The following is a 236,205-nucleotide window of genomic DNA, read 5'->3' as shown; positions in this document are numbered from 1 at the left end:
TTCTACCATGTGCACAAGAAAGAAAGGTGCCTCCATTTAAAAAAAGGTAAGAAACAGCAATCTGACACGTCTCAATTTTAGCTGTCAACACTTTTCTGCATCTCAGCTGGGCTTTAAAAGTGAGATAGAACCAAAAGAAGACTTCTTCTTTCCAAGCACAGCCAGATGTGTCCATGCCCTTCTGAATCCAAATAAAATGTAAGAGTATCTTCCTTTTTTCAGGAAATCTTTCCATACAGTATATGCATTGTTTTATCAGGGTTTGGAAAGAAAGAAAACTACATGCATACTCAGTTCTAGCTCCTGAAAATGGCTGAATTATTTTCCTTGGTTTCCAGCACAACAGCAGTTGTGGCAAACCTGAGAGTGTGTGTACGTGGGGGCAGGGAGGATGGGGATCCCCAGGGAATCATCATGGATCACCCATGCCCCACGGAGGATGGAGAGGACCCACAAGCCTTTCTGTGGCCCTCACCCCTGTAATTCTTGAGGCTGCTACGGGTAAGGGGAGAGCGCCCCGCTGGAGCCACGTCCACAGACGTGATAACCTTGGCGCATCTTGAGGGCTTCCTACAGAAACGGGCAGTGATGCTAGAGAGACACAAGATGCCAGCCAGCTTCCTTCCTGATTGGCTCTCGGGGATGAAAAACCGTTAAGTCATCAGGGTTGCTCTCACCAGGACTAGAGGAAAATGTCCAGGAAAGCAGACTAGTATGATCAAGATGATTGCTTATACTATTGCTGCAATGGTAAAAATACGTCTTTTCCACCAGTGTCCTAATAATGTACACCTTTCTCAATGGTCTTCACCTATTTATATAGGGCATTTAATTCAACATTCAACAAATATTTATTGAACAGCTACGCTGTGCTAGGTGCTGGGGGTATAGCTGTAAATAAGAGAAAGTCCTTGTTTTAATAGCGTCCTTAGGCAGGTGCGGGGGGGACAATTGAAAAAGAAATTGGGGACTTCCCGGCAGTCCAGTGGTTAAGACTCCGGCCTCTCAATGCAAGGGGCACAGGTTCGGTCCCTGGTCCGGGAACTAAGATCCCGCATGCTTCACGGCGCGGCCAAAAAAAAAAAAAGGAGACAATTACAGGGAGTGATAAGATGTGAAGAAGATGATATAATGGAGGTAGGCCTGTCAGATAAAATACAGGACACTTGGTTCAATGTGAATTTCAGATAAACAGTATAATTTTTTTAGTGTAACTACGTCCCATGCGATATTTATACTAAAGAATCATGCATTGCTTTTCTGAAATTCACGTTGCACCGGGTGTCCTGTATTTCATTTGCTAAATCTGGCAACCCTAAATGTCTCGTTATTGGGTGGTGAGGAGTGGGCAATTTTGTTTGGAAAAAAGTGGAAGGCCTCTTTGAGGAGGTGACATTTGAGCTGGAATCTGAAGGTGCAGAAAAGCCGGTCTTTCAAGGATCTAGAAGAGCCTTCCAGACAAAGAGGGAAGAGCACGTAGGAACGAGGTAGGAATAAGCTTGGAGCTTGGAAGAGCAGAAGGGAAGGTGGGGTGGCTGAGCTGAGTGAGGGTGGAGGGAAGCAGAGAGGAAGGTGATGAGTCAGACGGGTTGGCAGGAGCCAGATCTTGTAGGGTTTGTGAACTATGATGAGAGAGGTTGAGTAATTTTACCAAAAACTTATAACTACAACCCTTCTACTCAAACAGAGCAACTTCTTACATTTTATACATAGGAGTTGCTTTTACATGTCTGTAGCCAGGGTGCAGTCAAAGATAGATAAACAAACACAGCCGGACATTGTTAAAGTGGTGAAAACAGATTTTATTCTGTAATTACTGGTAATTACTGATGGGGAAAGAGCTGAGCTCATTCGGGACTTGTGCGGAGGTGATTGGATGTTTTAAAAGGAGAATGAGGGAGTAAGGAAAGAACAGGGGCTCAAGTGAAAAGTTAGAGAGTTGGTCAGTGTAAATGTGATGAGACCAGCAGTGTCTGCTAGCTGGGAATTACCAAAGTTAGGCTTCTAGCCTCCCATAGAGACTGGGAGACAGAGACCCTACCTTCCTGATGATTACATTTCAAAGGAAGGGCTTTCAGGTCCTTAAGAAAGACATTCCTGAAGTGTAGGAGATACATATACCTCTCAAAGGGACAGAGGAAGGAGTTCACAATTGTAAGCCCTTTTCAGTAAATGCTTTAAGAAAGGGAGGTTGGAGCTCATCCTCAGATCTTGGTTAGAAAAAAACAGTAAATTCTCTTAGTGGCACTGAGTTTTCTCAGGCAGTCGTGAGGGGGTGGGGACACTGGGGTCATCCTAGGGACACAGCCTTGTGTTGCTAGAAGCCATGTTTGAGATTGGTCAGCGCTTAGTGTAGAGGTTTGGACGGAGTCACCACGGGCTGAGAGCTCTGCTATCCTCAGTGCCTATATCCTTTTGTTCCTATATTTGTTTCCTCGAATGATGACCAAATAGCATGACTTTCAGTCCCAGGAGTAGCAAGCTAGCAATTCCAAGGGATGGGCTCTGAGGGGAGACAGCTGAGCCTGTTGAGGGAGGCGGAGGAGGTGGCCAAAACTGAGGGTTGGGATTTCCATAAGTCACCATTGGTTCCTCTTTCCCGCACTCAGTGTGTCATAAGATCCTATGGGCTCTACCTCTAAAATATATCCTGAAGCTGTCCACTTCTCTCCACACGCACTGCTACCCACCCTAGTCCAGGCCTAACGTCTCTTTCCTGGATGCCTCCAGCAGCTTCCTCACTGGTCTCCCTGCTTCAAGGTCTTCCCCTCATACAGTTCAAGCAGCAACTGGTGGACCTTTTAAAATATAAATTCGGTGGTCATCCTGTAATGGGTGCACTTAAGACATAACACTGGCTTAAGAGGCCTACATCATCTGGCCCCTGCTGACCTAACTTCATCTCCTGCCATGCTCCACTTTATTTTTTAAGCCCCAGCCTAGCACAGTCCTGCCTCAGAGCCTTTGCTATCAGCATCCCCTCCTCCTGGAACGGTCTGCAGGCTGATCCACAGCTGTCTCCTTGTTGAAATTCAAGTCAATTGTCACTTGTTTAGAGGTGTCCTCTGGCCATCCCATTGACATTCTACGTCACTGCTGCCACATCATTCTGTTTTTAAATCCTATGAGAAGACTCATAGCACTTATCAAATTTGAAATTATCTTGTTTATTTCGTTCCTCCCTCTAAAACATAAGCTTCATGAGGGGCAGACAGTTCTCTTCGATTGGAGACGCTTTGGACATGACTTTGGGCAGTTCGTTCAACAGTTATATAAGACCTACTAGGTGCCTGACATCAAAATAGGCCACAATGCAGCGGCCACGCGCCCAACCTGTGCTCGTCTCAGAATGGGCATTGCGATGCCCGGCGGAGCGTTCAAAGCCAAAGGGCATTGTCGCTTGTGACGTCAGCACACAGAGCGGGGCCGCGATTGGCGAGTCCAGCCTGGGTGGAGCCGAGCGCCCTCGGCCCCGCCCCTTGCCTCGTCCCCGCTCACGCATGCGCCTCGACCACAGCCTCGCCGCCGCGCCATTTTGCCGGGGTTTGAATGTGCGGTGGAGCGGCAGCAGGGGCGGGTATTGCCGGCTACGGTCCGCGGCTGAGATTCCCTTCTCCGTACCCGTACCCCACGAGGTAAGGCGCGGGCGTGCACGGCCTGGCACAGTGGCCTCTTGGGACCCGGCTGCGGGAGGGATGAGGCGCTCCCGGCACTTCTGAACGCTGGGAAGCAAGGACCGCACTTCTGGGCGAGAGCGGAATATGGGCCCGTGTCCCGGGCAGCGCCCTCGGGCAGGGTCTTCGCCAACGGGTCTCGCCTCCCCTCTTGGCGTCCCAGGTCTGAGGCCCAGGCCCGGCGGCCCCCGAGCCTGCGAGGGGGGAGGGCAGCCCAGGCGCGGCCTAACCAGAGCGGCCCCAGCGCCCGCCCCTTCCCCTCCAGCGCCGCGCTGATTGGCCGCGCCGCTCGGGAAGGCCGCCTCTCATTGGTGGCGCCCGCGCGTCCGTTCTCGGCGCTCTGGGCCACCCGCAACGCGAGCGTAGTGCGGCAGCCAGGCCTGTCCGGCGGCGGAGCGGGCTTGCGGGCAGCCGCCCCGACCACCTCTTCCCCTGGCCTCACTTTCTCATTAAGGAGGCGGTGGAGCGGCACCTCCCAGTGCTTCAGTCTCCGCGACTGTAACACGGGCTTCGTGATCTCACTTTGGTGAGTTGCTCGTGAAGATTAGCTTGTAGTCCGTGCACCGGCGGGTCCACGCACCTGCGCGGTAACACGGGGTCCGCCGCTTGGGGGAGACGCTATGGCGTGGTATACCGTTCGGAGCATGGAATTCAGCTTTGGAATGAGAAGGCCTGGGTCCGTTCCAGATTTAGCCTCTCCCTAGGGGTGTAACATAGGGCTGCTCTCTTCATCTCTCCGGCCTCCACTTCCTTATTTGCAAAGTGGGGTTGAAAACATCTACTTCGTAAAGTGGCTGAGGATCCACTGAGTTACTACCGTGGTTTACAAAGTCCCGTCGGTGGTGACCATTGTCCGCCTCTCCCATCTGTCTCTTCTCCTCCTTAGCCACTGTAGCCATACTGCTGACCTTTCTTTTTCTTAAATGTTCCGAGCTCATGTCCTCCATAAAGCGTTTGGACGCGCCTTTCCTCTGCTTGGAAATTACCAACATCAGGTCTTTGCTGGTTCCCTGTCCTTCGAGTTTCACTCCCCGTACGCCTTTTTTGACAAACCTCTCAAAGGATCTCTTTCCTTCAACTCTTCATCACATCACCCGAGTTTTAGTTACTTCACAGCTTTTTATCATATGCTAGAATCACGTGTAGTTTACTTGTTTATTGTCTTCCTCAACTGCTAGGATGTAAAAAAGCAAGGACCTCCCCTGTCTCATTACTGCTGTACGCAGATAGCTGTTGCTTGCCACGTAGTAGATGCGCAAGTATTATTCCTTGGAATAATAATGCACAGAAAAGGGCTTTTTACTCTTGGCTCCTAACAGTGCTCTTTTTCTCCTCCACTTGGGCCCCCATAGTCAAATTTTTGGCCCTTTCTGGTGTGTCTCCATTTTTTGCATAATTCTTGGGACTTGATCTACCCAGCCTCTTCCCTCTTAAGAGCCTTAATCTTTCATTTCTTTACATCAGTGCAAGAGACTTCTCTCTCCCCTTCTGTTTACTTTGATTTCTGCTGGTTGGGGACTGGGATAGAGGGAAACCATTTCCTGTATCGTATTAGATGGGTTTCGGGGGCAGTGCTCTACCTTTGGTATTGTTCCTTTATTCATTTAATAACTTGATTGAGCATCCACTTAATCTCTGTGAATACAGTGAAGAAACAAAAATGGACGAAGTCCCTTCCCTTGGGAAGCTTATATTTTAGTGAGAGAAAGAAACAAGAATACAAATAAATGACCTAGATAATTTCAGATAGTGACAGACGAAGGCGACTTCTCTGAGGAGGTGGCATTTGAGCTGAGACCAGCTATGGAAAGATGAGGGAACAGAACATTCCAGGCAAAGAGAATAGAAAGTACAAAGGGCTCGGGACAGGAACAAGCCTGGAATATTTGAGGAAAATCCAGCTTGCACAGAGTAGTATATGAAGGGAGAGGTATCCAGGGGCCAGATCACATAGGGCTTTGCAGACAATGTAAAAAGTATGGATTTCCATCTCATTGGTATGTTCTTGTGATTAGAAAGCAGAGGGTGGGGCTTCCCTGGTGGCGCAGTGGTTAAGAATCCGCCTGCCAATGCAGGGGATGCGGGTTCGAGTCCTGGTCCGGGAAGATCCCACATGCCCACTAAGCCCCTGCACCACAACTACTGAGCCCACGTGCCACAGCTGCCGAAGCCCGCGTGCCTAGAGCCCATGCTCTGCAACAGGAGAAGCCACTGCAGTGAGAAGCCCGCACACCGTAACGAAGAGTAGCCTCTGCTGTCTGCAACTAGAGAAAGCCCGTGCGCAGCAACAAAGACCCAACGCGGCCAAAAATAAATAAATTTATTAAAAAAAAAAAAAAAAAAAGCAGAGGGTGGATTGAGGTGTTGGGATATGTTCTTGATGTGTGTGTGTGCGCCAGATAGTTTTCATTTATTGGATCTCTCTCCCTTTCCCCAAATGTAAGGCCTCAGGAATGGTTCTCTAATGTGGAGGAAATATCTAAGGAAAAGGCACACGTGTTGGATCAACTTATGTCACAGATGTCTGTGAGATGGCCTTGGAAAGCAAAGCTTTTATTCCAAAAATTTTCATCTGTAATTGAGGGCCTGTGAGAAGAGGCTAGACTTAGGCCCAGCCATTCTTTCAACAAGAAGAACTTGGGATTTAGATAAGTCTGTCATAATTGATTTATTGTGGTACATATTTTTTATTTTTTGTGTATTGGTAGGGATTTCCAAAAACAGCTCAGTGGAGAAGTAAAGTGTCACCCCTTATTTAAAGGCAAAAGAGTGAATTTTTTCATTTCTAGTTTGAGTCTTTAAAGTCAATAACACTTTTTACATTTATATATTGCTAACATTTCCAAGTGTCAAAGTACCTTCACCTGTGGCAAATAAGATAATTTAATTAGACCTTGATCTTGCTGATATATTGTGAAAATCTGTGGAGTATTCTCTAAAATTACCTGATTTGTCATACTTTCCCAAATCAAGGCTAAGCTTATAAATTGGGTGTATAGACATTGTCACTGAGGAGATAGAAAAAGGATTTGTCGACATTTAGTCCCTTAACTAACATTAAAAATATAGGACTTATATAGTATTTTAACTTTCAGGGTTGTAGCATGCATATTTATATCCTCCTCCCCCCACGCCTCACACAGTTTTTCCCCCTACACACTTTTTTTTTTTTTTAATTTAAAAATAGTTCCACCCTAGCACTTCAACTTTGTTGTTTTATGGGGTCACTCTGTCATGTGCTCTTAGAATCAGTTGTCTCCAGCTCTTCCTGGTTGTCACAGTCAATTGACCAAAATAAATGTGAAGAATGATAGTGCTTTTTGATGGGGGAAAAAAATCAATAAAGGGTACGTAGCCTTTGAAAATCGTACAACAAATATGTAGTAGGTACCCTTCACTGTTTTAAGGGTCTAGGGAGATTGCAGTGAACAAAACACAAAGTCCCTGCTCACATGGAGCTTACAGTCTAATGGAGGGAAAAGCATGGTAAAGAAGAAAGCAATTCATATGCCTGATAAAATTGACTTGGAAAAACAGAGTAAGAGAATGGAGAGTGGCTGAGGTGGGTGCTCTTTTAGATGCGATGGTCCAGGACAGCGTCTCTAAAAAGAGATGACATTTTGCAAAGAGACCTGAATGAAGTGGGCAGTGAGCCACAAAGCTCTCCAGGGGCAGAGATATCCAGGCAGACGGGACAGTAAGTACAAGCCTCCGAAACAAAAGTGCTAGCACTGTCAGATATGAACAATAATACAGGACAGATTTCAAATTCACATCTTTCTTCAAGCATTTTTGAATGAACAGAAACTAATTATGGCAGTAAGTTGGTCACTGTTTATCTGGCAGGTGTAACTGAGTTCCTACGTTATGTCGGGCCTGCTAGTAACTGACCCTCAGAGAATAGTCTCCAATCCAAACTGGATCCATGTTTTAGCTGGTTCTCTGACATATTGCCTTATCCATTAGTTCATGCAGCAAATGCTTAACGAATGTCTACTGTGTGCCAGGCAGTGTTGAAGGTCCTGGGTATACAGAGAGGAACAAGACCTACAAAGTCCCTGCCCTAAGGAGCTTACAAATAAGAGATAACAAGTCAAAGATATCAGATGAGGATAGATGCTATTAACAGTACAATAGGGATGAGGTAGATGATAGTCATGGAAGGCTCTTTTGAGGATTTGACAGTGGGCTGACAGCTGAATGATACCTGGTATCAAATTAGAAGGAAGGGCATTATTACAGGCAGAGAGAACTGTCTTCGTCTGGTTTGAGGAACATAAAGAAGGCTTTGGGGGCTGGAACATAGGGGCAAGAAGAAGGTAGGAGACGAGGTTGACAGGTGCCAGATTGCATGGGACTCTGTCATGAAGAAAGTTAGTAAAATGCAGATTTATTGAGGAGTGTCTTTAAAAACTCAACAGAATAGATTCAGTTAACATCTATAATCCCCTCAGCACGCACACACAGTTTCTAACGTGTTGCCTTGCATAAATCCCAAAAGGCAGAATAATTTGCATGTGGCAAAGTACGTTTTTTTTTTTAGCTCAGATATACTGATGTAAATGGTTTTGCTTGGCAACAGCAAACTTTCATGATTTCATAACAGATTCAGCATTGCAACACAGAAAAAAGAATGGGAAATGAATTAAATCACTGCTTTCCAACTTGTGGTCCATAATAAAGTGGTTCGGTGGCCAAGTGATGGGAGGAACTCGATTAAAGAACGTTAAATGGATAACTTACTCTTTGAGTTCCTGAAGCCTTTAAAGTGAATCTCCAAAAGAGGGGGAATGTGATGCGTAGCATTTTCCGAACTTTTGGTATAAAAACCAGAAAGAGTAGCCTCTTGATAAATTCTGTGTGTGGTTAAGCAGGACTTGATATTCATGCCCATAGAGTGGTTTGCCCTGGGTCAAAGGAGGTGAATATATAGGTGGGGGAATCTACTAAATCATTCAGCATATTGGGTTCCCTTATGATAAAAACGACTGTACTGAGGAGAATACAGATAGTTTCAAACATATCGGTCTCCTTAGCAGGTTGTGGTTTCTGGCTGTGGAGGAGTACTCCGCACAAGCACAGCATTAGCCATAGCCCTTTATAAAATCTTTCTAGCTTAGTGATGAGATGAAGCGTTATGGCTTTTTTTGTTTGGATCAGTCTTGTTCAAAATCTCAGTCATCTTTGACTTCTGCCTCCCCCTACTTCTAATCTGGCTGTCTCTTTTCACATCGTTCTTTCTATTGCTGTCGCTGGTGCTTCCGCTCTAGTTCAGCCCTCGGTCATTATTTCCACTTGAGAGACAGCCTTGGGTAGTAGGAATAGGGTAGACCTATAGGGTCAGACTGATTTGAATCTAATCTTTATTAATTGTGTGCTTGGGGAAAGTTAGTTAATCTCTCAGAGTTGCCTTCCTTGATTGTAAAATGGTTATTGTGTGAAATGATGTGAAGCGTATCATCTAGCACTGTGCCTGGTTCGTGTTTGTGACCCTTCCCCCATTTTACAAAAGTGTCCTAATAGATCTTCTGTTCTCTTCCTCGACTCCAATCTGCAAACCATTACCAGCCCAAAGTACATATATTCCACTTTCATTAAGTTTTTACCCATTTCAAAAAACCTTTAGTGCCTTCCTCTTTTGTACATTAAATCATGAAATTCTTCAGCTAAGTATTGGGGAACCTATATGATCTGAGCTCAGCCTCCAAGTCCACTGTTCCCCAAAGGAGCTATGGATTCTTCCCATCTCTGTACTTTGCTCACACTACTGCCTGTATGAGATGGGTCCTCATTCCACTTGGCCTATCCAAATCTATATATCCTTCAAGTTCACAGCCTCTGGGAAGTCTTGGACCACAAATACTCCAGTGACTCTCTTCTTAACCTAGCAGTTAAGTTGCTGTCTGTGTGATTCATTTGGCACTTACACTCAAAAGTGTTTCAGAATTCAGATTTTTTTTTTTTTTTTGAAATGCACTTGCTGTAGATTATGCAGCATCCCCAGTGGGGCATGGGGTATCGCCCCGCAATCGAATACATTATTTAGTGAAACAAATTCACATACTAAGTGAGATATTTATATTTACAGCCTCAGACAGTTCAGGCCAGGTTTTGTTGCCAAGTGAGTTTGCCACAAACTTGTTAAAAAAAAACTCAGTTTACAGATGTTTGGATCTCAAAACTGCAGGAAAGGGATTATAGGTCTGTAGTTGGTATTTCAGTTTTATCTTGTCTTCCAACTAGGCTTTTTTTTTTTTTTTTGGCTGTGTCAGGTCTTAGTCGCGGCACTCAGGATCTTTTGTTGTGGCGCACAGGCTTCTCTCTAGTTGTGGCGCATGGGCTTAGTTGCTCCATTGCATGTGGGATCTTCCTGGACCAGGGTTCGAACCCATGTCCCCTGCATTGGCAGGTGGGTTCTTAACCACTGCGCCACCAGGGAAGTCCTCCTTGTCTTTTTGATGATCGCCATTCTAACAGGTGTGAGGTGTTAATCTCATTGTACTTTTGATTTGCATTCCCTCATGTTTAATGATGTTGAGCTCCTTTTCATGTACCTGTTGGCCAACTGTATGTTTTCTTTGGAAAAATGTCTGTTCAGCTCTTCTGCCCATTTTTCAATTGGATTTTTTTTTCTAAGTTGTATGAGTTTTTTTTTATATATGTTTTGGAAATTAACCTTTTTATCAGATATGATTTGCAAATATTTTCTCCCATTTGGTATGTTGTCTTTTCGTTTTGTTGATGTTTCCTTTTGCTGTGCAGACACTTTTTAGTTTGATGTAGTCTGACTTGTTTATTTTTGCTTTTGTTGACTTTGCTTTTGGTGTGGAAAATTGCTTTTTAATTATAATCACAGCTGTCATCTTATGAACCCCAAAATTATCTTCCCAGGTGCAAATTCTCAGTATGTAGTTTGTTGTCAATAGCTATGGTTGCATGTTGTACACAAAGGAATTTATTCTGGTTTTTTATCTCAGAACTCTTTGGGATCCTTAGAGTTAAGGATGCTTAAAATTTTAATTTTTTATTGTGGGGCTTTAAAAAAATAAACCTAGTGATTTGTGTTTTTAACCCTAGTTTATGGTGTGTTTTTTCTTCTTTGTCTCAAAATTATCCCACTACTGTTTCAAAAAAGCCCACCTTATCTTCTGGAACCTTGTCTCAGCTAAGGGTAAGCAAGGCTTATAGCCCACACATAAAATGTAACAAGTAGATGACTTTCAGAGAGGGGGACACCCGTAATATAAAATGATTCTTTTATGTACATCACTGTGTTCCCATGTGACCAATTACCCAAACCTCATTTTTTGTTTTAGATTCTGTGGCAATGGAGCTCAGCGATGCAAATTTGCAAACGCTAACAGAATATTTAAAGAAGACTCTTGATCCTGATCCTGCCATCAGACGTCCAGGTAAAGAAAATAAATACTGTTTTGTGATTGATTTATTCTTAAAGGACAGGTGAGGGAAACATTTGTGCAATATGCCTGTTTGTAAATAAAATTAAAAAAAAAAAAGATTTACACTTGAATTCTTAGGCATAGTTTATTTTTCATTCTCTAGCCATAAAGTCTTTAGTTGGCTGCTTATAGCTGCTATAACATATGGTGGTGTGGGTTTTTTTTGTTTTTGGTTTACTTTTTGAGTAAAATAACTTTTATCCCTTCTGGGGTAAAAAGGACTAGTAAGTTTAGGATGCTTTGTCCCTTGACCTTTCTGAAAATCGCTATACACCTGCCTGTTTTAGAGACATAATAATTAGGGCAGAGAGGTAAGAGTTAATTGCCTAAAAAGTGATTAAGTGAATGAAACTAGGTAATCAGACACTGTCTCTTAAATCACCATGTTGGGTTTGATTTAATTAATATATTTTAAGATCTAGGGTTCCTCCTCCTCTCTCCCCCCTCCCAAATTTGACCAGTTTTCATTAGAGATTTAGTATACACTTAGAATTATAAACTCCGATGCCCACAGGAGTCACACGTAAAGGTAAATGAAGGAGGCAGGCCAAGGGGGTTAAGTGCCTTGGTTGAGGGGCAAGTATTATTTGGAACCAGCTAACTCTGGGGGATTCACACCAGTCTTGCAAGATGAGATTTCCAGCTTGGCTTGAAAAATAAGGATATTTATATGAAGTGTTCTCATCTTTTTTTTTTTTTTTTTTTTTAATTTTTTTTATTTATTTATTTTTGGCTGAGTTGCGTCTTTGTTGCTGCACGCAGGCTTTCTCTAGTTGCGATGAGCAGGGGCTACTCTTGGTTGCGGTGCACGGGCTTCTCATTGCGGTGGCTTCTCTTGTTGCAGAGCACGGGCTCTAGGCACGCGGGCTTCAGTAGCTGTGGCACGCGGGCTAAGTAGTTGTGAGTCGTGAGCTCTAGAGCGCAGGCTCAGTAGTTGTGGCGCAGGGGCTTAGTTGCTCCATGGCATGTGGGATCTTCCCGGACCAGGGATCGAACCCGTGTCCCCTGCATTGGCAGGCGGATTCTTAACCACTGTGCCACCAGGGAAGTCCCTCTCATTTTTTAAAAAATTAATTAATTTATTTATTTATTCATTTTTGGCTGCATTGGGTCTTCCTTGCTGTGTGGGCTGTCTCTAGTCGTGGCGAGCAGGCTTCTTATTATGGTGGCTTCTCTTGTTGTGGAACATGGGCTCTAGGCTTGCGGGCTTCAGTAGTTGTAGCATGCTGGCTCAGTAGTTGTGGCTCGCAGGCTCTAGCGCACAGGCTCAGTAGTTGTGGCGCATGGGCTTAGCTGCTCCGCGGCAGGTGGGATCTTCCCAGACCAGGGCTCGAACCCATGTCCCCTGCCTTGGCAGGCGGATTCTCAACCACTGAGCCACCAGGGAAGCCCGTCCCTCTCATTTTTAAATGATAGCAATTAACTTCAAAAATTTTTGAAACACCATGCAAACCAAACAGATTTCCGGGGGCCACATGTGTCTTGTGGGTAGTAAGTTGATGATCCTTCTTGTAAGCCGTATTAACCAGAAATGCTCTTAATCTGCTGCTTCGGAATTTACTGATGTGCATTCTCATAAAGAGGATTTTGGAAGCACCCCATGAAGACCCAGATGAATGCATGCACATATATGTTATATTTATATGTTATATATAGTACATAGAATTGTACACATGTTAATGCATGCATCCTAGTCTAGAAAGGCCTTTTGATTTCTGTGAGGGAAAATTGTGATTTTCCTGTTAGTGCTTAAAGAAGTAATTTGTTCTTGGATAAAAGGAAATTAATGGCTCTAGTCTTAGACTTTCCCAGAAAGCCTCTGCCAGCACTGTCTAATAAAAATTATTTTTAATAATTGTGTCTTTGTAAGGTTGAGGTGCTGTTGTCTTATGAATCAGGGATAAAATGTGGGAATAAATTGATGTTTCTGAGAAGAGTTAAGAACAGAGCATTTCCCAGGGGTTGCTGGGTATGAAATACTGACCAACCAAATATTGACGCAACCAAAGCCTTCTGTAAAACCACACAAACCATACAGAACCATAGTGTGTCCCGTCCTGAAAAATATTTTTCAGTTCAGCATTCTTCATCTTCCAAGGAACACATGGTAGACACAAAGCAGGGGGGCTTTGAGGGTGGAAGTTAAACTCTTGGGACTCAATTCGGAAAGAAGAAAGGTGTTAAATCATATTAAATCGTAGAAGATAATACATGCTAACAGCAGACCTTTTCAATAAATATCGGAACCTTGGAATGGATGTTGCCTTATGAAGCTTAAGACAGGAAAAGTTAGAAGTGCTATAAACCTTCATGGTGTGATCTGTAAACCTAGGAGATTTATTATCCCTAAATGTAGTATGAGTTTAAAACGTATGGGTAAAATTTTTGTATAAATTTATTGCTGATATTGGAAATGTTTAATTCAAGAAGAAAACTGACGGCTAGTATGGTAGAATAAGGACTGGACTAAAACGTTTTCAGTGATGAAATCTTCTAGCTGTGTGATCTTACTTAACCTCAGTGGCCTCGTCTTTATTTTCTTTTTAACATCTTTATTGGAGTATAATTGCTTTACAGTGTTGTGTTAGTTTCTGCTGTATAACAAAGTGAATCAGCTATACATATACATATATCCCCATATACCCTCCCTCTTGTGCCTCCCTCCCACCCTCCTTATCCCACCCCTCTAGGTGGTCGCAAAGCACTGAGCTGATCTCCCTGTGCTATGCAGCTGCTTCCCACTAGCTATCTATTTTACATTTGGTAGTGTATATATGTCATTGCTGCTCTCTCACTTCGTCCCAGCTTACCCTTCCCCCTCCCCATGTCCTCAAGTCCATTCTCTACGTTTGTGTCTTTATTCCTGTCCTGCCCCTAGGTTCATTAGAACCGTTTTTTTTTTTTTTAGATTCCATATATATGTGTTATCATACAGTATTTGTTTTTCTCTTTCTGACTTACTTCACTCTGTATGACAGACTCTAGGTCCATCTCCCTCACTACGGATAACTCAATTTCGTTTCTTTTTATGGCTGAGTAATATTCCATTGTACATATGTGAGTGGCCTTGTCTTTAAAATGAGGATAATACTACCTACCTCTCTGGGTAGTAGTGACAACTTAACATATGTGAGTAAAGCACCAGACGCATACGGTTAATAATAATATGTATTAGCATAAATTAACTCATTTAATCTTAATCACAGTACTATAAAGGAAATATTACTACCATTACTAATAGTACTAATAATAATCCTTCTGGAACAAGACAAGGTGTATGAATTTTGCCCTGAGGTCACTTAATCTCTCTGAGAAGCAGATTGTCCTTCACATGGGGTGATCATCTGATCAGGCCACCTTATAGGTTTGTGAGAATCGGGTGAGTTAACGGATAGTAAAGTGATCTGAAAACCGAGGTATTATATAAATTTAATGTAACATCATATATAGTTCATTTAATAGATAAGAGAAGTGAGGCACTAAAAGTGATAGGTTCCCTAAGGGAAAAAAATATCCTAATCTTTCCATGATGCTTCAATCAGAGATATACATAGTTCACACATTCATGAAGTCTTAAGATTTGTTTGTAATAACAAATCTTCTAACATGGAAATTGTTTTACAGCTGAGAAGTTTCTTGAATCTGTAGAAGGAAATCAGAATTACCCACTGTTGCTGTTAACATTACTGGAGAAGTCTCAGGATAATGTTATCAAAGTGTGTGCCTCAGTAACATTCAAGAACTATATTAAAAGAAACTGGAGAATTGTAAGTATTTTGTGAGTACATAGTTTAAGACCCTGCATGTTTATAAGATTGATATATGCAGTGTTCCTGAACGATTCAGGCACAGATTAAAGATAAAAGCAGGACCCTCCTCAACAAAATATTAAAAAGTCAAATCCAAAAATGTATCAAAAGTATAAAAATACCATGACCAAGTGGGATTTATCCCAGATATGCAAGGCTGGTTCAACATTCAAAAACCTATCGACTAAGAAAAGATAAATCACATTACTATATCATTAGGTGCAGAAAAAGCATTTGTCAAAGTCCAACACCCATTCATGGTAAAAACTCAGTAAATTTGGAATAGAGAGGAATTTTCTCGGCAATGTAAAGACTGTGAAAAACCTATAGCTAACATCATACTTAATGGTGAGAAACTTGAAGCTTTCCCACCAAGATCAGTTACAAAGCAAGGGTGTCCCCTCTTACCACTCCTTTTCAACATTGTGTTGGAAGTCTTTTTTATTTTTTATTTTATATATATTCTTTTGCCATGGCATGTGGGACCTTAGTTCCTAGACCAGGGATCGAACCTGTGCCCCCTGCATTGGAAGCACGGAGTCTTAACCACTGGACCGCCAGGGATGTCCTTGATAATGCAGTAGGAAAAGGAAATATACCATTTGGAAAGACATAAAACTGTCTATGTTCTCAGATGATATGATTGTCCATGTAGAGAATGCAAAAGAATTGACAAAAGTTAAACAGGACGTTTTTCCAAGTTGCTGTTTTATTTAAATTCATATCGATTAAGTCAGCTTTATAACCCAGGTTGCTAGAGAGTGTGAGACTTTGTTTTAACATCCAGTTTGGTTGAAATTTAACTTTAGCTTACTGTCTACTGAAGAGACATTACATGGGAAGATACAGTCTAAATGAGTAACTGAAGCAATTTCTATTGTGAACAAGGAAAAATTATATAAAGCTGGAAAAAAACATAATTTATATAAATATATATATGCATTCTACACATATATATGTGTAGAATGCAAAATAATTTAGATTTGAAGTTTTTGATAAGGTATTCGTCCTGTGTCTTGTGGGATATGGAAATATTTTCTAATCATAAGGTGAATCTTAGTATGCTGCAAGTTTAATGATCAGTATAGTTACGTATTGAGAAACGGTTATTTTCCCTACCTTAGCTTATGACAGTGGTTCTAAATTGGGGGTAGTTTTGCCAACCTGGGGATATTTAGAGACATTCTGGTTGTCCACGCTGGGGGTGGGGTGGGGAGGGTGTCTGGCATCTAGTGGGTAGAAGCTGAGGGTGCTGGGAACCATCCTACAGTGCGCAAGAAAGATCCCCACGACAAAGATTTATCTGACCCAAAATGTCAGTAATGCCGGGGTTGAGGTAACTCTGGGTTAGGATAAAGAAAAAAGTGAGAAATGTTTTTAGTAATAGCAGTAATGATACTTAGAAAGTATTAAAGTTGACAGAAATGGTCAGTTTTTCTAAAAAATCAGCTTTAAATATGGTTAAATATTTATTTAGAACCTTTTTTCCATAGAAGAATTCAAAAATAGTAAATATTGTTTTTAAGCTTGTATAGTCAAGCGTTCTCACATGTGGTGAAGAAATGACTTGGTGAATTTTAGAATGTTTAAAAATCCATTCATCTGCTTGTAGACATGCAAGCCCTATCCCTCTGTCTTGATTTGTAAAACTAGTGAGACTTCCAGAATCTCTTTGGGCAATGTAGTCCAGGATACATTCAAACTGGTAATGGTCAAGAAGTTTTCATTGAAAAGACCTTTCTTTGACTTAAGGTAACGGTCAAATTGAAGCTTTTGAAGATGAATATCGGCTGAGTAGCATATATGTATAAAGATTTTTTTTTTTTAATAGTTTTTTTTTTTAAATTTATTTATTATTTATTTGTCTGTGTTGGTCTTCGTTTCTGTGCGAGGGCTTTCACTAGTTGCGGCAAGTGGGGGCCACTCTTCATCGCAGTGCGCGGGCTTCTCATTATCGCAGCCTCTCTTGTTGCGGAGCACAGGCTCCAGATGCGCAGGCTCAGCAATTGTGGCTCACGGGCCCAGTTGCTCTGCGGTATGTGGGATCTTCCCAGACCAGGGCTCCAACCCGTGTCCCCTGCATTGGCAGGCAGATTCTCAACCACTGCGCCACCAGGGAAGCCCTGTATAAAGATTTTTAACCACATGTTCTGATTAGTTTACTTACAGAACTGAGATTCTTAATTGGCATCAGGGAGTCAGAGAAGCTCCTTAATTTGTATGTAAAATATTTGCATTTGGGAAGGAAGGTACATTTTTCTGCAGAAAAATGTTTTCATCAGATTATTAAAGGAATCTGTGACCCATTTATGTAGAAGGAAGGCCCTACCTTCCGCTGTTTTTCTTAGGAAACCAGGAAATGAGAAATGGTTCTATTTTATCTACAAACCCATACAATCATGGATATGGATTAATGTTACTTGCTCATTAATGTTTTGCTTTTAGGTTGAAGATGAACCAAATAAAATTTGCGAAGCCGACCGAGTAGCCATTAAAGCTAACATAGTGCACTTGATGCTTAGCAGCCCAGAGCAAATTCAGAAGCAGGTATGTGAGGCCCTGCTTGTTAGGTGGGCTTGTTTATAGAGCTTTCATCTAATTAGTCTCTTTCCTCCCCACAGTTAAGTGATGCCATTAGCATTATTGGCAGAGAAGATTTCCCTCAGAAATGGCCTGACTTGTTGACAGAAATGGTGAATCGCTTTCAGAGTGGAGATTTCCATGTTATTAATGGAGTCCTTCGTACAGCACATTCTTTATTTAAAAGGTACTGACTGATATATAAATTCATATTTTTAAAATACTTTTCTCAAATATTTTTGCTTGTGTATATTTTTTTGATTATGTCATTCTTTTATGATAATTCTAGAATAAGAGCATAAGCCTCTCATTATGGTGTTTGTTTCTTCTTAAGTGTAGGATATTTATTTCATATTGCCCTATTACTGGTGAAATACCTGGTCTTGATAAACTGTGCTTGAATTCCCTTTTTATTTCAGAAAGCTATCTAGCCATAGATTTTTCTCTAATCTAGCCTTGAAGACCTAAAGTCAGTTAACAAAAATTTGTAAATTTACCTCTTTTACCTTAATTTTCTAGATATCGCCATGAATTTAAGTCAAATGAGTTATGGACTGAAATTAAACTTGTTCTGGATGCCTTTGCTTTGCCTTTGACTAATCTGTTTAAGGTATGTGATAACACCTTGCTGGTATTTTTTAATTACTTAATATTTTAAAGTGCTTGAATATTAGTATAAATTTTGTTTAAGAGATTCCTTTGAAAGCATATTTGATAGGTAATGGTTTAGAGCAGCATTTCTTTTGAAAAATTTCAAATCTACACCAAAATAGAGAAGCTGGTAGAATGAAATCCCATGTATTGACTACACAAGTTTAACGGTTACTGGAATTTTATTTCTTTTTAATTTGTTCTCTCCCTTTGATTTCGTACGAATAGTTAAAAGCAAATCCCAGGCGTCATATTATTTCACTCAAGTATTTGAGTATGTGTTTCTAAAGGAATAGATCTGTATTTTGATTTGACTGTTTATGGAGTTTAATTTATATAATTAAATGATGACGTAATTCTGTACATCATCTTATATTACATAAGCAACTTTCCTAAATATCTTTCTGAAACTCGTTTAAGATTGAAAGAGAAGCATTGTTAACCTTTTTTTCCAGATAAGGAAAGTGGAGGGTTTGGTATCACACAGCTAATAAAAAGAGAGCCAGGCCTCAAACCTAGTTTTGCTAACTTGAGAAAAGCTGCTCATTTCCTGTTTTCAGAAAGGAAAGTTGTGTGATAATCACAACTTTCTAAATTACAGAGTATGCACAGGATTTTTCATGGCTAGGATATCTTACTGATAGTACATTTTTATTTTTAAAAATAAAATTGGACAAAATGTCAATATTTTTCACCTCTTGGACTAGCAAAGATTTTTATTTCTTTTTAATGACATTAAAAGTTTTAGCCAGGAGCAGGGAGGGGCGGGTGGCAGAAAAATGTTTTAGCCACAGTCCAGTGAAATGAACACTAGTGTCCTGTCCATTGGATTATAAATGGTACTAGCTTTCTGGAGTTTGACATTTCATTGAGAAAACCATAATATTCATATTTTCTAACTCCAGGATATAGTTAGCAACATATGTTGAGTGTCTTTTACATTGTAGGTGTGCACAAATTACGAGGACCTTTTATGTATATTTTCTCATTTTATTCTCATATTTTATGAGGTAGGCATCATTTTTTTTTTAAAGTGTTTTTTTTGTTTGTTTTTAATTAATTTATTTATTTATGGCTGTGTTGGGTCTTCGTTTCTGTGCGAGGGCTTTCTCTAGTTGCAGCAAGTGAGGGCCACTCTTCATCGTGGTGCGCGGGCCTCTCACTATCGCGGCCTCTCTTGTTGCGGAGCACAGGCTCCAGACGCGCAGGCTCAGTAATTGTGGCTCACGGGCCTAGTTGCTCCGCAGCATGTGGGATCTTCCCAGACCAGGGCTCGAACCCGTGTCCCCTGCATTGGCAGGCAGATTCTCAACCACTGCGCCACCAGGGAAACCCCGGCATCATTCTTAATTACAGGCAGATAAGGAGATGGGGGCTCAGTAAAATAACTTACTCAGAGTCATGCTTATTATGAGTAACAGTGTCTGGGTTGTATCCAGATCTATCTGGCTTCCAAAACTCTTACTCATAGCATACTGTTCTGCACTGGTAATACAATTCTAGAATCTCAAACTCAGAAAACTAGAAGTGTGCCCAAAGTTTTATACATAAGCTTGTTTATTGCAGTTAGAATAACAAACAATTGCAAACAACCTACAGGCCAGGTGGCAGGTAATTATTTAATGAGTGCATATAAAGACAGTTTTGTGTAATGTATTATATACATGCACAGAGGAGAGTAGAAGGATCTAGTCCAAAATATTAATATTGGACTTTACAGTAGTGCTGTGATGGACAACTTAAAAATATATACTTTAACGTGTTTTTTCAAAAATCCTAAATGACTATATACTACTATTTAAAAGCCAAATTGTGGAGAAGATGTATGAATAGTTTCAGCCTAGTACAAGGCTTTTTCACTAAGGTTTACAATACACTAAAACCGTCTTCCTAAATTTCTTTCCAAGGCCACTATTGAACTCTGCAGCACCCACGCAAATGACGCCTCTGCCCTGAGGATTCTTTTTTCTTCCCTGATCCTAATCTCAAAACTGTTCTACAGTTTAAACTTTCAGGTAAGTTTCGTTTTATTTCTTGCTTTTGATTCTTACGCTTTGATGTCAAATATAAAGTTTTTCACTTGATGAAGACTTCTTTGCTAGCATTGATTTTTTTTTTATCCCCCCCATGAAAAAATAGACATTAGTTGCTTGTTTTCTGATTCCCCCCATTCTTTTTGTTCTGTTTTGTTTTTGACAAGAGATAAATAAACTGACACCAAGCATTGTAAATGGATGACCACAACAAAAGCAACAGTGATTGCAATTACCAAACATGAAACACACTCATACTATGTCATAATGTTGACATTCAGTCCAGTAATCCTCCACTGTAACAGCTCCTTTACTTTGCACTGAAAATTGATTTGTATATTTTTTTGCCTCTGAGTCCTTGTGGGATTTTTTTTTTTTTTCAAACAGAAAGTCACAAAAATTATAATCATCCTCACCAGTTCACTCAGTCCCATGTAATTAATTTTTTTTTTATCTTGATCTTTTGTTAGCACTTTTATGAGTTCATCAGTTTTTCATTAGAGTTCTGAAAATGCTTATTCATTCAGTTCAGCAGTACAGTCAGTTACCAGAAACCTGTACTTGTCAGAGTCTTTTCCATGAATTCCTTGAAGATGAAACCCTTTTATAGGAACATTTTTGCAAAAGCATCAGAGTACACCCAGAACTGTCTGTAAATGATAAAAGACTTAAAAATGACCATGGTTAAAGATTTGATGGAAGTTCATAATAATGCAGTTGATAAGGAAATTTAGTTATTTCTGAGATGCACATTTTAAAGTAATAACTAGAATTACGACTTACAACATTATACCAGAACATAAGATTATTAGAAATTTCATGTAATATCTGAAACATTTATATTAACATATTTCCATACAAGTAACCCAAAGAAAGTTTAGTATTAGTTGTTTTTTTGTTTATTTTTTTATACTGCAGGTTCCTATTAGTCATCAGTTTTATACACATCAGTGTATACATGTCAGTCCCAATCGCCCAATTCAGCACACCACCATCCCCACCCCACCGCGGTTTTCCCCACTTGGTGTGCATACATTTGTTCTCTACATCTGTGTCTCAACTTCTGCCCTGCAAACCGGTTCATCTGTACCATTTTTCTAGGTTCCACATACATGCGTTAATATACGATATTTGTTTTTCTCTTTCTGACTTACTTCACTCTGTATGACAGTCTCTAGATCCATCCACGTCTCAACAAATGACTCAATTTCATTCCTTTTTATGGCTGAGTAATATTCCATTGTATATATGTACCACAACTTCTTTATCCATTCGTCTGTCGATGGGAAATCAGACTCCCTGACTTCAGACTATACTACAAAGCTACAGTAATCAAGACAGTATGGTACTGGCACAAAAACAGAAAGATAGATCAGTGGAACAAGATAGAAAGCCCAGAGATAAACCCACGCACCTGTGGTCAACTAATCTATGACAAAGGTGGCAAAGATATACAATGGAGAAAAGACAGTCTCTTCAGTAAGTGGTGCTGGGAAAACTGGACAGCTACATGTAAAAGAATGAAATTAGAACACTCCCTAACACCATACACAAAAATAAACTCAAAATGGATTCAAGACCTAAATGTAAGACTGGACACTATGAAACTCTTAGAGGAAAACACAGGAAGAACACTTTTTGACATAAATCACAGCAAGGTCTTTTTTGACCCACCTCCTAGAGTAATGGAAATAAAAACAAAAATAAACAAATGGGACCTAATGAAACTTCAAAGCTTTTGCACAGCAAAGGAAACCATAAACAAGACCAAAAGACAACCCTCAGAATGGGAGAAAAATATTCGCAAACGAATCATCGGACAAAGGATTAATCTCCAAAATATATAAACAACTCATGCAGCTCAATATTAAAGAAACAAACAACCCAGTCCAAAAATGGGCAGAAGACCTAAATAGACATTTCTCCAAAGAAGACATACAGATGGCCAAGAAGCACATGAAAAGCTGCTCAACATCTCTAATTATTAGAGAAATGCACATCAAAACTACAATGAGGTATCACCTCACACCAGTTAGAATGGGCATCATCAGAAAATCTACAAACAACAAGTGCTGGGGCTTCCCTGGTGGCGCAGTGGTTGAGAATCTTCCTGCTAATGCAGGGGACATGGGTTCGAGCCCTGGTCTGGGAAGATCCCACATGCTGCGGAGCAACTAGGCCCGTGAGCCACGACTACTGAGCCTGCGTGTCTGGAGCCTGTGCTCTGCAACAAGAGAGGCCACGATAGTGAGAGGCCCGCGCACTTCGATGAAGAGTGGCCCCTGCTTGCCGCAACTAGAGAAAGCCCTTGCACAGAAACGAAGACCCAACACAGCCAAAAATAAAAAATAAATTAAAAATAAATTTAAAAAAAAACAAATGCTGGAGAGGGTGTGGAGAAAAGGGAACCCTCTTGCACTGTTGGTGGGAATGTAAATTGATACAGCCACTATGGAGAACAGTATGGAGGTTCCTTAAAAAACGAAAAATAGAATTACCATATGATCCAGCAATCCCACTACTGGGCATATACCCAGAGAAGACCATAATTCAAAGACACATGCACCCCAGTGTTCACTGCAGCACTATTTACAATAGCCAGGTCATGGAAGCAAAGCTTATAGCTTTCAATGGAAGCATATCTGGGAGACAAAAGGCTGAAGAAACAGACTTGGGAAGGTGTAAGAACCAGTGGCATTTGAGAGGAAACACAGCCACAATCTTATAGCAGAAAATGCCTGGTCACCCAGTTGCTACTGAGGTGGTGGCCTCCAGTCATTCTTTCTGTTCTTGAGTCATTACTTTAAGATTCAGGGGTCCAGGAATGAGAAGGGAGTCTTACTGGTACAGACTCCTATACTGAGATGCAAGAGAAAGGATGTAGCCTTTTCGTTGCCTCTAGCCAGAGCCAAGTACTTGGACTTAATCCTCCCAACGTGACTGTACTCACAGTGGTAGGGAGAGCATTCCTCTAAAGGAATAGGTAGAATGAATAGGAGATGAACAGCCCAAAATGGCATACCTTCAGTGTTCAGTTAGACAGCAATTTGAGAAATTCTTAAAGGATACCACTGGGTTTTTGTATACCTTCTTTTGAATTCTACTTCCTAGAAGTCAGGTAGAATGGGGTGATTAATAACTTGTTAGTCACAGAAGCCTGACTAGGAAGGAGGCATAATCTTTACCCTTGGGGGATTATCCCTCATTAAGAGGGCAGTATTGTGCCACAGGAAATCAGTAACTGTGTAAGACAGTAAGCCTGACTTGGTGGTCATCTTACAGTAAATGCAGTAGTTCAGAAAGGAAAATGAATGTATTGGTAAGCACTGAGTTTTATAAGGAAAGTTTTCAGTCTTAGCTGGACCTTAAAGGAATAAGTAGATTTATATTGGGACAGGAGCAGGTGGCATCATTTGTGGTTGAAAACTTACCGAGACAGAGTCAGAATGGTTTACTCATCTGCCAGACCTAGCTGGAGTAGAGAATTCTTGTCAAAATAGGTATCTGTTGACTCAGCTGAGAAACGTGGGCTTGAGTCTATAGGCATGTGGAAAACATTTGGTGTGGTGGGGAAAACTTATTAAAATATAATAATTACTTCAACCAAAAGTCTCAAGTCACCATTTATTCTTTAGGATCTCCCTGAATTTTTTGAAGATAATATGGAAACTTGGATGAACAATTTTCATACCCTCTTGACATTAGATAATAAGCTTCTACAAACTGATGTAAGTATTATTTAAAATATTTCCCAAGTAGGCTTTTTTTTAAAATTAAGAATTATTTGAAATATATTGTTAAATGTCAATTATATCTCAATTTTTTTTGATGTTAAAAAAATTATTTGAGTGCCCTCTGAGAACATTGGAGGGAGGATAATTGTAATGTGCAGAATTACCCTTCTTGGAGTCCTGACTTAAGTCACAATTCATAGATAAGGCTATTTTATTACATTATTGAAAGTAAGGCCTCAACAGTATTCACATTGTGAACATTTTATGAAATAGAAAATCATTTTTCATTGAAGATACTAAGAAAACTTAAACCTCTGTAATAATAGCCTCTTTTGAAAAAGTCCTCTACAGTGTGGGAAAGAGGGGACATGGAAGTTTGTAATGTGTAAAAGTCTCTGATCTGAGTTTTGTAATATGTACTTTCAACATGTAGCACTTACTCTGTGTTATTCATTTGCTTGTTTATTAATATATTTATGATTTACCTCTTTCTCAAAAAACAAAAAACGTAAAAAGTAAAATACTAAGAATACTTCAACACCAGATAAAAATTACAGTTGGTGATGCCGATCTGTTTGGGTGGCATGCAGAGGGAGAATCATTACTGTGGGTGTACAGCAAATTTTGTCTCTGAGATTTATACGCAACAAGAGCAACCAAAAAAAAATAGAGTTCCAACAAAGTAATTCCTTCAGTCCACTAGGAAGAAACCGCTCCCTCAGAAAACAAAGCTTGTCTTTACACTTAAGTCTAAAGGAAGTTTTTCACATAGAATTCTTAAGCGAATTGTTTGCCCATTTAAATGTGTCGTCTCACTGTGTGGCATCCCTTATATTCACGCCTTGAGGAGCTGCTCTTTTATCTCTTCTCAGTTTGAGTTCTTTGGCACATAATGTAGCTCAAAAGTGTTTGTGGGTCGCGGTTATATGTAGTAAGCATCGTTATGCCGGTCACTGTCATGGTCTCAGGTGGGGTTGGCAAACTTTTCCTATAAAGTTCTGGGTAGTAAATATTTTTGGCTTTGTGGGCTATATACTCAACTCTGCAGTTGTAGTTGAAAGCAGCCATAGGCAATACGATAAATTGTATAAATGAAAACAAAGAATGTGTGTGGCTGGGTTTTAATAAAACTTTACTTCAGAAATTAGGCAGCAGGTTAACCCCTGCTTTAGGTTGTTCAACATTTTATAACCACAATATTATTTGTGAGAATGTTATAGCTTTAGCTTATTGGGAAGAGAACACATTTTAATATATTTGAAACGAGAACCTTTTGGGAGATAGCAAGACTATGTTACAGAGGAAAATGTGATATGATTTTTATTACTCAGGTTTTTGTAGGAATATATTATTTTCAATTCAGTATGTAAATACTTTATAATTCAGCAACCAGAAGAAAAAGCTTTATTTATTTAAAATATTTATGCATGCATGCACGCATGCAGTGCCAGGTCTTAGTTGAGGCACATGGACTTCTTGGTTGCGGCATGCACGCGGGATCTAGTTCCCCAACCGGGGATCAAACCCAGGCCCCCTGCATTGGGAGCGCGGAGTCTTACCCACTGGACCACCAGGGAAGTCCTGAAAAGGGTTTATTTAACTTGAAAACTTTTGAGAACTGCTCTCATTGATTAATAAGAAGCATTTCATCTTGTATTTATTTGATAGATCAGGTGAATAAATTTACAGTGGCATAGATGTAGTTCACAGCGCTTGGCTTTGATGTAAAATTTTTAAAGAGTTCAGGAATTACAGCTACTCTCCGTGTTTATGATAGCGTTGAAGTTGTATGTTTGAGTTTTCTGTTTTCTCTTATGTGAGGATGAAGAGGAAGCAGGCTTATTGGAGCTCTTAAAATCCCAGATTTGTGATAATGCTGCACTCTATGCACAAAAATATGATGAAGAGTTTCAGCGGTACCTGCCTCGTTTTGTCACAGCCATCTGGAATTTACTAGTTACAACAGGTCAAGAGGTTAAATATGACTTGGTAAGGTGATGGTGGAGACAAATAATTAAGACATTCCCCTCCCCCCCCATGAAATAAATGGTTCAGTTTGCTCTTAAAAATCTGCTTATTTTTGTGTTTTATTCCAGTTGGTAAGTAATGCAATTCAGTTTCTGGCTTCAGTTTGTGAGAGACCTCACTATAAGAATCTATTTGAGGACCAGAACACGCTGACAAGTATCTGTGAAAAGGTTATTGTGCCTAACATGGAATTTAGAGGTAATTGTGGCAAAGTGTAAAAGCTTTTTCAGGAGATTAATTAAAAGCTTGTTTTTTAAAAGAGTTAAAAGAGTATGTTAGTATAAATTTAAGAATTTAAGAAGTCTTCTCTGTGTTGCTTTTTGTAACATATTCGGTCCAAGTTTTGTTGGATTTAGTATTTCACCAAGGCAGAAGTTATTTTTGAACAGTTGACTTGAGACAAGAAGTGATTGATAACTTTTAAATACAGAGTTGAAGCCCACCTAGTTTGTGCTTAAGGTTAAAATAGTCCTAAGAGTCTGTATTTGTACAAAATGTCTTTCTGACAGTTGGGAAGAGCAGTCATTAGATCATTCAGTCAGGAACAAAATGAGGAAATAAAAGACAGTGTAATGTGGGGTTTTATTTCCTTTTCTTTTTTCATAAAACTATATGTAAAGGACAGATCTTTAATCTGATACTGTCTGTCCTACTTGTTTTGGTGGTGAAATGACTGTTTATGAAATAATGGTGATGGCAGTTGTTAGGTTGTTTGTTTAATGTCCTTATCTGGCAGAATAACGAGTTGGCATCCCTAGATTGGTCTCCAACACTTTTGAAGGTTGGTGATGAAGTCCAGTTCTGTGGATGTTCACATTAGAACAAGTGAGCCTATCTCACAGCTGTATGAATTACCTATTACCTAATCTTTCAGGGTAACGTTTGCTGCTCTAAGTAATGATTAAGAGTATATGAAGTACTCATTTGTTGGGAAAGAACGCTTTGCTGTAAAACATGGCAATTCCACATACTCTTCTGCATACTCAACTGTAAAGGTAGAATGACTTGCCACGTCTTTCAAGAGGTCATCTGAAATGTTATCTTGCTTTGTAGCTGCTGATGAAGAAGCCTTTGAAGATAATTCTGAGGAGTATATAAGAAGAGATTTGGAAGGATCTGGTGTGTATTTTGGTTTTTAGCTGTTGGTCTCTTAGCAAGCCAGTTTTAAAGTTGCTCTCTTTCTAATAAATATGGGGAGGTGAGGGAGTCCTGTTAAGTATGTCATTTCAGCTGGCTTTCACTGGAGAACTGTTTTCCTTCTTTAACTTGTACATGGTAAAAAGCAGCTCTTTATATGAGCTATATCAAAGTTTCAGATGTTGCATTACTTGTCTTCTCTTTTTTATATACTTATTAGTGTTTATCATACTACTATGATCTTTCAGTTTCATTCTCATTTTACATTTGTGGGGGGAGTTTTTTTTTTCATTGTTTTTGTTACTGTTAGCTCGCAGATGGCAATTTGTTTTCTTATAAACTTGGTCAGTTGGTTGTTGGTGGTTTCTTTCTCCCATAATGTATTTCCCTTTGATTTTGTAGATATTGATACTAGACGCAGGGCTGCTTGTGATCTAGTACGAGGATTATGCAAGTTTTTTGAGGGACCCGTGACAGGAATCTTCTCTGGTTATGTTAATTCCATGCTGCAGGAATATGCAAAAAATCCATCTGTCAACTGGAAACACAAAGATGCAGCCATTTACCTGGTGACGTCTTTGGCATCGAAAGCCCAAACCCAGAAGGTGAATCCTTTCAGTATATTTTTATTTCTAAAACATAGTTGTTGGTACCACAGAAGTCAAAAAGAAGTGATATATTTCTGGTTATATAGCCTACTCTGCTAGATAATGTGTTAGTTCTGATTAGAATTCATATGGTCTCCAAAGATGGCTTTATACTGATGTATTAAGCACTTAAGTTTCTTATGGACCAAAAAATCAACAGATGCCGCACTTGCTTCCTTAGCTGAGACTCAGTATATAAAACGTGCTAAATTTAAATTTAGCTGTTCTTTAATTTAGGGAAGTTTCTTTATTATCTATTAAAATAGTCTTATTTTATATGTAAGTAGTTTGTGTTTTGAAGTATTCATTTCCATCTTTAACCTGGTTTTCTAAAGCTGCCTAAATTTCCAGTGTGATAAATAATTACAGATTTTTCATGTTATTTCACTGTTACGAATTTGTTTTTTAGCATGGAATTACACAAGCGAATGAACTTGTAAACCTGACTGAGTTCTTTGTGAATCACATTCTCCCTGATTTAAAAGCAGCTAATGGTGAGTTTTGTGAAATGTTTTTAGTATAGCTTACACTATACCTGCAATTTTTTAAAAATACATTTATTTATTTATTTGTCTGCACCGGGTCTTAGTTGCAGCACACGGGATCTTTTAGTTGTGGCATGTGGGATCTAGTTCCCTGACCAGGGATGGAACCTGGATCCCCTGCATTGGGAGCGCGGAGTCTTAGCCACTGGACCACCAGGGAAGTCCCTATACCTGCAATTTTTATTTGTATTTTTATTTTAAACTACAAAATGAGTACCGTTACGGCTCTATATCACCATGATACTGAAAACTGTGGCTCCTATCCTTATTGCAGTTACTTTATTGGATAAAATCTCAAATGGTTGCCCCAGATCGTGCCCAGGTGAAATTAATTTTCCATAAAGAAAATGTCTCTTATGTAGAAGGAAAACAGGAACAAGTGAGACTAAATTGTCACTGTATATTTCTAGTGTACATATAATAATGCACTAGAAGTTATACTTTGGTTTTTGTTTTCCTTCTCATTTAAAAAATGAACTCTTGGGGGACTTCCCTGGTGGTTCAGTGGTTAAGAATCTGCCTGCCAATGCAGGGGACACGGGTTCGAGCCCTCACCCGGGAAGGTCCCATATGCCCCGGAGCAACTAAGCCCATGCGCCACAACTACTAAGCCTGTGCTCTAGAGCCTACGAGCCACAACTACTGAAGCCCGCATGCCTAGAGCCCATGCTCCGCAACAAGAGAAGCCACCACAGTGAGAAACCCATGCACCTCAACGAAGAGTAGCCCCCGCTTGCCGCAACTAGAGGAAGCCCGGGCGCAGCAACAAAGACCCAATGCAGCCAAAATTAATTAATTAATTAATTATTTTTTTAAAAAAATGAACTCTTGGGAATTCCCTGGCAGTCCTGTGGTTGGGACTCCGTGCTTCACTGCCGGGGTTCAATCCCTGGTCAGGGAACTAAGATCCCACAAGCTGCATGGCGAAAAATAAAATAAAAATAAAATATTGGGTTGGCCAAAAAGTTCGTTTGGGTTTGTCCAGAAGATGTTAAGGGACGAACGAACTTTTTGGCTAACCCAATACTAAAAAAAAAATGAACTCTTAAAAATTGAAGTAAATTTAAAGTACTTGAAACTAATAAATACTAAGGATACTTTCATATGTTTACAAAAATATGTTGATCAAGAGATATTCTTCTAAAACTTTGTGGAAAATTTAAATACACTAATAGGTAGGGATAATATTATAAAGAACTTCCATGTTACTGTCATTCAGCTTCAGGAGCTTTTAACAATTGGCTGATATTTTAGCCCTTTAACTTACTTCCCACTACTAGTACAAGCTCATCTAGAGAGACTTGCTCTTGATTCAGAATAGCTTCAATTTTGGAAGAAGATACTGTTGTTATTTCATGGTCCAAATCATTTTTGTTCAATTACATAAGTAACACACGTTCATTTGTAATCAAACTTAAAGGTAAGGGGGAAAAATAAAATTATTTATAAACTTACCAGTATTAATAGCTGTGTAGTAGATCATTATATAATTAACTAAGCTTTAATTACTTGACATTTTGTTTACCAGAACCATGTTTTTAAAATCTGATAATGTTGTCAACTGATTAGGGAGTTAACAGTCCTTAGCACTAAAATAACTGTGACTTTTTAATTTTTTTTTATAGTGAATGAATTTCCTGTTCTTAAAGCTGATGGTATCAAATACGTTATGATTTTTAGGAATCAAGTAAGTAGCTTTTCATTTATATGTTATATGCCACTTAATCTCTTAAGAGTTTTATTGTATACTGGCTTCTCTTTCCTTCTACTGTGCAATCATATTCGATATCCACATCTAACAAAATTAACAATAACTCCTTGAACTTAGGATGCCAGTAGAGACTGTCACATAGAGTGAAGTAAGTCAGAAAGAGAAAAACAAATATTGTATATTAACGCATAAATGTGGAATCTAGAAAAATGGTACAGATGAACCGGTTTGCAGGGCAGAAATAGAGACACAGATGTAGAGAACAAATGTATGGACACCAAGGGGGGAAAGCAGGGGTGGGGTGGGTGGGATGAACTGGGAGATTGAGATTGACATATATACACTAATATGTATAAAATAGATAACTAATAAGAACCTGCTGTATAAAAAAATAAAATTCAAAAAAATAAAAAATTAGGATGCCAGACCATGATTAATTTTCCTCAGTTTCTCAAAAATACTGTTTTACAGTGATTTCATTAAAATTTGGGATCCAAACAAGGTCTACATGTTGCTTACGGTTGATTCTGTCTCATGTGATCATTGACACATTTTTTAATTGAGATATAGGTAACCTAATATAATAGTCACCATTTTTAAGTGTATACTTGTGTGGTTTTTAGTATGTTTATTATTTTGTACAACCAACACCACTGCCTCATAGATTATTTAATTACCAACTTGAATGGGAAAAACAGGATAGATGTTTGTGTGTTTTTCCCCTGTGTCAGTTCAGAGTAATGAGTTTAAGTGCCTTACCAGCCTCCAGAGGACAAATGAGGGATTTTTTGACTCTCTAGTTGTTGCTTCTTTGGCCAGTAGGAGCCCCATTATGTAGGTTCCTGTGTCCTCTTGACATACACTTAGTAGCCTTTAACAGCTTCCCTTCTTTCATATATGACAGAATATTCCATGTTCATCTTGTACATTTCCTGCCCCAGAGCTGAACTAGCCACACTTGAAGGTGGGAAATTTTATTTAGAGACCATAATCTAGGTGGTAGGGAAATTGGTTTTAGGCTTTTTCATAGGAGGGAGCCAGAAAATAAATAATACCAATATTATTATTAAAGTAATAGTGCTGAATGCTGTTTGATTTCTTTGTGTTTTTTATATCCTTCGTATATTATCCTATTAGGCATGTATAGTCAAGAAATACTATGTTTAAAGCAACTTGAAATTATTCTTTGTGCATTTTTGCCATTAACTTGGTAAATAATTAGATTCATCTGTTTGTGGGGTTTTGTTTTATTCGGGGGGGACATGAGAAAGGTTACTTCACATACCTCCAAAGTCAGGCATGGTACATTCAGAAAGGTCTAGCTTTCCTCCCTGTTCCTTCTCTCTTCCTAAAAGTAACCATTTTTTACCAAGTTTTGGTTTATGTTTCCATTGGTTAATTTTGAAAATATAACCTAATATTGTCCTAGATATATTTATGTATTTCCCCTCCTCCTACACAGAAGAGAGTATGCTAAACATGCTATTTTTCACTTTGGTTTTTTTTTCGTTTTTGGCCGTACCATGTGGTTTACAGGATCTTAGTTCCCTGACTAGGGATTGAACCCAGGCCCATGGCAGTGAAAACTTGGAGTCCTAACCACTGGACCACCAGGGAATTCTGACACCTTGCTTTTTTTCACTTAGTAAATCCTGGATGTCATTCCATGGTAGTATTTACACAGTTCCCTCTTTTTTTAAAATTTAAATAGCATAGTACTCTGGGTGGCTCTCCTGTGGTTTACTCAACCAGTCCCCCAAGAGGTAGATGTTCTGGGTGTTTTCTAACTTTCACTATTTTAAATAATGCTAATTATTTGAAACAATAGCTTTGTATGTGTCACATAGTGTTTTGCCATTATAACTTCGAGATAGATTCCTAGAAGTGACGTTACTAGATTAGAGGGTAAACTTATATGTAATTTTGCCAGATCTTGCCAAATCTCCACAGGGGTTGTATCATGTTGCATTTTTTAAAAAAAGATAGCACCTATTTCCCCAAAGATGTTGGAATTTTGCCATTTTGCCAAACTCAAAGATGTGAAATGGTATCTTATTGTAGTTTTACGTTGTATTTTTCTTAGAGTTTGAAAGCTTATCTTGCCGTTTATTTATGTATTCTTAGTTTTTATTGGAGTATAGTTGATTTACAATGTTGTGTTAAGTTTCAGGTGTACAGCAGAGTGAATCAGTTATACATATATCCATCCTTTAGGTTCTTTTCCCATATAAGCCATTACAGAGTATTGAGTAGAGTTCCCTGTGCTATACAGGAGTTCCTTATTAGTTATCTATGTTATATATAGTAGTGTGTATATGTCAGTGCCAGTCTTCCAATTTATCTCCCCCCCATCTTTCCATTTAAAGGGCCATTTTCATTTCTGCGAACTATCTATTCATATTTTTTGTCCATATTTCCATCTGATTGTTGGTCTTAATTTTTAGAAAACATGTAATTTCCTTCTGATTATTATTATTTTTTAATGGTAGAAGACATTATTTCATCTAGCTATATAAGTTCTCAAGCACGATCAATTTTATTGATTCCACTGGACCAATAAAAGCTAAAAGTCAGTCCAACAAGTACACAGAGACCTGGATCCACCCCCTCAAGTCACTGATGGAGTCTGTTGGTCACAACCCTTTCCTTGTTAAAGCTCTTCACAACAGCTCCCCAGACATGTTCAGAATCAAAATACCCTTCACATTTTTCATTTCTTGATTCATATATTTTCCAAATAGTTTGAACCCTGAATAAGAATTTGTGGATCCTGAAGTATTTAGTTTTACAACATAAATCTCCTTTATAAAACTTTATCTTCATATCATTCCCCATTTTGATCAATCACATTCAGGCTCCAGCCAATTGTAGCACCCTCGACCAGAGAAAGGAAAACAGACCCACACCTCTGGCTTCCCCTTGTGCCAGGAGTACTCCGTTTCCTATGTTGGAAATACAGTGGGCATCTTTAAACCACCGATTATTCCACCATTAAGTTATCTGTTATTGTCTGTTTGAAGATCACAACATAGAAATTTATTAACAGCCACCCCCCAGGGAAGACAGATGAATTCTATTAGTTCTATCTGCTTCAGGGCTGAATACCATTTTGACAGTTAGCTGTGATGGAGAAAGAGTGTAGCTTACATTTACTAAGTTTTTACTGTTTGTCAAGTACAGTGCTAATGCTTATGATGGAATCCCACCTCATTTGACTTATACACATTCAGTTATTGGGCCTCAGCAAAGAGAATGAAAGAGAAAAATTCCACCACCTAGTGCCTGTCAATGAGCAGACACCCCCCCGAGTGGGGAGACTCCAGTCTACTCTTCCCTCAGTGAGCTCGTCTTTCTTTTTTTTTTAATTGAGAAATAATTGACATTAATTTCAGGTATACAACATAATGATTCATATTTGTATGTATTGTGAAATGATAACAGTAAATCTAGTTAGCATGTCACTATACACATTGACAGAATTTTTTTTCTGTTGATGAGAACTTCTGAGATCTGTTCTCTGTATGCAGTATAGTATTAGCTGTAGTCACTGTATATTGCATCCTCATGACTTGTTTTGTAACTGGAAGTTTTTACCTTTTGACTCCTGTCACCCATTTCACCCACTCCCCGCCTCTGGCAACCACCAATCTCTTCTCCGTAGGAGTTCGTTTTTCTGGTGTTTTGTTTTTCTTTTTCCTGTTTTGTTTTTTAAGGTTCCACATGTGAGATATACGGTGTTTGTCTTTTCTGTATTTCACTTAGTATAATGCCCTCAGGGTCCACACATGTTGTCGCAAATGGCAAGATTTTCTTTTTTTATGGCTGAATAACATTCCATCTGTGTGTGTGTGTGTGTGTGTGTGTGCACGTGCGCACTCCACACTTTATCCATTCATCCACTGATGGACACTTAAGTTGCTTCCAAATCTTAGCCATTGTTAATGCTGCCTATGAACTTGGGGGTGTGGATATCTTTTTGAGTTAGTGTTTTTGTTTCCTTTGGATAAATACCCAGGAAGTGGAATTGCTGGACCATATGGTAACTCTATTTTTAATTTTTTGAGGGACCTCCGTACTTCTTTCCATACTGGCTGCATCAATATATGTTCCCACCAGCAGAGCACCGGGGTTTTCTTGTCTTTCTGAGACTAGCCATTGTAACAGGTGTGAAGTGATACCACATTTTGGTTTTTATTTGTATTTCCCTGATGATTAGTGATGTTGAGCACCTTTTCATGTGCCTGTAGCCATCTCTGTGTCTTCTTTGGGAAAATATTCAGGGGAATTCCCTGGTGATCCAGTGGTTAGGATTCAGCGCTTTCACTGCTGGGGCCTGGGTTCAGTCCCTGGTCAGGGAACTAAGATCCTGCAAGCCATGCGGTGTGGCCAAAAAAAATAAAGGAAAATATTATTCAGCTCCTCTGCTGAGTTTTTAATTGGATTGTTTTTTGCTGTTTAGTTATATAATCCTCCTGATTCTTAACACTGTAAGTCACTTTAATTTTAGTGAGACAGAAAACAAAACAGCACAGTTCGTCTTATTCCCTCCAATACCTCCACCAAATTACCCTGCAGCCGTCTTGTAAATTATTTCAAACACACAAGCAGGAATAGAGAATAATTTAATGATACATAACCACCACAAATGTTAACTCCAGGCCATAATTACTTAAACCTACACACACAGTGGAGGCACCCAGGGTACGCCCTCCCCATTCCCATTCTATTCTCTTTCTCCCCAGAGATAATGAATGAATTTAGTGTAAGTGATTATTTATGGCTTTACATGTTTGTTTCCACAAAAATTCTATAGTATTACATAGGTTTAAGTTTTTTATTTATTTAAATACCATACTACAGGCATTGGTCTACATATCTAGTTTTCTTTTGTGCTTAACGTTGTTTTTAGTAGATGTGTTAGAGTTCATTTTTCAAAGCTGTGTAGTATTCTATCATAAGAATATGCCACAGTTTATTTCCTGTGGATGATTCTTCAGTTTCTTGATTTATACTTTTTATGTGTCTTTGACAGGTATCTACCAGGGTTACATGCAACCTTGTGAAGCTGTTCTGTTTTAAAGACTAAAGGATACGCTAAAGTTTTAGAGGTTTTTAGTGAAGATTAGTATGCTTATGTTTATGCCATCCCTCCCCTTTTTTAAGAAGAGAAAATGAGGCACAAAGAGCTTGAATGACTTTTCTAAGAAATACTTGCTAGTGAAAAGTATGGTTCTAAGAATAATGAAATCTCTGCTTCTCCGTGATATTATTATTTTACCCTAACCATAGTCTTATGCTCAGAGAAAGAGAATTGGAAAAGTGAGTGTGAGTTGAACCATTATGTGAAGGTAGAAGTTTTGATTTTTTCACCTGTATCATCTCCATTGTAACAGTGGCTGAAAAAAAACCCACACTTTTTAGAATCAGCAAGTCACTCTCTTACAGCTGTCTTTTACTCAAGATAGCATCAGTGAGTTACAGCATGTATATTGTTGTTTTTTTCAGGTACCAAAAGAGCATCTTTTAGTCTCTATTCCTCTCTTAATTAATCATCTTCAAGCTGAAAGTATTGTTGTTCATACTTACGCAGCACATGCTCTTGAGAGACTGTTTACTATGAGAGGGCCTAACAATGCCACTCTGTAAGTATTTGATGCAATATATTTTTTCATCTCGGGGTGAAGACCATTCTGTACTGGTCAAAGATATCTCAGTATATTCAGTATATATCTCAGTATATATAATTTCATTAGTAGTTAGAAAAATAAATGTGTATATTTTACTCATTTATACTATGCCTCATTCCAAAAGGATTTGAGACTGCATGCCAGAGTAGACACATTATGACAATAAAGTTAAATGGAGGAAATTGGAGCAAAGGAAAATAACTGGGGTGTGAGGTTAATAAACAGAAGTGTGTCAGAGGATCCTGTACAGTAGTTAAAGAAACTTGTGGATTTTATGTGGAGTCCTCTAGCGGCCAAGGCAAAGAGAGAGACTTGGTGAGTTAAAATGTCCATAATGTCCATGAGATTAAAATTAAAAGTTATTCAGAAGGCACCTCAGAAGTGGGCCTTCGTTAAGGGAATACTGTGTAGTAGCCCTGTTCATAGCACCATCATGCAACAGAGTTATTTTCACCTGGCTGTTTTTGTGTGCTGAGACATGACACAGCTGAGTGAAAGTAATTCTCTAGGGTCCAAGGCAGTAGCTGTTGTGGCCTGATGCAAGGATAAAATGCAGAGGATTGGGTGGTCTGCATGTCTTTCAGGCCTTTTCTTCAACAGTGTTATTTCTTGAAACTGAGCTTTGGGTAAGAGATGGAAAACATTCTAGGTTCTTTTCTTCATCAAGAACTTGAAGTACAGATATGCTCAGTGGCCAATTAAGGGTTGAAAGGTTATCCTTTAGGCGAGTTAAGCCAGGACGTGTCTTCAGGCCCAGAATTTACGCAGAGAACGGTTCCGAACTTGCTCCACCTCCAGGAAAGCTAGCTGACTGAGAGTCCGGGCTCTGTTCTCGATGGTGACAGATGTGAACCAGGGGTGACCTCAACAGCCGTAGACAACGTTGGGTTTGCCTGGTTTGGGGTTTGTTTAATTGTGTTTGGCCCCGGATATGCCTTCTTAGGAACTTAACATGAGCACTTTTAAAGCAATATTTTCCTAAGCTGTCTGCCGACTGTCAGTGGTGGGAGATGGCTCACTTTTATGCCAAGAAGTGTGATTTAGTAGTTGCGAAGGGTGTTCCAAAGTGACAAGCTCAAGAGTTGGCAGTGACTGAAAGCTGTTTTTTCATCTATAGCTTTACAGCTGCAGAAATCGCACCGTTTGTTGAGATTCTGCTAACAAACCTTTTCAAAGCTCTCACACTTCCTGGCTCTTCAGAAAATGAATATATTATGAAAGGTAGGCCGTTTCCCTGGTGTATAGACTATAAGTATCTAATCTCAGACTACAGGGGTGGTAAACACTCTTGAGTTGTACTTCAGGTTATGTAGTCTAGGAACCAGATATTGTTTGTCAAGAATTAGGTAGGTTTCGATATTTTTAAGTGAAAAATAGTTTAGTTTGTTGGTAAGTGTTTCCAGAAAAAATGTTACCCTAACTTGATATAGAACTCCTCTTACTGAAGAAAAGGTAGCAGACTCCTTTTTTCTTTTCATAGGTTGAAATTCTTGAGGGCAAAGATGAGCTCAGACAACATTTATTGACGGCATGTTCTGCTAGGTCTTGGTGTGAAACCTGGGTGTATTTGATAGACCCCGCACAGATCCTGCCTTCATAGAATTACTGCCAAGGACACAGGCAGCTGTAACAATCTGCCAGGTGTGCTCCATTAGGAGAGTGTCTTGGGAACAGCTCTGGGACAATCTCAGTCTTACTCGCGGTTGCATTCCAAGAGTCTGGCATGGTGGATGACTCACAGGAAATGCTTTTTAAAGAAACTGTTCCCAATGCCTCTGGCTTGGTCAGGGCCCGTGTGTGTGTGTGCGTGCGTGTGTGTGTGTGTGTGTCTGTCTGTCTATCTAGGTGTGTGTGTATGTCTTCAGCACTGTATTTCTCCGGCAGTGATGTGTGAGTACTCTTGTTTAAGGTCCATTTCTGTGAGGTGGCTGACTGGTCCGTGGTCTTCATCGCTGTGCTCCTAGGGTTTGCGGGAGCGCCCAGTATGTAACAGCTTCCCAATAAATACTGTTGTGTGAATGAACGTGAGGATTCTGTGCCAGCCCAGAGGAGGGGTGCCGACCCATGCTGTGACCCTCCGCTTTCTCTAGCAAGTGATACCTAAGCTGAGGTGCAGGACAGGTAGCAGTTAGCTACTTGGAGGGTGAGTCTTCGGCATCACTGCAAAGTTTAGGAGGCAAGAAAGGGTAACTTTCTATCCTGTGTGCCTAGCATATAGTAGGTGCTCTACTTAGTTAACATCTATTCTGTTTGTGCAAAAATAGCCATCATATATTTTTAGCTTAATAATGTATTTCTCTCCTATGCCCACTGTTTTTAGGTGTCTGTTAATGAGCAGTTAATTCTGTAATATGGGCCTCCCATAGCTTTATGTGTATTTTTGGATTTTTCTCAGGCTCCTAGTCTCTCTTTTGGGGGGAGATGGGCAAGTGGCCTTTTCTTTCAGCTTCTGGTAGGCTGTGATCATACTTCCAATAGGCTAGCGGTAAAATTTCATGCCACTGATGTCTAAGTAAAGGAGACTCAAAACAGGCCCCCTTCCACCTGCTGCTCCCCCGTGTCCGTCCACTACTTCACCTGCCGCCTCCTTGTCTGCTTCTTTAGCCACTTCGTTATTTTTTATTGTCCCTTAAGCCTTCTGGAAATAACACTTCCCAGCTAAATTTTGTTGCCAATTGTTGGCCTAATTTTAAAAGGGAGGGAAATTTAGATTATTTTTAAATGTAGAGAGCTATCTGGGGGTTGTTTAAGAGTCTTAAGATTTTAGTTTATGAATCAGTGGACTTTTTTCTCCCCCTAATCACTGTTTTATTCTGAAGTTTAACTAAACTATTTGTTTTTGCTCTTTTTATATTTTACAGCTATCATGAGAAGTTTTTCCCTCCTACAAGAAGCCATAATCCCCTACATCCCTACTCTCATCACTCAGCTTACACAGAAGCTATTAGCTGTTAGTAAGGTAACAGAACCAGTTTTGAAAGTGCAGTTGCTTTTTAACCTAAATGCTTCAAACTGTTTGAGCCTCAGAACTCCCTGGCAGTCAGTCGGACAGGGAGAGCAGAGCTCTGTGACTTCTTCCCGACCAGCAGTTAATGTGTGATTCTGAAAGTGTGGGTGACAGAGATGGGGCCTTGGCAGCACTCTCTAAGTGTAAGCTCAGAGACTTTAAAACATTTTATTCTTGCTTTAAAAAGTAACGGGTTCATTGAAGAGAACTGAGAAAGTACAAGCAATCTGAAATGATCTTAGATGGAAGAAGTAGGCTTTGCACCAAATGGACACAAAAGAAGCTATTCAGACTAATACAGAATGATGACTGAAGTCCTTGTGTTTGTTCTTCCTGACTCATTTCCCCAAAAATAAAATTCACTCTTTCTTTGATCAAAGATTTTAGATATTTTGATCCTTATTTAAACATTAATACCAAGTTTTAGAAAATTAAAAAAATCAGTTTAAGGCCAATAAAATTCCTTTGTAGACACTTATTCTTAATTACTCTATGAAAAGGAGATGAAGTCATAGGAAGTAATAGAGAGACTTTGAGAATAGTGATCCTATTTCCACCGAATTCTGGGTAAGGGCCTTGGGCCTACTTGGGTTTTGGGGAATTGAGAGAAAAGAGAAGTAGGGCCTCTCCACTTTCACCTGCCCCTGTACATACACACTCAGCTTCTGAGTTCATCAGCTTCATATGGTCGCCTTCCAAGAAGGATTTTGTTTGAAAAAGAAAATTGAAAACCACTGATATGAAGGATTGTCATTGTGCAGATACAGACATACTGAGGCCCACAGAGGTTAAGGTTTGCCTGAGGTCCCACACACGGCTAGTGGCAGAGTCAGGCCTTTTATGTCCCTGCTCGTTTCTCCCACCGCTGTTTACAGTGACGGCTGTAGGAGAGCACACAGGTTTAAGAAAGCTCCTTGTGAGCACTGGGAGCTTGGGCTTGTGTAGTCACCTCCCCGTGATTCTGAAGTATTTTTTCATAAGTAGACTTTTGCTCATTAAAAAAAAAAAAAAAAAAAAAAAATCCGAACAGGAACAGGTATTAGTATTACTTCATTTTCTGAATTTTAAAGTCACTGTAAAATTTTAACATATATGCAGGCTTTTTAGTGTAATTTGTGGGGGTTTTTTTAATATTGATTTTTTTTTTTAAATGGCATCTCTTTTAATGTGTTTTTAGTAAGGTTAAATGTGTTTTAGGTTATTTTTAATATAGTCAATTGGATTATTAGAGTCATAAGCTTTTTTTTTTTTTAAATTTCAGAACCCAAGCAAACCTCACTTTAATCACTATATGTTTGAAGCAATATGTTTATCCATAAGAATAACTTGCAAGGCTAACCCTGCTGCTGTTGTAAATTTTGAGGAGGCTTTGTTTCTGGTGTTTACTGAAATTTTACAAAATGATGTACAAGGTAAGTAAAAGAAAGTTATTTTCTTTGTAGTTGAATAAAATTATTCAAGTGATTATAAAATGCAGTCTGCCTAAGAGATATGTGCCTTTTGTGTCAGAGCATTAATTCTGAAGCTGACAGCTCTGTTTTTACTTTTATCAACAGAATTTATTCCATATGTCTTTCAAGTGATGTCTTTGCTTCTGGAAACACACAAAACTGACATCCCGTCTTCCTATATGGCCTTATTTCCTCATCTCCTTCAGCCAGTGCTTTGGGAAAGAACAGGAAATATTCCTGCTCTAGTGAGGCTTCTCCAAGCATTCTTAGAACGAGGTTCAAATACAATAGCAAGTGCTGCAGCTGATAAAATTGTGAGTCAGATTTTGATGTAACTGTAATTTTCTAAGGTAACTGAGAGAAACTAGGGATGGCAGATTCTTTTTAATTTAAAAAATTTTTTAATTTCTTAAACTTAATAAAAAGGGAATTAGAAAATGTAACAATTAATTAGTAGAAAACATTAATGTATATTTTATTAGAACTAGGTATCCTTTAGTCATATTTATCTCTGGTAGAAACTAAAAGAAGAAGAGCCAAATAGGTTAATTTCAGGAACTTAACTTTAAAGGCTTATTGTGGTGGGGTTTTTTTCCCTCTACACTTCAGAAGTAAGAAAAAGAGAAAGTGTTAGATTATTACAGCATGCACTCTTTTCCAAAATATATCACCTGTTTAACTTTTGGAACAATTAATCCTTGCTTCTTTAACTAATTATTTAATCTAATTTGTTGTAGCCTGGCTTATTAGGTGTCTTCCAGAAGCTGATTGCATCCAAAGCCAATGACCACCAAGGTTTTTATCTTCTAAATAGTATAATAGAGCACATGCCTCCGTGAGTATGAATATAACCTCATTGTACATTTAGTTGAGGACTCTGTTAAGTACTCAGAAAAATGCTGAATTTATATTGTTGCTTTTTTATTCACTTCTTTAGTGAGTCAGTTGACCAATACAGGAAGCAGATCTTCATTCTACTATTCCAAAGACTTCAGAATTCCAAAACAACAAAGTTTATCAAGAGTAAGTAAAATCATTTGGGTGTTCCTACAGAAATAATGAAGGAAAGAGGCTAAAAACCCTTAGACTTTATATGTACATATAAACCTTTTAACAGTTATAAATTTTATATATAAAATATTTTAAGATGCTTGTATTCTTTTTTTTTTTTTTTTTTTTTAGAAATTCACGTTCTTTTTATTTATTTATTTATGACTGTGTTGAGCCTTCGTTTCTGTGCGAGGGCTTTCTCTAGTTGCGGCAAGTGGGGACCACTCTTCATCGCGGTGCGCGGGCCTCTCACCATCGCGGCCTCTCTTGTTGCGGAGCACAGGCTCCAGACGCGCAGGCTCAGTAATTGTGGCTCATGGGCCCAGTTGCTCCGTGGCATGTGGGATCTTCCCAGACCAGGGCTCGAACCCGTGTCCCCTGCATTGGCAGGCAGATTCTCAACCACTGCGCCACCAGGGAAGCCCAATGCTTGTATTCTTCAAGCACTAAATCAGTTTCAATATATTGTGTTCCAGAGGTTTGTAAGTTTAAATATCAAAACATTTTTTTTTTTTTTAATGTGGGATCTTCCCGGACCAGGGCTCAAACCCGTGTCCCCTGCATTAGCAGGTGGATTCCCAACCACTGCGCCACCAGGGAAGCCCCAAAACATTTTTAATAGAAGTATCATAAAGAAATATAAATCAGAGACTGTATGTAAAGCTTTTTTATGACTGTACTATATAAAGGCAGAGATTCTGTATGTTAAATTGTATTAAAAGGCCAGTATTGATGCCAAAGTTAGTCATTGGGTTTTAATGATTTGTGAATATTTCATTTGGCAGACTTTCACTAAATCACTTATTTAATGCAGTGAGTCCTCTGTATTGATACTCTGCACCTCCTTTCAACAGGTTTCTTAGTCTTTATTAATTTGTATTGCATAAAATACGGGGCGCTAGCACTACAAGAAATATTTGATGGTATACAACCAAAGTAAGTCTGTTTTCATTATTTATTATCCTGTTTTTAAAAGCAAAACATTTGACCTCTTAGTCTCTATTTTATAAATGACTTTATAGTTCTTGATGCACAGTGATAGTTATCTTTGTGGTTTCCAAAATATTCTTGGGGGGTTGGGTTGTAAAGAAGGAAATACCTGCAAACATTTTCCTAATTCCCGAAGGTCTCCCCCCGCCCCCTGCCCCATCCACCGGCATTCCCTACAGCCAGTGTTCTATGTTGTGTTAGACAGCTGGCATTGTCTCCGGGAGCCTGCCTCTGTTAGGGCTAACTGTGATTTTTCAAATGAAAATAGTTTGGATCAGTGAAGTTTTGCTTTTGGCTTAGTATATATGCTTAAGAATGTAGTTAGGCAGCATTTCCCATGTAGTAGGGAAAGGAAGGATGGAAAGGAATGATAGAGGACAACTCCTTGGAGAAAAACTTTCTGCATCTGTATTGTACCAAAAATAATTCCAGATTGACTGAAATGTAAAAAAATGAATTAACCTGAAAAGTACCAGAAAATATGCTTTTCGAGCTATAGGAAATCGTGAGGAAATCAGCAGTTTCATTCAGTGCTGGTGGCGCCTAAGTTGGTATGGTCTTTCTGTAGAGCAAAAAATCTGCACTTGTTATCTAGAGCATCAGAATGTCCATGCTCTTTGATATCTACTATATCCACTTGAAAGAATTTAATATAATAAATTCTTAATAAAATAATGAGAGTATAAATTGAGAATTTTACACCATTTAGAATTATAAAAAACTTTACTTCTAGGATGTTTGCAACAACAATCATAGGCCAAATCATTTTTTTAAAATACAGCCATTAACATTTACATACTTAAAGGTATGTAAGCATAGAAAGTTGGGAAGTTTGTAAGCATAGAAAGTTGGGAAGTTTATAATCCAAAAATGTTAAAACTAGTTAATGCTGGACGGTGGGGTGATGGTAATTCTTTTTTTCTTCTTATCTGTTTTCTAATTTCTAATTTTTCAAAGATTTCATGAGTAATTTGAAAAAACATGCAAGACCAAAAAAATGGCTATAAAGATTTTCCTTGAGCATAGGCTTAAGGTAGTATTCACAAAAGATGATGGCAGTTGGTCACAGAATAGAGGTTTGATGTTTTTTGTTTTGTCATTTTTAGGTCTTCCATTCAGTTGACCAAAATTAACAGCCTTATTTTGTATTTTATTATATTCATAAGGAGTCACTGAGCATAAATAATGTAAGCATCTCACTGTTAAATTAGACTACCACTATAATGAAATATTGAATGAATTTATTTTGCATTGATTCATAGAATGTTTGGAATGGTTTTGGAAAAAATCATTATTCCTGAAATGCAGAAAGTATCTGGAAATGTAGAGAAAAAGATTTGTGCGGTTGGCATAACCAAATTACTAACAGAATGTCCCCCAATGATGGATACAGAGTATACCAAGCTATGGTAAGTACTCCATTCTAAAGTTTTTTGGAAATTACAGTTTCTTTCCCCTATGACTACACAATTAACTAAGCTTATTCTCTTGGGAGCCAAGAGAATTTGGTTCTGACCTCAGCCTCCCCGCTAGCAACCATGAGATCCAAGACATGACTTGTGGGTTCTTCTGAGCCTACCTAGAAAGATCTTGTTTCCTGAATAACTTTTTTTTTTTTTTGGCTGTGCTGCACAGCATGTGAGATCTTGGTTTCCCCGACCAGGGATCAAACCCATGCCCCTGGCAGTGGAAGTGCAGAGTCTTAACCACTGGACCTCCAGGGAAGTCCCCTGATTAACTTTTTTTTGTGGGGGAATTCATGGACCCCTTTGAAAAGCCTGGTGAAAGTCCCTGGTTTAGGTGATCTCTAAGATTTTTATGACAGTCACTCAACTAAACCGGCCTAAGTCCTTAAGAGGAGAAACTGAATAGGCCAAGAGAAGATTTATGTGCTTGTGCTTGATGTCTAGCTCGATGTGCAGACCTGGCTTTTCTTGACCTTTTGCCTCTCCCTTACTATGGTTTCACTCAGGTAGCCTTCCCATCAAGTGATGTGACAACTTGAAGCTTATTTCTTCTGACTAACTTAGAAGCATCGGATCGCCTTGGTTTGGCTTGGCACCATATGGCCTTCTAATTAGCCAGGCCTGGGTCATACAGCCAGCTTTGGCAGTTCTGGGGAAAGAGACATTGGGGTGCTATGGCCAAAAGAATTGACGAATGGTTTCTGGTTAGGCATAAGCACTGTGTCATTCGTAATTTCAAAGGTCCCTTATTACTCTTGAGACTATGAGTCTACAGTTTTACGTCTCTGAGGAAAGTTGCTCCTTATTGTTTAAACTTCAGAGTAGTTACTTCAGTCTTTTGTCATCTTCCAATCCAGGACTCCTTTATTACAGTCTCTGATTGGCCTATTTGAGTTACCTGAAGATACTACTATTCCTGATGAAGAACATTTTGTTGACATAGAAGATACACCAGGATACCAGACTGCCTTCTCACAGTTGGCATTCGCTGGGAAAAAAGAGCATGATCCTGTAGGTCAAATGGTGAACAACCCCAGAATTCACCTGGCACAGTCGCTTCACAAATTGTCTACTGCCTGTCCAGGAAGGGTAAGTGTCTTTGTTGTCAAAGAACTCTGTCATTCATCTTCCCATTTTTGAAGGCATGAAAGCAGTTGAGTTACTTGGGGATCCCTTAAACAATTATTGGTGATGGACTGCCCTTCTCAGAGCTGTGGCAGCTCCCCCGTAGAAGGGCGGGAGGGGCGGGGGCGTTGTGTTTGTATGTTGGGATCTCTAACAGCTGTATGTGTGCTGCCCATCTTCTGTAGGTTCCCTCAATGGTGAGCACCAGCCTCAATGCAGAAGCGCTCCAGTATCTCCAAGGATACCTTCAGGCGGCTAGTGTGACGCTGCTCTGAACTGTATTTTTCGAATTGGCTTAGTCCAGGATGGTTTCTGAGGACATCGTGGAGACGTCTGAGCACAGCTGTGTTAAAGCAGGTGTTCCTTTTGAACTTGTCTATTAAATGTTGCTTTAAGCTGAACCTTGAGAAAATTAGGTGGTTTGTGTGATCACAAATATAAGTGGGTGACTTTTTCAGTTTGCAGCTACAAAGACAAGTTTTACTAGCTTAGTGTATGACATTGATTTGAGCATTTGCACAGTTTTGATAATTCTAAAATTTTGACAGACACTTAACTGTGGAGATTTTTTTTCTGTTACTAAATTCTTTTGAGGCTGTTCGTATTTCTCTTGTCCTTTGTGTTTTTATCTATTTCCTTAAGCTTTTATTGGAAATGTCAGTAAGCAAAGAAATCACTTGTGTAACTTGCCAAGAAATGCACATTTCATAGTTTTAAATCTGTAATCAGCAATAAAAAAAAAAAAAAAAGAGCCCTAAAATATGTATCTAAGAACATCTTAAGGACAGGCTTTTGGTGCTATTTTTATAATGAAGAATTTAATTTTTCCTCTCCCGGACTCCATAAAATCCTAATTTCTAAATAACTCAAACTCAGGTTACTTAGTCTTTTTCACAAGGGAAAGGGAACAATTACTGCAGGCTTGGGGCTCATCTGTTAGAACTTTCTAGCTAGACCAGTTCCTGGGCAGCAGCATGAACTTTAGGTAGATGGTTTCCTCTGTGAACTGGCAAAGAAATGCTCTGCCTGGCTTCAGGAGGCTGTTGGGACTGCTTTAGACAGTGCAGGTGTTTGCTCTTTTTTTTTTTTTTTTTTACAATGTCTGTCTTCTCTGAAGATCACAGGTTACAAGGAACTTTTCAAGCGGTGGCATCTTGGAACCTGCGGCCTAGGAGGAGCCTACAGGTGTCAGTCCATCTTGGCAAAGGCTGCCAGTCTGGCTGCTCCCTGCACTGGGCCCAGGGGTCCCATGGCCTTTATCTTTAGCAGATAAAGAATCAGACTGTCGACATTTGGAGAGGCACAGTTTCTATGTATGCTGGAACTGTCCACTTAGTGCAGTTAGACTGGAATCTCATTCTGCGCAGATTATGTGGATTTTTTTTTTTTTTTCCAAATCTCAGGCACCTGACTTGAATGCTTTATTTTCTTCACATGTTGGTTGTGTTGTGTTGCTTGAGAGATTTCCAGCTTAATCTAGTGTACCTGCACCAACCTAATAATTATTTTTGTTTTGACATAGTAATGGAAGTATTAAATCATATAATTACTACATGGCTTAAAAGCGGTCATTGGCAGGCAGATATTGAGATAGCATTGAGATCCATTTTTCAACTGTGAACATAATTTAATACAGGTGAAAAGTCTGAAATGGCAAAGAGAATTGGTGATGGTTTATGTTTGGCGCTCAGATAAGCTCTTGAACTATCTACGTATTTGGCTCTGTGCTTGCTAAAGCTGTTGGTTAACAGTTAAGTAAATGCAGGGATAGTTACTGTTCTGGAGGACCCTTGTTTCAGCATCTTGATCAGTCTTGTAAGTTCTGCATTTTTTCCTTCCTCAGTTAAAACAGTTGAACGGAAGATGGTTTCTCTTTGTAAGTGCACCTTTTTAAATAGCTTCTGAACAGGAAGGCTGGCACTTCTATACTTTTACTCTAGCATAATTCATGAATATTTTGTTAATGGTTTTTTAAAATGTTCTAAAGTGAGATTTCTTATTCCACCTGAGACAGTTTTTATATCTAGCTTGTAAAGATCTTAAGAGATGGCAGGCTGAAGCTGCTGTGGTGTGTTTTGCGAAGTCTCAGTGACTGTTCCTCAATGGTGGTGCCAATTCTTCGTGTGCAAGAGGAGCTGGGCTCATACCTTGGGACCAGGCCAACCTGGGTTTGAATTCCACCTCTGCCACTGACTGAGGCCTTGAACAAATGCCTTGACCGCCACGCTTTTATTTACTCTTATGAAAAATGAGGGTACTACTACTTAACTTCATGATAGTTTTAAGAATAAAACAACATAAAGTACTTAGTTTAATTAAGTTGGGGGGGGGGGTGGGGACCTGGTGGGGAGGAAGTGTTTGTTACGGAGCACTATAGAAACACTGCCCTGTGTTACCAGCCTATGTAGCAGCCCTGGTAGGTGGGAAGACTCTGGAGGAGTCCTGGCCTAGGCAAGGCCCTCACTCTCAGGACACTTTTAGACATGGGGCAAATGTCATTGCGAAGTTCCGCATGAGAGTCTTGTGTCGGATCCACTGACTCTCCCTGCTGTTTGATCGTATCTCCTCTTTCATGTGTATTTTCCTTGTGGAAAATACAGGAAAAGATTTGAAAATAAAAAATCATCCATACTCCTACCTTGTTTAAGCATTCTGATTTTCTTCTTTCCTGCCTAAGCAAAGTTTAGATTATTCGAATAATGTATTCTTTTTTAAAAAATTTTTCTTTATGTTTTTTGACTGCGTCGGGTCTTAGTTGCGGCATGCAGGATCTTCGTTGTGGTGTGCGGGTTTTCTCTTTTCTAGTTGTAGTGCGTGGCTCTGTAGTTTGCGGCAGGCTGGCTCTCTAGTTGTGGCGTGCAGGCTTAGTTGCCCCGGGGCATGTCGGATCTTAGTTCCCCCACCAGGGATCAAACCCGAGTCCCCAGCATTGGAAGGCGGATTCTTTACCACTGGACCACCAGGGAAGTCCCTGTAAATACAATTTTATATGCTTTTTTAAAAACCTTTTAACATTTAAAACACTTACTGGGCAAATGTATTTTTCAGTGGTTATACATCGTTTATCATTTGGATAGATCACTGCCAAACTATACAATCATTGTTGGACATGTAGAGATTTTTTATTTTATAATTAATTCTTGAGGTGGACATCCTATATATGCCAATCTTTGTCTACGTCTGTTTCCTGAAGGTGGAATTATTGGGCCAATTACCCTGTCGGAAAGGTTGTGCCGATTTCTGTAGCACATCCCTACCCACGCTGGGCCTTACTTCGTTGTTTCATTTATTTGTGGGGCATAATGAATGTGGCATTCAGTCAGACTATTAGCTGCGTATGGTAAAAGTCTAATTAATTAGTAAATAGGGCTTGTATCTGAGCAACAAGTCTCTGCCCTCCCAGAGGCAACGCCTTTCAACTAGTACTGCCTATAATCTTTTAATTCTTTACCACTTAATTCTTCATCTTCTTGATACATCAACTGTAAGACCTCATAACTAACTCCCCGCTGTGACAAATCAGAACTTGGCTCACACTGCTACTTCCAGCCTACCTTTTACAGTTCTCTTCATCTTTAATAATAACCCTAACTATAGTCCCATCAACTGTGGCCCTCGTGTCAGGTCCTCTGTACCGACAACAGGACGTCTCCCACCCTCTACCTCTGCCTTCATTTTCACACTGTCACAGCAGATGGCTTTTCATCCTGTGCAGTAGTCCTTTTCTGTGCTTCATCCGTAGGTATCTTTTAAAAGGTGAAAACGGATAAACAGTATGTGAACTGTTACAACGGTGTGAATAGTATTCAGAGCTGGAGCTGGCAGTGTGTAGAGATTATATTTCTTCCTCTCAAGGTTTGACTTTTGCATCCATCAGAAGAGAATGTTCTTAGAGTCGAGGTCAAATGGATTGGTTTTTCCCCTCATATTCTGTCAGTTGCTCAGAGCAAACCATGCCCCATTTTATCTTGTGATACATTTGGATCCTGACTGGTCTTTTTTAGCTTTCTTCATTCTGAGTGTTACATGGGATCCCTTCCACTCTTCTCTGAGATGTTCTTTGTACAGCTCACTGGCTCTCGTGGGCCATGCAGCTTCTTTAGGTTGATTGCTAGGACTCCCAGCTGAGCCTCCCTCTTCCAGTGTTTCATGGAAACTTGAGAACCAGATGTGAGTCTTTGGTCTGAGAATGTGACAGGTCCAAATCCTTCTTCCTGAGAGGTGGAGGAAATTACCAGCTCGCACAGCTGGGTGGAACTGGGATTCAAACCCAGGCAGCATGGCGTCCGAAGCACAGGACTTGGCCAGTATGCCATGGCTTTGCAAAAGTTAGGAACAGGTAATCAGTTAATAAGGGCATGACTGTGAGGTAATAAACACTATGAAGAACCGCCATCATCCACCAACCTTTCTCTGGGGCTCCTGCATGACAGATAATAAAGACTTTTTTAAAAGCTCACATGTGGTTGGAGAAGTCCGCTTTCTCCCTTATAAAGTGGATGATGTGAGAGAAGAACTTGACAACATGGAAGAAAGAGCCACCGCAGACAGGTCAGGGGAAAGTTTCTCAGACCTGATGCAAAAGGAGGATGACCGGAGGAGTGGAAAGCAAAATGAGAGGTTTGTTTACATTGTGTCAGAAAGATGGTCCATCTCCTTGGCAAGCAGTTAAGAGTCAATCCTCCTGAGTCTAGAGAGGGAAATGCTACTCTCAGGAAACTGGATTTCTCAGCAGACGTCGGCTGAGAAGACATCCTAAAGTGTCTCCTCGTGGGTCCGTAGGGCAGTGGGGAGGAACCTAGCACCCACCAGGTCCTGCCACTCTCAGATAGAGCAGGGCTTAGTGTCCTAGGCAGGCCGTACAGTCCCACTCCTGAGAGCCAAAGTTGAGCTGGAGCCAGCCCCACACAGAGGGCTGCCTCTGTCGTGACTGTAGATCTCAGGCTGGAAGAAGTCTCTGCGATGGTGCCTGCAGAGAAACCTTCCCAAGGAGAAGCAGGGTGGCGGCAACGAACTAAGCCAACGGCTGCAGGTTGAGCATTCCAAACCCCCATCCTAACAGGCTGTTGAGGACACTGCCTTTAGTCCCCGGACAGACTGACTCTGGGCTGGGACAGCACAGTGCAGAGCCTAAAACAGGGAGGCCAAAGCTGCCCTCTGTTTAGCCCAAGGCAGCATTTCTCAACATGATTCGAAGGATTTGGGGGTGCCATCCAAAGGAACATGTATGTTTTGTATTAGAAAAAAAATCACTAGCAACTTCATGGGTGTTACTGCTTGAGGACAGTTGTTCTCAAAGTACATCTACATCACCTGGGACTTTATTAGAAATGCACGTTCTTGACCCCAGACCTACGGCATCAGCACATCTGGGAAAGGGACCCAGCAGCCTTATAAAAGCCCTCCCACGAGCTGACGCTCATGCTCAAGCTGGCGAACAAGCCAAGGAAAACCGCATCAGTCAGAAAGACACGCAGGCACGGCAGAAGCTGTGAACACTGTTCACGGCCTCAGAAGTCAGAAGCGATCGTACTGTAGAGATAGGAAATTAACAAAGGGTGGCAGGCGGAAGACGGCTGTGGCAGCTTAGGGCCCAGAGGAGCCACAGCCTTCGTGGGCCTCTTCCACAACTCAACCACGCCCTCCAGCTGTAGCTGCTGAGACGAGACATGAACTCCTGTTCTCGTGGCATCTGTCTCCACACTTTGTCTGGGGAGAGACTTGGAAGTGGACTAGGGTCCGCAGCCCAGGGAGGAGAGCCCTGACGGCTGGGCAGGAGGCAGGATGCCTGGGGGAGAGGAGGGCTCCGGACGCCTCCAGCAGGGAAGCGGGCCGATGCCTCTCCATCAGCCACCCCGCGCCGTGGGGCTCTAGAAGCCAGCTGGGCGCAAGCGGCTTCGGAGTCTGTCTCTGGGCTCCAAGGACAACAGAAGGTACTGACTTCTGCAGTGACCGCACTGCAGTCTCTGAGCAGCTACTTACATGTCGGTATTCACCCGCCTACGTTACAGCGTCCTGGCCCTTCGTGAGGTGATCTATTATTTACAGGCGCTCTTCACAGCACAGAAGCCTTATCCACACCCAATCCACCGTCTACCAGGCTGCTCCTCGTTCGGGGCCTTGGGAAAATGTTACCTGGCCAAGGGGAACAATGACAAAGGTGGTCAAACCACCTTAGAAAGAGTTGGGCCAGGTCTGGGGCCGCTCAGACTTTGGGGATTCAGAGGACACACTGGTTGCCAACAAACACTCTAGGCCGTAACTCCCCACACACAGCCATACGACATGTCCAAAAATCATGGTCCCTGGGCTTGGGAAGGTCTGAGCATCTCCAGTTTTCTTAGCTGGATTCAACCTGGTTTACACTGTTCTTGTCCATGAACCCAAGGAGCCAATCAGAGAGGAAAGTAAGCTATTAGGGTCCAGAGGAGCATTTTCAGATACGCGTTCTGAATCTACCAGGTGAGCATATGCTCAGCATACAGGATGGAGACACCAGGCAGACAGACCTGTGGGGAGGCGGCGATATTTGCACCGTAAAACAGAGGCCCAAAAGGGAATCTCAGGCCATTTCCTGGGGAAGGCTTTTGGCAGCTGGAGCCAATACACGATTAAAAAGGCAGGCAAGAACAGTCTGAGGGAGTGACACAGGATTCTGTTAGATCTCATTCCAAAGTGGCACCAACTGCCCACTACTGAATCCAGGCTCAGCAATGTCAGAGGTCAGAGAGAGACACCCCTATCACTGCTTCTACTGCAGCCTAAAGAAGTGAGGACAGCCACAGTGAGCTGAAGGCTGGATCCAGCTGGCTCTGTAGGAGGGCAGCAGGGGACGGGCATACCTGATCCTCTCTGGGCCCACCGAGCTCCAGATTGTCCAGCTTTACAATGGGTGGCACCACTGCATGTGCACTGCAGACACAATCATGAAAGAAGTGCGTGTGAAAGGGGGTGGAAATAAATGATAGGATCTGTGTTTGGATAGAGGGCTTTTAGGGATAACTTAAAAATTTTTCAGTTTACTTTTAAAAGTCCTTTTTAAAATTACCACTACACAAAGACTGCTTTACAGTCTGTCATTGCAGGCCTACTTCCAACAAAGTAGGTTTTGATGAAAATATTTGTAAAAGAATGTACAAAGGAAATTACTTATAAAATATTCAACAAGTTATTAAGCACATGTTAAGCAAAGCAGTACCAATTCCCCAAATTATGTATACTTTTTCCTAATAATTGGTATGCCAAGAAGTCTGATTAGAATATGGAGTTGTGAAAATTAATTTCCTATGTATATTCTATATATACATTGTATATATACATTAAACACACCACTGCAAGCACACAGTGCCAAATACCAAGAAAACAGCTCTGCTGCTTTGATGACTAGAAACCACCCCCCCCTCCAGTCTATGAGTTAGCCTTGCATCTTAACACACATCTCTTTAAAAGCCCATTTCAGAAAATTGGCTAACTCCTCCCTGCCAATCCAGCAATGCTTAAGTGCTCAACAATCCATTATTTATGGATTTAGAAATTTTAACTAAGTTTTTCTTGTCTGTTTTTAAGGGCACACAGATGTTTAAGCACTGAAACCAGAGACGGTAACGTCAGAAGTTTCTGAAGTTACGTTTCATACGAACAGACAGCTACACATCTCCATCCTCAGGTTTTATTTCCTGGTGGTCGTATTCTACTGAGCTCCTATTAGCTCCTAGAGAGCAAGCAGCAGCATACTGCTGCTTGGGAATGGCCGGGTATCTTTTCCCATGGGTCACAAGAACCCCAGACTCTAACAGACCTTGGGACCCAGGCCAAGGTCTCCGTCACTGGGCATTCACCCTGCAAAGCCGTGCACATTAGCTCAGTGAACTGTGGAACAAAACCTAGATTCAGAAATGACACATTTTTAAGAGCTGCAGTTCACATTCCTCAGCTCAAGAAGGCCTTTAAAAACCATACAAACCAGAACAAAACCCTGCTATGGGGATATCATCCTTACTCATTAATATCTCCCTGTGATAAGAGGAACTTAAGGAAATTGACTTAATGTCAGTGCACCTGTCGTGGGGTGACCGAATCCCAAGTCTGTCTTCCCCAAGGACAACAGGAGCTGCTCCACCTTTGCGGATCGATGCTCCTCAAATCCTAAGACCCGCTAGTCTTACCGTGGCTGACTCGCAGCTCTCATTTTTTCAGACCTGCCTCTCAGGTGCCGTGCTGTCTGCTTTTCTGCCTGTAGTCTGGAAACCAGGACTGCATATGGTCCCAAGGGCTAGTTTTGAGTCAAAGTTCTTGCAACTCTTAGAGATCATGTTGGGATAAAACTTAGTGCAAACCCGATTCCCAGGCAGCTCTCTCAAAGCCTGTTGAGACAGAGATGCTGCAGGTGAGTGAGTCCTCAGCAGGCAATGACAGCTACAGGGCCTTCACAGAGGCAAGGCTAGTTTGAGAGTTTACAGTGTAAGAATAGTCAAGGACATCCCATCTGTACAGCTTTCCAAAGCAACCAGAAATACATCACCTTCAAAAAAACCTCCTGTCAAAGAAACCTGTAGATCCTTCCTAACAATACCCCAGATATTAAGAGGAAATTTCCCCTTCTTGGAGTGCTGTCAATGAGGGCCAACTGGACTGCCAATTAGAAGTCATGAATTACTTCTAAGACTGTACTGTCGAGCCCTTTCATCTTCCCTTCACAGTGTGGAGGGTCACCGATTGGACACACTGTGAGGCAAGGAGGCGAGAGCTGGGCAGAGGCAGCAAGATCACAGGGCAGGAGAGGAGGGAGTGGCTGGCAAGGCTGGGAGATTGGCTACAATCTCGATGCTGGAAAAGGTGCTAAAAACACAGCAGGGAAGGCTGTGAAGAACCCTGAGGTGCCAGAGGTATCAGGACCAACACATGGCTTTTAAATAGATATACAAATGGGCAGATGTGTGTGTATACAGATACACTTCCTAGCTGTCCACTCAGAGGGCCCAGACACAACACACCCCTAGCAGCGAGGTCTCAGAGCACCCAGATCTTGGTTTCTAAACGTCATCGTATCACTAAAGAGGATCCAGGCTTCTTGCAGAAATGCTGAATCCAGGATTGGAAAGGGGAAAATGCCTTTCCTTTCACTGCTTTTATCCCTGCCATGCCGAGTCCCCTTCTACCCTGTAGCATTTTTCCATAACCTGCTCACTTTCGGTGCTGCTTGCAGTCCAATCCACAGGCTGGTTTTATAGTGAACCACCTTTATAAGCATATTCTAAAATTAAAAAATAGAAAACCACCAGCCCACTCCTCAGCCAGACTAGAATGCAACACCTCACCTTTACTCCTCCGAGCGCGAGCCCGCCTGAGGGAAGTGACCAGGAAGCCTCTCTCCTCCTCTCGGTCATTTCTTTGGGTGACAATGTCAGGTTCAGATGAGAGGCGCCTCCCTTCACCCGGGCGCCCACTGGCCCCTCACTGGCAGCAGTGCCCCCCACGCCATGCTTCCATGCCCTCACATCTTCCCTTACTGCTTCAGTTACTGCTCAACAGGACCAAAAATTCATTAGTAGCTGTTTATTGATCAATGGTTTGATATAAAGTTATTTCAGAGCTTCAGAATTTTGCCCAAATGGAATCACAAGCATTACAAAGTTTTTTTCTTAAAAATAAAAAAAGGATAGGGGGCAGGTTGGGAGGGACCAACCTAGCAGTAGTGGCATTTAAGAATAAATTAACAAAAAAAATTTAGTATTACTATTTATTGGTGACAAACACTAAGTTTTACTTACATTCCATGGGGAGAAAAAATTCCAGCGTAAACAATGAATCGAAGCAGTACTTAACTCGCAAGGCTACCGTGCTTTTCATCTGGACCATATGCAGGACCTCGCTGCACACATTTCTGTGCACAGCAACACGACATCAAAAGCAACACAGTTATAGAGATAAACATGGGTCATTCTTTTCAGCCCTACATGGAGATGTAATCAACAGTATAAAGCACTCAAGGAAAATCAATCTGCAGTTGTAGATGTGCTACATGGAGATCATATCCTGTAGTGTAGTGAAAGCTATGTGTCTTCAAGAGTCATATATATATATATATATGTATGTGTGTATATATATATATATATATACACACACACAATTTAATAATCTTTAAAACAAAGATCAAAGTTCATTTGTTTTAAGTCCTGTTGCATTAACAAAAATAAAATAGAAAAGGAACCAAATGATCGTTTAAAGTTTAAAATTCCTAAATTGTCCAATTTATACAACTATGGGAGACTTCATCAAGGTTTCTGAGAAGTGCAGGACTGTTTCAGCTAAACCAGAGGGCACACAATTTGCATCACTGAAATGGTCCTGGGTTAGTCCAATGAAATAAAAATGTATAACCACATACACACGGATATGATCTTTGCCGGTTAGATTACTGATAAAGTCAGTCTCAGACAAGTTTCTAAACTGTGCTATGTAACTAAATACAACTGAGAAACTCTCAAATGAAAATTTTATATAGTGTCATTTCAATCAAAAGAAAATAATGAAACTAAGAATACGTATCTCTTTTGGAAGAGAGCAGTGGTGACGGTGTGGGTACCGCGGTAGGTGTGGGCCAGAGCACGCCAAGAAGGTCAGCTCAGGCTGAGTAGGAAGCATTTGATTTTCTCTGGTGCTTTCAGCTCTGGGGCCAGACTAAGGCCTCTCTCCAGCGTGGTGTCCAGGGTTTGTCCCAAAGTGTTTGAGTGAGCCAGTTTGAGAAGGGGTCGTGCTTTCTGTTTCTTCTTTCACACAGCAAGAAGAAAAAACAACAACAACAAAAAAACCACCCCCAAAAAACAAAACCAAAAAAAAACCCCCCACCCTAACCAAGCGCTAGGGTGCCTGGGGCGTGGACCCGCTGGTTTCCCAGTGGCGCTGGGGTGCCTGGCAGGCCCGCCCGGCCCCCAGCAGCTGCTGCCGCGTGAGGAGAAGCCATAGCACAGGCCAGCGGCCATGCCGCTGCCTCCTCGGGGCCCCGCCTTCTTCACCACTGCTGTCTCCAGTCCTTTACCCATCGTGTCTCTCGGCCCACTGGAGGTATCAGAAGTTCCAAATTTTCAAAGCAGTTTCAGTATTTTCAGTATATATGTTGGGATTTTTCAATGGTTCATGGCCAGATAAGGTTCAGCACCTCCCACACCTTTAAGGAAGAAAAAAACCAAAAATGACCCGTTTTGAAATTTAAGACAATTAAGCCATGTTAAAAATGAAACTAGCAGACATCGAGAAGTCCAACAGTTCAGGCCCCAGTTTATGATAACTGGATTAAGGTCTTCCCAGAATACACCATCAAGTGAAAACAGCAAAGAGGAGAATGGGTATGTAGTATGTTATCTCTAGGAGGAAAAGGAAGAAAATAAGGAAAGAAATGTATCTGCATAAAGAAACATACAGGAAAGGTACACAAGAAACTAATACAAATGTGATCTCTGGGTGGGGTGAAGAGAATGGTATGGGTGAGGACTGCATGAGGGCAAGGTGTATCACTGTGGACACCTTTTAAAATAATTTTGACTTTTGCACCATGTGAATGTATTACCTATTGAAAGCTTAAAAAAAAAAAAAAAAAAAGTAGAGCTCTCTGCCCAAACCTTGGAAACCTTTCAGGGCAAAGGGACAGAAAGTGACTAAGACAGTATTTCACTACTAAGTTGAGCAGACAATTTGAATTTAACGCAAATGAGGAACAGAACTGCCTTTCCATGTAGATCAGCTCACTCACACAGACATTGGTCCGTTTCCTGTTCTTGGCATCTCTGTATTTTGTTGGTCCAACTCAGACAGCAACTTTAAAATGTTCAGTGCAGCCTAGCAGGAATGAAAAGGGAAGTCAAACCACGGCCACCGCTCAGGACCACAGTATACGACACTGAATAGCGAGTCGAGGGCTTCTCCTACTGCCCAACAAAACAAGTGGTCCCACTAAATAACCCTTTCATGTTTGAAGTTTTAATTAAAAATATAAATTAGAAAATGTTATCCATGGTTACCTCACTGAATCACAACCTCCGTTAATTTTATTATATATTGCCTTCTAATATTTTTAACCTGTGGTCACCAGACTGTACAAATTTTATATCCCGCTTTAAAATAAAACCTTATCATGTTTCCATGTTATAATTAGAATACATTACCCTCGGTGACATTAATATGATGGGGACATTATATTACATCAGGTGAATATACCACAGTTTATGTCAATTAATTTAATCAATTCATTTTCTTCGTTTTAGTATTTCTTACAATAATAATTTCATCTGAACAGAACACCAAAACAAGGGGCTTTCTAAGTTGCCAGAACTTGGGCCTGCAATTCCTTGTTCTGGTCAGAGATGAACTGAATACAGATCTGGAGGCGTTCCAGGATCCAAGTCCGCCTCTCAGGTCAGCAAGGGAAGAGAGGAGAGGGGTTGGCCAAAGCCCATGAGTTCTGATCAACAGAATGAGAAATCAAGCCAGTAATCTAAGAAAAGTCTTCAGAAATATGAAACCTATAAAACAATCAACTGTTCTCGAAGTCTACAGGAGAATCCTTTTCCTGTCTTTCTGAGGCCAGCAACAAGCTGGAGCCAGGCCCACCGTGTGGGGTAACATACCATATCATGGCAGGACTCCACATCCTTTCCGATACCATGGCTGATCAGGGGCGGCTGAGAGGAGCAATTGATAAGAGATACAAATTCGTTCTTGTTGTTCTTGGGGAAGTCTTTGTATTCAACCTAAAGGGGAAAAGAAAACTGAGGCAAGGATAGGAAGGCGGGGAGTACGAGCGGGGCACAGGGCGGCGGCTCTGGGCCCCGTGAACAGAGATGACACCTCTCCCTGGTCCCAGCCTGACTTGTCTACACCAACTCCTACTCAACACGCACAAGAGACTCACAGTGGGGTCTGCTGCTAAGGGGCACTGAGGGCTGCAGGCAGGATGCCAGGGCCCCAGCTTCCAGAATCTTCCAGGAACCTAAATGTCTACTCAGAAACCCTGGTCTGGAAGAAGCCATGTCCTTTCCTAGCAGGTAGAAAAAGGGCCAGCACAATGAATCTGTTCTCACTGAAGTCTAAATTTGTAACTATCACTGGATTCGAGGCTTTGTTATTACAGTTGGCCTGGATTTTTTAAAATTACCAAAGGTTGAGGATATTCTCTTACCATCCAGGGTTCTAATACTTCCCGTGTCTCCTCCCTTCCTCAGGACCACTCTTTACCATGCTTCCCCCAACCATCCCCCTAGACAAAGAACTTGATTTTAAAAAACAAGGTACTTAGTACTGAGAGAAACCAGAGATGACCGCACTGAGGTACAGACCACACAGCTCAGACCCAACAGTTACCTGGAATCCCTGGACTCTGGAAAGATAGTCCAACTGCTCAGAGGGTCTCGTGAGAGGTCCATGGGGTACGTGGCCTGAAGAGATGTTATTCTTTAAAATGGTCTCGGCTGTAGGCGAGGTGCCCCCATACAACAATTCACGGGCTATCATGGCAGTTACCGTGGCCTTGGCAGGGTTCGGAGCTACCCTGGTGAACTCTCTGGTGTGATGCCCTTGACTGACTCCTACGGCCTGGGCAACCTCGGGCACCATGGGAAGAATTCCAGCAGGCAGCTGCTGATGACTAAGATAAGGCATCCTGAACTCATCCTCTTTATTGCCTGGGGAGGGACATGCAGACAAATCAACTCAAGTCCACACATGCCGCGTGGAGAGATGTTGTAAAACCCTACACTGGCCCTCCCCCAGCACACACAACAGCACAGGGGTAATGCAGAACCAAGCACTGAACACTAACTCATTACCTAGGTACCTGCTATTACCAGGAACCATGCAAAGCCCAGAATCACAGTCAGATCAAGACAATATTAACATCACACTTACTAGTCCCATTTTCATCCCCAGAGCCAGGTTCAAAAAACGTTACTTTTCTTCCATCCCCTGGTTTCTTTATGGGTGTCTTTAAAAAAAAAAAAAAAGGCCATGAGCATCAATCAAACTGTTGAAAAATTAGTTCCTTCTGTCCAAAACTAAACAAACTCTAACCAGCACTAATCTTGGTTTATAAACTTTTAAACTATGAGGGCACTAGCAGAAAGGCCCTCTCCCAAGGCCCCCCCCCACTGGTCTGCTTGTGCCGCCAATGTGCCCACAGCAGAGCCCCCCTGCTTTCTCCCAAAGCACACTCTCAGCCACGTCAGCCTGTCCGCGAACAGCATCTAAGGGATGGGGCCTCTGCTCTGTGCTCACAAGAAGAGCGGGGAACGTTTAACCAGAAGGAGCCTGAAGATGTTAGATTGACAGAGCTGACCAAGAAGGAAACTTTTAGGTTGATGCTAAATAATTAAATAAACAAAGAATATTTCCTGGAGCACATGTCCGACTAAAAGATAAGGTGACATATCCAAAGATAACAAATGTAGGGGGAAAATGTTACTAGATAAAAATTTTGCCAAACACAAAGGTCTCCCTTCTGAGAAGGCAAAGGTGCCTATGATGCTCTGTAAGATTTTGGAATGAAAACCCCCAAAGCCAAGTCCAGGATCTCTACAGATTCTCTGATGAGTGTCTGGGATCCCAGTTATTAACTATGTGGTCACAGCTGCTGCCATTTCTCTCTGCTGACAGGACTGACAGACACGACTGAATCAGTCCTGGTGTTTTCAAGTTTATCCTGAAAGGACCATCCAGTGACTGGAAACAAGGTCGGCCAAGGCTTTCATTGAGGGTACTGCTTACCAACCTCGGCAGAAGTGCAATTTTCAATATGGGATCATTTTTGTCTAATGTTCAATTCATAAAGAGATAGAAATCCCAAATCGAAACTATGGATTTGGCCCTGACTCTAATATCACACTGTCTCAGTGTCCCAAGCATGTTCCACAACTAACAACAGCCTAAGGCTGATGAGTCTTTTATGCAGGACTCACTCTAAGAGCACAAATGATAGAATCACACACTCATTAATTTCAAGTCCAATTAATTACCCGTCATCCCACAAAAGGAGAGGAGCGAGCTGCCCTCCACAAGCATCCCAGACCACAAAGATACTGAAACAGTAACGACTTAACCCAGCACCACGCTTGGAGCCATGGACATGCAACTCCCCTTCTGACCACATTATAATGAAGCAAATGCTAGGACCCTGCTCAGCAGGGCTGCTTTACTGCCAGGAGGATGAAGCCTTGTCCGGAAGCTTAGCCCTGGAGGAGTCAGAGTCCTGAGGTGAGAAGGTCATCTTGCAATTAGAGAGCAAGGACACAGAGCCCTGAGCAGTCACCTTCTCCTCTGATTTGAGGGCTGGTTTGGTGGGCTGAGCCTGTGGGACTTTGAAACCAAGGATTTCCAGCATGTTCTCGGCTGCATTGCGTTTGGCCACCTTCTTATTGGTGCCTGATCCTTCTGCAGTGTGGTTTCCCACCTTCACCTGCGTAAAGAAGGCAGAACTCAGATCAGGGCTTAACCCTTTAGAATAAAGACTGGTCAGGAACTGAAAAGAACTCAGAATGGTCAGAAGATGGATGGCTTAACAGTGGTGCCCTGGAGCTGGCTTGGACCAGCCTGTGAGAGCCCATTATGAAATCCTGAGGAATTTGGAGAGGTGGTGTTAAAGGTAGCTATTATTATACACTAAAGTATATAAGCTTATAATTAAACAAATTATTTTAACAAACAGAGGTAATGAATACTTCAAATTCATCACTTCCTAACTGGACTCCATTTTACAATTGTCTATGCTTTTGAGGTTCTTTACACTTGTGTGTGTGTGGTGTCAATATGCAGCTACACATCTCTTTCCAACTCAGACGGAAAATGGCCACAGTGAGAGTACTTACATTACACCACAGAAATCTGCAACTACTACTTACCAAGGATTAAGTTATACTGTTGATTGTCTATTCTTAAGCTTCAGTGATGGAGAAAAGGTTAATAACGCAGATTAAGCTTTAAATTGTTGTCAAGTCTGCAGCCATGACATAACTAATACAAAAAACTGAAACTTCCAGTCTTGGAAAATTATTATCTGATTCAGCAAACAAGCCATTCATATTGTTTAAATGAGTGAAGTTCTGACATGTCTTTGCTGTTAATGTAAATAAAAATATCAACCAGTACTCATGCTAGTACCACAGTTATTCAACAATGACAGGAGCAAACCTCCTTGCTGAACCTGAGAGGAATAAAGAATTCACATGAGTCTCATTCTGTAACGCTGCTATTGGTGACTGTCACACTGAAGTTACAGATGTATGAAATTTACAAGAGTATTACATATTTTTTGTAAATTGTATGCTACGCTTCCTATCAGTAAAATTTATAATATACACATATGTACATATAATACGTGTGCATACGCGTGTATAGTCTCTGCACACACTGCCTTCCCCTAAGAGTTGGCTGCTAAACATACTCCAGCACACATCACTGCTTACCATCCCCTTCCAAGCTGGTCTTGACCGCAGACCAAAACCAAAAGCCCTGTGTCACAGAAGAGTCAAGGAAACCCTCCCTGGCCTGTGAAGAGGGGCCTGAGGTTGAATCCCAACTGGGCATCTACCAGCCGTTTGATCCTAGGCAAATTACTGAGCCTCTCAACAAGCTGCGATTTTCTCTTGTACATGGAAGGATCACTACTATTCCTGCCCTCTGACTGCAGAGGTGAAACACACCAGGCTAACTGATGGTGCTTTATAAAGCTGTAAACTGCTATGCAGAGTGAAGTATTCTGTTTTTCACCAGAAAACACTGTTAAATTCAAATTACAAATTCAGCTGCCCGTGTGAATAACTGTTTAATAAGCTAAGTGCATGGAGAAACACTCTGTACAAATCTAAAGTGTAAACCCAACCCCAGACTCCAGATTCTACAGAAGGATGAGGAGGAGCAGAAATAGATCCTTTATATAATTTATAAAACTTCTGAAAAGAACAATGTTAACCTTCAAGAAGTAACAAAGAAAAAAAGTTACCCACGATTCCCCCACTCCTCTAAACAGGCGCAGTGAGTCCAGGCTCCTACCTGTCGATACAGCAGCATGTGTGCTGTGCAGACAAGCACGTTTTAAGGCATCAGATTAGTGCAGGCAACATGGTCTAATAACAGTAACATTTGGTGGCAGGGAGTGCCCACTGGACCTGGCCTCCTGGGGAAAGGTGTCCGGCCCCTGGACTACCTCAGGCTCTGAGACAGGAGGCGGTCAGAGAAGGGCCGCCCACAAGCCGGCTGACCCACCTGCATCACAAACTCCCTGCGGCGCGGGAGGCCTCGCTCAGTGAGGAGGAGGTACTCTGGCTCCTTCTCCTTTTTTGCCTGCTGGATCTGGGCCAGTCTGCTAATCGGGTTCATCCCCTGGCCGTATTCCGGGCTGCTTTGTAGCTGAGGAACAATGAATGTAGAAACCATGTGCCATGTTAGTCATAGAAAGGACCTTGCCAATTCAGAGACCAGGACATGACAGTTGATTACTTCTATGTTGTTCTAACGGCTCAGAATTAATCAGATCTTTTTTAAACCTTTTTTTAATTGAAAGATGCCTAATGATTTTCTATGATCGCTCTGAGGTGATTTTAAGGTCTTCTTAGCAAACCAACATCACCATTCACTACGAGTAGGCAAGCATCATTGTAATGTCTGCTTTTGAACAATAAATGTCAACATATGATAGTAAATGAAGAGGTAGAAAAAATATAACAAACTCTTTCTAAAACTTCCCAAAAGTCTACATTATAAGGATGGGTTCCCAGCTTTCTTAACAATGACTCAAAATCCAGAAACCATTAAAAAAAATATATTCAAGCTATTGCCATGTGGAAAGAACCTAAAAATCCCACAGTTACTTCCTGGTTGCCACCTTCCGTGCCAGTGAATCCTTACCCACTTACCGATTTCGAGGATACTTTAAGTGGAAAAAGGGAACTGCCAGAGTATGCTAACTTTCACACATACAGAATGCTAACTTGTGTGTGAGAAAAACTTGGATTTTGATACAACATGAAACTATACTGACAATCAGAACGGATCCTGGCGTTCATAAATGTCCCCGAATGGACCCCTGTCCCTTCTTTGGGAGGGTGAGGGATAGTATAATTTTTGATAGGTCCTTTAGCGTGACTCAAAAATAAGAAGAAGGTGTATACGTCTGACTCCTACGCCTGCCCCAGACATCTCCCCACCCAGGAATCTCCTGCGCGTTCAGAACCGCGCACTGGGCAATGAGACGGAGGCAGCGCAATTTAACTATTCTCCCCGCAGATGGGCAGCGTGGCGGCCAACACACAGCTCCTCCCTGTGATGGCACCCAGATGGGCGTGGCCGCCTGCAGAGGCCTCCACTGAAGCCGGCACAGTGTCCCTGTCGTTGCCTAACCCGGGACTCCTGTGAGGGCAGCACAAGGTGGCCCCCGTAAAGGCTCTCCGAGGCCCGGCCTGTGCCTGCCAGCTCCCGCCCTCTTTCACCAGCCTTCTAACCCCCCAGCTGCCTCTGGGCCATGAAAACGCCCTCTTCATTCAGGAAAGTCCTTACCCTGACTATGGATTTTGTTTTCTTTTTGATTCTGGGCTTCACTCGCTCAACTGTAGGCAGGGGCGGTAACTTCTTCAGCTCCTCAAGAACAGCTATAGCAGCATTTTTCTTTGAAATCTTCTTGCTCTTCCCTTCACCTTCCCCCACAAACTCCCCAACCGACACCCTGGTCACAAAGCTCTTCATGTGGGGTGGGCCACTCTCCCGGGCAACCTGTTTTAGAGGGAAAGACTGAGTGAAAGCGTGACAGACACTCATTACCAGCTGCACGGCACACTGGTTAGCACACTACTTCACACGAAACACAGGAAAAGGGGAATTGAGGACAAGACTCATTAAATGAAGGGAGTGTAAACATTGATAATCCTGAACGCTTTCTCTTCCCACTTCTTTTTTTTCCCCCAAACTTGTTAATGTTCTCAGGTCTGATGAGTCCAAAACAGACATGGAATAGGGAAACATGTTCTACTCCCGCCCACCCAGGGTCACAGACTGTCCTGAGTTTAGTGAGCTCCCCTGTAAATGGCAGAAAGGAAACTGGCCCAGCAAAGCCCAGAAATAAATGCAGCACACAGAGTTCAAGTTTAATATTTGCGCTGAGCTGCCAGCCAAGATTGAGCTTATTAAATACTGGCTGCTCTACAGCTGTAAAAAGGAATAAGAAAATCTCCAAGCACATAAAGTGATTTCCAGTACATACTAACTGAAAAAAGCAAACTGCAAAAGAGTGTACAAAGGGTGGGGGGATGTTAAATCTATGTATACATATACACACACATATAAATAGACACACAAGTGTGTGTGTTTATATGCTTATTTTTGCAAAAAGAAACTCAGGAAGGATAAAGCAGAAACCAATGGAATCAGTTTCCTACAGCAGGCGGGAGGGATTGGGGTAGAAAGGGGACGAGATGACACTTCTGAATATATCTTTTTGTGTAGCTTTGACTCTTGGAACCATTTAGTATTACACATATTAAATATATAAGAATAAGTCAACAGAGATGGGGGAAAATACTAAAATGGAATGTGAACAGAAACCTAACTGTAATTAAAGTGATTACATAATCACGCAGAAGGAAAATAATAATCAAATCCAACCTACATGAGCCAAGATACCCTTGAAAAGAACAACTGAGTTAGCAGACTTACACTGCCAGATTTCAAGACTTTCTGTAAAGTTACAGCACCTACAACATTGTGGTATTGTTTAAGGATAAACCAAAAGATCAATAAAACAGAACAGAATGTAGAAATAGAGCTGCACATAGACAGTCTTTTGATTTTTGGCAAACACACCAAAGCAAATCCAAAGTCTTTTTTTTTAATGACATTGGAGCAACTGGATATCCACGTGGGGAAAAAACTGAACCAAGATCCTAAACTCAACCAAAAACAAAAATTAACTGAAGCTAGAACACAGACCCAAACACGAAAGCTAAAACTATAAAGCTTTCAGAAGAAAACACAGGAGAAAACTTCATGACCATGAGGTTGGCAAAGAATTCTTGAACACAAAAAACACAAATTAGAAGTCCTCAAAATTAAAAACTGCTCATCAAAAGACAACATTTAAAAATTAAAAAGGGAACTCATAGAATGGGAGAGAATATTTGCAATATATGTACCAAAGGAATTATATCCAGAACATTTAAAGAATACCTACAAGTCAATAATAAAAAGACAAATATTCAATTAAAAAAATACTTCAACAGGTACTTTTGGCAAGGATGTGGAGCAAGTGGTGGGAGTATAAATTGGTACAATCACTTTGGGAAATAGTTTTGAGAATTTTTATAAACACCTACCCTTTGACTTAGCAATTCTGAGTGCACATGCACTCAAGAAGACTTATCAACCTTATTTATAATGGTTCCCAACTATCCAATATCTATCAATAGGACAATGGATAAATTAGAGTTTTATATTCATACACTGGAATACCACTCAGCATTAAACTACTGATACACATGGATAAGACTTAAAAAGCATTCTGTTAAGGATAAGAAACTCAACACCCAACAATCCATATTATATCTTTTTTTTTTTAACATCTTTATTGGAGTATAATTGCTTTACAACCTTGTATTAGTTTCTGCTGTATAACAAAGTGAATCGGCTATACGTATACATATATCCCCTCCCTCTTGCATCTCCCTCCCACCCTCCCTATCCCACCCCTCTAGGTGGTCACAAAGCACCGAGCTGATCTCCCTGTGCTATGCAGCTGCTTCCCACTAGCTATCTATTTTATGTTTGGTAGTGTATATATGTCAATGCTACTCTTTCACTTCATCCCAGCTTACACTTCCCCCTCCCCATGTCCTCAAGTCCATTCTCTACGTCTGCATCTTTATTCCTGTCCTGCCCCTAGGTTCATCAGAACCAGTTTTGTTTTGTGTTTTTTTAAGATTCCATACATATGTGTTAACATACTGTATTTGTTTTCTCTTTCTGACTTCCATATGACCCAGCAATCCCACTACTGGGCATATACCCTGAGAAAACCATAATTCAAAAAGAGACATGTACCACAATGTTCACTGCTGCTCTATTTACAATAGCCAGGACATGGAAGCAACCTAAGTGTCCATCAACAGATGAATGGATAACGAAGATGTGGCACATATATACAATGGAATATTACTCAGCCATAAAAAGAAATGAAATTGAACTATCTGTAGTGAGGTGGATGGACCTAGAGTCTGTTATACAGAGTGAAGTAAGTCACATTATATCTTTTTATTTATACGAAGTCTAAGAACACAGAAAACAAAATCTGTAGTGATTACAGAAAGCAGCTTCTTCTGGCTGGAAAGGAGCACAGGGACTTATGGAGGTTATGATAATGTTCTGTATCTTGATCTGGGTAGTGAATCTTGGGTTTTTACACATGTTAAAATTTAATGGGCTGTGCACTTAAGATACATACATTACTGTATAATAGACTGTTAGCATAGGGAAAAAATAATCCAAGCAAGTTAGGAAAACAATGCTCTGAATATACACATTCAGTGTAAAGATAAAAAGAACTGCAAAGATAACTTAAACTTGGACTTCCTTGGTGGTGTAATAGTTAAGAATCCGCCTGCCAATGCAGGGGACACGGGTTCGAGCCCTGGTCCGGGAAGATCCCACATGCCGCAGAGCAACTAAGCCCGTGCGCCACAACTACTGAGCCTATACGCTGCAACTACTTAAGTCCACGCGCCTAGAGCCCATGCTCCGCAACAAGAGAAGCCACTGCAATGAGAAGCCCTCACACCGCAACGAAGAGTAGCCTGCTGCAAGTAGAGAAAGCCCGCGCAGCAATGAAGACCCAACGCAGCCAAAAATTAAAAAAAAAATTTTTTTTAATTAAAAAAAAAAAGAAAATGTTCTTCAACTGGTAAATGCATGAATAAGTTGTGGTACATCCATACAATGGAACATTATTCAGAAATAAAAAGAAATGAACTACTGATAGGTATAACATAATGCAGATTTTGAGTCCATATGTTAAGTTAAAAAGCCACACAAAAGGCAATATACTCTTGCCAGTAGATCTGTAATCTTGTAATCTGGAAAGATCACAAATTTCCAAATGGACAACACTGAACGCACTGTATCTGGTTGGCCATTTGTTAAAAGGTGAGAGGCCTGAGGGAAGGAACAGTACAAGGAACTTTGGCCTTTGTTATCATGATTTACAATTATGGAAAGGTCACGTCTGGGTTGTGTTTTCTAAGATGGCTTTATATTTTTATGTGCTCCCTCCAGGCTTCTCAAAATGTTATTACTCATCCCGTTAAATAAATAGATAAAGGGAAAGCCCAAAAGGGGAAAAAAAAAAAAAAAGACAATAAATTCTATAATTCCATGTATGTAATATTTTGAAAAAGAGCAAAACTGTAGGGACAGACATGAGATCATGGTTGCCCAAGGCTGAGGATGGAGGGACGGGATTGACTGCAAGGGGACACAGGGGAAACTTTATGGGGTGAAAGATGTTCTTTATCTTAATTGTGGTGATAGTTACACAACCATACCATCAAAACACATCAAATTACATACTTAAATAGGATGAATTTTACTTTACGTAAATTATACCTCAAGAAATCGGACCGCTCATCCCCCCCCGCCAAAGAAAAGCTGATAGAGGCATATCAAAGGATACAGGAGCTAGCCTGAATGGCAATTTGAACATCAAAATGATTAGCAACAATAATGGAGTAACACTTTGAATGCATCTATACTAATATAAATTAATATAAGGCAGGAGGAGATTTTCTTTGGACATGCAGAAAATCAATGTTTGACATCCACCACAGTAATAATTGGTGCTGGGAAGAATCATCAATGACTGCTAGAAACACTGGGGAACTCTGTAAGGGCATAGCCTTCAAGCATCTCCCCATAGGTTATGGATTAACTATAAATGGAAAGGAAGTCTCCACAGAGTGGCACACATCTGGTGTAGGCAATGAAACTAGTATCACTAACACTCGGATAAAATGACATCATGTGCTGCTGAGAAGAACCAACATTACTTCTGTAGTGTTCCCTGCCAAAAAATGCATAACCTGAAACTAATCATGAGGAAACAATCCGACAAACCCAAATTGAGGGCCATTCTACAAAATAACTGACTTTTAAAAATACCAATATCATATATACAGATTGCCAACAAACACATGAGAGAATGCTCAACATCATTAATCATTAGAGAAATGCATATCAAAACTACAATGAGATATCATCTCACACCGGTGAGAATGGCCATCATCAAAAAATCTAGAAACAATAAATGCTGGAGAGGGTGTGGAGAAAAGGGAACCCTCTTGCACTGTTGGTGGGAATGTAAATTGATACAGTCACTATGGAGAACAGTATGGAGGTTCCTTAAAAAACTAAAAATATAACTACCATACGACCCAGCAATCCCACTACTGGGCATATACCCTGAGGAAACCATAATTCAAAAAGAGTCATGTACCAAAATGTTCATTGCAGCTCTATTTACAATAGCCAGGACATGGAAGCAACCTAAGTGTCCATCAACAGATGAATGGATAAAGAAGATGTGGCACATATATACAATGGAATATTACTCAGCCATAAAAAGAAACGAAACTGAGTTATTTGTAGTGAGGTGGATGGACCTAGAGTCTGTCATACAGAGTGAAGTAAGTCAGAAAGAGAAAAACAAATACCGTATGCTAACACATATATATGTAATCTAAGAAAAAATAAAAAAAGGTCATGAAGAATCTAGGGGCAAGACGGGAATAAAGACACAGACCTACTAGAGAATGGACTTGAGGATATGGGGAGGGGGAAGGGTAAGCTGGCACAAAGTGAGAGAGTGGCATGGACATATATACACTACCAAACGTAAAATAGATAGCTAGTGGGAAGCAGCCGCACAGCACAGGGAGATCAGCTCGGTGACCACCTAGAGGGGTGGGATAGGGAGGGTGGGAGGGAGGGAGATGCAAGAGGGAAGAGATATGGGAACATACGTATATGTATAACTGATTCACTTTGTTATAAAGCAGAAACTAACACACCACTGTAAAGCAATTATACTCCAATAAAGATGTTGAAAAAAAATACCAATATCATAAAAGACAAAAAAAAAAAACAAAAAAAAACGCTGAGGAACTGTTACAGATTAAAGGAGACTAAAGAGGTGCATCAGCTAAACGCAACGTGTGATCCTGTACCAGACTCAAGACCAGGAAAATACTTTCTCTAAAGGACATCAGGGGAACAACTGGCAATACGTGAATCTAGGATGTATATTAGGTGACGGTATTACAGCCATGCTAAATTTCCTGTACTGACAATCAGATTATAGTTATTTTAAGATAATGCCCTTGTTCTTAAGAGACACATACTGAAATATCAGGAGTCAAAGGGCATGATGTCTGCCACTTGCTCTCAAATGATTCAGCAGAATAAAAAATAGAAAAATATGTACATTTACAGAGAAAAAAAAAGCAAATGTGCTAAAATGTTAACCACTGGTGAATCGATGTGAAGGATACATTCACTGCCCTATGCTTGCAACTTTTCCATTGGTTTGAAATGTTTCAAAATAAAAAGTTGAAAAGATGGCTAGGAAAACTGTGTGAGCCCAAGAACTGGCTGTGCTGTGCTCAAAGGTGAGAAAGGGAGGCATCTCAGAGAGCAGCCTCACTGCCCTACAAAGGAAGAGGTTTGTTGGGAAGAGCCCCGCTCGCACAGGCGCCTGCAGACGGATCGTAGAGAGCCCCCCGATGCCCTCCCACACCGACAGCCTATACTCCAAATGCTCCCTCCTTGAACAGTGCTCTCCGCGTCCTCAGATGAGACTCGAAAAGTAAGAGTAGCCACCCTGATGGCTCACTTCAGATTCACAGTCCATCCTGGTCCCTCAGCAACCATTTTCATTGTCTGCTCACATCATAATCCCACCAATCTACATCTGCAATGTAACCTAGAATGTATTTAGTGGGATCAAGTCACAACTGCCTCCCAGTGACTATATCAATCAGCACCGTAACATTTTCTAACTAAAACTATGTATTTTATCAAAAATCTAGCTGTATACATTTTTCTGAAAAGCTATGAATGGCTCCTGTCTCCTCTATTGCACACTTAACTCAGCTTCCAACATGACATATCTTACTATCTGTCAAAAAAAAAACAAAAACAAAAAAAACTATTCTATTCATTTATTCAATAAGTATTTCCCGAGCATCCAATATAGGCCAGGGAATCTTCCAGGTGCCAGAGATAGAACTGTGGGGAAAAAATGAAAGCTTTGCTCAACCTAATAATGGAAGCTAATATGAACTTTTAATATAAGCACTCATATTAACAAACTCAATGACACTACCTACACACAAACTGTCATGTTTCAAATTATTACTTTAAGAGATATTCACCACCACAGGGCACTCCCACAATTTCTTTTGTGACTACCTGACAATACCCTGCTAAGTGTTACATATTCCTGAACAGAAGTATGAAAGCCAAATCTAAAACCTAAACAAAAGCATAGGTGGGACAGAGGCAATCTGGTCCCCAAATCCCAAAGAGCAAAAATATAAAATGGCAATCCCTCATTAGGGTCCAGAAAGCTCTGTGACTCTCAGGCAAAGCAGCAATTGGTTTGGGCAGGTGACAAGCTTCACAGGATCTAGGGCCCTGGCCCCAGCAGTCACCTCTGTAACCCTTAGGTGACCCGAGAAGCCAGGCATCTCCCATTCCCACAATCTTTGTACCCCTCCCTCCAATCTTTAAACATCCATTCTTGTGCCACACTAATCCCTCAGCAGGAGGGAACGAAGCATTTCCTCCCCTTCCCGCAACAGGTTCCCAGGGAGACCTTGTGGCTTCTCTGGGTGAAGCTCCCACCTAGTTCCCACTCAACAACTAGCCCTGTTATTCTGTGTGTCCCCTGTCTCATCGCCTCCCTGGCCACCACCTCCCACCCAGAACAGAGGCAGAAAGGCTGGAAGGGATGCAGGGCCAGGTAAGATGGCAGCCCGAGAGCCATCTGGTGCGCTGCACTCTGGAAAGGGGACAATATAAACTGGTCCTGCCTGCCAGGAAGGGGCAGGGATGGGTGTGTGTGGGGGGTGTGGGATGGCCCTCTGAGCCAAGTGCCGCTCCCTACCCCCACCTGTGCCTCATGGCAACAGATGAGTTTGGAGGTCAGAAATCACCATCAGTCAGCTGATGGCATAAGGATTGAACTCAGGAGCCAGTTTAGGGCACTAGCACATAATAGAAGAAGGTATGTATTTCATGAGAGTCAGACATTAAATTTGGGGATCACCTAACTACAAAATTAAAGTATTTTACAGGACAATAAACTTCAGGTAGACTTTTTAAAAAAGAAATAGGCCAAAAGAAGTTTATGAACCACTTAAAATTGTTTTAAGCAGATGTCCCACCTCAAATTACATTTGCCTGAAGTAACAAATATGTTGAGTTTTAAAGCTCTTTGGAAGACTAAACCTATACTCTTTATAACTTTGAAAGACCAAATAGTTGATAAAGAAATCTATTAAAACACAACCTTGCATAACCAAGCACAGAAATCAAAAGAAAGAATTTGCAAAGAATTTTTGAAAATTAGGGAAACTTTAAAAAAAATTCCCCCTTACCTGCATAATCTATTTGGACTCACTGTGTCTTTGAAGGAAACACATACTAAATGTACTTTATTTTCCATTTTGAACTAACAATCATTAATTGTTGTTTTTAGACCACAGTCTCCAACAACAAATGAGGTTATTAAATGGGTGAACTGGGAGGCACACACTGGACAATGACAAAACTTATGTCTTTTTAACAATTACTCTGACATTTTTAGGGACCACTTAAGGAGATTCTTAATATTTGGACGGTAGCAGATGCTTCTGAGACTCTTATGAAGGCAACGGACCCTCCTGCCAGAAGAAAACACATGTGAACATCAACAGGATCCCCTTCAGACCATTTTAGGAGGTTCATGGACCTACAGAGGCCATCTATGGACCGTCTAGAGATCCATGGCTGCCCTAGGAAAAAATACTGCTTTGCTAAATAAATATAAAGTTTGAATCTTCGATGGAGAAATCAAAAGCTTTACAGACAAGCAAAAGCTACGAGAATTCAGCACCACCAAACCAGCTCTACAACAAATGCTAAAGGAACTTCTCTAAGTGGGAAACACAAGAGAAGAAAAGGACCTACAAAAACAAACCCAAAACAATTACGAAAATGGTCATAGAATATACATATCGATAATTACCTTAAACGTGAATGGATTAAATGCTCCAACCAAAAGACACAGGTTTGCTGAATGGATACAAAAACAAGACCCATATATATGCTGTCTACAAGAGACCCACTTCAGACCTAGGGACACATACAGACTGAAAGTTGAGGGGATGGAAAAAGATATTCCATGCAAATGGAAATCAAAAGAAAGCTGGAGTAGCAATACTCATATCAGATAAAATAGACTTTAAAATAAAGAATGTTACAAGAGACAAGGAAGGACACTACATAATGATCAAGGGATCAATCCAAATAGAAGATATAACAATTATAAATATATATGCACCCAATGTAGGAGGACCTCAATACATAAGGCAACTGCTAACAGCTACAAAAGAGGAAATCGACAGTAACACAATAATAGTGGGGGACTTTTAACACCTCACTTACAGCAATGGACAGATCATCCAAAATGAAAATAAATAAGGAAGCAGAAGCTTTAAATGACACAATAGACCAGATAGATTTAATTGATATTTATAGGACATTCCATCCAAAAACAGATTACACTTTTTTCTCAAGTGCGCATGGAACATTCTCCAGGATACATCACATCTTGGGTCACAAATCAAGCCACAGTAAATTTAAGAAAATTGAAATCATATCAAGCATCTTTTCTGACCACAACGCTATGAGATTAGAAATGAATTACAGGGAAAAATACGTAAAAAACACAAACACATGGAGGCTAAACAATACATTACTAAATAACCAAGAGATCACTGAAGAAATCAAAGAAGAAATCAAAAAATACCTAGAGACAAATGACAATGAAAACACGATGATCCAAAACCTATGGGATGCAGCAAAAGCAGTTCTAAGAGGGAAGTTTATAGCTATACAAGCCTACCTCAAGAAACAAGAAAAATCTCAAATAAACAATCTAACCTTACACCTAAAGGAATTAGAGAAAGAAGAACAAACAAAACCCAAAGTTAGCAAAAGGAAACAAATCATAAAGATCAGAGCAGAAATAAATGAAATAGAAACAAAGAAAACAATAGCAAAGATCAATAAAACTAAAAGCTGGTTCTTTGAGAAGATAAACAAAATTGATAAACCATTAGCCAGACTCATCAAGAAAAAGAGGGAGAGGACTCAAATCAATGAAATTAGAAATGAAAAAGGAGAAGTTACAACAGACACCGCAGAAATACAAAGCATCCTAAGAGACTACTACAAGCAACTCTATGCCAATAAAATGGACAACCTGGAAGAAATGGACAAATTCTTACAAAGGTATAACCTTCCAAGACTGAACCAGGAAGAAATAGAAAATATGAACAGACCAATCACAAGTAATGAAATTGAAACTGTGATTAAAAATCTTCCAACAAACAAAAGTCCAGGACCAGATGGCTTCACAGGTGAATTCTATCAAACATTTAGAGAAGAGCTAACACCCATCCTTGTCAAACTCTTCCAAAAAATTGCAGAGGAAGGAACACTCCCAAACTCATTCTAGGAGGCCACCATCACCCTGATACCAAAACCAGACAAAGATACCACAAAAAAAGAAAATTACAGACCAATATCACTGATGAATATAGATGAAAAAGTCCTCAACAAAATACTAGCAAACAGAATCCAACAACACATTAAAAGGATCATACACCAGTGGGATTTATCCCAGGGATGCAAGGATTCTTCAATATATGCAAATCAATCAATGTGATACACCATATTAACAAATTGAAGAAGAAAAACCATATGATCATCTCAATAGATGCAGAAAAAGCTTTGGACAAAATTCAACACCCATTTATGATAAAAACTCTCCAGAAAGTGGGCATAGAGGGAACCTACCTCAACATAATAAAGGCCATATATGACAAACCCACAGCAAACATCATTCTCAATGGTGAAAAACTGAAAGCATTTCCTCTAAGATCAGGGACAAGACAAGGATGTCCACTCTCACCACTATTCTTCAACATAGTTTTGGAAGTCCTAGCCCCAGCAATCAGAGAAGAAAAAGAAATAAAAGGAATACAAATTGGAAAAGAAGTAAAACTGTCACTGTTTGCAGATGACATGATACTATACATAGAGAATCTTAAAGATGCCACCAGAAAACTACTAGAGCTAATCAATGAATTTGATAAAGTTGCAGGATACAAAATTAATGCACAGAAATCTCTTGCATTCCTATACACTAATGATGAAAAATCTGAAAGAGAATTTAAGGAAACACTCCCATTTACCACTGCAACAAAAAGAATAAAATACCTAGGAATAAACCTACCTAAGGAGACAAAAGACCTGTATTCATAAAACTATAAGACACTGATGAAAGAAATTAAAGATTACACAAACAGATGTAGAGATATACCATGTTCTTGGATTGGAAGAATCAGTATTGTGAAAATGACTCTACTACCCAAAGCAATCTACAGATTCAATGCAATCCCTATCAAATTACCAATGGCATTTTTTATGGAACTAGAACAAAAATATCTTAAAATTTGTATGGAGACACAAAAGACCCCGAATAGCCAAAGTAGTCTTGAGGGAAAAGAATGGAGCTGGAGGAATCAGACTCCCTGACTTCAGACTATACTACAAAGCTACAGTAATCAAGATGATATGGTACTGGCACAAAAACAGAAACACAGATCAATGGAACAAGATAGAAAGCCCAGAGATAAACCCACACACCTATGGTCAACTAATCTATGACACAGGAAGCAAGGATATACAATGGAGGAAAGACAGTCTCTTCAATACATGGTGCTGGGAAAACCGGACAGCTACATGTAAAAGAATGAAATTAGAACACTCCCTAACACCATACACAAGAATAAACTCAAAGTGGATTAGAGACCTAAATGTAAGACCGGACACTATACAACTCTTAGAGGAAAACATAGGAAGAACACTCTTTGACATAAATCACAGCAAGATCTTTTTTGATCCACCTCCTAGAGTAATGGAAATAAAAACAAAAATAAACAAATGGGACCTAATGAAACTTCAAAGCTTTTGCACAGCAAAGGAAACCATAAACAAGACGAAAAGACAACCCTCAGAATGGGAGAAAATATTTGCAAACGAATCAACGGACAAAGGATTAATCTCCAAAATATATAAACAGCTCATGCAACTCAATATTAAAAAAACAAACCCAGTCCAAAAATGGGCAGAAGACCTAAATAGACATTTCTCCAAAGAAGACATACGGATGGCCAAGAAGCACATGAAAAGCTGCTCAACATCACTAATTATTAGAGAAATGCAAATCAAAACTACAATGAGGTATCACCTCACACCAGTTAGAATGGGCATGATCAGAAAATCTACAAACAACAAATGCTGGAGAGGGTGTGGAGAAAAGGGAACCCTCTTGCACTGTTGGTGGGAATATAAATTGATACACTATGGAGAACAGTATGGAGGTTCCTTAAAAAACTAAAAATAGAATTACCATATGACTCAGCAATCCCACTACTGGGCATATACCCAGAGAAAACCATAATTCAAAAAGACACATGCACCCCAATGCTCACTGCAGCACTATTTACAATAGCCAGGTCATGGAAGCAACGTAAATGCCCATCGACAGACGAATAGATAAAGAAGATGTGGTACATATATACAACGGAATATTACTCAGCCATAAAAAGGAAGGAAATTGGGTCATTTGTAGAGACGTGGATGGATCTAGAGACTGTCATACAGAGTGAAGTAAATCAGAAAGAGAAGAACAAATATCGTATATTAATGCATATATGTGAAACCTAAAAAAATGGTACAGATGAACCGGTTTGCAGGGCAGAAATTGAGACACAGATGTAGAGAACAAACGTATGGACACCAAGGGGGGAAAGCGGCAGGGGGGATGAATTGGGAGATTGGGATTGACATGTATACACTGATGTGTATAAAATGGATAATAAGAACCTGCTGTATAAAAAAATAAAATTCAAAAAAAAAATGTATAGGGCTTCCCTGGTGGCGCAGTGGTTGGGAGTCTGCCTGCCAGTGCAGGGGACACGGGTTCGGGCCCTGGTCTGGGAGGATCCCACAGGCCGCGGAGCGACTGGGCCCGTGAGCCACAACTACTGAGCCTGAGCGTCTGGAGCCTCTGCTCCGCAACAAGAGAGGCCGCGATAGTGAGAGGCCCGCGCACCGCGATGAAGAATGGCCCCCACTCGCCGCAACTGGAGAAAGCCCTCACACAGACACGAAGACCCAACACAGCCAAAAATAAACATAATAAATTAAAAAAAAAAAAAAGTATATATTCTTCTGTTAATAAAACATGATTACTTAAAAATAAATAAATAAAGTTTGAATCTTAAATTTGAAGATTCACATATATATGATTATCATTCCAATGTTATTTAAGAAAAATACTACTCTGATGATGAACACCAACAGTATAATAGATGTGTAAAATAAGCTTACCTCAAAATTCACAGGCAAGTTCCGTTTAAGTGCAATCTCAAATACTTGACTTATTTCAGATTTATTGAGATTTTCTTCTTCTGATTCTCTTCCATTCACCTAAAGGAAGAATAATTGGTTAGTAGTGAACTCTTGTTAAAGCGGTCAAGATCCCAGCTGTGATGATAAACCTTAAAAGCACTGAAACTAGGCTTTATGGATGCAGCAGTAACCCCGTGAACAGAGCCACATGTGTTCCATGTGTCACTGAAATTAAAAGGTTAAAAAAAAGTGTCCTATCAAACTTTGGCTAGTTTCTACCTCATAAATCCAACATAAACAGTCCACACATAACAGGCCTTTGGATATGGATCAGCCTAATCGCGTTGTAGTGAGCCACGGCCGCTCAGGAAGAGGGAGTCCCGAAGCCCCCTCAAGGACTGGCAAGCCACATTCTGGAAAAAGTCCAAGTACAGTCTATGTGGGGCATGGCAAGGACAAATGTAAGTCTCTCCACCTAGGTATGTGGGTTTCTTATTTGGACAAAAAAATCCCTGGAAACCACTTTTTAAAAAAAGATGCAGTGGAACAATTACAAAACCGCCACGTGTCTTATACTTAACTGCTGCTGGCAAAAATGCAAGGTGCAAACTAATAAAGAACCTTGAACAAAAGCTGACTCCAGCTTTGTAACAAAGTTCATTTACAGTCCTCCACAGGCTGGGACTACAGAAGGGCAGAGATCTTCTCTGTGCACACGGACCACATGGAGTCTATACTGTGTGGCAGTGATAATACAAGAAATGAGATAAGCTCAGTAATAGCAAAGTGACCCCAAAACATGGCAAGACAGCTGTGTTTTTCTTATTATTGGGATTCTTTTGTCAAAGAATTTGTAAAATCCTATTTCAGAACTATGATCCAGATCAGAACTATATGACAGGAACCCAAGGCTGAAATCACTGACTAGGCAAGATGCAGCACCATCCAGGATTTCATTTGTTGTGCATTTCCTTAGGTTTATCAGGTAGATCCTAACCCTAACACAGGATCCATATTTCAAGCTATAATTAAAAGAAAGAAAACTCTAAATTAAAAAAATTAATATAATTAAGAATATAATCCTGTACAAGTAAATTTAACCAGACACTGTAATTCTTTCTCTCCTTCCATGATGATAATGTTTTCTTTCCAATCTGGTTTCACTTCACTCACTACCTGGTCAAAACTGTTTGCATAGCAACTTCTGGTGATAAATTAAGCCAAACACACTTTTATGCTTGTTGTTTAAATCATAAGGAGAAAGAGGGTCTGCCTTTTTATGAGTGAGTCCTTAAAGTCAGAAATCTTCAAGCAAGGTGTCTTAGAAGGCTAGAGTTCCAAAGAGGTTTGGTTTGAAATTTATTTTTTAAATAGGTTTAAACAAGAACAACAAAAAAAATACAGTATTTTAAAAAGTAAGCATGTTCAACAAAAGTGCTGGGAAAACCAGATACCACACACACAAAAAAATGAAGTTGGACTCTTACCTCATACCACATACACAAATTAACTCAAAATGGATCAAAGACCTAAGCATAAGGGCTAAGAGTATAAAGCTGTTAGAAGAAAATACAGGGGAAAAGCTTCATGACACTGGATTTAGGAATGATTTCTTGGATATGACACCAAAAGCACAGGCAACAAAAGAAAACCAATAGGACTTCCCTGGTGGCACAGTGGTTACGAATCTGCCTGCCAATGCAGGGGACACGGGTTCGAGCCCTGGTCCGGGAAGATCCCACATGCCGCGGAGCAACTAAGCCCGTGCGCCACAACTACTGAGCCTGCGCTCTAGAGCCCATGTGCCTAGAGCCCATGCTCTGCAACAAGAGAAGCCACCGCAACGAGAAGGCCGTGCACCGCAATGAAGAGCAGCCCCCACTCGCCGCAACTAGAGAAAGCTCGCACGTAGCAACAAAGACCAAACACAGCCAACAAATAAATAAATAAATAAATTTTAAGAAAAGAAAACCAACAGATAAATTGGACTCAAAATTTAGAACTTTAGTACAAAAAGAAACCAAAAAAAACTTCAGTACATTGAAGGACACAATTAAGAGAGCAAAGACAACCCACAGAATGGAAGAAAATATTTGCAAATCATGTATCTGATAAAGAATTAATGTCCAGAATATATAAAGAACTACAACAACAAACAATGCAATTCAAAAATGGAGAAAGATTCTGAATAGACATTTCTCCAAAGAAGATATACAAATGCTCAACATCTCTAATCAGAGAAATGCAAATCAAAACTACAATGGGATACCACTTCACACCCATAAGGACAGCCACAGACAATAGCAAGTGTTGTCAAGAATGTGCAGAAATTGGAATCTTTGTACACTGCTAGTGAGAATGTAAAATGGTATAACCTCTGTAGAGAACGGTATGGTGGTTCCTCAAAAAGTTAAACATAGAATTACAATATGATCCAGCAACTTCACTGCTAAATATATACTACTGTCAGTAGGGACAGATAATTGTACATCAGTGTTCATAACAGCATTATTCACAATAGCCAAAAGATGATAACCACCCAAACATCCATCAACAGATGAAAGGATAAACAAAATGTGGAATACTGATACAGTGGAATATTACTCAGTCTTAAAAAGGAATGGAATTGTGAAACAAGCTACAACATGGATGAACCTCGAAAACATTAGGATAAATGAAATAAGCCAGACACAAAAGACAAATATTCACTTATACACGGTATCCAGAACAGGCAAGTGCAGAGACAGAAGCAGGACAGAGGTTTACAGGGGATGAGGATGGGGGGAAGGTGGAGTTTTGTTTAATGTGTACAAGAGTTTCTGTGTGAGATGATGAAAACGTTTTGAAAATGGACAGTGGTGATAGTTACATAACATTGAGAATATATTTGATGTCATAAGACTATACACTTAAAAAATGGTTAAAATGGCATCCTTTATATTATCTATATATTTTATCTTAATTTTTTGAAAAGCAACAAAGAAAAGTATGTGTTTCATACCAAACAGTAACACACTAGAGACCATCAACACATTAACTTGTGCTAACAGGTTAACTCATTTTTGTACACAAACAAGTTTTCTGACAGCTGTTTATTTGAAGAGTATCCACAGATTTTTTAAATAAATGAGTTATTTTAAAAAATGGTCCACTCTCATGATAAATAACTGTGTCAATGAGAATGTTTTCCTTAGGTGCAACAAGAACCAAATTTGGAAATAAACCAGGTGCTGAGGATGATAATACTTCAATTGCCATGCATGTACCCCAATTTTCATTTTTTTGTTCACTATTATCAGCTCAACTCCTTTTAACTTTTATTTTTAGTTATGACCTATTTCAAACATACAGAAAAGTACAGATAATAATGTAACAGGCAATTGTGCTGGATTTAACAAATGCCAACACTAGACACTACTGACATCAATTTTTTTTTGCTTTTATAAGGAAAACAATGAGTGAAGCCCTTCTCACTCTTCTTCCCTTAGAAGAGTTAACTGCTATTCTAAAATGGGACTGGATCTTTCCCAGCCTTGTGGCTTTTTTTTTTTTCAAATGGACCAAAACAATATATAGTACAATTTTGTGTTGTGAAAATTCACATAAATCATTCTCATTGATTGCCTTTTATAAATATTCTAAAGTTCAAACTTGTAAGTTTTACTAATGAAATGTTATTTTTCTATTTTGCATATTGAGGTTCCATATAAGTCTGATAAAAAACAATGGTCTACTACTAAATTTTAAACTCTCAGCCAGTAGTTCTCAACCACAGCAGCATTAGAATCACTTGGGAGCTTTACAAATACAGATGCCAGAGCCCTGCTCCAGATAAGTGAACCCAAATTTTTGCAGATAGGGCCTGGATATTTTTTTTTTTTTTTGGCTGCGTTGGGTCTTCGTTGCTGCGCACGGGCTTTCTCTAGTTGTGGCGAGCGGGGGCTACTCTTTGTTGCGGTGCGTGGGCTTCTCATTGCGGTGGCTTCTCTTGTTGCAGAGCACGGGCTCTAGGTACGCAGGCTTCAGTAGTTGTGGCTCGCAGGCTCTAGAACGCAGGCTCAATAGTTGTGGCACACGGGCTTATTTGCTCTACAACATGTGGGATCTTCCTGGACCAGGGTTCGAACCCGTGTCCCCTGCATTGGATTCTTAACCACTGCGCCACCAGGGAAGTCCCAGGATATCTGTTTTATATATAGTATTTGATTTTTTTTTAAGTCCCCAGGTGATTTTACTAGCAAACAGAGTTGAGATTCACTGCTCGAAGGTATTCTTCTAAAGGAATTGCAAAAGGGACAAAGCAGCCAGTAAAATAAAAATGCAAAACAGGAAACAAAGATATACATTTATCTGGACGTGAGATTATGTTGCTCTTTTACATAAATAATTTTATTATTATCTGGACTGGACAAAATGTTGCAATGGGGGAAGCAGCAAATGACTCAAAACAAATCCACAAATACCATTCCCAGTGAGATGAGGAAAGTGTAGCGGGCCCTCAGTCTTACCTTCATGAAGTGGGAATTACTGTTAACATCAATCCCATAGTGTATGGTTCAGCAATAAAATCTAGGCAACATTAAGAAAAGAAAAAAACACTCTGAACCATGCTTAACCCTCAATATGCCAGGGAAAAACAGTCATCACCATTTACCATCTGGCTCCAACAGGCCGTCTTTATTTTTCTATATTTAAAGACATTTTACAAATAACATACAGAATAAAAGGACAACAAAAATCATTTCATTAGAGACTTTAATAAAAAATTAAAATAACAAACCTAAGTTTTTATTCCAGGTTTGTAGTCAGGAAGGAAGGAACGTATATCCAAAATGGGCAAGGTCATTAAATGCAACTAACTGCTCACCAGCTGTCACGCCTGAACTTTGAGCACAGCCCACAGTAATGATGCCAGATTTCAAATCCACCTCCAGTGGGTTCTAGCTTATCATGATTTTGATTCTTCTTGTACTGGTATTGTCAAAACACATTACTTTTGAAACTGACTCATAACTTTGTTGAAGGGAGAAAAGCCATCTTCTTTGCTCCATAACTACTGGGTTGGCCAAACAGTTTGTTCGGTTTTAAGTAAAAATAAAGACACATTTTTCATTTTCACGAAGAACATTATTGAACGGATTCACTAACCGAACGAACTTTTTGGCCAACCCAATACAACATGCTTTCATTTCTAGATTTATAAACACCAAAAGAAGGATCTAATGATTTTTTTTCATTGTTGTATCATCAATTTCCTTCTAATACATACACCTCTTTCTACATGTATCCAGTTATTTTGTGGACATTAAGTGGTGAGAAAACTCTGGTGGCCAAACATCATATGAGAGAATGTTGCCACACAAATTTTTTAGAAAAACAAAACAGGTTGGTCCAGTTCCTGTTGCAAAATATTGTGCAGCGAAGTCCTTCCTGTTGAATGACTGACCAGAAGAGAATGCACATTTCTTTTTCATACACCACAGAAATACATAGTTCACTTGCCGACTCTTCGAGTCTGGGAAAACTTATGTAAGGTATCATCTGAAGACTCCCAGTCTGAGTCACGTCAACACTCAAATCTCACCATCACCATTAGAGTCTAGAATGCTGCTGTTTGTCTCTCTGCATTCATCTTCTGATTTGTCTAATAATGAAAATGTCTTCCTCCATCAATTTTCTTCTCTTTGCCAGTACGGATGGAAAAAGAAAAATTCTTAATTCTCTCCTGGGTTCAACAAAAGCTAAAAGTAGAGTAAAAAGATGGTGTCTCCAGTCTTCTTTTGTATCTTCTTGAAAGATAATGTGATACGTTAGGCAATGCAATAAGAGCACTAAAGGATGATGCAATAATGACAATTATTTCACTACTGTATCATCCACCCAGGGATTTCATCACTCTTCCACTTTCTTATTATTTTAGTCTTGTTTATTGCATATTTGGGAAAATATGATGAAGAGTGCTGAAATGATATGTAGGAGGACAGCAGCAAAATGTTTCAAAGCATAGGAAAATTAAGATTCCATAATGTAAAGATTTATAAAAGGATCCAAAGGACCCACATGATCATTTTAAGACAGAAATCATTATTCTACTTTCAAAAATAAGTATGTTTTCTCTTTGTTCTTTTTAAAACCTCTAGAAAAAGAATAGAAGTCATGTAGTATCGATTCTTACAGAGCTGGAGAACGCTCAAAAATGAAAATTGGGTCCCATGGACCCTGATAGTATAATGAAGATTAAGGTCTCCAATTTTAGTTTTAGTCCTACTTAAACATGTCCCTGGCTCAGGTGAAGATAAGAACTCAAGACCAGGAAGAACTGCATTTATTTATTTTTTCAGAAGTAGTATTTAAAAAAAGAAAACTTCAAACAATACAATTTAAAAAAAGTCTGTCCTCTACCACTACCACCAAGAGAAAACTACTTTTAAAGTTTGCTATAACCTTCAAGATAGAAACTATGCACGTGCACATATATACAGATACATACACACACAGTTGGTGCTTTTGATTACTTAACACAATCACACTATACACGTAGTAACAGCTCTGGATCACGATTCCCCCCCCATTCAATACATTATGGGCCTCCTTTCACATCCACGTAAACAGATCTACCACACTCTGATACTCCTGGGATAAATGTATTCATTTATTTAACCATTTCCCTACTAATGGACATATTAGGCTAGCTCCTGTTTTTCTCTATTACAGATACTGTAGTTATGACCATCTTACTGCTAACACCTCAACACTGAATAAGTCATCCTTTATTAGCACAAGCCATGGACAGGACAGGAACAGAACAGAACAGAACAGAATAGAGGTGCTTTCCCAACTCAGGACCTCTGCTCAAGCTGCTCCCTCTGCTGGGAATGTACTTCCCCTGCTCTTCTGCTCATCTTCAGTCTGAGCTTAAATGACTCTTCCTCAATGCACCATCAGTACTCCTACCTAAACAAGACATTTTATGCTCTCATGATACTTGCTACTTCCATCCTAGCACTGCACTTTTTGATGATATTCCACTCAACCAAGCTCCACATGGGGAGGGGCAGTGCTGCTTTAGGGCCAGCCGAGCACAGTGCCTGTCATCAACGGACCAGACCACACCTGTCTTAGACAGAAACCGCCAGCTTTATTGGCTATGTTTTAGAGGAGGTGAATTGATCCACCACACGATCACATGAGCTAAAAATTTTCAATAGCAAAATGGACACTTTGTTTAAAATGGTAATTTCCAGTGCTGGCAGGCTGTGGGCAAACAGGCTGCTCAGACCCTGTTGGCAGAGGCCTAAAATGGTACCATCTTCCTGGTGGGGAACTTGGCCATATACGTTACCATGAAATTCCACTTCTAGGACTGTGGCTCATAAAAATAACCACGGACATACACAAAGATTTAACTACAACAATGTTCTTCACTACCTATTTTTATAACAGGAAAAACTGCAAACAACCTAAAAACCAAGCCTCTGTTGTTGAAAAAATAAACTGGTATGCTCACACAATGGAACACTGTGCAGCCATTAACAAGTGCTTAAGGGATATCCCCTGGCGGTCCAGTGGTTGAGATTCTGCACTTCCAGTGCAAGGGGTGGGGGTTCGAACCCTGGTCGGGGAACTAAGATCCCATATGCTATGCAGTGTGGCCAAAAAAAAAAAAAAAAAGTGCTTAGAACCATGCTGAATTTGAGTCCTCCATGGAATTGTAAGTAAAGGGCATGACAACATATTCATAATGAGCACTTCAGTGAAAAAAAGGTGGTTACTGTACAATATCATCCCATTTTTGTGAAACAGGTGCATGTACTTATTTATACGTACATCCACAAAAATGTTTACAGTGACGATCTACAAGTGGTAAATTTATACAGCATTTGTTTTTCTTTTTTCTTTTTTTTTTTTGAGTTTAAAAATTTTCATAGTTCACAGGCATCACTTATAAGAAAAAAAATTACAGCTGTCTTTTAAAAATGTCTTTCTCCCCTGCTGCCCACCCTCCAGGGGGCCTGGTAGACCAGGGGCAGCTCATTTACGTGGGAAGCCAAGTGTTTCACTTATTAACTCAAAGAAAAGGTCATATCCTAGTTAATGATCCTCATTTCTGAAGTCTCTACTTCAAACCATATAGAAAGAATTAGAAAAGGGGCAAAGAGGAGGAAACAAGGGGCACAAGTGATGATCATGACTCCCAGCCAAGCTGCTTACAGAACGTCAGATGAGCCGAGGAGAGGGTGTCCACTACAGCCCCTGACCTCAAGACCCGAGCCAACCAACCACTCCGTGAGTCACTCTGAGACACTGACGGGCACTTTCCCTTTGCAGCAATATGGTGAGTACATACTTCCAAGGAGGATTCCAAGGGGGAAAACTGCGTGGGAAGCACTGAAAATACTTAGGACCTGGGATTCCCAAACCCTGACTGTGCTTTAGAGGTACTCTAAGAGCATGTTAAAAAAGAAAAAAAAGCGGGACTTCCCTAGTGGTCCAGTGGTTAAGACTCCACACTCCCACTGAAGGCAGCGTGGGTTCGATCCCTGGTCAGGGCGCTAAGATCCCACATGCCACGCAGCACAGCCAGAAAAAAAAAAAAAGGAAAAAAAGAAAAAGCCAGACTCCTGGCTAGACCCACTGCATTAGAATCTAGATTCATGTGGGTTAGGCCAAGGAATTTTTTTTTTTTTTTTTTAAACTTCTCAAGTGATTCTGAAGCAGACAACCCACATACCACTGTTCAGCGATCGTTTAACAACTGCTGGCTAGAAGGAACCAAGAAATACCTACTCCATCTGACTCCAATTATGTTAGCACCAAAGTCAACTCAAAAACTGAAGCCTCCAAAAATAATTCAGATTTCACTACCTTCGGTGTTTTTAACAAATCTCACCACTGAGGACGTCATCCTTTCACCTCACTAAATTCTCCTCTGCTAAGTTATAGTCCATTCTCCTTTATTTGGTCCTCAGTGGACCCAGGAAACAGATCATCTCTGTTAAAATGCGTGATGACACTCAAGATGGAAATGCACTGCAACAAAAGAAAAACAAAACCTTCCTGCACAGCAGCCGTGAAGCCACAGAGCACCACCCTGAGCTGGGTCACCCTGGGGGACAGCTGGACACAATGGACCTCAGCAAGCACCCTGCCAAGGGTCCCTTCAACTTCATACCTATCATCACCCATTTAGCCCAATGTTCTGTGCAAGATCTTCTTATTCTTTGAGGACTTGTTTCTTGAGGAAGAAGAGTCAAATGCTTCCCAGGGATGTATTCAGGAGACATTTCATACTATGATTAAACAGAATCATGAAATCTCAATGTTTTCTAACTCAGTGGGTTTCTCCTGGAACTCTGGACCCTCAATGGCATGGAATCACTGATTTTCTACGACCCATATTCCTATTTAGTCACAAAGAGTTCAAATCCTTTACCTATTGTGATAATTTTAAAACACAGCCCCCAAGGGAATTCCCTGGCAGCCCAGTGATTAGGGCTCCACACTCTCACTGCCGAGGGCCTGGGTTCAATCCCTGGTTGGGGAACTAAAATCTCACACGCCGCGTGGTGTGGCCAAAAAATAAAAAATAAAACAGCCCCCAAATTCTTTGATACTCCTCTCATCCAGAAGTGGGGTTCTCAGCATTGTGAACGCACTAAAAGTCACTGAATTATACACTTAAAATGGTTAAAATTGTGAAATTGTTATGTGAATTTTACCTCAGTACAAAAAAAAAGTGAGATTCTGTATCTCCTCTTTTTGAATCTGGGCTCTGTGCCTGCTTGACCTACAGAATATGGCAGAAGTGACGCTGTGCTGACTTCTGGGCCTAGGTCCTAAGAAACTGGCAACTGCTTCCATTTCCTGTCTTCTAGAATGCTCACCTTTGGAACCTAGCCACCACACTGTGAGGATGTGTAAACAATCTCTGCATAGGTTAACTAGGAGAGGAACTGAGGTCCCCGGACCAAAGCCCCCTCTCAGTTCCCAGGCGACAGCCAGCAACAACTCAGCAGCCACGTGAAGGAGCCATCCTGACAGAGATCCTCCAGCCCCTGCAGAGCTGCCTCAGCCCAAGCTACGTGTAGCAGAGACAAGCTCCCCGTGCCAAGCCCTGCCTGAACTGCAGGCTTGTGAGCAAAATAAAGGCCTGTAGGTGTTTAAGCCACTAATTTTTGTGATAGTGTGTTAAGCAGCAATGGGTAACTGGCACTTCAAGATAATAAAGAAAGAAAGACTGGTCAAAATGGCTTTAGAAAATCCTCTAACCTGGCACCATAAAACACAGATTCTGACAAGCATAATCTTCAGCACCAAAGAATTCAGCCATGCATGTTCTTCACAACTCAAGTGAGTCCACAATCTTTCTAACATGTTCACTCAAAACTATGCCATTGAGCACAAAAGAAGACACCTGACTTTCTTGCTAAGACATTTTTTTTAAGGGGGAAGAAAGGCAAGAGAGCTACAGGGTATAAAAACTTGTAAGCTATCAAATAACAGACATTATGGACAACTCTCTATACATCCTCTTAGAGAAAGCAACTTGAGATGGTGTCTTCCCTACCACCTTCCTGCTACACCCAAAGCGTCAAGGAGCCCCAGCTCTGCTCTCTCCTCACCTCCAGCCTGTCGGGTGGGGGCTCGTTCTGCAGGGTCCTCAAAGCTTTTGCAGCAGCATCGTGTTTCGCAGCCTGTCTCGTCTTTCCTTTCCCGTTAAATTGCTGTCCTCCCACAGAAAGTTCAACTTGATAAAGTAAAGGTGGCACTGGAAATGGGTAGAAGTACCTAGAAATAGAGGGGGGTAAGGAAAATTAGTCTCAGGTAAGTCACCATACGTTCTCTGACAAATTCCAGGTGTTTCCTTCATCACAGGTCCTGATCACATCAGCGTTTGCGCGCCAATAATGACTCCTCATCAGTACATCCAGAGATTTCCCATGTTTATGCTGCATTAGCATTGCCACACGGTATCAACAAATACTGTTTATGTTCCACAAAATACACTGCCTTACAAATTATATGAGTTCAATTTATAAAGCTAACCCATATTTACAAAATCTAAAATAGATTAGCCTTCGGCTGAGACAGAAAACTTAACTTGCTCTACTTTCTCGTACCTGAGATTCACGCTTCCGTGTCTCCAGAAAAGGATGGAAATTTTTTAACAGACGTCTTTTAGAAAGGACCCTCATTTCTGGAAATCCCAATATCCTATAGAGCCTGGCAGAGGCTGGTTTCTATTTTTAAAATGGCTTTGGCCTCCACCTCCCTCCTACCCCAAAGTAGGGCAGGGAAATGAAGACCTCCAGTTTGATCATCAATCTATCCACTAGTGTCTTATGACCACAAGCAGAAGGTTTTCAACGCATGGCATTTTCAGGTTTCAATTAATATTTTACTGCATCTATATACCAAGGCTATTTACAAACACATATGTAAGTTCAACAAAAAGTACCCAATAAACAATAATCAGGAAATCTGTGAATGCTGAGAATTGTGGTGTTGCAGGAATCATGTTCAAATATGACTCAGTTTGGGACCTTCCTGGTAGCACAGTGGTTACGAATCCGCCTGCCAATGCAGGGGACACGGGTTCGAGCCCTGGTCCGGGAAGATCCCACATGCCACGGAGCGACTAAGTCTGTGCGCCACAACTATTGAGCGTGCCCTCTAGAGCCCACGCGCCACAACTACTGAAGCCCACATGCCCTAGAGCCCGTGCTCCGTGACAAGAGAAGCCACTGCAATGAGAAGCCCGCGCACCGCAACGAAGAGTAGCCCCCGCTCGCCGCAACTAGAGAAAGCCCGCGCATAGCAACGAAGACCCAACACAGCCAAAAAAAAATTAATAAATCTTTTAAAAAATAAAATAAAATCATTAGGCCATCTTTGTTTAAAAAATAAAAATATGACTCAGTTGCACAAAGCAGTTAGAATGGTGACAGCTTTAAGCAGATAGCTTGGGGCACGAGCCGTACTGCTCATGAGGAATGTGCTCAGGCCCTTTCCAATGACAGGAGTTAAAAGAGCATCAAGATACAGTTCCAATGACACCATGACAATTAAGACTGACTTTAGCATTTGGCAGGCCAAAGAGGACCAAACCATTATGCGCTCTACAATCTGAAGATCTTATTATTCTATGTAAAAGATCAAATATATCTTCACCTGTATTGAAAACAAAACAAACACATACCTTGGGGGATAAGCACCTCCTCTCATGTTGTAGTTATAGGTGGACTGCATCCGAGAGTAAGGGTCGACAGGCTTATACATTGGTTTTTTTCCAAGTTTCATGCACAGTGCATTTAGCTCTACAGTAGGGGTTATGCTTTCTGCAACACAGAATCAACACAAAGAATTGTTTTTTTCTGATATGAGAATGACACTCACTAAAATCAAAAAGAATAGCATGCTTTCTACTAACTGGATTCATGATGTATTTCAGGAAAAGATCTAAGTACTTCACTGCTAGGCATCAGGTCAGGAAATCCAAGAATCTGCTGTGATTTCTAGGTATTAATATACAGTCAGCAGCACAAAATATACTGCAACGGCTGTTAGGGGAGCATCAGTGTAACATAAGATGTTAGCAGTGAAAGCCAGTTGTCAGAAATAACTTCCAATACACATCAAATTCCATGATTAAAAAATCCCATAGGACCATCCAAATCATTTCATTGTTTGGGAATACTCAACCAACATAACTTTGGTTGTACTGACTGACTGGCTTACACTTAGAAGGATGTCTGTACACACTATTTCATAGAACAATGCATTTATTCAGTACTAACTGGAGGCAAAGTACTGTGAGAAGCTTGAACACAATTCTTGCCCCAGAGGAGTTCAAAGAACACAAAACACACTCAAAGAACTACAATACAACATTATGTGTGCTCTAAGGAAAGGTGCAGTATCACTGAGGAGGAGACAAGTAAATTCTATCTGGAGAAGTCAGATGAGACCCACAAAATATTTAGATGTTTCCATTCTTAATTTTTTTTTGGGGGGTGCCGCACCTCACAGCACGTGGAACTTCCCCGATCAGGGATTGAACCTGCGCCCTCAGCAGTGGAAGCATGGAGTCTTAACCACTGGACAAGCAGGGAAGCACTGGATGTTTCATTCTTGATACTTATAATGGGATCTGACTTGTGGTAATACTTGTTAGAAAAATGAGTTCTGTTGCCGTATACAACAGGAGCAAGTATATCTTGGGTTATCTCAGAAATAGCAACTTTAGAAAATACTCATTATTCATCTTCCTTTTTTTCCCCTCTCATTTCATCCAATTCATAAACCTTTAAAAATCATTTAAAAAGAACACCAGCCTGGAAAGATTAGTGTAGGTGCACAATCACATTTGAAAACAACACTTTAATATCAAACACAGAACAACACTAGCAATGGCAAAGTTCGATTTAAATGCACACAAAAATCCACTTTAAAATGCCTCTTTAGGATGTATGTAGAGGAAAATAAAAATGACTCGATTCTGTACCATAACTGGTTTGACTAAATTTAGTGCATAAATCAAATTTATAAGAATATCTTTGAGTTTGCAAAGTCAGAGGGTCACAAGAATAACCAACCTCTCTCTAGCTAACATCAGAATTGTATTTTTTACACAATTCAAATAGTTGCATTTTAAGTAAGAGCAGTTCTGACCCATAAAATTTACCTGCAGTAGAGAATAAATTTAAAGAAAGAATACCACAAAGCAATCAAAAGCAACAAGAAAGGTGTCACCGAGATCTTTTGAGATCTTCCCAGATCATTCCCGAGTGCAAAGGGCCTGGGATGACTTCATGTACTGGAGGGGTAACTCTCCTAAAACAGTCACTTCTACCTACAGCCTCCAGGTCAGTGGTTCCCAAGCTCTTGCCAGACACTCCTCTTTATCAGTATTCTCCCCCGTTGGGCCCTTGCTTGAAGAGATATTACCTACTGATTTGTATTTAAGAAACAAATATTTAAAATATTTTCTCATTCTTGTTAATGATCAGGAAACATAAAACTGATAATCAGGGGTATGATCAACATGTTATAATCAATATGACCACACGGAGTTGAAGTGATTTTTAGCTAAAACCCACATTCTTGGCATGTATACAACCTTGTCAAAAGAAAACATGTATTTCATTAGGCTTTTCTAAAAATCTCGGAAATCATCTGGCGACATCCCTCACCTCCCACGACCACCGCTCCAGACCAGCAGTAGAGGGACTGGAGCCTGGGAACCACTGCTTTAGAGTAAGGCTAAGACCTGAAAAGGTAAGCATTTGCCACTGGTAGTGCAGACTCTGTGCTTTCAAAACCAACAAGTTAGTTAAGAAAGAATTCATATACATACTAAACGGATACCTCTAGACACACTTTTGAAAGGAACCTGTCTTGGCCCACGCATAATACCTGGATTCCTTCCTTCGCTACGAAAAGGGCGGACTATAGGTTTAGGAAATTTTGTTCCTTCCAAAGCTTTGGCAGCAGCTGTGTGTTGGGCTTTTTTAATACTAGTTCCTTCAGCTTCCCAGTGCTGATCTCCAAGGGTTAGCTGCACTGTAAACACCTACAAATGAAAATTGTGAGCTCTCAATTCATGAAACCTGATGTTGACTATAATATGTCACTTGGTCCTTGAACATAATTTATGGTCATGGTTTAAAAGGCCTGGTCATTATCTTGATAATTTATCCCTTCATCCCCTTTTTCGTTGTTTTTATAAACACAAAAAGATACACATATCACTGACTTGTACTGCATAGCACTCCATGAAAAAACTACGCTTTGAAAGATGGGGGTAAGTACAGAGATTAAAAAATGTTCTCTTATATATTAAAATATTAAATGCTGATGATTTGGAAGCCATCCAAATAGAAAATTGTCTTCCTATTATTTCTAATGGAAGAAACTTAGCAAACTTGATTTAGACACACAGTAGTACCTCATACAAATGAAGACAATATTTGTTTTGATGTTGTAATTTGTTTGTGGACGCTTGTCTGAAAACACAACCCCATTAGGACGAAAACTCGAATTAATTTGGGAATGTCAGCCAGGTTCGAAAATGTTGCCTTTTACTTTCCTAAGACTGCACTAGTCAGACACTGCCTCCACTTGCAGAAGCAAATCAGATTCATAGCAAGCAAAGATCTAAAAACGTTTCTGAACTCAATTCTAAGGAGGCATCCAAAACAGCTAATTTTGTCCTCAACAAATACTGACAATGGCAAGCCTCTTTTTTCCTTTTTAGGTATAAAGGTAACTCACGTGCACACTCCATTCGTAAAATTAGGTTACGTTAATCCGATCAGAACTGGACTAATACTCTATCAAAAAAAAAAACCATGACTCATCACAGCTCAGTGAGTCTTTAACTTTGGTGAGCATCTGCAGAATAACCTGGGAAGCAGATACACACGCCCAGGGATTTCGACTGAACAGCACGAGGGGAGACCCAAGCATGTGTATTTTTAACAAGCTCCCAAAGTGATTCTGATGCACTTCAACGTTTGAAACTCACTACTCTGGAGCTTTTATTCTTCTGATCTTCTTTATCACCGAATATCACTTTATTTCATTGACAAATAATTCACATGAGAAATGGTAATTTGAGTATGCCTAGGTCATTTAAATTTGGTGCCTAAAGGGATGGGGCCAACTTGCCTTACAGCTGATTTTTCTTATAGGTCTTAACTTCAGGATTCCCTCAGTGCACAGCTTCCACTAAAGGGGAAAAATTAAAGAATCCTTCATCCCCCTTGTAATATTAGGGGTCTCCTATATTTATGCTGCAGTTCATAAAGCTACTCATTTAAGCACCAATAGCATGAACTCAAAACCCTGGCTGGCATGAAAAGTCAAATGGCAGAAGAAGCCTGCAATCCTGTGCAATCCCTGAGTCATTTTTGTGATCCTTTCATGGAAAGATACTGAAGGGGAAAATGCTAAAAGATAGAAAAGAGTTAATTTCATGATCAGTCTTGCCTTTCTCCAGGACTGTCCCCGTCGGCGCTGCTGCCACTCTGCTGCCTTCTGTGTGGAGGGTTGGTAGTGAGGTTAGATCTTGGTTCAGAGAGAATTAAAAGTACACCAGACCTCTGACTTTTTAAATAGTCTAACAATCATCTAGGAGGGAATAACTTTTCCTCTTTGAACAACTTGCAGGTAAAAAAAAAAAAAAAAAAATGCAGTTACAGATTGAACACACAGCCAAATTACCTAAAGTGCTAAAGTTCAAGTGAGAAAGTACATATTTCCGAAAATATCAAAAACAGTTAATAAAGGGAATCCCAAAGTTAAGATCTGCAAAAAAAATCCTGTAGAAGAAACAGAACAGTTATAAAAAATGGCTAATTGCCTTCTAAAAGTAAAGAAACATTTCAAATATAATTATGCTTTAGAATAATATTAAAACTAGCTTCATGTGAGTGGGAAATTTCTGTTTTTCTTAAATGCATAATTGCCTAATAATAATAGGTACCATTTCTCAAGCATTTACTATGTGCCAGACATTGTGCTCCACACTTTAATATATCTCACAATAGACTTATTTGGTAGGTATTATTATCCCCATTTTACAGATGAGAAAACTGAGGTTCAAAAAAAGTAGCAACTTGCCCAAGGTCACACAGCTAGTAAGAAGCTAAGATTCAAACCCAGATCTGTCTGACTCCAAAGGCAACTCACCTAACTGTGCTATCCTATGGTGCCTACTTATGATTGTGGTTGATGTTACTTTTAGTCAAATGAAAAGAGAAACCTGGTATCATTCAAGGTTTGAGGTTTGCATGTCAAGAAAAATGAGGCATAAAGAGACAAATAACTCATCCTTATAAAAGTATATTATCTTACTGCAAGGCTAGGATCAGAAACAGGAGGCCCAATTCCTTATGTCTCATACTACAGCTGCAAAAGATAAAGCCAGATATGCAAACATTTAAGTTCCAAGATGTATTGATACATTAGCACAGATATCAAACAAGCTTAAAAGATTAAACTCCTGAATAACAAATAGGAAAAATTCAAATTACAGTCAGTCTTTCATCCTCTAAGATGAGGGGAATGAGAAGGGTACCTGAAATCAGAGATAATCCAAAATACTCACTGGGAGACTAATTTTACCTCTCATATTCAAACCTTGTTATCTGATTGCTAACAAGTGGCAAAACTGACTTCCCATTCACCTCCTCTCCCTGCCCAGTCTAAGGTACACATGCACTTTCAAACAAGCAGGAAAGGAGCCAGAGGTAGGCAGAAGCCAGGAGGCCCAGAGCCTGGAAAACTCACAGGAAATCATTCACAGGTGCTTGTGAATTGTCTCTATTCAGAATGCTAAACAACCACACACTAATTGGAGTTTTAAAAGCCAAATATCCCCCAAAGAAGCACATCTTTTCTTTGACCCATTCTGCAAGGATGAAAAAAGAAGCGACTCGCCAACAATCTGTACTTTTGCGTCTCTTTAAGACAACCTCAGCAGTTTGAAAATATGTATTTTGCATCACAGAACCACTTGCAACTGTATAAAAAGAAACAAAACATTCCTAGTGGGTTATAAATGCACAAGGAGTATGGACAATATTTACCTTACAGTGAGCTGGACCTTGCTCACGCAAAAGCTTATACTCAGGTTGAATCTTGTTGAAACGGGCTAACTCATTCACAAGACACATTGGGGTTTTCTCTTTGGGGTGTGCCATGTTAGAAGGAACTGAAAAATAACGTAAGAGCATTGAAGTCAACTAGCAGTATTTAAGACTGCAGCTCTCCCAGGGATATGAAAAAAGAGGGAAAACAAGCTGAAGGTCTAAGGATTTAAAGCAGCAGTGATGCAATACTGCAAACCACAATGGGGGCACATATCTGAAGACACAGCTGGGATCTTTTCTGAACCAGTTGAAGCCAGGTAACCTAGGAGGGGGTGTGTCTTCAAAAGAGAGAGAATAGAAGTCAGAGGAATAACTAAACCATGGCAAGCACACAAGATTTGAAATCAGATGAAGCACTGCTATTATAACCAAGGGAATAACAAGGAGGTCTTTTGAGCAGAGACACACACACTGGTTACCGCAACAGCTGTCAGCTGTACCCTGTTCGTTATTTCATAAAAACTCAATATGCCAATACCATTTCTCAAACAACGACTGTCCTTTACCACACAGCTAACTTCCCATTCCTAGGGCGTCCTCTAGTCTTATCTCCAGAGGCTGCCATCCTCAGACCATATCTATTTCTGATAATTATAAGTAAAATAAAATGGCCTTGGTGGGCGGGAGCTTTATAAAGTCAATAAAATGTGGATATAAGAACACATTAGAAGAAAAAGCAATAAATCCCAGAGGACTGAAATAGTCTGTGCCATTTCCTATTAAGATGGTATTCAAATGGCAAATATGGGGAACACTGAATCTCTAGGGGACCATGACAAGTCAAGAATGCTATTTGGTGAGCCGGTCCAAGGAAGTCTAGAGGTAGCAGCATGATAGAGGCCGTGCTGCTGAGAGTGGGATAACCTAACACTCTAAGAACAGATTTACAAAGTAAAGGAAACGAGACGATGAAGGAAGAGGAGGAAATGCAAGGGAAACTGTCAGGCTTAAGGTTGAAAAGAATTTGTTATAAGGTGACTCTAGTATGGAGACACCTATGCTGACACCCCCATTTAATTGGTTTTGCAACTTGGGGGAAGGGGAAGTTTGGGGAGCAGAATATTGTTTTTAGGGTTTTTTCCCCAGGGGTTTCAAGTCTTTCCTGATCAATGAGCACATTTATTTCATTTTTATTTTCCTAATATTTAAATTTGAATGCTTCTAAACATTTCTTTTTTAAAAATCTCTGCTTCTTTGTTCAATTTCTAATTGGTCCTCACTATGATTTCTTAGCCACTTCTGGAATCTCAATTTAAACTTACTTATTCAAAATAAAATTATCAAATGCCAACACACTCTTTTGCTTTCCAATAGATCTGCCTGCCCCCTTGCTTGGGAAAAATCTTACAGACATCCAAAAAGGAGGCTTACACCTACAAATCAATTCTGGGAAATAATTATAAAAGCAGAATTTTCCCATATAACAATGAATATCCAAAGTGGTATTTACTGTTCAATTCTTTCTGCCAGCTACCACTTTATAATAGACAAGGCTTTATAGTTTAGTTTCCAATTCTCTTTCTTACACTTTGAAATGGTCTGTCAAAGGCCTCCATCAACCCAATATACAACCAAGTGTGTTCTATATCTGGGATAAAGAAGCGTGGGTGGTATACTTTCTTCTGCTTCTTGAAGGTAAATATGTGTGAGAGCTCCCTACATCTGCAATCTACTTATCAGATCAGAAAACAGGCTAAGAAAACATTTGAAACAGAAGACACTTGGAGTCATACGCTTACCTGCAGCTGCACTGGTGGATGTAATAGATGCAGAGGGTAAAGCAGAGTTTTGAATAGGTCTACCTGCATTTTCAGAGGGCAGAGAGCTAGTAGTAGAAGGAATACTCATCAAAGGCTGTGAGAGAAGAGACTGGTTCTTGTTCAGTATTTGGCTCCCTGAGAGAGCGGCAGATGGGTTCTGAACTTGCACTTGAACTTGAGACATGGTCACTTTCAACAAAAGTGAACAACTGCAGGTAAACAGCTTTCAGTGCAGGTTAATTCAGTGCTATGAAGTCTAAAGTTCTACCTGAAAGTTGTAAGGGAAAGAAAATAAAAAGATAAATTATAGAGGAGATATGTAATTGCCAATATTCAGTCAAAATTGGTGTCACCTACACAAGTATGATAATAGCCCCGTTTAGTACGTAGCTATGTTGATGTATTAGAAATGTGTCTCTCCTTGGTATACAGTAAGGTTCACTAGCCTTGTGAATTTCTCAGTGTTTTTAAATGACTTCCAATACCCACATGCCCGGCGTGTTCATTTTACAAAGAGAATTGGCATGGTATGATAATATTTATTGTTGAATATTAAGAATTATAAACTATAGCTTATATTCAAAAATGCAAATTAAAAACTATGAAGAGGTTTTCCATTGTGTATGGGATATGGTAAAGGTTTCTGGTTTCAAAATGATAAGAAACTGAAAGCAAACTGCGTTTGTAAAACCATTAACAGGTGAATGTAAACACTGCTTCCATTTTAGGGCCATATGCTCAGATTGGCAACCTTAGAGGTTTTCCTTTACGTTGACTGAAGAAAGAGAAGAATTCCTCACTTTTCCTGTTTCTTTTTCCTTATGATGGTAAAAGATCTCTTTGTTTTCCTACAAGGTTTGTTTGAGATAGTCTCATTTACTTACAGATCCCAAACAAGAATTGCTGCACCCACATCAATGCTCATGATCCTGAGAAATTATTTGAATAGCCAAAGAACATTCTATAGTATTTCTACCATTAAAAGCAAAAGCGGAGAAGATGAAGAAGAGAGGAACAGATTTCAGGCTGACGATTTTACGAGCGGAGATTGTTTATCGCATCTTGTAAGTTCCAAAGGCATTAATCCTAAATACATTTAAATTTCTTCACAAGTCAAAAATAAGGACAGTTCTGCTCATTTTCATAGTCATAGTTCAAAACGCTGAAAATGTTTAAGCAAATCAAAAGTACTCAAAAGTAACCAGTAAGCAACAAGGAATAGAAAAAGCCAACCAAAGCAGAAACTAGCAAGCTAACAAATTAGAAGTTCTATTATAGAGTAATTTTTGTTACTTTATTTTTTTTTTAAGTCTCAAAATGATTTTTAATTAACGCTGGACCTCTAGAAAGAGATGAATGACCAGAGCAATTAAGTTACTGGAGGAGCCCTGGCACACCCTCTCTTGCTGAGAGCAAAAAGGACTACAAAGTTCAAAACAAGACAAACAGCAAAAACAAACCTCAGCTAAACTATGACTTTGGTTAATAGAGGCATAAACATTACCTTATACAACAAAATTCTCCAATATTGCAGTTGTTCCTTGCTTACTTTTGAAATCAGAACAAAATAACAGAGGAGATGTACTGAAGATCTAGGTAATGGTCTTAGCAGACAAGTTGCCAGTGTCAAGAAACAAGTCCAGAACCTTTCAGAAGTCAGCTATGATCTTGTTTCATTGTTCTTATTTCATTCAGCTGCCAAAATATAAACATTTCTCTCTTAATCTTCCCCCTCCTTCTCTTATTCACTCTCTCCCTCTCTTTCTAAACTCTGTCTTGAGGGCATTTTTCTAAAGAGTATACTCACAACTTCACAACACCAACCATAGGTCACAGGTCAAAACATAAGCCAAAAGCAAAGTGTTTGCTCCAGAGTCTACCTGCATCCAGAAGGAGCAACCCAACTCTGCCCTGGGTGGCTCTCAGAGTCTGAGACTGAATGAACTAAATTTAGAAAGGGTGGGGCCCAAAGGGATCTCTTTTGGCTAATGTTCTCTACAGCAGGCCCACTGCCAGCATTTCCAGCCACAGACATAAATTCATAGGTTTTCTAGAAGCTGAGAAAGGGAACAAACAAGTTCTTAATTAAAACTGCCCCAAAAATGTTAACCCCAGGTACACCTGGAGGAGTTATGTCTTTAAAACAACTGGTTGAAACCAGTAGCTCAGAAGTGCAAATAAACCCTCCTAAAAAGGCTCTGCATTTTACAAATTTTTTAACTTCCAACATGACCAATAAAAATTCAACAAACAGTACTCATTTTTAGTCATTTACTAATTTAACATTTCTATGTGTCGTTAAGCCTGAAAAGAGAATCTGAAGCAGTAGTTCTAAAGAGGGGGCAATTTTGCTCCCCAAAGACATTTGACAATACCTGGAGCCATTATTGGGTTGTCATATTTGGGGGATGGCAGAACCTATTAGTACCTGGTGGGTAGAAGGGCAACATGCTATTTCTAGTACATATATAATACGAATCCACAAAATAAAATCTTACTAATGTATTAAGCAGCTTATATTCTCATACAGGAAAAGAAAACCCCCTTTTCAGCTCAAAAGGCTCTAAAGCACTGATGCTAATATTTTACCCAAACAGATGCTCCTCCCCTAAGAGAAGCCGGGCAGCTATCATAGCTATGAATGGGGGGAAATATACGGTTCACTCACGTAATTCGAAGAACAAATAAAGTTTTTCATTACTGCTATCTATATAGTTCACGGAAGCATTCAGGGGAATCACGGAATTTCAGAGATATTACTTCTGTATAAATTTAGAACCTGTAGCTCAACAGTGCTCCATACTGAGATTAAATCCTTAAATGAAAACTTATCTTTTCCTTTACACCTGTCTCTAAGGATTGTTTTCCATCAGTAAATTAGGGACTTAAAAGAGATTAAAATGCTTTATGAGAATCTTCTTACAGAAGAACAATATTTCACACACAGTAAAATTAGGTTGAAAAGCTTGAAACACAGAGACTCCAGTTTTCCCCAGCGTTGGAAACACCTTGACTGTTAAGCCCGTGTTGTGCTATTTCCCTGCCCCCAGCACAGACGAGAACCTTTACTCTCCTGGGTTTTTTCCTATTTGAAGAGCTTGAGAAACCAACTCAAGAAAACATTTTCATCCTGTTCTCAAATCCTGAATTTGTGGAGTACATATAAGAACTACGACATTATAAGGGGTGAGATGACAATTATGGGTACCTCTATAAAAGCATTTTTTTTAATTGTACATGTTGTGCTAAAAAGTGATCAGGCACAAAATGCATATTCCTAACGCAGCAGTGAATCTACCAAGACTGGGCCATACTGAGTGCACGGTCTGAGAGATTTAATACACAAAAAGGCAGATCCTTCTAGAAACAGTTTACAGAAACACCTACAATACTACTTAGTCCTAATCACTTTCAACTAACAGATTGTTAAATTGTTGCAGTATGAAATACCTACTTCAGCAATTAGGGAAGATCATTTTTAATACCCAATTTTTATCAGGATTTACACATGACATAATGAAGTATCTATACTTTTGTGCAATCAACACATCATTCCCCTTTGTAATAAGTGATGTTTCCAAACAAGATGTGTTTTTTAAAAAACAGGAAGGAAGGAAAGGAGGGAGGGAGGGAAAAAGAAAGTCATCCCAATTCTGGACAAGCTTTTAAGATAGCCAAAACATTGCACGAAATATCTCCCTTTCTCTTCTTTATTATATCTTATATAGTATGGGTACGCAGATACAAAGGAATATTCCAGTTCCTCACCATGACAGAACATTAACAGTACCAACAGCAATTTTAGGATATATTTATTCACTATTCAACAAAAATTTATTAAGCATCTACTACATGTGAACCCTTTTATGGCAGATTGTACATTCTCAAGTGCTAGAAACTACTTGTTAAACTCTTCCTCAAAGACACAAGAAGAGCTCTTTAAGCAACCAACTGTACGTCTATTAATTTGTTCTCCATAGCTTCTGAGAGGCTTCACTCTCAGAGAAATTTTGTCAATTACAAAAAAAAAAAAAAAGTTAAGGAATAAACCACTTTTCCTATAAAAGCCTTGAAATATACCTAAAATACCCACATCATTCCCTTACATCCAACACTTACTTCCAAGATCCCTGTCCAATACATCTTTCTAGCTGCAATGTGCTTATGTTTTCTGCAAGTGAACTCACTCCCCCACCACCATACCACCCTACCTTCACCTCCCCCTACCAGCATCCACCATCCCCTGCCCCCAGGAAAGAGCAATTCACTGACTCCAAATGTTATCCAAACACCTGCAGGCAGGGCAACCACAAGTACAGAAACATGGCAATCACTATCATCCTACATAATCATTTCCAAAAAGACAATGTCAACGTCAAGCAAATAATGTCCAACAGCAGGCCCATATATCAAATCACGCAATAATAAAAGGTTCTTGAAAAGAAATATGACCAAATTACTTAAAAGAAAAAAAAAAAAGACCACAACGTACTTGGTGCTCAAGAGAAAGACACAGGACAAACAGCCATGATGAGGCACAATCACTCGCAAGACAATAAAATGAGCCAAAGATAATGCCTGGAAACAACCCAGACTGTTCAAGACCTTTGCATCCAATACGAGTGACTGACTGCAGCCCCCCTCACACTTGGCCCAATGCCAAGTGGGCAATGGAGGATTTTCTTTCCACACAGATGTAACCATTAGGTGGTCCATTTAAAGAAATATTTCCTAAAAGAGAATTCATTATTATTGTTCATCATAGAAAAACCATCACACCATACTGTGCACTAAAGGGAAAAAAAAAAAAAAAATTTTACCTCTGCAGCCTAACAAGCTGCAAACCTTATTTTCTTTTCTAGGTTTGAAACATCATTAAGTTCCCCTCCTCCTTTCCCTAGGAGAACTTCTTAAAAGTAACTCAACACAAACACTTACTATTTTTGTAAACATGGAAGTTTGGGGTTTTTTTTTTTTTGGCCATGCCGTGCAGCGTGTGGGATCTCAGGTACCCAAGCAGGGATTGAACCCAGACCCTCGGTAGTGAAAGCGCAGAGTTCTAACCACTGGACCGCCAGAGAATTCCCAAAATGGAAGTGTTTTTAAATCAAAATGAATACCTGTTTGTGATCTGCTGGTGACTGTTAAGAGTAATACTGTGTAACATATTCTTGAATAAGAAGGGGCTTGGTTCAATACACTTAACTGTCTTTTCTTTCAAAGAAAAAAAATTGTAGTCTGTAGCCATGTGCCATCTACGTAGAAACCAGCCTTGCTGCTAAGTAGCAACAAACAATGTTAAATCAGGTCAAACTTCTGAGTTGTGGCTTTCAGTTCTACTCCCAACTCAGATAGCAATTATACGCCCAACTCTTGCCAATCCACTGCTTGCTGCCTCAGTTTCCCCAAAGCACTCTGTAATAGGCTCTTTCACAAAGCCTCAGTTGTAGCAATCTGAGAGCTAAAACACTGAAGGAATCCTGAGGCACTGGTTAACAGCTACTCAGTTCTTTGAAAAGAAAAGCATTATACAAATTCAGTGTGATGAGTGCAAATCCATTCCCTGAGCTTTGTATAACTTTTCTAAATTCCTCATGCATCAATTTCCTTATTCCCAAAGAAAGCAAGGGTTAACTTGTCTATTAATTACCACCTCAGAGATAGGGTATGATCATGTGCTTTCAGCCCTTAGAGGGAAAGTGCTAAAGAACACAAAGCAGTGTCAATGCTTGCAGTGTCCTGACAAAGGACTGTAAAATCCTCAACACTCTTACAGTAAAACTTTTTTGGTCGAGATGATCACAAGCAGTCAGTGGTAAACAGAACTTGTTTTCATTCACAACAGAAAACAATGTGGAATTATTTCCACAAGTTTGAAAACCAAGTTTAACATAAGCAATCTGTGAAATCAAAGGCAAACTACAAAAGTTCCTATGACCAAGATGCTCTTGACCGAGTTATGTTTAACAACATTTCAGTGGTAAATTTTCAGGTCTCTACATTTAAAGTGTATGGCAGTGCTGGCTAGCAGGTTTTACATTCTTGCCAACAATTTTCCCTGTATTGACTTTCTTTTTTTTTTTTTTCCTGTATTGACTTTCTAATTAAATCCCAAGAGTAAAAAGAAATCAAACTGCATAAAATTTCTTGTTTCTCTAATACTATAGCCAGAAGTAAAAGTCATTTTCCACACAAATCATTGAAGAATTCAAAAACATTACAGATTATGAACAGGCCTGAAATTACAGAGCCAAATTATGCGTACCTTAAAAACAAGTACTCCAGCAACAATGTTGTTTTGGTTCAGAGAGGTTACCTGGTTGGGAAACTCCTGGAAAATAAGAAACAATAGTAGTTTACTAGAGTAGATCTTTTTCTGAAAATGAAGATACATATTGCTAAAGTTTTGGGGAAACCTAAAATTTACAAGTAGGGAAGGAAGTTTCTGAAAGCATGATGTCATGGCTTGAAGCAGCACACTGTAGAGTCTACGAAAGAAACAAGTGCCTGGGAACTAACTGGGTAAAAAGTGCTTTGTAGAGACACAAACATATGAGACAGTAAAAATTTCCTTTTTAAATTTTAATTACTTCCTGCTAAGAGAACTATGAATACCTCGGAATTAATTTTTTAGAAAGGAACTGGAGGGAACTCCCCGGCGTTCCAATGGTTAGGACTCTGTGCTTTCTCTGCTTCTGGTTCAATCCCTGGTCGGGGAACTAAGATCCTGCAAGCTGCACGGCATGCCCAAAAAAATAAATAAATAAATAAATAAAAAAGGAACTGGACATCATATACTGTCCAATCACACAAGCCTGATTTTTAAATTTGCAGCCTTTAACTCCCGATTAAATATTTTATTCATAAATGTCCTTACCATATGCTTGGTGATGCAAATGCAATTACATGGGAAAATTTACAAAAAGGAACTTGTACATAAATATTCTTATATTAAACTGCAAAATATGAAAAAGCACATTACCTCTAGTAAATCCAAATCATAATCATTCTTTAGAACTGGATTTCAGATGACATAAGAGTTTAACTCTCAAACTCTCAGGTCTCATTTATCTAGAGGAGCCCCTTCTGTAAACTGGCAGTAGTCAGTAACAAATAGAATTCCTTACCTTGAAATGCTTTTTGCGTTTTTACAACATAAAGTAATTTTGCTCATTTCAATTTCACACTGCTACTGTGACTTAGTAAACAATAAAAAGTAGCTGTTCACTGTCCAAATAATTTCAGAAATAAAATCATGAGCTTTAACTGGTTCTACAGTATTTTAACAACCCAACTTCTTTCTGTAAATAGTACACTATACTAACAATTCTCCAATCTAGAACCCTATTGTTCCACAATCTCACCCATTCAAAAGACTACCATGAATGGAAAATGAAAAGGCCTCTGCACAGCCCAAACGAGTGTCTAAGACCACCTAATAGAGCCCATGCTTTCTGCCAATGCGGGCTTCCCTCAATTCAAGCTCATCTAAATCTATGCTGAACGCTTGTGGTAGGTTTGGTTATCTAGTTTTCTAGCCCAAACCTGAAGTTAAAGAAATAAAATGTTAAAAAGGAGGTGCTAGAATCAGATAACAGTGAGAAACAACTGCTAACAACAGCAAAGAAAAAAAGGGGGGAGGGAGGAGAAAAATAGCAGTCTACAACCCCATGGATTTCAAACATCTCAACACAACACAGGTGACAGCTGAGATTCATATACACATTCACACTTCCATGAGCAAACTTTTTTTTTTAATCCCCAACCATTTCCAAAGCCATCCTGATTATTACCAGTGTATCTTTATACCACTTACTTACTCCAAGCAGCAGCAGAGAAGAAAGACTATGGGATAAGCCCAACTCCCTTTCTTTCCCACTCAAGAAGCACACTAGAACACAAGAGAGTGAATTAAATTCATTGCTTTATTCACTCAACAAATAATTACTGAACACCTACTAAACAGTAGGCACTATTCTGGGCACTAGGGAGAGAGGAGTACACAAATAAGATGTAGTCCCTGTCCTCATGAAATTCAAATTTGTATAGGAATAACCGTGACTCCAACACAAACTTAAGTAATTCACAGTGGCATTTTAATTAGTAGTAACATCATTTATAATACACATTACCTCATAACTAAAGAAGACACAAAAGAACATAAAAGGCCCCTTGGCTGCAAGACACTGATTTAGGATAAGGGCAAACAAGCTATGACATGGCTGTTTGGGTGAGGTAGAGAAAACTCTGGACTGGGGATCTGAGTTTGGGTGCCAACTCAGGTGCTCAGCTGAACTACCCTGAGCAAGTTACTCTGTAGACTTCAACCTTTTAATATATCAATAGGGTTACCACCACCAATTTCATATGATTAACAAACAATAATCATATTATTCTTGGGTGGATGAACTGGTAATGTAGGTGAAATGCTTATAAACTACGACAAAGTTAGCTAATAAACATCACTTTCTTAGGGTACACAGTAACCAATGTTATAAAATATTAATAAATTATGTTCAAAACACACTATTTAAGAAAGAAAAAAATGTAGCAAACTTAAAAAGAACCTCGTCCCCTCCAAAAAATTTTTTTTACTTTATTCTTTTTTATGTTTGATGCTTAATAAATTCTGAGTTAACAGGGAAAATAGTTCTTTGGCAGTCGTCCTCTAAATGTTCCAGACTGTAAAGGTTCACTCTACTACAAACCAAAAGGAAACTTATTTACCTGACTATATTTGACTGTCATCTAGGTAAAGGGTCATGGAGCCTCAATGAGCAGGTTAAACTGTGCAACAAAGAACGTAAGCCTCCAAGAATAATCAGACTTATCATTACATATAAATTATCTACTAACAGAGGAAAGGACTGCCTTGCATTTTGTACCAAATCACAATGGCACTGGCAGACAATGATCCTATTCGTATCAGGATGGAATCTGCAAGGGTAGAAAATTCATGTCTTAGTTAATTTTAATCTATAGAAAGCATGGACTTCAAAAGAGCAAAAATGTGCGAGAATCAGACAAGATCTAGGTAGATCATAAAGCTCATGCCTGAAAGGAGCTAATATAGTAACATCTTAAGAAGCATTATCTGCTCATTTCATTCCCAGAAAAGACACATTTCCAACACCTTTTCATGATTAATGAGACACACTTATGCCTTGGTTGAGGTTAAACACAGAATGGAAACTCATATACCAAATCCAAACTCATAACCCCAAATCCAAAGGCACATTTAATTTCAGTGATCTAGCCTTTTAAGACTAACCATAAGGGTTGCCCTGGTGGCGCAGTGGTTAAGAATCCGCCTGCCAATGCAAGGGACACAGGTTTGATCCCTGGTCGGGGAAGATCCCACGTGCCGCAGAGCAACTAAGCCCACACACCCCAGAGCCCACGTGCCGCAACTACTGAAGCCCGCGTGCCTAGAGCCACCACAATGAGACGCCCGTGCACCGCAATGAAGAGTAGCCCCCTCCTGACACAACTAGAGAAAGCTGGCGCACAGCAACAAAGACCCAACGCAGCCAAAAATAAATAAATAAAAATTTTAAAAAATGGCTGGGAAGCAAAGAGGGCAACAACCCTATAAAGTTAATTAGAGGCTTAGTTAACTCATTTCCAGTAAAGCAGAATAATATGATTCTAAAGAGACTAATTTTCAGACTTCCCTGGTGGCGCAATGGCTAAGAATCCACCTGCCAATGCAGAGGACATGGGTTCGAGCTCTGGTCCGGGAAGATCCCACATGTCGCGGAGCAACTAAGCCGGTGCGCCACAACTACTGAGCCTGCGCTCTAGAGCCCGTGAGCCACAACTACTGAGCCTGCACGCCTAGAGCCCGTGCTCCGCAAGAAGAGAAACCACCGCAATAAGCCCACGCACTGCAACGAAGAGTAGCCCCCACTCGCCGCAACTAGAGGAAGCTCACGCGCAGCAACAAAGACCCAACGCAGCCAAATAAATTAAATAAATAAATAAATTTATATATTAAAAAAAAACTGATTTTCTTGGCAACAACCTTGTCTACAGTTAATAAATCATTTTCAATAAACTTCATGAAGGATTATAGCAATAATTTAGGGGAGAGCATCCTTCAACACAAAGGCTAATGAAACATCATCATCCCCATTTACCTCTAAGCCCCACCCCCAACCTCTGAAACAGCTTAAAAGCTTTAGTTTAATTTGACTATAGTAATCTGTCACAACAAACAAAAGGAAACTGAAAATCTTCAAACTATTTCAAGGAAATGATGAACAGCATTCATTTAAAAGACTGAGTACTACTGAGTCAGACTTTTTTCCAAATTGGTCTGAAGTCCTAGTGAACAAAATTCATCCTAACTGTGGTGGGTGGGAGAACTGGGGAGAAAGCACTGGTGACACGCAGAATAAATTACTCTAAACAAAAAGCACCTGAGAATAATTAGAGACGCGTTGTGCTTCAGTGGAAAGAGCTCAGGACCCCACTCCAGTTACTTGGCCTCCCAGATGGGCCTCAGCACCTCAGCTTTTACAACCCTTCCTTTGCAAAGACGTTGGGGAGTAACAGAAACACAACCCAAAGCGTCCACTTCAACCTCTGGCACAAAGGAAGAGCTCAGTGAACAGCAGCTTTTACATTATTAGATAAATTCAATCTGACCTTTCAGATTCCTTTGCTCCATCAAATAACACTCACCCTGTAATCCTAACCTGGCACATGGTAAGAGTTTAATAAATAGTAGCAAATATTATTATCCAGCAGATTCACTGATCCTGTCCTCAGTCACATAAACATCTACAAATATGAACTTATAGTTACACACCACTTGTAAAAAAAACATTTTAAATGGGAATAGAGGACATGCTGACTAAAATCAACCCACACTCACTGGGCAATCAGTTCTAACGCTACTTCAAATATAGAGACAATCTGATGAGCAACCATTTTCATTTTGGGAAAAGACTCCAGGGCACTTAAATAGATTTTCTTAGACTTTGTAGTCCAGCAGACATTTCAAAAAGCCTCTAGGACAATTATGACCTCTCTACTATAATAATACAATTATCTGTTTTGCTTCCATTACTGTTATAAACTCACAAGATCATCACATTTTTCCAAATTAGACTCCAGATTAAACAGAAGCAGATGGGCTACAGATTTAATATTTAGAAGACTAATTTTTAATTGAAAGCAAATACATTCTTGGATAGATTTTTCTACTTTTGCTTTCAGTAAATTACTTTGAGGGAGCCCCCTGAATATACTCCTTTAACAAATAATTGAACATGTGTTACTCCAGAAAATTAAGTCTGAAGAGAATTTGTTTCTACCTCCATTTATCTGGTGACATAAATCACTTTACATCAACCTTATTCACTACTATAGGAATGTAAATATTTAAAAAAATAAATAAGCTATTTGCAGTAATTTCCTCATTTTACCATTTTATTAAAATAAATAATTCTCTTTGGTGAAGTTTTTTAGTTCAGAGCATTAAGCTGTCAGCAAAACATATCCAAGCCATCCATCTAGTGGCATTTGTTAAGATCAACATAGCTGCATATTTATAATCTTATTATCTCCTTATGTGAGAAGAAAGGATTTGATCAACATTATTCAAACTTCATAATACGTGATTCGTAGGTAAGCACAGCTTGGTGCAAAAAGTTCTTTAAACAATTTCCTTTAAAAGGCAAAGAGTTCTGGGACTTCCCTGGTGGTCCAGTGGTTAAGACTCGGTGCTTCCACTGCAGGGGCCACAGGTTTGATCCCTAGTCAGGGAAGTTCCACATGCCTCAGGATGCAGCATGAATGAATGAATGAATGAATGAATGAATGGATAGATAAATAAATGAATAAATAGGTAAATAAATAAACATAGATAAATAGATAAATAGATAAATAAAATTTAAAAAATAAAATCGCAAAGAGTTCTGTAATCAAAGTAAAATTGGAAACAAAAGTCAACAAAGCTCTTGGCTTTTAAAGATCTAGGAATACTTTGTAGAAATGTCTCAATTTAAAATTAACTGTGGTGCAGGCTTCCCTGGTGACACAGTGGTTAAGAATCCGCCTGCCAATGCAGGGGACACGGGTTCGAGCCCTGGTCCAGGAAGATCCCACATGCCGCACAGCAACTAAGCCCGTCTGCCATGGCTGCTGGGCCTGCGCTCTAGGGCCCACGAGCCACAACTACTGAAGCAGACGCACCTGGAGCCTGTGCTCCGCAACAAGAGAAGCCACTGCAATGAGAAGCCCGCGCGCAGCAACGAAGACCCAATGCAGCCCAAAATTAATTAATTAATTAATTATTTTAAAAAAGGATGTTAAAAAAGTTATAAAAAATAAACAAAATTAACTGTGGTAGATAGGCATGCTGTTTGCTAATGTTATAATTTTCTTGGAAATGTATCGAAAAATAAAATGGATTAATGAATTAAAAGAGATGGACAGATGGAATAGACATGTAATAAAGCAAATACAGTAAAATAATGGCAGAAAGTAGGTGGTAAACATAGAGGTGTGCACTGAAATTCTTTAAACTTTCTTATGTATGTGAAATTTTTCATAACAAAATGTTGTGGGAAAATAACCATAGCAAATAACATGTCTTCTCATGGTTCAACCTCTAACCTACAAATTATATTTTTGGAATGGCATAAATAAAACCTGGTCAAAATCAAGCATTTAAGGAAAAGCTCATGCAGAAAATTACACCAGAAGCATTTTAACCACAAAGGTCTCTGTCACAAGAAGTTAAAACAATCTGTTACAGGTCTAGTGTGAAACAAAAATCTGTCATAAAATTCTCTAAACATTTTTTTGAGGTTAATTTGTGCTTTTATTTGCCAGTATAACTTAACTACAGTAGCCTGCAAACTTTTTTGATCTAAAAAATACATTTTACATGACAATCCAACAAACACACACATATATAATATATATACATATATATAAGTGAAACAAAAGTTCTCTAAACATTTTTGAAGGCCACAAAATCCTATTCTGAGAGAAATAAAGCAACTCCAAAAGCTCTCATCTGAGGGGGAAGAATTTATATTTCCCCAAATTGAGCAAATCTTTGTCGTTAAGTATGACATCAAATATGATCCAGTTTGGAGGTTCATAAACAAGGCTCCTAGAATTTTGATTTATGACATTCTACAGAAAGATACGTTTTTCATGAAAGTTCCATCTTTATGCTGGTGAAATTTCACTCTTTCTTACTCCATCTAGTAAAAGGGCATCAGAGAAAACTGTCCCACAAGCTGAGACCCACTCTGTGCCACCTTACATTGTCACTGTCGTATTGGGGAGAAGCTGTGGATGAAGCAAGCACAGTGCAGCCCCATGCTTAATGATTACACCCAGAACGTTAATGGGTTAGACTTCAAGAACTGGGAGGGGGGTGGGGGGGGGAGTTCCATGCCTCATGCTCATTTCTAAACTTAAGATAATCTGTATGTAAATAGGCTTTCTGGCTGAACCTTAAAAGAGAGCACTTTAGTCTGAACAAACTATATTAACGGTAACAATTCCAAATACTTAATTTTGTTTTACTGAAAGCCTACTGGGAAGCACTGAGCATTTTTTAAAATAAAGTACATATTGTGTCCTTTCTTAGATGCCAAATTGGTTGGGGTTTTTTTTTCCCCCTAATGTTAAGAGGTATCCACATCCCTCCTCATCTCCCAAGTTGTAATAACTAAAACATAAGTTAACTGTAACTGATCAAGCTCAAAAGTAAACCTACACAAATGAAATAATGACATTACAGGTCTACAAGTTGAAAACTGTTCATGACAAGAAATTTCAAAAGTAACAATGACAAACATAATATTCCTGTCAACTTCCATTCTAGGAGAGATCTCTTTTTAGATGAGAAAGAAAAATATGAACATTTATGCTGTTAATTCATTCATATTTACAAAATTGGTTTGTAAATACAGCAGATTGGTGGGGCAGTCTTTAGAAAATAATTCTACAACAGTTTTGAAATCAAATATCTTTTGCTTAATTCTTAACCTAAGGTGACAGCAGTATACTTACACAACTACTGTAAAGAAACTTTGCAAGTTTCATTATGAATTATTAACTGTATTTTAACACAAAGTTATTCTCCATCAAAAGTGGTTTCATAGGTAGGCCTCCACCAAAACAGAATTAGGGATATCTGTATTTCTGATTGCTCCTCAATTATAGTCATTAATAGCTCAAAAATTGTTGCTCTTGTACACAAAGAAGCAAGGCAGCATCCTGGATATGACCTTGAGGGGGATAAGGATTTTTTTTTCTGCTGTAATTATGCATAAACAGAGATAAGAAGCCCAAGAAACCAAACAAAATGAGAACTATGATTCCACTAAAAGTAAATTTTGTGACAGATTAAGGGTCTGGGGCAATCTGGTAAAATTATATGATATTCAGGATTTATGTCAAAATAACCCAGTTTGGGGGAGGGAGTACTACATGAAACAAGATTGACCCTGGCAATGAGTTAATAATTATCAAATCTGAGTGACCAGTTCAGGGGGGTTCTCTATACTATTCGACTTTTGTATGTTTTCCATAATAGAAAGTTGTTCAAAATTAGATTATTGACTGAAATGTTAAAACATCATTTTCCTAACACTACTGTTTTTGATATGGCAGAAGACATGCTTTGTACTGCTTCTACAGCTGTTTGCTTAGGTGTTTTTAGAGTCATCCAAACAGACTTCAAACTATTTCTTGATGGTAAGACTGTGTCAGAAAATTCCAGAAAAATGTCAAAAACAGGGAGGCCACTTTGCATCCTGTGTGTTAACTGAGAGATGGGTGTAAATCAAAAGAGTTTAAGTTCAGTAAGGAAATTTACTACCTAAAACAATGCTATGACACAGGAGGATCAGTCAGTAGAGCAAACACACACTCCTTCCTCTTTTGTAAATTTGAACCTCCATAAATTGAATTTCCTTAATGAAGGGTAAACCTATACAACTAAGAACAGAATTAAAAGAAACTCAGTATCTTTAAATAAAGTTGCTGTTTTAAAAATCCCACCTGTCACCAGGATGACTGAAACTACCCCCTCTACAATCCCACTGTATTTTTAGTTTCTACTTCAAGCTGCAATGTAATCTGCTGAATACATTTGGTAAGCACACAGATTCCTGAAAGTCCAAAATCAACCAAAAATCTGGTCTAACTCTTTTTCCACCACCCGCTAAACAATTAAAGCTACAAGCAGAAGAGAAGAGTGACCTTAAAAACGTCCCCACAGCAAGAGAACAGAGGCAGAACAGACTGAAGCACACATCTTCGCCCGAACAGAAGAAAACTTCCACATAAGCAATACTGCGACACGGAGGTGGGGCAAGAGCTTAAAAGGAAAGTCGGCCAACGGGGACGAAGGGAATAAAAGCAAAGCTGCCGTGAGAAAAAGTCAAAAGTTAGAAATGCAGCGGTAAAAAAAGGACAACTTTTCCAGCTTCGTACACCCTCCCTCCAGAGCCTGACACACATCAAGTGCTCCAGAAAGTTTGCTAAACTCAAGGAAACTTTCCCAGAAATGGAAAGACAACAAGAAGCGGATGATGGCAGGAAAATGGACAGGTTGCTCATACGGAGGGAGCTGGTGAAAATCCTGCAGTTGACTCAGCGGAGAACGTGGAAATAGCAACACTATCTTTTACAGACTGCCTACTTACAGAGTATCCCAATTAAACGTACGCCCCTTTCAGATGTTAACAACCCAAAACAATGCCCCGGCGCTGGCGGTGGGCACAACGCTGAACGTTTCTGCCTCTAAAGAAACGCAAACGGCTAGGTAGGTCAACTTTGGTCCACTCTACTCATTAAGTTATACCTTAATATCATGCTAATAAATTATGCAGACGGTTTATTGGGACACGCTGTGCGTCTGGCACTCTGATAAGCGCTTTATGAGCCCCATTTCACTGAACCTTAACAGCCTTCAGAGGCAGGGACGGCATTAGCCCCTTTTTCTAACCAAAACACAAAGACTTCAAGTGACTTGCCGAAGGGGACAGCGCTGGGATTTGCACCCGAGCTGGACACCTGGGCCGTGCGCGTAACTATAACGCTACAGGCCCGGCTGGGGAGATTTAGGTGCTCCGGCCCGCAGGGACTTGAACCGGGGATCCCCCCGCCCCCGCTCCCGCCCCGGGAATAACTTCGGCATCGCCGCGCAATTAGAGGAATGAGGAAAGGCGGCGCGGCACCTGTTTCTGGGCCCAGCAAGGGGTGGAGGAGCTAGGGACGCCCAAGGTCCAGGCCGCGGGGCGCCCCGAGGCGGGAGGCGCGGGAGAACCCGCCTCCTCCGGTAAGGCCCCGAGGGCGGGAGAGAAGCCCGGGGAAAAAGGCCGAACGCGCGGGCCCGCCGAGGCCTAAACCCCACCCGCCGCCCACCTCCCAGCAGCCGCGGCGCCCGCGCGGGCCCCGCCAGGCCTGGCCCTACCGCCTCACCTGGCTGCTGCCCCGAACTCGTCTCCCGGCCGGCAGTCCTGGGCGGCGGCGGAGGCGACAGCGAGGAGGGAAAGGAGGAAGGAAGAGGAGGAAGGGACGGCGGGAGGGAAAAGGCGGAGTGGCCGCGGAGGAGGCGGGCGCCGCCGGGCCGGGGGTTGGAGGAAGAGGGAAGCCGAGCCAGACGCGGCCGCTACCGGCACAAACACTGAAGAGCCGCTCCGGCGCCCGCAGCCCGGCAGGAAGTGACGGGGGAGGGGCCTGCGCCCTCCCCCGGCCCCCGCCCGCCTCCATGCTCAGCCCCACCCGCGGCTCGGACTACAAGTCCCGGCGGGCCCTGCGGCGGCGCCTGCGCTCGCAAAGGCACGCCGGGAGCCTGGCTGACCCTCGCTGGTCCCACCTGAGCCTCCTAGGCCTGCCCTGGGCCCCGAGGCCTGCTGGGAGTTGTAGTTCTACTGGGAGTTGCAGGCTGCCCGTTAGACGCGGACGCTGGCGCTTCCTTCTTTTCTCCTTCCGCTTCGTTCTTCCCTTTTTCCCTTTCCCTATTCCTCTTCTCCGGCCTTTGTTACTCCTTTCTCTCCTTCCCTCAATTCCTCCTTTCGTAAGTGTTTATTAAACGCCCGCTACTTGCAAAGCACTGCTCGAAGAGCTGAGAATATAGTGGTGATCAGACAAAAATCCCTGCCCTCATGGAACTTAGGTTCTAGTGAGGGTGAAACACAATAAAATCAGTAACTTTTATAGTGAGTTAAAAGGCAAGAAGTGCCAGATTGCTATTTCTTTCACCCAGTTGTAGATAAACTAAGTAGTTTTTTGTAGCCCTCTTATATGAGAGATTGAGGTTTGGGCGTGGGGAGTGTTGACCCTCTAGAATCACACTCAGCAAAGAATCATACACGCGTTGTGGTAGGTTCAGGGAACAGTGAGTGAAGGGACTGCAGATGTCCAGGCAAGCTCTCTCTTGCTCATTCTAGGACTGCTTCCCCACTATTTAAAGATAGTTTCTCTCTCTCTCTCTCAATATCTCTCAATTTAACTCCTGCTCAATCTTCCTTGCCAAGGCTACATAGTTTAATTTGCATAAGTTCATGATATGAAATGTTGTGGCTGACGGGGCCACTCCAAACAGTGCTTTGGGACCTTGCCCCAGCCATGGAGGACTCCCTTCTCTGGACCAGGCAGGCCTCCTTACTTTGCTCCTTATAAAATACATTGAGACTGAATTTCAGGACACCAAAAACAGTCAAAGGAATTTCACTGTCCATTGAGTGCCCGTCTAAGACAGTACTAAGCAACATTCAGATATTGTCCAGCCCTCTGCTAAAGGTGAATTTTTTTCTTTCTAACTTCCAAGCAATCTGGATCCCATAGGTCACTTGGGTAAAGGAGCAGACACAGAGGGGTTTCCCTAAACCCAAAGCTGAGGTCCCTGCACAATCAGAAAATCTCTTCAAAGGTTTAAAGGTAGAAGGGGGTGTTCTGACCCATTTTACTATCACCCTTGGGCACCCAAGTGATGGGCCTATGACTTCTAGTCTCAACTTTCTTCCCTCCTCCCATATATTGAGGGGAGACCTCTCTTTTCCTTCTCTAACCCAGTCTTTGGATTTTATCCTGTGACTTGGGCCTCAACACAGCTGGGCCTTAGTTTTCCTCTTAGTTAAACAGGAACAACAATTTCCTGTTTTATCCAGGGGTCATGAGAATCAGTAGAGTTCGATGACACCCTGTCTCAACTTCCCCACCTAAAGAGTGATAGGACACTCCTTAGTGGACTCCTAAGTGTGCTGCTCTGAGCAACCAAGACTATTACATGCTCTTGGTTTTTTTGGTTTTTGTTTTTGGCTGCTCCTCGCAGCACACAGGATCATAGTTCACCGACCAGGGATTGAACCTGTGTCCCCTGCAGTGGAAGCGTGGAGTCCTAACCACTGCACCTCCAGGGAATTCCCTACCTGCTCTTGTTAGTGACTGATCACCCATCATCCTAGGGAATCACTTGTTCTCAGAGCACTGCCTTCCCCTCCCTCTCCCATTACCCGGTAACCGCTGATCTTTTAACTGTGTCCCGCAGTTTTGCCTTTCCCAGAATGTCATATAGTTGGAATCAGGCAGATTGGCTTGTTTCACTTAGTAATATGCATTGCATGTATGTGGCCTTCATGTCTTTTCTCTTCTTTTTTTTTTTTTTTTTTTTTTGGCCGCGACGCAGTTTGTGGGATCTCAGTTCATCGACCAGGGATTGAACCCAGGCCATGGCAGTGAGAGCGCCGAGTCCTAACCACTGGACCGCCAGGGAACTCCTGCCTCCATGCCTTCTCATGGCTTGATAACTCATTTCTTTTTCTGTTTTTTAACAGACACATTAACTAACAAGAAGCATAATCTTTAGATAAAAATCAACTTCTCACAGGGTTTTTATGAGCTTTGCATGTTCCATTCCTTATTACAAACACATATAATTTATATTCTGGCAAGGAACACACAGGATTTAGTGTAACTTAATGGTCACAATATCTTACTTCCATCTGCTTCCTAAAGAAAAATAAGTAATTCCTAAAAAATAATTATTATTATTTTATTATTAAGCAAGAGTCTAGAAGCATTCTGGCCCTTGGAATAGATTTTGACTGATGGTCTCTAGGTACAAATAGAGAAAAACAAATCCAAGTGACCCACTCCTGAACCCCAGCCAGCCCACGGCTAACCTATGCCTCAGTTAAATAGAATTTCTTGGTTACACAAAGTGAGAGTTCAGAGTTGTTCTCAGCAAACAAGGAGTATTAAATCTTCAGGTGGTTGTTGTTTTTCTTTTCTCTCCTTTTCTTTCTTCTGGGTTTTTAGTTTTAATTAGTTGCTATCACTTTAACACACACATAATAATCTGGGTTTGTGTCATCTCCTTAAAAATGAGGCAGGGACTTCCCTGGTAGTGCAGTGGTTAAGAATCTGCCTGCTAATGCAGGAGACACAGGTTCCAGCCCTGGTCCAGGAAGATCCCACATGCCGTGGAGCAACTAAGCCCGTGAGCCACAACTACTGAGCCCGCGTGCCACAACTACTGAAGCCCATGCGCCTAGAGCCCGTGCTCCGCAACAAGAGAAGCCACTGCAATGAGAAGCCCTTGAGCCACAACTAGAGAAAGCCCGCACATAGCAACGAAGACCCAACGCAGCCAAAAAAAATAAAATAAAATAAATTTTTAAAAAATGAGGCAGATTAGGCTGCACAGAGCCTGCTGAGTGGCAGCTGTGCCCTAGAGATGGGTACTTATATTTCACCACAGTCCCCACCCTGCCCGCATCTCTCATTTATGTTACTTTCCTGTACCTGTTGATATTTGAGTGTGCAACGCCTGGCTTACTCTGCAACTGCATGGACTGAATGCTGGTCTGTGGAGCTGAAGACCTGTCAGAAAGACAGTGAAGGAATCTCCAAATACAACTGTGATAAGTATAGGAAGTAAAGGTACCTGGTGTTATGAGGGCGTTATGAAACCCTGGTTTCAGGGTTTAAGGATGGAGCATCCAGAAGCACTGTAGCTTTAGCAAAGATCTGAAGAGACACGTTGGTGGTAACTAGGCAAAAGCTGTGCAAGTGTTCCAAGTAGGAGGGAAAGCATGTGCAAAACCCTGTGGTAGGACACGTGGCCCAGGTCCCAGTTACTATACTACAAAACAAGCTCTCCAAAATTTAGTAGTTTGGAAGAACAGCCATCATTGTATTATCTCTAGTAGATCTGTGGGTCTGGAATTTGGAAAGAGCTTGGCTAGGTTCTTCTAACTTGGGGGTCTCTACTGTGGAGTGGACCACTGGGGGACAGAGTGCGTGGGGGCTAGCTGGGCCTCTCTCTCTTCGGGAAGCCTTAGGGCCTATCCATGTGGTCTCTGAATGGGCTACTTTGAGCTTCCTCACAGCATGGCAGCCTCAGGGCTGTCAAATTGTTTACATGACAGCTGAAAGCTTCAAGCGTGTGTATCCCATAGAGCAAGGCGGAGCTACACTACCTTATGTGACCTAGCCTTGGACGTAACATAGAGCCGCATCATAACAGACATACAGAACAATGGAAAGAAATAAACCTACATATTTACAATCAATTGATCTTTGACAAAAGTGCCGGGCATATGCAAAGAGAAAAGGATCCTCTCTTCAGTAAATTAGTGGGACACTGAATATTCACAAGCATAAGGAAGAAATTAGACTCGTATCTCACACTACCACTGTAGTTAATTGGCTACAAACAAAACACAAGCCAGTCCAGATCAGGGTAGGAGAATTAGACTCTGCCTCCTGATGGGAAAGTGGAAATGGAGTTTAGAGGAAAGTCAGGACTGGAGACACAACGTATGAGTGAGTAGCATTTGGGAGGTAATTGAAGCCTTGTGTGTGGATGTTAATGGATGTTAACACCTGACAATTATCTCTGCTCCAATCTCATAGCCCCTTAGCAGAACTTTGCACCCTTATAATTATTCAATTATTTGCTGAGTTTGCTCTGTTTGGCTAGAACTATGTGATCAACTTTCATGAGGGCAGGGACTCAGGCTGTCTTGGTCACCATGGTGTCCCTGACCCTCAATGTGTGTCTGGTACACATAAATTTCCATCAGCTGCTGAAGAACCACAGGCTCTCTTTCTCTGTTGGAGTCTCTAAAAAACAAGGAACACCTGTAGGATTGATTGGCATATGTCAAGGTCACCTATAGTATGTGTTGCAAGGGGAAACAGGTTGAGAACTACTTGCTAGTCTAGGTAATTCTCAGGATTATTTAAGATAGTGTGATCTCCTAGGGCTATTTCAGAAATCTTAGGGATATAACAGAAGATATAATGGAAGACTCCATTTCCAAAGAAATCTTTTTAAATTCCCAGGAATAAACTTTACAATAAAGATTCACAATCCATGTGAAGAAAAAGTTCGATTCCGTAGAAGGACACAGAAGAAACTGGAACAAACAGAAATATAAGCTATGTTCTTGGCTAGCAAGACTCCATATCACTAAGATATCAGACAGTTGATGAGATTTAATCAAGACATTTAATGAGAGCCCAAGAAAAACACAAACAGTATTTTGTTTTGGAACTAGATGAGCCATGTCTAAAATTCTTCTGGAAAAATTAACAAGAAAACATTTCTGAAAACGCCTGACCACGTAGTGAACATATTATAAAGCCTTATTAGGGGGCTTCCCTGGTGGCGCAGTGGTTGAGAATCTGCCTGCCAATGCAGGGCACACGGGTTCGAGCCCTGGTCTGGGAGGATCCCACATGCCGCGGAGCAACTAGGCCCGTGAGCCACAATTACTGAGCCTGCGCGTCTGGAGCCTGTGCTCCACAACAGGAGAGGCCGCGATGGTGAGAGGCCCGCGCACCGCGATGAGGAGTGGCCCCCACTTGCCACAACTAGGGAAAGCCCTCGCACAGAAACGAAGACCCAGCACAGCCATAAATAAATAAATAAATAAATAAATAAAACTAGAAAAAAAAGGTTAATCAGGCTTCGCCATACGCACAGAGAATGCAGACACGTACTCTAGGTATTTAAGCAGAAAGTTCCATTTCCATCATTAAAAAAAAAAAAAAAAAGCCTTATTAATTACGACTATTAGGTACTAGTACCTAATTAGTTCCACAAATCAGTGGAAGAGAAGAAAAATTCCCAGATAGACTCAAATACATGTAGACATTTAATATTCAACAAAGGTGGTATTTCAAATTGGTTAAGATAAGATGGATTTCATTCAGTAAGAGGTTTGGTACAACTATGCAGCCTCTGCAAGTAAAAAACAGAGTTACATCCATACTTCATATCTTATACCTGGAAAAATGCCGAAAGGATCAAAGATCTAAATGGAAAGAAGGAAACCATAAAAGTACCAGGAAAATCCCTGGGAGAATTCTTTTATAACCCTGAAGTGGAGAATACCCTTTTACCTATAACACAAAATTCAGGAGCCTTAGGGGAAAAGATCAATGAAAATACAAAAAATAATCACGTGAAGTAAAAAGACAAATGACAAACTGGAAAAAGAATTGCATCTCAATTATGGAAAAGGCAAATTTCATAACACATTAAAAGGACCTAAGAAATGGGGGGAGGGGAATTAGATGAAGATGGTCAATATGTATAAACTTTCAGTTAATTTTAAGGAAGTACTAGGGATGTAATGTACAACATGATAAAGATGATTAATGCTGCTGCACTTTATAAATAAAAGTTGTTAAGGGCTTCCCTGGTGGCGCAGTGGTTAAGAACCTGCCTGCCAACTCAGGGGACATGGGTTCAAGCCCTGGTCCAGGAAGATCCCACATGCCTTGGAGCAACTATGCCCGTGTGCCACAACTACTGAGCCTGTGCTCTAGAGCCCACGTGCCACAACTACTGAAGCCCGCGCGCTTAGAGCCCGTGCTCCACAACAAGAGAAGCCACTGTAATGAGAAGCCCTCGCACCACAACTAGAGAAAGCCCACGCGCAGCAACAAAGATACAACACAGCCAAAAATAAATAAATAAATTTATTTTAAAAAAAAAAGATCAAATTAAACCCAAAGCAAGCAGAAGGAAAGAAATGATAAAGGTAAAAGCAGATATCAATAAAATTGATGAATCTTTAGCCATACTGATCAAGAAAAAACAGCCAGAAGTTTTGTGGCAGGTGCAGAACACATATATGTTTATTATTAATGAAGAGACCACCTCTGGATTCCAGAGGTCTGGAATGAGACATTAAAAAGTGATAACAGGGGACTTCCCTGGTGGTCCAGTGGTTAAGACTCCATGCTTCCAATGCAAGGGGGCATGGGTTCGATCCCTGGTTGGGGAGCTAAGATCCCACATGCCGTGCGGTGCGACGAAAAAAAAAAGTGATAACAGTATTTACCTCTGGAGAGAAGGACTGAGTAGCTAGGGATGAGGTGGAAAAAATACTGAAAATACCTTTTAATATTCTTTTGAATGTGCATATATAATCACCTATTAAAAGTAAATAAAATGCTTTTTTTTTTTTTTAAAGAAAACATCTTCATTTGGGGGCTGGTAATTCTAAAAAGCATATTCATTCATTCATTAAACATTTAGTATTTCTTATTTCCATGCATTTTTATACTTACACTGCAAATGAAGTCTTCCTAAAACAATATTGTTTTGTATATTTTAAAACTTTATATAAATGGCATACTAATATTTGAATTCTTCTATGACTTGCTTTTTTCCCTCAACGTTACATTTTTGGGCAGTTCATCTATATGTGTATGTGTAGCTCTAGCTTGTTCATTTTCACTGCTATAGAGTAGGCCATGAAATGAGTATACCATCTTGTACTTACCCAGGCTTCTATTGATGGACATTTAGGTTAGTGCCATTTCTTGTTATTATAAATAATATTACTGTCAACATTTTTGCATATCACCTCATGCACTTGGTAGATTTTACATTTCCAGTATTTGTAATTGGCTGTTTCACAAAACATCCAATGGGGTATCCTTATCTAAGGGCTATCTTACCTGTTGATTTTTACAGATCTATGAACTGTAAATATAACATAACTTTATTCCAATGCACATAGACTTTGAGAAAAGTGGGGAGTTAGGGTCACTCATTGATTTATTTATTCAAAAGATTCTTAGATACTTACTTAGCATTAACTACGTGCCAGACACTGAGAATAATAAAATGAACAAGACAGGGATTTCCCTGGCGGTTCAGTGGTTAAGACTCCGCGCTTCCACTGCAAGGGGCACCGGTTCGATCTCTGGTCGGGGAACTAAGATCCCGCATGCTGCGCGGCGCAGCCAAAAAGTTTTAAAAAATAATAAATAAATAAATAAATAAATAAATAAATAAATAAATAAATAAATAAATAAATAAATAAAACGAACAAGACAGGCCCCTGTCCTCGTGGAGGTTACATGAAGAACATATCTCTGTTTTTCTCTCCTGGTCTTTTTCTCTCACCCATTGTCCTAAAAAATCTTAGGGTTTCATCATCGGGATGTTAAGGGCTCCAGGATAAGTGAGGTGAGAAGTAGTGATCATGGGTTAGTTCTAGATCGACAAGGTAGCCCCTCTTGGCTTAGCTGACCTGGTTATTTCTCACATTTAATACCAAGTAACCCAGTCGGAAAAACAAATCCCTCACGATATAATTTTTAAATACTGATCTTGTAGGAGAATCCACTGCTTATCTCAAGGTTATCTGGAAATAGGAGGGTGTATTTTCATATTATACTGGAAGCAGAAAGCTAAAGGGAGTCATTTTCTCTGTAACATTAGAAAGATTTTGGTCACGCAAAATAACTTTTGGCTTCATGCAAATCATTTGTCGTTAAGAGCGTAAGTGCTAGGGAGATCAGCTCGGTGCTTTGTGTCCACCTAGAGAGGTGGGAGGGAGACACGAGAGGGAGGAGATATGGGGATATATGTATAGCTGATTCACTTTGTTATACAGCAGAAACTAACACACCATTGTAAAGCAATTATACTCCAATAAAGATGTTAAAAAAAAAAGAACACAAGTGCTCTTGTTATATTTAAATATTACCTAGTCTCTAGATAATTTCTATGTTTTATTACAGTTTTTTAAATTAAATTGCTTAATCAAAGTAATGTGTTCATAGTTTAAAGAGTCAAATAGCTTTAAGAAGCTTATCATGAAACAACATCCCCACCCACTCACTTTGAACACTTTCAGCGCTTCTGGTATCTCCCTTCATGTTTCTAAAGGACATGCCTGAACAGATAATCCTTGATTCTTCCATTTAGACTTCTTCTGTTGCTTGCTTACTCTGGTATATGAGTATTTTGTTCTCTTAGTCCTGTTCCCACTCACTCCAACACACAAATTTCCCCTTCTCCTATCCCTCCAATACGTTTGTACCACAATTCTTGATTCAATCAATATTTACATTATTAAGATTGTGCAAGTAGTATTCACCACTGAGTATGTAGAGTAGTATGGTTAAATTTCATTTCTTACATAAATTTCCTTGCCTGAAGTTATTAATTGCCTTGGTTTTTCATTTTCTTGTGTAACAGGATGTAACAGAGAACTATTTCCATCTCAGTTTCAAGTGATGCTTTCCCATTCCAAAGTAAGTCCACCCAGGTGGGACTTGTAAAAGTGGTGATTAAAAACTGGTTATAGAAGATTTATAATTGGCAAAGCATAGAAGCAATCAAGATGTCCTCCAGTAGGTGAATGGATAAATTGTGGTACATTCAGACAATGGAATATTATTCCACACTAATAAGAAATGAGCTATCAGTCCATGAAAAGACATGAAGGAAACTTAAATGCATATTACTAAGTGAAAAAAAGCCAATCTTAAAAGGCTACATACCGTGTGATTCCAACTCTATGACATTCTGGAAAAGGCAAAACTATGGAGATGGTTAGAAGAGGATCAATGGTTGCCAGGGGTTTGCGGGGGAGGGAGGGATGAACAGGCAGATCACAGAGGATTTTTAAGGCAGTGAAACTATTCTACATGACACTATAATGGTGGATACATGCCATTATATATTTTTCCAAACCTATAGAATATAAAACACCAAGAGTGAACCCTAGTAAACTATGGACTTTGGGTGTTAATAATGTGTCTGTGTAGGTTCATGATTGTAACAAATGTACCACTCTGGCGGGGGATGCTGACACTGGAGGAGGCTGTGCATCTGTGGGGTCAGAGGATGTACAGAAAATCTCTGTTACCTTCTAGTCAATTCTGCTGTGAACCTAAAACTGCTCTAAAAAAACGAAGTAAATTAAATCTACTAAAATAAAAACACAAAAACTGATTTTGTTATCTTTGGTCCCTTACCCATTCAAGAGCATAAAAGGGCTAAGTTTGAAATTTCCAGAGACTATAAAGAAAATGTTTGGAGAGAGAGAGCTGCTGATGAGATGTGACAGTAAGTTTGCCCAATTTATGGGAAGGGGAAGAGAATGATGCTTTTTCTTCGAGCCTAAAGAAAGACACTTCCATCAGACCTCTTGAAGAGCTTGAAGTGTCTCTGGAAGCTCAGGTGACACAGTAAGTGGTGTCTGACTCACACCTGAGAGGTATAAACGAAAGGCACTGTGGCTGGTTAGCTGCTTTGATAGTGGCAGAGGGAAGGGGTGGTGGTGTTCAAGGGTGCAGGACAGTGTCTTGAGGACCAGATTGGGCTGTGCTGGGGAAACACCAGCTTGCATCTTGTCTAAGAGGTTTCCCCCATGGTGTGCGGTGACCCCGTCAAAAGAGACTGGATGCCTGGGGACTAAAGGTGGAATTGTAAGCAGTCATCAAATCAAGGGATCTTCAGGTTGACAGAGGCCTGACCCATCGAGAGGAGTGCAGAGTGGGGGCTGAGAGGTGGAGGAGTAATTCTGAGCATCACAGATGCCAAAAGTACCCTGAGAGAGGTAGAGTCCATTGGAAACACCTGCCAAGGTCAGAGAGTGCCCACCCCGCCCCCACAGAGGCTGACTCCTGAGTGGAGGAGGGTGGTGGAAGGCCTGGGTGGGGAAACAGAGAAGCCCCCCAGGCCTCTTCTTCTCACCTCAGGTGACCAGTACAAAGTGGCAGAAGGGGAGATGGTTTTATTTTAAATAAATTTGGAAGTTTTGACTCATTAGAGTGAATCAGATGAAGTTGTTAATATTCAACCATCTATGCTCACAAAAATGGCAATTTCACGTGATTCAGCTTAATGCATAAGAGTGGACTTTTTAATTACTGAACTGAGACTGTTTGGGGGCTTTAAGTAATGGAGAGAGTTTTATTACCTGAGAGTGAGATTTGCCCTAGACTTCATCCAAGGGTATGAGGGACTAACTGGCTTCCCAGAGACAATTTGACATGCAAAGAATAAACTTTACATCCAAGAATAAACTTCTTTTCTGCCTACACCCCATAGGTCCCATCTGTTCAACAAATTGGCTACACTTCGTTTTCTATGTATTTATCACCAGTCGACCCACAAAGTCTCTGACAGGAATAGAAATCTCTCAATAAATTCAAACACATCAGAAATAGGTAACCTATTTCTTTCCTTCCTTCCTTCCATCCTTCCTTCCTTCCTTCTTTCCTTCCTTCTTTCCTCTTTCTCTCTCTCTTTCTTTCTTTCTTTTTTGTCTTGGAGACATTACCCCATACCTCTCTGGTCTCCTGCTCTGATTGGGACTGATTCCTCTCTAGACCTGCTGGAAGCTGCAGCACTAGCCCTTCCTTTTGCCTTTTTCCTGGGCTGAAACTCCTGTTTCATGGATTCCACAAGTTCCTTTTTCATGGCTTTCTCCCTCATGCTCCATTCTCTTTCTGAGAAACAGAAAATTTTGAGAGATTACATATTTGGAAATATCTTCATTCTGTCCTCTCATCTCATGGGTAATTTGGCTGGGTATAGAATTCTAGGTTAGAGATCATTGTCCTTCAGAACACAGAGGTTTTCTATCTCATACCGGCAGAGGGAATGGGGGGGTGGAAATCTGTTCCTTAGAACTTTACACTTAGATGGGAAACCAACTTTTCTCTTATTTCTTCCCTGTATTTCTCTCTCTGTCACTCTTTCTTTTCCTCCCCCTCCACTCCCCCTCCTTCTCTTTCTTCTTCTTGATGGTGGTGGGGAAAAATTCTACATCACTGGGTTTTCAAACTATAGAGCTGTCAAAAAGCACACAACTGTCTTCCTAGCATAGACTTGTATTTATTTATTTATTTATTTTTATTTATTTTTATTTATTTATTTGGCTGTGCTGGCTTTTAGTTGCAGCACGTGGGATCTTCATTGTGGCATGTGGGATCTTTGTTGCAGCATGCATGATCTTTAGTTGCGGCATGTGGGATCTAGTTCTCTGACCAGGGATCGAACCCAGGCCTCCTGCATTGGGAGTGCTGAGTCTTAGCCTCTGGACCACAAGGGAAGTCCATAGACTTGTATTTACATAGCAGAAAAGAAATTTGGTACTTACACTTTGCGCTGTGTTTGAATTACTGCTGTAGTGAGAAGATACATGCAATCATGTACTGCTTTTTTCAGTTAAAAAATTTGCTTGTACCTTGATAAGTGACTTTTCTATCATTCCTAATACTACAATTCTTCCCCTTAATTTCTTTTTTAATTGAGGTGAAATTCATATAACATACAATTAATCATTTTATAGTGAACAATTCAGTGGCATTTAGTACATTCAAAATGTTGAGCAACCATCATCTCTATCTAGTTCCAAAACATTTTCATCACTCCTAAAGGAAACCTTGTACCCATTAAGCAGTTACTCCCCATTCTCCCCTCTCCCAAATCTCTGGCAACCACCAATCTGCATTCTGTTTCTATGGATTTACCTATTCTGGATATTTCATATAAATGGAATCATAAAATTTGTGACCTTTAATGTCTGACATCTTCCACTTAGCATAAAGTTTTGAAGGTTCATCTACATTATAGCATGTATAGGTAGATCTTCATTCCTTTTTACAGCCAAATTTCCGTTGTATGGATATAACACAATTTGTTTGTTCATTCATCTGTTTGTGAATGTTTGGGTTGTTTTCACCTTTGGCTACTGTGAATAATTCTGTTATGAATATTTGTGTACAAGGATTTTTTCTGAGTACCTGTTTTCAGTTCTTTTGGGTATATACGTGGGAGTGGAATTGCTAAGTCACATGGTAATTCTATGTTTACTTTTCAAGGAACTGCCAAGCTGTTTTCCACAGCAGCTGAACCACCTTTACATTCCCACCTGCAATGTACAAGTGTTGTAATTTCTCTACATCTTTGCCAATGATTGTTATTTTCCTTTTTTTAAATTATAGCCATCCTAGTGGGTGTGAAGTGGCATCTCATTATGGTTTTGATTTGCATTTTCCTAATGTCTAATGATGTTGAGCATCTTTTCATGGGCTTCTTGGCCGTTTGTATATCGTCTTTGGAGAAATGTCTATTCAAGTTCTTTCCCCATTTTCTAAGTGGGTCATTTGTCTTTTTGTTTTGAAGAGTTCTTTATGTGTTCTAGATATTTCTCTTAATTTTTGAGGCTACCTGAATTTTCACTGTTGTAATATCTGTTAATATTTGAGTGTTACACAATGTGGAAGAGACCATTTGTTGCCTAATGATATCCATTTTCTCATTTTTTTGCAATAGAACCCTAACTTTATTTTTGAAAGAACTATGTGCCCAGGAAAAAAAAAAATACTGGCCCCTCTGCTTCGAGGCTTAGCCACACTGTTAAGTTGAATATATCTATTAGACATCCAAGTGGAGATATTGGATAGATAGCTGAAAATTCAAGAACGAGAACGGAGTTCAGGAAAGATGTAATTCAGCTATAGCCCGGTTGTCCCTTCCCCACTGCCTTCATCCATCACATTTTGGTACCTGGCTCACATAATTCCCCTCCACTCACCATCCTAGTGACCTCGACATTCACACACACATACGATCAAAGACCCTGGTCACTGAGTTATAGGACCTTCTCATTTCCAGCGATCTCCTCCCTCCCACCTCAGTCACTCATCCTATGGCCATACACTGGGTCTTGACATAAAAAATAAACATATCCAAAACATCATTCTACATTCTGGCCACAACCCTTCCAGCTTCCATATTCAGTGACCACTAAGACTGTTCTTCTAGCTCATCAGGACTCTAGTCTATTTACCTATCTAGCTTCTCCCCTTCCAACAGCTTTCTTCATTCTTCGTGCCTTTCCTTATTCAGCAAGATTTTATGGTCCATCATTTCAAGAACACTCTTTCCAACACCCTAAACTCCCGTGCCCATTTGTATTTTGCTGTACTTACCTGTCAAAACCCATCTATCTGCTTTGCCAATGTCTATACTGAAAAACTCATTCATCTTCCCCAAACAAAACAAAAACCTACCTACATTTGAACCAATCTTTTCCCAGTTGCCATAGGAGTGGTTGGTGTTTCTCCTATCCAAACCAATCCTTATCTCCTCCTCTCCTTCATATAAACCTCACACTTTCAATGATTCATTTTCTCTTCTGGTATCTAAGCATTAGCTCTCAACTAGATTCTTCCAATCTTTATTTAAGCATTCTCAAGTCTCTCTTATTTAAAGGACAAAAACATAACAACAAACAAACAAAAACTGCCTTAGTCCCATTTGCTCTCCAGCTCTATCCCATTTTCTTCTTTCCCTTCACAGCCAAACTTCTTGAAAGGTTTGCCAATACTTTATTAAAAGAGGTCACTAAGTCCAATGGACATTTTCAGATCTCTTGTTGCTCGGTCTTTCACTGGCATTTGACGTGGTCCATCACTTCCTTCTAGAAATAATCTTCTCCCTGGGCTTCTGGACCCTACTCTCTTCTAGTTTTCATCCTATTTCTCTGATCACTCCTATTCTTTTCTTTTTTTTAAAATATTTATCTATTTGGCTGTGTCGGGTCTTAGTTACGGCACGCAGGATCTTTGTTGCAGCATGCGGGATACTCGTTGCAGCGTGAGGGACCCTTTGTTGTGGCGTGCGGGCTTAGTTGCCCCGCGGCATGTGGGATCTTAGTTCCCCGACCAGGGATCGAACCTGCATCCCCTGCATTGGAAATGCAGAGTCTTAACCACTGGACTGCTAGGGAAGTCCCCTTTTCTGTCTTTTTAAGGTCTCAAAATGAGATAGATGAAAGTGTTTTGCAAACCTGAACACTGTAATTAGCAGAAATCGTTAATAGATTCTTGTTACTCATATAAAGAGAGGAATGCATATGGAGCAAAGTTGGAAGGTGGACTGGAAAATGAAAGTGATGGTTTTGTTGAAATGGTAGATTACAGGTGTTATCTTCTCTCTTTCTCTAAGTTCCTTTATACCTTAACAGTGTTTTGTACGATATATATTTTATTTGGGTATAATTAACACACATTAATAGTGTTTCAACAACATATATAAATCAAGCATATTTTTTAGAAAATAATCAATTCATAGTACGTTCTAAGAATGTAAATGTTAGCAATAGCATGGTAAAGTTGGTGGAAATGAGAACGAGGCTCTTCTTCAAGGAAAAAGTTTATTTACTCACAGGTCCCCCAGAGAAGGGATCACTCTATACCATGCAGGACCACAGGGGAAGCACCAGGGGTTGGTCAGGTGGCAGAAGACAGGAGAGAGGGGAAAGCCTGGGCCAGAGCCTTTATTGGAATAGGGGTAAACCGTTTAGGTTTGGTTAGTTTGAATAATCCCAGTGGGCTCTGGGCTATAGGGGTGGTCTCTAGTTGCCTGGTACCTAGCCTTGGGATGATGTAGGGCAAGGGAAATATTGGCTTGATGAGTGAGTTAGATAAGGAGATGATTAGAGCTATAGACTAGAGATTGGTTGGTTTGTATATGAAAGACGTGCTCTGAGCTGAGCCCTCTGCTATCTCTAAGGATTGAGTAGCCCTGGGAGGAGCAGCCTCTTTCCTACCAGCAAGCTTTTTAAGATGTCAAAACATCAGAAAATACAGAAAATTTAAAACATGATTAATACTACACCTTCCAGGGAACTGCATTACTCTTTCAGATGCTGACCTGATACTTTCCATCAGATATGAGAAGGAAGGATAATGCTTAGATAGATAGACAATGCATGAAGCAAGCGTGTTACTCACAGCTGCAGCTGTTGCAGGCCCAGGTCAAAGACCATGGACAGTATTACTTACATTAAATGTCCTCCATACTTAAAAGAATAACATTACCCAAGGCAAACAAAGTGTACCAGTGAAGCAAAAGCTTTTGGAGGGTGTGGGCAGGAACTGAGCTTCTGAAAGGGTGGAGCCGGCTTGACAAGTTTTTGTGTATAAGCCCTAGGAGCATGCAAGAGGAAGCAACTGCTCGTGGGGTGGGAGAAGGAACATCCTTCAGTTTTCATCAACGTTTAGCAGAAAAGAGGGAGAATCACGGCTCAGTTAATGTTGTGATAAGGGGTTGCTGGCAAGTTCAGGTTTTGGTTTCCGGTGGACTTGGGTTCAAATCCTGCACTGGCCACTCAATGGCTTCTTTGGACAAGTCAGTTAATGATCACAAATAACACTTATGGAGCACTGACTATGTGTCAGGCATTCTTTTAAGTGCTTTACATGTATTAATTAATTTAACCCCCACAACAATCTCATGAGGTAGGTACTATAATTTCCTCCATTTTACAGATGCAGAAACTGAGGCACAGAGTAAAGTCATTTGCCCAAGATCAACACACTTTCATTAAGTGGAGGAAATAGTTCCAACAGAGCCTGCCATATACCCCATATCCTTCCAGTAAATTCTTTTTCCTGCTTGAGTTAGCCAAGCAGAAAAAAGCATTCAGAAACCTGAACTCTAAGCAACACAATAAATTACAGGTTTTTCATGCATGTTGTCACACGTGTATAAAGAATTTCGTGCCACATAAATGGTAGATATTATTTATATTCAATGAGATATAAGAGATTGTAAGGTGCAGAAAAGATTAACGTTAAAGTAAGTCAACTGAGGGGACTTCCCTGGCGGTCCAGTGGTTAAGACTCCGCACTTCCAGTGCAGGGGGTGCGGGTTTGATCCCTGGTCCGGGAACTAAGATACCACATGCCGCAGGGTGCAGCCAAAAACAAAACAAAACAGAAAACAAACAAAAAACCAAAAACAATTAAATTAATTGAGAAAGTATGAAACCTCACTGGAAATTGGTGTATTGGTTTTTTTTTTTTAATTTATTTTTATTTTTGGCTGCGTTGGGTCTTCATTGCAGCGCACGGGCTTCTCATTGCAGTGGCTTCTCTTGTGGCAGAGCACGAGCTCTAGGTGCGCGGGCTTCAGTAGTTTTGGCATGAGGGCTCAGTAGTTGTGGCTCGCTGGCTCTAGAGCACAGGTTCAGTAGTTACAGCGCACGGGCTTAGTTGCTCCGTGGCATGTAGGATCTTCTGGGACCAGGGCTCGAAACTGTGTCCCCTGCATTGGCAGGTGGATTCATTTTTTTTTAAAATTTATTTATTTAATTTATTTTTTAATTTTTGGCTGCTTTGGGTCTTCGTTGCCGCGTGCGGGTTCTTATCTGGTTGCGGCAAGTAGGGGCTACTCTTCATTGATGTGCAGGCTTCTCATTGCGGTGGCTTCTCTTGTGGCAGAGCATGGGCTCTAGGCACGCGGGCTTCAGTAGTTGTGGCACACAGGCTCAGTAGTTGTGGCTCACGGGCTCTAGAGCGCAGGCTCAGTAGTTGTGGTGCACGGGCTTAGTTGCTCCGTGGCATGTGGGATCTTCCCGGACCAGTGCTCGAACCCGCATCCCCTTCATTGGCAGGCGGATTCTTAACCACTGCACCACCAGGGGAGTCCCGGTGTATTAGTTTTTAAAAACAGTCTAGGATTTACAAGCAAAAAAAGTTGTGAATATGGTTCGGATCTTTTTTTTTTTGTCCTGAACCATTTGAGAGTAAATGCTGACTTGATACCTCGTCATCCCCAAACACTTCAGTGTGTATTTCCTACAACAAGGACTTTCTTCTATGTGATACACACATCCAAATAAAATAATTATGGTACAGGACTATCATCTAACCCTCAGACCCCTTTCAGGTTTGCCAATTCACCCAACAATGTAACTTCCAGCAAAAAGATCTTTGCATTCAGATTGTTCTTTCAGTCTGGAACAGTTCTTCAGTCTTTCCTCAACTTTCTCGTCCTTGACACTTTTGAAGATTTCAGGGCAACTATTTGGGGCACGTTCCTCCATTTGGGTTTAACTGAGGTTTCCTCATGATTCGATTCAGGTTTTTGGCAGGAAAATCAAACACTGGTAATGGTGTTTTCTCATTGCATCTGACCAGGTGACATGTGACTGCGATTAGTCCCCTTGCTGATGGTGTTCGCTCCGATCACTTGATTATGGTGGCATCTGCTGGGCTTCACATCCGTATAGTTACTCTTTTTTCCTTCTTGTTAAGTATTTTGTGGAGAGGCACTTTGAAATTAGGTAAATATGTTATTCCTCATCAGACTTTCAATTTCTTTAAAAAAATTTTTTTTTCCATTGAGGTATAGTTGATGTACAATATTATAGGTTTCAGGTGTGAAACACAGTGATTCACAATTTTTAAAGATTATACTCCATTTATAGTTATTATAAAATATTTGCTATAGTCCCTGTGCTGTACAATATATCCTTATAACTTATTTATCTTATGAACAGTAGTTTGTACAGACTTCAATTTCTTTATTTTTCTCTTTTATTCAATGAGTTTAATCTGTTACATTTTTTTTTTTTTTTTTTTTTGGCCACGCCATGCGGTATGTGGGGTCTTAGCTCCCCAACCAGGGATCGAACTTGTGCCCCCAGCAATGGAAGTGCCGAGTCCTAACCACTGGACTGCCAGGGAAGTCCCTGTTACTTTTTTTAATTGAGATGTAATTCACATACCATAAAACTCACCTTTTTTAAAAAAGTTCACACTTCTAAAGTGTACAATTCAGGAGTTTTTAGTATACTCATACCTTTCTAATTCCAGACATTTTCATCACCCCAAAACAAACACTGTACTCATTAGCAGTCACTCTCTGTTCATCCCTCTTCCCAGCCACTGGCAAACACTAATCTACTTTCTGTCTCTATGCATTTGCCTATTCTGGACCTTTCATACAAACAGAATCATAAAATATTTGGTGGCTTCTTTCACTTAGCATAATGTTTTCCAGGTTCATCCATGTTGTAGCATGTATCAGTACTTCACTCCTTCTTGTTGATGACTAATATTCCATTGTATGGATATATTTACCACATTTTGCTTATTTATTCATCAGGTGATGGACATTTGGGTTGTGTCCACTTTGGGCTATTATGAATTAAGGCTTCAGTGAACATTCATATACAGGTTTTTGTGTGGATAGATGTTTTTAATTCTCTTGGGTATGTATCTAGAAGTGGAATTGTTGGACCATATGATAACTCTGTGTTTAACTTTGTGAGGAATTGCCAAACTGTTTTCCAAAGGGGCTGCACCATTTTACATTCCCACCAAATATGTATGAAGGTTTCAGTTTCTCCACACTCTTGCCAACAGTTCTTATTGTCAGTGTCTCTTTTTATTATAGGCATCTTAGTGGATGCGAAGTGACAGTGCCTGTGGCTTTTATTCACATTTGCCTAATGATTAGTGACGCTGAGCATCTCTCTGCCCTCATCATCTCCAACAGGCTCTTTCTGACCTTTCAAGTCTCAGAGTAAAGGTCCTCTTCTCACAGAGGCCTTCCCTACGTCTTTTATGTAACATTCACTGCAGCTGCCATTATTTTTTTTTTTTTAAGATTTTTTTTTTTTGATGTGGACCATTTTTAAAGTCTTTATTGAATTTGTTACAATATTGTTTCTGTTTTATGTTTTGGTATTTTGGCTGCAAGGCATGTGGGATCTTAGCTCCCCAAACAGGGATCAAACCTGCACCCTCTGCATTGGAAGGAGAAGTCTTAACCACTGGACCACCAGGGAAGTCCCGCAGCTGCCATTATTAACAACATTCTGTAAATGTCTCTAGTTCTCCTTGTCAGCGCTTTAGGTAAGACTGTACTTTCCTGTCCCCTTGATGTTGAGTGTGGCTCTATGTCTTGATTTGACCAGTAAAATGTGAACAGAAGTGATTTGTATTGTTTCTGGACAAAAATCTAAGAGGCAGTTCAATCGTTGTCATATACCCTTCTCACTGCTGCAGTAATCATCAAATCCCATGTTGAGATAAAGCCTTTGTGAGCCTGGGCCCACGGGTGATTACAGTAAGCAGAGTTCCCAACCTGATGATCCCAATGTTGTTTTGATGAGTTTGGCAGCTATTTAAGAATTTAAACATAGAGTTAACATATACCCAACAATTCCACTCCTAGTACCCAAGAGAACTGAACACGTATGTCCACATAAAAACTCGTACATGTATCTTCACAGCAGCATTATTCATGACAGCCAGCCAAAAAATAGAAACAACCCAAATGCCCATCAACTGATAAGTGAAATCTGGCATATCCATACAATGGAATATTATTCAGCCATGTATAAAAGAATGAAGTACTGATACATGCTACAACATGGATGAACCTGGAAAACATGCTAAGTGAAGGAAGCCAGTCAATATATTACACAATTACACGATTGTCCAGAAGAGGCAAATCCATAGGAACAAAAAGTAGATTAGTGATTGCCTAGGGCTGGGGGGTGTGTGGGAGGATTTCTGAGAAATCGTCATTTGGTGCCTCTTTCCCCACTTTCAGTTCTCAGCTTTGGAACAGTCCCTCTTATCAACCTGCCTTCTTTTCTTCATTTCACTTATTCCGTTTGTACTGATTCTACAACCTACCAAGGGTGTGACCTTGGGCAAGTTCCTTTATCTCTCTGTGCCTCAGTTTCTTCACCTGTAAAGTGAGGATATGATAGCACCATTAGGAAGGTTACACTTCGAACTCACGAGAATGGTTGGCTCTGGCGAGAGGAGAGAGAAGGAATGAGAAGGCAATATCCCCAGTGTGTAAAACAGAGGCTGAAACAAAGCAGGAGCTCAATAAATACTTGTGGAATTAATGAAAACGTTTGGTACCACTGTTCAGTAGTAGAATATTGCTCAACACTAATTATTGAGAATATCCACCTTGACTCTCTGAGAACGAAATCAGTTGGAAACTCTCTGCGTTGAATTGGAGGGGGAAAACTTGATTTTCCTAAATACAGCTCAAGTTCTGGGGCTGGGGACCTTCCCTGGTGGCGCAGTGGTTAAGAATCCACCTGCCAATGCAGGGGACACGGGTTCGATCCCTGGTCTGGGAAGATTCTACATGCTGTGGAGCAAGTAAGCCCGGGCACCACAACTACTGAAGCCCGCGTGCCTAGAGCCTGTGCTCTGTAACAAGAGAAGCCACTGCAATGAGAAGCACGTGCACCGCAACGAAGAGTAGCCCCCGCCCGCCGCAACTAGAGAAAAGCCCACGCGCAGCAACAAAGACCCAACACAGCCAAAAATAAATAAATAAAAATAAAGTTCTGGGGCTGTTGTTAGACCCCCAAGGAGAAAAATAAGCAATCTCTTTTCCTTTTTTCCAGTCTGTTCTTCTTAGACTTCAGTTTGGAGAGGAGAAAAGAAATTAAGTGCGAATGGTGAGGAGGAGGGGTGGAAGTGAGAGTCAAGATGGATTTTACAAGGAAGTGCAGCACACCTCCAAAGCTCCCAACATCTTTGACCTCCAAAGATTTCAGAGGACTTGCTCATTCTTGGGCAAGGTTGTTAAGATTTCCACATCTACCCAGATCTTATCAATCGCAAATCATTTCAGGGAATTAAGATGCGAAGGCAGCCTGGATTTGGCTAATAAATAGTTAACGAAGCTTAATCCGGTGGGGCACCACGTGCAGGGAAATGCATAGCACTCCTGGAACAGAGCCTGGTGGCCCGAGAATCAAGGCAAGTAGACACACGTCAATACAAAACATTCCTCGTGCCATGACAAGTCCTAACAGATCATCCTGGCATTCTGGGGAGGAAGAGGTCTTATCTGTAGGTGGAGAGAGCCAAGTAGGGCTGCTAAAAGAAGCAGCATTTCCAGGGAAGTTTTATTTCCTTGGGAACACTGCACAAGAGAGCAAACGTGTTTCTTTAAAAATTGCCTTAGCTCTTGGTATCATTTTGAAACCACGCAACTCAGGCTGGGACTTGAACCCATGTGCCGGCATTTGAACCCGGCCACAACCCTGATTGGGACTTGAACCCACGGTCTTTTAATTGAAGTCACACACCTGGTCTCAGGATTTAATGAAGCTCAGGGTCTTGATGTCTCGACGCAGAGAGAATTCAGTGAGAGACAAAGAGATAGGTAAGAAGTGCATTTATTTAGAGAGAAACATACTCCATAGACAGAGTGTGGGCCATCTCAGAAGGCGAGAGGCCCGGAAATATGGCATGTTTAGTTTTTATGGGCTGGGTAATTTCATAGGCTAATGAGTGGGAGGATTAGTCCAACTATTTTTGAGTGGCGGGGGAGTGGGGATTTCCAGGAATTCAGCCACCACCCAATTTTTGGCCTTTTATGGTTAGCTCTGAACTGTCATGGCACTGGTGGGTGTGTCATTTAGCGAATGTATTACAATGAGCATATAATGAGGCTCAAAGTCTACTGGAAGTCAAATCTTCCACCATCTTGGACCTAGTTAGTTCTAACCAGTTTTTGTCATGTCCTATGGCTATGTCATTCTTTTAAAGGTTGTGCCCTGGCCTCTTCCCTCCTGTTTCATTTTTACCATTTCTTTTACTTATATTGTATTTCCCCCTCAAACTGAAAAGAGTGACAATGCTTCCCCCTCCCCTCTGATTACAAATATATGGTCAGTTTTTAAAAAATCAAGTATTATGGAAAACTATAAAGAAGTAACTAAAAATCACCCATAATTTTACCACCTTTCCAGAGATAAATTTTGGTGTATGTACCTCTTGACTGTGACAGATTTCCTGTTGTCTCCAGTAGCTGTTATCCATTTCTTCCATTGAATTTTAGTTGGGCATATGGCTGCTCAGGATAAAACCTATATTTCCCAGCTTCTTTGCAGGTAGGTATGCCCACAGACTAAGTTCTGGTCAATGGGATGGAAGCAGAAGTCCTAGAAGTGTAATTAAGGGTAGAATATGTGTTTTTCTTTCCCTGCCCCTTCCTTCCTGCTTGCTGGAATGAGGCCTGATGGCTGGAGGTTCAGCAGCTATTTTGGACAGTGTGGTGGAAGCCACGTGATGATGATATGGAACAAAAGGATGGAAGGAGCCTGGGTTCCTGATGACTTTGTGAAACCACCTTACTTGCCCTTTTATTCAAAAGAGAACTCAGTGTTGAATTTATTTGATTCAGTCTCCATTCACCAAGTTTGTCAGTAAATCCAATGTCAGCTCTTTTGGGGGGCTCTTTCCCATCACTTGGAATCATGCAAAACCAACCAACCAACCAACCAACCCACCAGCCCAGGTTCCCATAATACAAGAAAAGTGGGGAAGGCCCAATTTAGTTTTCTGCTCATGATCACTGCTGATTTGCTCAGAGACCAAGTCCAGACCAAGTCCCAAAAAAGTTAGATGGCTCTGCTCTCAACATCCACTTCCTCTGTGCAAAGCGTGGCCATGCAGAGACCCCAATCAAGAAACTTGCTGCTTTGCAGGGCACTGGGAGCATGAGAGATGTAGGTCTTGAATACTCAGAAATTCACCACTCTCTGTCCTTCCAGCCTTCCTGTAGTGAATGTCTGTTATTCTTTATGGCTGCTCAACATCCTTGGATTCCTTCCCCTCCCAATGTTCGGGAGTATCCCACCTCATCAATTCATGCCTATCTACGATTGAGACTAGATCATCATTTTTTCAGGATCCCTGCATCTGGAGTATAGGCTTGTGACCTAAGCTCCGCCAATCAGAGGATCAGTGCCCGTCTTCCATGGGAAGCAGACAGCCAGTCAGAATCCACTGTAGCCAGCATGGCAGAAGAGACTCTCAACTTCAGAGGCAGCAGGGACCTCTGGTCCTTTAGTCAGAGGACAAATCATGATGTCCGGAACCAGCAGTGGCTTCAGTGGTATCTCAGTCAAAGGAGATTTACGAAGTAACCTGGCCATTGTTTCTGGATGTAGCCTTCAGGTCTGAAGATTTTTCTTTTCTTTTTCTTCCCTCCCTCCCTCCCTTCCTTCTTCTTTCTTTCTTTTCTTTCCTGCCTTCCTTCCTTCTTTTCCTTCCTTCTTTCCCTCCTTCCTTTCTTCCCTTCCTTCCTTTCTTTCTATCTATCAACCCACCCATCCACCTAGAGATACCTATATGGCTATAGAGATACAGAAAGAGACAGAGACAGAGGAAGAATGGGAGAGGGAGAGATAGAGATTGTAAGGAATTGGTTCATGCAATTATGTGTCTGGCAAGTCCAAAATCTGTAGAGCCACTGTCCCAGTTTGAGTCCGAAGGCTGCAAATTGTTTTGGAATCACGAGAATTCCAGTTCCAGTTTGACAAATGCCCTGAGGCAGGAAGAATTCTCTCTCACACAGGGGTCAGTCTTTTGTTCTATTCACACCTTCAATTGATTGGATTAGGCTCCTTATGGAGGATAATCTGCTTTACTCAATCTAGTGATTTACCTTAATCTCACCCCAAAACACTCTCACAGAAACACCTAGAATGTTTGACCAGATATCTGGACATCCTGTGGCCCAGTCAAGTTGACACATATAGTTAACCATCACAATGACCAATAAACAACTTTCTGGGATTGGATTAGTTGTCCGTCTTCAACTCAAAGCAGGAGCTTCCACCTCTTTTCCATTTTAGAAAACCTATAACCCAACATAAACTTTAGGCCACACTCTTCTCACAACCCCGAAGCCACACACCTCTACTGCTTTCTCCTCTGTTTCTCTTCAGTTTAGCCTTTCTTGGTGGGCCTAAAATCCCACTGCCCCCTCTTGGTGAGTCCACAGCAGCAAAAAGCACAAAATACCAACCGTTTTCTTAATAACTCCCCCATATTTCAGACATAAAAATGGAATCTTACCAAACATGTTGTTTTATAATCTGCTTTCTTACTGTATCTTAGATATTATTCTATGTTAGCATAAATGGAGCTACATATTTTTTAATGGCTACAGTATTCCCTCGTAAAAACGTACCACAATTGAATGAACTATTTCTTTATTGTTACACAGTAGGGTCATTTACAACTTTTTACCATTGTAAATAGTGTTTTGATGTACATATGATTGTGTACACTTGTCTGAATATATATATATATTTAATTAATTTATTTTTGGCTGCGTGGGGTCTTCGTTGCTGCGTGCAGGCTTTCTCTAGTTGCGGTGAGCGGGGACTACTCTTCGTTGTGGTGCACGGGCTTCTCATTGTGGTGGCTTCTCTTGTTGCGAAGCATGGGCTCTAGGCTCGTGGGCTTCAACAGTTGTGGCACGAGGGCTCAGTAGTTGTGGTGTGTGGGCTCTAGAGTGCAGGCTCAGTAGTTGTGGCACACGAGCTTAGCTGCTCCGCGGCATGTGCAATCTTCCTGGACCAGGGCTCAAACCTGTGTTCCCTGGATTGGCAGGCGGATTCTTAACCACTACACCACCAGGGAAGTCCTATACTAGTTATTTTAACAGAGAAAATTTAATGTAAAGAATTATTTAAGACCGCCCAAATAGCCAAAGCAATCTTGAGAAAGAAGAACAAAGTTGGAGGCATCATGCTTCCTGGTTTTAAACTATATTACAAAGCTATAGTAATCAAACCAGTATGGTATTCATATTTTAAAAAGACACATAGATCAATGGAACAGAATAGAGGGCCCAGAAATAAACCGACATATATATGGTCAATTAATTTATGACAATGGAGCCAAGAATATACAGTGGGGATGGGACAGTCTCTTCAATAAACAGTGTTGGGAAAACTGAACAGCAACATGCAGAAGAATGAAACTGGACCACTATCTCACACCATACACAAATATTAACTCAAAATGGATTAAAGGCTTGAATGTAAGACCTGAAACCATAAAACCTCTACAAGAAAACACAGGCAATAAGCTCCTTGACATCAGTCTTGGTGATGATTTTTTGATTTGACACTAAAAGCAAAGGCAATAAAAGCAAAAATAAACATGTGGGACTACATCAAACTAAAAAGCCTCTGCACAGCAAAGAAAAACATCAACAAAATGAAAAAGCAACCTACCAAATGTGAGAAAATATTTGCAAATCACATATCCGATAAGGGACTAATTAATATCCAAAATATATAGAGAACTCATACAATTCAATAGCAAAACCCCCAGAAAATCTGATTTAAAAAACGGGCAGAGGATCTGAATAGACATTTTTCCAAAGAAGACATACAGATGGCCAATGGTTACATGAAAAGGTGTTCAACATCAATAATCATCAGGGAAATGCAAATCAAAACCAAAAGGTGATATCACCTCACACCTGTTAGAATGGCTATCATCAAGAAGGCAAGAAATAAGTGTTGCTGAAGATGTGGAGAAAAAGGAACGCTTGTGCACTGTTGGTGGGAATGTAAATTGGTGCAGTCACTATGGAAAACAGTATGAAGATCCCTCAAAATATTAAAAATACAACTACCATATGATCCAGCAATTCCACTTCTGGGTATCTATCCAAAGGAAATGAAAACACTAACTCAAAACCGTATCTGAACCCCCCATATTCATAGCAGCATTATTAACAATAGCCAACACATGGAAGCAACCTAAGTGTCCATCAATGGATGAATGGATAAAGAAAATGTAGTATTTATACATAATGAAATATTATTCAGCCATAAAAAAGAAGGAAATCTTGCCATATGCAACAACATGGATGGACCTTGAGGGCATAATGCTAAGTGAAATAAGTAGGACAGAGAAAGATAAATACCGTATTATCTCACTTATATGTGGAATCTAAAAAGAAAAAAGCAACCCCCACTGAAACTCATAGATCAGAGAACAGTGGGTGGTTGCCAGAGGCAGGTGAAATGGGTGAAGGTGGTCAGAAGGTACAGACGTCCAGCTATAAAATAAGTAAGTCATGGAGATGTAACGTATAGCATGGTGACAACAGATAATTATACTGTATTGTATATTTGAAAGTTGCTAAGAGAATAAATCTTTTTATTTTTATTTATTTATTCAGCCGTGCTGTGAAAGCACCGAGTCCTAACCACTGGACCACCAGGGAATTCCCCATGTATTTTATATATAGTAGTGTGTATATGTTAATCCAAAACTCCTAATTATTCCCCCCACTGCCACGTGGCTATTTTAATTAAAATAAAAACAGAAAATTCAATTCCTCAACTTGCTACATTACAAGTGCTCAATAGCCACTTGTGGCTAGTGGCCATCATATTGGATACCACAGATATAAAACATTTTCATGCTGCAAAAAGTTCCAATGGACAGTATTAATCTAACAATTGGCATTTATCTGATGTTTTGTAGTAAACAAAGTCTGTTCACCTCCATCTTTGTCTTTAATCCCATGTGATGCTGTCTTGGTTTTCTAAGAGCTCAAGGCAGTGTGACTCAAAATATGGACAGTGTGACTTAAATTGTAAACTGTTCATTACCTGCTCAGGACACTATAAATATAGAAATTAAGAATAAGCTTTCAGAAAGTTTTCTAGCAAGCTGATCTTGCCACACATTTTTATTGTATTTTACAGAAGTACCAGTCTGCAATGGATTGGAAATTTAAAATGCTGGTCCTTCACTATAGATTGTGCACTTGCAGGTACAAATGCTCCAAGGTACAAGGATGACTTGGACATGGTTCCGGCCCTCCAGAGCTCAGGGAAGAAGAGTGGAGGGAGCCAGAGTTGACATAAGGCCTATTTGAATTGAGCAAACATTGACATATAGACTTGACAGACATCTGAAAATGATTCAAAAACACATAAGGACATTCATTCACTCATTTATTCATCTAGTAATTACTGAATGCCTACTATATACTAAGCACTAGGGATACAGAAGTGAACAGGATAGAAAGTGGAGTAATTGGAATATTCATATATTACTGATGTAAAAAAAGTACAGCCGCTGTGGAAAATATTTTGGTGGTTTCTCAAAAAGCTAAACACAGAATTACCATATGACAGCAATTTCACTCCTAGGTATACATCTGAAAGAATTGAAAATAGGGACTCAAACAGATCCTCGTATGCCAATGTTCATTGCAGCATTATTCACAATAGACAAAAGGTGGAAACAACCCAAGTGTCTATTGACAGATGAATGGATAAACAAAACGTGGTATATCCATACAACAGAACATTATTCAGCCATACTGAACTTGACACATGCTACAACATGGATGAACCTTGAAAACACTGTGCTAAGTATAATAAGCCAGGCACAAAAGGACAAATATTGTATAATTCAACTTACATGAAATATTTAGAACACGCAAATTCATAGAGAAATAAAGTAAGTTAGAGGTTTACCAGGACTCGGGAGAGAGAAGAATGGGGAGTTAGCTATTCCTTAATGGTTACAAGGCTTTGGCTTGAGCTCATGAAAAAGTTTTGGAAACACATAGCAGTGATGGTTGCACAACACTGTAAATATAATTAATGCCAATGAATTGTACACTTAAAAATAGTTAAGATAGCAAAAAAAAAAAAAAAAAGAAGACAACTGAACCTACTTTTATGACACAACTGCAACTCTGCTGCAAGTAGAAAGTGTTAACACGGAAGGAGCAAACAGCTATAAAGGAGGATGGGTAGTCCACGAAGACTTCATGTAGGAGGTGGTGTTTAGGAAGTTAAGATTCAGTAAGATTTCCACAAGCAGAGAAGAGATGAAAACTTCCTGGTAAGCTGTGAGATCTACTTTCCTTAAGGACCCTGGAGCCACTGCCTCGGTTACGATCTTGGCTCTGTAATTAACTGGCTCTGTGACCCTGGGAACCTCTCTGCGCCTTAGTTTCTTTATCTGTAAAATGGCGACAGTAATGGTACCTTCTGCTACGTTGCCGTAAGGATTAAATTAGTTAATACATGTAAAAGTGCTTAGATCAGTACCTGGCACAGAGTAAATGTTATATAAGTGTTAGCTATTCTTATTTTTTGGCCTCACAGCGGTGGCTTGCGGAATCTTAGTTCCCCGACCAGGGATCGAACCCGCGCCCTGGGCAGTGGAAGTGCGGAGTCCTAACCACTGGACCGCCAGGGAAGTCCCAGCTATTCCTATTTTTAATTTTTTCTTTTTTTATGAAAATAAATGTTTACTGTGGAAAAAAACCTAAGACGAAACTAAAAATCGCTTAAAATTCTACCACCCAGAGACAATCACTGCTAAGTGTTTATTGTATTTTCTTCCACAATTTTTTTGTACATAAATATACGGAGCTCATCCACGCACCTCTTTAGACTTTCTCCTCCGCAACTCGCACACGCCTCCAACCGTCCCACCGTTTTCTGAGCACCAAGAGAACGGAATTTGTTTAACACAAACGCCGTGCCTTGCCCTCGTCACACAAACCACGCCCCAGGTTGCCGCTCGCGCGCCGCGAGAGTTTGCGAGAGGGGGCGGGCCAGGGCGGCCTCCAAGCGGAAGTGACGTAAGCGCAAGCGCAGTGAAGACGCTGAGGTCGCGGAAACAGGAGAGCCGCCTAGCGCGCCGCGCTGGTTTCCGGAAGTGGCTGCTGCGGCGACATGCTTGCGGAGCTGGGTTTAATCGGGACCATAGGCGAAGATGATGAGGTGCCGGTGGAGCCAGAGACTGACTCTGAAGACCAGGAGGAGGAGGTATGAGCCGATCGGGGTGGGAGCGCGGCGGCTGGCAGCCGATGTCCTTGACTGCTTCCTTTCCCCGTGGTGCCTCAGGTCCCTGCCCCCAAGGGCTCAGCATCCTCTGCCAGGCCGGCAAGTGTCCCTGGGTCTCACCCGGACCCCCAGATCTTCCTCAGTTTGCTCGCCACTAGCTTTTCCTCACCTCCGCGCCTGTGCCCGTGCTATTCTGTGTCGCCTTGGTGAACTCAGTACCCATTCACTGAACTGATATTTAATCCAGGCGCTGTGTCATAGAGATCCAGAGACAGAGTCAGTCCTGGTTCCTAGTCAAGGAGCCATGGTTATCCATGCGTTCATTAAGTCAGTATTCATTCAATATTTATATGTGCTACACCTAGTGTTAAGCATTCAGGACACAGCGGTGAACAAGAAGGGCAAGGAACACCGCTCTCCTGAAGCTTATGTTGTGGTGGGGAGTTAGAGACATTAAGCAGCATGGCAGTTAAAAAGGGACCGGTGTCATGAAAAGGTGCTCACCCTTTAAAGCTCCAGCTCAAGTGTTTTCCCTTCTATGGCCTCATCTGCTTACTGACACCTATGGTTTGAGCATCCCTCGGCCTCTACAAATTCAGCTTTTCCAAAGCTGAACTCTGGTCTCCCTCACCCTCCCAACCTGCTTCATCTCAAGCCAGAAACCTTGGAGTTATCCAGCCTCTCTCCCCTCCAGTGTTCTGCAGGCTACCTCAGAAATCTCTCTTAAGCTTCTTCCCCCCTCAGTCCACACTGCTTCCACCCTAGTCCAGGACACACTGCCATCTTGTACCTGGATACCTACAATCCTAACATACCTGGTCTCTAACTGTTTATCTTGTCGCCACCTCCCTCCCCCCAAGTGTATTTTCCACTTAGCAGCCAGAATCTTTTTGTTTCTTGAATGGAAAACTATCATAGAAAAATTATCACTTACATGTGGAATCTAAAATATGACACAAATGAACATATCTATGGAACAAAAACAGACTCACAAATATAGGGAACAGACTTGTGGTTGCCAAGGGGGGGTGGGGGGAGGGAAAGACTGGGAGTGTGGGGTTAGCAGATGCAAACTATTATGTATAGGATGGGTAAACAACAAGGTCCTACTGTAGAGCACAGGGAACTATATTCAATACCCTGTGATAAACCATAATGGGAAAGAATATGAAGAAGAATATATATGTATAACTGAGTCACTTTGCTGTACAGCAGAAATTAAACACAACATTGTAAATCAACCATACTTCAATAAAATTTTTTTAAAAATTTGTCATAGAAAAGGACTGAAGGAAATATGGCAAATGATAATACTAAACTTCAAGTTTAGCTTGAAGTGCTATACAATTACCGATTTAAACTAGGTACTGGAGAAATGAGATATAATCATTACTAATAAAGTTTAGGGTCAGAGTTCTTATGAAATTGTTTAACTCAAGTAAGAAAAAAAAATCAGTATAGCACTTTTTAGTTCTCAGGGTTTTTTCTTCTGTTTATCCTCCTGAAGCCATAGTTCAGCCAGTTCTCCTTCCTTTCCCATTTCCAAATGTATGAGTTAAAAAAATTTTTGTTGTTGTTATTTATTTCTAACTTAATTGAATTGTGGTCAGAGAACAGAGTCTGTATAATATTGATTTTTTTGAACTTACTGAAGATTTGCTTAAAAGGAATACTATGTGATCAGTTTTTGCAACTATTCCACGTGTGCTTAGAAAGAATGTACATGCTCTAGTGCAGTGTTCTCTATATGTTCATTGGAATAAAGCTTATTAATTGTGCTGTTCAAATTTTCTACGGACTTACTCATTTTTTTTGTCTGCTTGATCTGTCAATTATTGAGATGTGTTAAAATCTCCCAGGACAATTGTAGATTATTCTACTTCTTGTCATCTGTCAGCTTTTGCCCTGTATATTTCTGTTCTCTTATTGGGTACCCTCATTTCCTTCTTCTTTTTCCAGTGTTCTTTCATCTCCGTCCCATAGTCATCCTGCTTCTCCCTCTTCCCAGGGGCCCATTGTGCTGGGCAGAAAGCAGAAAGCCTTGCAGAAGAACCGCAGTGCTGATTTCAACCCTGACTTTATTTTCACTGAGAAGGAGGGGATGTACGATGGCAGCTGGGCCATGGCTGACGTCATGAGCCAGCTCAAGAAGAAGGTGAGAATGACACAGATAGGCAGTTCCAGGCCGTGGGCTGTTAGGGTTGGACAGTGGGCTTCAGGGTCCAGTGGTTTAGGAATGCCAAATGTTACATATAAATTGCTTAAAAAATGGACATAGCTATGTTACAATCGTCTCTTTTCTAGGTGTTCGCTCCTTGTTTTGAATGTTAGAAAGAAACCTTTTTTATGTTGGTTTGTAACAAAGAACAATCTAGCAGCCATCCTCGGTAGTGGTGTTTTTGAAGGCTTGACTCTGCCCCACAGATACTATCACTCTCTGTCACTTGCCAGGTGATCTCATGTGGCCTTTCTGTTTAGGGTCCCTGGTTCCCACACATCACAGCCAAAACTGCCGTGAATGTCACTGTCCTCTGCTTGTTTGCCAAGACCCTGTGCTTTTCTTTGAATCTGGTTAACAAGCTAGAAGGTGCTTAAAAGTTGTTTTCCATTTCACGTGCTTCCGAGGGAAATACTGCCTGCTCAGGGCAGTTTAATCCAGACCCTGCTGGTCCTTGTTCTGTTTCAAATAAAACAGCATTGCCTTTTCAAAGTCATCTTGAGCGGGTTTTTTTTTCCTTTTCATGTGTACTTCATGTAGTTACCGACTTGGTCTTACAGCGCTTACATTCTAGCAGGGTAGAAAATGACTAGACAAACAATTAAGCCATTCCTTATGGCTGTGGTAAGCGCTGTAGCAGTTCAGGGTGCTTTGAGCGTGCATCAAGGGGGCCTGCCACTACCTCACCTTTCGAAAGTTTTAGCAAGATCCAGTGTTACCTGAATTTGCTCGCCTTTCAACAGTTTGATAGGCTAAATTATGTCCGATGGGCAAGGGGAAGAGTTTTTCCAAGTAGCATTCAGATACAATGTGACATCTCTTGGTAACTGTATCATTCTCAATAGTAAACACCTTCTACAATGTGGGTGTTCTTACTGGTTCCAGGTAATTTGAAGTTTTTTCACAAAAAGACCATTTATTTAATGGTTTTTTGTTTGCTTGTTTGTTTTGTTGTAAATAATCTATGGATTGATTAATCTGTCCAAGTACAGATGAGCTTTTTCTATATTTAACATCTGAGACCCTACCTTAAGAAGCCCTTTGCTTTATCTCTTTCCCATACGTATGTTTCTTTTTCATCTCTTTATTTTTATCTGTAGAGGGCAGCCACGACATTAGATGAGAAGATTGAGAAAGTTCGAAAGAAGAGGAAAACAGAGGTGAGTAAGCAAAGCAGTTACTTCTCTTTGTAGGTGAGCCCTGAGCTTTACTCTCAGTGTGACCACACCATTTCTCTTGGAGCCTAGGTTGCAGTACGGCTGGTGCAGGCAGGCTTTCTCTGTGTGTCTGTGGTTAATAGTCACGAAGAATCCGCATAGTTTTCTCCCAGGCCTGAGAGCATAATATTGCTCTTCATAGGTTCTGGATTTCCTGAAGTTTGTAGTCGCCTTGCATTATTACAGTTTCTTTTTCTAGGATAAAGAAGCCAAGTCTGGGAAGTCGGAGAAGGAGAAAGAAGCAAAGGAGGGCTCTGAACCGGAGGAGCAGAAAGACTTTGAAGGGAAAGATGAGGAAGCCACAGAAGATGAAGAATCAGAGACTGACTACTCGTCAGCTGATGAGAACGTCCTCACCAAAGCAGGTAGGCGATACTGTCAGAAATGGGGACTGGAAATTGGAGTGTTCGCTTTTACTTTGTAGGTTATCCTATGCTCTTCTACACAGTTAAATTTAAGATCTCCATGTCGACCTCCTTTCTTTTTTTAAATTTATTTACTTACTTATTGGCTGCATTGGGTCTTCGTTGCTGTGCGCGGGCTTTCTCTAGTTGCGGTGAGCGGGGGCTACTCTTCGTTGTGGTGCACGGGCTTCTCATTGCAGTGGCTTCTCTTGTTGCGGAGCACAGGCCCTAGAGCGCATGGGCTTCAGTAGTTGTGGCGCGCAGGCTCGGTAGTTGTGGCACACAGGCTTAGCTGTTCCGTGGCATGTGGGACCTTCCCAGACCAGGGCTCGAACCCATGTCCCCTGCATTGGCAGGCAGATTCTTAACCACTGTGCCACCAGGGAAGTCCTGACTTCTTTTCTTTTAGCTTCTCTTCTTCCTTGGGATTTTGTTAGGGTTGTTGTACTTTGCAGTCAAAGTTCACTCTTTTTCTTTTTCCTTTTTTTTTTTTGGTCATGCTGCGAGGCTCGCGGGATCTTAGTTCCCTGAGCAGGGATCAAACCCAGGCGCCAGCAGTGAAAGCGCCAAGTCCTAGCCACTGGACCGCCAGGGAATTCCCATGTTCACTCTTTTCCTCATCTCCAGCCCCACACAGCTGTTGGCACTTCTATGACTCAAACTTATTTGGGGTGATAGGTCCCCCACCTCAGATGAGTCCAGCCACGTAGTAGGTGCTCCATTAACATCTCTTGCAGAAATGAGTGCTAAAGCATCCTTATGTAGCACAGTGGTTGGGAGCCTTGTCTCTGGAACCTGCCGACTTTGCTTCTTGTCTGACCTCAGGTGAGTGACTTACCTGCACAGCTGCACAGCCTCCTCTTCTGTGAGGCGACGCTGGTGACAGGAGCTCCCTCAGGCTGTTGCATGGATTCAGTGAGGTGTGCGTCCACGTAGTGCGCTTAGGACAGTGTCTAGCAGACTGAGTGCTCAGGAAGTATGAGCCCTGGTCATCAGCTCTCTTTGTCTCCATAGATACACTCAAAGTAAAGGAGCAGAAGAAGAAGAAGAAAGGACAGGTGAGCGTGGGCTTGGACAACAGTGTGCAGCTTGGTTTTACAACCGGAAAGAACTTTAAGGTCATTTAGTTCCCTTTTGGCTGAATTCTCATTCTGTCTTTTGATTTTCTGATGTAGGACACAGGAGGATTTTTTGAAGATGCATCTCAGTATGATGAAAACCTCTCATTCCAGGACATGAACCTTTCCCGCCCGCTTCTGAAGGTAGTGGCTTCTTTTGTCAACCATGGGATTCTTGCAGTCGCCCCATAACTGGGCTGTCTGCCCTGAACCAGGCTCGTGGCCTCCCTGAACTCTGTTGTCCACACAGCTGCCAGAGAACCCTCTTACACAAAGATTTCCGTCTTGGCCTGTACGACCCTGCCCCTTCTGGGCCCCTCTGATGACGTCTCTCAGCAGCCATTCTGCTCTGGCCACACTGGCCTCACTGGCCCTCACACAGGCCAGGCATCTTCTTCCTCAGGGCCTTTGTGCTTGCTATTCCCACTGCCTGGAAGGTTGTCCCAGAAATCTGGTTGGGGTGCTCTTCGCCTCTTTCAGGATTCTACTCAGTATCCCCTGCTCAATGAGACCTTCCCTGACAACCCTTCTGTAAATTGCACTCATCATCCCCTCCCCCCGCCCTTGCCAGCCCCCTTGACTGCTGTAGCTTTCTCCATAGCATTTATCTTCATATGACACGTGTTTGTTTTCGGCCTGTTTTTTCTACTGGATTCTAAGGGCAGGGTTGTTCCTTTTGTTTATCACTATATCCTCAGGGCCTAGAAAAGTGACACACAGTAGGTGGATTGAATGACTGGGAGGGATTGAAACCTGTTTGGAGACCTGCCTAGTTTGTTTTGTGCTGAGACTCCTCCTCCTCTCCTCTCTGACCCTATCTTTTCTTCCTCTTCAGGCCATCACAGCCATGGGCTTCAAGGAGCCCACACCGATCCAGAAGGCATGCATACCTGTGGGTCTGCTGGGGAAGGACATCTGTGCCTGTGCAGCCACTGGGACAGGTAACAAGGATCGGGACTCGGGGGCGGGGGAGGGAGAGGAGGAGGAAGGAGGATGTGCAACATAGAATAGGCTCTGGGTTGACTTACCAAAAGCCCACTTTGCTAAATGTGCAAATATAAATTTTAATGCAATAACATTCTATATTCTGTGTAGTAACTTCCCTTTTAAAAAAATATTAATATATATTTTTCTATTTTTTTTTTTAAATAGAAACTCTTTACTTTTTTAAAATAGGGTAGTCACAAGTCACAGGTTTCAGGTGGTCTGGTGAAGGTCATTTTTATTTAATCCTATCAGGGTGTCTCTGTGACCATGACCTCCTATCACTCCCATGATAGGCCCCTGTCATAGGAGTAAAGATTTTATAAAAGGGATGTTTATCACAACATTGTGTATTAGTGCAGTTAATTATATAGTCATGTAATGGAATAGAATAGAAATAGTCATGTAATAAAATACGATGCAACCATTTAAAAAAAGTAGAGTACTTAAAGAAATAGGAAAATATGTTTTTTTTAAAGGGAAGTTACTAAACAATATATAGTCTTATTGCATTAAAATTAATATTTTTGTATTTTTGTCCATTAAAAAAAAGATTGGTGATATAGATACTGTTTTGGTAATGCTTACCTCTGGTTGGCTGAACTGTGGGTGATTTTTATTGTTTTGGTTTTTTTTGTTGTTTTTTTTGTATTTCCCAGATTTCTTACATTGACCATGTGATTGATTGATTGATTGATTTTTTAAATTTATTTTATTTATTTATTTTTGGCTGTGTTGGTTCTTCGTTGCTGTGTGCGGGCTTTCTCTAGTTGCAGCGAGCGGGGGCTACTCTTTGTTGCGGTGCACAGGCTTCTCACTGCGGTGGCTTCTCTTGTTGCAGAGCACGGGCTCTAGCCACGAGGGCTTCAGTAGTTGTGGCATGTGGGCTCAGTAGTTGTGGCTCGCGGGCTCTAGAGTGCAGGCTCAGTAGTTGTGGCGCACGGGCTTAGTTGCTCCACGGCATGTGGGATCTTCCCGGACCAGGGCTCAAACCTGTGTCCCCTGCATTGGCAGGTGGATTCTTAACCACTGCGCCACCAGGGAAGCCCTGACCATGTGATTTAAAACCAGAATAAAAGTTTTATGAAAAATAAGTTGCTTCATTTCCCTCTGAGTAGATATGTAGGTTTTCTGTGTGCAGGTGAAAACCTGGACCTGGGAAGGACAGAAGCTCTTCTCATTTTGCTTTTCCTGCTGCCCTTCCCTCCAGGTAAAACTGCAGCTTTTGCTCTGCCCGTCTTGGAGCGTCTGATCTACAAACCCTGCCAGGCTCCGGTGACCCGCGTGCTGGTGCTGGTTCCCACCCGGGAACTGGGCATCCAGGTGCACTCCGTCACCAGGCAGCTGGCCCAGTTCTGCAGTGTCACCACCTGCCTGGCTGTGGGTGAGTGTCTGGCTGAGGGCTGGCTGCCTCTGAGAGGGTGTGACGTGGTGGAGGGTGGATGTGCACCACTGTCTGAGGGGGACGGGTGCAGGAAAGCCTTCACGTGATTGAAACCACTTAAAAACCAGATAACATTTTCATAGTAGATAGTGAGGGGGGATGGGGAGGGGGTTTGACTGAGACTTAAGCAGCCTTGCAAAATGAAACTTCAAAATTATGAAACAGATTTTTTCTTGATACTGAACAAACTTAGGATATAATTTTGTCTTGCATGAATAATGAATCAAATATTTATTGGGGCAGAATTTTTCTGATGATGTTATATGATAGTGTTATCTAACCTTCATTTTACCCTCCTTATGCGGTAGGAAATTGTAGGTGATTTAGAAAGATTATCAGTTTCGCAGCTGCATCTCTCAGTTGGTGGATGGTTGAATTGTTGTATTCTGAAGTGCCTTTGTGTCATCATCTTTTTTGATTTTTGCACTTAGCACAATTGTGATTAAATAATCTGTCTCTCCCACCATATTGTAAAATCTGCGCAAGTGGGGCCTCTGTCAGTCTTGTGCTCTGCCGTTTGCTCTGCATCTGCCATGGGAGCTGGCAGGTAGCAGGGCTCAGCCCGTACTGGTGAATGACTCAGCTGGCTGCCTGATGGGCTTTTCTTTTTGCAGGCGGCCTAGACGTGAAGTCTCAGGAAGTAGCCCTTCGGGCAGCGCCTGACATCCTCATCGCCACCCCGGGCCGGCTCATTGATCACCTGCACAACTGCCCTTCCTTCCACCTGAGCAGCATCGAGGTGCTCATCCTGGATGAGGCTGACAGGTACACCTGAAATGGTGGGGTCCCCAGGGCCACACCCCGGGACGGGAACCTGCACTCTGCTTGGTCCTACATGGCTCTGACCAGTTCAGCTGTTCATGTTTGAGCCTTTGTCCATCTTAGCCCAGATTATCCTGCTCTTTTTCTGTAATGTGATGGTTAAGAGGGAAGGCAAGTTAAATTCTGGCTCTACCGCTTCCTGAGATTGGGAAACGTTACTTAGATTCTCAAAGCAAATCTTTTCTTGTTTGTAAGTGGGGGATAAGTACCCACCTCATGGTGTTGAGGATTCAAGGAGTAACTCCAGTAAAGTACCAGTGCATAGGGAGGATTCAACCAACAGCCTCGATTACTGTGATGCAGGCTCCCCCTCCTTCCCCCCTTCCTCCTCTTCCCTCCCTCCCTCTCTTCCTTCCTTTCTCTCATTCGTGTCCCATCTGCTCACCTCTTTCCTTCGTGACTCAACAGAATGAACTCTTAATGAACTGGACTGCTGTGGAGGTGGCAGGGTAACGAGGCTGTTCAAGTTTACTCTCAAACTGAAGCATCTCCAAACTAACCAGGTCCTTAACCAAGTTTCTCATCCTCTGTGCCCCTCCCCCGCTTCCCATCCCACTGAAGGGCAACTTCATCCTTCTAGTTGTTCAGGCCATATTCTCAGTGCCATTCTTGTCTCCTCATTTCCTCACCCCCCAGGATATCCATTGGTAAATCCCATCCACACACTCCCACTTTGGGGCTTCTCTTCTGCATCGTCGTTCCCTCAGCTGGGAATGACCTCCTTTACCGTCTCAGGTTTCTGCTCCAGCTGTCACTTTGCTGGCCACTCTATAACAGTTACTGGGACTTCCCTGGTGGTCCAGTGGTTAAGAATCCGCTTGCCAGTGCAGGGGACACGGGTTCGATCCCTGGTCCGGGAAGATCCCACATGCCGCGGAGCAACTAAGCCCGTGCGCCACAACTACTGAGCCTGCACGCCACAACTACTGAAGCCCGTGCGCCTAGGGCCTGTGCTCTGCAACAAGAGAAGCCACTGCAATGAGAAGCCCACGCACCACAATGAAGAGTAGCCACCGTTCACCGCAACTAGAGAGAAAAGCCTGTGCGCAGCAACGAAGACCCAATGCAGCCCCCCAAAATAAATAAATAAATAAATGAAATATTTTCCTAAAAAAACGAAAAAAACCAGTTCCTCCCTTCCCCCCACACCCCCGCCTCGTCCTTCCCTTCCTGCCTTATGTTCTCTGAGGTGCTACACCTCCTTGACTTCCTGCATTGTTACCTGAATGCTCGTGTGGTGGCTGTGTCCCTCTTCTCCCCAGAACTTCATGTTCAAGAAGGGCCGGCTTTGTGTTTGTGTTGCCTGCTGCCACATCCCAGTGCCAGGGCTGTGTCTAGAATCTAGCAGGTGCACAGTAGGTGTTGAATAACTGGTCGACTGCCTCCCCCGAGCATTCTTGAGGCCTGAAGGAGGTAAAGGAGATCGTTCTAAGCCAAGGGAACATGATCTGATTTAGGTTTTAAATATCAAAAATATCAGTGTCTCAAAAGACCAAGAAAGGCTGTGGAAGTTTCAGATTGAGACCAAAGAGACACGACAACTAAAGGTGATACCTGTTCCTCAACTGCAGCCTGAACTGGACGAGAAATACTGTAAAGGATTGGGTGGGTTGAAAAAATTGGAGTCACAGTAATCTCACAGATGACTATTATCTGCAAAGAGAAAGAGGTTCCTTTCCTAGTGGAGAGAGCTGGTAGACACCACTTCAACCAAGTGACCAAACTGCGATGCTGGAGCAAACTGACCGTCTGTCTCCGGATGGAGTGAGAGTGAGGTGCACGGCTGCCCCCCACCCCGCTCCCAGCAATGATTGTTGAATCCAGTCACTGGGGAATAATTAGACATATTCAGAGTGTGAAAAAGGATGAGAGGACTTTCTAGACTAAGGGAGACTAAAGAGATGTGACAACCAAGTACAACGTAGGAACTGTCATTCCTGGACTAAAAAAATTAAAAGACAGCTATAGAATGACGTTTTGGGGACAGTTAGGGAAAACTGAATATACATTGTACTTTACTTTAGGTATCATTCAGACACTTGAATTTCTCAGGTGTGATAACGACATTGTGTTTATGTAGGAGAAAGTCACCGTTCTTAGGGAATGTGTGCTGAAATATTTAGGGGTCCGGTGTCATGATATCTGCAACTTAATAGCAAATGATTCAGCAAAAGAAAAAAGAAAGACTAAGCAAATATGGCCAAATGATAATTCTTGGTGAATCTTGGAAAAAAGGGTAAAATAACACTAATAAAATAAGTAAATAAATGAGCCTGAAACATAACCAATGACAGTATCGAAACATCGCCTGTGCAGTGTTTTCTGTCCTTCATCGATACAGATGCAAGCTCAGTCCGTTTGTCTTGATTCCTCCCCTCCCCTGCTTGCCAGGATGCTGGACGAGTACTTTGAGGAGCAGATGAAGGAGATCATCCGGATGTGTTCCCACCACCGCCAGACCATGCTCTTCTCAGCCACGATGACGGATGAGGTGGGCTGTAGGGAACAGAGGGGCGGCGCAGAGGACCCCGGGCTGAGCTGGAGCACTGGCTTGCCTCCCTCCCTGCCTCCTGACAGGCTGGTCAGCATCCCTGCCTTTGTGCCTGGCAGGTGAAAGATCTGGCTTCTGTCTCCTTGAAGAATCCTGTCCGGATATTTGTGAACAGCAACACGGACGTGGCCCCCTTCTTGCGGCAGGAGTTCATCCGGATCCGGCCAAACCGGGAAGGGGACCGGGAAGCCATCGTGGCAGGTGAAAGCCCAGGGTGGGACTGAGCAGGGAGGGCTGCTCGACTCCCCTGAGCTTCACACCGAAGTGTTGGTTTTTCCCCGGCGACTCCTCCATCCGGTCTCCGCTACCCCAGTGTGTGGTACTGCTGTTCCTCTGCTCCGTACTTTCACCACGAGTTCTTCCTCCCTTTCCTTCATCGCTTCACCTCCCTTCCACCGTCCAGTCCTCTTTATGTCCTGCTGAACTCCTAGCCACTTCCCTCCAGCTGCCCCTCTGGCCCTTCGTCCAGGCCACTACTGTGTCACCTGGATTGTTGCAGCGGCCTCTGACCTGGCCGTCTGCTTCCACCCTGTCCTGTGGAAGTGCCTTCTCCACACTGCAGACCATTTAAAAGGATCATTTACAAACAAGCATTCGCTCCTGTTCCTTCGCTGTTTAAACCCTCTGGTGTCTTCCATTGCTCTTAGACTGAAATCCATGCTCCCTAGCGAGTCCTGTAAGACCCCTGGACCTGCCCCGGCCTGCCCGGAGCCCCCTGCCTGCCCGGAGCCCCCGGCCTTGGCGCCTTAGCTCATGGTGCTCCAGCCACACCTGCCTGCTTTCGCTTTCTCAAACCCCCCAAGCTTTTGCTCTTTCCTCTGCCTGGAATCTTCCCCCAAATCTTCTCATGGATGAGACTGTCTTGTCATTCAGCCTACTGTCACCTCCTCAGAGAGGCCAGCCCTGAAGCTGCCGCATCTTCTCTTCATTCTCTCCCGGCATTTACCGCCCTCAAGAACTGGGACTCGGCCTCTCCGGCTCTGCCCTGGAGTGGGAGGCTCCGCAAGGCAGGGGCCTCACCTGCCGCCCCCGAACCAGGCACAGCAGCCGCTTTGCAGGCGAGGAGGGAGGACGTGCTGGAGGCGGCCTCCTGCTCACTCTTCTCTCCCTGGCAGCTCTGTTGATGAGAACCTTCACTGACCACGTGATGCTGTTCACCCAGACCAAGAAGCAGGCCCACCGCATGCACATCCTCCTGGGGCTGATGGGGCTGCAGGTGGGCGAGCTCCACGGCAACCTGTCACAGACGCAGCGGTTGGAGGCCCTCCGGTAAAGTTTCTGGGGCTGAGGCTCCCACCCATCCTTCAGAGAGGGCTCTCTTCATTCCAAAGACGGAAAGTACCATCCAGAGGTCATGTTTGAGCGATACCAGGGGATACAGTACAGTTCCCCACTTCAAAAATTTTAGCCTAACCATTCTAAGGTCATGTCTTAGATATAGTCAGAACTTTGACTTTGTAGAAAATGATACTCTTGCCCCAGGATTTGAGCATGGGAGCTGCTGAGCAGGGTCACAGCAGGAAATTGACTTGGGATGACGCAGCACACATTCTGATCTCTGCAGCCTGTCCAGAGCAGGGGACGTACCCGGGTCTGCTAGAATGCGATCCTGAAGCAAATCCATTTGTATTTCTTGAGCACTTACTTTGCCAGGCCCTGTGCTTTTCCACATGATTTCTTGTTTAACTCTCGCAGAATCGAGTCAGCTTGGTAGGCAAGGAGGAACCTTTAGGACTCTCCACTGATCCTTATTCACACAGGCAGCCGAGAGTTGTTTCTTTTCTTTTTTTTTTTTTTTTTTTTAAATTTATTTATTTATTTTTAGCTGTGTTGGGTCTTCGTTTCTGTGCGAGGGCTTTCTCCAGTTGTGGCAAGTAGGGGCCATTCTTCATCGCGGTGCGCGGGCCTCACTATTCTGGCCTCTCTTGTTGTGGAGCGCAGGCTCCAGACGCGCAGGCTCAGTAATTGTGGCTCACGGGCCTAGTTGCTCCGCGGCATGTGGGATCTTCCCAGACCAGGGCTTGAACCCGTGTCCCCTGCATTGGCAGGCAGATTCTCAATCACTGCGCCACCAAGGAAGCCCCGAGAGTTGTTTCTTAAAGGCTGTTTTGAATGCTGAGGCATTTGCCTCTGCTCCGTGTTATAGTCTAGCTCTGTGGTTCCCAAGCTTCTCTATTTATAGGAATTGCTGTTTAAAGTGGTATACACAAAACTACATTTGCTCTATGTTGTGGGATGTTTGGGGGGCATGTAAGTGTCGTTAGGCTGACATTTAGGATCTGTCTCCACTGTGATGGTCTGTACTCTGCTGCTTGACTCCAGAAGGGTTTGTGTTCTCTTCGCTGGCTCAGGCTTCTGCAGAGTATTGATTAGGGTCAGGTATTCAGAGGAACATGTTTGTGGCTGTTTCCAGGCGCTTTAAGGATGAACAGATTGACATCCTCGTGGCCACAGATGTAGCAGCCCGTGGACTTGACATCGAGGGGGTCAAAACGGTGAGCGGGCCCCGTCTTCCTTGAGCTTTCGCTGGGAGTCCTTTTGCCTCCTCATGTCCCCCTCTCCCCGCCGACTCCCAGGTCTGACTGATGCTTAACTTTGGCCTTCCAGGTCATCAACTTCACGATGCCCAACACCATCAAGCATTATGTCCACCGGGTGGGGCGAACAGCTCGTGCCGGCCGGGCCGGGCGCTCAGTCTCTCTGGTGGGAGAGGAGGAGCGGAAGATGCTGAAGGAGATCGTGAAGGCCGCCAAGGCCCCCGTGAAGGCCCGGACGCCGCCCCAGGGTGAGCAGGCGTCAGTGCCGCGGCTCAGGGCGGTTCGGGTGGGCGGGGGAGCATCCTAGCTGAGACCCCGAAGGACGGGGCAGCGGGCAGAGGGTAATGGGTGAGAGCAGGCGCTTTGCAGTTAGGGGACAGATTTGAATCCCAGCTCTGCCACTCCCTGGCTGAGGGGCCCTGGGCAGGTCTCCGCTTGCCTCTCTGGGCTTTATCCTCTCTGTGTGTGAAAGGGACTGAGGAGAGACTTGTGCCCCAAGTGCTTAGTCATAGGTATTCGCCAGCCTTTGGGAAGAGAAGGCCTCTTCTTAAGGCACCACCCCCACTAACCCTTCCCCACTTCCTCTTGGTGGGGGCCGAGGATGGGGAGGAGGTCAGTACTTATTCTTTCTGTATATCTTTCATTCCTTTTTTACTCATCTGTAGGGGTCATATAAAGCACATCATTAAAAAATTTTTTTTTTAAGTTACAAAAGTAATATGTATTCAGTGTTGGAAAAAAGTTAATCAAATAAGAGTAAAAATGTAATTGTGTGTGAAAGAGCTCACCACTCATAACATTTAGATACACATCTTTTCAAGACCTTTTTTTCCATTCATAGGTCTTTTTATTTCCTTTCATTTAAAAAATTTTCATTTAATTCATTCAGTCTATTGCTATTTATTGTATTCTAAGTATTGGGGATACAGCAGGAAACAAAACAGCTGACACTGTTGGGAAAAAGACACAATAAATAAGCTAATAGTAGGTGTGATTGAGAACGACAGGAGAAGTGCCTACTTTAGAAAAGCTGCAGAGAAAAGGCCTCTGACAGATGGCATTTGAGCCGAGCCCCGGATGACAAGAATGAGATGGCTGTGGGTGGTATGGGGACAGAGTGTGCCAAGCAGGGAAAACCAGGACAAAGCCTCAGAGACAGGAACACACTTGATGTGGGAGTAGAAGACAGGGAGGGCCAGAGGCCTGAGGCCTTTGAGCAAGGGGTAGGCAGAGGTCAGAGAGGTAGGCGGGGGCCACGCTGAGGAGTTTGGAATTTATTCCACGAGCATCAGGAAGCCTTTGGGGAGGTGTTAAGCAGAGAAGCCACACATAAAAAAAAAACAGGGCTTCCCTGGTGGCACAGTGGTTGAGAATCTGCCTGCCAATGCAGGGGACACGGGTTCGAGCCCTGGTCTGGGAAGATCCCACATGCCGCGGAGCAACTAGGCCCGTGAGCCACAACTACTGAGCCTGTGCATCTGGAGCCTGTGCTCCGCAGCAAAAGAGGCTGCGATAGTGAGAGGCCCGCGCACCGCGATGAAGAGTGGCCCCCGCTTGCCACAACTAGAGAAAGCCCTTGCACAGAAACAAAGACCCAACACAGCCAAAAATAAATAAGTAAATAAATAAATAAACTCCAATCTCTTTAAAAAAAAAACCAGTTTTCTGTGTCACTAAATACCCATCTGAGGGCTTCCCTGGTGGCGCAGTGGTTAAGAATCCACCTGCCAATGCAGGGGACACGGGTTCGAGCCCTGGTCTGGGAAGATCCCACATGCCGCGGAGCAACGAGGCCCGTGAGCCACAACTACTGAGCCTGCGCTCTAGAGCCCGCGAGCCACAACTACTGAGGCCGCATGCCAGGACTACCGAAGCCTGTGCGCCTAGAGTCCGTGCTCTGCAGCAAGAGAAGCCACTGCAATGAGAAGCCCGCACACAGCAACGAAGCCCCAACACAGCCAAAAATAAATAAATTAATTAATTTAAAAAAAAATAACCATCTGCGTTGTTTGCATCAGCTACACCATAGTCATCCTTATTTTAAAATCTTTTTTGTTCTTTTCCCCTGAGACGTCATCCTCAAATTCCGGGACAAGATTGAGAAAATGGAGAAGGATGTGTATGCAGTTCTGCAGTTAGAGGCTGAAGAAAAAGAGATGCAAAAGTCAGAAGCCCAGGTGAGGCTGTGAGGAGGGCTCTGGTCCACAGTGCTGCTTAGTCAGCAGACTGCGTGGGCCCCGGCTGGTCTGCCTTCTGATACGCTGTGTCTGCCAAACGTATCATCAGAGCCCCAAGCGTTTACAGGCAGTGGCTTCCTGCAGCTGCCATGTTCTGTATTATCAGGTGTAGGTTTCATGGCAGGCATCCTTTTGCTGTCCCCACAGATCAACACAGCACAGCGGCTCCTGGAGAAAGGGAAGGGGGCACCAAACCCTGAGCCTGAAAGGAGCTGGTTCCAGACCAAAGAAGAGAGGAAGAAGGAAAAAAGTATGTTGGGGAGGTTCCTCAAAAAGCTAAACATAGAATTACCATCAGGCCCAGCAATTCCACTCCTAGGTCTATACCCCAAAGAATAGAAAACAGGGACTCAAACAGATACTTGTATGCCAGTGTTCATTGAAGCATTATTCACAATAGCCAAAGGGTGGAAACAACCATGTCCTTCAGCAGATGAATGGATACACAAAATGTGGTAGGTACATACAATGGGATATTAATTCAGCCATAATGAAGTTCTGGTACATGCCATAAGGATGAACCCTGGAAACATGCTAAGTGAAATAATCCAGACAAAGGGACAAATCTTTATGATTCCACTTATATGAGGTACTAGATAGGCAAATACATAGACACAGAAAGTAGAATAGAGATTACCAGGAGCTGTGGGGAAGGAGTTGTTACCTAATGGTAATAGAGCTTCTGTTTGGGATGATGAAAAAGTTTTAGAAACAGATAATGGTGATGATTGTACAATATTGTGAATGTCATTAATGCTACTGAATTGTACACTAAAGAATGGGTAAAATGGCAAACTTTATGTTGTATGTATTTTGCCACAATTTAAAAATAGTAAGTCAGAAAGATATTTAGATATATATATTCCCTTTTCTCTCCCTTTAAAAAACAAACAAACAAACTCACATTGTCTACACCTTGCTTTTTTCAATGAATTTTGTAGTTTGGAGATCATTTTATGTAGGCACATATATAGCTGCCTTTTTTTCAGTGGCTGTGTGGTCTTCCATCATATGGGTGGATTATAGTTTATTTTAATTAGTTCCCCATTGAGAGACATTGAGGTTGTTTCCAATCTTTTGCTATTATAAACAAGTGACGTAGTGGGTAGCTATACAGATGCCCTTTCACAATTAAGCAAGCATATTTGATTTACAAGGTAAGTTCCAAAAAGTGAAATTGTAGGTCAGAGGCTATGTGTATTTATTATTTTGTTAGGGATTGCAAAATTACCCTCCAAAGAGGTAGTACCAGCATTTAAGAAATACTGTCTATATTTGATGGGACAAAAAATTAAGGTATATGTATGTTAAGTTTCTGTGTTATAAATAGAGTTATAACTATATTGTGGGAAGGGGTGGGAAGTATATCTTTCATAATCTGAGGCAGATATATAATGAATGTCTCTAGTGGATTAATTAAGAAATAGTGGAACAAGCGTGTTATTTAGTGAGATGGAGGTAACCACCAGGAGAGGAAGTGATTGCTGCTTTTCATTTTAAGCCCTTAAATGTATCACTTTTAAATATGTACACTTCTTATTGTAAGTTTAAAAAAAGATTTTATAAAATGGTACCTGAACTCTCACGCTCTCTTCTCATCCCAGTTGCCAAGGCTCTGCAGGAGTTTGACTTAGCCATAAGGGGGAAGAAGAAAAGGAAGAAGTTTATGAAGGATGTCAAGAAAAAGGGGGAGATGACAGTGAGTAGCCTCCCCTTTGGAGTTGGGTCCCTGCCTGAGGATGTGGGTCAAGGCTGCCAGGTCTGTTCCACACTTACATGTCATCCTCTCCCCAGGCAGACGAAAGGTCCCAGTTTGAAATCCTCAAGGCCCAGATGTTTGCTGAGCGGCTGGCCAAGAGGAACCGCAGAGCCAAGCGGGCCCGAGCAATGCCCGAGGAGGAGCCAGCGAGGGGCCCTGGTAGGCAGATGGGGAGCCTGAAGGAGCTGGTAGGAAGGTTCTGCCTGAAACCTGTGCTTGTGGTCAGGGACAAAGGGGAGGGATGATGATAAGAGCCCACATTTTTTGAGTAATGAGTATGTAGGTGTGTACAGCTGTCCTTTATTGGCTCCAAGGGGTGAAGTGACCCCGTGGTTAGTAGGATTTGAACTCAAGCCTTTCTGATTCTGGAGCCTAAATCCTTACCAGCTGCTGCTTGGAGGAGTGGGTCAGGGTAGAATGAGGGGAAGATGTTTTCAGCCCATTTTATGTTTAGGTGGTCCATTCCACCTTTGGACTCTGCAGGCATCCTTTGGAGTGGTTCTTCACACCTGGTACTTATGATTCCTTATCTCTTTTCTGCTGGGATCTGATGTCTTGCTTCCATGTCAATAAAACATCAGGCCAGAGCATCCACTGAACTTGGAACCATTACCTTGAGCTTAAGGGGATTTAGGAGCTTGGGACAAAAAGGCCATATCTAACCCATTCTCTCTGTGCACAGCAAAGAAGCAAAAGCAGGTGAAGAAATCTGTATTTGATGAAGAACTCACCAACACAAGCAAGAAGGCCCTGAAACAGTATCGAGCTGGGTAGGGTTTTAAGTCATCATGGAGTTCTTGGTATTCTGATGAAAGCTATGAATCTTCTCCCTCCTTCCTTCCCCACTCCCAATTCTCATATACCTACAGCTTTATAATGCAGGCATGCCTCGTTTTATTGTACTTTGCTTTATTTCACTTCACAGATATTGCAGTTTTTACAAATTGAAGGTTTGTGGCAACCCTGCGTTGTCAGATGATGGTTAGCCTTTTTTTAGCAATAGAGTATTTTTATTTTTTTAATTTTTATTTATTTATTTTCTGGCTGTGCCACACACTTGCAGGATCTTAGTTCCCCAACCAGGGATCGAACCCGGGTCCCAGCAGTGAAAGTGCGGAGTCCTAACCACTGGACCGCCAGGGAATTCCCAGCAATAGAGTATTTTTAAATTAACATATGTGCATTGTTTTTTTTAGACATAATGCTATTGCACACTTTTTTAAGAGACTATAGTATAGTGTAAACGTAACTGTTACATGCATTGGGAAACCAAAAAATCCGTGTGACTTGCTTTATTGCGATACTCACTTTATTGCAGTGGTCTGGAGCCAAACCCTCAATATCTTTGAGGTCTGCCTGTATATAATTTCAAGGGCTCCTGTCTGCCCCCCCCCCCCGCCAGCCCATCTGTGGATTCCCAGGGTGAGAGTAAGAGAAGTGTTAAGGCCCTCCTGCCTTTGAGGTGAAATAGCACATTTTTGGTTCAGAAATAGAGCTTTCTCTCAGGGGAGTGATAGAACCCCAAAGAAAGGATTCTGGTGTGCTCTTGGGAATGTGCTGTTCCTCCCCACATCCTCTGGGCTGGGGTTGGTGGCTGGGTAAGCTAAGTTACCCAAGCAGTTTTATTATATACACAAGAAGGAAGGGCCTCTTCCAGTCTTGTTTTTGCTGGGCCCTGACTTCCATAAACCCATGTTATCAGGTGGAAGAACACAGACTTAGAACCTCAGGCCCTGAAAATGACGCATCTGTGGTGCTGCTGCTTTGTGTGGGAGCTGGTAGGATGGGGGGGTGAAACATTGCCTGCTTGTCCAACATTTTGCCTTCTTCTCTCATTCACAGCCCCTCCTTTGAAGAAAGAAAACAATTGGGCTTGCCCCACCAGAGACGAGGAGGAAACTTTAAATCTAAATCCAGGTAATGTTTGCAGTTCTGGAGGACCAGAGGCTATGAGTGGGGTGGGAGAGGAAAGCTTTCCTGGGAAAGGAGCTTCTCTTTCCTCTTTCTGGTCTTGGGGTTGGTCTTTACCCTGCTCATTTTCTTCATAGGTACAAGAGAAGGAAGTAGCCATGGTGGCCTGAAGAAGTTCATGGGGCGGCTCTTAGATCCCTTCTTTGTGGGAAGTCATCCTGGTTTGGTCTCTCTTTTCTCTGTTTGTAAAAAAAATTCTTTAAAACTTTAATACATCTTTGTCATTTGTACATTAAAGAAACGGAAAAGTTGGGGGTGGTGGTGGTATATAGCTGTTTCCTAAGCATCCTTGTCAGCCAAGGCTCCTTTCTTGATTAGCTTTCACGTAAAGAAAATACTAGGGACTTCCCTGGTGGCGCAGTGGCTAAGAATCTGCCTGCCAATGCAGGGGACACAGGTTCAGGCCCTGGTCCAGGAAGATCCCATATGCCGTGGAGCAACTAAGCCTGTGCGCCACAACTACTGAGCCTACGCTGTAGAACCCGCGAGCCACAACTACTGAGCCCGCACGTCTAGAGCCCGTGCTCCACAACAAGAGAAGCCACCACGATGAGCAGCCGCATGCGACAACAGAGTAGCCCTCACTCGCCACAACTAGAGAAAGCCTGCGCGCAGCAACGAAGACCCAACGCAGCCAAAAATAAATAATTAAAAAAAGAAAATACCAAATGGAAGAAGTATTTTTGGGAGGCTGAAGAGACCAGTCTAATTGTATATCTTATTCTTCTGTCTCTTCCCTCCATAGCACAGTCTACGTCATCTGCTAGCTTGGCACTGCCATATATACTTGGTATGCATCTCTATGCTTGTAGAGGAGCTGGATGTGGAGTAAGGATATTTGTGCTAGAAGTTCTGTCAATGTCCTAGAACAAAAAGCTGTCATTTATAGAGCACCAGCCGTGCGCCAGACATTTCTGTGTACTGAACACTGTTTCATTCAGTTCACTACAGCCCTATGAGGCAGGTACTGTTATCCCCATTTTGCAGATAAAGAAACAGAGGCTTAGAAAGATGGAGTAACTTTCCAAAATTGCACAGTTGGGAATTAAAGTTTTTGAAATCACAGTATACCTCAACCCATACCCTCTTTACTATGGTGTGGAAGTGCTACTGGAGAGATGGAAGCTCAAAGGGGACAGAAAGGGTACCACATAGGGGCTTACCTGGTGGTCCAGTGGCTAAGACTCTGTGCTTCCACTGCAGGGGGCACAGGTTTGATCCCCGGTAGGGGAACTAAGATCCCATACGCCATGCGGCACGGCCAAAAAAACAAAAAACAAAACAACCCAGAAAGGGTACCAGGTAAGTTAGCTCTTTGTTGCAGAAAAACAGGTTGTACCCTGTAGAATGGTGGTTCTCATCCTTTTCTGAATCACAAGTCCCTTTGACAATTAGATTGAAAGCCAGAGGACACTCCTTGGGAAACTTGTGATTGTAGTTTATGTCATATATCATTTCAAGCAGTACACAGACCTTTTACCTCCAGCTCAAAAATTATTATCCAGTAGCACATACCCTCCAGATTAAGAGTATGTTTAATGCTATTCATTTAGGCTTACCTAAAAGTTGCCAACAGAGGGTTCCAGTTCAGTAAATAATGGCACACACACAAGATGGAGACCAGGGATTGAACCCGTGCCCCATGGAGTGGAAGCACGGAGTCTTAACCACTGGACCGCCAGGGCAGTCCCAGACTCACCGTTTTTACGTGCTTACAGAAAGATCCCCAAGCTAGAGCATTAGGCCAAGTGCAGAACTACGTACTCTTTTAAGGGTTAGATATTGCATATGCACAGATTGATCGATTTTCTCTGGGAGGACTCATGAAGCTGTTAATAGGAGTGCCTCTGGGGAAGGAAACTTCAAGTATACCTTTTGGTACAGGTTGAAGAGTTTTCTTTTCACAAAGAGTAAAAATGACTTACCAGCCAAAAGAAAAACCCCATACCACAGACACAGAAGTATGGCCTCCTCGTAGGCACTGCCTCCATTCCCATCCTCACTGTCTCAAGCTGCTTGAGCTGCTTTTAACAGTTGAGGACAAACACAGACCACTGATTTTCTAAATCGGTTTTATTAATTGGCTTTATAGGCTAAAGTGCATAGTAAAGACAAAAAAGGAAATGTATACATAGCAAAGGGATGTTTTCTCGCCAACATTAGAAAGACCTGAGATGCCTAAGTGTCAGTTCTAGGGAACACTGGACTGAGGGAATATGTATGCAGGCAGCGGGCCTGGGGGCTGGCTTCTGGTATGGACCTGGGACCTACAGAAGCTGCTGGCATGCTAACCCTGCCCAGGCAAAAGCTGCAATAGAGGGTGTTGGGACAAAAGGGTCACACTTTGGATAGGCGCTGCTGGTACCAAATGAGAGTTTAGTCCTTTCAGGGCCCTGGGGAACCAGCACGGCTACTGAGCCTCTCCTACTGCAGGGAAAGAAACCTCAACCATCCCAAAGTGCAAATCACAAGGAAGGGTACAGGGATCACTCCTTGGTTGGCCTGGGTCTGCTGCATAAGCCCCCAGCTGTGGTCTATCACACTTTCCCCCACTCTCAGTGAATATGTAACGTCAGGATTAGTCAGTGAAGTCTTTGTCTTATCACGTGCCTCCGTCTCCTGGAATGAGGGTGCCCAAGGAGGAGGGTAGGAGGAATTCTTGTGCTCCTTGGAAGGATAAGCAGTTCATAAACAACTCCTCTGGGCCTCTGTTTATTAGAGTGGAAGTGAGTCTGCAAGTTAGGTCCTGGCAATTTAGAATGAGTCTGCTTCACCGAGCTCCTATCTGCCTCTGGAGCACTGCGGAAAAAAACATCTGACTGAGTCAGGACCCAGAGATACTACTAGGTAGCCCTAGGTGGAAGCCCCAAACGTGCTCCAGGCAGTCTGTCCACTAACTTGCAGAAGAGAGAAGAGGAGAGACCTGTTAACTTCGCTCTCAGTCCTGGAGGTAAAGTGCTTACTCTAGAGCAGGGGTAAATCTAGAAACGAATGTGGGCAAGCCCTAAAAGTGGATCCTTAAATAGGTGCTAAGACTAAAAGAACAGTAATAAAAAACAAACTTCGGTTCTTTCATGGGGGAGCTGGCCCCAGCCATGTGGTGACCGGGGCAAAAGGCAGCGGTATGTCATCTTCCTACATCATCCTCTGGATCTCCTCAAAGTTCATCAGGTTGTTGGCCGTGTCAGACCAGGCAGGGTGCTGGGCCCCATCCATCTCAGAAGCAAGCTGATTGCTTCTTTCCAGAGTATGGTTTATGCCTCCAATCACCTCCTTACAGTCAGGACACGTGCCCCTCTGCATGGCTCCCCCACAATCGCTAATCACATAGATGTGGCCATTGGGGCACTTGAACCAGTGGCCACGAGGGTAACCCATGGCTTTGACGATCTGCACTCGTTCTTCCTCTGAGATGCCCAGGCCAGAGCAGGGAAGGGTGGCTTTCAGAGCCTCCATCTTTCTCTGCACAAGCTGTTCATCCTCGCGGGTGAACTTACACGTCCCCTCGAGGATCTTCTGGACTCTGGAGACCTCTTCTGCTACGCTGCCTCTCACCTTCCCCTCTGCTATCTTGCAGCGGGTCAGCAGGTTCACCAGGTATGTGAGCCTCTGGATTTCACTTTGGAGGTCATCCAATTCCTGGCTGGTGAAGCTCAAACGCTTCCTGGCCAGCCACTCATGGACCTGGTCTAATCGAGTCCTCACTTTCTTTTGCTCTAAGACAGGCACTTTTTTCAGGGAATCATATAGGCCAGCCAGGTGGTCATAGAAGCTGATGTAATTCTCAACAAGGCCCAGGTCCTTCACTGACAGATTTTTCTGGGCCAGCTTCTCTTTCAACATCAGGAAGTCTTCAGGGAGCAGCTGGTAGAGGAGATTCTTCCTCTCCAGTAGGGCCTTAAGTTGTTCCTGGCTGACTGCAATTTCCCCTGCTGAGCCCAAGATCTTTTCCTTGACAACTTCAATCTCTTCCAGCCGCTGTTTGATGCTGGTTCCGTACCTCAGATTTTTGCGGATGGGCACCTGGCAGATAGGGCAGACCTTCAACTTGATGGCAACTTCGTCATCCTTCTGCTCATTCATGTAGCGGTCCAGGGCTTGCACCTCAAAGATGTGGCTGCAGTCTTCCAGCTGTACAAAGCGGGCATCTGGCTCATCCTCAAAGCCAAAGAAGATTTGGGTGACTTCTTCCTGGTGGCAAACACGGCACTTCTTGGGGCATGGTTCCCCACACAGACCAATGCAGGGGTGGCCGCAAGCCAGCAGCTTAGTACAAGGCACGTAGCATGGGGGTCGGTCACAGGGCTCAGAGCAGAGTTTGGTGCACTGGTAGTGCTGGCAGCGCCAGTCACAGGGTTCCACGCAGGGACTGCACAGTTCCCCACACTTCTTCTTGCACTGGCTGTGGACGCAGCGGTTCTGACAGGTCCGCTGGCAGGGTGGGCACTCGCCAATGCACGGCTCCTGACACTTGTGTGAACAGATGAGCAGGCGATTGCAGGGCTCTTGACAGCGCTCATGGAAGCGCCCTTTGAAGCAGCTGTGGCAGGAGCCGGGACATGGATGCCCGCAGTCCAAGATGGTGCCACACCTGGTGGCGCATTCGACTGGCAGGTCATACCTGAGGTCCTCCACATGGCCACACTTCACCTTCTGGCTGTGCCCACACTTGAGTTTCACGGTGACCTTTTCTGAACACAACCGCACACAGTCTTCACCACATGGGTGGCTGCACCTGTGCCCACATTTCAGAACCTTGGGGCAAGGCTCTTGGCAGCAGAAATCTGACTCAGGCGTGGAACAAGGGACCATTTGTTCATGGCCGCACCGGAGAACGACTTTGGGCACCTTCACCTGACAAGGCTGACACTCCTGGAAGCAAACAAGGGGGCACCGATGCCCATCTTGGCAGATCACCTTCTGGCATGGCTTCATGCACTGGAACTCCTCGTGCAAGGAGTCATAGGGGTGGCAGGCACGGGTGCAGACGTGCCCGCAGCCCAGCCGGAACTCACAGGGTAGGCTGCAGCCTCCTTCGGGCACTTCCTGGAAGTCAGAAGCTTTGGATACTAGAGTGTGGGTAACGGGGTGGTTCTGGCAGCACAGCTGGAGGGCGCAGCCTATTTGATTGTTCTCTCGAAGGATATGGATGATCTTGCTCCACAAGGGCACCTTGGCCAGCATCTGCATGTTTCCAATGCAATACATTCCCTTCTTGGCACGGGACAAGGCCACGCAGATGCGGTTGGGTATCTGCAGAAAACCCACCTTGCCTTCCTGGTTGCTGCGCACTAGTGAGAGGAGGACGATGTCATTCTCCTCCCCTTGGTATTTGTCCACCACATGGACCCTGACACCAGCAAACGTCTTGGCAGGCATGAGTTTGCGCAGGCAGAAGAGCTGCCCGGTATAGGTGGTGAGGATGGTGATCTGGGAGGGCAGGTATTCCTGGCACAGGAAGTACTTGCACAGCTCCACCACAAAGCGAGCCTCGTGCTGGTTCTGGTGGCTTTTGCCTTCTTGGATTTCCTGTTCAGGAAAGCTGTGTTCTACAAAGAAAAGGTTGGAAGAGACCCCCTGGAAAGAAAAAGGAGAGACACGTTAGAAGGTTCACTCATGGTAGTTTTTTCTATCTTCATGTGCGTTGGCCACTGACCCTGTTCCAGGGAGGGACCTTAGAAGGCTTCTGTATACTCTGTACCATAATCTTTAACTTACGAGCAGTCCACTGTGCTGAATGCTTTATATACCTTATCTCCTTCAATACAATAATATGATGAGGCAGCAACCATTATTCTCATGTACAAAAGAAGGCCCTGACCCTCAGAATTGGTATATAATTTGCTAGAGGTTACACAGCTACTAAATGGCAGAGCTGGGATTCAAAAACCCAGGTTTGTATTCTCAACTTCTATACTATTCCTCTTCTTAATAACTAGCTTTTTACTGTTTTTTGTTTTTGGCCACATCGCATGGCTTGGGGGATCTTAGTTCCCAACCAGGGATCGAATCCGGGCCCTGGCAGTGAAAGCACCAAGTCCTAACCACTGGACGACCAGAGAATTCCCAATAGGTAGCTTTTTAAAAAGCTGGCTGTATTCCCTTCTGAAGGCCCTTTTTTGTCCTGAGGAAAATATAACCTCCTAGGTTGCTGACAGCATCAGAGAAAGATCAGGTAGGGCAGATTCACCTTAATCTTCTCGTATTTGAGAACAGAGGGATGGTTCTCCAGATCCTGGTAAACGTGGGGTGTCAAAAGCCGGGCAATTTCAGGGCACATGCGGTGCTGAAACAAGACATGTATGTCATTAAAAACATGGGCAGAGAATAAAATGGACAGTTTTCTAAAGACTTAAGTTGCTAGTGGAAAATCTGGGGAGGTAACATTTGAAAAGAATAATAGGGAGAAAAGAGCAGAATATAAAACAGCTCCTTCATCTGACACAAATTCAACACAGGCTGAACTTGTGGTATTTTAAAACAAAAAAACAGAACAAATCTGACAGAGTCATTTCATTACTAAACTAGCATTATTTTAATGAAATAAAAATGCCAAGCTTTCTTGTTGGCATTTGGCAGGCTCCCAGGAGCCTTCTCCTGGACATTTGGTAGTAACAAAGGTCTAGCTTCTCACCTGGTAATTCAGACGGACAAAGGGAATGTTTACTTTCACCAGCCGTTCAAAGAGGGACACCTCAAGGTTGAAATTCTTGGCCAGATCATACACATTGGCACTGGGGCGCAGCTGAGAAGAGAAACACGTCTGAGGATTCTCCACTGAAAATGTATTTTAACCATCCATCCACCTACCCACCTATCAAATGTTTTTCAAGGGGCTTCTGTGTTCCAGGCACTGCTTTAGGTGTTAACAGGCTAAGGACAAAGAGTGACAAAGGCCATGAAGCCAAGAAATAAGGGTGATGTGACAGAATGCCCAGGGGTGGAGGTTTTTTACATAGGCCTCTCTGAACAGTGACATCTGAGTTGACACCAGCACGGAGGAAGTCACCAGTCATTCAAAGAGCAAGCCATAAGAGGGAGCAGAAAGAACAGAGGGTGGGAACACAGTGAGGAAATGAGATAGATGGTGGTATGACGTGAGGTCAGAGAAGCAGGCTGAACCCTGAGAATACTGGCCTTTGTAGGCCACTTTAAGAAACTTGATTTTTTTTTTTAAATTTATTTATTATTTATTTATTTTTGGCTGCGCTGGGTCTTCTTCGTTGCTGTGCACGGGCTTTCTCTAGTTACGGCGAGCGGGGCTACCCTTCGTTGCGGTGCGCGGGCTTCTCATTGTGGTGGCTTCTCTTGTTGCGGAGCATGGGCTCTAGGCACATGGGCTTCAGTAGTTGCAGGGCGCAGGCTCAGTAGTTGTGGCTCACGGGCTCTAGAGCACAGGCTCAGTAGTTGTGGCGCATGGGCTTAGTTGCTCCGCGGCATGTGAGATCTTCCCGGACCTAGGGCTCGAACCTGTGTCCCCCACATTGGCAGGCAGATTCTTAACCACTGCGCCACCAGGGAAGCCCCAGAAGCTTGATTTTTATTTTAAGTGCAATGGGAAACCACTGGAGGGTTTTAAGCTGGGGAGTAACATGACCTGATTTACTTTTTTGAAAAGATTCACTTTGGCTCCTTTATGAAGAATGGATTAGAGGGTGGCAAAAATGGAAGCAGTGTGATGGGGAACATGCTGTTCTAACAGTCCACTTAAAAGGCCACGGTAGATTAAAAAGTAGCAAAGGGAACAGATGAAATGGATAACGCTACCTCTAAAACATGCCCCAAATCTAAGAGCACCTGCTCTTAGATTGAACATGGGAGGTGAGGAAAAGAGGTATCACAGAAAGCCACTAATAAGCTTGAGGACTGGTAAAGCAGAGACCAGAGTCTTCCTGTCTGATTCCTGATTCCACTCCTGCAGAGAGCCAACACATCTTCCAGGGGCCCCTGGTCTACCTGCTGGTGGTCCCCAATCAGAATGAGGTGCTGGCAAGCTTTGCTCAGGGTGGCAATGGTGTGGGCCTCAAGGACTTCAGCAGCCTCTTCCACGATGACGATCCGAGGCTCCACCTTCTGCAGGATCTGGCGGTACTTGGCAGCACCTCGAGTCAAGAGAACAAAGAGACTTCTCTGAGCGGATGTACTGGACTCGCTGTGCCACTGGGCTTTTGGATTGGTGACCCCTGAGCCTGGGTCTGTTACAACCAAGTCCTCACATTGACCCAGGGCCACGGTGACCACTGGATGAGAATGAGTGCTGCTGGGTGGTCTCCAGAGCACCATCCCCATGTTGTCGCTGTTGAGGTTCTAAATGCAGTAGAAGCAAGTGGGTGAATTTCACCAAGAGAACCCTAAACACAGCTTGCTTTCAATAGCTTTTCATGGTATTTTCCTCTAACCTACTAAAGAAGTTTCTCTTTACCTGTCCTAGATAATCTGATAGGCATTTGGCATCAGTAGTGAACTCTATGCTTTCTTACCTGTTGTTGTCATTCCTACAACTTGGGCATCTTTCAGGATGTGCAGGTCTTCCTGGAGTCTCAGCTCAGCCATTCTCTCTGCTGACGTGCGGTACTGACGTTCATAGCTGAGGATCTTTTGGCGGGTGTCAGCCTGGTACATCTGTAGCCACAGCCTGGAGAATGTGAAGAACCAGGGAGAGGAAGCCATGTGCTTTTTGAGAAGGTGGAGGAACCCCCTTCAGTGTTCCCTGTGCATGAAGTGGAACCTACACCCTAGAGGAAGTTACAAGCCACAGAGAAAGGAGAGACCCAGATGTGCAGGGACCCAAGAGTCCAAAATGGCCAACAAAATGATGTGCAGGGAGATGTATGTAAGTGGTCAGGAGCTAAGGAAGGAGGGGGATAAAGAACAGAGGTTAATTCCTGGACAAGAGCAAGGGACTTTAAAAGCTTCAAGAAGAATTTCTCACAAACTGTCCCTACTCCATTCCTGCCCAAGTCCCCACTCCTCCCCTCACATTACTTGTAATTGTGGAGAATTACTTGTAACTCTCCACAAGTAAAACAGATCATGTCACCACTCTGCTGTAAAACCTTCCAGTGGTACTCTTCAGCCCTAAGAGGCCCTGCATAGTCTGGCCCCTGCCCACCTCTCTGACCTCACTTTCCATTTGTCTGAGCCACAGCCATGCTGGCTGCCTTCTTTCAATTTCTCAAACATGCTCCCTCCCACCTCGAGGCCTTTACCCATGTGGTCCCTGCAAGCTCATCTGCTCCCCCTTCCCAACTGGCCTTATTAATGCCTACTCATCTTCCCGATCTTGCCTCCCATGTCACTTTCCTGGATATCTCAGATCAGCTCAGCTCCCATGTTAATATTCTTAGCACTCCTTGCTCTTTTCTTCCTTGGTGTTGATGCCTATTTGTAACTTTTTATTTGTGGAACTAACTGATTTGTCTTTCTGGATAGCCTCTAAACCCCGTGAGGGTAGAACCAAGCATGTCTATTCTATCCCATGGCTGCATCTAGCACTCAGCTCAGTGGGGTGCTCAATCAATCGTCGGTTAACACTAATGTTGAAGATCTGAAGGGCTTATATTCTAGGAACAGGAAAGGAACCCCCTGGGGAAATTACATGGGCTGGCTGGGGCTGGGGGTAGGTGGGGGGTGGATGGGCACAGTACCTATAAAGCTGCCAGCGAGAATTCAGGTCCAGCTGCCAAACATCCTGGATTTCACTGGCCTCAGCCTCAGTCATGGTGTTCAGCTTGCGAAGCTCAACCTTCACTTTCCTCTTCATTTTCTTTTTCTGGCTGCGCTGGGTCTGCAGATATCAATACCAGTCAGAGTCACTGAGTAGAGGTGGGCCTGGTTCTAAGCCCGAGGTGGGGGCCAGAGCACATTTAAAAAAGGAGCTGTCATCTCTGATGAACTTCTCTAAGTGTCTCACACTCTCCCAACAGATATTTCATTGCTAAACGATGGCTCTGGAGCCAGTTTGTCTGGGTTCAAAGTCCCATCTACCTCTTATTTGTTGCGGGACCTAGAGTAAGTTACTGAACCTGAACCTCTATGTGCCTAAGCATCCCCTTCTATAAAATGGGAATAATAATACTACCTCTTCACAGAGTTGCTGGATTGACTGAAGGAGTAAATACATGTAAAGCACTTTAGCAGAGTGCTGGCACTAGTTATTACTGAACATCTTTGACCACAGTCTGCTTCTCATTCCTAAAACATTTGTCATGACAGTAGTGGAGGTGCGTCTCTCTTGTTAAATGCCATACAGGTCCTGCTAAGATGGTCTTAATGCCGTTATATCAAGATAGTACCTTTAACAAGTGGGTAGAAGGCACCATTTTGGAGAAAGTGCTCCCCCCTGGCTCTCCATGAGTCTTCAGAAGGACTGGCATGCCAGATAGATGTCACAATACTATGGACCCCCCTCCGCTTCAAAACCAAACAATTCAACTCCTCCGCAGGCCACATGGCAGAGATGCCCAATCCGTGCTTCCAAGTATTGGGCTCATGATTCTGTCCCTCACATAGTGATGTTGAACTGAACTAGGAGATCAGATTCAAAGCCAGCAGACTGGAGAAAGCTGCATTCAAAGCTGCCCTTGGAAGTCCCTTAAATCATCAGTGGGGTTCAGTGCTCTATTGTCAGAGTAAGACACGGTAAATTCTGAGGACCACTGGGTTCTACCAAAGGAAGGAGCAGACAGAAAGTCTGAGCATTTATACTATTCTGGCTCTAAGAGAAATATCAAATTTCAGAGTGATTGAAGGATGAATATTCCATCCAGTCTACATAGCTTACTTCATTCTGCTTTACTTGAATCCTCTAAAATCTTAATGCACAGACTTGTTTGTAGTTGAAAAGAGAATATTCATGAAAGCACCAAGCACTGAGACCATAAGTGTTTGATCTGACTCACATGTGCTGCGCTACTCTAAAAGTTCAAGAGCAGCACTTGGCTACCTGCTTCCTGTCTAAGTTAGCATTTCTTGCCAGGGCCCCTCTAAAAGGCCATAAGTTTTATACTCTTGGAAACTGGACCTATCTTATACTAGGATTAGGTTGTAAAAGGGTAAATTAAGCTAACTATGAGGATGAAGTGAATACAGTGCAACAGAAGTGAGTGAAAATCTGGGGCTGCGGTTCTGGTCAGAACAGATGCTCTCAGGCCTGTTTCAGGAGAGTTACCCACACCCACCTGGCAGTAATTACTGAACTCCCCTTTCCCACTCTGTCAGGACTTTCAGGGGCTACGAGGAAGTGAGTTTACCTCCCACTCTCCTGCAGCCTGCTCCTGCCCGGCTGCTGTCCCGGGGCCATAGTTGTCTAGCCTCATGGCCAGAAGCACTTTAGCCAACTCCTGTACTGCCCCATTCTCTTCCTTCTTCCGTCGCCGGGGCCTCACCACCTCTTCCTCCTCAATCATCCGGTCTGCTTGAATCAGTTCAGCCTCCTCTGCGATCTCAATCAGCGAACCCTCCTCTTCCCCTTCTTCCTCCTCCTCGTCCCCTTCTGCCTGGGCTAAAAGAGGAAAGCAGGCAGGATAGGGATGGAGACTCTTGAAGTCAAAGGACGAAAAAGGGTACCTATAAGAGCTTAGATGCATGAAGACATTCTTAAGGGGTTTAAGTGGTTACCTCTGAGTAGGGAAATGGGAGGAATGAGAGGGGAGAGAGACTTAGGTTTCCTTGCATACATTTTTGTTACATTTAAAAAATCACATGAATGTTTGCCTTTTTAAGGAAGGTTTTACTTATGTCAAATACATATACAAAGGAAAGTATACAACGTAAATGTGCAACATAAAGGATTATAAAAATATATAAAATGAACATCCAAGTACCTTCCACCCAACTTAAGAAGCAGAAAGTTACCAATTTCTTTGAAGACCCTTGTGGGCTCTACTAACCTGAATTCTATATTAGTCATTCCTCCCTTTTAACTGTACCACATACATAATGTATATATATCTTCAAACAACAACACATCATCTAGTTTTGACTTTTCTGACCTCTATATAAATGAAATCATACTGTACATATCAATATTTTCCTATAACTTGCTTTTTTCATTCAGCATGTTTTTGAGAGTCACACGTATTGCTGTATATGCTGTAATTCAATCCTTTTCACAGTTGTATCCATTATCTGAATAGATTGTAAATTATCCATCTGGTGTACAAATGTGGATGGATATTTGAGTTCCTTCTGCTTTCCTATTATCATAAAGTGGTTTTGCCAATTAATATCACCATTAGCCTCATATCAGAGTTCCCACTGCTCCACATTCTTTCAATGTGGGATTATATCAAACATTTTAATTTTTGCCAATCTAGTAGGTGTGTAATAGTATATCACTGTAGTTTTAATTCCTCTCGTTTCTAATGAGCACTTTTCATGTTTATTGACCATGAGGATTTATTTTGTGATGTGCTTATTAAAAGTCTTTTATCTGTTTTCCTATTAAGCTATTATTTGTCTTTTTCTGACTGATTATAATAGCTCTTTATAAACTCTGGGCATTACTTTTAAGTCCTGCTCTTCTAGTCTTTACCATATTCCACCTTAAGATGTGATTCTAGGTAGACATGCACCTCTTACCTGTATTTTCAGGTCCTGCTGGAGCAACACTTTGGGTGAAAGAACCAACACCCAGACCCAGCCACTCCAGCATCATGGAACGCTTCCAGCCCTGGAAGCAAACCCATTCGCTATCCTGAGGAAAGAATTATTAGTCATGAGAATTCTATGACAACTAGCATGAAGGAAAGGAAAGGTCTTCTCAAAGGATCAAGAGGTAATTCCCTTAAAATTCTCTTAAAAGTGCAACGTTTGGGCAACTGGATCATTTAATATGACTTGCATAGATTTAAAAACAAAAATTTCCTGCCTCTTTTGAAAAAATCAGGAGCTATGGGAGCAATGAGCCTGCATTCCTAAATGGCAACAAATGGCTCAAGTGGGCTGCTGCCACCCCTTTTCCAATTTGCCTCAGTCCTTGCTACTTCCCAACACCTCACATCTAGCCTGCTTCAGTCCTTTATAGGACTCTGACTGATCCTTTTAGGCTTTTGGGCTTGAAACCCTGGAAATCACCAACCCATTGATAGTAGAGCTACCATCTCACTGGATTCCTGGCCAACCACTTTACAGAGATCATGTCAGGGACTTCCCTGGTGGTCCAGTGGTTTAGACTCTGTGCTTCCACTTCAGGGGGCACGGGTTTGATCCCTGGTTGGGGAACTAAGATCCCCACATGCCGCACAGTACAGCCAACAAAGAAAAAAAAACAATACACAGATAGTATCAGATACTTCTTATAATATCCTTTGAAGGCAGGCATTATTATTATTCCTGCTTGACTGCTGAGGGACCTGAGGATCACACCGGCTCAAGTCACAAGTCTGTGTGACCAGTCTGTCAAGTCCCAGGCCCTCTATATGTGCTAGGTTGCCTCGTTATGATTTTGTTTAATTTAACAAGCACTTAGAGCACACTTATTAAATCGAGGTTTACAAATATTGACTTGTTTATTCAATAACAATCCTATAAGAATTAAGTTGATCTGTAAGAAACTGCCATTTTTGCAAGTTAAATTTAAAAATATTGGCAATTTCACGTGGTTCAACTTAATGTTATTATCCGCACTTTTTTTTTTTTTTGCCACGCCTCACGGCTTGCAGGATCTTAGTTCCCCGACCAGGGATCGAACCCGTGTCCCCTGCAGTGGAAGCTTGGAGTCTTAACCACTGGACCTCCAGGGAAGTCCCTATCCCCACTTTATAAAAGAGGAAACAGGAACAAGAAAATTAAGTAACTTGCCTAGAGCAAAATCAGTATTCACATCCAGCAGACTGGCTCCAGAGTCTTGTTTCTGACTAGTATATTCAGCTGCCTTTTTCTCACGAAAAGGAACTTTTCACATCACAGCAGCATCTTAGCAGATTATAGCTAATACTTTGGACTGCTACTTGTGCTGCCAAATATGGGGACAAGAGAGATGCTTGTGCCCCACAAGATGGCCCCTACCTGTATCGGTCCATTCATCAGGCTTTTCCAGTGCTGGAGGGAGATGTACTTCTCCAGATGCTGTTCCCGTAGTACGCCACGCATGGTGCACTCCAGAGTCTGGGCCCCTTCATGCAGCTCTTGCTCTGACTCTTTCATTTGTGTCATGATCTATCAAGAACAGAGGGAAAGAAATGATGAAGAAGTATCATCATGCCCCAAACTCAGTCTCTGCCTTGAGGGAAAACAAAGCTAACACAGGAACAGCCAGTCTTAAAACCAAAGGATTAATATCTAAAATGTCTAAAAACCTCCTACCAACTAGTAAGAAAAGGAAACAAATAATACAACAGAAAAACAGGCCAAATATACTGTGGTAGAGACTTCTCTCTTTTTTCCTTAGTAATAAGAACTCAAAGTTTTGGTTGGGCACAATGCTGTCCAGCTAGAAGATGATACTTACCTGGTCAACAGGCTGTAAGTAAAAGTGCTATGGGTGGTTTTGGGGAAGTAGCTTTAAGGCCCTGGCAGGGGCTGGGAGGGGTGGTGTGCCCTTTTCTGTCCTTTCCCCATCTTGGATTATGAGGGCAAAGATCACACCGTAGGATTACCCGAATGGAATGCTGGAAGGAACCAGGGTCCTTCACAGCTTTGTGGAGCCTCCCTATCTCCCCTGGACTGCCTACCCAGAAAGCCACTGCTATCTTGGTTAGTTCTCCCTTGAGCTACCTCAGATCTCCAAAGCTGGGACTTACACTCATGTAGGCCCTTCGGAGGTGCATGGGGAGGTTGCGGCGGAATTCCCGCTTGTTCCTCAGCTCCCTCAGGGTGAACTGCTTCAGGATTTCACTGTTGCTCCTTCCACCTACCCGCACAATGCTGGTCTTTTGACACTTGTAGATGCCTGTGGAGCAAAGCAGAGCATGGCACAGTTAAGAGGAGCTATGCTGGATTCTCTCAGGTGAGAGCTGTATATGTCTGGGATGTTGTTGCAGCTGGTCCCTTAGGGTACAAACTGGTACTTACAGGGAACCTACCCCACCAGTGAACAAGAAGGCCCCAGAGATGATGTGACCTGCAGAGCAGTAAAGTGTGGTGCTTAAGAGCACAGGCTTTAGAATCAGACACTTGGGGACACAAGTCTCATCTGTACCACTTACTGCTATGTAACCTGGGGCAGGTTACTTAAGTTGAGCCTCAGTTTCTTTGTCTGTGATTTGAAGACACTAATACCTTCCTTATAGGGCTATAGTCTGGATAAATGAGAGTATCCTTATAGCTCCTAGGGAGGGCCTGGCCCAAAGTAAGCATTAGTAAATGTTCTCTATTATTCACTCTACAGATATTTACTGATTGCTTATTATGTGCCAGGCATGTGTTAGTTTCTGAAGATACAGTGGTCAAAACACAGGCTCAGTTCCTCATTTGTTTTCATGTCTCACAGTCTACCAGAGAAGATACATATTAAACATTTTATCATAATAAAACTTAATACTATAAATACATGCTAAAAGTGTATAACAGGGTACCTTAACTAGTTTGGGTGGGGTAGAGATCTAATTTTTGAGGATCTAATTTAAACTGATACTCTAGGAATATGGAAGATTTAATCTAGGTGAAAGGAGGATATGAAAGAGTGGAAAATAATAGTCTAAGCATTATTTTCCAAAGGAAAAACAAATACTTATTCATTCATTTATGCAATTAGTATTGTTTGAGTGTCTAGTATGTGCCAGGATCTGTGAATACAGCAAGAAACAGGACCAATCCACTTAGTGTTTATAGTCTAGGGTAGAGACACATACAAATAAATTGGTACATATATGCTAATTAAGTATTTGAAGAAAAAAATACAAAAGGAGTCTTAACCTTGTCTGGGGCCAAGAGGGCAAGTCCACATGAAGTGAGACCTGAGGAATCACCTGGAGCCATCCAGGCTGGATGCATCAAGATGGAGACAGCAGGAGAAAGAAAAAGTACATGCTAGGCAGAGGGAACAGCATGGGCCAAGGGAGAAGCTGGAGGAAGTCAAGAAACTGTAGACAGTCAGGGTTGCTGGAGTTAGAGAGAACAAGGGAAGAGGCAGGAGATGAGGTTCAGAATTAGGCTGGAGCAAACCACACACAGCCTTTCAGGTTGTGGACTTTATCCAAAGAGCAATAGAAAGCTACTTAACGTGCTGACGGTTCAACTACAAATGTCTTAATAGAGAACTTTTTTTTTTTTGGCCACACCGCACAGCTTGCAGGATCGCAGTTCCCTGACCAGGGATTGAACCCGGGCCACAGCAGTGAAAGCCCAGAATCCTAACCACTAAGCCACCAGGGAACTCCCAACAGAGAACAATTTTGCCTACAGATATTACCTTCCAGAAACTGGTCCAAAGCATGATTAGTGTAACACACAACCAAGATGGGGAACTTCTGGAGGCTAATTTGCCAAACAGCCTCGTTGGTTAGAAGGGCCTGAACAATTTTTAGACCCACATAGGTTTTGCCTAAAAAACAAGGAAAAAGGAGAGTTAAAAAACTTAGAGACTTTCTAAAAGGAGTAATTACATACAGCAAATTATTATTATTATTTAAAAATTTAAGGTAATATATTGAGATGGTTTAAAATCCTAGAAGCGCAAATGGGTGTATTATGTCCTCCTCACTCTTCTGTCCCCAGCCACCTAGTTCCTCTTGGAAGCACCCAGTGTTACTAGTTTCTTGCGTAACTTTCCAGAGGTAGTCATTCTATGCACAAACAAAAACGAATATACAGTCTTTTTCTAGCCTTCCCCCTTCCTTTTTAAAATACAAACAGTAGCAGACTATTTTCACTGTTCTACATCTTGCTTTTTTCACTTAATATATCTTGGAGGTAGTTCTCTATCAGTACATAGAAAGAATCCTCTTTTTGTTTTTCAGGGCTGTAAGGCATTTTTTTTAGCCAGTTTTCTGTTGATGGACGTATACATTGTTTCCAATCTCATATGGCAAATTATTTAGAAATGCTTTTCTTTTTAAAATAAATTTATTTATTTTATATATTTATTTTTGGCTGTGTTGGGTCTTCGCTGCTGCATGCGGGCTTTCTCTAGTTGCGGTGAGCGGGGGTCGCTCTTTGTTGTGGTGCGTGGGCTTCTTATTGTAGGGCCTCTCTTGTTGCAGAGCACGGGCTCTAGGCACGCGGGCTTCAGTAGTTGTGTCACGTGGGCTCAGTAGTTGTGGCTGGCGGGCTCTAGAGCACAGGTTCAGTAGTTGTGGCGCACGGGCTTACCTGCTCCGCGGCATGCGGGATCTTCCCGGACCAGGGCTCGAACCTGTGTCCCCTGCATTGGCAGGTGGATTCTTAACCACTGTGCCACCAGGGAAGCCCTAGAAATGCTTTTACTATACCACAGTAGACTTGCCTTTGTGATAGGAGTGAAAAACTCACAGAAATCAACATTGGAGTTAGAGTTATGGGCTCATTAGTAAATGGCCAATAATTAATTGTTTACAAACAGCTAAATTCTTACGTTGCGTCAAGCTGAGAAGGTAGCCACTGTCCTAAAAAATACTCAGTGTTGAGTGAGCAATACAAGAAAATAAAAAATTTCAGTACAGCTGAATACTTTTCAGTATAGATAAATAACAATTTCTTACTTCCTTTTTTTTCTTCAAATAATATGTAATATGTATTGAGTGCCAAACAGGTGTTAGACACTGGGTTAGGTGCAAGAAATACAATGGTGAGCAAAACAGCCATGGTTCTTATCTTCCTGGACCTGACAGACTTGCAGAAGAGAAAGATAATTCATCACACAAACAAATGTAAAAATCACAAATGTGGGAAATGAGAAATACATGGTACCAAGAAAACAAATAATTGGGATTCTGGCCTACTCAATGAGATTAGAAGAGGCTTCCCTGGGAAAGTGATAACTGAGTAAGAGCGGGCAAGGGGGAATAGGGATGGACTGCTTGGGAGGTTCCTGACATCTTCCAGTGAGTGAGGACAAGGCCTGGCTCCAGCAGTTGAGATAAGTAGGCAGACTGTGGAGAAGTTTCAGAGGTAAACTTGATTGGAACTTGCTAATGGTTTGGCTGGGGTGGGGAACAGAAAAGGATAACTCCTAGGTTTCTAATTTGGAGGACTAGATGGCTAAGGAGTCCTCCAGAGGAAAGAAAATCTTTATAATTCAATATTTACCCCATTCTCTCCTACTGCTTCCTTCCCCGTAGAATGGATACTTTTCCGGATTTCCACCTCAAAAATGACCCCCTTTGTCACATCCCTCTCAAACTCACAGGTAGGCTGTTTCTTAGTAGCTCTGTGTGGGTGTGTGTGTGTGGGTTTTTTACCAGGCATGGTAAAAAAAGAGTGAGGTATATTTCTAAATGTGACTGTAGTGTAAAGAATGTAAAAATATCCCTAACATGTTGTTATATACATATATATAAATTGTAGGCCAATCTATAGAGCATAATCTTGTTTTTGTTATTTAAAACATAGGAAAAGTGTGCTATGTAAACATATAAATACACATAAAGACACAAAGATATATCAGTTTTAACTTTGGAAAACATCTCAAAAGACACATGTCAAACTGCTAATAGTAGCTATCATCTCAGAGGAGGATTAGAGAGTGGCACATGGGGAGGAGGATGTAGGGAGGTATATTTCCAAGAGAAGCAAGTTCAGTGTGGTAGATAGAGAAGCCAGGAGCCGGCTTCTAGACTGCCTGAGTTCTAGTCTTAGGTCTGTCACTTGTCATCTGTGTGAGCTTCAACATATTATTCAACCTCTCCTTGCCTTAGTTTTTTTCATCTGTAAAATGGAATGGTTTCTACCTCACAGAGTTGCAATGAGTTAACATATGCAAATCATATACAGCAGTATTTGGTGTCCAGTGCTATTATATACTTGATATTATTTAACTTAAATTTATATAAGATCAAGCAAATTAATATAGCCTGCGACGAAGCAGAAGTAATGCATCTCCCTAAGTCTGACTCCTCAGCAGTCTTACTACGCATACCAATGCTGGAAAATCACTGGAAAATCACTATGAGAAGCTGCTTTTTAAACAAGTTCAATGCCCATTTCAGGGGAATGTTTTAAACTGAGACATTCCATAAACCTAGAGTCAAGCCTCCCTTGCCTATCTCATAGGGCAGATGTCATGTGCTCTGAAAAATTTCCTCTTACCTGTTCCAGGAGGTCCTTGAATAATAGCCAGTTCTCTTGTGAGAGCAAACTGCAAGGCTTCCATCTGGGAGTCATCCAGCTTCAGGGTTTCTTTTGAGGGCCACTGGCTGGGGTCTAAGACATTAACTCTGTCATGTCTCAAGCCCTCAGTATTCCTCAGAGATTCTCCAGTGGCCGAGGGATTCTTTATTAAGGGAGTGAAATCATATCTGCCCCCCATTAGCAAGTACCTTGGCTCCTTCACATAAGAGTCACACTCCACGATGTTCCTCTGGAAGGGGACGTCTTCCTCTTGGACTTCCTGGAGTCCTTCTAGGACGTGCCTATAGGCCTCAAAGTATGCGGTTGTCTCCACCATGAGGAAAGAGTCAGAGGGCTGGACATCTGCTAGCAGCTGTTGGCTCTGCTCATTGAAACAGAGCTGGACAATTCCTCGGCAGAGATCTTCCTGCTCCCGATTAGACACAGTGGCAAAAAGAAATGTCTCAAAGTTGTCCTTGGACATGCACACCAAGGACCCATAGAGCAATCGCTTGGAGTTCTGCCAGCGAACAAACTTCAGTGGTTTTGTGTCAAATTGCACCTTGTAGACAATGCCTGTTGACGAACACACGGGGGTGATAATCCTGGTATCAAAGTAGATTCGGATGTCATCAAACTTTCTCTTCCTCAGGCCTTGGTCTTCAAAGCTTTGGAGAAGTTCCAAAATGCCCTCTCGCAGGGGTCTGACAAAATCTTCTCGCAGAAGTCGGAAGTGGGTATCCAGATAGACAGCAGTGCTGTCGTATTTTCCAGAAATGATGTTGGGGCGAAGGAATGGCCTCTCGTCCAAGTGCACTTCATTGTAAGTGGGGTAAATGGGCATGGTCCGGTAGCTCTCAACATGGTCTTCTGCCTCAGGCTGCACAAGAGTGTAGGTGTCCACTCTTAAAGTGCCCTCTCGTCTCTTTTCCTGCAGATGTTCGATGATGGTCTGGACCTTTTCCAGGTTCTTCTCTGTCTCTTCTTCTATGTCAACACCAGAGGCTCTCAAAGCATTAAGAGAAGCTGGCAGGAGAGAAATAAGCATGGAAGTTTCCTGCACAGAGCTGGCAGGGAAGACACTTACAAGGTCCTGAAGGAGGGAGATGATGTTGCTAATGTGTTCTGGATACTGGTTTCGAACATGGGGGGTGGATTCAGTGATCATCCCTACCACATAAGCTGGCAAGCAGACTTTGAGGAATTTGGAATTCTTCAATATGCCCAGAACATGGAGAACGCTGTGGCGGTCCATTTTGGAACTGCAAGCCTTCCGAAGAACTTGACAGATGAGCTCAAGGAAGCTGGACTTCATAAAAGAATGAGACAAGAGCTCCTTCAGTCCTAAACTTGTGGCAAGTGTGATGACCACCTCAGAGGGATCTTTCTGCAGAAGACTTTCTAGGAACTTGTAGCCCAGTTTCTTCACCTGCTGTGGCTGTTCTGCAGGCTTTTGGTGGGGGTTCCGCCACTGCTGAAAGTTTTCATCGGATCGTGGTGGTCTGCGGTTCCTTCCCTCCTGGTTGCCATTTCTCCGCCTGGTGTCATTTTCCTGACCATGTCTTTGGCCTCTAGGTTCATCATTGGCATGCCCCTCCTGGTTCCTCCTTCCCTGATGTGGGTTCCTGCCAATAGCCCCAAACCTCTCTTCTCTTTGCCGATGAGGAACAGGATGGTTGTTGGCCCTAGGATGCCTTCCGGGCTGGTTGGATCCTCCTCTGAGAGCACTGGCTGGTGGATTATTGGCCTGATTTCTAGCTCTTTGTGGTAATTCTCCATCCACAGGCCCTAAACACAATGGGAATTTTGGGTAAGCACAAAGATATGAACATACTTTCATTTTCCAAAACAACTAAGGAGCTTAGGTTTTATTTGGAGAGAAAAAAGGTTTCCGACCAAGTCGTGATAAATAAAATAGTTTACAATGGTTGTTGTATATAATATGAAAATATTGTTTTTTCAAAGGGTGCAAAGAAAAAATAAACATTTGTTGAGTGCCTAATACATGATAGAGGATAACTACTCATTTAATCCTCACAAGCTGGGATTATTTCAGAGGCTCAAAAAGGTCATCTCATTGCTTTCAGTCTCTTGCCAGTACCAAACAACAGTGAGAGCATGAGTTTCACAGCTAAACAGACCTGGTTCAAACCTTGGTCTAGGTACTTCCTTACTGTATAACCTTGGCTAAGTTGCATAATTTCTCTAAGCTTCACCATCTGGGTTGCTGATGGTAAAGAGTAAATGTTTATAAAATGCTTAGTATACTACCTGACACATAAAAAGCTCTCATTAATGTTAATTACTAGCAGAAATACTAATAATTTTTTATTGGGAATACCCTATTGATTTCTAGGGCCATTGGTTCTGCCTGTAAACAATTAGGTCATAGGCAACAGAGACGTCAAATGGGATAAAACCATAAAGGGAAATGCTTTTTGAACTTTCCTCAGCATCAGACGGCAAAGGGGAAGATAGGGCTTCCCTTACCAAGATGTTTTTGAGCCAAATAATAGATTGTGAAGGAAACTGAAACATAAAACTCAAGTTCTATTTCAGAAAACTGAGAAATGAAACTCAAACTTTGATTCAGGAAACTGAAAAATGAAAATTAACTTTTCCTCCTTTCTGCAGCACGAGTTCATCGACATAGTACTTATCTATTACCAACCCTCACACAAGGAGGTGTGGGGAGAGGGAGGAGACATACCCAGCACACACAGAAAAGCTAACATCATCCTGTGGCTGAAGCTGAATTTGCCTTCCTTGATCTGCCACACATTTCATAAGTGACCCTGGCCAACATACCCAAGCCCTTCTTCTTTCACTTTCCTTTTCTCTAAAACTGATTCTAGAGCTGACCCAACTTAGCAGAATGACTTGGAGATTTTAAAAACAAATAAACAAAAAGACTGTACGCCATGATTGGATGATAACAAATGTTATGAAAGTTTCAAATGCACATCATATTCAAGATGATTGTACCATTTCACGCCGTCAGATCCTAAATCCACTAATGTACATGTTTCCTTGTTTTGTACGTTGTAGAGAAAATTTTAATGTGACAAGATAAAGGAAAATTTGGTAAAATATAAATACTGTAATACTGAACTTTAAATTTTTATAATTGTTACTTTTATATTTACTTTTCAAACTCCCAAGATATCATAAGAAAGTGCTACTTTTAATAATCTGATCTGATTCGAAGACTCAGTGTTTTGGAAGAATGGAAAATTGTATCATTTCTCATCCTTTCAACATTCACATAGCTCATAAAATAAAGTTCTACAGTTCTTCCTCATTCGTTCCATGACTGAAACTCAGAAGACATGTTGCAAACTTAGGGAAAGGCAAGAATCCATTCAGTTTAGTTTCGTTTTAGAAAGTTCTGAGCAAACAGAATAATCACTACAGTAGAGTGATGCTTTCGGAACTAACTTTGCTTTGGTGCCTAGGACTCTAGACATGTACTATCAAATACACGGCGACTAGCTATGTGTAGTTATTAAGCATCTTAAATGTGACTAGTCTGAATTAAGACGTGTAAAATGACACATGGAATTTTAAAGGCTTAACAGCAAAAAATGTTAAATACCTCATTAAAATTTTTTATATTGGTAACATCTTAAAATGATAATATTTGAATATTTGGGGGGAGTCAATACAAATATTAAAATTATTAAAGTACTATGGGGCTTCCCTGGTGGTGCAGTGGTTAAGAATCCGCCTGCCAATGCAGGGGACACAGGTTCATGCCCTGGTCCGGGAAGATCCCACATGTAGCAGAGCAACTAAGCCCGTGCACCACAACCCCTGAGCCTGCGCTCTAGAGCCCGCGAGCCACAACTACTGAGCCCGTGTGCCACAACTACTGAAGCCCGCGCGCCTAGAGCCCGTGCTCCGCAACAAGAGAAGCCACCGCAATGAGAAACCCGCGTGTCACAACGAACAGTAGCCCCTACTCGCTGCAACTAGAGAAAGCCCGTGCACAGCAATGAAAACCCAATGCAGCCAAAAATAAATTAATTAAATAAATTTTAAAAAAAATTAAAAAAAAAAGTACTATGAACACTAATTAGAAAAGGTATGTGCACCCCTATGTTCATTGCGGCATTATTTACAATAGCCAAAATACAGAAGCAGCCTAAGTGCCCATCAACAGATGAATGAATAAAGATGATGTGGGGTGTACACACACACACACACACATGTATATACACATACGTATATACATATGTATAAAAAATGGAACACTACTCATCCATAAAAGAATGAAATCTTACCATCTGCAACAACATGGATGGACCTAGAGGGTATTATGCTAAATAAGACAGAGAAAGACAAATACTGTATGATTTTACTTATATGTGGAATCTAAAAAACCAAAGAAATGAACAAACACAAAAAAACAGAAACAGAGTTATAGATACAGAAATAAATAGGTGGTTACCAGAGGGGAGGGAGGTAGGGGGAGAAGATAAATAGGTGAGGCAAATTAAGAGGTACAAACTTACAGTTGCAAAATAAATGCGTCATGGGTATGAAATGTACAGTGTGGGGCATATAATCAATAATTATGTTATATCTTTGTATGGTAACAGATTGTGTAACTAGACTTATTGTGATTATTTTGAAATATATAGAAATACTGAATCATTATATTGTGTAACAGGAACTAACATAATGTTGTAGGTCAATTATACTTCAAAAACAAAGTCATAGAAAAAGAGATCAGATTCGTGGTTTCCAGAGGCAAGGAGTTGGGGGAGGGGGAAATGGATGAAGGAGTCAAAAGGTACAAACTTCCAGTTATAAGATAGATAAGTACTAGGGATATAAGGTACAACATGATAAATGTAATTAACACCATTATATATTATATAGGAAAGTTGTTAAGAGAGTAAATCCTAAGAATACTCATCAAGGAAAAAATTTTTTTCTATTTCTTTAATTTTGTATCTATATGAGATGACAGATGTTCACTAAACTTATTTCAGTAATCATTTCATGGTACATGTAAGTCAAATCATTTATGCTGTATACCTTAAACTTACACAGTGCTGTATGTCAATTATATTTCAATAAAACTGGAAAGAAAAAAAACTCCAAGAAAAGTACTATAATAGTAAAATATATTCAATTATAATAAAATGATATTATTTGGATATACTGGCTTAAATAAGACAAATACCAAATTTTATTAAATTAGTATTAAGTTTTTAAAATGCATGTCACCTGTTTTTGTTTTTTGTTTTTGTTTTTTTAAACATCTTTATTGAAGTATAATTGCCTTACAATGGTGTGTTAGCTTCTGCTTTATAACAAAGTGAATCAGTTATACATATACAATATGTTCCCATTTCTCTTCCCTCTTGCATCTCCCTCCCTCCCACCCTCCCCATCCCACCCCTCTAGGTGGTCACAAAGCACCGAGCTGATCTCCTTGTGCTATGCGGCTGCTTCCCACTAGTTATCTATTTTACATTTGGTAGTGTATATATGTCCATGACACTCTCTTACCCTGTCACATCTCACCCCACCCCCTCCCCATATCCTCAAGTCCATTCTCTAGTAGGTCTGTGTCTTTATTCCCGTCTTGCCTGTTTTTGTTTTTAATGATGCTACTAGAAAATTAAAAATTAAGTTTTTGGCTTGCATTATGTTTCTACTGGATAATGCTGCTCTAAACCAGTTACTTCCAAGGACTTCCCTGGTGGTCCAGTGGCTAAGACTCTGCGCTCCCAATGCAGGGGGCCCAGGTTCGATCCTGGTCAGGGAACGAGATCCCACATGCTGCAACTAAGACCTGGCGCAGCCAAATAAATAAATATTAAAAAAACCCAAAAAACAGTTATTTCCATTTCTGACACCTCAACACTACCTTTGCTAAAGTGAACTGCACCCATTTAGAAGCTCTCTTAAGGAAAGGGGACGGTTGTCTAATCTCAGAGTCATTCATGTTGTAGCTAGGGAATAAACCATTCTTTTTTTTTTTTTGGCCATGCTGTGTGGCATGCAGGACCTTAGTTCCCCAACCAGGGACTGAACCTGGGCCATGGCAGCGAAAGCATGGAGTCCTAACCACTGGGCCATCTGGGAATTCCCAGGAATAAACCATTCTTTACTTGAGAGATGCAGTCTATTTTGGTGGGCCTGCTCATTCATAAGGAACTCAATTTCCTTCCCATTACAGATTTTCTTTAACTTACAACTGGGTTACTTCCCGATAAAACCACTGTAGGTTGAAAACATTAAGTCGAAAAAGCATTTAATACACCTAATCTATCAAACATCATAGCTTAGCCAAGCCTACCTTAACATGTGCTCAGAACACTTACATTAGCCTACCGCTGCGCAAACTCATCTAACACAAAGCTTATTTTATAACAAAGTGTTGAATATCTCATGTAATTTACTGAATAATGTACTGAAAGCACAGGACAGTTGTCTGGGTACAGAATGGTTGTAAGTGTATTAGTTGTTTACCTTTGGGACAGAGTGGCTGACCGGGAGCTGTGGCTCACTGCCGCTGCCCAACATCACAAGAGAGTATCTTACCACACACATATCGCTAGCCCAGGAAAAGTTCAAAATTCAAAATCTGAAGTATGGTTTCTACTGAATGCATATTGCTTTTGGACCATCTTGTAAAGTCAAAAAATAGTAAGTGGAACCATCATCAGTCTGGGACCATCTGAAGGTAGAAACCCTCGCTCACCTCTGTGGTTAATATGAGGATTCCTGGGCCTGGCCTCCGGACAAGGTCTTCGGTCCTCCATTTCTGAGTCACCTGATTTCCTCCACGTTCACGTTGCTTTCAGTGTCTGGAAGTCTGCACAGGTTGACAGTTATCAGTGCCTTTTGAAATACAGCATCCAGCAGGAAAAAAACCCAAAAAGTATCAAGCTAATCCTTTCTACCTCTACATCTTAATGATTCGTTAATTAAGAGTCAAACATAGATTTTAATCATGTGCACAAGTGTTCAACTCTGTGAATGCCCAATTATGATACAAAACACTAAATTTACAATTTAGGATCAAATTTCAAAGGATCAAATTCCCCCTTCCCTTTATCCTTGTACTTTCTTGGGGTTAAGGGAGTGTCATCAATTCTCATTCAAAACTCCTGTTTGGTTTATGCCTTTAGCCAAGATACTTAATCAGTTGCTAGGTTTCATCTTCCTCTCCTATAAAGCAAACAAATATTGTTGCCAGGACAGAAAGAAGTACATTTTTATTAACCCCCAGACCATGTATTTACCATTCCATCCAGCATTTATACTATTTAATACTCTATAGCTTACAGTCCTCTATAGCACATAAATAATTAGAGAGCAGTTATCCCTACACTACTCTTTGGAACACAGCCAAACTGATTAAGCCCTCCGCTCTACTGAATCAAGAGAAAGAAATTACATGTTTCAGTAACCAGGAGGCTTAGCACCTACAGGATGCTGTTTCCTCAGGACCAGCTAGAAATCTGCAGTTCTTTCCTTCTCCTCTTTCTTCTATCTTGATGGTTTTCGACAGTAGTCCTGTAAGAGGAAGAGGAAGCCCCTTTTAAGGAAACTTCTCCATCCTACTCATACACATCATGTGGGCTGGGGCTAGGGAAAGAGTGGCTAACTGAGAGTCCTCAGCAAAGGGACTTTTTCGACTGTCCCTTTCACTGAGTTTTAAAACATTCACAGTTGGAAACTGTGACTAGATCTGGCATTACATGAGGAGTAGCTTTTACCCTCATCAGAGAAAGGAGTCCCTTTCCTTCCTGCTGGGAATATTTTTGGTGAATCTCATCCCTCATCTTATCAAACCCAGCTCTCATGGCACAGGTTCAATATGTAGAGGATTTTTTGTTTGTTTGTTTAATTAGAAAAAAATGCTCAGAGGAAAATTCCTTCTTCCTCTTGTTGAATAGAAACTCACAAATTTTCTGGGATAAAAGAAACAGAAGAAAAGAAAAAAGAAAGGCAAGGAAAGGGAGGAGCAGAGAGGAACAGGAAATGCTACCACAAAAGCAGAATAGAGTGGGTTTCTTTGGGAATCAAGGCCTAAAAGGGCAGGATGAAGAAAATCAGTGATGGTCAAGCTGGCGTAGTGGTTAAATTAGAGAGGAAAATTAATTACCAGGATGGGATGAAAGAGGTTAGAGCTGGGTTTCAGGGGGAAGTCTCCAGGGTCCTGAGAGAGTATGAGAAAGCATGGGGGAGTCCCTGGCACCCAGGCGCCCAGCAGGTCCTGATGGAGATACTACAGGGTCAAGGGAGAGCCAGGGCTGTGTGCGGCCGTGAAGGTGCCAGGGCAAAGCTGAAGCGGGGAGCCGCTGGGGAGGTGGGGGGGGGGCAGTGGAAGAGGTTTGGGGGCCTCAAGGAGAGGCTGGGGCGGAGCTCACTTGGAGGCTGTTTGCTAAAGTGATGAGGGCCTGGAAATGGGGAGTCTAGGTGCGGAGGGTGGTTGTAGAGGATGGGGATGAATGAGGTGATGATGGGAGGTGAGGACGCTGGAAGATGAAGGGGGAGCTGTGGCAGAAAATGAGGGCGGAGATGGGGGGACAGAGGAGAGCTGGGTGATGAGGCGGAGGTGGTGATGGAGGCGCTGGGGGGCTAAGAGGGGCGCTGAGGAGAGGGGCCAGGGACTCAGGTGGGTGATGGGGGCGCTGAGAAGGTGACGGGTACTGAGGCGGAGACGGGTGCTGAAGCGGGTGATGGGGGCGCGGGGGGCTGAGGAGGTGGCGGGGGCGCTGAGGCGGGCGTCGGGGCAGAAGTGGCAGTGGAGGGCGGCGCGGGCGCCGGGGGTCGCGGCGGGCGGGAGCAGATGCGTGACCGGGGCGCGGAGCGGGGGTCGCTCACCGGGCTCCGGCGCGTCCTCTCTCTGCCGCCGCCGCCGCCGCCTGGTGCTCGGACTCTGGCCCAGGCAGGTCAGCGGCCCCGCCCGGCGCAGCGTGCTTTCGGTTTCCTTTCCCCTCAGACACTGGGCGGGGCGAGGGGCCGGCCCGGAGGAGGAGGGAGGGGAGCAGGAGGGGGCCTGGGGCGGCGAGCGAGGGCGCCCGGCCCAGGCGCAGCCGGCGCCCCCGCCCTTAGGCCGCCGGCAGGGGCGGGCGGACTCGCGGGCGTCGCCTCAGCTCCCCGCGGCGGCGGCGGGCGGACTCGCGGGTGTCACCTCAGCTCCCTGCGGCGGCGGCGGCGGGGCAGGCGGGCTCGGGCCGGCGCCGCTGAGGGGAGGGGACTGCGGGGGGCGGCTTAACGGCACCCGAGGCCGTTGCAGGCCTCAGCCGTACCCAAAGGAGCGGGGACCCGGCGAACAGCTTGGTGCGTGTGAAGCGCGACATGGCGGCGAGGCCGACGAGCCCGGGTGGCCTCGTGTGTACCGGGAAGGGGCGGGGCTAGTGTGGCCTTGACAACCATTAGGCCTCCTCCGCCTGGGCGGTGCGGCGACTACATTTCCCAGAGGGCCTCGCGCGGCGCAGGTCGGGGAGGAGGGGGGCGGAAGGAAGCGCCTCGGGTCCAGTGCGCAGGCGTGAGTCCCCTCTGGTTATATAAGGGAGGCTTTGGGGCTGTTTGTTCTTTTGCGTTTTCGGCGCTGTCTCTTTTTCACTTGGGCTCCTCTGTTTCTCCTCCCGTGTCGTCCCATCCCGGCAACCAGGGTTTACTACTGTATGTGGTGAGTTGAAACCTCGCTTCGAGATCTCTATGCCTCTTTTTCGCTTATTTGTGCCGTCGCCCCTACCGGTGGCGCCCTGTCCTCGTGGCTCCCTCTGCTCTGACTCTAAATAGGCCTCAGCGCCTTTGGGGAGACCAGTTAGAGCTGGAAAAGCCCGCGCCTTGTGCTTGGGCCTGAGGAGTCCTCGGCTGGTGTAAATGATGACTTCATTTTTTTCCCCATCAGATCGACAATGCTGATGTCTTTGAATACTTGCCAGTTAGTTCTGAGACACCGGCCTCAAAAGGCGCGCTGCCATGTTCTCTTCCGACTGTGGGAAGATGGCGCTTGATGACCTTTCTTTGTTGGTTCGCAGGTTTGCGCGATCACAGCGTACAGAATGGATCTTGGAGGAAGGGGTCCCTGCTGGGCCTTCAAGGAAACCACGTGTAGACATGAACAACCTTCAGTCTCCTGACCTCTGGAGTAAGCATTTGTCTTTTGGCATATTGTAGGAAATGCCTACTCTGAGGAACCTCTTAGTTTGCTAGGCGAGCTTGGAGGAAAAGAAAAGATGATTAAGGGCAGCCAATTAGCATATTTTAGTTACTAGGTTTTCTTTGAGGTGTTCTGGGTGCTTGGTTTTATTATAATTCACAAAAACATACCCATTAGACTTATTACAAAGTGGAATAAGTGAATTATCTCTTGAAAGTGAATAGATGTTAATTTTTAAATGTCTTTATTATGCTCCTTAAGGCACATTTTCAGATGCCATTCCTTCACTTGTTTCTTAATAAACAGCTTTCTTTTATACTTAAGTTTCCAAGTGGATGGATAATGTGATGACATTTTAAAAAAATTTTTATTGGTGTAGAGTTGCTTTACAATGTTGTGTTAGTTTTCTGCTGTACAGCAAAGTGAATCAGTTACATGTATACATATATCCCCTCTTTTTTAGATTTCCTTCCCATTTAGGTGTGATGACATTTTTAAGGAAAGCCAAATGTGTTTCTGTTGGCCTATTTGCTTTAATTCCCAACTTCCTAACTTAACTGAGTCCAGAAATGCCGCTTAAAGGGTGGGACTTTAAGGGACGAAGTGTTCCTTAAACCTTGCTGTCCCAGAGTGTTAAGTTGCGTTTTAAGTGATGACATCTTGCATTAAAGTGTAACATCCTAACACATAGTCAAAACCCTGCAGTCACCTAAGTAAAAGCCAGCCATTTCCCCACAATTCTTGCCAGCCACGCTGGCCTCTATCAAATGTAAGCACAGAAGGCAGAGGTGTTTGTCTTAGCTACTATCTTATTGCCCAGAACAGGACACAGAAGTGCTGAAATACTGCATGAAGTCGCAGGTAGAGAAACAGATGAACCAAATCTTATTCCTAGTTCAGGGTTCTTTCTTTTTTTCTTTATTCCTTTCTTTCTTTCTTCCTTTCCTTCCTTCTTTTTTTCTTTTCTTTCTTTTTCTTGAGTGTGCGTTGCTGCACACGGGCTTTCTCTAGTTGGGGCAAGCGGGGGCTGCTCTTCGTTGTGGTGCTCAGGCTCTAGGCATGTGGGCTTCAGTGGTTGTGGCACAAGGGCTCAGTAGTTGTGGCGCACGGGCTTAGTTGCTCCACGACATGTGGGATCTTCCTGGACCAGGGCTCGAACCCATGTCCCCTGCATTGGCAGGCAGATTCTTAACTACTGCACCACCAGGGAAGTCCCCAGGGTTCTTTCTATAGAGGCGAAAAGCTTCCTGCTGGCATAAATGATGACTGAACTTTTTTCCCCGACAGATCGACCATGTTGATCTAACTTCTCTAAGCCAGTTTTTGTCTGATATGCCAGCTTGAGCATCTCCTCTGTCCCCCACTCCTTTGGGTATCTAGCTGACTGGTGGTCATGTTTCTGTTCTCATCTCAGGTTCACTGTTGGCAGAAAGCAGACTTTGAATGGACCATGATGGATCCAGGATTGGGAGAGAATTGGTAAGTCACGTCCATTAACTGCTTTTCTTTTAAAGAGGTTATCCCCATTGTTTTCTACTTTCTGTGACTCATATGGCCATTGCAGCTGATGACTTAACTTTTTTCCCCATCAGATCGACCCTGTTGATGTAACTGAACTATTAGCCAGTTTTGTCTGATGCATTGGCCACAAAGATAACTTGTTTATGTGTTTTCTGCTTAACCACCAACAGACTACTTTCTGTGGGGTTTTTTTTAGTGGGAATTGGGCTTGCCCTGTGGGTTTTTTCCCCCCTTCCATCATTCAAGTCATTTATCTTGGCTTCATCTGTTAACTTCCTACAGGACCAGAGCCCTTTGTGCGTCAGGGCGTAAGTAGGTTGATTGCAGCCTGATCTCAGCTTGGTTCAGTCTGTCCTGTAGCAGGTGAGGTTTCTGCAAATTGTTATCTAGGTGTTAACCCGTCCTTAGTAAAATGATTACTGAATGTGCTCAGGATAGAGAGGTGTTGGGTTTGCCCATTTGGGAGTAACCTGAGTACCCAGTTCCAAGTTGGGTAAAACAGGAGGGGAAAATCGTGTCCTTGGCAGGACTGTTGACCTATTGGTACTACCAGGTCTTTCCCTAAGAAAGGGGGAAAAATTAAATGGAAAGTTAATTCTGCCTTGGCAGATAATACGAGATGAGGAGCTCCAAGCCATCTTTTGAGTTGAGATTGAAATTGGTTGTAATATTTTTGAAAGGTTGAATTCTTCACACTGTTAGCTGGAGGCCAGCCTCAGTTCCTTACCCCATGGATAAGGAACACAGTGGCTTGCTGCATCACAGTGAGCAAGCCAAGGAGACAGGCAGTCTCTATCTCCTGCCTCCTTTCTTTTTAAACAAATAACACTTTGTATCCCTAATGTCTGCTTATCCACTTTATATTTCAGATGCCCCCATTTATCCCTAAAGTATCTTTTACATGAGCTTCATTTGTGTTAAGTCCCTCTAGAATCAACATAACTTTTGGTGTGGTCCTGGGTTTGTCTCCCTTATCTCTATTTACTGTACCTAGAAAGGCTATAGATTGATGATGTACATTTTGACGTTATCAGGAACAACACAGACTTCAGTGAGGTGCCAGACTCAAGAGGTTGGAAGTCTCCTTGGTCTGGTACTTGATTCTACATCCACCTAGTTCCTGAAGTCTAGATGCTCCCACATCCCAAACAAGTAGCTGTTTATATCAGTTTACATCAGAATGAAGTCCTGATGGTGATGTATCTTTTTTCTCTTAAGGAGTTTCTCAACTGTGGAGTTGGAATGCAAGGTCTCTTGGGAAAAGGTGACCCTGTTCTTCACTGAGAAAGCATGAAGGTTCCAGTTGAATCAGTCTCCTGAGGTTGCTGTGTAACCTGAGTGTCCAGAGCTGGAAAGCCTCTGGCTGTTTTGAAGAATCAAGTATTATATTAAACTTAGGGAAAATTTCTAACTTTGTAGCCTTCCTACCTGGAGAAAGAAAATAAAACCCTTTGAATCAAAATACGGTTGTATTTGGTTATTGGAGATAGAGACCTTGAACCAAATGATACTTGAGGTAGAAAGCTCTAGGGGCAGAGAGATCTTTTAATATTAAACTTAAATTTTTAATGTTTAAACATGGAAAGTTACAGACTAGTGACATAGGGCTAATCTGGTTTCACTTTAACTTCCCTACTCTGTCCCCAGATACTTGATCTGACTAATCTTAGGAAGATAGGATTCCATTGTGGGTTTTTTTGACTTTGTGCTTTCTAATCTGATTCCTGATGTTGACTCCAAGTCCCTTGAGTGTGTGGACCTAGTGCATCTGGTGAACAGAAAACTAGCTAGAGGGGTATTAATTTTTTTTTTGCTGCACACCACGGCCTGATGCCCCTGCAGTGGAAGCTCGGAGTCTTAACCACTGCTGTACCAGGGAGGTCCAAGAGGGGTATTACTTCTGATATTTGGTTATAAAAGACTTAACGACTTGTTGACATCCTCTTGCTAGTTCCCTTCCTGTCTTATTCCTTGGCTTGCTCACTTTAGTGAAACAAGCTAGTGAGGAATTGAGATTAGCTTCCAGCCAATAATGTGCAGGGAACTGAGTCCTGCCAACAACTGAGTTTGGGGGCAGATCCTTCCCTGGTATTTGGTGACTAGAAACCTTGCTGACACCATGATGCCTGTGAGGCCCTGAAATGGCACCCACCTAAACTGCCTGGGCTCATGAACTACAGAAAATGAGGTTAAGTGTGTTTCTAGTCACTAAGTTTTTTTTGTTTTGTTTTGTTTTTTTGGCCCTGCTGCATGGCTTGCGGGACCTTACTTCCCTGACCAGGAATTGAACCTGGGGCCCCGGGAGTGAGAGCGCCAAGTCCTAACCACTGGACCGCCAGGGAATTCCCTCAAGTCACTGAGTTTTGGTGGTAATTTACCCAGCAATAAATAATGCAGAACACCATAATCGAAAGCCCTCTAAATGACCTTGACACCTTGAGCATCACTAACAGCAATTTCTTGACAGGACCTTCAAAGTTCTATGTGTGGATGCAACATTTCCATTCTTTCCTTCCTTTCATGCATTCAACTTAACATGTCCAAACCCGAACTGACCCCCTCCCACCAAGGCTGCAGCTCCCACAACCATTTCTATTCCAGGTGTCGGCAACACTGTCAGTCTCGGTGCTCAGGCCAGAAATAGTTATTCGTGACGTTTTGCTCCATTCCCCACGTTGGTTTACCTTTTTATTTTTTGGCTGTGCCATGCAGCATGCAGGATCTTAGTTCTCCAACCAGGGATTGAACCCGGACCCCAGAAGCCACTGGACCCCCAGGGAATTCTCAGTTTACCTTTAAAATACATCTGACATTCACCCCTTTTCCCACCTCCATTGCTACCATCTTCCGGATCCAAGCCATCATCATCCAAGCTTTGATTACTGGTCTGTACTTCCACCTTTGCTCCCTGTGATCTAATTCTCTATATGCAGCCAGAGTGCCCTTGAAAACCAGAGACCACACCAGTGTCCTGCTCAACCCGCCTGTGTCTACCCAGCTCACACAGTAAAAGCTGGAGTCAATGGCCTGGACCATCTTCCTCTCCATTAACCTCTGACCTCATCTCCCTTCTCTTTCAGTCACACAGGTCTAACTGTCCTCCATCACTTTAGGTGCACTCCAACCTGGAATGAATGACCAGGCCTAGCCCTGCCAGATCTTTGCATGGTTCCCTTGGTTTACTTAAATGTCACCTTCTCTGGGAACCTATCTAACAATCTTCCCAATCACTTTCTATTCCCTTATATTTTTCTTCATATTATTTTTCACTGCCTAATAAATAGTGCCTATGTGTATACAGTATACATACATTATATGTGTATGTTTATGTAGCATATATATTTGTCATCTGTCTCCCTACATTAGACCATGACTCCATGGTGGATAGCACAAGAGATAGATAGTGTAGGTAGCAGCTGTCCCTCCTTTGTGGCCCCTCCATGGCACGTGGCACAGATCCTGGCACGTGGTAGGCCATTCAATAAATATTAAATGAAAGAATGAATCTGGGACTTCCCTGGTGGTCCAGGGGGTAAGACTCCATGCTCCCAATGCAGGGGGCCTGGGTTCGATCCCTGGTCAGGGAACTAGACCCCACATGCATGCCACAGCTAAGAGTCCTCACGCCGCAACGAAGAAGCCTGCATGCTGCGATCCCGCAACTAAAGATCCTGCATGCTGCAACAAAGATCCAGTGTGCCGCAACTAAGATCCGGCAAAATAAATAAATATATATTAAAAGAAAAAAAAGAAAGTGAATCAGACACTTGCCTTGTGGCAGGACTGCTAAGGTACTTGACTGGCACATCTTTTTTTAAAATTTATTTTATTTATTCTTTTTTTTCTTTTTGGCTACGTTGGGTTTTCGTTGCTGCGTGTGGGCTTTCTCTAGTTGCAGTGTGCGGGCTTCTCACTGAAGTGGCTTGTGGAGCACAGGCTCTAGGCACACGGGCTTCAGCAGTTGTGGCACGCGGGCTCAGTAGTTGTGGCTTGCGGGCTCTAGAGCGCAGTCTCAGTAGTTGTGGCGCATGGGCTTAGTTGCTCTGCAGCATGTGGGATCTTCCCAGACCAGGGCTCGAACCCGTGTCCCCTGCATTGGCAGGCGGATTCTTAACCACTGTGCCGCCAGGGAAACCCTTGACTGGCACACTTTGTTACTCATCACAACAGCCTTGAGAGGTGAGAACTAGCATGATTCTCACTCTTATTGCACAGATGAGGAAATTCAGTCTCTATATGAGACAGAATCAGGTCACAAACTCTGACTTATTGACTTTTCTCTCTCCAACTTAACTGCCTTTTACCAGAACAAGAAGTGTTTTCAGTTCTTTGTATACCCTGCAGTTTCTAAAGCTGTTCCTTGCACATAGTAGGTGCTCAAAGAGGCAAAACTGACTAAATGATTCCTTGAACCAGCACTCAACCTGGCAACTTGAAGACATATTGAGTCCACAAAGTGTTTCTTAAAGAAAATGCATTGACATGATTCATTCCATAAATATTTATCGAGTATCTACCCTGTGTCAGGCTCTGTTCTAGGTGCTGAGGATACAATAGTGAAAAAAAAAAAAATTCTTGCCTACATGGGACATGACATTGCTAGTGGAGAGAGAAACAATAAAAAATAATATACTGTAGTATGTTATTTAATAAGTGCAATGGAGAAAACTAAAGTGAGGAAAAGGAATAGAAACGGAAAAGAAATGGAAATGTAAAGGTGGACATTTGAGTACAGAGCTGAATGAGATCAGGGAGTGAGTGGTGTATCAGTGGGAAATGAACATTCCAGGCCAGTGCAAAGGCTTTGAGGTGAAAACCTGCTTGCTGGGTTTTGTGTTTGGAGCATAGAAAGGAGGTCACTGTGGCTTCTTATGGGAAATTGGAAGATCTGATTATAGTAGACCCATTTTCCTGCCTGATAATTAGCTGTGGCTGAATAACGTTTTATGCATATATGTATTAATATGTATGTATGTATGTGTTTTTAGGCAGGTCATGTGCTTTCTAGTTCCCCACAATGGTGTATATCCCTCTTTAATATACCAGCCCCTGTAGTAATAATACTAACAATGGATGACATTTATTGAGCCCTTACTGTGTGTTAATTACAGTTCTTCATATGTAATAAGGCATTATTCTTCCAACAACCATATGAGGCAGATTGTATTATTTAACCTCATTTGACAGTTGAAGGAATAGTCTCAGAGAGATAAAATGACTTGTCTAAAGTCACACAGTCAGTAAGTAGTAGAGCCAGGACTCGAACCCTGTCAGTCTGGCTCTTGAGTTTGTAACCCTTGGCTTAATTGCAGCCTCTTACTGAAATGCAGTCTGACTGATAAAGGAGGGAGCCAATTTCCGGTTCTGAAAAGTTCAAATGCTTTTATTTATTTATTTATTATTTTATTTATTTATGTTTTGGCTGCATTGGGTCTTCGTTGCTGCCTGTGGGCTTTCTCTAGTCGTGGCAAGAGGGGGCTACTCTTCGTTGTGGTGCACGGGCTTCTCACTGCGGTGGCTTCTCTTGTTGCAGAACACAGGCTCTAGGCGCGCAGGCTTCAGCAGTTGTGGCACATCGGTTTAGTTGCTTTGCGGCAGGTGGGATCTTCCCCGACCAGGGATCGAACCTGTGTCCCCTGCATTGGCAGGCGGATTCTCAACCACTGGGCCACCAGGGAAGTCCAGTTCAATGCTTTTGACTTCCTTGTTGGTGAGACACCTCTGAGGTCAGAAGTGGCCCCACATGCCTACCAGCCAGGAGTCAGAGAAGTTCCCTAGAGAGCTCCCACCCACCTTGAGTCTCTAGGCTTTGCTATCACTGCTTCCCTGAACCCCAAAGGCAATGATAGGCCTCAGATGCTCAAATTCTTTGCACCTTGTCTCCCCAGCTTCAGTCCCACAAAACATTTTGATGCTTCAGACTCATTCTACTTCTTTGTCCTCTTACTTGAGGGATCTTGGGCACATTCTTTACCTCTATAGCCTCAGTTTCCTCATCTGTGAAATGGGGTTCATAACAATGCCTGCTTCAGAGAGTTGAAGCCTTCAATAAAATCAGGTCTGTAAAGCACTTAGCCCAGGCCTGGCACATTATAGGGACACAATTCATATCTAGTGAATAAACAAATCTTCGTGCCACATTGAGATGGGAGAAAATCTGTGCTGGGGAGATGTAAGGAGTGTGCTCATTGAGTGCTTACCATGTGCCATATTGTGTTATTATTTCATTAATCCATACCCCACCCTTGTTCGTTACTATCCCATTTTATCCCTTCCAGAACTTGCAGCTCCAGCCTGTGTCTGCAGGGGGCGCTGTGGACACACGTTTCTCCAGCCTGCGCGAGATGCCTCCACTCTCCGGCTAGGAAGAAGGAAGATGGCCCGCAGGGGAGTTTTCATAGTTAGGCCAGATTTTCAGATCCTGCAGCCAGCACTTTGGGGGTTGGCTGTCGCAAGGGAGCCTGAGAAAGGGCGAGTTCCCTGGGCCTGAATCATGGGCTGCTGATCGTGTGACCACAACTCACAGTGTAAGAAACCAACCAAAAACAAATTTACCCACGATTCCTTCATCTAACATATCAGTAATCAGTTTTCACTTTTCCATGTTCCCTTCTGTTCTCGTTGTAGTGGGGCAGCTACCACCAACATGGTTGGAGCTTCCAATTTTTAAAGAAAGCCAGAAATCCTTAAAATGTTGGCAACTGATTCCAATTTTATAAACTGTGAAGACTGAACAATGCACACGTGTGAGCCTCATATAGCCCAGAGGCCACCAGGGTAAGACCTCTGGAGTTTGAGCTGTGACCCTTTCAGCACCGCCCTTGTCATTCCTGGTGCAGATAAAACACATGATGCCCAGTTATTATACACTTGAATTTCAGATAATTTTAACCATGTCCCAAATATTGCATGGAACATACTTACACTAAAAAATCGTTATTTATCTGAAATTCAAATGTAACTGGGTGTTCTGTATTTTTATTTGCTAGATCTGGCAACCCCATTCCAGGGAATGGATGCATCTGTTCTTTAAGATGAAGCCTTGATGGACCTTATTCCTTCTGAGTAACTTGTATCTCTGCCAACTTGAACTTTCCTCTCAGATTATTTTGCCGGGGGGAATTGGGGTTTATGAAATTTCCCGATAGTTTACAATTTGGCTTCAATGCCTGGATGGGTAGAATTGGCAGGTCCTGTGGTCCCTTGGGCTGGTCCCCTGATCAGTTTCTCCCAAGGTCCCAATGTTGATTAATTGCAGGTTTGTTTAGAAGGCAACTGTCTTTTCCTTTATCTGTTAGTCATGGCAGAAACAGACCATCTTGGGCTTATTTATATCTGTGGCTTTTTTAAAAAGGGAGAAAAGGAGAAATCTGGATCCTTTCACTTGGCAGGCTCATTTAAACAAATGGTCCTTTTGCTAAAACAGACTGGTACCACAGGGCCACAGTTTGCAGGTGGGAGGGCTTGGGATGGGGGTGGTCCTGGTGGGTGAGAGCATTTTTTTCTTTTTTTGCTCCAGTGTTAAAATGGTGGCATGTGCAGACTGGGACTTTGTCATCACTTTTGGCTCTGCCCAGGTTGACCTGGTGTTTTTACAGCTAGAGGAGCTACCTGCTGAGAGTGGTGATATTCATCATAGTAAATGCTAGGCTGCCTCAAATATTTCACTGTCCCACTGTATGGTCAAGTCCAAACATTCCTCTCTAAGCTCCATTTCTCCCTACTTGAATCATAATAGTAACAGCACAATGACTGCGATGCCATTTATTAAAATTTCTTACCAGCCTCTAATCTAGGGTACTTTACATTTTAAAATAATTTATTCCTCACCTCAACTCTGCAAGGGCAGTAATATTATCATCCTGACTTTACAGATGAGGAAACTGAGGTTTAGAAAGGGGAAGTGACTTACCTAAGTCACACAGTTAATAAATGGCTCTACCAATGTCTTTCCTTGTCCATCCAGGTCCCCTCCTCACCCCAGTCCACCTTGCTCACCGCTCCTAGAGCAGGGACACATCAGCGTCAGCTCTAAGCCCTGTGGTGGGAGCTTCAGCAGGAGATGGGAGGTGGGGTTGGGGAGTGAGGATGACCTATGCATCCCCCTGGCCGCACCCTGTGGGGACACCTCTCCAGATGTTCTTCTACCTGACTCTCCTTCTGGGCTCTGATGCTCCTTCCCTGGCCCCTTCAGATGTAGGGGTACCCCCTCTACTTCCAGCTCCAAGGTTTTGCACTAGCTCCTGTGGTTTCCTTATATTCTGTGAGCACCACTGTATTCTTCTTGAATTATACTCTGCTTAGAGTTATTCTATTTCCAGTGGGCCAGGACTGGTAGAGAGGCAGAGCTGGGATTCGAACCCAAGGACTCCAAAATAACCTCTTTGCTAATGGCATCCTAGAACTGCTTGCTGCTGCCAGCCACGGTGTTTTCATTCTGGCTTGGACCATGATCTACTCTCATTTCTATTCTTTTCTCCAACAGTTACAGGAAATGTTGCTAAGCGCATTTTCTGTGCCTGCTAGTATATGGACCCTATTAAAAACAAATCAAAAACAGTGCTAGCTTGACATGACTTGTTCTTAGGAACAATCTCCTAGTGAAGTCTTGCACACCCACCCTCACCCTACCCCCAAGTTCTTAATGAGAATCATTTTAAGAAGCATTTCCTGGGACTTCCCTGGTGGCGCAGTGGTTAAGAATCCGCCTGCCAATGCAGGGGACACGGATTCAAGCCCTGGTCTGGGAAGATCCCACATGCCGCAGAGCAACTAAGCCCATGAGCCACAACTACTGAGCCCGTGTGCCACAGCTACTGAAGCCTGCGTGCCTAGCGCCCATGCTCCGCAACAAGAGAAGCCACTGCAATGAGAAGCCCGTGCACCGCAACAAAGAGTAGCCCCCGCTCGCTGCAACTAGAGAAAGCCTGCATGCAGCAACAAAGACCCAACCAGCCAAAAATTAATTAATTATTTTTTTAAAGAAAGGGTAAAGAATTTGAATAGACATTTCTCCAAAGAAGATATATGAATGGCTAACAAGGACATGAAGTGATACTCAGCATCACTAATCATTTGGGCAATGCAAATCAAAACCACAATGAGATATCATGTCACACACACGAGGATGTCTACAAAAAAAGCAGAAAATAACAAGTGTTGGTGAGGATATGGAGAAATTGGAACCCTTGCAAACTGTTGGTAGGAAGGTTTAGCTGCTTTAGAAAATGGTATGGTGGTTCCTCAAAAAATTAAAAATATGACATACGATACAGCAATTCTACTTCTGGGTATATACTTCAAAGAATTGAAAGAAAGGTCTCAAAGAGATAGCTATACACACATGTTCACAGCAGCATTTTCACAATAGCCAAAATGTGGAAGCAATCTAAATGTCCATCGACAGATGAATGGATTTTTAAAATGTGGTATATACATACAACAGAATATTACTCAACTTTAACAAGGAAATTCTGGCAATGCTACAACATGGATGAACTTTGAAGACAGTATCCTTGAAATAAGCCAGTTATGAAAAGACAAAAAAATGTATGATTTCACTTATGTGAGGTACCTACAGTAGTCAAACACGTAGAAACAGAAAATAGAAGGGTGTTTACCAGGAGCTGGGGAGAGGGGACAATGGGGAGTTATTTATTGGGTACAGAGTGTTCATTTTGTAAGATGAGAAAGTTCTGGAGATTGGTTGCACAACTTAACACTACTGAATTGTACACTTAAAAATGGCTAAGATGGTACATTTTATGTTATGTGTATTTTACCACAAATAGAAAAAAATGTTCAAGGGCAACAATAAACTCTGGTAATATGGAAGGAGCAGTGTCTGCCATGGTGTTAACATAAAAGGTAACTTTCCATGACCCACATAGGTGTAAAATAGTTCCATGCAAATAACTCATCTTAGAGCTGGTCCCCTCTGGTTTTTACTGTTGTGGGTCTACTAGCTTATGATTCTTATGGAAAAAAGTATTTGCATCACAGCTTATAGTCATTGGCTGTCAGAGATGTAAGAGCTGTTGGAAAAGGGCCCTCCCCCAACCCTATCCCCATTATATAGATGAGGAAACTGAGTCCCAAAGAGAGAGCTTGCTCTGTTCAAGGACATAGTGAGTTTCTCCTGATATCTGGCCCAGGGCCTTTCTCAGTGAGGAATAATGAACTCTCCTCTGGCAATGCTGGTGATAGACATATCATTAGAATATGAACTTCTGCTGGCAATGGACTTATCATTAGAATATGTCATTTTCTGGAACTTCCCTGGCGGTCCAGTGGTTAAGACTTCACCTTCCAGTGCAGGGGGTGCAGGTTTGATCCCTGGTCAGAGAGCTAAGATCCCACATGCCTCTGGGCCAAAAAACCAAAACAAAAAACAAAAGCAATATTGTAACAAGTTCAATAAAGACTTTAAAAATGGTCCACATCAAAAAAAAAAAAAATTAGAATATATCATTTTTGAAGAAACCTTCCATTTAAAAGACAGTCTCGGGGACTTCCCTGGTGGTCCAGTGGTTAAGACTCTGTGCTTCCAATGCAGAGGGGGTGGTGCAGGTTTGATCCCTGGTGAGGGAACTAAGATCCCACATGCTGTGTGGCGTGGCTAAAAAGTTTAAAAAAATAAAAATAAAAGCCTCTTCAGCAAGTGGTGTTGGGAAAGTTGGACAGCTGCATGTAAATCAATGAAGTTAGAACACACCCTCATACCATACACAAAAAATAAACTCAAAATGGCTTAAAGACTTAAAGACATGATACCATAAACCTCCTAGAAGAGAACATAGGCCAAACATTCTCTGACGTAAATTGTACCAATGTCTTCTTAGGTCAGTCTCCCAAGGCAACAGAAATAAAAGCAAAAATAAACAAATGGGACCTAATCAAACTTACAAGCTTCTGTACAGCAAAGGAAACCATAAACAAAACGAAAAGACAACCTACAGACTGGGAGAAAATATTTGCAAATGATGTGACCGACAAGTGCTTAATTTCCAAAATATACAAACAGCTCATACAACTCAACAACAACAAAAAACAACCCAGTCAAAAAATAGGCAGAAGAGGGACTTCCCTGGTGGTCCAGTGGTAAAGAATCTGCCTTGCAATGCAGGAGACACGGGTTCGATCCCTGGTTGGGAACTAAAATCCCACATGCTGCGGGGCAACTAAGCCCACGTGCCGCAACTACTGAGCCCACACACCTCAAACTACAGAGCCCACGTGCTCTGGAGTCCGCGTGCCACAACTAGAGAGAGAAAACCCACACGCCACAACTAGATAGAAGCCCACGCGCTACAACGAACAACCCGCGTGCTGTGATGAAGATCCCATGTGCCGCCACTAAGACCCGACACAGCCAAAAATAAACAAACAAACAAAACCCCAAAATGCTTTAAAAAAGAATAGGCAGAAGACCTAAGTAGATATTTCTCCAAAGAAGACATACAGATGGCCAAAAGGCACATGAAAAGATGCTCAACATCGCTAATTACTAGAGAAATGCAAATCAAAACTACAATAAGGTACCACCTCACACTGGTCAGAATGGCCATCATTAAAAAGTCTACAAATAACAAATAGCTGGAGAGGGTGTGGAGAAAAGGGGACCCTCCTATACTGTTGGTGGGAATGTAAGTTGGTGCAGCCACTATGGAAAACAGTATGGACGTTCCTCAAAAAAGTAGTTGCCACAAAATCCAGCAATCCCACTCCTGGGCATATATCCAGACAAAACTATAATCCAAAAAGATACATGCACCCCTATGTTCATAGCAGTACTATTCACAATAGCCAAGACATGGACTTTTAGGTTGTTCCATCGACAGATGAATGGATAAAGAAGATGTGGTACCTATATACAATGATATACTATGCTGCCATAAAAAAGAATGAAATAATGCCATTTGCAGCCACATGGATAGACTTAGAGATTAACATGCTAAGTGAGGTAAGTCAGAAAGAGAAAGACAAATACCATATGATATCGCTTATATGTGGAATCTAAAATATGACACAAATGAACCTATCTATGAAACAGAAACAGACTCACAGACATAGAGAACAGACTTGTGGTTGCCAAGAGGGAGGGGCGTGGAGGAGGGATGGGTTAGGAGTTTGGGGTTAGAAGATGCAAACTATTATATACAGAATGGATAAATGAGGTCCTACTGTATAGGACAGGGAGCTATATTCAATATCCTGTGATAAACCATAATGATCCCACATGCCGCAGAGCAACTAAGCCTGTGAGCCACACTACTGAGCCTACGCTCTAGAGCCCGTGAGCCGCAACTACTGAGCCCGCGTGCCACAACTACTGAAGCCCGTGTGCCTAGAGCCCATGCTCCCCAACAAGAGAAGCCACCACAGTGAGGAGAAGCCCGCGCACCACAACGAAGAGTAGCCCCCACTTGCCGCAACTAGAGAAAACCTGCGTGGAGCAACGAAGACCCAATGCAGCCAAAAATAAACACTAAAAAATAAATAAATTTAGGGGCTTCCCTGGTGGCACAGTGGTTAAGAATCTGCCTGCCAATGCAGGGGACATGGGTAGGAGCCCTGGCCCGGGAAGAGAAAGCCCACGCGCAGCAATGAAGACCCAAGACAGCCAAAAATAAATAAGTAAATTTATTTTTTAAAATTTTATAGAAAACAAAATAAAACAAAAAAACCACTTATCAGATCTGGACTCATGTTAACGTGGAGTAAAAATGGAAAACTCCAGACATTATAAACACTTGTGTTTCATTTGCTTCGGAGGAATTTTCCTCATCTCTAACTAATGGGCCTCCAATTTCTCAGACTCCCTCTGCCAGAGAGGGAAATTGAGCTGGAAAGTTAGCCATCCAGAGAGGGTCATTCACCTGGCTCCACCCTAAACTTCATCATTTACCAGTGGAGCCAGCTAGACATTTGGCAGGAAATGGTGAAAATAACATTTTCCTGGTGTCTGAGGGTGCCATATGCATTTTGGCTTGGGTGGTATCCAAAAGCAGCTGGGAAAATTCCAGTTTTATCAGGCATCCATCTGTTCACTCTGGGTGTGGCTAGCCATACAGGAAGTCACATAGATACGTATTGCCCACTGAGTTAGTTCTGTCCTTAAAAAACATATTATTTAAGATATAAACACACGCAAAGGGCGAGAAGAAGACAGCTTGAGGAAGTGGCTAGATCACTATATTGGACATCAGGATTCAAGGCCCAGCTTAGGCACTGACTCAGCCACCTTCATTTATAAAAATTTACCAGTTTTCTACAAAGTGGCAAGTACTTTCTAGCTCTGTGACTTTAGGCAAGTGACTTCACACCTCTGAGCCTTGTCCAACCTCTGCAAAAGTCATTAATAATATTTATTTGTGGTAGATACTGCTGGTTCCTACTCAACAGCTGTTTCCTTGACTCGTGTCCTTGCTGTCACGAGTCTCCCACTCTAGAGGCAGATGAAGCCAGCCACTCACCTTCCAAGCCTCCTTTGCATTAAGGCACGCAGCTTAGTTCTGACCAATGAGATGCAAGGGAAACTTGTCCAGGGAGTTTCTAGATGCAGTGCCCATGGCATCTTTTCATATGATTATTAATAATCATGAAACTGAGTCTCCCTAAAACCAAGTTCCCTCACTGAGTTTATGATTAATCTCTCTCTCCAAAACTTTATTCTCTTTCTTGTCCCCTCTGACCTCAATGCTCTGCTAACCAAACACTCATCAACCAGAATCAGGTGACTACAATTGCTGTTGTCAATAATATTGTTAATGTACTAAAATCGCTGTTATAGATATGTCATCATTAACATACAAACTCAGGTTGTTTCTTCAGGGCAAGGTGAGTTAACAGACCCCCAAGCCATGAACCACCTGGACAGAGAATCATAAACCAGAGACATTCTGACTCTCGAAACTAGGATTAAGAAATGTCACAAGATAATGATTAATCCCAACCTCTTTGTTCTTCTCCTTTGAAAAGAAAAAACCTAATCAAACAGCAAGTTGGAGTCATCTGAGGCTTGTCTCCCACTCCCTTGCTTGGCGCCTTGCAATAAACCCTTACTTTGCTGCAAACATCAGCTGTCAAGAGTTTGGCTTTCTGCACCAAGGGCACAGGAGCCCTTGTGTGGTTGCAATAACATGATTTCATGCAGCTATTAGGTGGGGAAGGCAGCCCACCGAAAGGCCCAGAAAATCCAAAGCATACGTGCTGCTGTGTAGATTAGAGCAGTGCTTCTCAGGCCTTACTGTGGGGGTAATGTGCATTGTTCAAATGCAGATTCTGTGCTGGGGCCCGAGATTCTGCATTTCTAGTGATAAAGTGAATTCGTATATCAGGACCCACAAAGTGAAGGCTGCTTTAGTGGCCTGGCTCGTGTCACAGATCCAAACCTAAGTCTGCCTGCACTTGTGGGAAACACCTGTCAAGGAATCCTAACACAATCACAATCCTCCAACTTTACGAGCTGAACTTAACCCTAGAAAGCAGGACCTTCTAGCCCATCATGCCTTGTTTTGTATTTTTTTTAAATATTATTTATTTTTAGCTGTGTTGGGTCTTCGTTGCTGCGCACGTGCGGCGAGCGGGGGCTACTCTTCGTTGCGGTGTGCGGGCTTCTCATTGCGGTGGCTTCTCTTGTTGAGGAGCACGGGCTCTAGGCACACAGGCTTCAGTAGCTGTGGCACGTGGGCTCAGTAGTTGTGACACACAGGCTTAGTTGCTCTGTGGCATGTGAGATCTTCCTGGACCAGGGCTCAAACCCATGTCGCCTGCATTGGCAGGCGGATTCTTAACCACTGCGCCACCAGGGAAGTGCCCCTTGTTTTATATTGCCTCCTCTAATGCTCTATTAAACTTGCTCTTGCCCCAAACCCCTCAGGAACAATGTCCCACTGCTTGGGAGGCGCTGTACTCCCCCACTCCATGGATTGTTTGCCCTTCAATAAAGACATCGAACATCGTTAGTAAATTGTTTTAGTTTTGTCATTTGATACAAGCAAGATTTCAAGAGAGACCGATGCTGCTGGTTCTAGGACCACACTTTGAATAGCAGGGTGTTGCATACCTTTGGACACAAATAAGAGAGAAGCCAATTATATGTGACAAATAAAAAGGAAAGACGTTCCCAAGGAGGCAGTTCAGGGTTGGCTGATCCAGCAGTTCAACGAGTTCTTTAAGGACTCAGGCTCTCTCCCGTTTTCCTGTCCCCCATCCCAGGTGGTTGGCGTTTAGTCTTCAGGCTTGTTGCCTCAAGGTCATGGGACAGCTCCAGGGGACACCCACACACTACTGAACTTTCAAGGGAAGAGGAGAGCATCCCCTCCTGTGCATTTCCCACTATCAGTGGGAAAGTCTTTCCCAGAGCCCCCTGCCCCTCGAGGGGCTACTGATATGCACAGCCCAGGGGTACCACTTTAATAGACTTTACCGGAATGCTGCCTCAGCTCCCAGCGGTCTTCTCCTCACATCTCCGTGGCCAGAAGAGCATCCTGCAGTCAAGGCTAAACCGTCATTGGCAAGGAGATAGAATGACTGGGATTGGCTTAGACCGCTAGTCCTTAAAGGAAGGTACTCAGACCAGCAGGATCAGCATTACCTGGGAAACCTGTTAGATATGCAAATTCTTGGGTTCCACCCCAGGCCTACTGAATTAGAAAGGCTGGGGATGAGGCCCAGCAATGGTTTCCCAGGGTCTCCCAGTGATTCTGGTACACACTGGATTGAGCCCGGGCTACACACTGGAGTCATCAGGGCAACTCTTAAAATTACCACTGGATAGAAATCAGAATGGTGGTTACCTCTGGAAGTGGGCTGGGGTATAGACCTTCAAGAAGTGTGACCAACTTGCCCCACTTTGCCCTGGACATTCTTTGTTTTAGTACTGAAAGTCCTACATCCCAGGAAAACCCCTCAGTCTTGGACAAATCAGGACAGTGTGTCATCCTACCTTGAAGGGGCAAGAGGGAACTTTCTGGACATGTTCTATGTCATTATCTGGGTGGTGGCTACATGGGTGTACATGTGTGTAAAAATACCAACCTATCCATTTAAAGTTAGTGCACTTAACTCTACTAAATGTAAAAAATACTGATGTCCAAATTGTATTCCAGATCAACTGAATCAAAATCTCAACTGAGAATCTCAGGTACTGGTATTGGGAAAACTCTCTCCGGTGCTTCTGATGTTCAGCTAGGTTTGACAACTAATGTGTTCAAATCACCTGAGATCTTGCTAAAAAAAATGAAGATTCTGGGGACTTCCCTGGTGGTGCAGTGGATAAAACTCCACGCTCCCAATGCAGGGGGCCCGGGTTCAATCCCTGGTCAGGGAACTAGATCTCACATGCCTGCCGCAACTAAGAGTTCACATGCCACAACTAAGGATCCCATATGCTGCAACTAAGGAGCCTGTGAGCCGCAACTAAGGAGCCTGCCTGCTGCAACCAAGACCCCACATAGCCAAATAAATAAATAAATAAATATATTTTTTTAAAAAGTGGAGCTTATTTATTTATTTATTTTAATTTATTTATTTAATTTTGGCCGTGTTGGGTCTTCGTTTCTGTACGAGGGCTTTCTCTAGTTGTGGCAAGCGGGGGCCACTCTTCATCGCGGTGCGCGGGCCTCTCACTATCGCGGGCTCTCTTGTTGCAGAGCACAGGCTCCAGACGCGCAGGCTCAGTAGTTGTGGCTCACGGGCCTAGTAGCTCCGCGGCACGTGGGATCTTCCCAGACCAGGGCTCGAACCCGTGTCCCCTGCATTGGCAGGCAGATTCTCAACCACTGCGCCACCAGGGAAGCCCTAAATAAATATTTAAAAAAATGAAGATTCTGGGTCCGTAAGTCTGGGATGGGGCCTGAGATTCTGCATTTCTGACAAGCTCCCAGGTGATGCGGATGCTGGACTCTGTTCTGGGTAGTGAGGGCCAAGCCGAATCAAGATTTACCTTCTGGGTCTGAGGGCAGGGGGAGGCGGCCGTCTCCTGAAACATCTTGATGCTGTTATTGAGGAAGGGAGAAAGTTGGGGGAGAGGTAGACTAGCTGTGGGGTAGCCCACTCCTGTGGCGTTCAGTGGAACCAGTGTTTCGGGTGAGGTTAGGAAAAATAGAAGCACACACATGGGCAACGTCACAAATACAGAAGCTCAGACAGCTGTTCCCAAACCCCTGACATGCCCAGAGGTCCATGTTTGCCTGAGTCCTGGCCTTAGCCAAGTCAAGACCAAGGACCCCAGCCTTTCTTCAGTTCGCTTGTCCTAAAGTCATCCAGGAAGCTGCCCCTCTGGAGAAGTCAAGTGCGGCCTCCAGAGGTGCCCCGTCCCTCTGCCCCGCAGATGCCGTGGAGACTGATACCGGGCTGCCAGCTGGTTTAATTACTCAGATGGGAAGTTGGCTGGGAGAGCCCAGTCTTGGGCAGAGATTAATGACCCCATTATCTTCCTGGGCAATCATCCCATGTGGGCCTCAGTCCGGAATGTAGATATAAGGTGTAAATAAAGTCCCTGTTCTGAGGGAGAGCATTTTTCATTGTCTCCAGATGGGAATTTGGCCCAGAAACCCTTGGCTTAATTCCAGGAGGTGTCTTTGTTTATCAGAACAACCTGGTCCACTGGGGGCATGTGACACAGGCCTCCTGAGCGCTGGGCTGAGGTTTGGGGCAAAAAATGTATTGCTGTTTTTCTTAAGCTCATAAGTAGTACATGCGTGTTGGAAAAATTTTAAACTAGGAAGCTGGGTGCATGTAAGGTAACAAGTGATAGTTCTTGCCCCCCCTTCCCACTCCCTGAAGGTAACGATGATTAACTTTTGGTGTGTATTCATCCAAACACATGTCTTTTTTTCGGTCCTTTGTTCTTTTCCTTTGATTCAACTTTATTGAGGTATAATACACTATATTATACATTATATGGCACATATTTAAAGTGTGTTATCTGATTAGTTTTGCTATATGTCAAACCCATGATTACTTCACCACAATTAAGATAATGAACATATCTATCACCTCCCATATTTGTTATCCATCTTTGTGCCCTTTTGCAATCCTCCCTCCCTTCCTCCCCCCGCCCCCCAAACATTGACCTACTCCTGTCACTATAAATTAGTTTGCACTTTCTAGAATTTATGTAAATGAAATCACAGATATGTACTCATTTTTAGGTGATGGAGGTTGGCTTCTTTTATTCAGTATGATGATTTTGAGATGTCATAGGTATCAATAATTTTCCTTTTTTTTACTGCTGAGAAGTATCCCATGTATGGATGTTCCATGATTTGTTTATCCATTCATCCGTTGATGAACTTTCTAGATTGTTTCTAGTTTTTGGTGATTACAAATAAAGCTGCTCTGAACATTTAAGTACAAGTCTTTGTGTGGACAAATATTTTGTTTCTTTGGGTAAATGCATAGGAGTGGAATGGCTGGATGGTATCCCATGGTGGGTACGTGTTTAACATTTGAAGAAACTATTTTCTGAAATGGTTTAGCATATCTTGCATTCCCCCAGCAGCGTATGAGGGCTCCATATGCGCCCTGTCCTCACCAACACTTGTTATGATCAGTCTTTGTAATTTTCTGTGTTCTAATGGATGTGCAGTGGTATCTCATTGTGATTTTAATTTTCATTTCCCTAATGACTAATGCTATGGAACATCTTTTTATATGCAATTACTGGCTATTCACATATACTCTTTTGTGAAGTGTCTGGGAGCAGGGGGTTGAAGGTGTTTTTAGAGCTGCTAACATTGAGGTCCCCATGTGATTGCCAAGCACAGATGTCAATTAGGCAGTTGCATGGTTAGTTTTTTTCTTTTGGCTACGCCATGTGGGATCTTAGATCAAACCTGCTCCCCCTGCATTGGAAGCACAGGGTCTTAACCACTGGATCGCCAGGGAAGTCCCAGGCAGTTGGAGATTAGAGGCTAGACTTTAGAGGAAAGGTCCAGGTTGGTGATGTAAATTCAGGAGTTGTCAGCTTATCGGTGTTTTGAGTCACGAGACCAGATGAGATCAGTAAGGGAGAGCGCGTAGGCAGAGAAGAGGCCAGGTCTGGGTTTGGGGGCACTCGATTAATCTGATGCCAGAAGATGAGCAAAAACCACTCAAAGCAACTAAGAAGGAGTGGCTGGTGAGGTAAGAGGAGGAGGAAGAGAAGAAAGTGTTTCCTGACAGGCAACACTATAGTGGCTGGTCTCCAAAGATGGCCTGTAGAGAACCACACACTCTGCTCTCACACTCCGGTGTGGCCCCTCCCACTTTCATTCTGGGCTAGCCCTCCAAACCAACAGAATGTAGTAGAAGTGACGTGCCTGACTTCTGAGGTTGTAAGAAGACCTGTAGCTTCCACCTTGGCTTTTGGAACATTGCTCTGGAATAAATTAGTTGCCATCGAAGAAGTTTGACTCTGAGACTACCATGATGGGAGGAAGCCCAAGCTAGCCACGTGAAAAGACAATATGGAGAGAAAAAGATGGCCCACTAGTCCTTGGTTGTTCCAGCCATCTCAGTCGAGACAGCAGACAGGTGAGTGAAGAAGCTGTTTTGGATGTCTGGCCCAATCAAGCCTTGAGATGACTTCAGCAGTAGCTGCTTATTTATTTATTTATTTATTTATTTATTTATTTATTTTAGCAGCTCGTGGGATCTTAGTTCCCTGACCAGGGATTGAACTCGGGACCCCTGCGGTGGAAGTGTGGGGTCCTAATGGGACCACCAGGGAATTCCCAGCAGCAGCTGCTTTCTGACTGCAGTTGCATGAGAGACCCCAAGTGAACCACCGAACCAACCCACAGGACTATGAGTGATAATAATAAATTGTTGTTTTAAGCCTCTAAGTTCTGGAGCGGTTCGTTATGCAGCAGCAGATAACTGAGACAGACGTGAGCAGTGAAGGGAGATTGACAAGCCCCCCTGCCCCCACCCAGAGCCCAGTAGCCTTCAGCCCAGACCCATGGAGAGAGGGGTGTTCCACCTCAGCTGGACGGCTCTCTGCATTCTGATGGGTCCCCCCTCCCTACTAAGAGGAGAATAAGCTTCCCTTTGTGTCCACAGATGTGGCATCTGCCAAGAGCTCCACAGCCCCCAGGGCCCTTACAAAAGGACAACAAGGGAGATTTTCTGGGAACTGGGTCACCAGTTACTTGGATGCTTCAAACCTGGCAGGACAGAAAGAAACCAGATAAAGGAGGCTGGAAACTACAGGAAGCTCCTGGTCCTTGTCAAGGGGACATGCCATGGTCAGGAGTGGTTGCCTGCCCCCAACTGACCCTTACATCAATAGAGACCACCGTTCTCTGTTTCTGTATCTCTTTCTTCTTTTTTCCTTTCTTTCTTTTTTCTTGGTAGTTAAAACATTTGTAAATCAATATTTTATATATATGTAATATTGTTACATACATATAATATATATTTTATTATATATATGTAATTAAAAGCCACCATCCCATTCTACCCTTCCCACCCCCTATTCAGTTCTCTAGGGGCAATCACTTAACTTTTTTTTTTTTTCACATTTATTTGAATAGGTAATAAGGGCATGACATAAAAATTTCAAAAGGTACCACTCCTCCACTCAGCTCCTCTCTCCAAAGGCAATTACTCCTAACAATTTAGTACATCTTCTTCCAGAGATATGCTATGCATATGTCAGCATATAATATAAATATTCTTTAAAATAAAACAGAGATGATAACATGCTACAAACACTGTCACGCACCTTTCTTTCTCACCTAATAATGTATCTCCAAGATCTTCTGTATCAGTACATAAACAACTGCTTTGTTATTTTAGGAGACTGCACAATATCCCATTGTAGGGATGGATCGTAACAGATTTAACCAGCCCCTATGAGGGACGGTGAGGTTGATGGCAACTTTTTGATATTATAGTGAAGCAGCAAAGAACCTGGTACTCTCATTTTCCTGCACACATGCTTCTACCTGTAAGGATTCCTGAGTCCAAAGATACACACTTTTGTTAATTTTGATAGATATTGATGGACTGTCTTCCAAAGAGACTGTGCTGATGTACTTGTCCACCAACTTCATACTCAATACTCTTTCTCCATACCCTCCCCAATTCTATTCAAATAGAAATCAACATTTTTGATTTTCGCTAATTGTTAAGAAATGGTATCTGTGTACTTTTACATTTGAAATGTCTTATTAGGAAGTTTGACTATCTTCACATGCTTAGTTGGCATGGCAACTGTGTCTCGCCTTTGTAGCTATTTCTTCTAGTTGTTATTTCCATAGACTTAAATAATGTACTCATGTGGGCATTTGTTGATTTATCAGCTTTAGACATTATCTATTGATTTTTGCTCCAATAAATGAGGATTTAGCTCACTTACAGTATCCTCCGTCTTACATGTCCTCTGTCTTTCCAACCTTCCTTCCGTCTCATTCTATTTATGAAAAAAAATATTATTGGCTTTCTCTTAGGGTAGTGATATGTGTTCTTTTTAAATAGACTTTATTTTTAAGAGCAGTTTTAGACACAGTCAAATTGAGCAGAAAGTACAGAGTTCTCATAAACTCTCTGCTCCCCACCCCTGCTCAGCCCCTCCCCCATCAACATCCCCCACCAGAGTGATCCATTTGTTGCGATAAATTGAAGCTACATCCACACACTCTTATCACCCACAGCCCATGGTTTACGCTACGGTTCGCTCTTGGTGTTGTAAGTTCTATGGGTTTGGACAAATGTATAATAACATGTATCAATCAGTATAGTACCATACACAGTATTTTCACTCTACTAAAAATCCTCTGTGCTCCACCTATTCATCCCTCCTTCCCCCTTAATCCCTGGCAACACTGATCTTTTTACTGTCTCCATGGTTTTGCCTTTTCCAGAATGTCATATAGTTGGAATCATACAGTATGTAGTCTTTTCAGATTGACTTCTTTCACTTAGTAATATGCATTTAAGTTTCTTCCATGTGTTTTCATGGCTTGATAGTTCATTTCTTCTTAGCGGTGATTTATATTCCATTGTCTGGATGTACCACAGTTTATCCATTCACTCACTGAGGGACATCTTGGTTGCTTCCAAGTTTTGGCAATTATGGATAAAGCTGCTATAAACATCCATGTGCAGGTTTTTGTATGGACATAAGTTTTCAACTCATTTGGGTAAATACCAAGAAGCACGATTGCTGGCTTGTGTTGTAAGAGTGTATTTAGTCTTGTAAGAAACTGCCAAAACTGTCTTCCATAGTGGCTGTACCATTTTGCATTCCCGTCAGCAATGTATGAGAGTTCCTTTTGCTCCACATCTTCACCAGCATTTGGTGTTGTCCGTGTTCCAGATATTGGCCATTCTAATAGGTGTGTAGTGGTAGCTCATAGTTTTAATTTGCATTTCCCTAATGACGTGATGTGGAGCGTCTCTTCATATGCTTATTTGCCATCTGTATTTCTTCTTTGGTGCGTGTCTGTTTAGGTCTTTGGCTCATTTTTTAATCCAATTGTTTGTTTTCTTGTTGAGTTTTGAGAGTTCTTTGCATGTTTTGGCTAATAGTCCATTATCAGATGTGTCTTTTGCAAATATTTTCTCCCAGCCTGCGGCTTGTCTTCTCATCCTCTTTTTTTAAAAATTATTATTATAATTTTTTCTTTTATTTATTTATTTTATTTTCCTTTTTTGTTTTTGGCTGCGTGGGGTCTTAGTTGCAGCACACGAGATCTTTCCTTGTGGCGTGCGGGCTTCTTTCTAGTGGTGGCGTGCAGGTTTTCTCTTCTCTAGTTGTGGTGGCACAGGCTCCAGGGCGTGTGGGCTCTGTAGTTTGTGGCACGCAGGCTGCCTCAGTGAGGCACCTGAGCTCAGTAGTTGTGGCATGTGGGCTTAATTGCCCCAAGCATGTGGGATGTTAGTTCCCCCACCAGGGGTCGAACCCGAGTCCCCTGCATTGGAAGGCGGATTCTTAACCAGTGGACCACCAGGGAAGTCCCTCTTCTCATCCTCTTGAGTGATACAGGTTTGTAACAAATAAATCATTTAAAAATTTAAAAAATGGTTCAACTTAAGGATAAATATTCAGGAAATGATAGTCAAAGTGGTAGGAATATAGCAAAAAAGGAAGGTGTATCCAAGGGACTCAGTTTTGGGCAATACTGACGATACACAAAGGGCCTGGTACACAGCCTGGCTCTCAAGCTGCTTACCTGGCAACTATTCTGCCCGTTACTGCTATTTAAATAATATTGGCAGCTATTGTTGGTCTTATTGCTATTATATTTATGGCATAGCGGCTATTACTGTTACTATTGCTATAACAATACACTATTGTTATCTATTATAATGCATTGTTTTGATGAACCTCTGTATCGCTTCTAACTCCCTGGAACCTGGGGGCAATGGGGAACGCTGCAAAGTTGCTGCGGTTATTATTACTTTTATCTTGATATTTCACCGCCTCAAGCTGCGCAAAGTTTGGATAGGACGAATGGGAGTGGATAACAGTTCCATGACAGGTAGGAGGTGGGTCTGGGGAGGGGTCGGGCCAGGAGCCTCCGCCCCACAACGGGGCGGGCCGCTTAGGGTCGGTCCCGGTCGGCCTCCGGTCCCCAGCCTGAGCCCGGCTATGGCCCCGCGCGGCGCGGCGCCGATCCTGCCGCTGGCGCTCGCTCTGACCGCCGTGGCCGCGGTGTCCTGGGCACGGGGACCGTCGGGCACGCTCTGGTTCCGGCAGGGCTGCGCCGCGCTGGGCCGCTGCTGCCCGGGCCGTGACCTGACCTGCGCGGCCCGCGGGCCCCCTCGCTGCTTCTGCGATCAGGCGTGCAGAGAGGTCCGGGACTGCTGCCCCGACTACGCGCGGGCCTGCCCAGGTGCGACCCCGGGAGCACGTGGCCTGGGCGGAGCTCCCAGCGCGGAGGGGAGCAGGGTACCGGGGTGCGACGGTACAAGGAAGAGAGGAAGCCGCCCTCGGAGGGGGTTCTGGACCTGGAGGGGCGCAGGAGCAAGGGGGACGGGGACGCTCAGGACACCAGGCGCAGAGTGGGGCTGGAAAGGTGCGCGCGGAGAAAGATGCTCGGGCCATGGACGCCGCTGCGCGAGTCTGGGGGAGGGGGCGGAATGGAGACGGATGCGAGGAGAGTAGAGGGGCGTTTGGGAGGAGAGGGTGCGAGAGTCCTCCCCTCGCGCGGGACTTGGGAGGACCGCGCGAGGATGGAGGGCTCGTGGAAGAGGCGCGCGAGCCAGGCACTCGGGTGAGGGACGCAGGGCCCCCAACAGAAATAGTCTTGTGCGGGCACTGAGGGGTGCGAGAGAGGAGGGGGCGAGAGAGAGCAGGGGGCGCAAGCGGCTGGAAGGGGTAAGAGGGAGGAGGGGGTGTATGCGATCATCAGGGCTCGTGAGGCGTGGAGGGGTTGCGAAGGCGCAGGGGGCGCTTGGGTTGGGGTAGGGTGCCAGATTTAGCAAATAAAAATCCAAGATGCCCAGTTAAACTTAAATTTCAGATAAATAACAAATACTTGTAAAGTATACGTATGTCCTCAATATTGCACGGGCCATACTTATATTAAAACTTATTATTTTTCTGAAATTCACATCTAACTGGCCGTCCTGTGTTTCATCTGGCAACCTGAGCTGGCGGAAGGGCGTGGGGCATAGGGAGTTCGAGGCGGGAGCGGGACCACGCGCGACATCGCGGGCAGGGAGGTCACAAGGCAAATGGAGGGGGTGTTGAGAAGCCGAGAGAAAGGCTGAAGCCTGGAGAGGGTTTGGAGTGGAGGGACGCTGAGAGCAGAGAGAGGAAGCAGGCTGGGTGGTCCGGGAGGGGCGGAAGAACTGGGTGTGTGTGGGGAACAGGTTAAAACTTAGGTGAATGGGCGGGGGTGGGGGGGTGGGGTGGTGGTGGTGGTGGTGGTGAGGGGGTTGGGATGGGATGTACTGATCCCTGGGCAAGTAACCCCCCGGGCACTGGTCCCCGTGCCGGCCATGGCCACCAGACCAGGGTCCAGGTCATTCCCTATAGAGACCCCCGCCAGAGTGGTATCCACCAGGCTTTGAAATTAGGGTCCACTTTTGTTGAGCCGCCAGTGGGGAGGACTCCATCCTTTTTAAATTCCAGGAATAACCTTTTCACACCCACTGTACCCAAAAATCTAAATTCTGTCACCTTGTCAAGTGGATATGATCTAACTTTCCTTTGTCAGGGAGAAGAGTGATTGATTGGACCCCTCTACCTGGAGATATCAGTGGAGCTTCCTTCAGGAACTTATATTTAAATGAGGGCAGCTTTAAAAAATTCAAAATTGAAGGGATCCAACATTTATTGATCACCAACCTACTCTGTGGGCTGGGTGTCTCATCCAACCTGATTACTGTCTCACAGTGCTCTGGGGCTCTGGTCTATAATAATGTCCCTGCTCAGCAGATGGGAAGAGCGTGGCTCAGAGAGGAGCGGGCTTTGGCCAGCCAAGGTGATCCAGTAGGATTTGGACCTGGCGATCCCCTTTCTTCTAGCCCCTTGCTGCTTCTCACAACTTTGAGTGGCGAATGGTGGAAATTCAGGTAGCAGAGAGGAAAAAGTAATTTTGGATGTGCTGTCTTCCCAAATCATAGCAGATGAGACTCCCCCAGATTAAACTTGCAGAAGGACTATCTTGGGAATGCTTTTGTACTCATCTGCTTTCCGTGCAGAGAGTGCGTGCAGCCGCGGGGTCATTCAGAGTGTAGGGCTGAGGTTCTTGGTTCAGCTGCACCCACAGGGGCTTCCCTATCACAGGGCAGGAGTGGGGGCCCAGGAAGGGAACCAGGCAGAGGGATCAGTGATGCTTTCCCACGGTTTGATCCACGCTGACAGAATCACACGATGTTATCAGCTCCCCAGGGGTTCCTGTTACATAAAGAGCTTGGGCTGGTGGGCCCAGCAGCCTCAAAGCTTTGCCCACCTCTTTGTTTTGCTCCTTTGGGAAGGTGTCAAAAAGGCAGTAGGTCTAGGATCTGGCCCCTTGTCTAGGCTGGGCAGAGCTGAGGTCTTATGAATAGACCTGGGAAAAGTTCACTTTTCCACCTCCCAGGGGAGCAGAGCAGAAGGGGACATGGGGACCAGTTAGGAGGCAAGATATGTTTTTTCATGAGTGATTTAGGCGATAAAGTTGACTGACTTCAGGAATTGATTGTGGTAGAGGGAGGTGTTGAGGATGGCTTAAAAACAAACACACAAAAAAACAAACCACTAACATTTACTGAGTACTTATTACCTGCTGGAGAGGTACTGTTTTAGGTGCTTTAAATAAATTTTCTCCTTTAAGCCTCATAACAGCCCGATGGAATAGATGGTGTTATCATGCCCATTTTACAGATGAGGCATGGAGACATGGAGAGGTAGTGAGCTACTCTGACTTGCCCAGCTATTAGGCAGTAGATCTAGGATTTGAACCCCAGCAGGCTGGCTCCAGATCACAATACCATATCGTTGCTTGAGGGTGGGAGGACTTAAGCATGTCGCAGGAGGGAAGCTCGAGCCCTCAGGGGAAACAGGAGCCCTTGACCTTGCCCACCTTCAGTTCAATTACATTGCTGGCCACCTGCTATGTGCCCAGCTCAGCTGGGACCAGTGGGGGCCAGAAAGATGGGACTCTGGTCCCCCTCAAGCTTATATTCTATTTTTGGGAGACAGGGTGGCTTGCTCAGTAAGAGCAAGAGGAGGCTTGGAAATGATTGGTGAGGATGGGGTGGGGTCAGGAAGAGGGTGGGTCTGGAACGGCTAGTAAAACCTTAAAGGATGGACACCATTACTTCATGTTTTTCAAGTTCCTTACTGAATGTTTTCAAGTATTTTATGCTCCTTAATTCTTACTTCAACCCTGTAGGGATCAAAGTCCCTATTTATGCACTTATGTATTCATTGTGCTAGTCAGTACTCTGAGGGTTGTGACACAACTCGTATTACTTAAGCTAATAAGGGGATGTATTGGGACAGGTAACTGAAGAACAATCCATGGATTCTGACTTCAGGCATGGCTGGATCCAGGGACTCCAAGGATGTCATTGGGACTCTCTTTCCACCTCTCAGCTCTGCTTGTGTTAGTTTCAATCTCAGGCATGCTGTCACCGAGTGTTGATAAAGATAGTACCTAGTAGCTCCAAACTGGTGTCCCTAGGGGAATGAGAGATCCTTTTCCTAGTTATTCCAGCCATACTCCTAGGGATGGTTCTCATAGGCCCAGTTTGGGTTGCATGCTCATTCATGATCCAATAAATCACTGAGCCTAGGGAGAAGGAATATGTCAACTGGTCATGTCTGGGTCACATATGTACCCAATCCCAGGAATGAGAAGGTGAGGTCAGCCCTACCCAAACTATGTGGACTGAGAGTGGGGAGGGTTGGTTCCTCAAAAGAAAACCGAGGCGATGTTACCAGAAGATGGGGGTAAGGAGGCTGGGAGGGCAGAAATGACAGCTGCCCACTTCTGAGCTGTAGCGGTCCCTGCATTTCAGGGAACTCGAAGTAAAAGCGTGCTGAGACATCAAACAGAAGGAGGAGGAGGCAGGGGGTGACTGCGGATGCACTGGGGAAACACATTTTTAGCCACTAGTGTTTACAAAAGACCTTTTGTGAAACCACCTCAACAGGAGATGGAAACCAGTAAAGGATTTCAGGTGACAGGTCAGAACTGCATTCCAGAAAAATCCTTTTGCTAGACAGTGAGGAGGATGGACGGTCAGGGGGCTGGGCAGTGAGGTTCAGAGAAAAAGGTCCGGTTTGAATCGTCCAGAAAGGCAATTCCTGCTGAGCCTGGGCCTGTTGGCGGCAGGGCAGAGGGTTCCAAGGGGACTGTGGGAAATTCAGCCTGGCTCCAGCAGGCTCTGCTGACATGATGTTATCTGGGTCTCCAGGGCTGGAAGAGCAACTTTAAAAGCTCCTCCCATCTCCCTTTTTCAGCTGCACTGATAAGCTAGAATTTCTCCGTTACTCAGAAAAGGGTGGGATGGCCTTTGTTTTGAGAAACACTGCCATCTGGTGGTACCTTTCTGGAATGCCAACTTGCGGTCACATTGCCTTTGTGGTCGCTAAGGCACAATTTGCTCATTCAGAATTCACTGACTCGTTACTTACTGGGTCCCTATGTGTCAGGCACTGTGTTTGGTCCTGGAATTCAGCAGGGAACAAGGCCCCTGCCTCCACAGAGCTGACATTCTAGTTGAGGAGACTGACAAGATATGAATAATCACATGAAGGTACCGAGGTTGTGACCCTAGGTCTAGGTGAGGTGTGATGACAGTTCCCTGGGGGTGTCAGCTGTGCATGCTGCTTGGTGACATCACAGATGCCAGCGACATGGAAAGAATATGCGTAGGGTGGCATCTGCCTAATTTTCTGCAAAATCTCTCACCTGCCTGGCAGGGGATCATGGTGGGACTTTAGAAATTCCCTTGGTCCGGCTGCCCAGCCAGTGCCTGAATCTGGGCTGCCGTCTCCTTGTCAGTTGTCCAGCCACTCTGTGAACACTTCCAGTGACACTAAACTCACTTTTTCTAGTAGATTTTTTTCTTTTCTTTTTAAAAAATATTTATTTATTTATTAACTAAGAGCAGGTTGCACCTGGTCTTAGTTGCGGCTCGCTAGCTCCTTAGTTGCAACAGGTGGGCTGCTTAGTTACAGCATGCATGTGGGACCTAGTTCCTTGACCACGGATCGAACCCAGGCCTCCTGCATTGGGAGCACGGAGTCTTAACCACTCCGCCACCAGAGAAGTCCCCACTAGCAGATTTTTCTATTGTAGATTATACTCTCTCGCCTGGACAACTGCAGTAGTTGTTTTATTGGTTTCCCTGATTCTGCCCTGACCCCCACCCGGCAGCTAGAGACATCCTATTAAAACCTTAATAGTGATAATGCCACTCCTCTGCTCAGCACTTGGCAGTGGCTTTTCTTCATGTTTTGAATAAAGTCCAAGTTCCTTACAATAGTCATCAAGGCCCTGTATGCTATCACTGCCCGCCTCTCTCTGACATCACTTCCTGCCACTTTCCTTCCTGCTTTTTATGCTCTAGCCACACTGGCCTCCTCACTGTCCTTCCAGCATCTCACCTGGACTCTGCCTCAGGCCCTTTGCACTGCCTGTTCCCTCTGCCTGGAACACTTCCCCTCAGATACCTACACAGCTCCCTCCCTTACCTCCTCAGATGTCCTTTGTCATGGAGGCCCTCCTTGACCCCTCTATCTAAAACAGTTTCTTATCGCCCTGCACCTGCTACTCTTATCCTTCTTTGGATTTTCTCAGAGCATGGATCGCTAGTTGAAATTACCTCATATATTGTATTGTTTCTTGTCTGTTTCCCCTACTGAATGTCAGCTCCTCCAGGGCAGGGGCTTTTTCTGCTTTGCTCCTCTGTGTTCCCGGCACCCAGACCAGTGCTTGGCATGTAGTAGGCCCTAAATAGTTGTTGAATAAATGCAGAGAGTGCCCTGTTGTATTGAGTGTTTACTATCTTCCTAGTGCTTCGCATCTGTCATTGCACCAATTCTGTGAGACTATAGCTGGAATCCAAGCTTGTGCAATGCCAGCGTCTTGGCTTGACTCAGATATTCAGTCTCCTTAAGCTCCACTTGCCTCTTCTGTGAGATGGATTTGACAATAGCGCAAATACATATATATATATATGTAGGAGTTGGGGTTCTGGCGAGTGACAGGTGGTACGCCCAGAAGAGTTGAATGGAACATAATTTGACAAGGGTTCCATTCGCTATGGTGCGGGCAGGGGGAAGTGGTGTTATAGGAGCCTGGTGAGGGCAGGATCCATGGCTGCGGGTCCCTTCCATGCAGGACTGAGGGTGAGGTGGGTGGAGGGGCGATAAACACCTGGGCTGCACTCTCCTCCCCATGGGTGCCTCACTGGCTAAACTCAATCAGCGGCCAGGGGGTCTCTGTGATGCACAGGCTTCCCTGGGGGGGCACAGGGCACAAAGAAGGACCCTAAAGTTGTTGTGAGGATTACATGAAGTCTGGGACTTGACTTGCCTGGTCCAGCAGCAGTGACATAATTGACATCGTTATTAGGTGGGTGTTGAAAGCAATAGATGATTGTTAGGCTGTCGTACTTTATTTCCTCCTTCCCCTGAGCATTTCAACTCTGCTCAGAGTTGAGAGCCATGCAAGGAGTATGTGACTTCCTGAGGTGCCAGAAGCAACACTGTCTGTTTTTACAACACAATCACCTCCTTCCCTCAGTTCAGGAATGTACCCTTTTTTTTTTCTTCGCATTTTCAAGTTGCTGAACTAGGATATGTCTCATAGCTGGTGAATGTTTGTCATGAGGACAGACCTGGTCTTTCTTGTTCCCCACGGTGTCTCCAGCACCTAGGACAGTGCCCGACTCACAGGAGATGCTCTGTAAATGTTTGTGGGATGAGTGAACTAATTCTGACAGCAGTAGTGCCCTGGGTGTGCACAAATGTCTGTGTGTGTGTGTGTGTGTGTGTGTGTGTGTGAGAGAGAGAGAGAGAGAGAGAGAGAGAGAGAGAGAGAGGGAGAGTGACTGTCAAGGCCTGTCAAGAAAGGCTTGACAATTTGTTTTTTTTTTTTAATATTTATTTAGTTAGTTTGGCTGCACTGGGTCTTAGTTGCGGCACGCGAGATCTTCTAGTTGTGGCATGAGAGCTCTTAGTTGCAGCATGCGGACTTAGTTGTGGCATGCATGCGGGATCTAGTTCCCCGACCAGGGATCAAACCCGGGCCCCCTGCATTTGGAGCATGGAGTCTTACCCACTGGACCACCAGGGAAGTCAATGGCTTGTCAATTTCTTGTCAAGAAATTCTCTCCCTGGGGAAAGTCCGAAGATCCCACGTTTTGGCCAGATGGCCCTCCCTGTCTGGTTTGGCCCAGTCCTGGTCTGGGACTGTGGACTTGGGTGAAGAAGCTGAAGGTCTCAAAGGTCACATCATCAGAAAATACCTACTCACTGGGCCCCTGACTGTGGTAGGCACAGAGAACATCTCATGGACGTGGACGCCCAGCAACTTCCTTCTTTTTTTATGATGAAATATTTCAGACATAGCCCAATGTAGAGAGAACAATATAATAAACCCTCATGCAAAGCTAAGAAATAAGCCTAGATGAATACCACTGGAGCTTCTGCATTCCTTCCCTTTCTCCTCAGAGGTAACTGCTATGCTGAATTTGGTATTTATAATTCCTGTGGAGGGGTGTGTGTGTGTGTATATATATGTATATATATATATACACACACATACATATATTCAATGTATATAAAATATATACAGTCAGTTCTCACGATGGATGGTTGTTATAGTCTATAAAATCCCCATGAACACTGAATTGACAAGTACTGAACCATTGCTCCTAGGGGAAATATGTACACACCTATCTCACACAGATTATAATCTTAAATCCTAAAAACAACTCATTCTCGTAGCTTCTCTTTTAGAAAAGGGAAGAACAAGATTCAGAGGTGTTAAGTGACTGGCCCGAGACTGCCCCACTAACAGGTGCCAGAGCTGGAATTCAAACCCCGTCCTCCCGGTCCCGGAGCTGGAGCTCCTTGAACTGCACCACACCGCCGCTGGCTCCCTCCATCCAAGAAGGCAGATCGGGGCCTTGTTTGACCTCAGCTGCAAATGTGCATGTTGGGTGACTCAAAATTTTTGCTGTTCTGCATATGTCTGTGCATGACTACAAAAGCGCCTCAAATATTGGTTTGGGGGTTACAAATCGATTTTTAGCAAATAGGTAAATTCACAAATACCAAATCTGTGAATAGTGAAGATTGACATATATATACTTAGGTATGTATGTCAATACAATATCATATATATGTGATATATACATATATAGTATCATATATATGTAATGTATATGTATATTACCTATATGAATTCTTAAACACTATATAGCACTGTTTTGCAGTTTTTAAGACTGTATCTAAATAGTATCACACCAGAAATAGCTTCTGCAAGAGGCTTCTTTGCATCCACGTTGTTGCTAGTGTAGTCATGGTTCGTTTCACTGCTGCAGAGGAATAGCTAGTGTTTACCGAGCACTTGCTGTGTGCCGGGAGTGAACGCTTTATATGTCACATCTGGTTGAATCCTCAAGGCCACACTATCAGGTGAATACTATTCTTATACCCATTTGACAGTGGAAGAAACTGAGGCACAGGGAGGTGAAATCAGTTGCCATAAGTGCCTAGGAAATGTTAATTGGAGGAATGGGTGATGGAAACCACTGGAATGATCGCCAACAGGATGATGGGTAAATAAAATGTGGAATTCTAAGTTTAGGTAGACATATACAAATTTGTCATAGAGAAACTTTTAAGGCACACATGGATTCAGGTTTGTAGAAGTTCTGGTGCTCACTGTGGTGTTTTAGGGGGTTCGGCTTGTGGGGAAGGTGGACAAGACCTGGCCGCTGCCCACATTCCGTAGCAGTTGTCCTTGGAGACGCCACCTTCTCTTCCAGCGGTCTCCTGCGTCGTGGCAGAGTGGAGCGGCTGGAGTCGTTGTGTCAAGCCCTGCCAGGTCTCTTACCGTCTCCGCCAAAGGCATGTCCTGCAGGAGTCAAGGAACGGGGGTGCTCCCTGCCCCCCATTGGAAGAGCGGGCTGGCTGCGTGGAGTACTGGAGCCACCAGGGGGTGGAGTGCCAACAGTCCTTGCGTGAGTTGGGGTGGCCCTGGGGGTGGCTGTCAGAGGGAACAGCCTGGCTGGACTGCAGGGCCCTCCATAAGTTTCCGTGTGGGGTCTGAGTTTAGGGTGGGACTTTGTCTTCCTTTTCCCTCATCCCCCTCCTCACCCTCTGAATGAGGTAAGAAGCTCTGACTTCCTCTAGGCATCTCGATGTCTTCTTTCTACTCATCTCCCATTGTGAATCAGTCAGGGCTTTGTTTAAATGAAGATGGTAGGAAACCCATTTTAAACTGACCTGAGCAAAAATGTGTGGTTCATGTAACTAAGATCCCAGGGTCTGCATTCAGGCATGGCTGGATCCAGGAGCTCAAGCAATGTTGCCAGGAACCTCTCTCCATCTCTCAGCTCTGTTTTCTAATGAGTTGGCCTCATTCTCAGGTAAGCATTCCCCCTGTAACGGTCTTTGATAGCTCCAGGCTTCCCTGCAAGCAGCCTAGCAGCTGGAAGAAAAGGCTTCTTTCCCCTTAGTTTCAGCAAATGTCCTTAGTTTCACCAAACCTTACCGCAGTGTCACCCTCCTGTTTTAAATTCTCCAATAGGTACCCCGCAACCTCATGAAGCCCAAACTCCTCATCATGGTCTACAGGCTCAAGTGCTCTGGCTCTTACCTCCTGTGACCTCATCTTCCTTCTTCTGTCTACATTTTAAAGGATCATTCTGACCACTGTAGGGACAGCAGACTGAAAGGGGTCAGAGGGCAGCGGGGAGGCCAGGGAAGAGGTGACTGCAGTGGTACAGGCAAGAGAGGAATGTGTCTGGACCAGGATGGTGGCAGTGGGGTGATGAAAGAGGGAATGTCATTTCCTCTGCCTGAAATCCTCGTCCCTCTCCTTTGCCACCCACATCTAACTTGCCTGGTTCGTCGTTTCCTGTGTAGATGTCAGTTTTCTCCAGGAAGATCTTCTTGACTGCCCCTACTATCTGCCATGCACTTGGCCACATTACTGGACTCTGTGAGGCCAGTGTTACTATGCATTTTACAGAAGGGGAAACCAAGGCTCAGGGAGGCACAACACCTGCCCAAGATACATGGCTCATCGCGCATCATTTTATTCAATGCTGACAATAACTGTATGATATAGGTTCTAGTATTATACTCATTTTGCTGATGAGGAGACTGAGGCTCAGAAAGGACCAAGATCACTCAGCTGTAGAGGGAGAGCTGGAACCAGAATCTGGGCTTCTCTGGGGGCTCTCCCCACTGCTCTAGGCTACACCAAAAGCAGCACTGGATGTTGGAAGGGAAGAGAAAAGGGAAGTTGTGTATTAAGTGTGTTACCTTCTCTAGATCACAAGCATTAATTAGTTCAACACCATATCTTTGATTCAGCCCCATCACTCAGGGAATGGGCAGGGGTAGGGACTTCCTTTGGCTCTTTTTCCCCCTAAGGAATCACCAACCTCTCATGGACTGACCCTCAATTCTCCTCTGTGTTCTCCTCTGTCTGCTCCAGGAAGGAAGAGGCTTGGAAGTTGGCCCAACAAGATAATTTTATTAATTCCTTTATCTGTCTATACCCCTGTCCCCCTTTTCTTCCATCCTTACATTTTCCCACCTATTCGTTCATCTATCTGTCTGGTTCTTTTATCCCTTCATCTGTCCATCTACCTATCATGTCTTCATCCATCCTTCTTTCCATTCATCATCTCTTCTATCATCTCTGTCTCTCCTTTTTTCCATCCTCCCATCTTCCCATTTACTCATCACCCATCCATTCTTCCTTTCTTATATCATTTCAGCCACCCATCCATCCATTCAGTTATTAACTCATCTCTTTTTTTCTCACTCACTCACTTATTCATTCATCAAAATCACTCATTTGAAGAACTTTTTATTGAGACTCATTATACAACCCACTGTGCTAGGCCCTGAATCTAAGAGATAAATATGATCCTGCCTCCATCATTGCATAAAGGGTACTTGTGGGGACTATCTACCCAGTTACAAGACCCCACAGTCTCCTTAGGGCTACCATAGACATGACTCTGAGACCAGGAGTACCTAATCGTGCTTCCTGTGGTGTCATAGCCTTGGGGGGGTGGTGCTGGGCTACCTGACTCTGTTTTCTCCTTGGCCCACAGTCCCTGCTCTGATAACCACAGGCAGCTACGGGAAAGAACGAGAAAAGCGAGGTGTCCCCAAGAAGCAGGAGACAATAGGGTAAGTGGAAGCAAATGAACCCAAAGTCAAACTCAAATTTGTGAACATTTTTCCTTGGATTAGACTTTCATCATGTCTCTCTCTTCCTTTAATAGCTTTAACATCTCCCCATTTCTTGTCCTGTTACATTTGTAAACTCATGAACATGAACTTTGAGTCCTTAATGATTAGTGTCTATTCAACTTCATTCACTTACTCATTCACTCAGTGTTTATTGCTTATACGACAGGTATGTTTATGTTGTTTATATGGGTTAGGCCTTGGGGCTACAGCAAGGAACAAAAAAGGACAGAAATACTTGTCCTCATGGAGTCTGCCTCACAGGAGGCAGACAATAAACAAACACATAGCCTGTCAAATGGTGCTAAGTGCTATGGAGAAAAATGAAGCAGGGAAGAGGGTGGGTGTGCCAGGGACATTCTTGTTTAGAGGAACTAAGATATTGAAGAGGTTATCTGGGGGAAGAGCATGATTGTCAGAGGGACTAGCAAGTGCAAAGGTCCTGAGGCAGGGCATGCCCGGTGTTCAAGGATCAGCAAGTAGTTCAGGCTGGAATTCAGGGAGAGTGAGAGAGAGTAGGAAATATGATATACTGGGGGGAGGGGGGTGGTCAGATCACACAGGGTCTATAGGCTGTGGTGGGAAGTTGGGTACTTTCTCTGTATGAGATGGAGTCATGGGAGGGTTTTGGGCAGAGGAATGACAGGATCTGACTTAGGTTTTCACAGAGTCCCTTTGGATGCTATTTGGAGAATGGATCGTAGAGAGGCAAGGAAGGAACCAGGGAGAACAATGCGGGGGCTACAGCAATGGTCCACATGAGAAATGAAGGTGGTTTGGACCGGGGTGGTAGCCCTGTGCCTTTGAAGGGTGGATTTCAGGGACTGGAGTCAGACAGTGTGTTGCTGATGGTGGTGATGAGGTCAAGCTTCTAGGACAGTGCCTGGCACATGATAGATACTCAACAAATATTAATTGAAAGAATAAGGTCTGAACTAAGGCAGTGCTAAGGGAGATGGAGAGGAGAGCTCTATTTGTTAGGATTCCTTTCACTGCAAGGCACAGAAAGTCAGATCAAACTGGCTCAGGTGAAAAGGAGAATTATTGGTTCATATAACTGAGAGGGAAGTTTTGAAATAATATAACTTCAAGCATGAACTGGAGCCAAGAGGTCAAATATTATCAGGACTCCCTCTCCCCTTTCTGCCTTCATATACTGGCTTCATTCTCAAGCAGCCTCTCTCCCTGTAGTAGCCAAGATGCCCACCAGCAGCCCCAGATCCTCCCAGCTTAGCAGCTCCAGCTGACGGGGTCCTTCCTCCCAGTCTCATTGTGTAATTTCTGGAGGAGGTTGATTGGTCCTGCTTGGATCCTAGGCTCATCCCTGAAGCAATCACTGTGACCCAGATGATGAGACCTCTGATTGGTCAGCTTGAATCACCTGTCCACTCTAGGGGCAGGTATGGGGAGCCAGGACCAGGCATCCTGATTGATTGCCCCTCCAAGACCACGTAGGGTGAGGACAAGAGTTCCCCAAATAAACCACCAAAAGGGCAAGAGAAAGAACGTTGGGAAGATGAAAATTCCAATTATCACAGGCTTCTGGCAAGGACAGGTTCCTGAGGCGTTCTGGGGGCAGCTGAGAGGAAAGGGCTCTGGGCTGGCTTTGGGCTGTTCCTGGAAGAAAACTGTCCACTCCTTGGGCTTCCCAGAGGCTGCAGCCACCAGGGGGCAGCAGCCCCACACAATAACCTCCCGGGGTCCTTGACAAGCTGCATCTCTTCCAGCAGGGGGTGCCATTTACCACTACTTGTAGAAAAAGTTGGGTCGAAGTAAAATTTTAGCAAATTGGGTCTTAATTCAGATACTCCAGAATGGGACAGTTTAAATAATTCTTGCAGTGAATCTTTTCTGTAAAATAGGATCTTTTACAAAATGTGGTGGAGTGCTTATTGAGGCTTTTGGGGTTAGGCGGTTCCATTTTAGGCACTACCACTTATTAGCTGTGTGACTCTGGGCAAGTTATCTTTCTGCTCCTCGGTTTCCTAGTCTGTAAGCTCGGGCCAAGATATACCTTGCAGGGTTTCCCTAGTCCATTGGACCAAATGATTTGGCAAATTTTTGTCGAGCCAGGTCCTAGTCTAGGACTTGGACACAACAGTGAACAAAACAGATACAAATTCCTGCCTTTGTGGAGCTGACATTACTGCGGGGGAGAGAGATGAGAAGTAAACAATATAATCTTTTGGATAAGGTGTTTGAAGAACTGGCCCATGGAAGCCCTCAATGATGTTAACTTAAAAAAGCAGGAGCCAAGTCTCATTGATGCAGATTGAGTTGCCCAAAAGGTTTCTTCTGTAGCAGGGAGAAATTGTATCAGCCTGAGCCTACATAGGGCTAGGTACACAGTAGGTGCTCCATAAGTGCTCACAGGTGTTTGGGGTGGTGTTTTCCTGTGTGACTGCAGGTACTGTGTCCAGTTCCGGCTGGGGCCCGTTCCAGGGAGCTGCCTGCAGGTGAGGGCACCCCATGCCCAGTGGACAAGGTATCTGACCCAGGGCCACACAGTTTGTGTGAGGTGTGAGTGGCCTGCCCAGGATGCCAGGAGCCAGCGCTGCTACGGGGATGGTGGAGGGGCCGGAGGGTAAGCCGTGGGACTTGGGCATGGGGAAGTGTGACTGTAGAGTCTGGGGCCTCTCTGCAGCCTGAGAGATGAAGGTGCCCAGGGAGCGGGAGCCTGTTTCCTGGCCAGGGCGGGGCGCAGGAGGGTTCTGATCCCAGTGTCCGAGGAGGAGCAGCTCCTGCCATTTCCAGCTGTGTGACCTTGGGCAATCTCATAACCTCTCTGGACCTCAATTTCCTTATCTGAAAATGCATATAATAAGAGGACCTCCTCATGGGGCAATAATGAAAGTGAAGTGAGATTGTGCAAGTTGAAGACTTAGCATAGCTTCTGACATCCAGAAAGTACTCAAGAAAAGGGAGCTGGTTTTATTGTTGAATCCTTACAATTCCCTTAAAAGCCAAGTTTGGTTACCCTCATTTCATAGATGGGGCAACAGAGGGTCAGAGAGGCATTGTGACTTAGTCAAGGTCACACAGGATTTGACCCAGATTTGGCTGTTATCATCCCCCTAGACTCCTCCCACAAGGGCAGATGTCTTGAAAAGCACTTAGCATTACAATAGTAGCTAAAGTTTATTGAGTGCCTACTATGTGCTAAGCATTATTCTAAGCTCTATATTCATTCATTCATTCAATACATATTTGTTGAGCACTTACTATTGAGCATGTGCCAGACAATGTTTTGGGTACTGGGGAGATGCAGTGAACAAAGCAGCTGTGGTCCTTCTCTTATGGAGACACATTCTGCTGTGAGGAGGCAGACATTAGGCAAGTAAATCTGTAATTTGTCAGATGGGAGATAAGTGTTAGGGAAAGAAAGCAGAATCGGGGAAGTTCTGGGGATTGTTTTTTTTTTTTAAGGAAGGTGACACTAAGGAGGTGACATTTGAACAGAGTTCGGAAGGCAGAATCAGGGAAGTTCTGGGGATTGTTTTTTTTTTTTTTTTTAAGGAAGGTGACACTAAGGAGGTGACATTTGAACAGAGTTCGGAAGGAAACGAGGGAGGTAGACATGTGGAGGTTTGGGGGAAGGGTATTCCAGGCAGAGGGAACAGCAAGTGCAAAAGCCCTGAGGCGGGAGCGTGCCACCATTGAGGCTGGCGTGGAATGAGCAAGGGGGAGCATGGAAGGAGGTGAGGACACATTGACACACAGGATGCCCTTGAAACATTCCAAGAGCCCAAAGTGGATACTTTCAGGATCCTCTCCTTCTAGATGAGGTCTGATTCACAAAGAGGTGCCCGAGGTCACACACCTAGCAAGTGGCAGAAACAGGCTTTGAACCTAAATTGCTCAGACTCCTTGGCCAAGCTCTAAAGACAAGTCTAGACTGTTTCCCACTGACTGTGCTTTTCCATGCAGGGATTATTAGACTGTAGGAACAAGAGCTCTCTCTGGGGTCTCTCCAGGGAGTTCTGCCATTTCTAAGGATGTTAGTTTCCTGACTTTTAAAATTGAGCAGCCCTGCTCACTGTAAACCTAGAGCAGGGAATGCCAGTGCCTGTTGGGGTGTTAGGGACAGATGTATCTGAACGAGAGGCATTGGGACTGCACAGATCTGGGTTCAAACCCCACTTCTGGCCCTTACTAGGTATGTGACTCTGGGCAAACCCTTCTTACCCTGACAGTCCCCACCACTCAGATGGTGGGAAGGATCCTGAGCCCTTTGCACAGCACCTGGCTCCTCGTAGATGCTTAGTAGTGGAAGCTGCTCTTGTCATGTTTAACCTATAAAATGGGTATAATAATATATGTCCTTTGTGAAAATGACATGTGATAAATGTGATGAACCTGGCACATAGTAGGTGCCCAATAAATAAATGGCAGACAATAAATAGGGAGGCCCTCTCAGCCAACCTTCCTCCAACCTCTCCCCCCCACCACTTACTCGTCCTAGACCTGAGATTCTACCATTAGAGATTCATTCTTTGGACTAGATGCTCACTTATTAGAGCCTCAGTTTACTTATCCATCTTTGAATAAGCCTTTCTAGCCCTAAAACTCTGATTAATCCCAAACTTCTCTTTTTGGATGCAAATACTCCAGGAACATGGCACTTGGGTGAAGCTGAGATGAGGGTCGCAGGCACTGCTGCCTCTACCAGGCATGGGTGGGGATAGAAAGTAGAGCCAGGTCTGTGCCAGGCAGGGGCATCTTTCCCTGCTCCCACCCCAGCCAGGCCAGGCTCACAGAACAGGTGACGGAAGGTCTGATTGGGGGCATGAGCTCACCAGGCAGGACTGGGCAGAGGAGGAGGATCAAAGGGAGGATGGAGATGAGCTGCCAGCCAGATTCTTTCCGTGGGCAGCTGGTGAGGGCGGGCATGCAAAGGGCCCAGCCCCGGGGAGGGTTAGCCTGCCAGTTGGGGATTTTAGGACGGTTTATTTAGCATGAGAAGTGTCTCTGAGTTTGGGACAAGCAGAAGGAACACCTGCTATAGTCATGCACCTACTGTGTGCTGGGCACCAAGTGGGTGCTTTAGATGTGAGCTCCCACTCAAGCCTCACAAGCCCTGTTGAGACAAGGGACATTCATTCCATTTTATACACTGAGGATGGCAATAACAATGGTAACTTTAAATGCTATCATTTGTGAAGTGCCTATTAGGTGCCAGGCACTGTGCTTAGAAGCTTAGAACAGTGCCTGGCACATAGGACAATCTGTGTGTGTTATTATTGCCATTATTTGCATTTTTAAAGGATGTGAATTATACCTACAGAGAATTGGCTAAAACATATATGAACAGGTCAATAAATGTTTGCAAAGAGGACACATCTGGGCAGTCACCGCCCAGGCAAGGAACAGAACCTGGCTAGCCCCCCAGTCCCGCCCCCAACCACAGCCCCTCCCCTCCCCATAGAGGAGACCACCATCCTGACTTTTACGGTAATCCACTGTACAGTTTTCTTTACAGCTTTACTCAACTCGGTGCAGATCCCTAAACACTACAGTTTAAATTTTTCCCCCCAAACTTCACATATATAAAGTGGTACAGGATGTACCTTTTAGAATTCGGCTTCCTTTGCTCGACATGCGGTTTGCGAGGTCCGTGCACGTGGCTGCCTTGTAGCACTGGATCGTTCATTCTTGTTGCTGAAATAGTTAGCTATTATTGTCATGATCATTTTTACTTTCTCTGCACACAGCATCTCATCAAACCCTCCCAACACTTCAGAGGGGCGGAGATTATACTTATCTGTTATTCATTGAAGAGCCAGAGGCTCCTAGGAGCTGGGTCATGAACCTCCCCACCCCACCATTCCCAAACCTTTCTTAATCACTCCACTCTGTTGCCTCCCAACAGGAGGGAAAGGGGGGCGCAGGGAGGTTAAGGATGTCTTAGTGTCACCAGACCCTAAGAGCCAAGTCTGGATTGCCCCGGGTGGCCTCTAGAGTCAGCAGTTCTGCGGCCAACCCAACTTCTTCATCAGGCACAGTAGACACAGGGCCCAGTGCCCACACACATTCAGGCTCCACAAAAATGCTTTAATTTTAACCTCTGAAAATCAGAAGAAATAGGATGTAATAGTAGTGAAGATCTGATACTGACTCCAGCCCGGATTATATTTATCTTTTTATAATGCAGTTGTAAACTTTGATTTAAAATATTTTTGCATGGAGAAGGGGCCCCCGAAAGCAAATATCCCTGGCGCCCAGGAGAGTCATGACGCCGCTGAAGCAGCCCCATGTCTTGCAGGCACCAGCTGTCGCTGTGGCAAGCGGCCGGCCACCCCCGGTGCCGAGGGACCTGGGAGAGGCTTGGGCAGCTCCAGGACTGTTCCTGCCCCGAGGTCCACAGCCTCGTCTTCCTCTAGCAGCGGTGACCCCCGTCTGTCCAGAGCCCTTCTTTCCAAAGCCTCCCTGGGTGGCAGGGAAACCCCCAGGGCTTGGGATCCTCCAGGACGAGGGAGTGGGGAGAAACCTGCACATTTGAGACTGAAGGAACAAGCCTTGTCCTTATGCTGACACTGAAAATAGCTTTATGTTTCCACTGGGTGCCAGCTGAGTCACAGCCTTAACTGCCATCTCCCTCTAGTTCAGGGCTTCCCAAATTTCATCTCCTAAATACACCCTTCTTCATTTTGCCCTATTTTCCTTACCTGTACCTTTTTTTTTTTGACACCCCACCTCATCCTTTTTTTATTTACTTAAATAAATTTTTTTTAAAAGGAAGCTTATACTTACATATATGTGTATAAATAGGAATTTTTTTAAAAAAAATCACAACTAGAAATGAAAATAAATAATAGTAGCAAACATTTATTAAGTACCTACAGTGTGCCAAGCCCTGTCCTGGCCCTTTACACATACTGACTCATTGGATCCTGAGTTAGGTGCAGTTATTATCGCCATTTTACATGGGCGGAAACTGAGGCACAGAGAGGTTAAGTTACTTGCCCCAGGACACACAGCTAGTGAGTGGCAGAGTGGGGATTTGAAACCCATGAGCTACACCTACTGCTAAGATTTTCTGCACTAGCAGTACGTCAGCTCCAGGAGGGCAAGGTTTTCAGTCTGTCTTGTTCCCCGCTGTGTCCCCTGTGCCTAGAATAGTGTCTGGCACACCATAATGCTCAATAAATAGTTGTTGAATAAATGAAATGAATAGGTGAATGATCAGTTGCCATCATTAGAAGGCAATCAGAAAAACAAACACAATGGAAACCAAACAAGTCTGGTGAGGTATTGTTCCCAAGGAGCCGAGCATGAAGCCTGCTCTCTCGTTATTCAAACAAGACGTTAGCACATGTGTGAGAGGGAGTGAGGGACACTAGTATCTGATAGAGACTAGGCCCTTGACAAACTAGAGGAATTACAAGGGACTTGAAAGGGAGTGGATTTTCTCCCCTTGGGAGTCAACTGTAATTAATAAGCATTTTAACACCTTTATTGAGATAGAATTCACAATATTATACCATTCCCTCAAAGTGTACAATTCAGTCTTTTTTAGTATATTCGTAAGATCGTATAACTTGGTCTAATTTTAGAACTCTTTGTGTCGCCCTAGAAGAAGCCTTGTACCCATTAGCCATTACTGCTCATTCATCAGACCCCTCCAGCCCTAAGCAACCACTAGTCTACTTTCCGTTTCTATGGATTTGCCTATTCCGGACATTTCATATAAATGGAATCATACAAATGGTCTTTTGTGTCTGGCTTCTTTCACGTAGCATAATGTTTTCAAGGTTCATTCATTTTGTAGTCAATTATTTAAGCCCTGTCCTGAATTCGTGTAAAACTATCTCATTTATGAGTCCCTCACTTTGGGGAGCACGGTGATAGTGAATAAAGAACTATGGGGGAGTCCTGGCTCACTCCCGCTCCTCATGCGAGTGTGCTGGCCCAGCTTTCCCAGCCTTTGGACCCAGGAGCTCCGAGCATGGAGTTGGGGGAGGGGTGTATCTTTCCGCTGTCCTTGGGGCTGGGCAGGGACTGGCCCACATGTTCCTGCTACTCAATCCTCCTTCCTAAATCAGGACTCTGGGCACTCTTGGGAATCACTGTCTGTTCCCCGTCTCTGGGAGTGTGAATGAGTCACTGGGCAAGCATTTCAGCAGCACCTGTGTGTGTATGTCTGGGGTGAGGAGCTGGGGTAATGCAGGGGAAAGAGGTGCTGACTGGTCAGGAGGCCAGTGAGGGGGCTGCCCGATTCACATCCAGGCCAGGTTCCCTAGAGGCAGGCTTTCTCTGCCTCTGCCCCTACACTTGTTTTGGCCGCAGGAGGTCATTTTACATGGAAATTATCTTATGTGTTTAGCTGCTGTCTTCCCAAGCAGACTAAGTGTCTGAGATGCCCAGGCTCTGTAGTATAAACTTTTTGGAGTCCCTCATAGCTACCGTTGAAAAACCAGCCCCTAAGGAGTGATGCCTGTCTTAATCCCCTCAAGGATCCTGGAAGGTGGATGATCTTTCTCCCATTTGCAGAAGGAAAAACTGAGGCTTAGGAAAGTCAAGGGACCAGTACAAGTTCTCATTACCAGGAAATGCTGGAGCTGGGATTCAAACTGGGCTCCAAAGCCTGTGCTCTTGACCGAACAGGAAGGCAGAGGCTGCGGTGGGAAACATCGGGTTACGGGTACCATGAAATGGGACATTTACCTTGGGTACTCCTTCTGGAGTGTGTTGCTGTGTCACCGAACCAGCTTCATTTTGCCTGACTCACAGCAAGCCACAACGCGGAGATACCGAGGTTTGCAAACCTCGTGGAAATAGGAGAACAAGTCTCAAACTGCCTCCCCAAAGGAGCTCAGGGTATTTATGGGATAAACAATAAAGCAGCAGGGCGGTCTGAGGCATGGGGAGCGTAGGGAAAGGTGACTGGAAAAAGGTGCAGTCATTACTGTTCTGCGCAGGTGCAACCAAGCTACAGGCCTCTGTATGTTAGAAAATGAAGGCACTTAGCACCATCTGAGGGTGGAGTTTTCGACCCTCTGACGTCAAAAAGTCACCAAAGGAACACTCACTAATACCCAGTTGAAGGGTCAGTGGTCCTGTCCCGTCTTAACAGGCTCAGCTAGAACTAGACACAGCCAACTCCAAATTCCTGGAAAACAACTCGGTCAAACGTCTTATTGTTTAGGCTACGTGCTGCTTGGAGGACATGGAAGGCCTTGATTAGTGAAGGCAGGTGAAATGGATTTGACTCATTACCCCCAGTTTCAGCTGGAGTTTGTGCAGAGTCCGGGAATCTGCTAGGGGAAGGGGAGGTATCTCCATCCAGCCAATACAAAAAAAAAAAAAAGTTCAGAAATGTGTTGGAGACAGAGGTGGGAAGCGTGCAGTGTGATGTTCCTGGAGCCTTGCCCCACACCTAAGCACTTCAAGTCAAGGACCTTTGAGGGGTAAGTGACAGAACTCAACCAACTTTAGCAAAAATGGAAATTACATTACATGTAATTAATGTCAATAATTACATGTCAATAACACATGTAATTAAAATATTCAGGATAGATCTCCTGGGTATGGCTAG

General features: G+C 42.7%; 4 protein-coding genes, 1 long non-coding RNA gene and 3 other non-coding genes across 28 annotated transcripts; 6 read left to right on the top strand and 2 right to left on the bottom strand.

Annotated features, from left to right (window-relative positions):
• Positions 1–3,529: 3,529 nt before the first annotated feature.
• Positions 3,530–45,186, top strand: CSE1L (chromosome segregation 1 like). 2 transcript variants are annotated; one of them, XM_068565708.1, is made up of 25 exons: positions 3,530–3,635; positions 10,991–11,086; positions 14,759–14,901; positions 17,389–17,490; positions 17,565–17,710; positions 18,043–18,133; positions 20,082–20,189; positions 23,843–23,935; positions 25,763–25,930; positions 26,038–26,167; positions 27,023–27,088; positions 27,509–27,711; positions 28,163–28,247; positions 29,924–29,985; positions 35,515–35,651; positions 36,814–36,917; positions 38,558–38,655; positions 39,965–40,115; positions 40,260–40,468; positions 40,892–40,989; positions 41,092–41,177; positions 42,059–42,140; positions 43,457–43,603; positions 44,518–44,749; positions 44,971–45,186. In XM_068565708.1, the coding sequence occupies exons 2-25, from the start codon at positions 11,002–11,004 to the stop codon at positions 45,058–45,060; spliced, it is 2,916 nt and encodes a 971-aa protein (XP_068421809.1). In that variant the 5' UTR covers positions 3,530–3,635; positions 10,991–11,001; the 3' UTR covers positions 45,061–45,186. The 2 variants fall into 2 exon arrangements, with proteins under 2 accessions (XP_068421809.1, XP_068421810.1); XM_068565709.1 differs by lacking the exon at positions 3,530–3,635 and adding an exon at positions 4,049–4,200.
• A 9,324-nt stretch (positions 45,187–54,510) lies between these two features.
• On the bottom strand, positions 54,511–141,357 carry STAU1 (staufen double-stranded RNA binding protein 1). 16 transcript variants are annotated; one of them, XM_068525128.1, is made up of 16 exons: positions 102,226–102,291; positions 95,940–96,228; positions 94,138–94,262; positions 92,537–92,584; positions 90,914–91,118; positions 88,746–88,884; positions 87,169–87,334; positions 76,526–76,624; positions 63,323–63,553; positions 62,033–62,176; positions 60,081–60,227; positions 58,685–58,760; positions 58,142–58,461; positions 57,409–57,531; positions 56,535–56,620; positions 54,511–55,952 (listed from the first exon to the last, which is right to left on the bottom strand). In XM_068525128.1, exons 2-16 carry the CDS (start codon positions 96,142–96,144, stop codon positions 55,937–55,939), a joined length of 2,130 nt encoding a protein of 709 aa, XP_068381229.1. In that variant the 5' UTR covers positions 96,145–96,228; positions 102,226–102,291; the 3' UTR covers positions 54,511–55,936. The 16 variants fall into 16 exon arrangements, with proteins under 16 accessions (XP_068381229.1, XP_068381230.1, XP_068381231.1 ...); XM_068525129.1 differs by having other exon boundaries at positions 63,323–63,535; XM_068525130.1 differs by having other exon boundaries at positions 90,962–91,118.
• A 145-nt stretch (positions 141,358–141,502) lies between these two features.
• DDX27 (DEAD-box helicase 27) lies at positions 141,503–161,155 on the top strand. Of its 2 annotated transcripts, XM_068523784.1 has the most exons (21): positions 141,503–141,664; positions 143,691–143,837; positions 145,001–145,060; positions 145,317–145,482; positions 146,536–146,579; positions 146,697–146,783; positions 147,475–147,580; positions 148,834–149,007; positions 149,682–149,832; positions 152,281–152,380; positions 152,500–152,641; positions 153,556–153,709; positions 154,854–154,935; positions 155,048–155,225; positions 157,048–157,154; positions 157,362–157,464; positions 158,819–158,913; positions 159,009–159,132; positions 159,656–159,743; positions 160,816–160,890; positions 161,022–161,155. In XM_068523784.1, the coding sequence occupies exons 1-21, from the start codon at positions 141,572–141,574 to the stop codon at positions 161,038–161,040; spliced, it is 2,295 nt and encodes a 764-aa protein (XP_068379885.1). In that variant the 5' UTR covers positions 141,503–141,571; the 3' UTR covers positions 161,041–161,155. The 2 variants fall into 2 exon arrangements, with proteins under 2 accessions (XP_068379885.1, XP_068379886.1); XM_068523785.1 differs by lacking the exons at positions 152,281–152,380; positions 152,500–152,641; positions 153,556–153,709.
• Positions 161,156–163,002: 1,847 nt separating this feature from the next.
• ZNFX1 (zinc finger NFX1-type containing 1) lies at positions 163,003–189,143 on the bottom strand. 4 transcript variants are annotated; one of them, XM_068525263.1, is made up of 15 exons: positions 188,983–189,143; positions 187,550–187,668; positions 186,851–186,964; positions 180,112–181,920; positions 177,299–177,430; positions 175,689–175,837; positions 174,955–175,104; positions 173,527–173,641; positions 172,197–172,447; positions 170,592–170,731; positions 169,425–169,579; positions 168,901–169,046; positions 167,579–167,689; positions 167,135–167,230; positions 163,003–166,521 (listed from the first exon to the last, which is right to left on the bottom strand). In XM_068525263.1, exons 3-15 carry the CDS (start codon positions 186,909–186,911, stop codon positions 164,080–164,082), a joined length of 5,757 nt encoding a protein of 1,918 aa, XP_068381364.1. In that variant the 5' UTR covers positions 186,912–186,964; positions 187,550–187,668; positions 188,983–189,143; the 3' UTR covers positions 163,003–164,079. The 4 variants fall into 4 exon arrangements, with proteins under 4 accessions (XP_068381364.1, XP_068381365.1, XP_068381363.1 ...); XM_068525264.1 differs by having other exon boundaries at positions 187,578–187,668; XM_068525262.1 differs by having other exon boundaries at positions 187,582–187,668.
• Positions 189,144–189,654: 511 nt separating this feature from the next.
• LOC137750750 (uncharacterized) lies at positions 189,655–193,253 on the top strand. The gene is made up of 5 exons (XR_011070551.1): positions 189,655–189,793; positions 190,149–190,258; positions 191,685–191,749; positions 192,074–192,154; positions 193,010–193,253. It is a non-coding gene; the product is annotated as an uncharacterized lncRNA (long non-coding RNA).
• LOC137750789 (small nucleolar SNORD12/SNORD106) lies at positions 189,981–190,071 on the top strand. Its single transcript, XR_011070575.1, has one exon. It is a non-coding gene; the product is annotated as a small nucleolar SNORD12/SNORD106 (small nucleolar RNA).
• Positions 191,520–191,610, top strand: LOC137750787 (small nucleolar SNORD12/SNORD106). Its single transcript, XR_011070573.1, has one exon. It is a non-coding gene; the product is annotated as a small nucleolar SNORD12/SNORD106 (small nucleolar RNA).
• LOC137750788 (small nucleolar SNORD12/SNORD106) lies at positions 191,825–191,916 on the top strand. Its single transcript, XR_011070574.1, has one exon. It is a non-coding gene; the product is annotated as a small nucleolar SNORD12/SNORD106 (small nucleolar RNA).
• Positions 193,254–236,205: the final 42,952 nt, after the last annotated feature.

Source organism: Eschrichtius robustus, chromosome 16 (genome assembly GCF_028021215.1).
Source record: "Eschrichtius robustus isolate mEscRob2 chromosome 16, mEscRob2.pri, whole genome shotgun sequence".
In the NCBI taxonomy this organism is placed as follows: Eukaryota; Metazoa; Chordata; class Mammalia; order Artiodactyla; family Eschrichtiidae; genus Eschrichtius; species Eschrichtius robustus.
This window is presented reverse-complemented; position numbering and strand designations above follow the sequence as displayed.

Excerpts from the sequence above, each read along its gene's own strand:
- STAU1 (XM_068525128.1), bottom strand. The coding sequence starts at position 96,144 with ATGTCTCAAGTTCAAGTGCAAGTTCAGAACCCATCTGCCGCTCTCTCA. Across the intron at positions 63,554-76,525 it reads ACTTGCCTGTGAATTTTGAG|TCTTTCCCTCTAAAACAGGT; the intron begins GTAAGCTTATTT and ends GCTTTCACTCAG. Across the intron at positions 56,621-57,408 it reads TGGAGTCCTGCCATGATATG|GCTGCACTGAACATTTTAAA; the intron begins GTATGTTACCCC and ends CATTCCTGCTAG.
- DDX27 (XM_068523784.1), top strand. The coding sequence starts at position 141,572 with ATGCTTGCGGAGCTGGGTTTAATCGGGACCATAGGCGAAGATGATGAG. Across the intron at positions 141,665-143,690 it reads CTGAAGACCAGGAGGAGGAG|GGGCCCATTGTGCTGGGCAG; the intron begins GTATGAGCCGAT and ends CCCTCTTCCCAG. Across the intron at positions 145,483-146,535 it reads GAACGTCCTCACCAAAGCAG|ATACACTCAAAGTAAAGGAG; the intron begins GTAGGCGATACT and ends TTGTCTCCATAG.
- ZNFX1 (XM_068525263.1), bottom strand. The coding sequence starts at position 186,911 with ATGGAGGACCGAAGACCTTGTCCGGAGGCCAGGCCCAGGAATCCTCAT. Across the intron at positions 169,580-170,591 it reads TCTCGCTGGCAGCTTTATAG|GCTGTGGCTACAGATGTACC; the intron begins GTACTGTGCCCA and ends CACATTCTCCAG. Across the intron at positions 167,231-167,578 it reads TTGTCCGTCTGAATTACCAG|CACCGCATGTGCCCTGAAAT; the intron begins GTGAGAAGCTAG and ends GTCTTGTTTCAG.
- CSE1L (XM_068565708.1), top strand. The coding sequence starts at position 11,002 with ATGGAGCTCAGCGATGCAAATTTGCAAACGCTAACAGAATATTTAAAG. Across the intron at positions 11,087-14,758 it reads TCCTGCCATCAGACGTCCAG|CTGAGAAGTTTCTTGAATCT; the intron begins GTAAAGAAAATA and ends ATTGTTTTACAG. Across the intron at positions 18,134-20,081 it reads CTTTGACTAATCTGTTTAAG|GCCACTATTGAACTCTGCAG; the intron begins GTATGTGATAAC and ends TTTCTTTCCAAG.